This window comes from Mytilus californianus, unplaced genomic scaffold (assembly GCF_021869535.1).
Source record: "Mytilus californianus isolate M0D057914Y unplaced genomic scaffold, xbMytCali1.0.p SCAF_10, whole genome shotgun sequence".
Taxonomy (NCBI): domain Eukaryota; kingdom Metazoa; phylum Mollusca; class Bivalvia; order Mytilida; family Mytilidae; genus Mytilus; species Mytilus californianus.
The window spans coordinates 53,176,222-53,418,252 of record NW_026262582.1 but is presented as its reverse complement, the minus strand read 5'-3'; the positions used below and the strand labels follow the sequence as shown (position 1 = coordinate 53,418,252).

Sequence of the window (242,031 nt, the reverse complement as noted above, 5' to 3'; positions counted from 1 at the left end):
TACTAAGTCGAATAGCATATATTTTGTTTACAATACCATTAAGTTAAAATAAGTCTGTGATAATACCTAAAATGTTTTAAAGAAAATAGAGAAATTAAAATAAATAAGCACAAAATAAGGAACTTTATTATAAGCAGAGCAACGACATTCAGAATCGTTCTAGGGTTCAAAGTTGCGTCGTAGATATATCAAGCTATTTTTTCAGTTCCACCTAAAGAGAGAGAGGTGGTAGTAAAATAAAACGATGTCTTACTTTTTGAGGCGGTCCAAACTTGGTATTTCAATGAAACTTCTGTTCTTGAAAATAAATTTTGTATACTCACTGACACCTTTGCCAGTTTAGAGGAGTAATCCTCGTACGCAGACGTTGGAGCTATTTTTTTTTTAAATCTAGTTTCTCAGCACACAAAATTGCACACTAAAAGGAAACACAAACGATTACTCAAAAAGAAGGTATGGAAACCGTCAGTTATTTAGCCTGGTTAAAAAAAAGCGAATATAAAAATTGTAAGTCTATGAAGAACAGATGTACAATGACCAGAATAAGACAAACACCAGTTTACAAACCACTACACAACTATTTGAATGGACCTGGTTAAATAGCCTCCAGCTAGGTTTGAAAATAAGCCATGAAATGTACGTTGAGAGTTTTTTCAAATATATAAGTATAATTTAAATCTTTTTGTTTCAAATTAAATATGTGTGCTATAAATTCAAGTTGCATTTTTTCATTTATGGTAAGAATAGATATACGTCTTTAAAACGACCTGTCGTAATGCTTTCCATAATGAAACAATTGGATATCTGAAAATTCTATCGTGTCTAAAGGGTAAATAAACTCATCATAGATACCAGGATTAAAATTTTGTACGCCAGACGCGCGATTCGTCTTAAAAAAAGGCATCAGTGTCGCTCGAATAAAAAAGTTTAACAGGTCAAATAAAGTACCAAGTTGAAGAGCATTAAGGACCCAAAACTCCGAAAGGTTTTGCCAAATACAGCTAAGGTAATCTACTCCTGGGGTAGAAAATCCTTAGTATTTCGAAAAAGAGAGTTTCGTGTTGGTGATATGAGTATTGATATAAGAAAATAATAGTTTAAACGAGGTAGAACCAATTCCCTCTGAACTCATTTCACACTACTTCTGTGCTCTTCATTGCATGTAAATAATTTACATGTATTGAGTTATACAGACAAATCAAGTTTATTTCTGAACACTCTACAGAAATGTGAAACACTTGTTCCTTGAATGACGAAGTCGACTTTGTAGTTCAATAAAGATTTATTATTTCAGTCATTTGATAATCATGATAGCTTACCAGTTACCCCACTTGTAGAATTAAAATGCTTTTCACGGTTTTTCATATAAAAATATAAAATTCAAATAACGGAAGCGAACTTTTGAGTTAAGCCAATTGCAACTGATTTTTACACAGTTTGTTCTTGTGTTGTGCTGTTACACCACTGTCCCAAGTTAAGGGAGGGCTGAGCGCTCCCAAACATATTTAACCCCGCCACATTCTTTATGTACCTGTGCCAAGTCAGAAGCATGTAGTTCAGTGGTTGTCGTTGGTCAATGTCTGTCATATTTGTTTTCGTAAATTGTATTTTTATAAATTTGGCCGTTAGTTTTCTCGTTTTAATTGTTTCATATTTTTCATGTCGGGATTTTTATAGCCGACTATATGGTATGAGTTTTTCTCATTGTTGAAGGCCGTACGGTGACCTATGATAGCTAATATCCACTTATTTGAACTCTGGTGGATAGTTTTCTCATTGAAAATCATACCACAGCTCCTTATTTTTATATCAAGTGATGGTTTTATATTATAATGTATTGTCTGTGTCTCTTATCTCTTCACAAGTCAAGTACACACAGACGTCAACAGATAAAGACGTCAGGAATTTAGGAAACCATGTCAAGTAAGTTCGCGATACTTTTATTTAGTAATTAATGGCATATAAAATTTTCATTCAATGCTTCACATAATTTTGTTGAAACGAAAACGGATTTCGCATTAGGCCATGATTTTTACATTCATTTTAAAAACTCTCAGCTAATATGATGTTTTATCTTTCAATATAAACTCCCATCGACAAAGTTTTGATTTCACTATAATTCTTGTTATGACCTTTTCGGAGACTCCTTACTTTTGATTATTAGTGTTCTTGATGATAGTTCACTGGAAAGATGCATCGAAGGCGTCAGATCTAGGAGTGTCCATTCTGATGATAGTTCACTGGAAAGATGCATCGAAGGCGTCATATTTGGGAGTGTCCATTCTGATGATAGTCCACTGGAAAGATGCATCGAAGGCGTCATATCTGGGAGTGTCCATTCTGATGATAGTTCACTGGAAAGATGCATCGAAGGCGTCATATTTGGGAGTGTCCATTCTGATGATAGTCCACTGGAAAGATGCATCGAAGGCGTAATATTTGGGAGTGTCCATTCTGATGATAGTCCACTGGAAAGATGCATCGAAGGCGTCATATTTGGGAGTGTCCATTCTGATGATAGTTCACTGGAAAGATGCATCAAAGGCGTCATATCTGGGAGTGTCCATTCTGATGATAGTTTGTCCTTCATTCAATTATCTTTTGCATGTCTATTGATGGCATTGGAAACTTCCATTTAATTGATTTCAATTAAACACTTTTCAATCTGACCTGATCTACACAACAATATATGCATTGTGAATTTAACATTTACACATATATACAACTTTATTCAAACATGAAACTATTAAAGATAAAACTAAGTTTTGGCACATATTCTAAGTCATGAAATGAAAACGTGTGTATAAAAAAAACCATTCAATACAGTTAAATTCAGAATATTACTCACGACTTTTAAAGTAACATTTCTGAGGGGGCGCAGAGGGGGAACCTTTTTCCTTTCTCCTGCCCTTCTCTCCTTTCTTCCGCCGCCTTTCTCCTTTCTCCTGCCCCCTTTCTCTTGTCCCGTTCCCTCAAACACGAAAAACTAATTTATAGGAAGCTCATTTTATTAAATAATGTCTTGGTTTTTTATGGCTCGTCCCCGTCTTGTCCATTCACAAGATAAAAGTGTTGTTTCTTCTGCTTCAAGAACCTCAATAGCTTGTTCACTGACTGTTAAGCTGTCTTCTTGCATTGCATTGAAGTCTGTTGTAAATACAAAGGTGGTGCAATTACTTCCTAACGGTGTCAACTGGTATGTCTCTCACTGTGTCTTTGTGAAAATTAAGCCCGCTTTCTTCTTTATACAACATAACTTTGCAAAATGTTGAGGTGTCAAAGACACGAGCTGTGACTTTTCCTATACACAACTGATCATCCATCATGATCGCCAACAAATCATTTCTTCATAAACAACGTCTCCAACCTGGCCATCATCCGATTGTCGTTCTTGGTTTGTTGGCCTCTCCAGTTGGGACTTCATGAACATCAGAAACAAGCAACTCGATTGGAGAACATTTTGGTGGAATGTTGTTTTGATACATGTTCTTTGGGAGAGTCCCAGCATTGAATTTTGTTGTGTCTGACCGAACACTACGCTGTCGAACACTTTCCCATATTTCTCTCTTAACTCGAACAGAATGTTCATGTTTTCTGTTGTAAAAGCAGGAGGTTTTTCGCGTTTAAACTGCGGAAATTGTTCAATAAATAAAAATTGCTTTGGTACCTCATATCCAGATTTTTTCTTTGACGTAAAATAGTGGAACCAACAGAGTGAAACTTTCTTAATATATTCAATGATACCTCTTACGAAATCCTTAGCGCAGTCAAGAACTGACGGAGTCTCTGTCCGTAATCTCAACATGCTATGTAATTGCTCATTTACCAAAGTAAGCACTGAATTAATATCAACTCTTCTCAAGTAATCCGAATCGACACCAGCCAGTTGTTTCATATAGGCAATTCATACTGTAGGTCAGTCCAAAACATCGACATCTTGCCGGACCGTATAAATCCGTAATGGCCAATAATGAATTAGTGACGACGCTCGGAGTATTTATGAGGTCGTTTTCATTACTATGACATTTATTAGCACTTTCTTGTAGCTTTTTATTAACTAATTTGATAAAAGGCTCACTTTTATTATTTTTTATATACATTTTTGTCTCCCTTTTCTCCTTTCTCTTGCCCCTCTCTCCTTTCTCCCGCCCCTCTCTCCTTTCTCCCACCCCTCTCCCTGTAATTCTTTATCCTGTCCGCCCCCTCATTTCTAACTCTTTAGTTTTTAACGTTGTTAAGTAAGACAGCTTTTTATTATAATTCAATAAACGTCTAATCAAGTCTCTTTAGAAAAGAAAACGATAAATTCCAGTTCAACTTGTTCCATATAGTCAAAATTTCAAAGTTGATAAAACCTATTGAAGTTTCAATATCAAAGGGTCTAATTTGGAATGTTTTCCTTATTCATAATAAGAAAATACCTCAAGAAAAGAAAATGGACGAAGCAAATCATTATCATAGTCTTGGACATGCTTTATAAGATGTCACATGATATTGATGAGCATGTGCTATATATTGAAAGACTTGTTGAAACTGGGTCTTTTAAAACCTCAGGGGATTGACCCTACTTCTTTGTTTATATTTACTATTATTGTTTAACAAGATGGAGTTGAAAATTTAACATAAATATATTTTTGCTTTTTAGGGAATGCTTTTTACAAGATATTTGTCATTTTGTCTATTGCTGCCTTGACACATAGTGGTAACGTATACAGACTTTACGATTTATAGTAAAATTCCTTCAAGAAAACCCCCTGAGCTTGAATGTGAACAGAGCTGGTGCTCTTTTCATAACTTGTTCATTATATCATGATCGGTAAAAATCCTTTCAAAACTCAATTTTTATTCGCGATTACAAATCATTTCCATTACTCGAAATTCAAAACTCAAATCTTTATGAGCTCAGACAAAATCTTATAAACCTGGTATCTTTGATGAGGTTTTTTATACTTCGATTCTTATCATTACCAGACCCGATGACATGCCGGAAATTTCCCATTCGCCTTTTTATTTTTTTGTAATAGGTCGCGTTGAAGGACATATGAAGTAAACAGGAACCAAACATTCAATAAAAAACAGTAACTTATATATTTGATTTAGATTTTCAACTAATTTCCCTTTTGCTCAATGTGTAATGTGTTCTTTACTGGTTCCAATAGAAGTATTATGCAGACGCAAATAGTAGTGAACATTTTAACTCCTTAATTTTCTTACTTTTTAGCTACAACAACGGATTCCTGGCAACAAATTACATCGAGTAAGTCATGTTTTAAACAAAAACAAAAAACAAAAAACAAAAAACAACGAGAAGTAACATATAAAGAGGGGCGAAGTTTTCTTTTCCTGATTTAAAAATACGTATGTAGCATACGTATCATTGCCGCTTCAATTTTGTAAGTGTCAAATAATAAACTAATGGGTAGAACTGAAAATAATTAAAATGCTAATGGATTGGTAGATTCAAGGCGAGAAACTGACACGGCCATCGTTCGGGTAAGAGGGTTGGTATGTTGGTCTGATTTAAACATTCGGTATGCTGACAATTATGAGATTGACCTGCTAATGCGGCGTAAAATACACTTTTAAAAGAGACATATTTTATGCATGACTCACAAACACAATTTATAGAGCTTGTGAATTTGTTACATCTAGTTAGAATTATTTCGTAGTGTCTTTTAAAAAAAAGGTAACAGACAGATACCTATTTGAAATATTCAAATCATATTTAATAGTGTCCTTTTAACAACGTATTTTAGCAGACCGCTACTTACTAGTATTTGCAATATTCAAATTATATAAAACAGACTAATCGAATGATGGAAGTTTCAGTTTCTCAGCTGGAATTTTCTGGCTACAGTAAGTAAATAAATTATGTAAATACTAGATCATCTGTCAAAATCGTTCGGGGGTAATGAAGCTGATTATTTGCACATTTAACAAAAAACAACAACATAAACTATTCAGTTTATATTTGATTATTCCTGATTTGTTAAAGCAAGACCACATGGTATGCAGTAAAGTAAGTATGTTTGCATTCATTTTATATAGTGCAGATTCTTTCAAAGTATTGACAATTACTGGAAGAGAATGACATGTAAGAAAGTCCTTGAGAGTTATTTTACGAAAATATCCAAAGTGAAATATACGAAAAGCAATATAAAATACGCCTTTCAATTTGAAAATTACTTAAGATTATGATTCAAAATATATACAACTACCTGAACGTATAGATCTATGTTAAACGTACCCGGTATTATATCTGTATGTGAAATTACCGTTATGAATGTTTGCAGCTGAAATTCTAAATAACGACATTTTCATCAAACGAGCCTTAAAAAATAAGAAGATGGAGTATGATCGCCAATGAAATAACTCTCCACCAGAAACCAAATGACATAGAAGGTTAGTAACCGTAGCTCACCGTACGTGCTTCAACAATGAGCAAACCCCAAACCGCATAGCAAGCTATAAAAGGCATCGAAATGACAAATGTAAAACAACTTAAACGAAAAAACTAAAGGCTTGATTTATGTATAAAGCTGTAAACGAAAACCAATTGATATACAGCAGCAAACGACAATCAATGAATTACAGGTTCCTAACTTGGGACAGGCACACCCAGAATGTGACGGGCTTAAACATGTTTGCATCGGCCCAACCCTCCCCTAACCCGGAACAATGGTGTAACAGCACAACATAAGAACAAACTGTGTAAAATCAGCCGTAAAGGGCTTAACTCATCAGATTGATACCAAGCACAAAACAACTAACATAAACACAAAAGACAAAAAGTACAGATCTGAGAGTACTTACAATTACTAAAAGCTAATTCAAAGTCAAAAACAACTAATAAAAAGTCATGCATCTACGACTAAATTATCAATCGGGACACATCCAATTTCTAATTGATTAAGTTAAATACTTCGTTTACAATCAGAGAAAAACATGACCGTGTACAATGCCAAGGTATAAGTATCGACAGATTGTAGGACCGTGATTGACATATATGTGTACAACAAAAATATTTATCCTAGCTAGATAAAATATGATTCAGAAAAAAAAAAGAAAGAAAGTATATAAAAAGGTCGGTGAGCATGGTTTTGCAATGTAAACATTAAAAAACCTATGAAAAGCGAACATTCTTAAATTGCAATATAATTTATGTGAATTCGTGGAGAGTGACCAAAACTAACATTCATTGCACGTTATTGTTTGATCTTTTCCAGGACCAGATGCTTCAGCAAATCCTGAATGTCTAAGATTGGAATCATTTAAACGTAAAGTCTTTGATATATACAGCCAACCAGATAAATTTGTTAAATATTGTATATAAATGTTAATATAAGAAGTTAAATGAACAACGGGAAACCTTTCAAAACTATTTGTATTTTTTATTTTTTTTTTATTTCTCTCTCCTCGGAGCCTTTCAAGAGCTTTACTCATTTTTAAGATTAGATGATCTGAATCAAAAACTGTTCTGTAAATCTGTAGTTTTTTCTATGTAATATTTTGTAGAGTGTTTGTAGTCGTTTTTTGTTTTTTTGTCAGTTTGTTATCGACTTTTGAGGTTGATTATCCCTTTGGTATCTTCCGCCTCTCTTTAACATGTTCAACAAATACTGAACAAAACGACAAATATTGTGCAATGTTGAAAACAATATCTATATATCTTCTTTACAATTGCAGATTTATTCAGCATAAAAGGTTTAGATGCTTGTGAACCACACCATATAAGTAAGTGTTTGTAATAACATTGATATTACTGAATTAAGAGTTGGAATGGTTGTAGTGTTTCGTATGTTTAAAAGTTGGTTTTACTTTATAAAAAATTCTAAGATTGGAATGTACATTTCTTCTTCACAACCTCAGTGTTGACAGGCTAGTGATACAGTAGTTCGACTAATTAGACCACTCGGTCATCGAGGTCCATCATATTTGTCTTTCATTAGGTCCTTATAATGTAAATTGTTAAGCCATAAACTATGATTTCAAACAGCAACAAGTTAACAACAAGATGAGTACAATTAGTCCCCAACGCAATGCAAATCACTTGAATGTATACTTCGTTTGGAAAGCAAAAATAAAGATAATTATAATATTGGTTACTTTGTGAAATTTGAAGCGTTCAACGATGACCTTTTTGATCGTAGGAGTATTAGAAATGAAATTACTATAATATGTTAATCTTTAGTGGATGAGGTTCGTACGTCAAACAACGACAACATTATTGGTTGCTTTTTCTGCGGGTAGAACTATCAATATCTCTCCGAGAGTATAATTGTTTTTTTTTCTAATTGATATCGTCCGGAACAACGACGTTACATACAGTTGCTTTAGAATGCTTTACACTTTACTTCTCCAGATGCAAATATTTTTTGAAGAACGAATCTGTTGAGATATTAAGCTTTCTTCTTTATACACCATGCATTGCAGTTATAAGGAGGAGAGTTATTTTTTATTTTAGCAGATTGGGATATGTTGGTCTCATTGTAGAGAATTCATAATATCTCGATATTGAACAATGGTATGGCCCCTTTATAGTGATGTGGTCACGTAAGTTGTATTGAAACTGCTAACTTTTGTATATATAGCTGAACGCAAATCAGTATAAATCATTAGCATATGAGTTGATGTTACTAATGTCATCTTTTTCTTTAATGTGTTTTATTGATATTAAAAGATAACCATACATTATCACAGGTTGGCATCATTTGCAGGAGTTAACCAATACGAACTGGCGTTGTCGAGAGAATATAATCAACGTGATGTCAGGTACAAATATACTGTTAAGCAAAATGTTTGTAAACAACATAAATTAATCTTTTATATGAATTGTAAGGAAGCAATTGTATCAAAGAAAGTACTATTATTTTGTTTATTATGATTTCACAATCGGGGAACTCCTTAATTGGTTTGTAGTGATGATGGGTTTTAGTATAATATTCTTATTTTCAAACAGAATCGAATCAATATAATTGATTGCATTCATTTAACACAGTTTGTTTCTTGAAACTATTGAAGAAATTTCCAAATGTCTTGAAGCAGCTCATTTTGACAGAAATCGGAAAATAAGCAGCTGTAAACAACTTCTTGAAAAATTGAAACAGGTTCCAACTCCCTCAGGCATAGTTAAGGGTAAACGAATTAAGATATTTAACAGGCTTTTTTAATTGCACTTTACTCCATTGAACATTTTTGGAAATCTGAAATTATGGCTCTTATCGATTAAGAAAAACGCTCCAAAGACAATAGTGTAGTTTAAGGGATTGATTTTTGTTTTGTCAGTTTTTTTTTAATTGGTTATTATGAGAGAGAAGCCTAAATAATTTTATCTGCTGAGCTATTTTTTAGAGTAGAATGTAACCCGCGTATCTACGAAGAGTTTATTTGTTAACCAATACAAATATGTCATTTTAACATGAAGTAATAAAACTGATTACAACCACGTATATCATTGGCTATTATAGACAGGTATGACCAAGGCAGTACCATATCACAATACTGCAGTTGTAAACCTTATGTGTGGTCAGACAATGGACAACAAAAAGGTAACCAACTAACTTAAGATAAAAACTACTTGATATCATTCATTCGCTGTGGATATAGAAAAAGGGACAACGCATGCAAAATTATTCATCAAATAAAGTAAATCTAGAAAAGGTATCCAATTTGAAGTGATTTCATCTTCATTTGTCATATTTTGAAAAAAAAATCCTTCTAGCACATTAGTAAGTAATGGTAAAGCGTAATATATAGCTCGTTAAATTTTACCAAATCAAGTAAATTCATGCACTTGTTGGCATTTACCCAAACTAAATCAATCGTACAAAATTATAAGTTAAAGATAAATTGAATATGATAACTTAAATCAATCAGCTCTGACTTTTGATTTAACAAAAACAACCATACAGCCGCAATGTTTTGATTTGCCTGTGCGTAGTCAAGAATATTTGCTGCAGTGTTTGATAGTATTATTGGTAACACGTTTATCATACGGTTGCCTTACCTGTACATGTTTTTCCTTTATTTTTTTCATATTCTTATTGTATCATATATACTGGCATAAAGAAGATTTCAAGATTTCACGTGAATTGTTGATATTTGAAACAATTAGCCACAGGAACCCTGAGAAAGGAAGCTATGAATTAACTGTACTTTTTCAGTACAGTTGGAAGGTGCAATCGTCAGGAAGTAAATGATTCTTGTGGCAAAATTAATGTAAGATAAATACTGCATTACTTCCAATTCCTTTCTCCTTGAATACTTTATAGAATGAAGAAACGTGGTATGTTACAATGAAGTTCTTCCAGAGCTTCATTGAATTAATAATAAATCAAGAACCACTTTAGTGGTCTCTCCTCGTCTGCCTTAAAGATTTTAAGATTACATCCAAACCTTCTATAAAGTCACCATTATTAAGAAAAATTTGTCTTGTCAGATAACCCTCGTCTGCTCTTGCTGTAGTAATATCAATGCAACATGAACATATTTTAGACTGCTAGGTTTTCTTACATATATTTCGATGTGCCCCGTGCTGTCTATCATTTGTTGTTTAGTTTTATATGTATTGTCTATCATTTGTTGTTTCGAAATTATTGGTCTTTTGTTGGGCAATGTATGACAAATATATGTTGAAAAACCTCGCCCGTAATTATAAATTATGTAATTCATTGACCGCTCCCGACATGTGTAACTTCAAGGCATATTTTAGCGGCGATCTATGTCTTTCAAAATTACTGCACTTTTCTTGTATCCCTGGTGCTTTCGACTGGAGAACCGTCGTAAACAAGCATCGCACAAGTTGGCACTCCGAGGCGGGTGGGGAGCAAGAAGGTGAACTGTGGTTTATTTTTATCGATAGTACCGCTTAAGTCGACGCTAGGGGCCGTCTTGACCTTGTTGTAGGGAATGGATGATTCGTTCATTGTTGAAGACCCTACATCAACTGTCAAGTTGAAGAACAGGAATAAAAGCCCATTCATTGATAATTTTCTATGTTTTCTATGTATTGTGTGCGATTTTGTCCCATGTACATTTACTCCATATCCTTTCATTTTCTATCAAATCAAAAAGTCACCTCTCTTATAAGGTTAGTTACTTTGGTCCCGCTGCGGACCTTTGTATACATATTTGACTAGTATTTGCTGCTCTCTAGAAATGGAAGCAAAAAATGGGACGCCAGCAGTTGGAAATATGTGTTATTTAAGGATGACAGGTGTACTACAACTGTGTGAATGATCAAGTTAAAATTCGCGTCTATCTAGAACAAAGAAGGATATATTCAATTGTATGAGCATGTTATCGTCTTAAAGATGCATGTATAACTTTCTGAATGTTTAACAGCCATTGTTGAATCATTCAGTCATTTAATTAATTTATAAAGATAGGCACCAATAATTATATAGAATATGTCATCTTTGTTTGATATCATATTTATAAACAGTATACAATTTTAGGTGCTTCGATAACAACACAGAAAAGGTTGGACGGAGTAGCACCAGGTAATGGAATGTTATTATTTTAACTATTGAATGATATTAAAACTTTATTAATTGAGTGCGTCCGAATTGCTTTTACTAGATTTACCTTCATCTGCACTTTTGTAACGGGTGATAGGAATTATGTCAAAAATGCAAAATGAGTCTTTAATATTTAAACAATTGGCTTTACAGAAGCAATATATAAATAGTTTTCATTAAAATTAAACTCAAATTCATCAATGTCGATGAATAGATTTTCTGGAATCAAAGTTTTTATTCAAATCTTTGTACAAATAATGGAAATTGATAAAATCAGAAGCTATGGAACATAAATTGTATATGCAGAACAATAAAAAAAGACTTTGATCAATTTAACCGTCTTTCATGTGAAAACTTTAAAAAAAATCTGATCTTATTATGCTTGTATAATATTTTAGAAAAACTCTAAACGATAGGTTCTGTCGCTATTCAAAATGTACGAGCGGGCCAAATATTTATCTTCAATTCATTGTCTCTCTACAATTTTCAGAATGTTTTCACTACAAAGGATGTCAAGGTAGGATTATATTCTTGGAAAAAAACAACATTCTTGTGAATCACAAGGGGTGGCTTTTAAATAATGTGTTTGTTATTGACAAAGGAAATAAAGTCTATCTGGTTTCTAGATAATTAAAGTAAAATTGCTTACACATATGCAAAATATTAATTTATAGTAATAAAACATATTAAACAAGAAAAAATTGACGACTTAGTACAAATTACCCGCTGTGAAACTAAAAAAAAAAAAAAAAAAAAAAAAAAAAAAAAAACGCGGTTCCAATACTCAGCCTCAGCAATGACAAAAGTCAACCAGATTAAACTTATAAGGAATACATATTTAGAATGCAATATTATATAAAATAACATCTGAATTTCTACAAGGACTGCTGGAGAAGGAGCAGAAACTTGTCTTTTCGTGACCTGTCTAATTGTGTCAAAATTATGTCGATTGGATTAAAGCTTATATTTGTATATGTAAATCGAAAAATTATCACAAAGTTTAACCTTTCATATCAGCAACAAATACTAGCAAGGACAATAAGAAAAGTAAAGGATAATTTCAACACAAAATTTCCTTGCGATCTGCCATTACTAATCATTCAATTTTACGTACCAGCTCATTATCTACAAGACCAGTAGGAAATCGATCTTTCAAAGATTTTAAAATAATTTGGAAATGTGTTCAGGTCAAAATTAGCTTATATGGAACCAGTAATTTATTATTTCAATAAATTTGAATAATTAGCATATTAACCACACAGGACCACGGAACATTTATCTTTTAATATCTATTTTTTCAGAACTGAAGGTGTTATATGAAAATGACACATGTGCTGTTCACGAAATAGGTCAGTGTGAATCAAACATTTAATAAGTATATTGACTAATTTTATTTTAATTTTTATGACTATCCTAAAGGCAAAAGTTGCACTTTAAGAACATTACTTCGGGGAAAAACAAACCCCATAATACCGCTGCCTTTTTAATAATGAATTTAGGTTACACTTGTTGCTTCTTTTTTTATCGTTTTACGATGAAAACGTATGATATGAGTTTACTATAGTTTCAAGGGGTCAGTAAAACTCCTAGCGTTGTTAATTTTCAATTTATAATTGTAGTGTGGGAAAGCTTGAAAAATTGTCCGTCAGACATTGATGTGGAAGGACAACCCGTGTCGTGTCAAGCGACAATCGTAAAAAAGATGTATGGTAGGTATTATACTAATGAGATTATACCACGGGTTTCAGCAAGAACATATTAACATAACAAAGTTGGTTGTATACTTGTTATGTTATCAAGGTGTAAAGAAAGGTCATATTGTACTGTAGGACACAAGGGATTATATGAATAGCTCTTTATCATCACGATCAGAATTAAAAGCTACGAAAAGTCAAAGATGAATAAATAGATAGGAAGCAAAGAAGAAAAAACTCAGAAACAAACAAAAAAAAATCCCCGGCACATTATCTCTATCAAATTTATGATGTGTGCATTGTGTTCTTTTCAATGGTAACCTAATTAATTGACCTATAAGAAGTAAAACTTACGGTTAATAAAGAATTGAATTACAATTATATTCTACGTTTGACTGGAAATGACAATTTTATTTTGCATGTGTTCTCTATATTTTCATTGGGTATGCTTTTGTTTTAACAGTTATTTGTTCGTGGTGCGAATCCACGCCAATAAGTGCATTGTTATGTATGATAACATCTTTGCTATAACTGTTGCTGATAGGCGTCTGGTTTTTTTCTCTCGAGCAGAATGTATATATGTATACCAAGCCACGTCAAATGTAGACCTTTTATAATAAAATAAAATGAAATGACTGTCAAACAAATTGGAGGTACTTGTGCTGCAAGACCTCTTTTAACCTAGTGTATGGTCTGAAGTAAAAATGTGACCGTAAGTTGCCAATTGTCCCCTTGATGTTGGTTTGAAAAGATTTTATTCGGGAGTAGCCTATATACAGGACCATTGATTTGTTTGATTATTCCACGATGTTTAACACGTTTGTTATCTCATATCTTTACTATTAAACTTGATCAAAAAGACAATGAAGAATGTTTTCACGATTTCGTGTTTGTTTTCCAGAAAGATTTAATGGTTCTCTAGAACAATACGAGAACGACAAGTGTTTTTGTTATCCGTCTTTCGGACTGAAAACAGGTAAGACACCAACATAAAGAGTCGATTTCACAATAACTTGACCAATCGTAAAACTCAAATGTAAAAAAGGGCATGGTCGATTTATCCTCTTTTGTTTATTTTTTTTTATCAAATTTGTATATAAAAAAGCTGAAGGCATACTTTACGAAAATACTATAGCAAAAAGCATACCACCTGTCATACCGGTACGTCACTAGGATTTAAAAAACGAAACAAGAACCAACATTTTGAGAGAATAGAAAATATAGGCATTTATTTTGACGACAACAGGAATTTCTGAGCTAATGTATTCTATAAAAGAGGCTTGTACAATTCTTATTTATCAAATGCCCTTTTAGACTTTGAATTTCAATCCAATACAAAGACCGACCGACCAAACCAGTATGTCTACAAAATCTTGTCATAGCAGAAGAAATGAATGCTAGGCGTATGATATCATTAGACTCCAATAGTTTCGACCAAGTGTTAAATATTGTTGTGACGTAATTCATTCATTGTGAAACAATGAAATCAATACAAAACCGTTATTAGTCCAAGAGTCTACCTTCAGCTGTCTGTTCTATTTAGAAAGAACAGTTATAACAATATCAAAGATCCGATACATATAAAATGGTTTCTTAAATGCACTGCCTATATACAAACAGAGACATTGTATTAAATGTTACCAATTTTCTTCGAACTAATAGAAGAGTTTATAAACCTTCCAATGAAACTTGTTCCTTAATTTATATGGTTACAAATACATCTTAAGTGTCTGACTGTCAACTTCTCATACGTTTTAAGCTTTTGGCATAGATTGGGGTCCTATATCTATAAGTTATCTCCATAAACATTTGTTTTAAGTTTCCCATTGCAAAACAAAGGCAAAAATTGTCTCCACAAAGTTATACTTATCCAACAGGAAGACAGGAAAATATCTACAGACAATATGTTTTTTAAAGCAACAGTTTGTTTGCCAGTCTCCAACAATTTACATTAATGTTTCACTGTAACAATAATTCACATTATTGCCCTTTAACATGTCCATTTTTGAAAGTTTCATGAAAATAGAAATATGATTTAGTTCCTCTCCTTTGTAATTAAGACAAGGTGGAAACTTTGGAGACATATATCTCTTGAGTTGCTTATTCAATGTGTTATTATTAACAATGAAATATTCTCTTTATTTGTAGTTCCAGCCGATTGTAATAAATATGGTGGTTTTAGCAGTAAGTATATGCATACGTCACATAACACTTAACGTAATACGAGTACGATAGATATCTTACTTTTTCTCATTTTCATTTCTTGATATTTGTTATTTTCTTATTATGTCATTGTCCGTCCGTCTAACAACACGTTCTTATGTTGAAAGTAACTCTATTTCTGTTTGGAATTTCTTAGAACTTAGCTGTACCCTCTAAAAACCGCGTTACCGGAGAAATCGTAGGCGGCATATCATATTTTATGTTACAACGCGAAAATAAGTCACGCGAATAGTATAATGCACTATTAAATAAACTCATTTTAAAAGACACTGGTCATTACTATAAAACACAAATAAAAAATGCAGGTAAAACATTACGTCTCTTTCACTTTAAAATATAAATAAAACGGACAAAATAACTCAAGACGCTTTATCATTGATATTGGAATATATTAAAAAACAGTAAGAACACTGGAGTTCATACGCGATGTCGTCGGAATTAACAACTGACAGTAACAAGTTAGATTTCAATGTTTTCGCCATTTTGATACCGTTGATAATCGGACATATCACTGTATTTGGTAAAAAATCCCATTAAACCGAATTTTATTGATAAACACCTTTTACATAATACCTTAAGCTGCCTAACAGAGCAAACTTAAGGGTTCCCGTCTCAAAAATTCTGGCAAAATACAAACGAAAAAAAAGAAACCCGACTCCCAGTATTAATAATCACGAAACTATATCTTTAAATTACATTTTTTTAATATAATTATTTGTCATCTTTATATATTTTGAATTCTTACCTACATTTAATCTGAAATGATGTTATTTAGATTTTGGTAAAACGTTCTGTGTTTTTACTGTATCCAATAAAGTAAACAGTTATGTATTGAATGATATATGTATAACAATTTCACTTTTTGAATTGCTAATGAAAATAAACCTGATATATTACTATTTTAAATGAGCTACCAAAGGGTACAGTAATATTACAGTATTATATTCTTTTGCATTTTTCACAGGATTACATGTAAGTGGATTGATTACCAACAACTGTATGACACATTTTTCAGGTAATGATGCGTCAAGTTAATGTGCTTTGTAGTGACAAAAATTCTCGTTTTTAGTAAAAGTAAATGGTATGAACATGTATTTATACTAGTTTGGCCACTTACAAAGGTAACAATCTAAAGTTTATTTCATAACGCAATATATACATTTTTTCATTTGTGATGTGACACAGTGTTCTTGGCTCGTATGTAAATACGGATGCAAGTGGATGACATACAGCAACGATCAAAAATATAGATTCTGACAAAATTAGGGTCACAGTAGTTTATCAATGTTCAAATCGATTAAGAAGACACATCAAGGTAACAAATGAAAATTTCAGAAATTGCATAAACTCCTAAAGGAGCGAGATTCTGACAAAAATGGTTAAGGTTAATGCGTGTTTCGAGTATTTTTGTTAGGCAAAAAATTATCGGAAACTTGCCCTAAGTCTATCAAAATAAAGCATTAACAGCATCAAAGTGTTTAATTATGAAGTCACAGTGACATTGCTAATGAGTTTTTCTAAAATGATACAATACTAAATTAAAACATTGATATTGAATTTGTATGAACATACTCTTATATATAAATAAAAGGTATCGAATCTATACCTACTGTTTTGTCTTATTATCTGCACATGAAATTAAAATTGAGGTCCTCCATTTACTTTACAAATTGTTGTTTTATAATAATGTATAGGGAGATATTCTTTTTGTTCGCTTTTAGGTAAAGCGAGTAGTGGTCTTAAGCATAGCAAACTACTGCTCCAACAACAATGCTTCTTGGTGTTAATAACATTCATACCATTGTTAATATAAAAGAATGTGATAGGGCTGAATTTTGATATGTCTTTATACTTGTCTTTTATTTAAATGTCCCTGGATATTAATGAGACAAACAAAGGTTAATGATACAAAATGAATGGAAAATATTCTAAAGACTGCTCTTATCCCACTAGCGCTCATATTGCAAGGTATGACCTCTTTAATGAGACTTGTGTAGAAGAATCAGATTGTAAGCATCGATATATTTGATGAATGTTTACATCCACTAGGTAGATGGAACTGCATTATCAGCCCAGCAATTAGTACTTGGTGTTGACATGACATATATCATTCAATAATCATTTTCTGAAAATTTTCTGCTTTTAAAATTTCATTTCCTGGTTTTTGAAACGCTAAGGCTTTTCTTCCCCCGGTCATAGATGACCTTTGCCGTGTTTTGTACAACGTTTCGGAATAATTGGTAACAATGCACAAAAATTCAATTTTGTCTATCAATTTCTCTTATTTGAGCACTAGTGATGAGTCTAATCAAGAAGAAACGGTCGTCTGGCGTAACATATCCGAGGGTATAACCAGCCCATAAGTCAGCACCATGTGTTGAAATGAAATGATATTGTTATGGCCATTTCTTGAACAGATTTCTCTTTATAAAATTTTGATTTACACGAAAGGCTAAGGTTTTCCTACCTTCAGGCATAGATGACAATAAACGCATCAAAGATTCCTGGCTTATAATTATGTACGCCATACGCGCGTTTCGTCTGCATAAGACTCATCAGTGGCGCTAAAATTAAAAAGTTGGTAAGCCAAATCAAATACCAAGTTGTAGAGCTATATATACCGTAAATTCCGAAAAGTTGTGTTAAATATGGCTACGTCAATTTTTACCTGAGGGAAAAAAAAACTAGTGTTTCGAATAATTCAACATTTTATATACAGTAAATTTACTAAAAATAAAAATATCAATGCCTATGTTGTATTTTGCACACATTTTCGAAATTTTTGGCTTGCAATGCTCTTCAAATTCATGTCTGTTTAGACTTCCGACTTGTTTTTGTCGAGCACCACTGATGAGTCTTATGAAGACGAAACACGCGTCCGGCGTAAAAAATTGTAACCCTGTTATCTTACGGTACTCTATATGCTGCAGTACATTTACCAGCAGGTTTGACATAATGATGAATCACAAACATATAGCTTACGTTGAACTCCAATCAACTGTCTTCCAAGTACCATAACACAAAATGTGTTAGAAAAACATAATTTTACTTTAAAATTTAACAGATGGAACCCTGAGATTTAAGGTTTTAATGTTAAAAAAATGTGCCCATTTGGTACCAAGTAACATAGTTATCGTAAGTTCTTAGTTCTAGTGTTACATCCTTTAAGGACACGTTTACTGAAAGTTCATTATTTTCAAAGCGTTAGTTTTGTGACCTTCATATTAACAGACAATTGTTTAGTTCTATTCACAAACGTGAAATTGCCGACCTCGAATTTCTGACACAATTTAACCTAAATCTTTTTTACATTGTAGTATGGAAATATCTAGCAACACAACCAGCCGTCTGCCAGGATTGGATTATAAACTTCATGTTAGGTAGGTTGGTGACATACGTTCACAATTAACCATACGCTACCAAATAGATTTCCGACTCAAACGATCATTTTGATCTTAACAGACCTTTCAAGACTGACCAATACATAAGTAAATTATGTTCATCCTTTCTGTCAAATTTTCAAATTTCAATGCTTTTTTTCAGTAATGTTTCAACTCTTCTGAGTGTGATGTTTTACTATCTATTTTCATTCGTTTCCCAAACTTTAGTTGTATGTAAATCAATAAATGATGAATTGTGTGATAATGACTGATAAAAAAAATGAAAAGAAAATTATAGATCTTGTGCATCTGAAGCGCTTTTCAAGATTTACCTTCACAAAGCACACTCAAACTCAAACATCTGAAATCTAATAATGTATAAAATCTAAACACGTGAAGAGTAATATGAAAAAACCAAGAAGAAATATAATTCAATCTAAGCTCAACATTAATATTAATAATGGAACGACTCTACGCGAAACGTCTGGGCAATACTAAATTTATCGCAAGGAAAATATCGGTAAACAAAACGAAAACTCTTAAAAAGTTCGCTTTTTGCATTTCAGATAAAATTATCACCAAGCTGACAGTTTCAGGCAAAAATTCATTTATGAGTGATATAATAAATATTTTTCTTTAATATCAGCATATATTGTCGTTCCTTGATTCTTGAGAACTCGATCGTTTTTTTCATTAAAAACTTCAACACAATACATCTCTTGTCGTAAAACTTCAAGAGTTGGTAATGCATGCTTATTAAATACCCATATTATAAGTTTATTACTAAAAGTTCTAACAATGTTCGTATTTGTATTCTAATTTGTGTTTGCATCTTACTTTGTTTGTATGTGTTTGCATCATGCGTTTGTGTCTTTGTTTTGTTGTTTTGCGTTTGCATTTTCCCTTGGTGCTATCTGATATTCTTTGCACTATACGCAATGCCAAATATCTAATTTCTGCAGCACTTAGGCAATTTTGAAACACAAGCTCATGGTATCAGCAGTGAGATATTGCCACATGTGGAGCAGGATCTGCTTACCCTTCCGGAGCACCTGAGATCACCCCCAGTTTTTGGTGGGGTTCGTGTTGCTTAGTCTTTAGTTTTCTATGTTGTGTCATTTGTACTATTATTTGTCTGTTTGTCTTTTTATTTTTGGCCATGGTGTTGTCAGTTTGTTTTCGATCTATGAGTTTGACTGTCCCTCTGGTATCTTTCGACCCTCTTTTGCTTCATTACATATAAACTCACTATTCACAGCGGGAAATTTCGGAATCATCTCTTCGTTGTAAAGTTGTTTTTTAATTGGCCGTTATTTTGAACTTGTATGTGTAGAAATAGAGCAAGTTAAAAAGTGGACCTAGCTCCCTATCTTTAATATACAATATTGTATGAATTTTGTATATGGTACATAAAATAATGCAACGAAATATTATGAGGATCATAACAAATAATGAACACTATTTTCAGATCAGTTACACGACGATTTCAGCTGTGATTGTCATGAACATCAAGAACCTCCTCAAACTGGACATGGAGTTAGTTTTGTTGGTCGATCCCTTAAAAAAAGAGGTAACGCAAACCCTTTCATGTACAATTAAGAAAGATTCACTGTTTACCGCCATTTTGGATTGAAGTATAGCAGTACACAGTCGGTCTAGTTCTTTGCTTAAATCTGAAAATTTTGAGACAGATTGGCAATAAATGCGTAATAAAATTGAGAATGGAAATGGGGAATTTGTCAAAGAGACAACAATCCGACCATAGAGCAGACAACAGCCAGAGGCCACCAATGGGTCTTCAATGCAGCGAGAAACTCCCGACTGTTTATCGAAATAAATAAAATGAGTACTTTATTGCATTATTCAGACTGTTTAACAAATGCCAAACATATCTTTTTGTTCAAATCAATTTTTCAACTGAGTCATTTAAGGGGAGATAACTCCAATAATAAAATTTTATAAAGGAATGTAAATGGAATTTTCATTTTTTACTTGTAGCAACAAAAAAAAAACCAGTACGGTTGGCACCATTTTTACTTTCATTTTCATATTTCATACAAGAATAATCTATGCAGATTTGTTGCTAGAAAAATAGCACGATAACCCATACTTTATTTTATATTTTTGAAAAAAAACATGGTTAAATCTATATTTTGGCAAAGCATACGAAAATCCTATCAGAGGAATATATACCCATGATCCGCCTTAACATTGACAACTTTGATAACAAATGACAAGGAACCAATTCAACTGAAGTAAGTTTGCTGAGCATTTTTTTTTAAATGAGTAAACAGAAAAATATGAATGTTTTTAGAAACGATGAAAACAAGAAAAAAGTTAATGCTGCTACAAGTTAGTAGAATAAAACTTCGCATTTACTTAAGGTTACAAGAGCGCATTTTTTTACCCCAAGAACGTACTAAAAATAAAATCTTGTGCGACTCCTCATTGGATGATACAGGGTTGCAATTATTTTTTTTTATTGGAAGCTTATCCATTTAGGTTAAAAAAAAAAACAGAAAATTAAATTCATATTTTATAAAGTGTAAACATTGTATTCAATTTATATACGAAGGAGCTATTATCTGTTCTTAATTTCCCATTAAGTGAAAACAAGTCGTTTTTTATAACTGCATTTTAGGTCAACTATTGGCGCATGACCATATATTTGTTTTGCATGGCTGTAATAGAACGCAGATATTTCTAGTAGCAGGAACTGCTAATCATAATTGGTGTCTAGTTTGTATATTCTTCATGAAAAAGAATATGAAACACCACTGATAGGTACCCTATTGGACCACTGATAGGTACCCTATTACCACTGATAGGTACCCTATTGGACCACTGATAGGTACCCTATTGGACCACTGATAGGTACCCTATTGGACCACTGATAGGTACCCTATTGGACCACTGATAGGTACCCTATTGGACCACTGATAGGTACCCTATTGGACCACTGATAGGTACCCTATTGGACCACTGATAGGTACCCTATTGGACCACTGATAGGTACCCTATTGGACCACTGATAGGTACCCTATTGGACCACTGATAGGTACCCTATTGGACCACTGATAGGTACCCTATTGGACCACTGATAGGTACCCTATTGGACCACTGATAGGTACCCTATTGGACCACTGATAGGTACCCTATTGGACCACTGATAGGTACCCTATTACCACTGATAGGTACCCTATTACCACTGATAGGTACCCTATTACCACTGATAGGTACCCTATTGGACCACTGATAGGTACCCTATTACCACTGATAGGTACCCTATTGGACCACTGATAGGTACCCTATTACCACTGATAGGTACCCTATTGGACCACTGATAGGTACCCTATTACCACTGATAGGTACCCTATTGGACCACTGATAGGTACCCTATTGGACCACTGATAGGTACCCTATTACCACTGATAGGTACCCTATTACCACTGATAGGTACCCTATTGGCACCACTGATAGGTACCCTATTACCACTGATAGGTTCCCTATTGGTACCATTATGATGTGTCGACAATCACATCATTTATTACATATATACATTTTTATAGTTAATAATTTTGTATATTAAAAAAACTTGCATTTCCCTTATACAATTTCAACCTCAGGAGCTTTTTGCCTTTGAGAATATCCGATGTGTTTATCTTAAATATACTGTCTTTGACTTACCAAACTTCAGGAGAAGATGCCAAGTGGACATGCAATCAAACACATTTAAAAAAAGGACCGCAAACCATTTGATATCCTGATGCTTATTTTTATCATTTTCTTCTTAAAATCCAGTAATTTAAGTGTTACTACATAAGTGGTGAATTATCGTAGATTAGAATTTGTTATTTACACAGTTTACAACAATGGCTTATAATTAAAACAAAATGTAATTTTTTCATGTCCCATATACTTGACATTGTTAACGTCTTCAATATATATATTATTAGTTACATAGTGTGCTAGTGACCTAATACGGTATATGGGGTCAGTAAATTACATATGGGGTGAGAGCGAAGCTCGAATCCCCATATGGAATTTACTGACCCCATATATACCGTATTACGTCACTAGCACACTATGTAACGAATTTATCTTACCGACTATCTTAACGTGTGAATTTTAGACTAGTCTTCATCATCAATTTCTTCGTCAGTTGAAACCTTTGAGATTTTTCTCAGTACCGTTTTGTTTTTATAAAGGGACGTAACACCACCACTAACCGTGTATGAAATAAGCCCCGCCTCCCTACTAACCTAATATGGAATATACACGGTCTCCACGCGGACGCTTTTAACCAATCATATTCCAAGAAATGTATAGGAGGTAAGATAAATATATATATAAGATCAATGATACATTATATTAAACTTAGATTATCACAAAAAATACTTTTACTTGTGTAGCGCCCCGCATCATTCATATATCATCTGTTTTCTTTATATAACTTTTGTTACTACAGATACACCTTTCTTGCCGTCATGTGAACATGATTCGCAAGGATGGAAAGGTAAGTCAAGAGATTTAACAAAAAGTCAAGCTATACCAATTACTATCTGTTCAGTTTCTTTATTCGTTGCTTTTGTTTTGTTCACGTAATATAAAGATTTTTCATGTTTGACAGTATGTTAAAACAATAAATTAAAAAAAAAAAATATTAGGCTGTTTAAGGTTTATGTGAACCCTTTGGCTAAAATGGCTGCGTTTTAACCTCAAAACTTACTCGGAGTACAGACAAACCTGTGCATCTGGAAAAGTTTTAAGGAATATCGCTCAGGATAAATAAAACTCAAATGCATTTTATGTTTTAGAAAATTAAAAACTCAACTGGACTTTGCTGTGCACTTTTTTCGTCCTTGCAGAAGATGATCAAAATAACAATTGAGTTTCACTTGATATGGTCCACTCAGTGACATAGTTTAAATCTCGAATAGGGTCCACATGAACCTTCATGAATACTCAGATCGAAGCAAATAAGCTCGCTTTTTACTAAGTGGATTAACAATCAACAGTACCTTCGTTTACCTAATTGAATAGTTTCAATTATTATTACAAGCTAGTCGATCATTTCATGCGACAACTTTCAAAGATTATTGATAACAAAATTTATCTGACAAAACGTCTGAAACCCAGGCTATTAGTATTTACAGTAGAGTTTAAAAGTATGTACTTCATATTTATCTAATTATAGACCTTGTTCTGCTGTTCATTGTTGCGACAGTTTGTCTGCCAAACATGGGCATTTAAGGGCAATACTCATGAAGCAGATATCATACAATTTCGGCCTTACACACCATGAAGATCTTAAACTCGTCGTCATATTCTGGGCTGGTGTTTTTGCTGCAGTGCTAGTTGACCTGTTGACTAGTGTGCTAAATTAGTAATTATCAAACCCTGTATTGTGTTTTCTCTGTATGGAATTTGAATATAGGTCAATAACGCTTTCTTGGTTGACTAGCTTGTTGAGTTTGTTGTTACTTGTTGCAGTATCAAAATGGAAATTCGAGATATTTCGATTTTTTGTGTGAAAAGGCAAATACTTAAAATAAATATTGCTTGTGTTCTGTGATGGGTTCTTGCACATAAAAAAGAATTTACCAATATTGAAAATAATAAGTGCCGTTATTCTGTTTTCTCTCTATGGACAATTTCTTAGCTGACTAGGTTGTTAATACTGTTGAACATATATAAGACTGTGAAAAGAGATAAGGTAAATGACTAGTAATAAATGTATTTAGTTGTTCCGATTGGTCATGTGTTGTACGTTGGTAGCCAGGTCGTCATAGACAGAACAAGAAGTTTTTTTTCACTGGTTACTGGTTCCTGTTAACCAACTTATGCACCACACCTCGTCGAGACCGGGCATACCCATATGAAAAGTAAATTGTATAAAGTGCTGTTGGGCTACAATTAATTAAAATTTTGCAAATTTTATATGTATTTTTAGGGACATCGAGCTCCAAAACGAAATAAATTTGTATCTGTTAATTATAACCCATAACTATTTTTTCGTTTGAATTCCGTTTTGGTTTGGAATGTTTTTGCTGTTCATTTGTGAAATAAATACCCCGATTTTCTTCGGAAAATGCCTGTACCAAGTCAGGAGTATGGCAGTTGTTTTTCACTTGTTCCGTTGATTGATATGGTTTGATTTTGTAAGTTTTTATGGACTTCCCCTTTTAGAATTTGGCTTGGAGTTCAGTATGTTTTTATACCTTTTTTTATGTGCAATTCTAATTTGTATGATGAGTCTTGTTTTCAGAATCCAGATCGTTTGTTTGGAATTATTTTCTTCTGTAAAATGTATTTAAGTTCCAAACCGAAGGCAGGTGCCAGCCCCATACAATACACAAAAGAAAATGTCATACTATGAATCAAAGATGTTTTGAAATTTACCTATATTATGGAAATAAGACTTTTCATTGAGCGACACTGTTAGTATATTTTAGGTATTATCATGTTAATGCTAGTTGTTTTTCAACGACAGTTGAGCATTATTCAAATTTTTTATTTTTTTTTCTACAGTGATGCAAACTGACTTCCTGTCAAATGTATGCCGTTCTCATTGGTACAGTAAGTTTTGTCTTTTTTTAATTAAGAAAGTCTATTAAGCAGTATCTTCTCATTTAATTGTCACTTCCTATTGTATGTACCAAAATGATCGAGCATATCAAGGAGTTTTCAAAGTCGAAATCGATTTTAACTTCTTTTGGGGTTTGTACAATGCATTGTTCTTCTACATAGACGTCTTTGCAAGACTTTGAAGGGTCGGCTATCAAATTTTGCAATGTTTTACTTACTGTTCATATATAGTTAAGACGACTCTGTATCATTAAATTATTTTTTTGGATTAAATTTCTTCCTTTCAGAATACTTGTTAGATTTTGTATATCAACATATTGCATGAAAATCAAACATTTCTTTTTCTTCTTCTTCTTCTTCTTCTTCTTCTTCTTCTTCTTCTTCTTCTTCTTCTTCTACTTCAGAAAACGTACTTATAATTGTTATGGTCATAACTTGTTTTGTTTTAGTTTGGAGACATCTTGCAGACACCCACGGTCATTGCAGACGATATCTGATTAACGAAATGTTTGGTCAGTTAAGTACATGTACATTAGTACTTTGAAATTTCAACATAATTGCATGTTAATTAAGTATTGGTAGAAGATCATAGAAAAAATATTAGATTCTTGATAATAGTTATGTTCCGACAAAAGTCATAAATATCAGTTCTCCTAAAAAATTGTATCTATTCATGGGCAAATATCTTCTGTTTTTTGACAGAAACCTAACTTATTCTTTTTACTTGGATATTGACCATTAGAAAAGATAGCGACATACAATTTTCAATACATGTCAATTCAGTTTGTCCTACTAGTCTACAGGAATCAATGAATATCATAAGGTACGATCGTTCTTTCATTGAATAAAAAATACACTTATACTAAAATTTATCAAAATGAGACGTCGGAACTTTCATGTTAAGTCTTCTGATTTAAAGATTCGGTTAAACTGCGAGTTTATCATCGTCTGAAACTACAGGGATATCAGACAAACTAAACACCCCAGTAATCCTTATTTGTTTAACATGTAGTGTGTGCTATTTTATATTCTCCATTTTACAACGAGGTTGTTATGGTGTGTATGCCTTTTTACAAATTTTGTTTTCAATGAAAAGAATACAAATTTGCATAGTCATTGAAAGTCCAACAGGTGGTCGATTCAAGCGTTTTGAAAAGATTTGATCATCTAATTCAAATAATTTGTTGGTTTTATCTTTATTTTATTTAGCAAAATTCGCGTCAACCACGCCACACTGTAAATGCGACTCAAAAATGACGTCAACGCCTACACTTCCTACTACCACAATACTGCCACGTATGTATTGAAATAAATCAAAATGATAGTATGTGTCTCATTGCGAGAAAAACAAATTATTCCATTCGGAAAGACTGGATTTTGAAGACTTGATCTTCTCTCTCTCTATAAATATATTTTTATAATAGAAATAAGAAGATGTGGTATGAGTGCCAATGAGACAAATCTCCATCCAAGTCACAATGTCTATAAAGTAAACAATTATAGGTCAAAGTACGGCCTTCAACACGAAGCCTTGGCTCACACCGAACAGAAAGCTATAAAGGGCCCCAAAATTACTAGTGTAAAAAGAATTTAAAACAGGAAAACCAACGGTCTAATCTATATAAAAAAGCGAGAAACGAGAAACACTTATGAACCACATCAACAAACGACAACCACTGAACAACAGGCTCCTGACTTAGGACAGGTGCATACAAATGCAGCGGGTTTAAACGTTTTAACAGGCGCCAACCTTCATTCTAACCTGAAACAGAAGTATAACATTACAACATAAAAAGACACACTATAAAATATCAATTGAAATGGCTTAACTCGATCAAAAAGACATATAAACAAAAACAAGTAAACATACACTGAACGAATAAATTTGATCTATGACACAATATAAATAAGATATTAATAAAAAAGATGTAAAACAATGTCAGAAAGACAACTATAAATTTCTTTATGTACTTCGTCTGAAATGTAGCCCAACAATATATAATTCTGCAAATTTGCGTCGGCAATTGTTATTTTTCCTCAGTGGGATTCATACCCCTGTTTTTCTTTAACATCAAAATAACACCACCTGCACTGTGGTCAGTGCCCTAGCCCGCTCGGCCAGCTAAGCTAAAATTGTAGCTTTCGTTTTTCGAGTAATGCCTTTTCCTAGTTGGCTTTATCTAACTTTGTAAAAACTCATCAAGACACCACACTTATAATTATATACGCCATACTCACGTTTCGTCTACATAAGACTCATAATTGACACTCGAATCAAAACAGTTGGAAGGCCAAATCAAAAACGAAGTTTAAGAGAATTAAAAGTCGACAATTCCGAAAAGTTGTGCTAGATACGGCTTAGGCAAGCTATGCCTTGGGAGTAGTAAAGATAGTTCTATAATGTATTGGGGCAAGTAGATGATATACAAATATACAAATAAAATAAATATAATTAGACATATCATAAAAAATATAAACCCGAGAGCGAGATAATATTGGCCATTTTGCCAATCTGATTAAAAATATAATACATATTTATCTACCCATGTTATAAATGCCGCAGATATGATTACGTGATCATGGAGAAAAAATATTGGCATTTTATATATGCAACATTCAAATGTATACAAAGTATGTATGAGTTTGATTGATGGGACATGATTAAAAATTATCATTTCCTTTACGTTTTTTAGGGTTGCTGTTCTTGTTTTTACATTGAATAATATATACCTGCGTTTACAGATATGTGTAGCCAATGCAATGGAAGTAGTTGTGTCACAACTGGTGGAAGTGTCACGTGTGGAACTAACCAGAATTTCTGCATGACATCTATAATTGATTACAATGATAATAATTCTGGAAAATTGGAGAGACTTATCGAGAGAAAGTATGAATTGACGCTGTCTTAAACAATTTTCATCATAAAATATAATAAATGAAAAAATATTCGACTAAAATTAACAATTTCCAAATTTTGAAAAAATAAAACAAAACCACATTTTACATGTTTTTGTAACAAAGTATCATATTTTATATTTCATTTTCAGTGTTCCATACATGCTTACTTCATTAAATTGACATGAGTATTTGGATATTAGTCCAGATATTTACGTCTCTTGGATGGTCTATTTTATGTAGAAGTGATTCCATTTTACGGTCGTGCTATTCTCTTAGATTTACTTATTGAATTAATCAATTATACAGACGAATGAGAATGTCTATAAGTTTTATGCATACATATGAGAGGGACTGGATGGGCTTCTTTAACTCTGTATTCTTTAAATTTATAGGACTTTTTTATCTTTAAAAATAACGCTTATTCTGTAAAATTCCAATGAAAATAATTTTACTCTTAATTTTTGTTGTTGATTAATTGATTAATTAATTGATTTCATTATTCTGTTTATCTTTTATTTCTGTAATCGGTATTTTATTACCTAATTCTTTTATTTCCCGCAGTTATTCTTTATACCTTTGCACCCCATTATTCTCTATTCTTTATTTTTTTGCTCTTGTTTCTGTATTTATTATATTACTTAGCCATTATTCTCTATTCTGTAAACCCCACTTAGATTCAAATTTCATATACATTCTAATGATTCATATAAACATCGCTTCCTCTGTTTTTCACAATGACGCTTCTTTTAACAGGTGCGCATCAAAGCAGGAATGTGCGGATAAAGATCAGTCCGGTAATATGTTTTGTCTTCAGTTACCTCAGGGAAATCTTGGTTTTCCATACACATGCAGATTCTGTTGTGTAGGACAAAACTGTAACAATCCTCCAGCTCTTATACCGGCATTATCAACTCGATTTTCCTCCAATTTTCCATAGAAAAAATATTAAAAGAAATCTCAATCCACTAGCGTTGGCTATTTTATTCCAGCTGATATGATATTTTAACCAACATAACTCAATTTCAGAAAGCTACTATCAGGTTGATTGTTCAACCAGGTTTGTTTTGCCTCTTTACGAGCTCTTAATGAAACATATTAAGAATTTTTGGATCAGTTCAGGTAAATCATTTCGAAAGAAGCCATACATGACTTTTTGTGATGTAGTCTTGTAACTGTTGACGTAGAGATTACTATCGTGATAAGATAATGTAAAAATTATTTTTTGAGATTCGACTCTGGTGAAAATAACTTAAGGCTGCAGTTTTTAAAAGAGTTCTTTGGCTGCACTACATATTGTCTACACATTCCGTAATTGTGATCCCAATTCAATGCTTTGACTTTCGGCTTCTTTTACTTATCCATTTTTATAAAAAATCAATTATGATATTAAGGAACGCAAAAAATTACAAAAGAACTCTCCACTCTTCGATCACTTATCGACGTGCTTAAATACCGCATTCCTAACATAAATTTATCTGCCGCTAATCGAAAATCACCTTCAAAAATTTGCACTTTTTTGAAATTGTGTTAAAAGAGGCAATATGCCTCTGCAGCTAGATTATTCAACAAAAATGCACGTGGATATCCACAAGTATTTCCGTGCAATGCCAGAAAATGTCAAACCTGCTTTGGATTATCTTCGAATGGCATACGATACGGTTACAGTTCCGGAGCACCTAAGATCACCCCAGTTTTTGGTGGTGTTCGTGTTTCTCAGTCTTTAGTTTTCTATATGTAGTGTTTTGTGTACTGTTGTTTGTCTATTTGTCTTTGTCTTTTTTTTTTTGCCATGGCGTTATCAGTTTGTTTCCACTTATGGATGTCCCTTTGGTATCTTTCGTAGGAGAGGTAATGACGTTAAATGAACTAAAATTAAAAAACATACAAGACTAACAAAGGCCAGAGGCTCCTGACTTGGGACAGGCGCAAAAGTGCGGCAGGGTTAAACATATTTTGTGAGATCTCAACCCTCCCCCTATACCTCTAGCCAATGTAGAATAAAGAAACACATAGCAATACGCACAGTAAAACTCAGTTTAAAAGAAGTCGGAGTCCGATGTCAGAATAGGTAACAAAAGAAACTAAGCAAAATGACAATGATACATAGATTAACAAAGGCCTACTAGCAGTTACTGACATGCTAGCTCCAGATTAAACTGATTGAATGATTATGTCTTCATCATATGAAAATCAAGTACAATCCCTCCCGTTAGGGGTTTAGTATCATACCATCATAAAATATATGAGAAGAACGTAACCCTTATCATGCCAACAACTGGTTTTAGAATAAATGTGTTTATTTCCGATGCAAAGACTCTATGAGTGAATCAATATTAATACCAAAATATGCAATCCTTAATGACCTGACAACAGTATCGTAACTTTATCCTTTCCGAATAAGTCTGTTTAAAGGTTTGGTTAGCCTTTGAGGTGAACGCCGACATTTTTGTGCTTTGTAAAGAATATAACGGGTTACCATAAAATATTGGATGTGAAATACCTGAACGTATAAGATGTCTGCATGTTGATTTATATTTACGAATGATTTACTTGTACCGATGATAAAATTTAGTAAATGTTTTGACTTGTTTGTAATATCGAAAACCCTGGTGCAATAATTTTTCAGAAATACAGAGATTTCTTTCGTTGAAATCAAATACGTTGTTACATACACGAGCGAATCGAACAAGCTGAGATATGTAAACACCATAAGATGGTGACAAGGAAACGTCACCATCTAAATATGGATAATTAACATCATCTCTTTTATCATAAATTTTGGTATTAAGCTTCCCGTTTAAGATATAGATATCAAGATCCAGGAAAGGGCCGTGTTCATTGTTAGTATTATCTTTATTTAAAGTCAATTCGGCAGTACATGGATCCCTCTTACTTTAAACGACACTTGGCTTGATTATGTATGAAGATTATTTGATCCAATTTTTATGAAGAAATCACCGATGAATTTTTAAATAGGATAAATATACAGCAAAAATGCCGGTTTTTTCAGTCTAAATTCATGAGAATTTGATACAAATGAATTATATCCAAGTGTTACACAAATTTAGAGCATACTTTTGTAACGAAGATATTCAAATCTTTTTACGAAAATCCGCATGTGTTTTGAAACAAATCTGTCTGTCCAAAGGATAGAAATGTCTAAATGTCACATGAAGATATATTTTTATTATGGTGCGAACGTACCAGTTTTGTAAAACTGGTTTAACCCAAACACATTGTCTGTCATACTAAGGCAAGGCTATCTGGAAAATATGTTATTTGTTATTATTTCTCTAGTTGTACGTTTATTTTTTCAGAGGAGGTTGGTGTTGGTGGTTAGTATTGTCTGAACTATTGTTCAATATTTTTGATAATTCCTGTTTTTCTTATATATATATTGTAGTCATTTAAACAAAATCCTCTTCAAAGTTTCTTAATGTTTACTGTGCCGAAAACAATGAAAAACTCTGCCGGAAGACATCTGTATTGCAAATAAAGGCAGGACATCGTATACTGCAAATACAGGCCAGAAGACATCTTTATTGCAAATAAAGGCAGGACATCTGTATACTGCAAATACAGGCCGGAAGACATCTGTATTGCAAATAAAGGCAGGACATTAACCATTTTCTTTGTCACAGTGACATGTGGCATCAAATTAAAGATGATATACAGAACATGTTACAGAAAATAGTTGAAGTCAAACTGACCACGCTTACGGCCAGTGTGCATGGAAACGATAAGCAAGAAAAAAAATTTGCCTAATGATTTTCAACTTCAAATTATCATTTGGAACGGTTTAAAATTAAGGGGCATCATGATCAGTGGCCGAGTGGTGTGCGCGGTTTATCTGCAGAGATAACTAAGACTGAGGTTGCAGTGCCGGAGTGCGAACCCCACTCGCCGAAGGTGCTCCCGAATCTTACATCCTAATTGATCGTAGGATTGCCAGTTCCTGTGGAAAGTCGGTGATTCTCTCAGACTTCCTCAACCAATTACAACTGACTGCCATGATATATTCAAGGGTGTTAAAAGAGGTGGAATCCGGGTCCGTTCGCCCAAAATCACGTTCGCTCCCATTCACGATCGCTCACTTGATTGGTTTTGTGCTGAATACATTTTTAATCGTGTTTAAGTTAGTGTATTGCTATAAGTAAGTTTTTTTTATTGATTCCTCAAAATAAAGTGACATTCCAACAGGTTTCCTTTAGTGATTGACGAAATGAATCGTGAATAAAAGACAATATCTTTGTCATGAAGATTAAGGCACAGTTTATTCATCTAAGAATTGTATTAAAAAGACAGGCAGAAGATACCAAATCTTCATTGAGTTTACTCATACCAAGCTAACTACATGCAGTACTTACATCAATATAAAAATAAGAAGATGTGGTATGATTGCAAATGAGACAACTCTCCACAAGAGACCAAATGACACAGAAATTAACAACTATAGGTCACCGTACGGCCTTCAACAATGAGCAAAAGCCCCGAAATGACAAATGTAAAACATTCAAACGAGAAAACTAACGGCCTAATTTATGTAAAAAATAATGAACGAAAAACAAATATGATATACAGCAACATACGACAACCATTGAATTACAGGCTCCTGACCTAGGACAGGCACATACAGAATGTGGCGGGGTTAAACAAGTTTGAAGGTGCAAACCCTTCAAATGAATCCAACAAAAACACAGAGTGGGCGTGGTAGGGTACTTATAGGTATTCGTCGTAGGTATCCCCACAACAAAAAGACACTAAGCACAGATCTGAGAGTACTCTTTGTTACTGAAAGCTAGTTCAAAGCCAATAACACCTTATAAAAAAAATCATACATCCAGGACTAAAATATCAATTAGTACACATCCAACATCCAATGGATTTAGTGTAAAGACGTCATTAACAGTCAGAGAAAAACATGACCTTGTGCAATGCCAAGATACAGGTATCTACAGACTGTAGAACCATGAATGTGCAGATGTATATAAAAATAATATTAAGTTTGATTTTAATTTACTGATATAAACAAGAACTAGCCAAGGAATTTGTTTTTGTCCCGGCCGATAAAGCTGCTAATAATATTATTATTGTTTGACGTAAATTTTACATTGAGGTTCTGAAAAAAGAAATCACCAATTCACCAACATTCCAACTGACTCCATTTTCAGAAAACGACATTTGTAACAAACATAAACTTTTAGCTACCGCTTTACAAGCAGAACCAAATACAATGAAAGTCCCTACTATGTATTGGCTTCCGAAGCTACACAAAACACCTTACAAATATAGATTCATTTCGTCTTCAAGCAATTGTTCCACTACTAAATTGTCTATTCTTCTTACCAGTACACTTGGTACAATCAAAAACCTGATAATAAATTGTTCAAATAAGGCCTTCGAAAATAGTGGAATTAATTACTTTTGAAGTGTCAAGAACTCGTTGGAAGTACTTGATAAATTACATGCATATATTGGTGATTTTGAATCTGTTCAAAGTTTTGATTTTTCTACCCTATATACCACATTGCCTCACATTCTCATTAAGAAAAAATTCACACAATTATTAAATGGGCATTTAAAAAGTCAGAATGTGAATATATCTGTTCAAACTCTTTTAGGTCATTTTTTAGTAGCAATAAACAAAAAAACTATGTCAATTGGACATGCTTTGATACTATATATGCCCTTGAATTTTTACTAGATAACATTTTTGTTCGCTTTGGAGATTCCGTATATCGTCAAGTTATCGGAATTCCAATGGGGACTAACTGTGCACCACTTATTGCGGATCTTTTTTGTATTGCTATGAGTTACAATTTATGACAAAAATCAGCAAAGACCCATCGAAACAACATCTGATACACAAATTTAATAATACTTTTAGATATTTGGATGATATTTTGGCTCTCAATAATGACGACTTCAGTATGTATACTAAAGAAATTTATCCTGTTGAACTTACTTTAAATAAAGCTAATACTAACAATGACCACTGCCCTTTCCTCGATCTTGATATCTATATCATTAATGGAAAGCTTAATACTAAAATATACGATAAAAGAGATGATTTTTCATTTCCTATCGTTAATTATCCATTTTTAGATGGTGACGTTCCCTTGTCACCATCTTACGGTGTTTATATATCTCAACTTGTACGATTCGCTCGTGTATGTAACAATGTTTTAGATTTTAACGAGAGAAATTTATGTATTACTGAAAAATTATTACACCAGGGTTTTCGATATCACAAACTAGTCAAAACATTTACTAAACTTTATCATCGGTATAAGGACATCATTCGTAAATATAGCTCAACATGCAGACTTCTTATACGTTCAGGTATTTCACATCCAATTTTTTATGGAAATATTCTTTATAAAGCACAAAAATGTCAGTATTCACCTCTGAAGCTAACAAAACCTTTAAATAGACTTATTAAGAAGGGATATAGTTATAATACTGTTGTCAGGTCATTAAAGATTGCATATTTTGGCGTAAATATTGATTCACTTATAGGGTCTTTGCATCGGCACTAAACACATTTATTTAAAAACCAGTTGTTGGCATGACACGGGTTATGTTCTTCTCATATATGTTATGATGGTATGATACTAAACCCCTAACGGGAAGGATTGTGCCTGATATTCATATGATGAAGACATAATCTTTCAATCAGTTTAATTGAAGTCTGGAGCTGGCATGTCAGTTAACTGCTAGTAGTCTGTTGTTATTTATGTATTATTGTCATTTTGTTTATTTTCTTTGGTTACATTTTCTGACATCAGACTCGGACTTCTCTTGAACTGAATTTTAATGTGCGTATTGTTATGCGTTCACTTTTCTACATTGGCTAGAGGTATAGGGGGAGGGTTGAGATCTCATAAACATGTTTAACCCCGCCGCATTTTTGCGCCTGTCCCAAGTCAGGAGCCTCTAGCCTTTGTTAGTCTTGTATTATTTTTAATTTTAGTTTCTTGTGTACAATTTGGAGTTTAGTATGGCGTTCATTATCACTGAACTAGTATATATATCTGTTTAGGGGCCAGCTGAAGGACGCCTCCGGGTGCGGGAATTTCTCGCTGCATTGAAGACCTGTTGGTGACCTTCTGCTGTTGTCTGTTCTATGGTCGGGTTGTTGTCTCTTTGACACATTCCCCATTTCCATTCTCAGTTTTAAGGTCAATATCAATACCAATAAAAACAATATTCAAAGTTCTAATTACAGTGTTGAATTGGTAACCTTTTAGAATAAGTTTATTTAAAGGATCGATCAGTTTACACGGATCTTTTCTAAATTTCCGGGCTTGGTAAACAACATCTCCGTAAGAATTAGGATGTGCTATCCCGTTTGAAATAAGTTTTCTACAGGTACAACCAAACTTCAAAACCAAATTTTTATATCTATATACATGGAAGAATTTAGTAAAGGTTTTAAGTAATTTGTGGTAACGAAATCCCTGACTTAATAATTTACCAGTAATACATTTATTACGTTCATTGAAATCAAAAACGTCACAACAGACACGGGCATAGCGAACGAATTGTAATATATAAACACCGTAAGATGGTGCCAAAGAAACATTACCGTCCAAATAAGGAAAATTAACAATAGGGAACAAAAAATCGTCCTTTTTGTCGTAAATTTTAGTGTGGAGTTTCCCGTGTAAAACTGAAATATCTAAATCTAGGAAAGGACAGTTATTACTGTTTATATTTGATTTATTTAAAGTAATTATAAGTTGCTTTGGGTAAATTACGGTAGTATATTTAGAAAATTCTTGATTATTTAACGAAAAATCTTATCAAGATAACTGTAAGTGTTGTTGAATTTATCAATTAAATGCAATTTAGACGGGTCTTTACTGAGTTTGGTCATAAACTGTGATTCATAACAGTACAAAAACAAGTCTGCTATTAAAGGGGCGCAATTAATGCCCATAGCCGGAATACCTACAACCTGTCGATAATTTACCTGTATTGCCGAAACGTACATAGATATTATCAAGGAGAGAATTAACAGCTTCAATCATCAATCACACCCCCAGTTAGTATATCTAGCATATTTACCTTTCTCATTAGAGAAGGTGGCTTTAAATGAGTTGCAGCAAATACATTTGCATTTAGATTTACCAAACGACCATTTAATTAAATAGGAAAACTTTTGTTTGATAAGATTGTGTGGAAGTGTAGTGTAAAGAGTTGAAAAGTCAAAACTGTCATCAGAATCAAAAGGACCACCAAAAACACGTAATTTATCTAAAAGCTAGTTATAACAACAATCATGATTTTCAAACACAGAACAATAATACAAAATTTGGCTTTGTCAATACTAATTAACAGTATAATTTTAAATTACATTTAATAATTAATCATCAAATCACCAAAAAAAATATTTCACTAAGTTAAAAATTCCCGAATTCTTATTAATGCAAATTTAAATATTTTGATAATTACATCTTTAAAACATCTAATAATGCAACCAGTATCTGAATAAAATAGGGTGCGAACGAACCCAGGGCACGAACGTGTGGGGTGCGAACGTGTATCTTTCAAAACGAGTCATATATTTTAGACGTTACCAGGCATGGGGCGAATTACATTGCAATGTAATGCATTATATTACAATTACTTTGACCAAACCATGCATTATATTACAATTACAATTACATGCATTTATCAAAGTAATGCATTATATTACAATTACTTTTGCAAAGTAATGCCTTGAATTACACATTACATTTGAAAATTTTATTAAGTGAATAGAAAAATTAAACATCTTGAAAAAAAGTAGAAGTCACAAAAGATTCTAGCATATGCAGCAACTGTTCCATGAATTGAATATAAGTATACATTTAAAATTTCTATTTAATTCGGCTTTTACAATTTTAATTTAATGTTGACTTTACTTTTATAAATAAACTCTTTGTTGTTTTTTTTTTTATTTTAAACGAAATATTTAATTACTGTGAATTACTTCCCTAATTATCAAATAAACATAGACCTTAATTAATGAACAATTGTCTAAATGGTGAAAATATTGATTGTAAAACAAACTAATTAGTGTTTTATAACAAAGTTTAATTATATCTTATTTAAGCAAGACAAGATATTCTTTGATCTTATGACAACAATACAGTTATGCTTTTCAAATATCAATCTTTTTTTTTTATGCAGGAAAATGTATGAAATAAGATGAAATAAAGAATATATTCTCATGATTAACATATTCTTAGTTAATCAAGAAATCTTAAATTTGGTTTAGTTAAAACTCCAACAATATGTTAAAGATGTGGTATGTGAAAAAAGTAATGACATGTAATGCCATGTAATGCATGAAATTACACAACTTTTTGCCAAAGTAATGCATTATATTACAATTACATGTAATGCACAAATTGCTGCATTACACATTACATACAATTACTTGGAAAAATGTAATGCATTACCATGCATTACAATTACAAATTTGCATTACCCCATGCCTGGACGAAACCACAATATTCTACTGACTGGTGCGCAACTCAGGCTTGTTTTTTTTAGTGATAAGTTGATAATATATAAAAACATAAGAATTAAGATGTTTTTTTCCCGTAAATTACTGCGGAATAACATATTAAACTTGCAGACACTGTTCAATTGTGTGCATTGAAGTTTCGATCGAGAGGGGTCGTGTCCACTATACTGTAAATATATTTTGAGCTATTTTATGGCTTTTCTGAAGCTAATACAATTTGATAGGCGAAACTGATGTGTAGTTGTTAAGTTTGTATAGCTCACAGCCTTACGCTGTTGGTACAAGTACACCATCGGTGGTGTACCTGATATGGACGGAATGTTATAGGTAACAAAAAACTGGTTGCATTCCCCTGTCCATTAGCTTCCCTATATCGAAAAATGACTTCGACAGGTTGTCAAAAGAAAATACAAGTTTCTGTCTTTAATGATGTAACACAAAATCAGTTTGTCAGCGAAATTTATCCTAAGGTAATGGTATCTCTGAGCAATTCACTTTTTCAGGAGGATAATCATCTTCGCTAGCCAAGCGTTACGATCCTGTCTCTTAAATTTAATTTCCTCTCTTGGCTAGCAAAGATCGATGCTAGTGGGAGGCTAGCGGATCTACTGTATTTGGCGATCGCAAGCATGACTGGTATACCAAGTACAGGAGATCACGACTAGCTGGTCACTCAGCTTCTATTAATGGAGATGTAATATATCCAAAAAATGATCTTCTGATATTGAAATAAAAGAGCAACAATAAGCAGTGATTTTGCTAACGCTCGTCATTTTCTTCATTTACGAAACGGTTTTCAAAATGACGAAAGTATTTGAAATCAATTTCGTCACTTAAATTTGGACAGTGTAAAAATATTTTCGCATGAAAATACTATAATTCTACCTGTCTACTTGTTTCTGACAAGTTTATGACCCTCAGCTAATTAACGTTTACCACAGGTGTTAAAATTTGTGATTACAGGTCATCCGCTAATCGCCATCAGATGGGTCACTAATCTGTTAATTGACCATCATAATTGTTTTTCCCAGTAAAATTGATCAGTCGGCATTTCATTTTCAATATTTTTTAAACGACCACAATTTGGAGTTTGTTTATCATAATTTCTTCATTTGAACAATATTGCTTATCCCCGTTCAGTTCTCATTTAAATTTCAATATTGCTCAAACAATCACAATTTGCAGTTTATTTGTCGTAGTTTCGTCATATGAAGGTATTTTCGTCATATTTGATATAACTTTTCATCAAAAACTTTTGGCAATTTCTATTAAAAAGATAGACCTTTATTTAAAACATTCAGAAATATTTTCACGAGTCAAACGGGTGTTTTCTTTTCTATGTACTGCGCATGCGTGAAAGTATTCATATAAATTTATAGATACTAAAACGTAAAATACAAAATCAATTAGTATCAAATTAAAAGAGAGAGACAAATATATTTCTTACTACCGGTAAGCAACTTTATTTAAAAAATGATAATTTCCTGCCTTTTGTTAAACATGAGAACCAATCTGTAGACTTATCCACTTGTCACTTCCAGTTTTCATTTCGTTTAAAAATAGAAAGTAAACGTGATCTATTCTTGATTATTTTACAATTTACAGTCAGTAGAATCGTTCCAATAAGAATTGATACATATCCTTGTTTCCAACTTTAAAGAAAAGAATTTCAAATATCAATTTCAACGTTTTTACGAGGATAATGATTATGCAGTGAAATAGTCGTTACAATTCATTTATGCTGTGATTCCTGTTTTAAAAAAGAGGAACCCAACTTTTGTTGATCAGGAATGTCCCCTGAAAATAACTGAAGTGAAATTGTGAATTTGATTTCCTGATCCTTGTTCTTATCTTCATATTTAAGCATCACATCAGTCAAATTATGCAATAACTGGCTGTATTTGTAGCATGCCTAAGGCCTTCAAAGATCCTAGTCCTTGAAGGTCTTAGGCATATGTATATCTAGTAATATACGTCCCTGGTCCATTGCAGTAACCTAAAATAAACTTGATTTTCATCTTGCGCAAAAGTGACTTTACCCTCAAAATCCTAGCTGAAACCCTGAATAAGTACATCCACGAACATGACAGAGTGATGGTGAATTACAGTCAAATACATTTGAAAAAGCAAACATTCTTATTATTAATAAACAACTTCAGTCTGCTTTTACATCTGAAGCAAACACTGAACTCTTATATTTGGTAAAAAGTTCATCAGAGCTTATGTTTTTACACATGTATGTTTTATGCTATGCTGAATCAAAACAAAGTTTTCTTTGTCTACGTCTATAAACTTTCAGATAACATTTATCTTATAATCAAACCCATCACAATCATGACAATCTTCTGGGACAAATTAAATATAAACTTATGAACATGATTAACCCTGGCACATTCTGTATGTGCGTTGCTCCAAGTCAGGAGCCTGTAATGCAGTGGTTGTCATTTGTTGCTGTATATCATATTTGTTTTGAACATGAATCAGGCCATAAGTTTTCTCTTTTGAATTGATTTACATTTTGTCATGCCAGGGCTTTTAACATGTTTAATAGCTAGCTACATGTATATATATATATGTGTATTGCTTTTGATAATTGTTTAAGGCTGTTAGGTAACTTACAGTTGGAAAGCAAGTCCTTAGAAACGTCCGTTGTCGTCAAGCTCTATCAGCAACAATAGCAGGGGGAATTAATTAGGTGGCGCTACAGTCGTCGGTGACGTAAAAAAGTCCGCCAAATCAATCAGCTAAAAAATCGATGTTTAAACTATTTTTTTCAACTTGTCATGCTTTTATCATAATTGAATTTTAAAGTTTGTAGATTTTGTGAGCAATATAGTTTCAATACGACATAGAAACATTGTCCAAAATAACTTTTATTTGCTATTTCTTTATCCTGTCCGTTCTAAAAACTATCAGCCATCTTTTTTGTTCGCCAAAAACATTGAATTTAAATAACTTGACGTTTGCGTATCCAAATACGGAAAAGAACGATAAAAATCTTAAATGAAACCGGGTAACCTATTTCAAATTTCTACACAATTATGAAGCCATCATTTTTTATTGTAATACATCAATTTTAGTGACCACCAGTCATGTCAATTTGTAGCTAGTTTTTGCTGCGTTTCTTGTTTAAAACAGTGAATGTTCAACTTCTTTTCATTGTACCTGTTTCCAAAGTACTCTAAAATACTGATTTTATTAGAGATATGAATGAAATTGTGATTAAAAAGTGTTGTTTTTCACAATTCCATACGATACTTCCATTTCAAAGTAACTAAAACCCTTCTTGATCCCCTACACAAATTGACGGTGACACTGTTTTCTTTTTTCAACACACCTCATATAACGTTAACAAAATATGTGTCAGGTCATGTGCATAGTGAAAATTTACACATTGGAAAAGTGAAACAAAGATCATTTTTATTGCGTTTGAAACTGTAAGTCTTAGAAAATTTCATTCATACTGGATACAAATCTGACAAATTAATGATGGCCTATGGATGGACAAAAGCACAAAAAATAGCAATGGAAAATGCCTTGTAAAGAAAATTTCTGGAGGAAAAAACTTATGAAAAAGGAAATGAAGGTCAGTTAATTATATCTATAAGTTAAAAACCTTGCTAATATGATTATTTCTTTACTAAATAAGCTACAGTAATAAGTGCAAAAACTAGCTTATCAAGTCAAAGAAGAAAAATTCATAGAGATGTTTTCTTACAAAATTGAATTTATTCAAATGGCAAATTCTTGATAAATTTAACAATCCATTAATCATTAAGTAAAAGGCACAAGATTTGTCCCACCAAATTTCATTTGTGATATAAATATCCAATCATTAAGGTAAAATATACAATACTTTGTTTATAAATATGTATATCAGCTGATACAGCAACCTGAAGAATAGAAGCCCGATTTTGTTTTTTTAAAAAAAAAGTTTACTTTCATAATCTATACTATGAAATACCCTTAGAAATTTGGCAAGGGCTACTAGCTGTGCTAGCTAATCTAATAATTGAATTTTACAGTAATAATGATTTTAAAGTTCAAAATTATGTCACTTATAATTTTAAGTATCATTTTTTACAGAATTTCTGTCAATATTTTTGGTATACTTATCCTTTTTTTGTAGGATATTATCTAGGCAGTACTGTATTGTTCAACTAAGAAACATAGGCTTGAGTTAAAAGGCTTTTTTACTTTGAAGAAACTTATTGTGACTCTTGGTCCCACTTTTTAGAATATAAAATATATATGATCAGTACTTAGTATTTAGTATTTTTATTTCAGAAAGATTATTTAAATTGTATAAAATATGTTTTATTGCATTACACATTGTTAGAAGTATTTTAAAAAAAATTCTACTTGGAGTGATTCAATATCCCATTATAAAAATTACAAAGTAAATTTCATCAGCCAGAGCTAATTTATATCAATTCAGCTAGGTTTCTAGGTGACATTTCTTAATTTTTTCCAATTTTTTGTCTTTTAATTTTTACCTCTAATCCTTCTCTGAAAAATAGAGAAGTATCTCTTCTTAATATTATAATAGCATAGTTGTAAATCGAATTTCATTTATTTTCTTCTTGATTTTTGTAAAGTAAACTCATTTTTATTCATTTTGCTGGGTTTTTATTTTTGACTGGTGATATCAAGGGGAGATAACCACACACAAATCGGCAAAAAAACCACCGCTTTGTGTTGAAAATAACTTGACATTTGCATATCCAAAACTGTATTGCCTAGATATTCATATCGAGTGTTTGTCTTAATGAGATGCTTTATCAAATTTAAATTCAGCCCATCATTTTTAGTTTCCTCGAAAATATTTAGATTTTTTGATCAGGAGACCAGACAATTTTCACACAAACTTCAAGTTTGAAGATAAAAAAAAGAATGAAGGACTTTGAGTCGATGTGTAAGTTTTGACGCGTTAAAACTATGTATATTCAAGATTATTTTGATCAATAAGTTTTTATCATGACAGTGGTATTTTAGTGAGTAAAAATGAGGTTTGTCTCATCCGTAGTTTTACTGAATTTTCACGGTCACGTGACTCTATTGTTGCTGATAGACTTTGGGTCAAACCATGACCTGCTTTCCAACTGTATGGTTGTTAACATCTACACCATTTAGTATCTGATGGATAATTGACAATCATACCACATCTTATTTTGTAATAGTAGAAATATAAACCCTAATTCAAAGCCACTGGTCCTGATACTATGGCAGGCAGAGTAATAAAACAAAATATACATATACATATATGTGCAGACACCAAATTTTTGAAACAGACAAGGTACCATCTGACTGGAATCCCAAACCTGCACAGGTTGCAAACTACTCAAACATATCCTGACCAACAACATTTAGAAAAGAAAAAAGCATGTATGAACATTATGAATTACAGCATGGATTTAACATATTTAGGGCAAAAAGATCATGTGAGTCCCAAATAATATTTGTACTACATGAACTCACACAAAGTAATAACTAGATCAAACAAACAGACCTTCAATGACCTCATAATTATGGATTTTGCTTAAGCTTTTGACAAGGTACCACACAAAAGGCTTTAGACTCTAGAAAATGAAATACAGCATCATCTTAAATATATTGGCATATACATAGATATAAGAAGATGTGGTATGAGTGCCAATGAGACAACTCTCCATCCAAGTCAAAATTTATAAAAGTAAACCATTATAGGCATGTATGTATAAATCGTCATGTTATTAGGACAAATTTCTTGTTTTCTGGCACATTCTGATGCATCAATAATACATGCACATTTCTAGACCATGTGGATGCAGTAGAATGTGTCCCCGTGCTTGTGGTGTATGCCCTTATATTTTTCAATTATGGGTTTATAGATTAGACCGTTGGTTTTCCCGTTTGAATGGTTTTACACTAGTAATTTTTGGGGCCCTTTATAGCTTACTGTTCGGTGTGAGCCAAGGCTCTGTGTTGAAGACCGTACTGTGACCTATAATGGTTTACTTTTATAAATTTTGACTTGGATGGAGAGTTGTCTCATTGGCACTCATACCACCTCTTCTTATATCTCTTTAACTGAGAGCAAAGGAAATTCTAATTGTGATGCTTGTTTCCGAATTAATCATCACACTACATCTATTTATTTTTTTTTGTTACAAAATAATTGAAAAGTAATGGAAGTTTAATTATGATAACAATTCTTTAAGCTGTAATTGATTAAATTTATAACAGGTTAACAATATTCAACTCTGTTGTAAAGAGAAATATAAATGTGATATCTAATTATATGCATTGTATATAATTTGCAGAGACTGCCAGTAATTATAAGGGGACAAGACATTGGACCATGCATTAATTGTTGGAAGTCCACAGAATATCTAGGGAAAAAGGGAGGAATCAAAGAGGTCAAAATACATGTATCACCAACTCCACAGATGGATTTCATCAATAAAAACTTTTTGTACAGGTAGATTTAGGAGATAGTTGTATTGAATATTAAGTTGAAACAAGTTTTATGTAGTCCAAGCTTAAAATAAAATACAGTTATCTCCATGATAATGCAAAATTAACAGATATTCAACATGTTCAATTTAAGACATAATTTTAGTGTAGGAAAATCCTGCAAAACATTCTTCTTGTCTTTAGAATTTTACCAATAAGACATCATCAATATGATTCCAGCATGAAATGTAGACATAAGATAATTGTGGGCTTTATATCACTTCAAAAAAAAAAAAAAAAAAGATGATTTCCGATGAGTGTACCATGAGACATCTGCTTATTAGTCCCCTACCAAAGAAGTCAAAGGAGACTTTAGGTTTGCACTCCGTCTGTCTGTCTGTCTGTCATTTCGGCAAATCAGTTTTCCACATGTTTTTTCTTCGTCCTTGAAGATATTGATTTGATATTTGGTGTATTGTTTTATCATGACAAGTTACAGATCAAGTTCGAATTTTGTTCATTGTCTGATGATTTTGTGCAGAGTTATGGTTCTTGTACTTAGAAAATTCACTGAAATAATCAGTTTTTCGCACTTTTTTCGTCATGCTTAAAGATATTGATTTGATAATTGGTATATAGTTTTATCATGACAAGTTACATATCAAGTTCAAATTTTGTTCCGGTCTGATGATTTTGTGCAGAGTTATGGTCCTTGGACCAGGGCTTCCAAAATTATTTTTAGCCAGCCGGACATTTTATATATTATCCCGATTTTAATCCCTTAAGACTAAAAAACAAAAGGCAATTATGGTATTCAGTTGCCGAGTTGGCCATCCCAATGATTGACATTAAAAAAAAAACGATATTAATCTTTCTTTGATTCAAATTCGAAGTTCTGCCGTAAACTGTTAAATTGGCAGTGCATCATTCGAAGTGTGCAACATCAGCGTACTTATGTCTGCCTTAAACTCTTTATTTGTGCAAAATAGCGTTGTCAAAAATTTTACTTTCGTTTTAAAATCTAAACCGGATGTTATCTTGACAATGGTAAAACATGTACCAGAGACGGATACGTAAATTCCGTGTGCGTTTGCAAAGCATGAATGAGTGTACGTAGCTCGTTCTACGTTATTTCGTCAAGAAAATATTCGAAATAAACGTGAGATAAAGGTATCAATGACAATTTAAACATTTTTTGAAGAAATTAGGATGCATAATTAAATTTCACACCTGCGCAAATGCGCACACGTGTACTAGTTCAAACAGAGACATGTCTCTGGTTCAAACAACGTGGTTATGACGATTTTTCATTTTCACCTTTTTAATGTTTTCATCAAATCATATTTATAAACGTATTTCTGATAATTTAAATCTTTTTGACTAAATTAATTAGATGCAAACCGTTGAAATGTAAGAAAATAACTGTGAATAGACCGATCAATGTCCGGTTCAAAATAGTTTACCTGTCACCTGAACAGGTAAATTTCAGCTGTTCGACAACTAATTAGCCTTGATTAAAATGAGAAGGTATTAAAGTAGGGGTTGTTTTGATAGTACTTAATGATCATGTCACTTTTATGACCGGAAATGTGTGGCTGTTAAAGGCAAAAGGTTGGGTCAAAAAGATCGCGAATTATGTTAAAATGACCGTCTCTTAAGAAAGCCTTCAAAACTAAAAAGTAGATGACAGTTTCATGCTTTGCCCAGCCGGACTTTTACCGGACATTATACAAATGTCCGGAATATATGACCGTTTTGGAAGCCTTGCCTTGGACATAGAAAATTCTCTTAAATAATCAGTTTTCCTCACTTTTTTTCATCATGCTTGAAGATATTGACTTGATATTTGTTATATAGTTAACACCATGACGAGTTAGCATTTTGTGCCAGTACAATGAATTTTTAACTGGTAGGGGACTATGTATTGCTATGCAATACTCTCAGAATGCTTGTTTTGTTTATCATTGAAGAAATCACATACAAATAAATTAGGGAATTCAAAATAGTGACTTCTCTAATTAGTTACACACTGGTAAACCATGGAATTTACCCCCTCAAAATACATGTACTTAAAAGTTCATTGGAAGATACCAAGACCTTGTTGATAAATACTCCGTATCAACTTCACAAATAATACATGATGGTCTTGAAGTATAGATTCTAGGTACTAACGTTGTTTATCATCTTAATAACGTGTTAAAGTTTTCTTTTATTTGTCTTTGTAATTTATTAACCTTTACTGTTTAGTCCATTTTTGGTAATATCCGTTTGTCGTGGCTCAGTACTTCAATGTGTTGTTGTGCTGTTGTCATTTTTTGTATTTTTGTCTTTCATTTTTGCTTACCCGGTATATGCTATGTCTATATGCCATTTTGTTTTTCTTTGTTGACATATTTGTTTGTTTTTATAGTGATTAAGATTATAACACAATGTTGACTGCTATATTCCTATCTATTACATTTTTACATATTATGACTGTTTGTTTTGTTCACACATTGTTGTCAATATAATGGACTTTTATGCGACTGTCATACAAGTGAGAGGTTTAGCTAGCTATAAAACCAGGTTTAATCCACCATTTTCTACATAAGGAAATGTCTGTACCAGGTCAGGAATATGACAGTTGTTTTCCATTCATTTGATGTGTTTGAGCTTTTGATTTTGCCATTTTATTAGAGACTTTCCGATTAGAATTTTCCTTGGAGTTCGGTATTTTTGTTATTTTACTTTTTTTTTTGGAAGATTTAAAAATTTAACTTTTTTACCATTAAATCTGGAATAATGCAGTACAGTGTAATATGTTACCTAACAATTTTATTAAATGTATCAATAATTTCTTTTATATAAAAAAGATGAAAAATATCCTTTTATGGACACAGTCCCCTAAAGAAAAATCTAAGAATGTAGAGTCCTCTAAAGTAAAAGAAGGTCAAAAGTAATTCAAGGTCTTGTGAAACAGTTATTAGTCCCCTACTGACGAAGTCAAAGGGGACTTTAGGTTTGCACTCCGTCTGTCTGTCTGTCTGTCTGTGTCCATCCGTCAGTCCGGCAAATCAGTTTTCCACACTTTTTTTCTTCGTGCTTAAAGATATTTATTTGATATTTGGTATATTGTTTTATCATGACAAGTTACAGATCAAGTTCGAATTTTGTTCCAGTCTGATGATTTTGTGCAGAGTTATGGTTGTTTGACTTAGGAAATTCACTCAAATATGCAGTTTTCCACACTTTTTTTTCGTCAATCTTGAAGATATTGACTTGATAATTGGTATATAGTTTTATCATGACAAGTTACAGATCAAGTTCTCTAATTTTGTTCCGGTCTGATGATTTTGTGCAGAGTTATGGTCCTTGGACTTAGAAAAAATTCACTTTAATAATCAGTTTTCCACACTTTTTTTCAACATGCTTGAAGATATTGACTTGATATTTGTTATATAGTTTACACCATGACAAGTTATAGATCAAGTTAGCATTTTGTTCCAGTGCAATGAATTTTTAACCAGTAGGGGACTATGTATTGCCATGCAATACACTCAGAATGCTTGTTTATTATGTATTTCAGATCTTTGCCATTCAATGAATTAGTAAAGAGAGCAGGAGAAGATAAACATACAGAACATTTTATATCAGAAGTAAGGTATTTATGCATAAAAGGAGATGTGGGGGTTTACACCAATGACACATTGTAGCTAGAAATTGAAAAATGCATGGCGCCAATCGAGGACATGGCTTTTTTTTGGGGAGGGGGAGGAAAGGGCACTTTTTTTGTGCATTCTATAAGTATTTTTTCAACATATTTCAAGTAAGCTCATTAAGGAAGCTACAATTTGATTTTTATGGTTAGGGGGGCTAGGATGAAATTTAAAAAAAAGGCAGGACAGGAGTTTTGAGTAAAAAAAAAAAGGCAGGATGAGCAACTTGGCAAAAAAAAGGCAGGATGACAATTTATGTAAAAAAGTCAGGATAAACTAATAAAAAAAAAGGCAGGACCAAATAGTGATAAATAAAAAGGCAGGACAGAGATTACAACTAAAAAAAAATGCAGGACAAAATTTTTCATCCTAGCCCCCCATAAAAATCAAATGGTAGCTCCCTAATATGATAATAGTTTGAAAATTAATATTACAATTGACATCAGACCAATTTCCTTCGTTTGACATTTTTGTGTATTCTTCACAAACTCTTCTAAATGTTGGAAACTGTTTTGATAGTATGTTGATATTGCAACTCTTACAAACAATATGAGATAGGACACATGTAAATATTTTTTTCAGACAGAGAAATATTATTTAAGAGCTGTTGGAGACAATCCAAGAACAGATATAGCAGATATAAATAAACAATTTCCAGAATTAGCAGATGACATCAGTATTCCACCATTCTTCAGTCCAGATCGCTTTTTCTCAAGTGTTTTTAGAATATCATCAAATGGTATACAGTTGTGGACTCATTATGATGTAAATACTAATATAATTTGTATTTTACTTAAAATATATGTCAATATATATATATATGTAACACTCACAAATGTGTCCTTACTCTCACATGTGTTGAACTCAAAACTTATGTAACATATTTAACAGGTTCCAAAACATGTTTAGTTTTTGGAGATCCAAACACGCTTATTTTCTTTGAAAATTTTTGGGGAGCAAAAATCCACCTTCCTTGAATTGAATAATTTTACAAATTACCAAAAAATAAAGAAAATGCTGAACCAAAGCCACTAAATTTTGTGTTGGTAGAGTTACCTGATTTACAAAAATGTATATACCATAAGTGAGCAACCATTTAACTTCAAGGGGGGGGGTTGTTATGGATTTTTGTCTGAGTGAGAAATTTTTTTTCGCGCAAAATGCAAACATTTTTTTTAGTTTTTCAACGCTATCAATCAAATTATTTTTGTTTGAAAATTTAACACTATAAGGTATGGGGAAAATCTGGATTCAGAATATTTTTTTTTGTCATCTGTTTGACCACAATATTCTTTTTTCATCAAATTGGGGATCAGACGGCGTTTTGCATTTGGGTCGATTTGCATTTCATTTGCGCCGATTGTGTACAGGTAGATTACAGGTGAATGTTATTTCTTATTTCTTATTTATCATTATAAATCTCTTCTGTTGACAATTATAACATGTATATAGCTGTTGTCCCCTGCTCACCACGTGGAGGTGAAATAAGGATTTCAAGCAATAGAAGTCAATTTATGCGAATGAAACGATTCAGGACTGTTATTCGTCATCTTACAATTTTCAATTGGTGTAGCTGCCCAGAAATAAGGTGAATAACGTGAAGTTAAGCATATATAAATACTTTAATAATACGTAGTCTAAGAATGCATGACATCTGTCATCACAAGGAGCTTCAAACCTAATGTCAAACATGGAAGCAGTCCTCGATTTCATCTGGGGGAAGGAATGATAGCCCAAAAAATGAGATAGCCATTTACCAGTGTCCTTGATTTGTCTTTATACTCTGTTTAAAAATGGATACTTAAACCAACAGACTGGATTTTCCTCCACCAGTTTATGTGCCAGATGAAAACGACAACAATCTATTTGCAGGGGACAACAGTTATATACATGTTATAATTGACAATTTATAACATATGTACAACTGGCTAACGGAAGAGGTTTATATTGATAACTAAAAAATAACATTCACCTGTAATTTACCTGTGCTTAATCGGCGCCCCCCCCCCCCCTTCTTGAAGTTAAATGGTCGTTCCCTAACCAAATCAGAGATTTTTTTTAAAACATTTTATAATCCTTAAGAACTTCTTGGATATATCTAAGAAATAAGATTAAATGTTTTTTGTTGTGTGTATTTCTAGGAATATAGTAATTTTGATTTATCAGTTTAAGCATTGTATTTGGAATGATTTAAAAAGTGGATTCAGCCCATGTACACCAGTGTACACACATTTGTATTCATGTCTGCTAATGCTGATCAAAATTCCATGAAAATATTACAGAAGTATAATTACAACAAAAAGTAAATCATTTTTTTCTATATAGTAAGAAACCTTAAAAGAGTATAGAATTATGCCTTTATGCGTTGTATGGATGCCATATGGAGTGCATTTATATATTTTTGCAGACAATTGATAACGTAGAAATCTAAATGAACCAGTTCCCTTTTAGCTCACCTGTCCATTTGAAACAACTGGGCTAATTGGAAGTAAACTTGGTCACAATCATCCTTTGACAAAAAATATTTTGAATGCAGTCAAGTAAAAACAAACATGCTTTGGCCAATGACCCAAAAGTGGAAATATTTGGGTGATGACAATCATACATATTATGATAGGTACATATATTGTTGGTCATGTTTAGGTAAACTGAAGATGAGTGTATTTTGTTATATTTTACAGGTTATGGATAATATTTTAATTCAAGTCACAGGATCAAAAAGAGTTGTGCTGTTCAGTCCACAAGATGCTAATTATATGTACTTAAATGGTAAGCCGTATTATGTTGAACACAATATTTTTGGAAGAAATATTTTTTTGTCCTGTCCATCTGTGTGTCGAAATTATCGATGAAAAATATCCTGCATATTTGTTTGCTCGTTTTGTCACAGAATGTGAAACATAGAGATGCTTATCCTGCGTAAACTATTTGTATACATAAAAATAGTAAAAAGTAGTGGCCAAGGCTGAAGACATATAGTGCACCACCCGGTACGTTCTTTATATTCAGTGATTTTGCTAGCACTCGTCATTTACGAAACGGTTTTCAAAATGATGAAAGTATTACAAATCTATTTCGTCACTTAAATTTGGAAAATGTAAAAATATTTTCTTATGAAAATACTATAGTTCTACCTGTCTTCATGTTTCTGACAAGTTTATGACCCTCTGCTAATTAACATTTACAACAAGTGTTATAAGTTGTGATTACAGGTAATGCGCTTATCGCCATCAGATGGGCCACTAATCCGTTAATTATAAACCTCTTAATTGACCATCATGATAATTTTTCCCAGTAAAATTTGCAGTTTGTCGTAGTTTTGTCATTTGAACAAAATAGTTTTCCCCCGTGGCCGGCCTGTTTGCATTTTAATTTCAATATTTCTCAAACGATCACAATTTGCAGTTCTTTTGTCGTAGTTTTGTCATTTGAACGTATTTTCGTCATATCTGATATAACTTTTCATCAAAAACTTTTGACAATTTCGATTGAAAAAATAGAACTTTATTCAAAACGTTCAGAAATGTTTTCACGAGTCAAACAGGTGCTTCCTTTACTATGTACTGCACATGTGTGAAAGTATTCCTGTATATTTAAAGACACTAAATACGTAAAATATGAAATCATTTAGTATCAAATTCAACGAGAGAGACAAATAAATATCTCTTAGTAAGCAAATTTAATTTAAAAAATGATAATTTCCTGCCTTTTTTTAAACACAAACCTATCCGTAGTTGAATCTGGAATCATTCTGAATTTATTATCCATGTATCACTTCCCGTTTTCATTTCACTTGAAAATCGAAAGTAAACGAACATGATGATCTATAATTCATGATTGATTTACTACCTCTTTACAGTCATTAGAATCGTTCCAATAAGGATTTGTACAACTTTATAGAAATGAATTCCAAATATCCATTTAAACGGTTTTTAAGGATAATGATTATGCAGTGAAATAGTCGTTACAAGTTCATTTTGCTGTGTCCCTAGCCTGTGATTCCGGATTTAAAAAGAATGGAATTCATTTTTTGTTGGTCAGGAATGTCCACTGAAACAAACTGAAGTGAACATTGTGAACTAGATTTCCGGATCCTATATCATAATCTTCATATTTAAGTGCCACATCAGTCAAATCATGCAATAACTGCCTAGCATGCATAAGTCCTTCAAAGTCTGACAAAGATGTATAGCTAGTAATATACATCCTTGGTCCCTTGCTATTACCCAAAATAAGGTTGATTTTCATCTCACGCAAAAGTGACTAAAGCCCTCAAAATCCTAGCTTAAACCCTGTTAATATTGCAATGCCAATTTACCTAGATACTCTTGGTCCTTAAAACATTTATCTACTTTCCTTAGGTCTTCAAATACCCAGTACATTAATTGTGGTTCTTAGTATTCCAGATGAAGGTTAATCTAGTAAAGAGCTTTAATTGTGATACATTTTATATCCATGATTTTTATTTGTGTTTTTGTATTTGCAGGGGACAAGTCAGAAGTGTTAGATGTTGATAACCCTGACTTAGAGAAATATCCAAATTTTATCAATGCTACCAGATATGAAGGAGTTTTACAGGCTGGGGATATTTTATTTATTCCAGGTAGGAAAGTAGATTTAAATGAAATAAATCTGTCTTTACTTTTAACTGAATACTGCAGAAGAACTTATTAATCAATTTTGTAATAAAGCAAATGAGAATTAAAAACCAATTGTTCAGAGAACAATTGAAGGTCTTTCCACAGCAAATTTTAAATTTATTGGAAAGAAGCTAGTTCGTGTTTACTCAAAGTTAAAATTGGCATCTTATCATCAGTTTCTTTATACTGATGCGATAAATAATTGGTTTCTATATATTTCTGAGTGAAATAAGGGAGATAATTAGATACTTCCGGTGAAGTAAATGTCACTTCCGGTCTCATATAATAGTTTCTTTCACACTGATTCCAAAAATATATAGTTTCTATTTACTTTTGCTTGTAAACCAGGAGATAACGGGCCACTTTCAGTTTATCAAAAGTCATTTCTAGTCTTCAGTGATAAGTTAATGTATTAAAATTACAAAATATATGGATTCCGAGTACTTTTCCATGAAGAAAGTGCAAAAATGGCTACTTTCGGTTTTCTCAAGGTCACTTCCTTTGTCATTCTTCAAGGTCATATGTCATCCAACCTTTTGTATAAGGTCATATGGCTTTATTATGAACCAAGTTGAAGTAATGATCAATTAACCTTATAATTGGACGTTTCAGGGCACTTACTCCTATAAGATGCCATTAGATTGTTTCAGACCAAATGTAACATATCTTCATTACAATAAAGCAAACATTTTGCACTTGTTGTTTCATATATATCTTGAAAAGTGTTTGAGAAAATGCAAAACAAGGAAAAGTCAAAATTGAGAACTTGACCTTGACCTCATTTTCTAAGTTAGGACCTAGGGACCTCAAATAAAAATATTCCAGGGTTATACGGTTAACGGTTTATGAGTTAAAAAAACATACCGACAAATTTATTTGGTAAAGGTAGATAACTCCTTTAAAATTTCATCGAATCGCTTCGATCTAAATTAGCAAAAAATTCCTGAGGATGTAACGAACAATTTAGAAAAAGAATTTTGTCGATATCTTTTTTTGTTACGAAGGAGATGCACACACTTGATAAACACTTGATAAACAGTGAATAGGGATATAACTCTTACAAAGAAAATAGTTCGGCTTAAAATGGGTGAAAATAAAAAGCGCATAAACGGTATAATACTATGTAAGAAACATCTTAGCGACATATTGCGAAACAAAAATTTTATGCGAAAACAAAATTTGGCAGAAGAAAAAAATAATAATCAGAACAAATACAATAGGTCTTTCCACAGAAAAGTGGAAAGACCTAATAATGAAATTAATTATTTTTGGGGTGTTAAAAGCTTTTTGGATGTTTTAGATAAATTATGTGCTATTAATGGTTCTTTCAATTATGATAACACTTAAAGCTATTCAACTCTCTTCACTATACATCCTCACAATCTTATTAAACAGAAGTTTAATTATTTAATCAAATGGTCAAGGGATGCAATCTTTAACAAATAATTGTCAAATGCAACATATGTCAGGTACCTTGCCCCATGACTATTTATTGTATACACAATGGATGGACACAATTCACTATTAAGAAACTTATAAGTATAAAGAGGCTTCTAAGTCTTTGTCTATGTAAAAAAAAAAACTTGGGACTGTTGTTTCACTTGAAATAATACCTTACAAATCAAAGATGAATAAAAAGCAATAAAAATATACTGGTTACCTAGAATAGGATGTCTCTTGCATATACTTTTTGTACCAGTTTTGACAGAAGCAGACCTGTTTACCACTACAATTTTTGGCGTAGTTACTACTATTTTTGGCACTCAAATTATGCTCTACGCCCAAATAGGTCATTTCTACGCTTTCAAAGATGTTACAGTAAAAAAACAGCAGTATGTAATTTTGAGTCCAAAAGTTATCCGAATGCAAAACAGAGTCTTTGTCTTTTACGTGCTTGATAATGATTATAAAAGTATGTCTTACAAAAGCTCTTGTGATCATAACTTTCAAGTTTGACACATGGCACGATGCCTAAACAAAAGTATCATGGATAGAACGATGAAGGTGGGAATGAAAAAGATAAGCAGAAGAAGCTTTGTCAGTGTTTAAGGCAGAAATATGCTGAGATTTGGAAGTGTCTCGATTCATCCAAGAAGGGAGACCAATACGTATACTGCAAGTTATGCCAAACAGACTTTTCAAGTGCGCAAAATCTAGTCATTAATTGTTTACTTTTTACACATTGTGACTTGGATGGAGAGTTGTTCAATTGGCTTAAATGGGGTAAACAGGTCTGCAGTAGGAAGGTACTTGTTTGGTATTAAGTATAGTATGTTCCAAGTTTATTTGTTATCTTTCAGCACTATGGTTCCACAATGTGATAGCATTAGAATTTGGTATAGCAGTTAATGTTTTCTGGAAACATTTAGATGACAATTTGTATGATAACAAAGATACGTATGGTAACAAAGACTTAACGCCCGCTAGTAGAGCCATGCAGATCATGGACAGAGCTATGAAAGCACTAGAGGAATTACCAGAGGGTTATAAAGATTTTTATGCCAGGAGACTTATTACAAGAATTGAGAGGAAATGTTTACAAAGGTCATTTCCCCCTTAACTATTAAATAAAACATTTTACATTGTGCTGATTTTGTTTTGTTGGAAATTATATCATTGCTTCACACAATACAGTGTTTCCTTTCACCAAATTATCGATTAAACTAACTTATCTAGGCAAATTTGCATTGCAATATTACTAAATATACATATACTTTCTGTAAGAATGTTCATTGGGTCGTGCACTATGTCTTCAGCATTGGCTTTTATTTTTAGCTCAACTGACCCAAAAGGCCAACATAATCTTTTCAAAATTTCCCATCACTGGTTGTTTGACGTTGTCTGCTGTTGTCTTCCATAGATGTCATTGTCCATAACTGTTGTTGTCCATAAACTTTATATTTAAGCTTCTCCTCTGAAAATATCAAGCTTGTCTGTCAACCAACAAGGCTGAAAATAGAACATAGGGGTATAATGTAAGTTTTGTTTTATAAAATTATCTTGCAAACCGTTATAGGTAGAGAAACTCTGACAAGGACAAAACGTCAAAATGTTGAGTGTTTATTTCCATCAATATTGTCAGACGACTTCTGATAGGAGTAATTTCCCTTAAATTATTCTTTTGCATTTTTGCCTTTTATCTTAAAAACTATAACAGATAGACAGAATTTTTAATCGCACAAATGATCAACAAGACAATATCTACAAATTAGTCAACAAGGCCGAGATCGTCAGTCAACTTATTGAAGTTTTTGCCATTTAATTATGATTTTTACTATTTTTTTGTGTTTATACATACACACAGAATAATTTTTGATGAACCACCAATTGAAACGCAACTTAACTATTCTTTCTTGAAATTGAGTTTGGTTATATGTATAGTCTTATATGTATAGTCTTATTAAAAGTTTGTAGCGTATCTGGTCACAAAATGTGTAGTGACATATAATCTCAAAACTCTGTTGTGGTTTTTTTTTATGACAAACTACTTAAAATGACAGATATATACTGGATGAATGGTCATGGATTGGAAAAGGCAAATTAGTATGTGTGTTCTTAAGTAGAGCACTCAGCAGACTTATTGTAATTTGGATATATGTTTTAGAATGTTATAAATGTTATAAGTCAAATATGAGAATTTGAGTCAAATGGGTGAACATCAATATGATAGATAATGCCCCTTTTAAGGCTGGGTCGTTTACATAATCCTATGACACAAAAGGATGCATCTAAAATTTGTCAGTTATTATAAAGTCTGAAAACATCAACAGATATTCTTTGGAATCGGACATAATACATGTAACTAGATATATTTTTTTTTTGGGGAGGGGGGGGGGGGGCTGAGGGTTGATGAAACCCTGGTAAAGAGACAAAACTATCATATACTTTATATGAATTGTGCTATCAAATGTGTTTTGATGACAATATCAAATTTTCTTGGTTAAACAAAATGAATGTGATATACCTCTATAAACTCTCTAAATCTGGTTGAATCTAAAACCATAGAAAAATCATTTGTTTAACATCAAAATCTTAACTAAAATTTTTACCATGTACATTCTAAATTTTACTCAAACTGTCAGATTTTTAAAACAAGATATATTTGAAAATTTTGAACGTTTAAGCTTCAAGTTTAGATGGAGGCTATTTTTTTTAACGTTGAATGTCAATATTTATTAAAAATTTAAAATTTAATACTGGGAATTAAAGTCGAACTTCAACATTTTATATGTCAATTTTTTTTCCATTTAAAAAATTCAGAATATAATTTATAGGCCTATGTCATTTGAATACACTTTTTACTGATTATGCATTCTTTTAAAATCACGTAGCCTGAATAATACACTCACTTGATGAAAAATCGTAATGCAGTACACCTATAAACATATGTGCTTCAAATACATGTTCCTTGTTTAAAATACCGGATCAAACTAAGAAGAAAAGGAATGATACAACATCCTTAATGATAAATGTAAATACATTTTGTATACCTGTTAATATGGAGGCATTTAAACCTGCCATTGTTTCCCTGTTGATAGTTATGTCTACTTATGGTAAGAGTTAAACTGATAATAATAATTAAAAAAATGATAACTATAATAATTATAATAACAGGAAAATAATAATAATAATAATAAGGATAATGATAAAAGATAATGAAATAGTATTTTATCGCCAATTTAAATTCATTTGCTTGATAAAACAGGTACATACTGGAATACTATTTATATCTGAGATATTCTTATGACTTGGTGGTTTCGGAATATCGTGCTCCACACGAGTACTGGAGGTCGTGTTTTTTCTATCCCCGACTGGGTCCAAACATATGGACTCGAAAATTGATATTTGCAGCTTCTTCGCTAAATACAGGGCATTTAGAGCAGCTGTTACATCGTGAACTAGGACGTTAAAAATCCAACTCAGCGTGTTGATCTAGTACAAAGCAGGTTTTATACTCGCATCACATAAACATGGTATCGTCTTGATATGCATGCAACATTTGCCACTGGACGTTAAACACAAATCCATCATCATTATAATCCTTAATTAAAAATCGAATTATGCTGCAAACTTTAACAAGTCATATCTTTGCTACTAAGTTGTGCATTGCAACGCAATCCAAAGAAGATACCTTGTTTATTTTTTTTCAAACCTTGAAACAAAAAAATTAGTATTCTATTTGCTTGTTTCGCTCTTGGTATTTATAAATCATAGTAATGGATATATATTTCTACATACATAAGTTTCAGGATCGTGCCCACCAGGTTTCTTTCATCACCAGGATTCCTGCTATGCTCTCCTTCAACAAGAAGCGACATGGTCTGAGGCAATGGTACGGATGCATTTAAAAGATTTTCTCAGCTGTCATTAAAAATTCCATCAATTTCCAACTACTTGGTACCTAATATTCTTAATGAAAAAAAATCAGTACCTAATATTCTTAATCAACTGTTGACGCAAAGATAATACCGCCTGTGTTTTTGGAAAAGTATGCAAAAGTTTCAAATTAAAACGAGGGGTTTTACAATAATTCAAAACGGAATTTATTGTAGAACCATATCATATTGCGACTAAACTTATATCAGGCCACATTTATTACTTGATTGAGATTGACAAATCTCAAATACCAATTGAAACAGGTAGTTTGGGAAATCTTCCAAGAAAAATAAGCGAGTAAGTGGTTTATTTTGTGACGAGTTCAACTATCTTTTTTTATGTTAAAACGATAAAATAGTTGACCCTCGGAAATGATTTATTCCACAATAAATTAAGCAAGGCCAAACCATGGAAGTATTATATTGATATACTTATGAACTTGTTATTTTTTACTAAAAAAAGGTAGTCCTCTATTATAAAGCTGGACTCCTTTATCCTCTGTACCCCATGTTTTTACTATTTACTCTGTATATTATAGATAATATTGCTTTTGTTTATTATATAATATTATGTTTTTGTTATGCTTATGTTGCACACTTGTGTGCCTGTTTTTTTTTTAAAAATAAATCATGAATCTTGAAACAGTACATTACTGTTGACACAACTGAAGCTGCCCTAAGAAACAATGCGCATATGCCTGGGTTCCGTTGCAAAATCTAACGAGTCAATAGTTGTCATATATAGAGTAAATATACATTAAAAAGATACAAGTCAAATAAAGTAGTTTTATGATCTAGATTCTTAATTTGAATTGTCTTGAAACATATAATCTTATATATGAAGACAACATTTTGGTGTGATACTTACACCATTAATGAATACTTGTCATAGTTTATACTGAAGAGTCAGTCATAACACAAAAGACAAGAAATGAGAAGCCACGAGTTCTTTTCCCATTTTGTCATTATTACTGCACAAAACAACAAAATTAAACAAACGAACAAACAGAAAACAAAAATATTTCAAGCAAGGGAATTTATTCATCTGATTGGACGTTCGTTTGATATTTTGCAGCACCTTTGTGAAATTTTTGGTGCTAGTCTTGCCACAGTTGAAAATGACCAGAAGGATTTGTATATAAAAAGACTCTTAGGAAGGCTTGGAGGTAATTTAGTAAATACAGAGTAAACTGGTCTGAACAGAGAATAAAAATAAGAAAATTTCTTGTTCAAATTAAGGGGGCTTTGATTGTCATCACATGCAAAACATAACACAATGATTCCTTTAAACATTTTCATATTGGAATGAGATAATAATCATAAACCTACATACATTTCGTTATCTTATAAAAATCATGTACGTTTTATTCCAGACAGAATCAGTTACACATCAGTAGACATGATTACAAAATAGCCAAAGGTGCTCATTTAAAATAAAATGCACTCAGTTTAAGAGCTGCCTGGAAGTAAAAATGAATATCTTGTAGGACCTTAACATAAATACTTTCTTGTAAACAACATAGTCAGGTTATTAGTATCAACAAAGACGTTTAATGATATCAATCATATGTAAGCGAATCATTTATTTGTTTTCCATTCTTTTGATTTGTTTGAGCTTTTGATTTTTCTATTTGATTTGACTTTCCGTTTTGAATTTTTCTTGGAGTTCGGTATTTTTGTTATTTTACTTTTTATTTGGAAAGTCTTGTTCTATCTGTTTAAGAATATAGGGTGTCGCTTGGTTGCCACTCTTAAAACTCAAGGAGACCTTGATTTGAGATTCATTCAAGTATGCCTGATGCGGGGTTAATAATCTCCATGGGAATAAGATGTGCAAATGCTTTTACAACTGCATACCAAATATCACTGACTTAGTATTACTGTGTTTTTTTCATAAATTGACATACCCACAAATTTTTACAATTGTTTACGCTGCAGACCCTGACGCCGATAATTCACCTTGAAGAGTTACAATGACTTAGCAATTTTCTCACTAATTAAATATAATTGTCTGGAAATCGTTGTGCCCTATAAAACTTGGCGAGCCATTCTGTAAAATTAAAACATATTTTTAAAAGACGAATGACAGCTCCTGTTGCATCAGCACAGTTCGTATAGGATATATTGCTTGTATACTCTTTGGCTGATGAAACAGGGACCGGTCTTAAGACCTGATGCAGTCATATTGTAAATTACCTTCTGTATACTATTCTCAACATACTAGTTAATTCTCATTTATGACCGGTCCCTAGATAAGTCAAGCATTGTAGAGTTATGTTCGTGGTTTAAAAAAAGAATATTAGATATTCATTACAAATGTAACATGAATTAATATACTCTATGAAAAATTGTCTTCTGGACAAAATTTCATACAAAATATTGTACGCAGACAATATTCTGTATTGAAATAGTGTGAAATACTGTCCAGGACAAGATTTCTTCTCCGTGAAATTTTGTTCAATTGGTCGTAACAATATTTCACTTCGAAATACAACTGTCTATGACAATATTTTACTGTGGAAAACCGTCCCTGACAATATTTCGTAGTCAATTTATGTCCTCTCGGAGGAATCCGCGATGTAATTGTGAGAGTGTTAATGTATTCTTTTAAATATTGTCAATGGAAAGCATATAACATGCTTTTGTTGTAATTCTTTACTGTTGTGTCAATACTGTATTATATTTAGTATTATTTGCTTAACCCATATTTGCAAATAAATTATTATTATATTATAATGTAAAAGCTGCATAAAACATTTTTTGTCTGAAGTACACAAACATTTCTTTTATTTATAACTGAAAATATTTTGTAAGTCAAGAATTTTATCTATCACACAAATTTTGATTTTCACATAAAGTAATTTCAAGTAGGCATATATGGTTGATGAATTAGAAAACTTAACATTTTAATGACATAATTTTCAAAGTATTAATTTGTATAATCTCCCTTTGAATGAGACAAAATTTCATGACAATCAATTTATAAAATAAATCACCAGTAATTTTGATATTATGCTTTAAAAATCTATCGATTCAAAAACAATTTTACAGTAAGAAATGTGTTTTATTATCAATGCTCAGAGTATATATGTAATAATCAAATCTATGTTCTTTTATCAAATCCATGCCCCGTTCTATATTGCGTCTTAAACGTCTAGAATATGCATCCTTTGTTGTGTTGCCATTTGTGTGATCAGTTCTTGATGTATTACTTTGTCATAATTTGACTAACGGGGCTGTGGTAGGACAATATAGTTTCAGTAATGGTTAAAGGTTTGCTTGCTTATAAAAAAGATGATATTGGGTTGATTTTCACAGGACAGTGAGAAGTCCACCAATAAAAAATGTGCAAAACTCTAGACATTATATATATTATACATGTTGGACATTGCATGACCTTTAAAGATGATCATAGTAACGAAAACCATTAAGTTAAAATGTAAATGGCCCGAGGAAAGAAGACCGAACTAAACAATGTTCTCAAAAGAATAAATTTGTGAGATTTCAGCACTGTCCCTTTGCTAATTTTGTGGGTTTTTTTTTATGTTCGTCAAATAAGTAATGAAGCCTTGATGGCTGAATGGTCAAATACATTTGAGGTGAAACCAACAGATCTAAGTTACATGACACATATCTGTAGAAAGTACACATATTTGAGGCTAGACATAGATTTGACTCTTATATTCATATATACCTTGCATATTTTCTATGATAGATATATCTTGTTAATTTCCTATGAGTTAATTTTGTTTTTATAAAATCTTTTCTTACAAAGTTTCTGTCGTACTTTTTTCTTTTTTCCAAATGAGAAGCTAGCCTACCAACCCGAGAGGTTTGGTTAGGTGGTACAGACATGCTTAATGAAGGCGAATGGATGTGGGCAAAAACGTTCCAAAAGATTACATACTTCAGATGGGCACCAAATGAACCGAATAATGGCGCCGCAGCAAGTAACCAACATTGTCTTGGTATGGAAAAAGACCAGGATTTTAAATGGGATGATAATACGTGTACTAAACTAGCAGTACCACTATGTGAAAGACCGTAAGTTCGTTTTACATTCATTTTTAAGATACGTTCTGTATACTTCGCATTAAACGTAAAAAAAGGAAATAATTTCCGATCAACACATATAGCAGAAAAAAGTATAATGAAATACCACATAAATTCCATAAGCTCGTTTACTCTTAAAATGAGTATGTACATCTTGCAGGCTGATATCATTTCAAACATATAGCTCAAATAATGTTCGAAGTTTATTATTGTCTAAAGCTTGTAAACTATTGGTTTTGTATTGCCAGTATTATATCGGTGAATATCAGGCGCGGATCCAGGATTTTTGGTTTGATGCATTTGATGCGCCGAGCGGAACACATTTAAACGTGTTCGAATTAAAGCAAGTATGATAACAGATCAAAGGCTCAATTCTTATTTTAAAGATTACTAACGGTCAGTCCTACAATTAAAATTTGGTTTGATTAATGAAGGAATTTGTGAACAGCTCTTCAATTTTAATTAAAAATGTAATATAATAATAATAATAATAATAATAATACAGTCTGTAATAATGAAAACATTTTATTCTGTTTTCAGGGAAGATCTTCCATGGGGAAAAGAGGCAGCAAATACTGAACAGATTATAGGATGAATTCGAATAACTAAATAAATTTGTATCTGAATGTTAACTTCAAATATCCCAGAGTTCAATAAAATTATTAAGATATTTTCTAATTTGGAAAGATGCCTGTATACATCATTATGAAAGTAATCTCATAAATTTGGTGCATCGAGAAACTCTTTTCCGGATTAAGTTGTCAGGGCATATGGTGTCAGTACCATGCAGTGAATTATGAATATCAGAAGAAAGACAGCAAATTAGCAATGAATATGTATCAAAGGAAGGTTGAACCAGATACTGGACGAGAGAATTAAGACTACCACTGATAAGAAAGAATTATAGACATTGGTAGAAATTTCGCCTTCGCAAAGGGCTTTAACGTAGACAAACATGAGGCAACTGTTTTTTTTTTGGTCGCCATTACTATACCGGAAGTGAATGCGTTTTCATACATCAAGCACAGGCAAATGAATGTCCCTGAGCATGGATTTTATTACCGGACTACACGAATAAATGTTGACCTTATTTCTATACCCTCTATATTCCTCAGACCTTGATTTAAACTTTTTAAACCTGAAATTATAAAAATGTAAGTTTTACTAAAAATAAAAAGTTCACTTTTACAAACTTTAATAATTTGAACAATACATTAAAAACCAACTTTTACTAAAATCAATACTCTATGTCTATAAAAGGTGTTCCAAGTCCCAGCACAATTACACTGATCTTTTGATACATACACTGTTGTCAGGTCTCCCGGTTAGACCTCTATAATGTGAAATTGCTGATATTGGCAGATACAAAAATTCTGTTTCGTCAATTTAAATTATATATATAAAGGTTGAGTCATATCTTTGTCAATGTCGCAAACATTTTTCAGTTTCACGGAGACGGACATTAAAAACTTGTACACGATTAAAGAAAGATCCGTCTTCTGGTACTCCGCCAAAATAAAAAAAAAAAAAAAAACCCCAATCACCAACAAAAGCCGTGTTTGCGGAATGCACTGATGTTTTCAATACCGCAATTACCCGCCATCTTTTCCCATCATTTGGTATCTTTTCAATTGTCGGAACAATTTGATGAGTGTCATTCTTCCTTGCCGTTTCGATTTTAGCTCCCATGACATATTAAGATTCTCGGACCGCAACCGTCATATGGCTAAATCGATTTTTGTCAACACTGCCTTCTAAAATTGGAGTAATCTCGTTCTTTCAGAATCATGTCTCAAAATTTTCCTTGCAGTTTTGTGTCATTTCCACCTGTAACGATACATCTGTTATGTATGATACATACCCACATTCAATCCTGGGCTAGGTTGGTGCGGAACGGGTGATAATGTGAACCATCGACTCTGATGTACGCTAAAAGCCCACAAACATTTCCCATCTTGATAAGACGACCCTGAACGTTCTATATCAAATCTGTTAAAACTAAATTAATCACCGTCACGAAGGTTGCGATTGAAAACTCGTGCTGTCTGCCGGAAGCAATTGCAAATCCCTAGCCTTATACATATATCTTTTTCAGTCACGGTCTCCGAGGCTTCTCAAACGGTCTTTGCTATATACCTCTGTGATTAAATACTCCGGACTTATGTATTTGCCATCTGCATAAAATTCAGACTAAAACAAAACCATGCTGTAAAATAAAAAGAGACGATTATTTTTTATGTAAAAAGAGAAATAGAAACCCGAAGATTAGGCAATTATTTTTCAGTGATAAAAGGCAGTGTATATAATGCACAGAATCCTATTTAAAAAAAGTCCTGTTTCAACAAACACCTTAAATATCTACTTGTTACATTCTTGTTATTTTTTCAAACAAATGAATCGTCAAAGTACCATGGAAACTTGATGTAACGCTTTATCCACGTCTAAATATTTTGTCATACTTGAGTCTTTTACCTATTAACGTAAATTACAGGTTTTCGAAGGGATCATTTTTATCACAGCCAATTTGTACTTAACTTTATGAAAAATAAAAAAAATATAGTATAAAGAAATATAAAAACCTCAGCTGGACGTATAAGAAGCCACGGTGATATAACGCGAAGTCCATAGTTTTGCCTTGCAACTATGGGACATATCAGTTTTATTCTATTGGCACTTAACCGGAGAAGCAGTATCAATCGCCAATATTTCTGACAGATTTCCCTGATCGACAATCAGAGGCGGCATTGGTGGTACATTCATTTGCTACAAAAAGTTCTTCAACAATTATTTTCTTCCTTGCCTCTAAAGGGGTATAATGTTTACAGATGCTGAAGAAAAATCAATATGTTTACTTCCTTCTGATAAATGTACTGATTTAATAACAACATTTGTAAACATATCTTAATTTAAAAAAAAACAAACAAAACACACGAGGTGCATAAAATGATGAAGAAAAAGTTCACGGGCATCCTGTAAAACACTCATCAAAGATACCAGGCTTATAAAAACGCATTTTAACTCGGCTACTTGTTCATATATCTCAACCCACCTTCTGCTCATAGACAAACATGAACAGCAGGATTATCTCCATTTTCTACGGCGCCAATCTTCAAGTTCAAAACTTGAGTGCTAATCTGCCTAAGAATCAGGCAGTGGTGAAAACATGACAAACAAAAACCCACTCAAGTTTACATTAATTTATGTTCAAAATGTATAATGGTGCACGAATATAACTATCGTTTCCTTTTCCTGTTCTGGTAATTCAAGATATAATTTAGTTGAAATGCATTAAAAATTCTAACCAAAAACATCTAGAGTATTCTCGAATTACCAGACACGCAGAAACAAAAGACCTACCATTTCTAACTCAGGATGAGGGTAACTTCAAAATAGGATGTTTAGGTCGGTGGGTTTTTTCAGCCATGTTTTGAATTTTTCAAAATTGCCTGATTCTTACAAAGACTGGCACTTGAATGTGTAAATCACAAAATCAACGGTATGCAACAATGTCAATAATCAGTGAATGCGCGGACAGTTCGAAATTCTGAAGCGTAGGACAAATCAAACACTTTTGTCTTAAATGGTTTTGTTATTTCTTTTTACTGTTGAAATTAGTTGTTATGTTATAATAAATAATTATTAACTTTGAGCGATGTATTATTGTTGACCATGCGAGATTCTTTTCGGCGTACCGGTCATTCGCTGATTGTGTGATTATTTTTTAAACATATTACTACGCGGGCCTCAAAGCATTTTATCGAAAATAATTGCAATTAATTTAAGCTTTTTCTGTCTTTCAAAGCAAGAACAATGTACAAAATTAATTGCAAGATAAAGACAATAACTGTTTAGTGTCTTTAAATATCAGATGTATCTGTACTCGGCTCGAAACAGTAGTAATAGCTCGCTAAAGCTCGCATTACACCTGTTTCTTAGCCTCGTACAGCTGTATTTAAAGACACTAAACAGTTATTGTCAATATATCAAGTGACCAGGCATCCCAAATAAGCCAATTGGTAATTGATTCTCATACAACCTTAAAGGGGCATTAGCTACGAGATATATAAAAAATATAAAATATGATTTTTTTTTGTTCACTCATTAATGAAAGTGAAATAGTGAAATGATATACCGCTTTTAGCAGCCAGTATAGTTCAATTTTGTCAAAATAAGCAAAGAAACAATGATGAAGAATTATTAACTTGCAAGTGAATAATTCGACCTCATTGAATCCGTATTCATGTGAACTTCAATTTAACCCCTTAGCTAGAGATGGATACCGCATGCATTGTGCGTGTTCAATTATTTAAAGGAAAAGAATGTCAACATTGAAAGTGAAACAAAGGTAAATCATTTGATTGACTGATTCGATCCACAAAAAATCATTCTTATACAGGTAAAAACGATGATTAACATATATTTTTAATCTATAATATGAAATTAAACAGATCTAGAAATACCCAAATACACGAGTCTGATATCTATTTTTATGTTTATATCGCTTATATGGCAATCGGATGTTTTCGGAGGTCAACTCGACAGTTAATTAGATGGCGTCTAGACTAAAATACACACGAAACGAAGCTACATATTATCGAGCCCATGCCCGGTATATTGTTTATTTTAGACTTTTTATTTGGTTAAATCTTTTACATTGTTATAAATCAAATATGAGAATTTGAGTCAAATCGGTGACCATGAATTTGACAGCTAGTGCCCCTTTAAGACATCATTAAATTTCGTAAACCATCGGTCAGGTAAATTTTCTAACCCTGAAACCTGACCGAATGTGAAATTTTTAAATTAGATTGAAACACATTTTTCATGACTAAGAAAAGAAAGGACTGTTGTCGGTATAAACAACACAGGCAATGGAAAATTAAAAAGCAAAAAGAACAACAGCTAAAACTAAAGCAAGAGCAACCCGAATTCTTTTAAAACAAAACTAGGTACTATGGAAGGGTAAGCAGACCCTGATTCACATATGGCACCCGTGTCCATGTGTTGAAATGTCTATATAAGTTTCTTGCCGCAAGTACGATAAGATATTGGATCATCTTATCTTACCAACAATCCAAGGCAAATACACAAAGCCAGTTTGACATGCTTTTTTCATGCTTCGTTGATACGTAAGAAAATGCCAAAGAGAAAAGTTAAAAAACAAACAAACCTATGTTAAAACTTTGCACGTACTTGTGTTGAGTTATGGAATCTGTAATTAATGTAATGTTCTACTTTACAAATAGTTAAGTGATTTTTCATCGCCTCTTCAAAGTGAAACTCCACTATTTCTGTGAATTATTTGATGACTAGTAAGCAGTTTGCAATCCATAACTATTTGTTAAAATCATTAAAGTTATGTAACATATCATTGATTCAATAATAAATTAATAACAAACAGTTATGTCGATGACTGACATAACTATATTGTTTTTTCTACATTCCACTATTAAATTCATGATAAAGCATGATTTACATTCGAATGCCAGTAGATTTTACTAGATTTGACATGTATGTCGAATTTTTGTTTTGTATGTGGTTGGGTTGCCGATATATTTTTATATTTCATTCTTTTTATTGAGTATATTAAATCAAAAGAAGAATTACGGATTTGCACATTTCTTAAAATTCTATCTTCAGGAACTTTTAATATCATAAGTACGAACACCAAAGATTTGGACATATACAACAACAAAACGACACAAAAAAAAAAGAATATGATAACAATTTTAGAAACATATTTGCCTGCGAGGTTAGCACATGACGAAATTGCATGTAGATAGGTATAAGAGGATTTTTTAAAACTGTTGAATCGGTAATTTCTGTTTTGACATAAATTCTATATGATTTGTCCAAAAGTACTGATTTTTGTAATAATTAAAAATTACAAAAATATATTCCACAGTTTTTAGATACAGAAATGAATTAGATGCACCATATGTACATTTCGAACATGTATTTCCCGTCATTGGTGCTCGAAATCGAATATGGAAAGTTGAAGATATCAAGAGACCAACAAAAGCAGGGGAAATGGATAATTTACCAAATTGATAATAACCTTAAAATTCTATTTCAACTCCTACACATGATCGTGTTGATGTCATAAGCCAGGAACCTTTCGTCAAGATGTTTTTCCCATTTTGGTAATTTGACACATTGTATACATATATATATACAATATATGTACATTGTCGGAAAATATAAAACTTATTTGTATGAGCTTTAGAAACAGGATAAATTATATATTTTCCGACAATGTACATATATTGTTTTTATCCTGAAATTTACACCCAACACTTGAAACTTAAGTTGTTAAAATCTAAATCATTGTCTCTAATTTTTCAAAGATATCGACATAGTTTAAACGCCGACCGTGAAGAGGACCCAAAAATGAACTGGTACGCAAAAAGAAATATCCACATTACCGCTTGCTCAACATGGAAGAGGGGTAACAGGAGACTTTATTTGTACAAGTACAAATAAAGCAAAAAATTATTTGAATGTGTACCTGTTATTTCTACAATAGTTGGCTGATTGCAGGATAAAAACACTTGTCTGTTTTTTTTAAAACCATATGTATTTATGTGTCGTTCGATTGTTCTTGTTGACGGATTTCCCACGTCGCCTTTAAAACTATGTAAAATAAACTGAATGTCACAAATTTCAATATTAAAGTAAGAGCATGCCTTTTGTTAGTTAAAGAAAAGTCTATGTTTTGCTAAGTAAATACCCCAAAAATCATTTGGATAATAAGAATGATTAAATAGGAACTATTTTGAGACATTTTCAATGAAATCAAGTCAACTGTTAAATATAGGAGTGACGGATACGAGATGTCGACCCCCTTTGTAGAAATAGCAAAGTTCGTGGTTTGTTATTCGAAACTCAATTGCATTAGAAGGGGGTCTAAACTAAAATCGATAGAAGTTTTTTTATAATTTGGCAAAATGAAGTTTATAATGCCTTTTTTCATAAATATAATAAAAATTATGGGTCACGGGGCTTTTTTTTCAAGCTACATGTTGTGGAAAATTGTGAGATTTTATATAGATTATATTTGAAAAACCCAATATTGTATGGTAGAAAGAAAAGTAAAGGATAGAATTTTAAGATAAAATATGAGAAGTTAGCTTTTATAATGTGCTTTCTGAGGGTCAAAAAAAGAAAACTTGGAGTCACGGGACTCGTTTTCTTGCTACCAGATAAAATATGTAAATTCCTAACACATTCCGTTACAAAAGTTTCATTGTCTAAGTTATCTTCCTTTATATGGCAAATTTGAAAGAAACCTAAACAATTGATATTGTGTATTTGTAAAAATAGTCATAAAATAAGATTAAACACATAATTTTCAACATTAAGACGAAAAGTCTTACAAATGAATTACATTTGTACATACGTTCCTCTCTAAAAATTTACACATTGCATTTAAGATCTAGATCGATTGTTTTCTGCTATTTTACAATCCAAGATGGCGGAAGACACCCAATCTACCTTATTTAGTTGTAAAGCTAAAGAAAATAAGAGATCATAATGCCGTAAGATACTGTAAAAAGACTTTTAATTTCAGAATTGTTATGATTACGAAGTACAGACGGACAGACGAATGAAACGTTAAGCGGAGGTATAACAGGCGGGGCCTTTTATAGCCGAATATACGCTATCGGTTTTTCTCATTGTTGAAGGTTGCCTATAATTGCTTACATCCACTTTATTTGAACTTTGGTGGATAGTTATCTCATTGGCAATCATACCTCATCTCCTTATTTTCATATTGTCACTTTGGACATTTTATATAACACAAGAGTGTGTGTGTGTGTGTGTGTGTGTGTGTGTGTGTGTGTGTGTCCGTGAATGAAAAAAAGAGACAGATAATGCAAAGTAATTTCTTTGTGTTTATATTTTAGTTTATGTTCCATCGCTTGCTACTTGATTAATGGCGACATTTATAATGTAGTTATTATAAGACACCGTTATTCTTCATAAAACGCCTCATTACTTACTGATAACAATAGTCGGGCTGTTTCAGAAAGCTGGTGTATGAAGTCAGATCATCAATTGGTTGATGCATATATAATTAACGTCTATATGCAACGAAATTAATTTGACAGGTGCGAGTTATTTCCTAAAGTATTTAACACGTAGGAATTTTAAATCTTGTTAATGCTGCCAAGTGACTTTCATGTAAAGATTTTGCCAAACATGAAGATGATGCAGGCAAAGTAACAGGTAAGATGTTAAAGATCCTTTATTGTGTCGCCTTAATTAAAATTTATTAAAAATATTGCTAACTATCTGCTGAAATCAGTTTTATTTAAATCGTATGCCATTTGGTTTTAATTGGAGCGTTTAAATAAATTTCTTGACGAAAGGTTAAAACATAAATGTAACATCAGAATAACGAGATTTTTTACATGTATATTTACAACTTTTAGATATTAAGGTACCTTGTGTGGAAAAAATCATTTACTACATGATTGTACTTAGTTTAAACATATTGTATTTGCTAAATATCAACAAAATGGATTAGACACAAGTAAATCATACTCATATTACAATATAAGTATATATATGTTCCGGACCATGAGTATTTAGACCATACGCGTATGGTCATGACCATATGCTTATACTCATATGGTCCGACCATACGCGTATGGTCGGACTATATGAGTATATACTCGTTTGGTTATTAACTGGCCGAACCATATGAGTATTTAGACCATATAGGTATTTTCCTTCGCAGGAACAAACAACTCGTTCTCCGAAACAAAATTGACATAAGTTAACAAGTGAATTACTGTTGTCTGAATATTGGTGTATCTATTATCTTGCCATCGCTAGTGTCAATTTAAGCACCTTTATCTTGCCGACTTGTTTTGTCCGCAAGTGAAACCACCGGCATTTTGGGAATGAACTTTTTTCTTCTTTCTTCCGTGTTTAGATTATTTTATTTGTTTTAATTTATTCTAATTTCTACTTACTTTTATCTAATTGATCTGTTCTTGCTCCTATTCAATCCTATTCAATCTTACAATAACAGTATCTTTATACGTGCTGCCCACATATAAACTACTGTTGGTATAAAATCGTAATGATATAGGAGCATGAACCTGAGAATAATACATTATCTATTAGTTCCAACATTAACACATTAAATAACTAAAAAATATTTGAAATATTTATGACATTTTAATATACTAAAAACAAATTAAAACACCAAAATAGAGAAAAAAAAAGAGAGGGTGTAATGAGCGTTAAACAGTTGACTTATATATTGTTTGACGGTTCAGTTAGGTATTTCTTTAAGTTATATTCCCACACCGATGTCGACATGTGGTGTTTCGTAAGGACCATATAAAAGGTTTTTACTTTAATTTAAACTTGTGAAAAAATTTCACTTTATTTAATTAATCATGTAACAATGATTACCATTTGATTTGATAATTAAATAAGTCACAATTTCATTTTTGAAACTGCTAATTTATGACAACTAATGCAGCGTCCATCGTATTAATTATCCGGACCATACGCGTATGGTCGGACCATACGAGTATATACCTATATGGTCATGACCATACGCGTATGGTCCAAATACTCATATGGTCAGGAACATATACAACAATAGCATTATGAGCATGCATGTGATCGAACAAATTCATTAGATATCAAACGAACTATAAATAAAAAGAAGAAAAGAAAAAGAAGCAAATCATATTTTTCTGTGATGATGACTAAGGTTTTGATGACAATGATCGTCCGTGCAAGTATCAATAACACATTATGAAGGTACTAGAAATCTGTTTGACCTTTTAATAAAATCTTGAACATGTTTGAAAATTAGGAGATTTTGTTCATTCGAAAGTTCAAAGTCTCCGCAAGTTAACATTTTAGTATCCAAAACAAAGTTTTCAGTAAGCCAATAAAGATTTTTAAGTAAAATTTCTCTACATGTAGTGTATTTTGGGTAAACGCAAAAAAAAAAATGATGAACATCTTCAATATGAGACCCACACTAACACGAAGGATCCAGTATAATGTTAGCTTTGAAAAGGTCAGAGTTTAGAAATGAAGCGGAACATCGCAATTAAGTTAAAATAATATTCAGGATTGAACTTCGTATGATGCGTTTATTATATATGTTTTAAGTAAAAGATATGTAACAAAACATTAAATGAAATTAGCACTTTATATAATGTCGTGCGTCCGAACGCTTTTCTGGATTTACCTTCATCAGGAACGCTCAAAACCAAAACAAAACCAAAGCTATGGATGTTGAAGACCTGAAAACATGAGAAGCTGCATGTCCCAAAGGGACCTATATGTATAATAATGAGTAGCCAAATTTTTCTAAGCTTTAAAATCACCGGTATTTTTTAGATTTAATAATAAAACTATAATTATTGCTGAATTTATGTTTATACATGATTGTTTAAAGAAATACGATGTGTATCAGGATTTTCTTTATTGTTTTGTTCAAAATACATATTTATTAATAATGTCAGTAATAAAATTAAGTAAAATAAATACAAGCATAGATAATAAGCACAGAGAATATGCTGAGTGAAACCTGTTAGTTTTCTCTTTTGAATTGTAACACATTTTCTTTCATTCCGACTCCTTTTATAACTGACCATTCGGTATGGATTTTGCTCATTGTTGAAGACCGCACGGTGAGCTTTAGTTGTTTACGTTCTTTGTCTCGTTTGGATAGTTGTTTCATTGGCACGCATATCACATCTTTTTTTTGTCCCGCCCCAATGAAGTCAAGTCAAAAAAGTAAAACTTAGGCGTCAACAATATATTAGTTTGTGATTAGGTCATTTTAAGAGGTACGACAATTGGTAGGTCATTGGTATTTGGTATGCAGTTGTATAAGCATTGGCACATCTCATTTCCATAGAAATTATTTGGACCCCCCCTCCTCAGTCATTGTCTATTGTGAATATTAATATTATTGTTTTTTTCATGTCCAGTGAGACATATTTCATGTATATTCAGGACGAAACACATTAGTCATTGAAACATCTAAGAAATGTCTTCAAAGCGAGATGGGGGAAAATGAACAGTTAGTATGATAAGAATGTGTGTGTATTAGGGGTAGAAATGTTGCCTGTAGCAAGTCAACTTTAAATTCCTTATATAGTAGTATTTGGGCTTTAAATGAAATAAGAACATGACTAACACGAGAATCTGAGGATTAAACTCCCAACTCTTTATGGGATGCATGTTTTAGAATACCACACAACCTAACGGACGCCATGGGTCTTACTGCTGAAAGGAATTAGTCCAGGTGATCACAATCTTAGACCCCAGTAGCGCTTTTTGCATTTTTCTACTGCTATCATAATTAAAAAAAAAAAAAAGAACCGTCGAGATTAACATATATATTGGCGGTGTGCAGATAAGTCCTACTTACAAATCATAAGTATCAATATTACATGGACAATACCCCTACACAACTTACGTGATTTGTAGCTTAATTGCTACACTTTGCATGGCTACAAGTATTGCCCAAGTTTAAGTTTAAAGTGTGTGAACACAGAGACAGACTGATCTGTATCTGTGGTATCCTTTGTTTCATGTTCGATGGGAAAGATGCGATCAGCATAGTCACCACTCTTTGAATTATTTAGGAAGTAGAAATCATCTTTATATCGAAACGTAAAGGGAAAGGATGCCGCTAGCTTCTTTTCGTTCTTCATGAGAATCTCCTGTATACAATCCTCATCATATGAATACAACAAGGAACAAGAAGAGAATCACTGTTGGCTCCAAAAGGAATATTGATTGTCTTTTGAAAAACACGTCATCTAAAATTCGTTCCAAATAAGTTGTCAAATATCAAGAGATGCAGTTATATTTGAGTTCATATCAGACTTTTTGTGTGGTTTATATTACACAATATTGAGTTCTTGTGAAATGTTTGTAGACTTTTTTTTCTATTTTCTTCTTTTTTAAAATTTTTGGCCATGGTCTTGTCTGTCTTTCGACTTGTACAATTATTAACCCCACTCGGGGTTATGGTTTAATGTTAACTCTTGGTACAAAAACGTAGTTTAAAATGTATATACTAATTAATTTTCATAAACGTTTGCATCAACTATGTTGTTTCTATACGCAATTAATCTATGTATGCTTGTTTGACTTGGTTTTTTTTTTTTAAAGAATTGAAAATGTTACAGAATCATTTTGCAGACAGATATATTAATGTTAGAGATTAGTCTTGTTTTTATTGAATTCGTTTATACGGTTTTCTACTGACTTTCCATGGAACCATAAATGAGCCCGTAAGTTCCATCGTGAAGTTAAGCCTCTGCTGTCATCCCTTATAGAACCAACAGTCTTGCTGACGTCATTTGGTTCCACGACAGATCCTGGAAATATTTTATAAGATCTTAGACTGGCTTAATTTAATAATACATGTAGTATTGTTATTTTCCTGTTGAACATAAGCAATATAGGTAATGTGCAATTGCGCTACAATCGTTCAGTGTAATAGTTCAATAGTAATGGTAACGTTGTAAACCGAAGTGTTCTTTCTTCGAAGTTAAAGTGAACAATAAAAGGGTTATTGCGCATATTGTTGTGAAGCAATCCCTTTGAAGAATATTGATAATTGTTATTGTAATTGCAAAGAATTGTGCAATATGACATTCCACTCATAATAATATTTATCAATTATATCTTAATAATCAACCCAATAGTATAATTAGCACAACACACATATGATAAAAACATTTAACGAAGTATGCCTGCTATGTATAATATAAGAAATAACTACTTATTTCAAATCTACACATAGCAATAATTCAATTTTCTAAAATAAATTATAATAAAGAATGGTCACAAAATGCTGGTAATTCGTTTCGTATTTTTCCCGTTGGAAGTTGGCTGTTTTTCCTTGGAATGATTAAAAAGGACATTGACATGATCTTGTAAAAAGTCATAACTCTTTGAGGTTTACTTGTACGTTATATTTGTGCGAAAAAAGATTTTATGAATATTAACGATTATCAATAAGATAAGAGAGAAAGGTAATTTAACATCTGTAAGTAAACACAATGCTCAGACGTGGTATCAATCTGCCAAGAGTTGCAAGTTACTATTTAATAAAATACAGGAAATCTTTACTCCATCTTAAACTACAATGCATTCTTACGATTAGGCACCAACCTCCTCTTCGCATCAGTCTATTGTCGAGCAGTTAGTCAGGTTAATGCATTATTGCATATAGAAAACAATTTATATGTTTTCTTATCCTTTCTCAGCTGTTACATCGTTGTTTTCAAATATATGATCGCCACACGCCCCTGAAACAGTACTGGTTCGTTCCGCGCACATCAAAAATAGACCTCGCGAAAAGTGTGTCCACGTAATGACAATAAAGTATATATAGGACTTGTATGTTATTCCGTTATAGAAGTGTATGTTATTCCGTTATAGAAGTGTATGTTATTCCGTTATAGAAGTGCTTGGGTCGTCGATCGCAGCTTTGATTGTTTCCCTGACATACCAGTATTGGCTACAGTCGGCTATAAAATTGTAAGTCAAAGACTTAATAAATTTTAAGCATCAAGTATTATGTCATCTTTACAATATTTAAGATCTACGATTTAAATTTTCCTCTTACAGTAATAAAGTTGATTCTTAGTGACAGTCAAATGTTGTGTTTTGTATACTGTTGTTTGTCTTTTGGCCGTTTTTCGTTTTTGCCCATGGCATTGTCGACTTATGAGTTTGATTATCCCTTTGGTATCTTTCTCCTCTCTTTTAAAGTATTGACAGACAAAAGTAAGTATTACCATCTCCAAAAACTAATAACAACATGTAAGAATATATCTTAATGCTACATCTGCCGTCACTTCAAGTTGTCGGGATGTATTGTAACCTAAATATCTCAAAATTAAATGTAAGAAAATAATTAAAAAAAAAAAGATTTAGAACATTTTGCAGTGTCGCTAGGGATTAAAATTGTAAGAAGCAAAATTAAAATCGTGCTTCCAAGGTATCGTGCATATATTTCATGAGTGTCATATCACTGAAATTGCGCGGACGAATGTGAAGCTCTTTGTGCGGACTGTATAGCATAGAAAAACAATATCCTAATGTTCTATTTCTTCATTATGATTGCATAATAAAGTTCACTTACTGAGTTAGAAACAGTATTGCAATTGCTTTTCAAAGTAACTGACCTAAGTTGAAGACTTTACAATCATCCAAAATGACGTTCTGTATATAGTATTGCATGACTAGTATTGCAATGCAACAAAAAAAAGTATATGAATCATGCGATTAATAGTTCATACTTTATTTTCGTTTTGTTTAATTTAATATTTTCAAAACTTCTCTAACCTACCCAGTATATTTGAAGTAAAGTTGACCACAATCTTCCATAGGAGTTATCTTTTCCCACTATAATGATCGTAGTTTAACAGCATTCTGGTTACTATACATTTATTTCCCGTGCCTGAGGGAGATATGAAGATTTGTTCACCCAAGAAAATTCATATTTCACGAGGGCTTTGCCAAGGGAAATGAATATTTTATTCCACTGTCTGTACATTGTTTACTACCGGAACATAAAATATTAATTTATGATGCTCAGAGTGGAATATTATACATTTATTTCCCGTGCCGGAGGGAGATATGAAGATTTGTTCACCCAAGAATATTCATATTTCACGAGGGCTCTGCTCGAGGCAATTATGATTTTTCGAGAGTGAGCAAATCTTCATATCTCCCCAGGCAAAGGGAAATGAATGTTTTATTCCACTGCCTATGCTTTGTTTACTATCAATACATTAAATATTATTTTGCATACATTTTTTTCCTTATCCGCTTGTTTTTGTAAGTCAAACTAAACACGACATACCCATTGGTAAACAGTAAGGATCAAAATTTAATTAAAAGTCTTTTTGTTTTATCGTCTGAAATAAATTTGAACATGATAATGATTTTTGCTATCATTAACCGCGCGTAACGTCGCACGAAGTAATCCCGACATTTCAGAGGGGAATATGATCCTCAGAATGGAATATGAAGATTTGTTCAATGACACGTGGGATAGTCTCAACCAATCAAATATTGATCAAACTATCAATATGTTTAAACAGTGGAATAAAAAGTTTTGTTCAATGTCACGTGGGATATTCCCAACCAATCAAATATTGATTAAACTATCAAAATGTACATACAGTGGAATAATATAATTTATGATATATGTAAATTATATTTTCAAAGTAGTGGCTCTCTGTTTTACAGATCTACGGATTGAACCTGAAATGAAAATCATGCTCCACTATCAAATTTTGCGCCCAATGTAAGGCGCAAATTGTAACAGTAAAGCATGATTTTCTTTCCAAAATGACCACTGTACTCCTACTAATGACTCAGTTGATAGAGCAGTGGTTTATGTGCCACGGGTCATGGGTTTAAACCCCAGCTGGTACAGTGCTGGGTAATTTTGGAACGATTCATGCTCTCCGGTTATGAACTATGTGGAAAGCCGCAATTTTTCAAAAAGGTTTTAACTAAATATATGTTCGATATTACGAAAATATATTTTAAGTAGGTTTCACGTTGCGACACTAGTCTTTATTGGTTTGCTGTCTTAATTGGCATCTGTAAGGTTTTATTCACATAGATATTTTATCTGGAAATACTATGTCATCTTATATTATTTATGATCAAGGATTAATTATTTCGCACACATTACATAAATACTTATCTCAATTGTCAATGAAGGTAATTACTCTATAAACTCGTATCGGGCAGACATAACAGATACCTTATTTCTTTACAAACTTTATCTTGCATACTTTGGCAGTAGGTACCAACTAAGCAATTTTCATACGTGAAATGACGAGTCATAAGACATAATTGCATTTCGTACAGTTATGTCATAGTTTATATTCCGGCGGTTTTTAAGTGTTTCTCCCATGAAGAAATAAACAGTTTTACACTTTGCTAAAATTTACGAGAGTCATGTATTTGACAGATTTTGTCTTGCTTATACATTTTCCCCCCAGTTTGTTAGTTTGCCAAATGAAAACGCTTTAAGTACATTACAGCTTTCACGGAACATAAATTACTCAAAACAGAAGTAAGAGATTCATTTCGCTTCCATTCAATGTAAAATAATTTTGATGCAAAGGTGGCGTTATTTAATTTTTTTTTCAATTTCGCCGAATTCGACGACTTGTTGTGCTGTAACACCACTGTCCCAGGTTAGGGGGAGGGTTGTCGTTGGTTCATGTCTGTCATATTTATTTTTCGTAAACTGTTTTGTTATAAATTAGGACTTTAGTTTTCTCGTTTGAATAGTTTCACATTTTTTCTTATTGCTGACTATACGGTATGTTTTTTTCTCATTGTTGAAGGCCGTACTGTTGCCTATAATTGCTTGCATACACTTCACTTTGGTGGATAGTTGTCTCATTGGCAATCATACCACAGTTCCTTATTTTTATATTGGTTTGAAAAAGACCTATTGAGTTAAGTCATCTGAAGCTGATTTTTACAGTGTGTTCCTATGTTGTGCTGTTATATCACTTTCCATGTTCTGTAAGGGGCGTAGGTTTAGCGCTCAAAAACATGTTAACTACGCCACATTACATTCTGTACGTGCCTGTCCCAAGTCAGTAGCCTGTAAGTCAGTGGTTGTCGTTGGTTCATGTCTGTCATATTTGTTATTCGTTAATTGTATTGTTATGAATTAGGACGTTAGTTTTCTCGTTTGAATAGTTTCACATTTTTGATGTCGGAGCATCTTATAGCTGATTATACGGTATGTTATTTTCATATTGGATACCGATTTGTTGGATGCCGTTACGGAGACCTACGATTGCTTATATACACATATTTTTAACTCTGATGAATAGTTGTCTCATTGGCAATCATAACACCTCATTTTTATATTGTAAGAGCTCGGAAATACAGATAGCATGTAAGCCCAATTCAAAGCTACGTTTTAAGTCCATATTTCTCTAAATTACTTACTGCATGTAGATTTTAAACTGATTTTACGTAATGAATGTGTGAGATTCAAGATGCCAAGTTGCTGCTTTGGGTGTGCGTTATATGTGTTTGTTTCGATCGGTACGTGTGGACAGGATGGCCTTTTGATGTATAAATGTGGGAGATCCCCAAATGATCCCGCATGAAGTTAAACGATTTTTTTTATTGAACGTTTGTTTATCTGGTTTTCACTTGGAATATACGTTCAAGTTACTGACAGACAGCATTTGAGATATATGCTGGTCGACTGATATGTATACTATCTATATATCTCTATTTATACATATATGAGAATCTTTTTGAACAAAATAATTACCAAATTTTTACCAATCTTGGGTAGATAACAGAACTATGGAAAAAAATCCACTATTTTTTGCGGGTCACTAGGTCAAATGTCTAGATGACATCATCCTTATTTTTTTGTACAAACAGTTTACAGTCGAAAAGTGCCCGTTTGGCACACAGCCCTTGTACTTGACCTCATTTTCATGGTTTAGTGACTTATTTGTCATTATTTAATTATGTTTTCGTTATCAGATCAGTTTTGATCGTCGCAACATCAATCCGATTATTGCAATATGTTGCAGATGTTGTAGATGTTCAATCCCCAGCTATATATTAATTTTCCTGTTTTTGTTAAATATTGCACAAAATCCTTAAAAGATATCTGTTGTCTTGACCTTTTCTTTTCCCCTGTCCAGACAGGTAACGTATCGATATAGAAAAATACCTTCTGTTGTCGTTGGTAAATAAAATGAGTCTGTTCGAAAAATGAAAGATTGACAAATGTTTATCAATTTAACATTTTTAATAAAAATAACATCACCCGTCATTCTCTGTTCCTTTAGAATATCGGTTCAAGACATGAGTGAAGTTTTTGTTTTTACCTATCTCTTTGTTATACAATTGTTTTGGGGGTGGGGCGTCTACCTCTTCTTGTAACATTTTGGTATACAGCTGATGTCTTGTTTCTATGTTGAAGCGGTGAAACAAAGAGATAGAAATAAACAAAGAAGGTCCTGAGTTTTAAGACAACTCCAGAAATGTATTACAGAAATTCTGACATTTTTAATACACTAAAATAGACGGTCCAAGTTTCCTCAAACTAAAAATGACATATTGGGTTCAGCTTACGGTCTCATTATGTTTATGGAACTGAACGGTACCAAGTTTACTGAACCAGATATACATTTCGACATGTAATGCTCGAGGCCAAAATATTGGAAATTCAAAACTAAATACAAAAGTTGAAGAGCTGATACAACCGAAAAGGGCCAAAAGTACACCCAAATATAAATTGTATCCATAATTAAAATATATAATATGAATAATAGAAAAATCCCAAACACAAACTAATTCGTAAGTAAACTCCCCATTTCCATTCTCAATTTTATCATCATAGACACCAGATTAAAATTGTGTACGCCAGACTCGCGTTTCGTCTACAAAAGACTCATCAGTGACACTCGAATCAAAATGTATATAAAGGCCAAATACAACTATGAATTTGAAGAGATTCATGAAATATAATAGAATAACTGTTTCATCATTATAACTGCATACGCAGGGAAAATAAAAATAATACATTTTTTAACTGTATTAATCAATCAACAAGAAAAACCATAACCACTTGATTAAGTGATTGAAAGTAATAAATGTTCTTCGTTCTTTTCAATTTTTGTTGACCTTTTACTTTTATATTTTGAAATATGAATTTTAGTATTTGAAGCGCATTCCAGTGCGATAATAAAATCTATGTTATGTCATACTTAGGAATTAAAGATAAGACTTTAGATTTAGAAGGTATTAAATTTTATCATAAATAGAAAAATGATAAAAGTTGATGGTAATAGTTATTCGGCTTTTTAAGCCTGTATCACTGGTTTGTATTAATTTCTAAAACAATTTTTCTTATCACGAGTAATAACAAAATATAACCTTGTCTGTTGCTAGAGACCATATTGATTGGCCCGTCAAAACCAACTTAAAAGATATTTCACAAACATCTTGCAGTTCAAGATTAACTCAAGTTAGTTGACCTAGATTCCAAGAATTATAAGGAAATAACATTACTAAGAGTAAAACCATAATAAAAATAAAACGCAGTAAAAACCAAAGATGAAGCAACCAAGTTAAATCCGTTGATTTTGGTCGAAGTATTGCGGGAGAGTAAATAGGCAGCTCCTGCTTCAGTAAGTCATTAAAGATCAACACATCTATTATATACATTTTGTACTTTCCACTTAATCAGACTTCAACAAACAATTGAAACCATATCGGTTGGTTGAGTAGCATTTTAATAGACCAACTTCGTGTTTAGGGTCTCAGCTAGATTTCTATTAATTGAATAAACATACTTGAAAAAGCAAAAAAAAAAAAAAATTTATCACAGCGGCGACACTCCAAAATAAACTGAAATGGAAATTCTGATTATTATCCTGAAAATTAAAGTGAAATCGTTGCGGAACATAAAACTTTGATTTAAAAGATACAAAGAATTTTCATCACGAAATAGATTTTACGGCAATAGTATTACCAGTGTTCTATCCTTTTCAATGAGTCGTATCCCGTAATAATCATTACATGTTCTTACAGCTTCATTATATCTTATACCGATATTGAATGCACTGTGGTTGACCATCTGATTAAATATTATGGTTTTCTATCTTCAAAGAAATTGATGAGTATTTTCCCTCGACTATTTAACTCTAGTATTTTAGGATGCTCTGTGCACTGACGACTAGATCTTTATATTTTAAAGAGGGGGAATGAGGGTGTTAAACTAATATTTGCAGTAATGAATTATATGTACATATATATACATAAAGTGCCTAGAAAATCAGCCTAACAATGTTAGAGTAGATCTGATTCTTTACTTCTATCCCGAGCGGGGCTGGAACCTGTACTTTTCACTTTTCACTTCTACGACAACACCGCCTAGCATTGTGCAGACGCCTTATCCCCTCCTCTAACTATAGCTGATAAAATCAGCTTTCGTTTTAGGAGGAATTAAACAAGGTTATCTAACACAATACACGAAGTATTTTTAAGTGTACAAGAATAACAGGATGCTATTCTATTTTTAGAAGCATGAGAATGGAAACGGGAAATGTGTCTAAGAGAAAACAACCTGACCAAAGAGCAGAAAACAGCCCAAGGCCACCAATGGGTCTTCAACACAGCGAGAAAATCCCGCACCCGGAGGCGGGCTTCAGCTGGCCCCTAAACAATAATGTATACTAGTTCGGCGAAAATGGACGTCACACTAAACTCCGCAACATATTTATATATATATAAATGAACCAAAATTAAAAAAACATACAAGACTAACAAAGGCCAGAGGTTCCTGACTTGGGACTGGCACAAAAAAGCGGCGTAGTTGAACCTGTTTTGTGAGATCTCATCCCTCCCCTTATACCTCTAGCCAATGTGGAATAGACAAACACACAGCGATATGCACAATAACACTCAGAAAGAAGTCCGAGTCCGACGTTAGAATAGGTAATAGAAGAAACTAAGCAAAATGGCAATGATCAACATAAATTAACAAAGGACTGCTAGCAGTTACTGACATGCATCTATGACAGTTGTTTGATTAAAATCATTCGGAATAGAGACGTTTAGTGCGAGTGTGTCGCTCTCTGCAACTGCACGTTAAGGATTCATTGCAACAATTATTTTAGGGACAGAAGCTTGCGATTTTCTTCTTGCTTTAAATTCTCTTCAGACTGAAATTAACTGAATAAAATTGTGTTGTCATCACGTACGATATCTACTGTTCGCGTTGGCATACACGCCGTCAGATAGTGTTTAATCAAACTTCCTAAACAGGGGCGGATCAAGGATTTTTGAAAGGGGGTGGGGATGTTATTTCATAAAATCTACGCCCCCTGAATCCGCCACTACTAAAAACAGCAGATATATGCGCAAAAGATGTCTTTATAAAAATCATAAGGTGTAGTATGACAACAAATAAGACAACTTTGCTCCAGAGACCAAATGGCGTAGATGCTAGCAACTATAGGTTACCATACGGCCTTCACCAAATAAATAAATAAAATAAATAAATAAATAAATAATCTTTATTTCAAGAGTATAATCCCATTAGTTAAAACTAATCTTCCTGAGAGTCCTCAAAATAATAATAACATATTTATAAGTACATACAATATTATAATGATATATTATACACAATATACAATTGTATCTAGATAATAATGAAAAAGCATATTAATTTGCACAATTGATGAAAAATTTGTAACATTTTGTTTTAAAAGATACAAGTGTATTACTCATTTTTATTTCATTTGGTAAACTGTTCCATATTTGAGAACCTGAATATGTAAATGTTTTCTTTAAAAAGTTTGTTTTTGGTTTCGGAAGATTTAATAGTTTTTCATCAGCCGAACGTAAATTATAATTCTGATTACCAATAAAATGAAAGTTTTCTTGTAAATAGTTAGGAACCATATCATTTAATGATTTAAATACAAGTATTGCCTTTTGATATTGAATGCGTTTTTCCACATTTAACCAGTTTAAACTATTAAACAACAAACTGGATGATGTCATTATGTCAGCTTCTACTATAACCCTAGCAGATTTCTTTAATAACTTATAAAGTTTATTTATTCCACTTTCATAGCAACTTCCCCATATATTGCAACAATAATCAAACAATGGCAGAATATAAGCATTAAAATAAATAATACGTATATGCATAGGTAAATATTTTCTTATCTTTTTTAATAAATTGATTCTATTTGATATTTAAAGAGATAAAACCCTATTGCATAGCAAGCTATAAAGAGTTCCGGCATGACACTGTTTAACAATTCAAACGAGAAAAGTAACGGCTTGATCTGTGTAAAAAAACAATAAACGATAAACAAACGACAACCATTGAATTACAGATTACTGATTTGGGACAGGCACATGCAGAATGCGTCGGGGTCAAACATTTTTTTCCGATAAACAACCCCCTCTTAACCTGTGACATTGGTGTAACAGCACAATATAAGATCAAAATATGAATATCACTTGAAACAGGGTTGACTCATCAGATCGACACAGAGTATACAAAAAACAACTAACAAAAAGACTTATGACTTAAAGTATCAATTTGACAGTACTCGCAGTTGTCGAGAGCTTGTTCAAAGCCAATAACGATTAATAAAAAAAATGTATCCAAGACTAACACATCAAATGTATTTAGTATCAAGACGCCATGAATAATCAGAGAAAACCATGATCTTGTGCAATGCCAAATTATAAGTATCGATAGAATATCGGACCGTAAATGTTACAGCTGTTATAGCCATAATATTATTTTATGTTTTAATGTTGTATGTTCTTAGCTTTTCATTAGTTGAAATTCAAGAGGCGACCATGTATGATGATGTCATATAAAAAAAAACACATTTTTTTTCGCAGATCACCAGAAAATAGCGACATTCCTTTGTATTGCATACATATCGTCAAAAAATCTCGAGATAAACTGCCAACTTCTCTTTAGATACCATATTTCTCAACCACTGTCGCTTAAAGTCGCTGAAAATGCGACGAAAGGGAGACCTGTATAAATAGATTAATATAAAAGTGAATTTATACAGTTCTCAAATTAATGAATGAATAAAATATTTAGTTCTTAAATGAGATATTTTGACGTCAAGTATACGTACTAGTCATTTATTTAACTAAGGCAAAATCTTTCAGAATTAACATTTACTTTTTTTTAACACATTTGTCAACATTGTTATACTATAGAATTCAAATGAAACTTGATCAAGCTAAGTCAATTAACAAATACAATACGTACTTATGTTTCTCGTTTTTTATATAGATTAGACCGTTGGTTTTCCCGTTTGAATGGTTTTACACTAGTAATTTTTGGGGCACTTTATAGCTTACTGTTCGGTGTGAGCCAAGGCTCCGTGTTGAAGACCGTACTGTGACCTATAATGGTTTACTTTTATGAATTTTGACTTGGATGGAGAGTTGTCTCATTGGCACTCATACCACATCTTCTTATATCTATATTATGGACGTTAGGAAGAAAACAGAATATAAAATATAAGACATATGATAGATACTATCTGGTACCTCATTACAAAACATGATGTTTAATGACTTGTTATAAGTTTAATAGATCTGTAAGCCCTCTCTTTTGAATGGTTTCTCGTGTATCCCGGGTAATTTAAAAGCTTACCCCACGTTATAGGTTTTGTGCTCGTTGAAGGCCGAGTTGTAGTTGTTTAAATCCTGGATTTATACCCCGTCCTTTGACCTTTTGTGGATAGTTTTCAAATTTGCATTCGGACGACATCTCCTTAATTTTATAAAGATGCAAACTTATAAACGTTTAATTCAGAAGAATGATTTTTCTAGCACAGGCTCTGTTTACTTCGTTTATTATTGAGTAACAATTCCTAATAAAAGTTGTCGACAAACGAGTATGACAATGTTTGTGAGGCGTAAGATAAGGAGATCTGAAAAGAACAAAATTGTTTTGTGGTTAGAGGTATAATAAATTTGTTAAATCTGAAAATATCGTTATTAAATTGGTCTTCTCAGACCGCTAGTCAGATGCCGAAATTGTGGTCAGTTTGGTCTAGCCTTGCACAGTTAGACAGTTAGACAAAACACTAAAGTCTTAATATAATTTTTGTAACTTTTTATGTAGAATATTACAATACAAAATGACAGATAACCATATATGTTGCATTTGGCAAACCTCGGCATATTCCGCTAACCTACTTCTAGGTTGTTAGATATGCCGAGGTGTGCCGAATAATATACATCTTGGTGGCGTACGATTCCGAAAATTCCATCAATTTTATACACAAAAATGCTGATCGTTCTATAGTATCATTAACAACACCTCATAAGATCAACACCCAGAGATCGTAATGATCTAATATACTCAAATGTTGGATGCTTTTCAATAAATATTAATTTTTTTGTACAATATTTGAATAAGATGAAATGATTAGATGACGATAAGATAAATTTCCACTTTCATTACAAAGTAATTGCATGTCTAATATGATTTTTTATACTAGAGTACATTCTAGTGTTAATGCCAGACTTTTGAGAAAACACCGTGTTGTTTTAGTGCTATTGTATGTTTTTGTTCAATAATGTCTCAGCAGGTACATCTGCATAGTTCGGATTATTTTCTTCTGAGAAGGTTTTAATTAGATTACAAAAGCAGAGCTATTATTGCTTCTTAAACCGGCCGAAACAGTCTTTTTGTATACGTTCATGACTATATTTTTTTTGGTTATGTATTTTTCAGTAATGTTTGTGTGATATTTATCATGTATGCCTTAATAAGGACCAATTTGATTGTAACGATACAGTGTATGCAGTATTAAACTCCTAGGACATGTAATTAATTGATTTCTTGATTTCTTTATCATCAGTATTTTTTTCAATATTTTGTTTGGCGTTGGACGGATTAAAGAAAAATATAAATAGCTCACCTGACCCTGATCTTTTGCCATCGCTTGGCGTCCATAGTCGTCTTTCGTCTGTCGTAAATGGTTTCAAAATCTTACCGAAATTACTGAACTTATTCGAACCAAATTCGAATTATTGATCCTTAGATGTTTAGACTATAGTTTGTAAATTATATTACGATCTTACACCAAAATGGATACCACTGCTAAAAACAGAACATAAGCGGGTAAAATGGACGTAGTCGCTGATGTATTGAAAACCGTGATAGATAGACAAAATCTAATGATTTGAAAATGCCAGCATTTTGTACATCATTCCTCATACATTTATATGTGTCGTATGATATGAAAAAATAATAATAAGTAAAACAAAAACTCCAAGGTAAATTCAAAAAGGGGAAATCTATAAAACTGACATTTAAATCGATCGAACGTTATCAACCAACGGAAAGATTGAAAAAACAACTGTCATATTCCTGACTTGGTTCAGACATGAACTTATATATAGTCCTGTGGAAACAAAGTTAACAATACCCTAACAACAAAAAGAGTAACGTTGACATAAACGTATACTTTCCCTGTTATAGGTTTCTGGAGTACTACTTATATATGTCTTATAAAATTATGTAAATATATATTTTCACTGAAAGATGTTGTCAATGCACGGATGATTTTTGTTTGTTTTGAAATTGATTTCGTAGTCAAATAATTGGAAATTTTAGATCGATTTGGAAAATTTATCGAATTAGTAACACAGTAAGACTTTTCAAGTTTTATTAATACTTTAGTCATAGTCTATAGACTGTCATGTCTGTATTGCTTTTAAAAAAGATAAAACTTGATGATAGGTTTTTGATTGGTATCAATTTACAAACCAAATCAATATGCAATGTTTTAATATCAGTTATAACGTAAAAAAAGAGATAATATGATATAAAAGTGCATAGCACCGCACATTTTCAGCGCTGTAAAATATATCACACCTCTAATGGGAAAACAATGTAGTCCAACACTGTTATAGATAATTCAAGATAATGTTAAATCAGATAAAACTTAACCATAAAGCTTGTATAGTTCGCTAAAGAAACACTTTATATAATGGATTTTCGTACAAAATGAGGAGAAGATCGAAGAAGAGATGAAAAAAAAACCAAATATGTGAAATATACAGAAGATATGAATTTACAAAATGTAAGGAAATATGTTCTATAGATGAAACTATCAATTTTACAATTTATTTTCTCGAGGACTGTAAATTATCACTCACACTAAGTTTAATTTCCTTCAAACCGATACATTTATTGAAGAATGATTGTTGTTTTTCTTTAATTTGTAATGGATGCCTCGAGTTGTGCAGATATTTTTATTGTATAAGCTATCCCCAATAATAAAGTCATATAGGGGATTACCCCCGTGAAGCTTTGATTGTATTTATTTCTGTGGGTCATATCCACAGTGAAGTTATAATTGTGTAAGTTTCTGTAGGACATTTCCCCAATGAAGCTATAATTATATGAGTTTCTGTAACTCATTGAAGCTATAACTGTATTTGTTCTTATAGGAAATTACCCCAGTGAAGCTATAATTGTATATGGTCCTGTAGGACATTACCCCAGTGAAGCTGTTATTTTATTAGTTTCTGTAGAACATTATCCCAATGAAGCTATGATTGTACGTGTTTCTGTAGGACATTACCTCCAGTGAAACTTTATTTTCATTTGTTCCTGCACACATTTCCCCAGTGAAGCTATGACCTTATAAACCTATATAGGACATTTCCCTAGTGAAGCTATAATAGTTTAAGTTTCTGTAGGACATTATCTATTGAAGCTATAATTGTATTTGTTCCTGTAGAACTTTACCCCAGTGAAGGTATACTAATAATCGTATAAGTTTCTGTAGGACATTACCCCAAGTGAAGGTATAGTTGAATGTGTTCCTGTAGGACATTACCACCAGCCAGTGAAAGTATAATTGTATTTGTTTCTGTAGGACATTACCCCAGTGAAGCTATAATCGTATAAGTTTTTGGAGAACATTACCCCAGTGAAGGCAGAATAATATACTTATGTTTCTGTAGGACATTATATCCAGTGAAGCTTTAATTGTATTTATTATACTTTATGTCCAAATACTAGATTTTGACTGGTTAATACGAGGGAGACAATTTACTCTATCCCATGGCAAATACTCTATTACCCTTCACGAAGACGCTTGCTCAACTGTGCGCTTTACTAAATACGGATGATTGCTATGTACAAGACGTCATACTTTATTACTTTGAATTTGAAATTTAATAGAGAGTAATAACAGAACATTCAGTATAACAAATTAAATAACATATATCTGAGATGGTGATAGAGCAGATTGTTACCCCTCGAAAAGACAATGTCAACCTTGGCTTCGCCTCAGTTGACAATGTTTTCTCGGGGTAACAATCTGCTCTATCACCCTCTCAGCTATGTGTTATTTATATATTGTTCCTGTAGGACATTACCTCCAGTGAAGGTATAGTTGTATTTGTTCTTGTAAGATATTACCCCATTGAAGCTATAATCGTATAAGTTTTTGTATAACATTACCCAAGTGAAAGCAAACTCGTATCAGTTTCTGTAGGACATTACCTCCAGTAAAGGTATAATTGTATTTGTTTCTGTAGGAAATTACCCCAGCGAAGCTATATATAATCGTATAAGTTTCTGTCGAACATTACTCCAGTGAAGGCAGAATCGTATAAGTTTCTGTAGGACATTACCCCCAGTGAATGTTTAATTGTATTTGTTCCTGTAGGACATTACCTCCAGTGAAGGTATAGTTGTGTTTGTTCTTGTAAGACATTACCCCATTTAAGCTATAACTGTAAGTGTTCCTTTAGTGAATTAACCCATTACTCCAGTGAGGGTTTAGTTGTAATTGTTCCTGTTGGACATTACCTCCAATGAAGATATAGGCCTAATTGTATTTGTACCTTTATGACAGTACCCAAGTGAAGCAATTGTATTGACCTCTGTAAGAGAAAACCGCTGTGCAGCCGCTGTACGTCTGATTCCTTGCATTATCTAGTTACAAGAATTATTTGATTACAGGTCAGTACGTACAGTTGTATTTCGTTTTCTTTTGCTTTTTTACTTAATTCAAACTTGAGATAGTTTATGTTTTACAGATGTTTCTTTCGAGTTAGGTTTCATTTTCACGTGTAATCTCCGATCATCAATTAGATACATTAAAAGCTCGTTCAAACACAAGTTTTGGATACAATTTTTCCTAGACTTTGTGATTTTCTGTTGTGTTGGTTATAAATATAGTAACACAACACATTTCTACATGTTGGAGGGGGGGGGGGGGGGGGGATTAAAAGATATCTTAGGACAACGAATCGATCTGTTATCTGGATTATAAATTCGTTACTTGTCTCCTGTAGAAATCTCTGCCGTCATATAATTTCATTTTTTCTTATACATAGCTAATCAATAAAGGAGTCTCTAACTCTTTGTAACTTTGTATTATTAAGTTGACAATATTGACATCAGCGATTCATTACATCTAAATAGTAGCCTTTTTGATTGACAGGGTGTTAATTTTGACTTAAAATGGCTTAGCAATGCCATGCTTATATTCGTCGCATGTACATTTTGTGTCTACAGTACTCCATTACTAAATGAAATAATGCAGACAAATTCCGTGAAAGTGATCATTTTTGGTCGATGTTCCACACTACAAAGAGAGTAGTAGTATTATGATTTTTGTTTGTATGTATGAGATTTAATGAACGAGCTACTTTTAAATGGCATAGTAGGATACTTTTTATTCCCTTTTTTTAATTCAATTCAACGACTACCCTAGAGTAAAAATGAGAAACGCAAACATAACTTGCGGTCACTATGCATTATCGTTCATGGGGTCATTTATAGCTACTACAAGGTATGAGTTTTTGCTCATTGTTGAAGGCCTTTCGATGATCTGTAGTTGTTTACGACCTTGTTCTTTTGGTCTGGTTGCTATATACGTCTGTGGGTAGATAGTAAAAATAGCAATATATATACAGATTCTATAGTCTTTACTTCATTACTGATATTTTACAAAAGTATGATATTTATTTGCACAAAAATCCTCTTTGTTGTCACTAAAGTCTTTGCATGTGCAGCCATGAACCAAACAGTCAATATCGAGATTGAAAAGCGGAAGGTGTTAAGATATTAAAAACCTGAACTCACCCAAGTATCTTTGATAGTTTCTATTTAATTTATTCACAACATTTTTTTAGACAAGGAACGATTTAAAGCTTGAAATATTGCATAGTCGCCTCTCTGGTGTTAAAGACTGTATGTTGACCTCAAGATATTTTTCAGTTATTAAAATTGTTGGGTTGCTGTCTCATTGACGTTCAAACCACATCTCCTTGTATTAATAATTATGTCAAGTTCATTATGAGAAATTTCCTTTCCTACACCTTGATATGGTCTTACTTTGATTATTTAGCGAGAAAATTCATTAGAAAATTGATGTACTGATTTTTCAAAGATATTTCTTTTTGCTGCAAGTTGAGAAAAAAATAACCGGGATAAGATATACATTAACGGATTTTAGCTTCTAAAGGAAATAAAAGATAACTAGTTTGCATTATCTATGATTTATTGTATCTTAGCAACTTTTATATCAATGGCGTACATGATATACAAAGGCGTCGTCAGTCTCTCTGGACGAACAAACAGCCTTACAATTACTCGTTGTGAGGTACGTCCTATTGGTCATACAGAATGACTGGTTAAATCCACAGCCAAGTCCGGTTTGCTTGTGCGAGTACATAACCACGTTCATTTCGTTCTGCGAATACACAGTCTTTGTCGACCTGGACTGAGTAACTATTCTAAAAATTGTATACCTTTCTGCAAACTATTACATTTTTCTATATTTTTTTCTTAGATTTTTCACTTCGTACATATACGGATCCTTTGGGTGGCATATAATTATATGCAGGTAACAAAAAAATAAATTTTGTTTTGTTTCGTTCGTAAGTAATTTTTTGGTATGACAACATTTAAGACATTATTTATACAAGCCCCATAAACCTTTTAAGACGAAGAAAATATCAAAATCATATGAAGTCTTTTTTTCATTTATTCTCTTTTCTTTTCCTGTTCACTGTAAGGTTTTTTTTTTAAATGAACTTGCTTATCAATTTGAACATTTAAGATTTACTTTGAAAGGGCAATATTTTTTGTTTCCAGTTTTCTCATTGTACCACGCTTATGCTGTTACCAATAATTTGATCACGAGTTGCGCTTAAAAAGTTTTATATATCTTAAGCAAAGATGTTTTAGGAATGCAGATAGGTTAATTTGGTAACATGTATTCATATACACTGCTTCCTAAAGAATTTGTAACGTGTCTACGATATAGACGATCAGTAGGAAAGATAATAGTATTTAAAATTATACTAGTATTTCATTATGTCCTATATATTTTGTGAAATTCTATGGAAATAATGCTGATTAATAGTCAATGGTATAGTGATTTAAAATATTACTCAAAGAATCTAAGTATTAACATTTTTTCTAGTTTCTTTACATATTTTGGCAATGCGCTTGTAATGTGTATGCCATCACCGTGAATTAGTTTTGAAGATAGAACATTTGCACTTTTTTATAAAAAGGGGACACCCAACGATCAATCAAGCTAAAGTAAACCTACATAAAATGAGTTTTACAGAAGATCATCTTAATTCATGGTGGCATGCGTCCAATTATCACACAGTGATTAACTTTTGATATAAAACTAATTACTTAAGCAAGAAATGAAATATTCATCCCACTTTAATCTCTAACGAATCGAAAATCAAACTTACCAGTGAATTCGTGCACAATTGCGAAAACAGACAGCATATTACTAAAGCGGAAGTTGTCGCAGTTGGCTCTCTCGGCTCTTTCCTGTCAGATCATCTGATATAAATGTATGCTATCTGTATTGTTACATTGTAACCATTCAGACGCAGAACTATTGATAAATGTCATATTTATGCAAAATGCAAACGCAGATATACTTCAGACATTTAGGTTTTGAAAATTAATGTTTTTCTGTTAATAGAAAAGTTAGCTGTCTTACCACCAAGTCCGAAGCATTTATTTGGAGAAATCATTAATAGGATAACATGCTGCTGTTAACTATTCAATCGTTTGATAATCCATCATTATTTTCTTGTGACTGTGTCTTATCTTTTACTTGATTCGTGTAATATTTAATATTGCAGATCTAGTTAAAAAGAGTAATTTCTTAATCAGCGAAGATAGTGAAGATGTTTATTTGAAATGAAGGAAGATGTTATACAACGATGAACCAATACAGTTGCTTTTTATTTTTGTTACGTTTCTACATTTAACACTGGGAGGGTCAGTTTCGGACAATTGTGAACTTATCACAGTGAAGTTTTGTAAAAGTATGCCATATAACTACACAAAGCTACCAAACTCGCTTAACCATCGTAACCAGGACAGCATTGATAATCTATTATCACACTTTGATCCTTTGATACAGATTGAATGCAGTGAAAATCTACAAAAGTTTCTATGTTCCTTGTATGTTCCAATTTGCAACGATCTCGATAAATTTATATTGCCATGCAGGGATCTGTGTATGGATACTAAAACAAAGTGTGAAAAGCGTATGCTTTCATATGGATACAAGTGGCCAGAAAATCTGGAATGTAGCAAGTTTTCAGAAAAACCGATGGAAGAGGACATGGAAAATCTGTGTATACCATTGAAAGAATCTAATGACACCGGATTTGATTCCACTGACCTGTTATTCTCCTACAAAGATGTAGACTCTAAAGAAATTGTTGTAGGTGAGTTGTTTTACCCTAGATTCCACTGACCTGTTATTCTCCTACAAAGATGTAGACTCTAAAGAAATTGTTGTAGGTGAGTTGTTTTATCCTAGATTCCACTGACCTCTTATTCTCCTACAAAGATGTAGACTCTAAAGAAATTGTTGTAGGTGAGTTGTTTTGTCCTAGATTCCACTGACCTGTTGTTCTCCTACAAAGATGTAGACTCTAAAGAAATTGTTGTAGGTGAGTTGTTTTATCCTAGATTCCACTGACCTGTTATTCTCCTACAAAGATGTAGACTCTAAAGAAATTGTTGTAGGTGAGTTGTTTTATCCTAGATTCCACTAACCTGTTATTCTCCTACAAAGATGTAGACTCTAAAGAAATTGTTGTAGGTGAATTGTTTTATCCTAGATTCCACTGACCTGTTATTCTCCTACAAAGATGTAGACTCTAAAGAAATTGTTGTAGGTGAGTTGTTTTATCCTAGATTCTACTGACCTCTTATTCTTCTACAAAGATGTAGACTCTAAAGAAATTGTTGTAGGTGAGTTGTTTTATCCTAGGTTAGTTTTATCTCTTGAGGAGTTCGTGTAGGTAAGTGTGGATTATAGAATTTGTTGTTGCACGGTGTGGATCATAGAAGTGGTTGAAGTAGTGTGTGGATTATAGAATTTGTTCTAGCAGTATGTGGATTAAAGAAGTTGTTGTTGGCGAGTGTGTATTATAGAAGTTTGTGTAAGTATATGATGACACTAAACAGTTGTTGTAGGTAAGTATGGATCATAACAAAGATGTAGTAATTTGTGGATTAAAGAAGTTATTGTATGTAAGTGTGAATTATAAGTTATTGTAGATACGTATGGATTATAGAAGTTGTTGTAAGTAAGTGTTGACCCTAAAGAAGTTGAAAGTTAATGTAACCTTAAAGAAATTGATGGTGGGAAGTGTGGATTATAGAAGTTGTCGTGGGTAAGTGTGGATTATAGAAGTTGTCTTAAGTAAGTGAGGATTATAGAAGTTATCGTAGGTAAGTGTGGATTATAGAAGTTGTCGTAGGTACGTGTGGATTATAGAAGTTGTCGTAGGTACGTGTGGATTTTAGAAGTTGTCGTAGGTACGTGTGGATTATAGAAGTTGTCGTAGGTACGTGTGGATTTTAGAAGTTGTCGTAGTTAAGTGTGGATTATAGAAGTTGTCGTAGGTACGTGTGGATTTTAGAAGTTGTCGTAGGTAAGTGTGGATTATAGAAGTCGTAGGTAAGTGTAGATTAGAGAAGTTGTTGAAGGTAAGTGTGGATTATAGAAGTTGTTGTAGGTAAGTGTGTATTATAGAAGTTGTCGTAAGTAAGTGTAGATTATAGAAGTTATTGTAGTTAAGTGTGGATTGTAAGTGTGGATTATAGAAGTAGTCGTAGGTAAGTATGGATTATAGAAGTTGTTATAGGTAAGTGTAGATTATAGAAGTTGTTGTAGGTAAATGTGGACTATAGAAGTTGTTGCAGGTACATGTAAGTGTAAGAAAAGTTGGAATCTCAATGATTTACATTCTTTAAGAATATGAAATCTTGTTTTCCCTTGCTCCAGAACTTTAATTCTAGCTGTTATTTGAATAGTAACAATATGTTTAACAGCTATGTGTACAATAAACTAGGACCAGGGCTCCATATTCATTATATTGCAGATAGTTTAAATTTTGATCATAGTGTTAAGGTATGTAATTCCACAAAGAACAGAGAAACTTCAAGCTCCCTTGTAATTCATATTGAACTCGTTTGATTGTGTTTTGTCGTTTCTTGCCAGTATTTTATACTTTTTGTGTTTTGTTTGTGTTTTGTCGTTTTTTGTCAGTATTTTATACTTTATACGCCTTATCTATCGATACTACATTATGTTATATTCAAATTTACAGATAACACCTTTAGTGAACCCATAATTTTACTCTTATCAACATGGCATCAGATTTTACTGTATGACATACCCATACAGGATACCATTCCTTTACACACCGGATTAGGACAAGGAGCATTCATAGATTTTTATTATCAAGAAAAGCTAATATTTTGGGCAGAGGAGGGCGACGGCAGAATACACAGAGCTTCACTAACTTTAGACGGTAAGATTTATGCTGTCAACGTCCGTTAACCATTTAAAATATGTCCTTGGATCATACCAAGTCTCAGTTATCGTCATCACGGTGTCAAGTTGTATCGTGAATGCTAGACTGGTTCTCTCCCTTGTAACATACGAACACTGTGCGGGACAAATTTGCCATTCCAGAATTGGCAAATCTGACTTTGTCGGTTTACAAGATAACACAAATATTACTGGCCAAGTGATAGATAATAAAAAAAAAAAATTTCCCCATATGTCCCAACATGTCACTGTTGTCACCACAGCTGATTAAAAGTACATTTCCCATGGGAAATTTAAAAATTCCCATGGGAACATTAGAAGTTCCCATGGGAAAATTTTAAGTTCCCATCGGAAAAAGTACTTTTCCCATGGGAATTTTAAAGTTCCCATCGGTACTACAGTTTCCCATGGGAACATTAGTAGATAGCTTCTTCCCGTGGAAAATTCTAAAATTCCCCAAGGGAACTAATTTTTCTTCCCATGGGAACACATTTTTCCCTTGGGAACATTTATTCTTCCCATGGGAACATTAATTCTTCCCATGGGGAAGATATATTTTTCCAAGGGAACATCAATTTTTCCTTTATTATTTTTTTCGGGATTTGTAATAGAGCTATGAAATATCGCTATGGACTGACGGTTACTTATAACCATGTCTGGAGCAGTTTAACAAAAATATCATTTGACAAAAAATTATATGTAATTACAATAAATTAAAGGTATTTCTATCATACTTTTCCATTCAAAAGTCTTTAATTATAATTGAATGATTAATAGAAACTCTACTGTCCAGCGGCTGATTTTACAATTTGAATCTCTCATCTTTGTTTTCGATCAATAGCATCGTGCATTTCATGTAATATTGTTCGCTGAAGTGCCAAGGATCAGAGCCATGCATGTGTTTTTCAGAATTTAATGTAAGAATTAAAATTATAAATCTGTTTTAATCTATATAGCTGGGAAATCACAAATCGTGTTTAAGATTGTTTTATAGTTATTATCCTTGAATTTATGAAATTGGCATCATAATTATTATTAATATACTTATTCTTTTTCATCTATATGCGTGTTTTTCGCCACTAGAAAGATGTGCACTGAATTTTTTTTTTACAGTTTATTTCATTCATTCGGTCAAATTTCCTACTTCAATGTGTAACTCGTCTGCAAAATAATCTTTTATTTCGTTTCAATTTTTGCAAACACTTTTGAAAGTTTTGTTAGATTTGTCTTTTATGATCTCTCATGTCACTATCAAAGAGAATCCAGAGTTTTCCATTTACAAGGACGGGTCAGGATTAAGTACTTTATGGTATTATATACACTTGTATATTACCCGTACGGTAGGCTGTCTACAAGTAATTTATAGTGTAAAGGAATACGAATACATTATTTCTCATATAACTTCAATTACTAGTTATAGAGAACATACATACACATAACTATAAGATACAATCATTACATGCATGTGTGATCGATACAATTAAATTAATTTGGAGGACTGACTTTCACATAACTTTGACAAATTTACATAGTTTATCTAATATTACAATACGTGGTGAGTTAAACAGTTGACCAAATTCATAGATATTAGGATTTGTCCAACAGTAGTACGGTAAAAATGTCTTTCTTTCTAGTTTAAATGTTCCACAATTCATAATGTAATGGTACTCGTCACCAATGTCGTTTGATTCACAGAGACGGCATATTCTGCCTTCTTTCTGTTAACCCTGCCTCCTTATGAATTATTTTTGCGATTGCATACAGGTAAAAGAACTATTTGATTTTTTAATCTAAGATAATTGCTGATGATTTTTTGTGCGAATAGTGAACCATTCGAATAGTCGAAATTTTTTTTTCTTCCTCAATAGGTAGGTGAAATGGTGTGTAAAATTTATTCTTAATTTGCAAAACTTGCATTACGGGCATATTCTATACTTCTAAGTTTGGATATAGAGTTTGAATAAAGAGTCTAAAATTTTCAAATGTTGATACCCAACCAAATCTCTAGTAATCTTATCCATGTTTGATATATGCTTCTTTCAAGTGCGGTTGATTTGGTATTAGTTTAAGGTAGGCGTGGTTTTCGGTAAATTTCATCCAATCAGAGACATATATATGTTACAGTGAATTTGTATAATGAGGGATTATGTAGAATCCCTGATTTTTCAGGGATTATGTAGAATCACTTAAATCATTAGTGATTATATATAATTCCTTAAAATGACCAGTGACTTTACATAATCACTTAAGATTTTTATAATTATTCTACAAATTCCTTGAAATGATTTTAGGGATTATCAATAATTCAAAGATCCTTGGTTTGATAAAAAATAAATATAGACTTATCATTATTTGTTTTTACTTATTCCTTGAAAGTTTAAATGAACAGTAAGTCACGATTTAAATTGTTTAAATGCTCCTTCCATCTCTTATATTTCATACAGATTACACTATTACATCATTATACATTAACATAAGATGGGGGCTGGTGGGCATGGATCTAGGAAAATAATAAATCTTAAATACTTAGTATCTGACGAAAAAATATTTTTGTGAATAGCAAACTTAAAGTCATAAAAACTAGATATACAGAAATAAAAGTATAATTTTATAATAATTTATGCATATTTCTAGGATTAGCGTCTCATTAGTATACTTTTGTGCTGATCCGGTTTGGTGTTGTTGTTTAACCTTACGTTAGCACAGAACAAGTACTAAATCCACAGTGCATGTAATTTGTGTTAAAACAATGGGTAAAAAGGTTATGGAACATCTGTTTTGTGTATATTGTGTTCAAATGCACAAGAAATTCAAACTGAGAGAACTGAAGCAACTAGATGTATAGAAAAACAGGCAGAACGAACGATCGGCAGTATCTATTATGCTTTTAGTATATTTTTACATTAAGTAGAATTAGGTGCGTGACACAGGCTCTTGAGAGCCTCTAGTTTTGGTACCTCAGATGTTTGTACTGAGAACTTTATTTCTCTTAGACGTGTAGAAAAATCTGATTCGATATGTGAAGGACAAGGTTTTTTAAAATGTGGATGTTGTGGTTAAAACAGATGTGATTCAAATAGATGTGCCTGTAGAAAAGCAGTGCAAATGTGCAATAGTCGATGTCATGCAAACTGTAAAAATAGATGATTGTTTTTGACATATTAATTTTTGTTCTTAACATTTTAATAGCAATTCTCTGTAACCACCAACCAAGTTGCGGCACGCATAGTCTCAGATTTTCTTGAAATTTGGTTTGTTGGTAGCTATCGATAAACGAACAAGAAATATGTTGACAAAAAATTTGTTTATGCCCCCGTTGCCTTGGTAATGGGTCCCTTTAGATTTTACCTCAAAAATGCATATTTTGACGAACAAAAATGACCCATTTTAAGCAGTAATCATGCACACATTTCAAGTTTTATGAATATTTTGGCTTTTGTTCATTAAAATATAACACTTTATGAGTAAGATAAGAGATAAAATTTATTTCTGACAAAAGGGGAAGAAGGGGGCAGCACTGATTTAAATAGTGGAGTTTTCAATGTATTCAAGAAGGCAAATTATAGGCATTTTGCATGAGCTAATTTTACACTTTTGCATCCACAACCAATTATACTAAGATAATAAATGTAACTATATAGTGATATTGGGTTTTAGGGTGGTTGCTATGGAAACAAAAATGTGTCATTGTAAATGAATATTTTGTCTATGCATAACTTCTTTGCTCGAAAGGCCAATCCCAACCAAAGAAATAAACTCGTCGATCTCTTAGCAGTTATATTCCTTTTCTCTTCTTCTTGTAGATTCAAAGGACCTGTCTACATACAAAAATAACATTTGGTTGTCTTATGGAGAGTTGTCTCATCGGACGACATCTTTTAAATTTTTGTATTTGAATGTGTAATCAGTCTCATGAAATTGAATTTGCTATATAATTTACTATTCTGGATTAGACATGTGTTCTTAAAGAAAACTGCATGTTTATTTTTGTCCCAATGAAACCTAAAATATATTGTTGCTGCGCATTTTTTCTAGATAAAAAAAATGGTGCTATGCACTTTTTATACGACCGCAAAAAAATTTTTGTGGTCGTATATTGGTATAACGTTGGCGTCGTCGTCGTCGTCGTCGTCCGGCGTCGTCGTCCGAAGACGCACTAGTTTTCGCACTCTAACTTTAGTTTAAGTGAATGGATCTCTATGAAATTTTACCATAAGGTTCAATACCACAAAAGGAAGGTGGGGATTGATTTTGGGGGTTATGGTACCAACAGTTAAGGAATTAGGGGCCAAAAAGGGGCCAAAAATAAGCATTTTCTAGTTTCCAGACAATAACTGTGGAACGGTGTATGGATCTCTCTGAAATTATACTACAAGTTTCCATACCACAAAGGGATGGTTAGGATTTGCTTTGGGGGGTTATGGCTCAAACCGTTTAAGAATTAGGAGAAAAAAAGGGGGGAAAACAAGGTTGTCCTGGTTAATGGACAAATACTTTAGTACAAAACATAATTTAAAGCAGTGTAAGGGAGATAAATCAAATACATCATTGAAATTATCTCCCTTACACTGCTTTTAAATTGTGTATAAAGTAATGGTTAATGAACAATTAAGATAATTTAAAACAGTGTAAGGGAGGTAATCCAAATACAACGTTTTGGTTACTTCCCTTGCACTGCTTTTAAATTATGTTTAAAGAAATGCATATTTATAAAGGAAGACCAGTAAAAATATCTGCAAATGTTGCATCTTTTTTTTTTACAACAAAATCCATATGAAATATTTGACACCATATTTTAAATTCTATTATAAAATAGATTAAGTTAGCACTATGGTAAATTTAAATGGGTAATTATGGTTGCAAACTCCATTGGAAATTTGAATTGAGATTATGACCATATCTTGAGGGAAAGAATTTTTTTTGGGGAAAAAGGGGGGGGGGGGGGGGGTTTAAAGAAATTGTGGGGGGTCAATTTTTTCTCATTTCAGATTTCAGAAATTAAAAAGAATTATTCTTCAAATATTTTTTTTTTTTCAAATTTCAAATATTGAAAAATTTCAAGAAGTAATCTTTAATCTTTAATTGGACAGTATGGCGCATTAGATTTGTAAAATCTTTGACCACATTTATTTATTTGTTATGCCGAATCTAACCGTGTATTCAGATTTTTAATTTTGGGTCCAGTTTTCAAATTGGTCTACATTAAGGTCCAAAGGGTCCAAAATTAAACTTTGTTTGATTTTAACAAAAATTGAATATATGGGGTTCTTTGATATGCTGAATCTAAACATGTATTTAGATTTTTGATTTTTGGCCCAGTTTTCAAGTTGGTCCAAATTGGGGTCCAAAATTAAACTTAGTTTGATTTTAACAAAAATTGAATTATTGGGGTTCTTTGATATGCTGAATCTAAACATGTGTTTAGATTTTTGATAATGGGCCCAGTTTTCAAGTTGGTCTAAGTTGTGGTCCAAAATTAAACTTTGTTTGATTTCAACAAAAATTCAATATTATGGGGTTCTTTGATATGCTGAATCTAAACATGTATTTAGATTTTAGATTTTTGGCCCAGTTTTCAAGTTGGTCCAAATTGGGGTCCAAAATTAAACTTTGTTTGATTTCAACAAAAATTGAATATATGGGGTTCTTTGATATGCTGAATCTTACCATGTATTTAGATTTTTTATTTGTGGGCCCGCTATCAAATTGGTTCATATTGAGGTCAAAAGGGTCCAAAATTAAACTTTGTTTGATTTCATCAAAAATTGAATTCTTGGGGTTCTTTGATATGCCAAATCTAACCGTGTTTTTAGATTTTTAATTTTGGGTCCCATTTTTAAATTGGTCTACATTAAGGTCCAAAGGGTCCAAAATTAAACTTAGTTTGATTTTAACAAAAATTGAATTATTGGGGTACTTTGATATGCTGAATCTAAACATGTGTTTAGATTTTTGATTATGGGACCAGTTTTCAAGTTTGTCCAAGTTGGGGTCCAAAATTAAACTTTGTTTGATTTCAACAAAAATTGAATATATGGGGTTCTTTGATATGCTGAATCTAACCATGTATTTTGATTTTGGACATTGGACCATAGTAGGTAAATTAAAAAAAATGAAGTTCTTAGACCACATTCTTTCTGTGTCAGAAACCTATGCTGTGTCAAATATTTAATCACAATCCAAATTCAGAGCTGTATCAAGCTTGAATGTTGTGTCCATACTTGCCCCAACTGTTCAGGGTTCGACCTCTGCGGTCGTATCAAGCTGCGCCCAGCGAAGCATTTTATTCAATATAAATAGATGGTTGCAAGGCACTTCCCTAATATAAATAAATGGTTGCTAGGCATTTTTACACTTTAAATGAATGATTGTTTAAACCCCCCCCCCCCCCCCCCCCTTTCATCAATGACCTTTGACCTCTGGACAAATTTATGGTAATTTAATTGCCAATAGTTTTCACATCATAGTCATTCAATAATTATTACTTTTTGTGGATTATTTTAATAACATGGCCACATTTTAGAGGTAAAAAGGCAAAAATTACACATTTTTGTTTCCATAGCAACCATCCTAGAACCCAATATCCCAAACATTTTGTTATAATTTATTGATAAGAAACATAGATACTTTTCATTCATAACCACAGCTTAAATGGAGGTGGATGCAAAAATGTCTATTTTTTTCATGCAAAATGTGTAAAATTTGTCTACTCAACTACAATGAAAAATGACCTCTGCTTCTGCGGTTGTGACAATATTCAGCAAAAATATTTTTTATATATGACATTGCTATTTTGTTTGTTAAGTTTTATGGTTCTGAAAAATATTTGCAGATATCAATAAATAAAACCTGGTTTTGATTACGAATGACTGCAAAGAAGTTGTTTTTTCGATGCTAAATTCCTCAAAATTTGCGGGAAATCTCATTCACTTGGTTGCCATGGCAACCATGGCTTAGCAATATTTTGGTGGGCATTTTTCTTACTTTTTTACATGATCACATGATTTGGCTAAGTTTCATGAAAATCGGTGACTATGCGTGCCGACCCCCCCTATATAAAATGGTTGGTGGTTACAGAGAATTGCTCTTAATGTATTGAGGTTATCATTTTAATATATTGTGCTTAACATTTTACAATTTATGTTTATAACGATGTTTCAATATGATTTTATTGAATGAATTATTTAACTTTTATTCCTTTTCTATATAAATAAAACTAATTCATCATTTCAGTTATTATGTATAATCCCTGACATTTTTTCTAGTGATTATACATAATCCCTGAAAATTTAAGTGATTATATATAATCCCTAATCTGACCAGTGATTCTACATAATCCCTGAAAATGTTAGGGATTTTACATAATCACTGATTATACAAATTCACTGTAACATATACACATATATATGAATATAGGTCTATGATCCAATCAACTGGCCTATTCGACAAACCTGTGTGCGCTGATGCGTTAAAACTGACTATGTCACTGTAATGGCACGTGCCTTACATCGGAATATGCCGTGCGTGACTAATGTTTATTGTAGTATTTCTTGTCATGTGGTCAAATTTATCTGATATACAAGTTTTAAAGATGGAAAATTAAATATGCTTTTTGAAAGATTATTTTAGCAGTGCCCCCAAGTGTCATAAAGTGTTTAAAAGAAACTTTAAAAGAAGGATGCATAATTTATTATATTATATGTCTCTGATATCAACTATAACGTGTTTTGGAAAAAAATTAATAACGCAATTAGCGCATGTCGATCCCTTTCAATAAAATAGTAATGCATTAATGTTACATCGTTGATTTTTAATATTTAGAAGTGATGTGTGACTGTTATAAGCATAGACATCTATACGCATTCTGGTTTAAGTTTACTATGATCACACTATAAATATCAATCAATTTTGGGCAGACTTCATTTTTTTCTATTCGTAAAAATTATATTACGTTTCATTTAATTTGAATGCTTCAAAATAATATAAGCATGTATTGGTTTTTATTAGGGCCAATGAATCCCTCCCCCTCCACCCCCCCCCCCCCCAAGTAAAATAATTATATATTTTTGTAACCCAAATTCACTCACAAGGAGTGTTTCCATAGATCGTACAAGGTATTCAACTTGATAAATCAAAATAAAAAAAAAAAAGTTCTCCGCTATTTTTCAAGAAACCTTTTTTTTGGGGATTGTTAACTTTAATCAAAACTGGCCAGGAAAAAAAATCAGCATAATGTTCGTAACATTGAAAGTTTAAGGTTAATTGTGTAATGATTTTTTTTTTACATTTCATTTATTTCAGCATTCATTCACCGGATTTATTTTCTTTTAGCGGTTTTGATCGTTTTATTTTGTTCAATAAAAAATTAGAGGAGGGACGACACTCTGCACACGGCACGCAGATATTATCGATCGGTCGCGTTGGTATTGTGTCATTTATATCAAACTACTCGTGGTGTGGACAACACCGTTAATGACACCCGGACAAGCGAAATTTGTTGAATCAATTAAAAAAAGCTAGTAATATGCAAAAGGGCTGATCATGCACGGTACGTCTAAACACCGCTCAGGACCTCCTGAGTGCACTCAGGACATGAAATATATGTTTTAGTGAGTGGTGAAGGTATGCATTCGATAGATAATTTAATTCTTCATCTAATAATTTTTGTTTTGATAAAATCATTTTAACATTTAAGGAGTTATTGAAGTTTTCATCGGCACGCGCCATTAAATGGAACCCGTTCTTAACTGTAGAAGCCGTATTTGCCAAAATACGCTAAGCTTTTCAAATAATCAAATCTCATATAGTTATTGTTCTTTCTCATTTTTATCGTTCTTGTCCAGTTATTTCATTCTTGAGTAATACGAATGTTTTAAAAATCCGCATTTAGTAAGATTTATCTTTCTCATTAAAGTTGTTCTTGTCTAGCTGTAATACAAGCCTTGAACGAAGTCCAATGTGAAAATAAATTCTGACAAATTAATTTGTCTCCGTTTTCTGAAAATTGTCATATTTGAGTATTATTTCTAAATAATTTGTAAGTAAACTAAATCCGTTCAAACCACGACTAAGTCTTCGTACACAGAGTTTGAAGTGCCAAAACCCCAGAAACTTGCTCGTAAGTCAAACCAAAGGAAAAAACCAAGGACAGCACGTACGCAGCCAAGATATTAGACTTAGCAAATCATATAAATAAATACTGATCTGTCTTATTAAGGTTAAATTCTAAATATTGTCATTGAAAATATAGGACCAGTTCATAATTTCAATAAATGTGTTATCTATATCAAGGCTGTGAAAATCTTGAATAAATTTTGAACATTCATGAAAAAGGTTATATTGAATATCGTCATAAAGTGTGCATTCCATAATGAAATGTTTTCAGTCTCTACACTGCAACTTTCACAAAACTTAATAACATCGTGTTATTCGTTTTAAACGTAACACAGTACTGACAACACAATTCATAAACAACAATAAAGATAATCCAATCAATTTTGTTGATTGGATAATTCACGGCTCAGTAGCTGTGTAATCAGTGACACGTGCCCTCATTATTTCATAAGAATTAACATATCTATCTAAGTTCGATTTCAAATTCTACCAAAATTTAACTCTTAAATAAGCAGCGTGTAACAAATATATTCATCCATCCTGTGTGCAAATACGATGACTATAAAGGGTCCTGAGTGCACCCAGGAGGTCCTGAGCGGCGTTTAGACGTACCCGATCATGCAATATACATATACTTTGTACATACCTAATAAACAAATTTGTTAGTTATATCTTGGCAATAAACATATTTATACCCAAACTGACTATTTATTACCAAGGGCTAATTTCGACGTCGATAATCACTGAATTCTCAATTTATTCAGTCGGTTTTAAGTTTTTAATCGAGACAAAGTTTTGTAAAATACTAAATTTTAAATATTGCACCATTTCGTCATTTGTCAGTAAACAAAACAGAGATAACACTAGAGAGAAAGCAATTAAGCAATCCAATACACAAATAATGCACGATTCAATTATGAAAAAAACTATATTTTTTCATGATGGTTATTCATAAGACAAAATTTTCATTTTGTGTTCAAAATAATTAAAATACATAAGAGTTTATATGCCCAAAATAACATAATTACTCGCGGATTTGAAAATTTATTTTGGATATTTTACTTACCGGAAATCATATTTTAGCGACTTATTACGAAGCAACGGCTGGAGACTTAAGGAGACTTAAGAGGATTTAGAATGTCGAATAGTGATCTTTGATTGACATAAATTTGAATGATTTTCACGTGCTGACATTTGTAAAATTTACAAAAATCTGTGCCTCGTGATTTCGCAGAGATCGAATAAAATTTCCCGCCATTACAGTGCATTTCTCTATTGATAGAATTTACTCTAAAAGATAAAAAACATAAAGAAAATATTTCATATAAAGTGATCTTCTATCATTGATTAATCTTTTTATTTCAAAACTTTCTGTATTTTCGGCGAGTGCAAGAGAGTATATTTGATATAAAAACATGAACAAATCGATCTTTTCCAGATTCAAAATTGTCGAGGGACGCTAAAACCGTACCACGTGACCTACAAAAATTTGCACACAGCACCTTAGGCTGTCGTCCCTCCTCTGATAAATAATAGTAAAATTTACTTTCCATAAAATATACTTGACTTCCTAAATAACACTTGGAAATAAATTTTGAACAATGAATGTGTCACCATTTCGCTTTGTCGTCTGCCCAACTTAGTTTGGTCCTTAATATGCATGAAATACTTTCCACTGAACGTAAAACAAACGGCAACTATCCACCAAATGCGATACTTCTGTTACATACCCGTAATTTTGTCACATGCTTGGTACTATTCTTTGAACAAATTTCGTTTTGTAAGCCGATTTTGTCCCACATTTAAATCGTTTTTGTCCAGTAGTACATTCCTTGTTTAAATGTTAAACTAAATCCTATAAAATTAATTTGGTGCATTGGTTCTCTGAAACACATTTTTTTTTAATTTGAGCGTGTCACCCCCCTCATGAAGTAGTGGTCTCGGTTAGTATAAACATACAACAAAAGTCTATGTTGGAATAGTAAGTTATTATTTCATTTAACATTTTTACAGTTGTTGACAACAAATAAAATGTTATGCATGATTTACTTAGCCATACGTTACTATTCGTCTCTGGTATGAAAAGTTTGTTAACAAAATTTAAATAGTATATTTATATTCAAACTGAAGGATCTAAAATTTAAATGATTTATGTAAAAACTAATGAATACGGAGCGTGGGTATTGCACGAAGTCAGCCAGACTAAATCCTAGCCTCCGAACTTGTATGATCACCTAATCCAAAATTTAGCGTGTCAGATGAAAAACAAAACCGCTTAGGTTTAGGACTACAGTTGAAAAGTCGCATTTGCTAAAAATCAATGCAAAATAGTAAGATGTACGTTCCTGAGCGTATAATGCACAAAGAAAGGGTTGTTGTGTACTTTTGAACTTAGTAGGGTAGTATGGCTACCATGCAACTTCCTGTTATAACAGATACGAACGACGTGCACTACAGCGGAATTACGGTTTCAGTTGTTATAGTACACACACAAATTAATTGGGCTAATTTGGTCTCTGCTGCATAGTTTATTTCATTGGCAATCATAGCCCACACTTTTCATCTTTAAAATTCACTTTGCATTAAATATCTAAATGAAATTACATAAGAATAACTTGGAGTGTATACATGTATATGTAAAAAAAAACCAGAAACCAGCAGCAATATTTGACGAAGACGAAATTAATGATCAATGGAATTTTAACATATTACAATGCATGTCGAACCAGAACTTGAAATTGACAATAGGTATAAATAGAACCGTCGCTTTTCCAAAATATTGATGCTTAGTTAGAATTGCACGTGCTATTTCACAAGGTTCGCATTATAGTTATACATGTACAATATAACTAACAATAGTGAGGACGAATTTCTTTAACTGTTCTGGAACGTTCTAGTTGAAATATAAATCTGTGATTTTTCTATATTCATAACTTCGACGAAGCAAAGCAAGTTAGAAATACAACTGGACTGATATGCATAAAACGATATTCAATCGTAGTATTAATTTATCGTAAAACATGTAGAAAAATCCGTCCGTTCGGAACAAATCTTAACTTTAGTACCTTTATGCATATACGGGCCCTGAATATAAATCAGATAGGTTCTGCAGGTTTTTGTCTTATTTTCAAAATACATATCTTAAATTGTGACTATCTTTAGTTTCTTATCTTTGATTCTATCTGTATAAACTAACGATCGACAAGTGCGTACATTTTTGTGAAATTAATATTTATATGTTTTAAAATGCCAATAATTATTGACAAGTAGTACAAACTTACATTTTTTCAAATTTTACAGATGGAATTATCTCAATAAATTGTTACTTCCTCAAATCTTTGGTAGGAATTAAATATCATTCATTTAATACACCAGAAATGTATTTCATAAACAAGTGGTAGTAAAATTGACTAACTTCAAATTATGATTTACGAAGTAATAACAACTATATAGTATCATAGACTAGATATAACAAGAACATCTTTTTCCCCATCTAATACAATTGAATGGAAGTCAAAACCACGACAGATGGACTTCCCAAAGTATAAAAATAGTTACCCTTCTACTTAAGTTGTGGTGTTAGAAAACTTGATATTATTCATGGTTCAGAAATATGCGAAGCTCTTTAAATGCAGATCTGCACCGTGTTAATATTAAACTAAATCCCGTATGCAGCTGTAGCCATGCGGTTGAGGATTGTATTCATATTTTTGTCGAGTGCCCATTTCACAACGAAGCAAGATAAATATTGTTTTTGATTTAAAAATAAAGATATGCTATACCAATTGAGCTTAGTAAAGCAAATATTTTGAACCTGTTCAATCTCGTATCAGAAATACCCAAAGATTCAGAACTTCACATACCATTAAAATTCTGAATTCCTACTTATTCACACTTCACGCCAGTTCATATTACAACAATATTATATTGCATTTTGGTTTTTGTTTATAGTTTGAATTACATGCATTCCTATTTTGTTTTTTGTCATTATCTTATGTATTTTGTGTTTGTATTTGTATAAGGAGAGGTGTTATAACTTGTATTCAATCCCATTTGCTACTTTTGGAAATAAAATGTGTTTAAACAAAAAAAAAATATATAAGGTAAACGGGAATAAGTCATACACAAAAAAAAATCCAGTGAAAAGTTACAAACTTGTACATTTGGTACATTTACGTGTATATGTAAGAAAAACAGTCACAGAAATCACTAACCATGTCAATGTTAAGTTTTTAAAACAATACAACAGAGACTAGTAATAGGACTTCAATTTACCATTTTCTGTTCTTTTAATTCGTCTTCATAAACTGTCTATACAGAATATAACACGGAAGGAATCAAAATGTTGAAATAAAGACGTCCGTAGAAATACCGCCAATAACCACTTCAATATTACGCACTAGGGACTTAACGGGATGATATAGTTGGCACAAAGGACATACAATATAAAAGTAGACTATGTTAATATAAATAAATAAACAATTTCAAAAAATTCTATAATCATATCTTTAGTAATTACCATGATTACAGTGTTATTAAATGTTTTATCGACACTTGCCACGCTCTATTGATTCAGATTGTCATCTGTGTGTAATCGATTGAAATTCATGTTCATTCAACCAGAACCCGTTAACTACGCACGTGTATACAGATTGTACACGAATATAATATTTCAGTATTTTATAGTGTTTTTGTTTTATGGGTCTTGTATTTTGTAAAAAAAAAAAAAATCAAAATTTGTGGTATTTCTACGCACCGGAAATTTTAAAAAGTTTTTTTTCCAATACGTTCAATAATTAAAAAAAAGAATATTTTGTTATCACATAACACACGCACAACTTAATTTAAAAACTTACTTGACATTGCTTCATATTTTACTGGATAATCAGAGTTTTAGTGAAGTTGCATGTTGAGTGCAACTTAAGATACAAAACCAAATTGACATTTTGTATAAAACCTGCATACTGCAATAATTTTACATAAACCCTGCATTTTCAACAAATTTCATTTTTTTCTAGGAGAAAAACAATCAAAAGGAAACATTTTCCATAAATTAAATATCTGTTTCCATAGAGAGTAAATTTTCCATCTGAAAAATAAATGTTCCCATGGGAAGAAAAATCGTTCCCATGGGAAGAAAAATCGTTCCCATGGGAAGAAAAATTGTTCCCATGGGAAGATAAACTGTTCCCAGCGGAAAAGGTGAATTCCCATGGGAACTTTTTGTTTTCTTCTTTTCCCATGGGAACTGTAAATTTCCGATGGGAACTATAAAATTCCCATGGGAAAAGTACTTTTTCCGATGGGAACTTTAAATTTTCCCATGGGAACTTCTAATATTCCCATGGGAATTTTTAAATTTCCCATGGGAAATGTACTTTTAATCAGCTGTGGTGACAACAGTGACACCAGTGACATATTGGGACATACGGGGAAATTTAATTTTTTTGATTATCTATCACTTGGCCAAAAAATATTTGTGTTATCTTGTAAACCGACGAAGTCAGATTTGCCAATTCTGGAATGGCAAATTTGTCCCGCACAGTGTTTACGGGTATCTGAGAGGACAAGGAACCAGTCTACTTGTATGCTTGCATACCGTTGATGGTAACACTAGAAGATTTGTTAAACCATAGATGTATATGGGTTTATGGTTAAACAGACGAAAGTGTGATTAAAGAGGAATATATGTAACTGAAATTTAAGTCATGATAAGTTGTACCGAAAAATTCAGCAGATTTTTAACGTACCATTCATATAATTAATAGAAGCAACATATTTTCATCTGAAGGAATTACAAACCTGTTTATTTTTTGATTTACACATTCTTACATGAAAGATCCATGACAAGGTTACGGCTATGGGGAATAAAAAACGAAGAAAAAAATGTAACCAAAATTAAAAGTGATATATATAAATGATAGAAAGAAATGCTGTGATGTTTTATGAAGTGTTTGAACTTCCATTAATATAGTGAGTACCCAGCACGACAGAGATAATATTATATCTATTAACACGCACAACGCTAAAGAGACTACACACGGAACGTCTTGGTAAATCACTTTTCGCTCAATTTACGACAAACGTCATTAATACCAAAGGCATTCGCTGCATGCACGTGCAGACTACCATTGCTCCTGAGATAATTTAGTTGCAAAAAATAATACTACTTAGAAAAATAATTGGATACGAAAAAGAAATTTTATGAAATGCATTCGATCTGTTTGAAGTTTAATTACGACTTTCAAACTTGCAGGAGGTGATTACACCTCTATGGAAAGATACTATCACGGTTTTTAAAATATTTTTTTATGAAAAATATTAAATTGATTTTACCAAACAAAATATAAGTACATTCTACACCTTCTTTACCGTCTAAATATTTTTAAATTACTAACTTGCTCAGAGCTAAATTAAGACATGTCAACAACTTCGTAAATGTCGTCAATTATTCCATAAATGATAATAGCAATAGAAACATTTTTTTATAATGAATATCCTTCAACAAGTTTTATTTTCAAAAGAACTGGTATTAGATTTTTTTAAGGAGGTAAAATGTATATTACCATACAAACTTGTTTTTACTTCAATAGAAAGTTATAAAATCAATCCCCTACAACTGATTATAATAATAACATTTATGTAGCGGCAGCTAATGCCCTGGAAATTGATTAACTAAAGGAGGTGGAAATAAAGCGGTAAACACTGCGCAAGCCAAGAAGGATAATTTGAGATTCGAAATTTGAAATCCATAATAAAGTATCTTAATCTTAGTACTAATATTTTAGTTTACTATCACATAAATCAATGTAAACACAAACATCTCAATATAGAAAAATCTCTCACGAAAACGGCAAACGGAGTGATCCATAGGGCACCGAAGGGGTAAAAAAGAGACAAAAATACTAAGGGGACAATATAAAATGATAAATAAAAAAAAATAATAAAGAAAAACATGTAAAAAAAAAAGAACATCAGTCTTCACAACACTACACAGAAAACCGAAAACTGACGACACCCATAAAAAACCAAACAAAAACAAATGAAGATATAAACATCGGGGTGAGCTCAGGTGCTGCGGATGGGTAAGAATGCCGACCCTGCTCAACTAACGGCTCCTAAAGTGTTGATCATACAGGAAAAGATGACACAATTGTAGCTTTTACATTTGGGACATATCCGTCGTCATCTGTGACACTCATATTCAATAACTGTCAACCAGATCATGGTGGAGTCTATAAAACTTCTCTTGCATATCATACATTACTCATCATTCGTTGGACGTTCTCTAAGTCACAACCAGCAGAGAGTAACAGAACCGGTGCTTAAATCTGGATGACATTAGTGGACTTGTTGGATATAAAAATATCACTGGGAGCCATGAAACATACATACTGTACCGAGTAAAACATTTATTTAAGTTATGTAAACTTTTTTATCAATGAAATATATTCCAACAATTAACAAATACACTGCAAAGTTTATCCAAGTAGAGAAATTGAAACTGAGTTAAAATAATAAAGTAAAATCGATAGATATACAATAAGTTTGATATATTTCTAAACTTATAAATACAACAGTACATTGATGTTTCAATTTTTTCTTGCCTGCATCGCCCAAGCTTCAGGGTTTTTCAGTGGCAGATCCGCCTCTTCTCTTCACTGTAATAGAGAAACATTTATTTGCAAGAGACGTTGTAAAATTATTTTTGAGTCTTTATTTTATTTATATTAACCAATCCTGTTATAAAGTGCTGTACTAGGTATATACACACATATATATATTGTATACATGTCAGTCTCTACAATTAAAATACAAATTTTATGTTAAGAAGTACATTTACATTTAACAGTATTTCGAGATATCCGAGTGATAGTTGACACAAGTCCATCAAACATTGAGAGTATAGCTGTAGATTGGATAACTGGTCATCTATTATGGTTAGAGTCTTATCCAGCAAGTCTTAAGGCGTCAAAATTAGATGGAAGCGACCCAACAGTTATATATACATTTATTGATGAGAGGAAAGTTCCTAAATTCCTAGTTATAGATCCACTAGCAGGGTATGTATCCAAACTCTATGCATAATCATTATTTGGAATATATTAAATTTGCCTCTAAGACTTTATAACATAAAAGATATAAAAAAAATTTCGCAAACTAATTATGTTTAAACATAGAAATAAGAAAAAAAAATAGATCACTGCAAACAAGAGATATAATAAAACAGCTCCTAATAATTGTAAACAATTTTAGAGGAAGTATTTTGCGAGAGGTTAAGTCGCCACTCAGCAATGTGTGGTGAGTATGCTCTGTTATCTAGTATATTAGAATCCTTTCCCATGTTGTTTCTCAAAAGTATCTGCTAACATTTGTTTTTCTACTGCTAGTACCTATGTTAATTTTCTATCAAAACAATATGTCCGTTTTTAGTACATGCTCAACGTAATTAAAGCAACCCATGTCAAAAATAAACCTCAATTTATTGAAACAATTTGGTCTTATGTTTTCAATTTAAAACAGTTGCAGTTATATAATTACAGTTTTGCCTGAAACATTGAACCAAAGTTAAACTACAGCCGTTTTTGTAAGTCAATTTTACAGAGAATTCAAAAGGTTTTGATTAATGAAAACTAAGATGTATTCTTCTTGTATATGTTTTAGGTATTTGTTTTGGATAGATTCTGAAGGTGATCTCTATGCTCCAGGTGCTTGTATAGAACGATTCAACTTAAGGGATAATGAAAGATCTACAATATTTAACATTTCCAAGGATGAGTTACACAACATGGGTCGACCCAAAGGCCTCACATTAGATATGAATGCACACAAACTTTACTGGACTGATGCTCGGTAAGAACATGCCTTTCTTATTTTATACATAAGGAAATGCCTGTACTAAGTCAGGGATATGACAGTTGTTTTCCATTAGTTTGATGTTTTTGAGCTTTTGATTTTGCCATTTGATAAGGGACTTTCCGTTTTGAATTTTCATTTGAGTTCGGTATTTTGTTATTTTACTTTTTCCATAAATATAATTGCTTCAAACGATTAAAAAAAATATATATATATGTACTTTAATATTTAATAAAAAATTTCAAATACTAAGTACCTTTAATATACAAATACTTTACTTTAAAAAAGGCAAGAAATAAATTATGATAAATTGAATCCGGGTAATTGTTTTTTTAAGTTAAAATGTTATGATTCTAAATGCAGTTTCTAAACGTAACGTGGATTAAAATGATAAAAGGGACATTTACATAACGCTTATTTTTCATCAAATAGTCCAAAGTTTGTCTAAACAAATTTTTCCACAAATAAAGATAGTTATTGTGGATGTATGGGTGTACATGCACGAGTTTAATGAAAAGTGGTAGTTCACATCCAACTTTTTATGGTAATATCATTTAATACTCATTCTCTGTAACCACTTAAACTTTTTCGGCACACATAGTCACCGATCTTTCTGAAAATTGGCTGATATGTAGATCCTATTAGACTAGTCAGAAAAATAATGTCAACCGATATATATATTGGTTGGTTACCATGGTAACAGCAGAGAAAGTAGGGATTTTTGAGAAAAATACAATATTTGGTGTAGTGTTGTGAAATTATGCGGCTACATCTATTAAAAAGAAACACAAAAACAATTAATTTCATTCTTGTTTTAGTCAAAATTCAAAAAAAGTTATGAGGAATCTACCTAGAAACATGCGAAATTCATTTCTAAAAAATGATCATTGTGCAATTTTCTCCTTTGATGGGTTACACTAATGACTGGACCAAAACGAAAACGCTAATAACTTTTTTATTTCTCAAAGGATTTATGTCAAATTTGAATTGTTATAAATTTAGACCATTCAATACATAAATATAAGAAAAAAAAATATAGAAAACTTTTTTAAATCTTCATTTAAACGTGACCTGACCAACGCTGACAATGCCAGGACCAAATGAAAATGCTAATAACTTTTTTTATTTCTTAAAGGGTTTATGTTAAATTTGAAATATAATAAAGTTTAAGCATTTAATATATAAATTAATAAAAAAAATATAGAAAAAAATATATAATATTCAGATAACGTGACCTTTCTAACGTTGACAATAACCTGTCCAACAATAGCAATGACCTGACCGATGAAAATTTCTGTGTTATTTTATATTATTTAAAATTGTTTTTAAACTTGTGTATCATCATGAAATTGTTTCCATAGCAACACAGTTAAAACTATAATACCGTTATGTATCAATATGTTTCAAATTTTGATGATTACAATCATTTCTACAAATTGTAAATTTGTTTATTTCTTTCTGACTGCAAAATTAGGTTTTAAAACATTTTTTTCAAAAATTTTCAAAAATTTTTTTTTCTGAAAAAATGAAAACTAAGCATTTTGTAGCCATGGTAACAAAAAAATGAGACATACTTCCCCATTACTTTTTCGCATCATTGATAAGATAAGACTATGGTATTTATGAATTGATGGTTGACTTTAACTCAGGTGTCCGCAAAAAATTATGGTGAGCATTCAAAAATGACCTCAAAAGGGTATTTTTTACCTAATGCAAACCACATAAAAAGGGGGGTATATGTGATTATGATTGAAAATGAATATGAAAATATCAGTTATTAAATTACATTAATAAAATGCACATATTTAATAAAATCATAAAAAAATATTCTTTCTTTTTATCATTTATTATGAAATATTATGTTTAAATAGCCATTTTCAGCTTAAAATCATAGATATCCAGAAGAGATAACACTGGTCATCGGTTGCTATGGCAACCGTCATGCTTAGCAACCAAAATTTTGCCATTTTTTGTTTGTTTCATCAAGACTAGTAAGTGTGTGAAGTTTGAAGAAAATCCATGACCATGCGTGCCACACTCCCTATATAAAGTTTAAATAGTTACAGAGAACCAGTATTAAAATGCTAGCTGATTTAGTAATTGTCCATCAATATTTGTTTTCTTAAAAATAGACTTTATCTTTGTGTCTTTTGTATGAACATCAATTCGTTGATTATAAGTTTGACTCAGACTAGATATTCCGCTTAACATTCTGCATTTAAAGTGTGTACTGTTTGTTCTAGTTTAGTCATCGAGATTACTTACAAAACTTCTTTTTTGATATGAGTATTGAGACACACAGCCGTCATCTTCAGTATGGACGACTACACTGAAAATTGTGAATACATTTTTTATAAGTACAACATAAGCTGCCATTTTCAACAGCAGATATGTTTTCGCTAGAAATATTTTAAGTTTTGTTGTTCTTCGATGTAGTAGACCATGTGATTTGTCCAGTGTATTTTAAATTTTTTTTATTTTCAGATCCGAGTCTCTCCAGTGTATTGATTATAATGGCAAAAACTTCCAAATATTAGTAACTAACCCGAATTATCTTGGAGAACCATTAGCTTTATCTAGATACAAAACAAATCTGTTTTGGTCTGATCGGGACACGAAGTCCATAGGCAAGGTATATGCATATGTATGTGAAGAATTGTTGCTTACATTTTATCTGTGTTTCGGATATTGTAAGGTTGAAATTAAAGGAAAAAAAATGCATAAGAATAATAAAACTGTATAATTATTTCCGCAATAACTGTTCAAATTTTATAACCGCAATGGACATGGACAGTAAGTTATTATCAATACTCCATATGTAAGGGTAAAATAAAGAAAAGAATCAAGAAAACATGACAAAATTACAATTAAAGATATACTAAAAAAATCAAATGAAGTTGTAAAGCTACACTGAATAATTATATATGTAAATAAATACATGACATATAATTTTGTGAAACGCTTTACATCGAACGGAAATTGAAAAAGCCTTAATTTGTGACAGAGGGATTCGTGATAAACTAGCATTATCTTTATGTTTGTTTTTAAATTGTTGTCCTCTCACTTAATAACTCGAAGTGATCAAATTTATCTTATTTGAGCTAGAATATAGGATACTATAGAAACATCTAGGTCTTTTATACTTTGACTTGCACCTGAGAATTGACAGCTATGAATGGTTGCTAAAATGTACGAAATTTTTTAAAAGTTGACTTTCCATTTCTATGTAGCAGCATTCAAACATTGCCTACATATAAACTTAATCAATTATTTTCTTGATCTTGCGTTCTTATCAGTATTTCTCTGATACAGAGTTCTAGGTAGGGTTGTTAATGGTAAGGTTGAAGTCATATCTTCACAAATATGGCGGACGCAGTTAGGACTTAATTGACATTCACGTTATATTTATATCAAAGAAATTTGTGTTGTTTTTCACTATTGTTTTATTGTTTTATTTCGTCCCTTTTTCCTTGGTTGCAGTGTTGTACAACTTCATCAAATTATGTTTTTATGATGTTACCCATATCTGTCCTTATGCGTTTCCATCCTACAGTAATTCCGAAATCCAATAGTTTTCCGTACTTATTTCGTTAAGGCTACACATATTGAGTGGATTTTTGGTTGGGAAATTACTGATGGTGGTCAGACCGATGATATTTCATGATTTAGCACTTTTCTACATTGTTTTCGTTAAGTTTTTACATATTTAGTTTTTGGTCCGTTATTGTATGATATAAAATAAATTAAAACATTGTGGTTTTCATGCCATGTTTATACATATATTTGATTTGTAGCTTGATTTTTTCTCTTCTTTCTTACAAACACGTTCTAAAGTATGTCCGAATGATTTAGACGTGATGCACTATGTGACCAACTTTTGTAATGTTTGTAGTATACATTTTATGCATGTCAATATGATAGGCAATTAAGATCATCAAAATTCCCTTAAAATAACGGATTTGCGAGAATGTAAATTTATTGATAATCACATATGAGATATAGGAACAATACATATTTGCTACACGAAAAAGAACTAAAATAATGATTGTGCTGTTAAAATCATTTACATATAATATATCATCATATAACATAATTTTACTGAACGTTTTTATTACAGATTGATTTAAAGAACGGGAAGAAGCCCTCATTTATAGAATCATTGATAGCATCACCTGCTACCGACCTGAAAGTATTTCATAAGGATGTTCAACCAAAAGGTATATCAGTACATATATTTTATGTAAATTGTTTTTTAAAATAATAGTATATGTCAATGCATTATACAATAAGTATCGGAAAAACTTAATTTGTTTGTAAGACATAAAAATAAATAAACACATTATTAATTCTTCACGTCGGGAGTGCTTTACTTAATTTACCTTCATCAGGTACGCGTTGGAATACATAAATACTTGAGAAGCTATATGATCAAAAGAGACATTAAAACAATGACCAAAATCAACTTACGTTAGCTTTGCCTGGGGAGTTGGAACCTTAGTTTCTTTATAATATCTATATATTTTTTTTCAACTTACAGGAAAATTAAGGACATGTAGGTTATAAATCATTTCCGTGGCATTGTACTGACTTATGAAAGTTAGACGAACAATGCTTTATTTGATACATTCATATTTATTTAATGTTTAAGATATGTTTAGGAGACCTTGGGAGACCTTTTTTAAAAACGATATTTGTTTAATGTTGTTTGGATGGCAAACATGGTGACACTAGTGACATAAAATTTCCATTTAAAAACTCTATGGAAAGTCACATTTTCAACTTCTTCTCTGAAACTAGTTTACCAAATTTACCACACTTAAATGGAGTATATACGGAAGGTTTTCTAAAAAGAGGATTATCATATGATTCTGATGAGCTGAAAAATGTTTCCGCAAATGACATTCTACCATTCTGATATTTTATAAATCAAATCATTTCAAACTGGTCCTCTTGTTTTTCCCATTTTGATCTATTGATGTCGCAAATGTTCATTTTTATACAAATCACAATGAAATCAAGTTGAAATAACGCCACAAACACATACACATCTATATGGTAGACCTTTATTCACACCTTCGAGCTCAATCAGCCATTTTACCCGAAAATTACAAATCAATACATGTACGTGTATTTTTCACTATTCTAATCGTAAGCTTGAAATACTTTCCTTTTTTGGCAGTTGCTTGGCAGGTGTTTGATCCAGATCAATTTCAATCAAAACACCTCTTAATCAATTGAGTTCACTAGAGCACCGATAACGAGTTCTTAAGAGTACACAGGACTTCCAGTGTTTATTTCAACTAGGGGTAAAACTCATCAAAGATGTCAGGCTTATAATTTGGACGCCATACACGCGTTTCGTCTACATAAGACTCATCAGTAAAGCTCGAATCAAAACAGTTGGAAGGCCAAATCAAATACGAAGTTGAAGAGCATTGCAAACCCAAAATTCCCCCCAAAAAACCCAACTTCTCAAAGTTTTATATTAGCCTCAATATCTACTATGCACTTGTATTTTACATCTGTTTTGGGTTTTAGTTTAAGGTGTTTTCGACAAATTATACTTCCAAGCTTTTACTTTATATTCTGTGTTTGTACAAAGATGGTTTTGTTAATGCTAATTCAATTTAATTTATTTCAGGCAAATCGCATTATACCATCAAACTGGAGAAATCGAGGAAACCAAACGGAGCTTGTGTTTCCTATGGAAACTTCCTACCGATTTTGACAATTACTTTGCTGTTAATTACTTGTTTTCGTTGAAAATTTATTAAAAATCAACATAATTTATTTTCAATATTGTACAAAATACAGTTTTAGACATGATTATCTGATTTCTTTGTCATCTCTCATATCCTTTGGATCATTTTGATGAGTACATTCTTTTGCATTTGAACACTTGGATTTTGTCTTGTTTTTTTGTAATATTTTATCCTGTTTTTCAAAAGCATGGTACGTTACAGAATTATAAGGGAATAAAGAACACCCAACGAACGCATGCTCTAATACAAGTGTCTGATCCATCAGTTTTATTATTTCTAAATAACCTAAAAACGAATTTCAAGGTTTTTTTTTAAATTTAGAAATATTCTAATCAAAGTGAGCAATATGTCGCTATAAGATGCCTTTTCAATAGTAAGGGTTCTAAGGATACTGATAACTCTAAGCGAGTAATATTTTGTTGTTGTCAAATTTGCAAAATTGCGACATTTGTTAACGCATTTATGGCTTTAAAAACGACGCCGATGGATTATTTTTAAATTTGAAATGAAACGGAAACAAGTTATGTTGAAACTTACTAATTATGACCACACGTTCTTGGTCGTACCTTTTTTCGTGTTATCTTGATTTTTAATAACTTTAATAATGTATATAAGTAACGCAATAAAAAATGAAAAATATGTAATGTAATGATAGTTTGCTTACCTCCATGGAAATGCATTTTTTCTTAAATCAATTTGGCCACTTCAAACAGTAAGTATGATTAAAAGATAAAATCTTGTTACATGCGAAATAAAAAAGCTTTTAAAAAAATTTTAACATTGAGAAATGTTAAACGACTCAATATAATTTATTTGTAAAAAGAAAAAAGTCCGTTTTTCAGTTGTGACGAAATCGATCATGGATATAAAGATTAAATGCATCATTAAAATCCTAACATTTGACGTTATAAAATCATGGGATTTAAAAATCAAGTTTAAATTTGAGCAAATATAGAAGTGAGAGTATACTGGTCTTAATTACACTTCCACAAGAAAAAATGAGAAAACAATTGGTTCCGATATTCATGACTTGGGTACACTGTTGTATCTCAATAAATTTGACGAAAGATGCTGGTATAGATCGACAAGGTATGTACAGCCAGGATGTATCTCTGCATAATTACATGGTCTATGAGAATTTTTAATTTTCATAAAAAAAATTTAAGGAATGACAATTTTGTCTAAAAATTTAGACGCGTATATTTCAAATGTTAATAAAGATATGTTTGATAATTTTTTTTTAAACAAAATGGCCCTATTAAGAAATTATTGTCATATTTTTTTTTAACGAAGCAGAGAAAATAAGTCCGCAGTAAGTATACAGTGTCTGATAATAATATTTATATTTATTTATTTATTTTATTTTGTTTAGAATAAATACAAATAGGTCTTCTTGCACATAATTTAGCAAATAAAGAATTTTGTTTTCTGTATTATGGAATGAGAAATCTGTATTTTTTTAATTATTGTAACCGTTGACAAGAATTTTCCATGACTCTAATTAAAATTAAAAATCACCTAATATGTCCCCCTTCTATTGTTGATGATAAAAATTGACGACAAGCTTCATCGAAATTATTTTGTTATTCTGCTGCGACCAACGTTTCCAGAAAGAAAGTATGAATAGAAAAATGCATAAAATCAATGTTTTTCTCTAGCTACGAGATATATGCCCATAGTTGATGTACTTATGACTTCACACCATTTTAAATCTGGTTAAATCATTTATATTTCTTGAGTTTTTTCATTTCCGTATAATATGAGAAAATGAGTAGCTGTCAAAAGTTTCGTTGTGTTATTTAAAGAGTGAAATGAATCTACATACAATATTTGCATAAAACCGGTTAGTTGCAGAATCATCTGAATGAAACGAAGTCCGACGCGTTTTTACCAGTAAGTATGATTCTACCTTCATGGGTTGAATAATAAACTCATCATAAAACATGGTATGTCACACTCAGTTTTATTAATAATATTATCTTCTAAAACACACAAGTTTAGGATTTGTTCACTTATGATTTTATCTTCTTTTGAGATTACTTAACTTATTTTTATGGACTTCCTCTTTTTGAATTTACCTTGGAGTTCGGTATTTTGGTTAATACTTTTTTGATTAAGGATATATTCACACTGCTGTTATTTTTGGGGTTAACATCAACACATTAGTTTATAGTTCGAAACCATACCAAAAGGTTTACTCTGGGCCCGGAACAAGATCGTGTCTTACAGGACGATTATAAAGTTGTTTTATGAGAATAGCGGCCTATATTGTATACGTAAGGTGTATGGAAGAATAGATAAATTACAGTAAGCTTGCTTATGTAACTGAATATTTTCGATACGATATTATTGTTGTTGTGTTTGTACTCAAGGTTTTGTTATCTAGTTTAGCGGTATCGAGAGTTGAGTTGTTTTCATTTTTCTTTTTCGTTTTTTTATTAGGTTCGGAAACGTAGCTCGTATGGTCGTTGTGATATTTTATTGAAAATTAACAGAATGATCAAAAATAGAATTACATGGACGCTATGAGCTACGGTTCCACAACTAGTTCGTTTACGGATTAAGGGGAGAAGGTTGATACCTCGAAAAACTAGTTTAAAGCCGTCATATGTTCATGAACCTCGTCACTGGTAGTCAAATGTCCATATGACAAAAAATTAACAAGCTTAAACAAAGATGGTATGTTGTCAAAGAATAAAAATTCGATATGGAATAAAAGGAACCTTTGTGGGAAAGATAATGAAAATAGTCTTACGTCCCTGACTTTAATATGAATAAATACACGTAAAAAGATATGGAAAATAAAAGAGCGATCTAACACAAAATTATTCAAGATAAGAAAAAGTTAAATAAACGACTGGAATCGACACTACATACGTTTTACGGTCACCATCACAATTTTGTTGACCGATACGATGTGTCGGTTTCTCAACTTACCTGCGACATGTTTTCGTGGTCATAGATCTTCAGACACCAGCAAATTAGTCTGACCTGTAATTTTGTGTTCTTTTCTGTTCTATTCCCTTTTGTGACATTTTGACTGAGTGTGAATTCGAAGAGTGATGCATGCATAGCAGTAGATGCTTCCCTGTTGACGCAACCGGTGTCGTTTCTTTTGGAATTTATGTGATTCCTCTTATTGTGTTTGTTACCTTGATTTGTCTCTTCCTAATCAATTTATTAGATTTGAGCATCAGTAATCTACTGTTGCCTTAATTTATTCATGATTCGGATTCATTCGTTTTGTATGAATATTAATCTCGACATTAATCTTCAAATTATTTACTTTTCTGCCCTGCTTGTACTTAAACAGATTAGATGTTGTTTCCTTAATTAGTCTTTTAAATGAATCTCACGATCGGTTTGAATCCATATTATGTCATTTGGTCTGTTGGCGATTTACTTTTTTAGGTATATATTCGTTTATTTTTTTGTATTAAATGTTCATGTACGTTGATTGTATGCATCATCAACGTGTGTCTGCTGTTAGATAAGTGATCCCCATTGTTAATTAAGGACACTCTGGTTATGTCATAGAGAAACAGATAACGTTTCACCGCCGTATCTCGTATAATAGATATGTGACCCCTCTTGCCAGATCTAAAATGTTATATTACGTAATTTAAATGTCTCGAGGGTAGAAATATCGAATAACACACGATGGAATGGTGGAATCTAGATACAAAAAAACTTCTTTAAAATTTTTGTGTTGTTGTTATGCTGCTGTTGATGTTTCCTACAAGATTATGGATGGAAAACTATACAAGAAAATCAGACATTTTAAGACTTTCTTTCAGTGAAATGTGCACATATTCTCACGTAATCATGACATCACAACATTGTGTATCTTGTCTAATTCATTCATTTTTTCTTGGATTTATACATTTCGTCTTATTATAAACAACTTAATGAAGTTGTCAATTTCTTTTCCTGGAACTAAATGCCCCGCCTCCCCCCCCCCCCCCCCCCCCTCCACTTTTTTTTATTTTGAGAGAGAAATATGACATATGAATTAACTAGCTAAAACAAAGAAAAATGGTATGTCACATTCAGCTTTTAACAATTATTTAATCTTTTAAAGTAAACACTAGTAAATCAATTTTGATCTGAAACGTTTGTTTTCAATTATGATGCATCTTTATCGAAGGGAAGTCTATTTAATACATTTATAAATGTATATTGTAATAATATTTTTATCACAACATTTATCTGAAATTAAGAAGGATGTACCGTTGGACTACGTCACAAGGTGCGATAAAAAAACATGACATTTCAAATGAGTGAATTAAGAAATGTTTAGTTATTTTTGCTTACCTTAAAGCACATGCTTAAAAGGATCCTATGACATATTGATATGAACTAAGTAGCTGAAACAAAGACGGTACATGATAAAAAAATACAAATAAGACGTGGAATATAGGGAACCTTTTTGCTAAAGATTATGACCATGGCCCTTGTGTGGAATAAAATCAGACAAAGAAATGGGCTTATGTTTGTAATTTATATTTTCTTTTTAATTCTTTGAAGTGAAACGTATTAAACCTAAACCCACTTATTTAATTAAAAAATAACAGTCTTTATCATTTTTTTTTAAATATCAAGGTTTTAAAAATGGAGTTGATTTCAGAAGCCGGATATAAATTGATTATGTTTATCTAGATATATTTTACGTTATGGATTTGATATGAAGCAATACACGTGAAAGATTTAGAAACACCATGACACTACGACTTAACACGAAATCATTCATAATAAGAAACAGTAAAATTTAAATTTAAATATGTGTACTTTATGTGTACAAAACTTAAAATTTTTCGAAATACTGAGGATTGTCTAACAAATGAATAGATTACCTTAGCTGTATTTGGTAAAACGTTTTTGGAATTTGGGTTCTCAATGCTCTTCGACTTCGTTATCTTTTTTAGCTTTTAAAACATCTTTGATTCGAGTGTTATCGATGAGTCTTTTGTAGACGAAACGCGCGACTGAGGCACAAATTTTTAATCCTTGTATCTATGATGAGTTCAATTTCATTCTTGTAATCTACAAGTTGTAAAAATATAAGTTTCTACATTTATATTCAAACTATTTACGTTGTTACTCTACTTGTTCTTGGATAGATTAGATGGGTTAAAATTAATTTAGATTCCCCAGCATAAGCCTTTAAAAGGCATTTCCATCTTAGTTCTGTTTTGATCCATATTTTTCATTTGGTCTGTAGGAGAGTTGCCTTTCTTTAGGTATGTATTCGCTTTTTTTCTAGAAATGTTCATATAAATCGATTCTATGCATCGTCAATGCCTGTCTGCTGTAAGACCCCTAGTGTTTTTTTAGGGATACGCTGGTAATACCAAAACCTAGGTAAAAAGCGGAGGAAGTAACTTTCCCGTTTGGTGTTCAATTAATATCTATCAGAGAGCTTATAGGCGTTACTTTGGTTAAAATTTAGAAAACAATGAGCAATAAAATGTGCTCCCGTAAATTGACATATCTAACATTATTGGAATAAATACATGAATCCTCTGTGGAATTAAACCCCAAGCTGATGAGTCATCACTAGCGGCACTGTGTCCAGTGCCCTACACCACTTGGCTCATCATAACAAAAAATAATATCTTGATGATTTTCCTCGTTAGTCTTACCTAGGATTGGAACATACTATGCTATATAATGACATGGATATGGTTTATCTGTACAGTTTAACTTTATCATGACCCCATTACTCTGCGGCTCGGGCATTTATTATTACCCATGTCCACTGATAGGTATTCTGAGACAAATCCTTAATGAAAATATTGTATTATGCCACAACTTTCACAACAGTCTCTAAATTCTAAAAATGACCAATCTTTACTTCCATGAAAACCACTAAAAATAAGTTAATTACAAAAGCCGTACAAAGGGTTGTTGCTGATGAACTGTTAGACTTTCGGAGAATCTCCCTCTCAGTAGTTAGTGCTATCAGTTTATGCATTCCATGAAAGATAACCTCTTGTTTCATATTTTAAAGTTATCCATTTGGTTTATGTTAAGTTGCAGCACTATGGGTTATTGTCGTTTTGCATTTGGTCATTGTGCTATCCGTTTTTCTTCGACATTAATTTATTTGTTGCCTTTTTGCTATTTTTTTCCTTATGCGTGTAATTTTACCTAACCCAACGTTGCAATTTATTCCTGTAACATTTGATTTTATACGACTATTGGTTCTATTTAGATCATACCTATGTGACCTACTAGTATATACCGTCTTTGTCTCATTTTGTATGAATTTATGTCATTTACCATATGGACACCCCCCCCCCCCCCCCCGATGATTTTCATGGTTTTTTTTTTCACTTAACAGTAACTTCTGCATGATATACATGTACGTTCCAACATTGCCCACTTTCTAGATCTACTCTTATAAACACAAAAAAAAACCAAACTAATGCGAATTTTAGGAAACCCGTTTTTATCGAATCCTCTTTCCTCCATCTTGGGATGTTGTCATAATTGCAGTTATGGACATCAGTATAAATCAGTTTTGTTGTAAGGGGTCTAAGGTGAATTTGGTATCCATAGGTGAAGAAAGATACAGTTTTTCATTTTTTTAGGAAAAAAATTCCAAAATGTCATTAAACAGTCCAATGATTGAGTAGAACTTTCTATTTCTTAAATGTCGAATATATGTTGTGTTTCAAAAGGAATTGTCAGAACATTAAACAGTCCATTAAATGTTATTATCACAGAAATACTTTTTGTTTGAGGCATTTTATGTGGGACAACAATTGGTCAAACATGTGTAAATATTTATGGTTGTTAGAATTTCAAGGTTTAAATAAAGGCAACAGTAGTATACAGCTGTTCAAAAGTCATAAATCGATTGAGAGAAAACAAATCTGGGTTATAAACTAAAACCGAGGGAAACACATCAACTATAAGAGGAAAACAAAGGAACAACAGAAACACTGAAGTGCAACAAAAACAAAAGCCAACATACATAGAAACGAACTATTTGATAACAACTGCCATATTCCTGACTTAAGTTATCTAACAATGAAGCAACTGTTACAGGATGGTATGATTTAAATCTAGGTGTGACGATCAATATTCAAAAATATTAAATACCATGACCAAACCTTTATGATCTCGCCAATATTGTCATTGATATAAGAATAAGGTTTTGTTGTTGTTATTTATGTGGGTTAGCAGACTATTCTCTTGTAAGCCTAGCGGGAATGTTGTTTGCTGTGTGAATGCTAAATATACTTTGTTTGAAAATCTAATAAAACGAAATACAATGAAATAGGATCTGAGCAATATACATTTTCGAAAACTTGTCTATATTAGCTATTACACCTACGCATAGGACAACAGGTAACCTTTTTCGGAGAAGATGTACAACGATCACAGGCATTTATAAAACATTTATCTAATTAACATTTGAAATACTTTGTAAAAAATGTTTTCGCGCCCCCCTCTCCCACCTCCCGCCCTCTACCTCCAACCTCCCTCAAAAGCTGTCCACCCCCTCATTTGTTACTTTATTGGCTCTGTTTAGTAGCTGAGAATTGACCGATTTCGGTATTGTAATCTGTAAAAAAGTGGGGTCTTTGTGTAAATTATTAAAGCTTTACACATAAACAAGAACGGGTAAAGAACAATGTATAAATGTATAGATGATAATTTATGATACTTTATTTAAGAGAACTGCTGACATCGACGATAAACTAATCCTGCATAGATACATGAAATGGCAGATAATTTGTTCATTGGGTGTCTCTAAAGTATCCCGAATGCTTTATAGCACTTTAATTCGCCAATTGTATATTCTACAGTAACACGGTAATTCCCGTTAAAAGTCTTTTAAATTTCCTGCATTTCCCATTTATATTGGCAGGTTTAGAGCAATTTACTTCCGTTTATATAAAGTCTTTATATAGGATACCAATTTGGATAAATTTTATCTGCTAACAAAAACAGTCATCGGGAAAAGTCAATTCCTGACCTGTTAGTCGCATTAGCATAAAATGTTAAACTGTGTCCAAGAAAACTAGATTGTATATAGCAAATATCACCTAAAGAGTTATCAACAATAAAACAAAAAGATGAAAAACGAAATGAAGTCGTCGCTTATCTTTCCAATGAAGAGAGTGAATATTAAGAGAGTGAAGATGACAACGCTGCATCAGACGACAACTCTGTCGATCGTTGTCAGTTTATTTTCGACTTATGAGTTTGAATGTCCCTTTGGTATCTTTCGCCTATCTTTTGCAGAATTTATATGTTTTACCTCTGCGACTCCAACCAAGTTTTACGAGGTGGTTCATTCAATATATTTCGACATTTTGATATGGTCCGTTTATTTTTTTAGTCAGTGCAGGAATTGGTATTGGTATAATTGTCTGTCTAGACGACTTTTCGAAAAAAAAGTGTTCGGTATTGTTGACACTGATGAGACATGTTGAATAAAAGATAAAAGCAATAAACAGAATACATGGATATTTATCAAGCTATTGATTAACAATGATTTTGTCGGTATCAGACAAATATCGACTTAAGTATTCAGCTCGGTCAAAATATTAACATGTATATCTTAGACGCAATATGGTGTCAAATACTGTAAGAGAAGGTACATGCATATTTTTGTTCTATTTCAGAAGTAGTATCTATTGAATATATAGACGACGAAAGTGTAAATAGACGAGAGAGGAGAGATACAGATATTTTCAAGTCCAAGTTAAAATTCAGTTTACGTTTAAAAGATCAAAAGTTTCAACTAAACTTGAGAAAACAAAACGTGAAAGCTACAGTACCATTATACATGTACGAGAATGGTTTTATCGTCAAGCATGAAGCAAGACCTAAAAAAGTAAGTGCAATTTACAGCTCTTATAGTTACATCTAGCTCGAGAAAAGGTACGACCTGGACGAAATTCTTAAATGTAAAGTAAAAGTTTTACATGAATGAGAGCATTGTTTAAAATTCCTCTGGTGTTAATTATGATGTACAAACAATTATGGCTATTGAATAATGTCCTGGTATTTTTTTCTTTATCGTTTTATCAAGCTGCTCAAATATATAAATGTTGATTTTCAGAAAAAATTTACTTCGTTTTTAACCAGTTCGTTTGATTATGATTTAGAATAAATGTTTATTTAGGCGACCTACATTTGCATGATTTCGACTGTTGATTTGCTTCATTAAGTTTGCCCGAATTTACATGTAGTTTCTCCGAGTTTTTACCTGTATTTTAATCCGGAGAATCATTACTGGAAATTTTCAGAATTTTTGCTAAAAATTAATTATATTTACAAATATAACAATTATACTGAAAAAGGCTATATTCGTTAATATAAAGAAAAGAATTCCCTTTAAAGTCCTCTTATTGACGGAATGAGCATAGACATACATGAAGTGGGGTTCAAAAAGAAGTCTTTTACTGAAGGGAACTTTCAGGAGCATTCTTCTTTATTTTGTTGCGAATTTGTAATATTTCTAATTTACGTTCATAACTTCCATGATTGTCTTCAGATATTCCCGTGGACAGTACTTTACATTCGCGATCAGTTCTTTTTTAGATTTGCACATTTTCCTGGTGTTCTCTAGGAAATGTCTCACCTTATGTATGGACGAAAAAATCCTTCATATGCATAATATGGCTATTAAACAGTTCAAATTCATTTCAGATTATTTAAATTTTAATCGATTTTGCTTTATTTCAGAAATCATATTTTTTTCTATAAAAATTCTACGATTTTTTGAATATTGTTTTAATAGAAGATTCAATTAATCCGCCCAAATGAATTACCTTCTGAACAGGTAAATTTCGCGCAAACGTAATGAGTTTTCTATCGCGAACGTTGTTTTTATAGATGTTAATGACCATAGTCTCCCTCCAAACATTATGAAATGAAGAAAATAAATTCCTCAACTAAGCCTCCCCTCCGTTTTATGATGAAATTCAGTCGACTGAACAGTCGTCTTTTTACTTAAACCGAACTCACATTGAAATTCAATATAAAAAAAAACTATGATTTCCGTACAGACCAACGGTCATAGATGTAAATTACAGGTCACCTTACAACCTTCAACAATTAACAACATTTCAAATCGTATAGTATGCTATGAAAAGGCGCCGATTTTACGAAATGTTAAGATTTTATTTTAAAAAAGCCAACCAAACGGTCCGATTTATACTACAATAGGAAAAAAAGCAACTATGACGTACAGCAACCAAATGGCAGCAACTGTATTACAACTTTATTTAAACTTTTTCTGTGCCGTTAGTAAATATGATGTTTTTAATTGATTAAATCCAATTGCAAACCATTGATTAGCAGACTACAGATTTGAATTTAATATATAATAGAAATCTTTCTTAACTAGTTCAGTGAAATATTTTTGAAATGAGTCCCCTTAAATTCATAATTTTCAGTGCAGAAAAAAAAGGTAAAATATTGCAAAATGCTGAGAGAGAGAAATCAATTTTGACATCATTGTCCTGCATATGTATGCATTTCATTTATCTGTCACTGACTTTAAACACATAGCAATCATTCAATCCTAATCATATACAATCCCATTAAATATATCCGGGCAGAAGGCTTCGGAAGCGTTAAGAATGAATTCTTTCAACGATTAAACAAACAAAAAACCGATTAGGGTTACTACTTATTCATCATGCATAAACAAACTTTCAAAAAGGTATACGTAGAACGCAACACGAAACAATCGCAAAGGTCTACAAAGGAAAGATAAAAAACGATCGTGGGTACAGTAATATTATGCACACATGAACATGCTTTGGTTTTTCTTCAGGAAGTAGTATTTTATACAGATGTAAACCATTTAGCTTCTATCAGTGTACAATGTAAAGAAACTGGATTTGAAGACCGATGTCAATATCTGTTGGTAAGTTATGGCAAATTGTGTGCTACTTGAACTTGCTCAAACGTTAACATTTTGCAAAGCCAGCTTAGACAAACTAGGTGAAATTGACATTCTACAACACTGACTAAGGATCTAAGAATATGAAGTATTATAAAATCAGGTAGTATTGGCTTATATTTGGTTGTTAAGTATGTACAAAGTTTAGAATAAAAGACCGTTTAAAAATTATGGAAATTCACGGAGATTCTATTCTCAAAAGATAGCAAAATTCAAAGTTTCTACCAAAAATGACTAAATTTGCATATATTGACACACATGTTGTAATGAGAAATATTGAGCACATGTAAAAGTGAGGCGAAAGATAAGGAACATACACACAAACATATTTACATTTACATGTTTATATAGACAAATTATATGGTAAATTTTAGTTGATACTTAGAGGTGCGCTATATTTATCGGTCCCCAAATTATTTGAAAAACGACAGCAAATCTAAGTTTTCACGAAATATGTAGAAGGGCCATTTCCCAAACTTCTCAACTGCATTTGTTGTAACATAATGGATAGAAAAGTACACTAGTTTCGCATCACCTCAACATTAAAACAGACACAAATGGAAACCTTAAATAAAAGTTAAAATTTTGGTAAAATATAGCCCTCATTGCAACCTGTCCTTTTCCTTCCAAGTTCTATATGTTTTTCAATATTTTAGAAAGGACGAATATTTTTAAACGGAGAGCACCATGTGATTAGACCAAGATCTGTAAAAAATTTATCAAATGCAGAAAACCACCACCTTATACCTCAGCAGGATCAAGTTATTGATTTTGGAAATGATGGTCGTGTAATTCCAGGTATGTTTGTAACAAGAACAATACTAAATTAACAAAATGTACAACGTTTAAGTAATAGCATATTCGTCTCTTCGTATTAATTTTCAAAAAGAAAACCACAGGGTCGAACTTACACCTGGTGGTCTTTTGAGTTCACGGTGAGAATATGTATTCATTTCCTACAAATCGATTAATATTAAGCGAGATTTCTTTTTGTTTTTTTGTATTAAATCAGGCCATTAGTTTTGTATTATAGATAGAATTGTTTGTATAAGGTAATTTCTTAAATGTATAATACACAGAGAGAGAGAGAGAGAGAGAGAGAGAGAGAGAGAGAGAGAGAGAGAGAGAGAACTGTTGACATTGCTAATTAACAAGTTATGTGAAATACATTTGATTCATTGTAATGCTGTTAGAAATATTTCAATAAGGAAAAACCAGAATTGATTGTTGATTGATTATTGTTTGCTTTACATCCAGTGGCAAATATTTCATGCAAGTTCAGGACTAGAACAAATTCACAATAAATGCAATAGGTAGGTCCTGTAATGGGGTCAACTTGAATGAAAAGCTGGGAATCTGGATTGCTACTGGAAAATGATGGTATATTGGATAGGGACAGAAATTCAACCTTGCAACAGACCACCTAGGGACTTCTCAAAAATATTTGCAAGATTTTAACTTACTAAGAGCGTGAAAACCTCTCTACGCATGCATCGGATTTAACGTGCCCATTCTGACGGGACGTGCCTGCGTATTTATACATCCTACACAGATCAACGGACGCCTAACCTTGTCAATGGTTTTATTGCCAGTCGGAATATTCCCAAGTCAACCTTGGGGTTAAAACGAAATCAAAGTAACATTGGTACCACGTGCCAATTTACGAGACCCATCTAAACGGAAGCAACTACAGATACAGTTACAACTCCATGAAATGACTACAATTAGCTTTAATTGTTGCACATCATGGACTATTTGGTAAAAGTACTGAGGTCTCCATAGAGTCCTACATCTTTTGTCATTTTTTATCCAACGACCGACATGAGCTCACGTTCATACTATATTGCAAATGGCTCTCCGACCAAAATATCTATCATTCTTTCAGTCTCCATCTTTATTCTTATATGCATGTCTTGACAGATTCATGGCTGAAGTCAATAGAAAACAGACCAAATTAAACATTATGAATGGCTTCCATAACTTTTTGGGATCTATACAGAAATGCTCAGTAATGTAGCAAACACTGTATCACCAGCCCAGTAGTCAGCACATCTGCGTTGGCCTGAATTTCATTGATATGGTCATAATTACAAATTAACTGTAAACAAAACTTTGAATTTGGTCGAAATACTAAAGATTACATTTTTTATGATAATGATCAAAGTTTCATTCGTTTATTTCAGAAGAGGTTATATTGCAAAATAAAAAGACTTCAAGGACGGTTGTAAGCGGTAACCCTATTGCGACAACACATTACAAAGTAGAACTACTACCTTGTACAGATTTTGGAATTTATGAATAGTAAGTATGTTTATTATAGTATTATTGGCATATATAGCAAATTTCTTCTTCACAACAAGCCTTCATTTCATTAAGATAAATGAATATATATAAACTTATAGATACCAGGATTAAAATTGTTTGCGCCAAACCCGCGTTTCGTCTACAAAATCCTCATCAATGAAGCTCGAAACCAAAAAGTTAAAAAGGCCAAATAAAGTACGATGTTGAAGAGCATTGAGGACCCGAAATTCCGAAAGGTTTTGCCAAATAAAGCCAAGGATATATTCCTGGGTTAGAAAATCCTTATTTTTTTTGAAAAAAATCAAAGTTTTGAAAATAGTTGATTTATGCTTATGACCATATCAATGATAATTCATGTCAACTCTGAAGTGCTGACTACTGGGCTGGTGATACCCTGGTGGAGTAAACCTCCACTAGTAATGGTATCGACCTAGTGGTTGTAAATAAACCCAGCATAGTAACCAGGATTAAAATTTTGTACGCCAGACGCGCGTTTTGTCTACAAAAGACTCATCAGTGACACTCGAATAAGTCCAGATAAAGTACGAAGATGAAGAGCATTGAGGACCAAACATTCCGAAATATATATAAGTCGCACACAGAAGAAGCATTTTTCTAACTTGGCCACTCAATATGGCATTTTTCAGCTCATCTTCCTTAAAGGGCACAAATGAAATGGGTTCATTTGACGTCCATCGTTCGGTTCAAACCTTTAAGAAAAGCCTCTTCTCTGAAACCACTGAGAATATATAAACAAAACATCTCCCCAAGTAACTTTCTATAAAGTTTTCAGTTTCGAAATTATATGCAACCATGATTCTTTCTAACAAACAAACAAGATTTGACAAAAAAAAACCCAGAAGTATAATAAACAACATTTTGAATTTTCTAAATGGAAAAGTATAAACAATTTTGGCCATACTTGTCATCATTACTAAAAAAGTATAACAAATTAGCTATCCAAAGTAAATTCAAAAAGGAGAAGTCCATAAAAACTGACAAATGCAAGCGTTATCAACCAACGGAACGAGTGCAAAACAACTATCATATTCCTGACTTGGTACAGTCATTTGCCCACTTGTATGACAGTTGTTTATATTTTCGTTATATTGACAAAATTGCGTAAGCAACCCAAACCGACATAATCGGTGATTATAATTGGGATCCAGCAGCCAAAACTGTGTAAATATACATCACAGTCATACAACACAACTGACTAAAAAACGTAAACAAACATACAAATAAATCTGACATAGACGCCAGCAAAAAAGGTGTTGTAGTTGATAGTAAATTTGACATAGACGCCAACAAAAATGTTTTTGTCGTTGATAGTAAATGAACAAAGAAGCTGATAAAAATACATTTGTATTTGATAGTTCATACCGTATATTCTATATACTTTCTCGATAAAGTAAAAAATAAGTATAAAATAAATACAAATGTAAACGAAATGGAAACAACACTATAAAAACTCTCATGTACCCGAATCTATTCCAAAAATAGATTTGAAAATGTAACAATAATTATATTTTCCAAAATGATATTTGTAATGATCCTATCCTTCTTATATAGATATAGGAAGATGTGGTATGAGTGCCAATGAGACAACTCTCCATCCAAGTTACAATCTATAAAAGTGAACCATTATATAGGTCAAGGTACGGCCTTCAACACGGACCATTGGCTCACACCGAACAGCAAGCTATAAAGGGCCCCAAAAAAAATTACTAGTGTAAAACCATTCAAACGGAAAAACCAACGGTTTAATCTATATAAAAACGAGAAACGAGAAACACGTATGAACTACATAAACAGACGACAACTAATGTAATCAGATTCCTGACTTAGGACAGGTGCAAACATTTGCAGCGGGATTAAACGTTTTATTGGTACAAAACCTTATCCCTTTTCTGAAACAATAGTATAACATCACAACATAGAAAAACACACTATAAAATATCAATTGGAAGGCTTAACTCAATCAAAAAACGTAAATTAACACACAATGAACGAATAAATTTGACCTATGACACCTGAATGCAAATACACAGTTAATAAAAAATTACAAGGGATAAATAATTAAAGTCAAAAGTAAATAAACAGGTTTAAACAAAGTTAAAGTGTGATATCACTATGAAATTTCAAACAATTTATAGAAAATCATAACTTTTGAAGAAACCTGAGTCATATTATACACAGGTAAATGAAAATAATTTTGTTGTTAAGTATACTTCTTCTTCTGTGTGTATAAAATCTTCCGTTTAGGAATACCAAGAAATCTCTTTAATATCAATAAAACTGATCAAACACTTGGTACATGTGGGGTGAATATCAACAATAAAAATATACAATTAGTGCTAGATAAAACTTCCTGTACAGGTCCAATAACAGCATCTAAGGAAAAATGAAATAATTTTGATGTTTATAGTACGAAGAAGTGAAAATTTGTAGTAATTAAATACCAAAAGATCAAAGCTTTTAAACAATTATGCTTCTAATATCAAAAATTAAAAATATATTTTAAATTTGAACCATTTTACATTGGCCTCAATCTTTACTAGAAAAGTAAACAATAGCTAACTTCATATATCATGTAAATGTTTTTTTTCGTTCAAAACATTTGGGAAGGATACTTTCATGATGGATTTTAATGGTTTTCAACCTCAAAATGCCACAACTGTTACTTTAAAGTAACAAATTTAAGAATTGTTATATTAATCTAAAAGACAGGTAGTAAGGCAATATTGGATAACACAATAACCCGACGAGAAAGCGAAACTACGTTTGTCGAAGTACAAATAGGAAAGTATAATCTGAATATCCAACGCGTCCCCCTCCCCTCTAAATGGTATATGTTAACAAACCTTGCGTTTATCAGCTTCTAAATGGAAAGAAGGTATCAAAGGCCAAACCAGAATTGCAATTAGACGGACTTAAACCACAATAACCTTGAGAAAAAAACAGGAAGAAACAAAACTGTTCACAAAACACCACAAAGAAAATCAAAAGACTCAACTCGAAGATGTGTACTTTCAAAAATAACTTTTCCTGTTCATTTAACACGTTTAGACTTCTGTCCCGACGTAGTCTTATATGTGGAAAATGTTGATCCTTTATAAATCCTTTAAACAAAAATAAGGAACTATTATTTTCGATTGACATATTTTACAGAAAATCATAAGAGATGGAACACAAATTGATGAAGAAGGCTCAATAGTTGTCGATACCTGTATCTTGGCATTGGACAAGTTCATGTTTTTCTCTGACTGTTAATGACGTCTTAACACTAAATCTATTGGATGCTAGATGTGTACTGATATTTTAGTCTTAGGTGCATGATTTCTTTATAAAATGTCATTGGCTTTGAACTAGCTGTCAGTAACTGCGAGTTCTCTCAGATTTGTACTTTGTGTCTTTTTTGTTGTAGGAATATATATATATATATATATAATGACTGCATAATAGCCAACGATAAATCTTACGGGGCGATGAATCATAAAATTATGATACAGTACACTACAAAATATAATATATAACAAGTCTAAAAGGGTACATCACCAAAATATAATAAAATCATGAACAAATTTTAGATATTTCGGATAACTATTATCCTTCATCAGTAAGATGTAAAATGAATCTTATCTTGACATGTGGTAGTCAAGCTGAAATAAAAATCTTGAACGCTATACAAATTATCAATAATCAATACGCTGAAAATTAAACCCAACAGTGTTAGAATTAGATTTTTATGCTGACAAATTTTTGTTCCTCAACGGGATTTGAACTCACAGCTTTGATACACTACAGCACCAATCGCTGAGCCTCATGTCCAGCGCTCTAGACCACTCGATTTATATATCCTGCCACGTCCGATATGTGTTTTTGTTAGATGTGTTTCTGCTTTGTATCGATCTGATGAGTTAAGCCCTTTTCAACTGATTTTATAGTTTGTTCTTTTGCTGTACTGTTACATCACAATCCCAGGTTAGAGGGAGGGTTTGGCACCAACAAACTAGTTTAACCCCGACACATTCTGTATGTGCCTGTCCCAAGTCGGGAGCCTGTTATTTAGTGGTTAACGTTTGTTGCTGTATATCATATTTGTTTTTCGTTCATTGTTTTGTACATAAATCAAGTTGTTAGTTTTCTCGTTAGAATTGTTTTACATTTGTCGTTTCGGGGCCTTTTATAGCTGACTATGCGGTATGGGTTTTGCTCATTGTTGAAGGTAGTACGGTGACCTACTGTTGTAATTTTTATGTCTTTTGGTCACTGGTGGAGAGTTCTCTCAATGTCAATCATACCATATCTTCTTATCTTAGAGGTCATTTCTTATTTTGGTTAAGTAGGAAAAAACACTTGCTAGATAGTATAGAATCACTCCAGTATCATTAGTGCAAGATTTCATTTTAATTGATGAGGCAGTTTCTGTGAAGAAGCAATGTGTATTTATTTCTGACAGGGTTCTATGTTAAACTTTGGTGGCAGATCTCTTCGATTTTGATTGGCAACAAAAAGTCAAAATAAGTGAGTGCTATCTAAAATCTCAAATCTGCAAAGTACCTTCAAATAAAAATGTCTTTCAAATTTGGTTCTTATTGGCAAAAGGTGTTTGAAGAAGAAAATCTAAACGTCAGAAGTTTACATACCCCGATCGATGGAGGCAAAGTGATGACAATACCTCACACTACCCTTCTATGCAGTGAACATGCTTATCTTGTGTTATATTAATTCTATCTTTGAACATGGTTTTTACTTAAACTGCAAAGGCCTGGTTGTCTTGTGTTATATTACTTCTATCTTTGACCATGGTTTCTACTTAAACTGCAAATGCCTTGTTATCAATATGTAAAAGAAAACTTTACCAAATTAAGATTAAATTTAGTTATATGCTTAATCCATTTTATGTGTCAATGATTTTTGACATTTCTAAGTCAATGAAGATATATTGTGTTGACTAAAAAACATATGATAAAGATGATGAAAAATTTTGTTGTTGAAGTTTTTGCTTTCAATAATGACCCGTTTGCAATAAATTGTTTTTGCAAATAGGAGTACTATGCATAAGTGACTCTATCTGTTTTAGAAATTTCCATAAAGGGCCATATCTAAACTACACTGACAATAAAAACCTTAAAGTCTTTTGAACGACCTTGACGACCCACGTGACATGGGTCAACTTTATTTTCATATAGGGTTGCAAAACATTACATACAATAATATCATGTTCTATATTATAGCTGGTATAATCAAAGTGCTGGGAATAATGAAACTGAAACTGAAAGGAACACAACTACAATTGATTCCATCATGGAGTACTACGCTTATGTTATAAATGATGTAAGTAATAGGGAATATTGTAACCAAATATTGTAGGAATAAAAAATAAGTCATGAATATAATTAAAAGACATTTAAAATGAAAAGACAGAAAAGCGCTTCGGACGCATGAAATTTATAACGTGTTGTTTTCATTTTTTTTTTATATTAAACAAAAAACCAAAGTTAAAAAAAAAAAAAATGGGATCCTGGTTTGATCTTTATATATTGTTTTGATTTCATATAATTTGAATGTCAAATTCAAAAACACGAAGAATTGTAAAAGAGCTAGTAGTTACAGTAAAAAAAAGTATTATGCGAATCAAATTTTTCGGTCAAACAATTTTTTATCTGTAGTATCACAAAAGTCACCAGCGAGCCTTTCAGAATAGATTTTATTTGTATAAGTTCAGAGAATGTAACATTCCCCAAAACATCCAATTAAGAAATAATTCTATCATGCCATGCTCTGTGTTCATTATAACATGGGTAGTCTTTATACTTGTCAATATCTTTATACTGAGCGTTAGCGACGTGTAAAATGTTGACAACTATAATGCCTACTACCCAAGTTAGAATGAGCATAGAGCATGGCACGATAGAATTATTTCGATTCTAATAGAAAACTTTAGAACTTTTGTATACCGAAGTGGATCTATAATACACGTTCGAAAGGAGGCCATTTTGATTTGATGAAGCCGAAACGATATGGAAAATCAACAGTTTCACAATAAAAACTGCAATTTCAATTGTAACGTCAATCACGCGCAGCCCATGTTCTATTGGAATTAGAACATGGCTTTGTTCCAAAAGCGAAAGAAGAACGTCATGTTATAATATAAGTTTAACTTTCTAAAAACTTGACTTCCTATTGATAAATTCATAAAGTTCCGATAAAAAGTATTTTCTATACCACATCTACCATTATATACCATATATACTTACAGATGAACGTTCATTATGAGAGTATTCAGGGTGTACCATGGGACATAGAAATTGTGTATGCTGGTATTTTTATTGCTACTGTAAGTTTTCGTTTTTTAATTAGACAGGTATCCATAATGGCACATGTTAAGGGGTTTATATGACTATGGCTAAACAAAATTTCGCATAACAAACATGTTACTTTTATTATTCTCCCCTTAGTTTATTTATTTTGTATTTACATTGTATCATATATCAAATTTATTTTTTCAGCGTATGTTCACTGGTGTTAATATGTCTTTTGATTGAGTTAAGCCATTTCAATTGATATTTTAGTGTGTCTTTATATGTTGTGATGTTACACTATTGTTTCAGATAAGGGTGAAGGTTTGGTAGCATTAAAACGTTTAAACTCGCTTCAATTGTGTGCACCTGTCCTAAGACAGGAATCTGATGTTCAGTAGTTGTCGTTTGTTGATGTGGTTCATAAGTGTTTCTCGTTTATCGTTTTTTATATAGATTAGACCGTTGGTTTTCCGGTTTGAATGGTTTTACACTAGTAATTTTTGGGGCCCTTTATAGCTTGCGGTTCGGTGTGAGCCAAGGCTCCGTGTTGAAGACCGTACTTTGACCTATATTGATTTACTTTTATAAATTTTGACTTGGATGGAGAGTTGTCTCATTGGCACTCATACCACATCTTTTTATATCTATTAAGTAGTATCTGTTTAATATTCATGCTTTTAAAGTAAAATATCTTGGAAAAAAAATTTGCTTGAAGTTGGACTTCGTAGTAAACGTATTTTTTTATGCACTCAGTACTTGGTCCAAGGACACAGTTATAGTCCCTAGTGTGAACAGTGTATAACTTGCATTTTTTTTGATACACTTTCCCAATTTACTTCTTGATATTTTATGCATGAAATATTAAGTAAGGGGATGAAATTACATGTTAAAAAAAATTGGGTGCTGAATCTTTAGGTTAAGTAGTGATTTGGCCCAGTTAAAAAAGGTCAAAAATTAGAATGTCTGAAGCTGTCAAACTGAATTTTAGCTCCCCCCCCCCCTTAACACAGAATTGTCAATATTTTGAGTAAGAGCTGGTAGAAGTTTCTATAATTTTGTTATTATTTGTATCAATAGTAGTACACTACACTGTAAAAATCTTTTTTAGATAGAGCAGGTGCGATTTTTTTAATTTGAATTTATTGTCTTAAAGAAATGCACTACGAAATAACTGTTCTCGGGCCACTTAAAAAAGGAAAACAGTGTTAAGGAAAAAGTATCAAGATTCATGGTACAACAATCGGCATATAACAATCAATTCTAACAAATTTAAAGAGACAATAAACCAACAAAATATAAAAAAAAACAATGTGAATTAAACAGAGATAACAGAATTGCAGAAAAGAAAAAATGAAGTGTTATCAATATTGATTGATAATTTGGTGTTTGTTTTACACCACCTAAGCAGAAAAGGCTATATGGCGGCGATATTATCATAACGATCGTCAACAATAGTTACACACACTTGAAAGCTTCTGTTCGGACAGATTCTGAAAAGATGTTTAATGACTTCAACAGAAGAAATATAATACATGTTTATGGCATTGGTACACATCACGAGATGTGGCAGGAAATACTAGCCTAAAATCGAACGAGTTAACGACGATTTTTCTTTGTTATTTGTATATCTACAAAATCAATTATCGAATCAGAAAAAATCTTGATTCAATCATTTCGGTATTGCAATTAAAAAAAAAACACTCACCCCAAACAGCAATGAGTATATAATAATTACTTTCGGAACTTTTAAAGTAAATTAAAGTAAACTCGGATAGATTTATCTTTTGATTTAAACTTTTACTATTTTATCAAATGCTCAACTATTAATAAAAAGAAGATATGATAAGACCATTGTTTTGTCATTTAAGTTCGAAAATTAAATCATAAATTTTAAATTAAAAACATATTATACTTTTATATTATGTCGTATTTGTCATATACATCCTTTAGATTTCTACGTCAGAAATCAATATTTAAACTTTCAATATTGTTTTACAAATCTGCATATTCACATTTGGGCTTCAAACTTCTTACATTCAATGCAAAACTGTCATAATATCATTTTGAGATATTGTGATAAAATTAAGATGTTAGCCATAATCTTACGCAAAAACAAAATGAAGAAAACAGACGCTTAATACAAAAATAAATTTTGTAAGGAATGAAGAATTTTACTTTTTAAATTTATATCTAGTCTGATAATGTTCGATATCCTACCTCCATTCATAGAGCATTGTTATAAATTGTGTTACACTGACTTAGTGATGCCAATAGTCATAAAGAAGGTTCCAAAATGATTTTTCTGGAAACAAATACATGTAAACAAAACAATCGGTATGCTGAAATTGTTGGCAGTTGTTATCAAATAGTCCGTTTCTATGTATGTTGGCGTTTGTTTTTGTTGCAGTTCAGTGTTTCTACTGCTCCTTTGTTTTCCTCTTATAGTTGATGTGGTTCCCTCGGTTTTAGTTTGTAACCCGGATTTGTTTTCGCCTAATCGATTTATGACTATTGAACAGGGGTATACTGTACTACTGTTGCCTTTATTCGTACTATTTCACTGAACAGATGATTTTTCATGTAAAGCTAGTTCTAAGATAGTTTATGAGTTGTGAAAAAGTGTTTTCATGTAGATTAACTGTAAACAACCATCTTGAACTGTAAAATAGCAGTTCACAATATGACTAGTTCTTTGCTCAAATCTGCAAATTTTGAGACAGATTGGCAATCAATCGGTTATACTGTTTATTTGAATAATGAAAAATAAGTGATATATTGCATTATTTATACTGATTTATAAAATACCAAATATTTATGTTTGTTCGAATTAAATTGTCAACTTAGCCATTTAAGCGGAAATAACTCAAATAGTTAAATTTTTATAAAGGAATGATAGAGGAATTTTTCAATTTTTACTTGTAGCAAGAAAACAAGGTCGGTGACACCATTTTCTTTTTATTATCGTAAATCATATCTTAAAACCTATCTTCTCATATTTTATTTCAAAATTCTATCTCATAGATTTCTTTTTATTCACAAACAAGTGTTTTTTCGTGAACAGTCTATGCTATTTTGGCAATTTTGCACGACTTGTAGCTTGAAAAATAGCACGGCGACCCATAATTTTTATCATATTTTTGAAAAAAGCATGGAAAATTTAAATCATGGCAAAATATAAAAAAATTATATCTGATGAAATATATAACAATGATCCACCTTCGAAATAAATGAATAAAAGTAACATTTTTCCGTTTCTTGTCGACTATTTTCACAGTCTCCAACAGAATCTACTTGGACAGAAAGCATAAAATTTCTAAGTTCTGGGGAATACATAGTTGACGGTGATGTTGGTTTGAACAACTTTAAACAATGGTTAGAAACAAATGCAGCACAGTTGCCCGATTACGACCACGCAATGTTATTTACACGGTAAGTTTCAAAAACTGTCTTCACTTTTTATTCTGAACATTATTAATGTTGCTTTGTCTGCCATACACATTTGTGCTCCTTTTCTAGCCAACTTGTTCTTTTATTCATATGCAGTTGCCCTTCAAGAAGAATGTAAAAACAACTTCAAATAAGAATACTTGAAAAACCTTCCAACATATGACTGCTCCCACTCTCAATATATTTACAAGGGTCTGGCCATGTAATAACTGATGATCTAAATATAATTCAACATGTACATCTACGGAAGACAATATCACAAGGTCCTAAATTTAGAGAGCCGCAACACATCAAAATTAATAATGGATTCAGTTGAGGAGTAAGCCGGAGCATAGACAAAACGAGAAAAGACACTCTGCCAGAATGCGCAAAAGCGATTAGGTCTTTCATACAATGTCGAATCCACAAGTTGAAAAACTGTGTAACTGATCGACCTAAGTCCGTATTTAGAGACAAAGAAATGTTTGTCTTCTCTTCACAGTAAATATGTTGTTGTTCCTGCACACAAAGCTTCAAACAATAGTGTTTTGTCTGTAAATTCTATTACTAGTGTCTTATCATAGAGTTAGGAATAAATTAACATTCGGGTAGTCCCCGTAAAAAAAACCATAACTTGTGATAAAAATGAGATCCTGGCAAACAATTCTTCCTTCATGACCTCATTGAATATTTCAATCAGCAACACATTTGAGGACCAGTTTGTTTGTATTGGATACCTGAACTTAACAATGCATTGCCGGCACATCTATATGTTCTACTAAGGAATTCTCACTTATATTAACCATCATTTTGTCTACAGTGAAAGATTGATTACAGAAATACTGTGATACAAGAACTCAAAAGAACTTCTAGAAAATTCCAAATCGCGGTCATTCTCTGAAATAAATTCTTTCCCAACCCTCAATCTTTCCACCCTATACATGAAAATTGAAAACCCGTTTCAAAGATAAATCCACAATGCTTTTCTCCATCAAAATGATACCATACGCTAAAAATGTTTAAATTTTGGTTATAATTCGGCATATTTTGTTAAAAATGAGCCCGAAGATAAAATATGTTACACTGAAGAACAAATAATCAGTATGCCGGAGTTTCTCATTTGCAACATATTTGTGGAATATGGAGGAATAATTTTCCAGCAGGTTGTCGTCATTTCTATAGGAATCATCTGTACACCTATCCTGACCGACCTTTACGTATTTTCAAATGAGTTGGAGTTCCTTCAGACACTTATTAAGAAAAAGAAGACCAAAGAAGCTAGATCATTTATTTGACAGTTGTTTTCCATTCGTTTGATGTATTTGAGCTTTTGTTTTTGCCATTTGATAAAGAACTTTCCGTTTTGAATTATCCTTGGAGTTCGGTATTTTTGTTATTTTGCTTTTTAATATCAGAAACAGGTGTATTGATGATGTTCTTACCATAAACAATTTAAATTTTTCTGATTAGGTCCCATTGATATACCCTATTTAACTAGAACTTAAAGAAATCACAGATACAAATGCCTACGTCTCATTTCTAGACATATATCTCGAATTTGACTACGGCAGTGATATCAATACCAAAATATATGATTGATAAACGAGACGATTTCAATTCTAAAATTATGAATTTTCCTCACCGAAAAATGCTTTTTCACCGGCGTATTGAGTACATATTTTTCAACTGATAAGATTTCTAAGAGCTTGCAGATGCTACTCAGATTTGTTAAACATCATCGGTGTCTGAGAAAAAAAATCATTAAGCCCGGGTTTTGTTGAAAATAGTCTCGTCCTTTTTTTCAAAAAGTTCATATGTAAGTACCAAGATCTATTAGGTAATAGATTAAAGGTGCTGAAGTTGTGTATCTTTTTATTTACTTTTACAGTTTTTCCGTTATTTGTCTTTGTGCTATTATGTTCCTTTTGGTCGTATGACCGTTGACGTGACTCGGTATTTAAGCTTCTAGATATCGAGTTTTTGGCTTTTGACAGTGAATGTTTATGGTGTTCGTGGGTCCAGAGGTGTCATTCGAAAGCAAGAAGTTTTTACAGTGTTGTTTTTATTTTATTTACTATGGTATTTATAATTTAATTAATTTGTAGTTTATCGGGAAAGTGATTACTTATACGACATCTGTACCAAGTCAGGAATATAACAGTTGTTTTCTATTCGTTCCGTTAATTGGCAAAGCCTAACGTTTAATTTTGTCAGTTTTTATGGACTTCAACTTTTTGAATTTACCTTGGAGTTCGGTATTTTTGTTAATACTTTTTCATATCGCGCTTAAAAATATGATGTTATTTCACGGAAGAAGTCAATGTTTTCTGACTAATATGACCGCATCTATTCCATGTCACTTGCATATGAAGTACAAACCTGTATTAAGCAGTCACTCATGGGAAGTATCAAAAGTGACCTTTAAATGAAGTTCCGAAAAAAAAATCCGATTCCGACATCACACATGGCCGGGATCGGGGATGATTGTTTTTATAGTGTTTTCAATCAGTAAAGTTATCGTTCGTTCGAGCAAACAAATAACAAATGTCGGATTCCGGTGCTATAAATTTTGAAGAAAACAGTCGAAATCATTAATATTCGTGGAGAAATAAGTCGATGATACAATTTTCAATGAAAACTGAAAGGAGTGGAACACGAGAAATTCATAAATTCACCCCGCATGTGCAATCTCAATTGCCATCGGGTTCCGATTCTCATCTTAAACTCGATACTGAATACATATATTTTCGTCATGATTTGTTTGGCTGTTAAAACCTGAAAATGACCGTTGTTAAATGTTGAATTGACGATTTTTGTGCGAAAATAAGATGGTTGCGTTAGACAGTTGATCCATAAAAAGAGTTAAATTATATAGAGAAAATGTTTGGGAGGGTCTGAAAGTGAACGTTAGAGGCAGGTGACCGCAGAAGGAAAAAATTATCCAAAGGTCCAAATATATTTGCAAAGACACACCGGTATCAGCTTAACAAATGTTGAAGGAGACAGAGTTTTACTAATATCGTTGTCATCTCAAAAAGTATAGGCATGGGTATACTATGAGAGCTTTTCTAAAAACGTACTTTTTCCAATCATATCCAACTATCGCGGTCATCACGTGACTTTTACACTTCAGTTATATATCATTAATGGCCGATTTATTATCAATGAAAATGAACGGGGTACATAGATTAAACGGTCATAACTTTTTTTGTAACATTGTGTATTTTACCTCCCAACCCCGCGTTTTACAGTATATTCATTTTTACAATCAAAAATGTTTTAAGTTTCAGTTCAGATATATGATTTCTGGCTTCAAAATAAGTTTGAAAATTGAGGTGACATAACCACACAGCCTCTGTTGACTTCTTCGTTAAAACTCGATAAAATTGCAATTGGACCTTATTATATAATCAATTTTCTCAACTTATTTATTGTTACTAATATCCTCCCAACCCCTAAAAAGATCGACAACATATTCATATCAGTTTAGGTATCAAACTTTTTGCCTCAAAATTTTATTGAAAAGTTCACATTTTGGCATTCGTTGGCAATATTTTAAAAATGGCGGCCGCTGTTGGGAGTAAACAACGACACGACATGCCGGTATTCATTTAGTTATTAATCAAAAAGTAATATTTCAAATATTTATTGAAGTGTGTCTTATTGTATTTAAGAAATTTCTTATTTCACCTTTCTTTAATATATTTATTAGAAACAGTCTCTCGCACTCAAAATAAAGATTTATATGCATTAACCATTCAGTTTACATTGACAGCTTGGGCCGACTTGTGAAGATATATTTTGTAAGATATTTACGATGAAAATCGAATAAATGTTGGATGCATGCCTTTTTTAGTAATTGTCTTACCTTAAAGCAGCATAGAATCAAACATCGTTTCTCTTTGTTAAAGTGGATACATGCTGTTTGTTTTGATAAAATTTCGAAGTTACGTAAAAAAATGGCGACCAAATAATTTTCAAACGTAGACGATGTTCGACACTAATTTTACCCATGCAAATGATTCAATTTGATTCCACTGTTGATATTGCAATTAAGTATGACACGCTAGTGTCACTTTAATAATACCTAAGGACATAGCTAGATTAAGGAGATATTAAGTCATCAACGTGATAAAAGAAAACAAACATGGCACCTAATCACGATGTAAGTTTTGACAAGACCTGTGTACATTTAGATAAGTATTGTTCGATTCTTAATGAAATTATTTTATGCTATTATTTATATCAATAAAAGAAAACCTCGAATGGATGGTAACCGAGGTGAAATATCTATATTTTTTCAATTTTCTACTCATCACACGGGTAACAAGTAAATTTGACATAATTCTTATTTAACAAGTAACATGCAGAGTTATTGAACGTAACTATGACTGGAATAGTTGCATATGAGGCAACAGGCAGTCTCATTTCTTGAAGATTAATTCCACCTTTGCATAAAATATAATTAATACAGCATCTATTACAAAACGATATTAAGGTTGAGATGTTCTAATGTTAGCAAAAGTTTCTTTCTAATTTGATATAGCTCATTTTAAAATAATCCAGCAACACCTGATTCTGATAGCAGAAACACAACCAAGTATATCTGCCTCTGATTGATTGATATTTGTTTTTAACGTCCACTGGCTAATATATGATGCATATTCAGAGAATACATACTTCATAAATCTTATAAGTAGTTTCCGCAAAGTTCATCAGTTAGAATCCGGATGAACGGCGGGGAATGTAGACCGTCGCTGGAAAAAGTGCATTTTAATAGTAGAAACTTCGCTTTGTCACATACTAGTATTACATACGGATTCATTTGGGAAATGTTGCAAGGTGTTTTTTATATAATTTTTCATCATCTTTCGCGTGACTTGAATGCGTCTTTACGTCCGTACAACCAAATGGTTGCCATTGTTTAGCATGGTTTTAACTACCGGATGTGAGAAATAGTTGTCAATGTTTCTATACCAAAATGAATCCGTTGTCATTCTCTGCATATGAACAAAAATCAAATACAGTTGCACACAAAACGGCACAATGTCTTCAACTATGATGTAAAGATTTCAGTTTTTCCAAATCAGTGTCATTGAGTTCTTTGTATATCATGTGTTTACAATTTGACTGTTAATTTCCTATTTTAAACAAGTAATTCCCATACATATGGAAATTGCTGTTTGAAATGTCTCACTCAAGAATGCATTCAGATTAAATCGGTTTCATCATTGAAAGGTTAAATCAAGCTGTTTATTTTGTTATTTGTAACATACCCGACCTAACAAAGATTTAACAAAAACAATGCAGTACTTACTTTTATCAATGCAAAAACCCAATAAAATCTGTTGGTGAAATGCAGGGTTTGTTGCTAGTGTTGTGTGGATGCAGCAGATTGTGTCCCCATGCCTGTGGTGTATGCCCTCATATTTTACAGTGTACAGTTATGGTTTTTAATCAGGCCATTAGTGTTTTTGTTTGAATTGGTTTACACTTGTCATTACGGGGCTTTTTACAGCTTGCTTTGGGGTTCAGGTTTGGCTCATTGTTTATGGCCGTATAGTTGCTATCTTCAACTTCATTCGGTTTTTGATGGACAGTTGACTGATGGACATTCATGCCATTTCTTATTGTTTTTATAATGCACACAGAAATAATAAATAGTGGTGGTAGAGGCAAGTGTATGTTGTTTTTTTTAATAGCATTTTTTAATGTTGTAAAGTAATAACTTGCTTAAAAATTATGTTGGTGGGAAATCATGGTCTATTTTCTGCCATTTGATGTTGTATCATACTTGTCTAATGAAACATGAAATCCAACTAGAATCTAAGATTAAAGTAGGTGGAACTTAGCATTAGTACAACATGTGCATTTTCATGTTATTCCATGGTAAAAGCTCCAGCCCATTTTCTGAAAGATATCCTCCTCTCATCTATTAAGGAAATTGAAAATATGTTTACTGAGAGCAAACAGAAATCCATTTATAACATTTTTGTTATCTTTAGTGTTTGGTAATAATCCTTAAAATTGTGTTTTGTTGCTCCTCGTGAATTTGCATTTTTGGTATAAATATTATTTTAGATATGATCCATTAACCAACCCTTCAAAAATCAGTGAAACACAAATCGTACAGCGTTTTTTTACAATTAATAAATAAAGACGTTAAAAAAAATATTTTTTTAATTTCTGTTTATGCTAACTTTTTTTAAAGAACTACGGGAGAAAAATTAACAAATCAAATTAAACAACAAGCTGTTTGTACGAAAATTTACGCACTTTTTAAAATAAATGAACAACCTGTATGATAAAAATATTTGAACAATTTCTTAAAAATAAAACTAAACTTACCGTCATTTAAATAATGTTTAATATTCTTGTTACAAGTCTGCACGTGTGCCAGACCACCATTGTAAAGTCAATTACAAATATCGATGCAGTTTGTTTTTTATATGTGTGATAGTCTTCATTTCCCCCATGAAATTGCAACATAAAATGTCTTTCTTTCTTTCCAAATATTTATGGTGACGACAGGCAATATCTCCTTGTTTAAGGGAAGAAGTGGTTTCCCTACGGTGGGATTGGGAACATGAAACCCGATATCCAGTATAGGGTAAAAGCCGCGCTCTTAACACGATTAAGAATCCTTGTAACAACTCTATGTAGAATCTCGTACCTGTTGGTGGCGTGTTGAAAAGTAAAATGTCTGCCCCTATACGACATACCCTCACCTTTCAAGTGGCAATCAAAATTTTCAGTCTTTCAACCAGGTAGACCTATTTTTGGGAACGTGCCTATTGCATTAGTTGTTCATTTGTTCTCGTTCTAAAAACGCACAGGTAGACCTGCTTTTGGGAATGTGCCTATTGCATTAGTTGTTCATTTGTTCTCGTTCTGAATACGCACAGGTAGACCTACTTTTGGGAACGTGCCTATTGCATTAGTTGTTCATTTGTTCTCGTTCTGAATACCTACAGGGTAGACCTACTTATGGGAATGTGCCTATTGCATTAGTTGTTCATTTGTTCTCGTTCTGAATACGCACAGGTAGACCTATTTTTGGGAACGCGTCTATTGCGTTAGTTGTTCATTTGTTCTCGTTCTGAATACGCACAGGTAGACCTACTTTTGGGAACGTGCCTATTGCGTTAGTTGTTCATTTGTTCTCGTTCTGAATACGCACAGGTAGACCTACCTTTGGGAACGTGCTTATTGCGTTAGTTGTTCATTTGTTCTCGTTCTGAAAACGCACTGGACGTTAAGCAAGCAACAATCAATCAATCATACTGAAATTGTAATGCCAAAATCTCAAAATAAGGCTATTTTTACTGTTTTTTTTTTTTATAGTTTTCCTTAAATTAAAGAAGTTATAATCAAAAACGCAAATATTAAGACAAATTCAAGAATATAATGATAAAATTGCCTCTGTGAAAATCGGAAGGATGTTTTTGATTTTATTTATAATACTGATGGATTTTAGATTTGAACCAGCCCAAAAATAACCTTACTAACATTCAATTTTCTTTATTTCATTTAAAATGCACCATGTTCTGAATTTTTTTAAAGCAATAAGATTTTATACTAGACAACAAGTGTGGACAGAGATCAGTGTGGATAGTAATTGTTAAATTTGTGTTAGTATGTTTGATAGTGTATCATCACCGAGTTTATGTATTGGCTGTGCCCCTCCCGATGGTTTTTGTGCTATTTCTTTGTTAATTTGTGACTGTTGAACAGCGGTATACTACTGTTGCCTTTTTTCATTCACATAGGATTCTATATTAAACTGTGATCAACGGTGAAGTTCATCTTGCCTTTTCAGATAAAAAGCAAAAGCTCAAAATTGGCGTTGTGCAGGGTTCGAAGTTTGTTTTTAAACAACTTGCTCTTTTTGTAAGTGACCATCCTATAATATTTGTCTGAAAGATATGACAACTTGCTGAAATTTTGGATTTGCTTATGAAATTTCTATACTGCCATTTACAGACATAAAATGGTGTAAGATTAGCTTTCTTTTTTTCTGCCGAAAAACTTCTCTAGAGTAAGCTACCGTGTCATCATATAACAGATCAGCTCAGGATTAAATGCTCTCTATCCGAAGAAATAGCTGGGAATAAAACTATTTTTCAAGGCCCATGTGCTGTATCTGGGATATATTATGTATGCTGATGCGTCTCTTGTATATTTTCACCCACATAAACCCTTTCCTTAAATAAAGTAATGCTGAACTTTGAGAAAGCTAATACATTAAATTGTGTGTTCAGTGGTGGTGATCACCTTGTATTTTGATTGGCAACAACAACTCATAATTACTTTATGGCTATCTATTGATCATTTTTACAATAATTTAGATAAATATGCAAAGAAATTCCAAGATATTTGCAATTTCATGTAAGCAGAATACATTTTGACACTTTGCAACTATTACTAATTTCAGATCCACGCCAAAAAAGTATTTTGTGAAGTACCTACAAATATGAAAATTCCTGCTAATTTTGGTTTTAGTTTGCAGGAAAGGTTTTGCAGAAGATAACAATGTGAAAAGTTTTCAGACGATTTATCAAAAGTATTATGGCAATACCTCACATGACCCTTTGGGGCTCACCCTAGGTGAGCTAATAGGTGTCGAAACTATATTTTTAATGTATGTCTGGAAATGTTTTCTGCCTAGACCTCCCTAGTCCTGGTTGAAAATTAAACAAAATATTTTTTTTTCAAATAATATAACATTAATTCTAATAAAATGGTAAATTCAACTTATTTTTTCATGATCATTGACTTCACGAGAAAAAAAGAAGTATGAAACATAAGAATTTGATATCATGACTAAAGTATTTGACTGAATTTGAAATGGGAAAAAGAAATGCAGAATCAATTTTGTTTAAATATTTTCGTTTTGTTGGGAAAGATATAAATAATGAACATTGAAGGAAAGTGTTGTTGTTGAAAATAGGAGCATGCAGTTTTTAAATTATAAAATAAAAATAGAGCAGTGCTGTAAGTACCACAAATTTAGATATAACAAAAAAGTTAAACAATGTTATCCAATTTTAGAAGTCAGTTAGGCCTTGTGAGTTTTGTACCTTTACATAATAATGATTTATAAATGAATAACCATTTGTACTTGGGACTCTTCAGTAGGCAATACAGATGGTTAAAAATGTTTGTCAAAAATACCTGAGATCATACATGTATTGCAATAAGCATTTTTTGTGTATTTAATTATGCTTTACTTTATTTGGCTGTCCGGCAGACAGAGAATGTTAGGTTTTAATGCAAATACGATCTATAATCTCCCTTAATAGTTAATTTTATGCTTCATTATTACCATTTGCTGACAATTGTTAAAGAAGTTCATAAATTATACAAAATATTTCAATCATCTTATCTTACAGTTCATATCATGTACATGTAGATATGGGTTTTCAAATCTGAATTTCATACATAATGTATATGCATAGCAATAAACTGAGTTTAATGCAAAGGACTTTAGAACTACACTAACACAGAAAGCTCAATTCAGTGATGTACTTTGTAACACTAGCCATAATCATGATAATTTGAATAATTTACAAATGACACATCAACTGACTTTAACCTTTTAACATTAAACACTGGGTAACAAACATTGGATACTATGAAATGTTTCAATGTCTATAATTTTTTTCTTTTTTCGATTTTGTTTGTTTTTACTTTAGTTCACAAATGCACTAATATGTATACATTGCATTTATATAAACACAGTTGTAGTTAATGTCTTTAAAACGACCATCTGACTAGTCTGTTAATTATGCTGTGAGGTAGAGAAATATTGGCAATTCAACGGTCTAAATACCCAGTGTGGGGAACAAATGTTAAACTCTGAGAAGGTGTTAGGGTTTTTCTCTAATGTCTTTTGGACTTTTTTTCTTTTTTTTGTTTTTGTTTGTTTTTGACTGATGAGTTTGAATGTCTCTTTGGTATCTTTCGCCTTTCTTTTTAAGAAATAAATATTTTGACCAAGCAGAAGGGAAAAAAAGATTTTCTGATTGGGAGTTTTGGTCATTAAATTCAATGTTAAGTTTTAAATAAACTTTTGGCTTATCGTGCATCTTGAAATTGTTGTAAACATTAAATGGGATATCTAGACATTACTAGATGGAAATTAATCAGAGGCAAATTAAATATAGCTCTGTAGAAAGACATGCATGAAGATGCCCTTCTAGTATTATGCCAATTATGGCTGTTAATAGGCCCATAACTCTGGAATGACAACCAGAAACTTTCCAAAATCTAAAGTTCATTTTTGCGTACATTCACCAATCGTCACAACAGTGATAAGTTTGGAGTAATTTTATCCGAGCATATTATAGCTAGTACATGACATTGAACAAATACCTTAATTTATCTGACAGTCAAAGGCCTAAAACTCTTGAATGACATACCAGATACTTTATTTTAAATCGAACGGTGTGTTATATTCATCAATTCCAACAAATATGTTCATAATACCATTCCATAAAAAATAGTAAATCCGAATGAAAATGATTTTGACCAAAATATTGTTTCAGTCCGCATTCTTATTTCTCTTTACAATAGTTATATTTCTGCAAAAAGGGATTATAATTAATTGGGTTCAATTGGCGGAAGACTTACTCTGCACCATCACTTAACAAAAACTATTGTGGAAGAACTTCATTAAAGCATCATTCAATGAGTTCCGAAAAGTAATTTTTTCAACATAATTACTATACATGTACTATATATGAAAATAAAGTGTGTGGTGAACCATTTGGATCAACCAATCAGCGGAATTTTAATGTTGACCATAATTATTTTTGATGCAGATATTCGCATACTAAAATGGAAATTATGGTGAAATAGAATGCTTTTAGTAGATATAAAACAGGGAATAATGAACTCGTTTAGCAAAAGAAGGATTAGATCGGGGTTCTGTGTATTCACATGATTTGTATTTCTCTCCCTACTCTTGAAACATATGGTGGTATTTTCCGATCCAAATGGTTCACCACACACTTTATTTTCATATATAGTACATGTATAGTAATTATGTTGAAAAAAACCGCTTTTTTCATGTTCTAAGACTATGGAGAATATTTTATTTACAGAATAGCAGATGATTGTTTCTGGTCATATAACATCCACTCTTATTCAACATGATATAATTTAAAAGAAATACCATTGCATAATTGACTTAAATATTATTTAAATTTTTATCAAAGGTATGATTTGTTTAGAAATACATCATCTGGACCATCTTTAAGCCTTCTAGGTATGTAAGTTGTACAGCTCAGTAGAAAAGGATGAACAATAGAATTGAGAATGGAAACGGGGAACGTGTCAAAGAGACAACAACCCGACCAAGGCTACCAATTTATCAAAGATACGAGACTTATAATGGTGTACGCCAGACGCACGTGTCGTCTTCAAAGACTCATCTGTGACGCTCGAATAAAAAATGTTAAAATGCCTAATTAAGAACAAAGTTGAAGAGCATTGATGTCAAAAATTCCAAAAGTTAGACGATGATCTAATTTGATAAAAAAAAAGGGGTAATGAGAAATCATCTGTTGCGAAAGAACACAACAAAAAACAAAAAAAGACGAAAACATACAAACCAAATTAACACTTCAGAAAGATTACATGTGTAAACATAAAGTATCTGATTTCAAGATTTACTGATAACAATAAGACCCATAAATGTATGAGGTGAAAGTATAATATATTTCATCAATAAGAAAAACTAAGCAGTAATAGTTTTAAACATGTAAGGATAAATTTAATGATACCGTTCGTTAAAACACACTGAAGATTTTAGTCATAGATATTGAGAGTCAGTTAAAGACATAAACCCGTCCATTTTACTGTAGTTTGGTTTATCATTATACTTAGCAGGTGTCTATTTCCGCTATGTTTTTATATAGAATCATGTTGTATACAAAATTATATCGTAAATTTGAAGAATCTTTATTATTAATTATTAATTACAGGTTTAGCATGGGTCAAAGCAATTTGCTTTAAAGTACGATACAATGCTTACTATGAGAATTCCATTGTTGAAGATAAAGGCAAAGCAATTGTAGGTCTTGTAGCAGCACATGAACTTGGTCATAAGTAAGTCATAATTTTATTTGGCACTCAGAATGATATATAACAAATATGCAAAACAAGTAAGTTGTAATGCTCTTTTCATTTCCCATCTACAAAATGAAGTTTTGTGTCAGTTGAATACGGCAATTAAGAAAAGTAACTGGTTTGTAATTTCTACCAATCTGACTTTTATGACATGTCTTTTTATGGTTCAAAGCTGTCATCCCTTGGGGTTTACTAGAATTTTTCATCATTGCAGATGATGGTAAAATAAATACACCTGAATAATAAGTGATACTGTCCCCTCAGTTACACTGTTTAAATCACCTTTTGTTGTGTTTTCTATTGTTCATATCAAACAATACAATACAATACAGTTGTTACCCGAGTTTGGACATTTCAAAAAAAAATTACCTTTAGTTTGCTAACACCTACTGCAGGAACGGGGAATATAAATGCCTATCAAATTCCCCAAAAGGATTTTATCTTTCTGAAATATAAAGTACATTTAACTTTATATATCTAGTGCATCCTAGAGTTTATAACTTTTCCAACTACACAGGGGGCCTCGGTAGCCTAGTTGTGTTCATTTACAGTGATAATTTGCATGTCAACAGTTCCAAACCCGCTTTTTTACTGAACTAGCCTAACATTTTATCGACGCATGAAAAGGGTATATTTTAGACCAAACCTGTTATATATAACTTAAATTCAACTTTCATTTGATTTTACAAAGTAAGGATTCTTTGAAATACACTTGATTTAAGGGTCAATTTTATTCCAAACTATACTTTCTCCTTTCAAAATATCTTTATCTTGAGGTATTCATGAATGAAAAGAGATGTTGGGTATACGTTTGCGATACTGCTATCGGACAAAGCATTTATATAGAGATATATAGGCATGTTGTTAAAACACTGATACAATTTATAAGGAGATACATAGACATTATATAGAGATACATAGACATTATACAGAGATAAATAGACATTATATAGAAGTACATATACATACTGTCAAACCACCGATACCTCTAATATAGCGATAACTAGACATACTGTCAAACCACTGATACCTATTACGTAGAGATACATAGATGTGATGTCAAACCACTTATAGAAATAAATAGACATTCTGTCAAACTATTGATACCATTTATATACAGATAAATAGACATGTTGTGAAATCATTGATACCACTCATATAGAGATAAATAATGGACATGCTGTCAAACCTCTCATACCATTTATATAGAGATATATAAATATGACGGTCAAACCACTCATACCATTTATATAGAGATAAAAAGACATGTTGTCAAAACACTGATACCATTTATATAGAGATAAATAGATGTGCTGCCAAACCACTGATACCATTTATATAGGAATAAATATACATTCTGTTATACAATTTACATAGAGATTATTAATAGAAATGATGTCAAACCATTGATACCACTTATATAAAGATATATATGCATGTTGTAAAACCACAAATGCCATTTATATAGAAATAAATAATATTGATTAATTGATTGATAGATGGATTGATGTTGAACGCCAAATGCAGCACTATTAGATTTTGCGTGCGGTCAGTTTTATGGTGAAGGAAGCCGAAGTGCCAGGAGAGAACCACCGACCTTCGGCAGGAAAACTGACAATCCTTGTCAATTAAGATTGGAGTTGAGCGCACCTGCCACGTGCGTGGGTCGAGCTCACAAGCTCATTGTTGACAGGCTAGTGACAGAATAGTTGAACTACTAAGTCCACTAGGGCACTGAAGCCCTGAAATCAATAAAAGATATGCTGTCAAACAAATGAGATACATTTATACAGAGATAAACTGACATGATGTCAAACCACTAATACCTTTTATATAGAGATAAATAGACAAGTTGTCAAACCACTAATACCATTTATACAGAGATACATATACATACTGTCAAACCAGTTATACCATCTAGAGATATACAAGCATGTTGTTAAACATTAGGAATATTTTGTTTGTGTAAATTTGATAATTTTGATAACAAATATGATAAGTAATGAATTTAATGTTTATAAAAATAAATATTCGGTCGCAATACAATAAAATACAAGTTTCTTTATTTAAACGCAAACAATTAACAGTTTGGTGTTTATGTTCTGTACTAGTACTTAATTCAAATAAAACATACAAATATACAACATAGGTAATATCAGGATCGGCGAAATTAAAAAAGAAAAATATACACACACCGGAGTAATATTAGCTTTTAGTTTTGGGAATTTTAAGAGATTATTTTCTTGTAAATATATTAAAAAAAGGAAATAGAAGCTTAACATATGTATTAAGATTCTAATAATTTCGTTTCAGTTTAGGAGCTTCCCATGATATTTCGAGTAAGAATAACTGCTCTGCCGATGACAGATACGTTATGGCACCGAGTGCTTTTGCAAGAAGAGACGAGAAAGCAACAAATCACTATATTTTTTCAAACTGCTCCATTGACTACTTTAAAGAGTATATAGATGAACTCAACCAGTAAGTTTTTTCGACTTATATTTGTGTATTTTAATTTCATATTTTCTTTTTCGTCTGTGTTAAAATTGAATACAAGTAGTTAATGCATCATAGTGTCTTAATAGGTGTAGTTATACTGTCATAGTAGAGCTGCTTTTGGTTACGTTTTTGTTGTAAAAACTTTCCTATTACAAAACACAAAACGCACCATACAGGGAGTCGATATGAACACCGACAAAACGTACCATACAGGGAGTCGATATGAACATCGACAAAACGTAGTTCGGTTTATAGTTGACTTTTCTCAGATGTATATAAAACTTGATCAATATTGGAATACCAGAATTATACCAAACGCTACGAAATTGGGGGATATTTACTTTTTCCTATCCGTAAGTCTTGTCAGTCGGACAGTCTGTTAATCCGTCAGTCAATCAGATAGTAATATTATTTCTAGACGCTCACTCAAAATTTTTTAATTGAATTTCAACCTGACTCAATCTTTCCTTCCCATGATCAAACATTATATTTTTATTTTCCTTGTGTTATAAAGATATGATTATTTGTTCACCAAAGAAAATTCGGATTTCCCGAAAGCATCGCCGGAGTGAAGTATGACTTTTCGAGGGAGGACAAATATTCTTATCCCCTTTAGCTAAAGAAAATGTTATATTCCACTGCCATTTTTTACTTCCTGAACATAAAATAGTAATTTACATATAATATTTGTTACACAGATTGCTAGTGACCTAATACGATATATATGGGGTCAATGAATTCCATATGAGGTGAGAGCGAAGCTCGAACCCCATATGTAATTTACTGAACTCATATATATCGTATTAGGTCACTAGCACACTGTGTAACGAATTTATTTTACCGGCTATCTTAACATGTGGTTTTTAGATTAGTGGCCTATCATAGTGATCTATTCTTCAATATTAAGAACCTTCTTCCATTGCCAACAGTAACAACTTGTTAGCTTTTAATGTGTTTTCTGCATTTATTTCACATCATCATCAATTTCTTCATCTTTTGTCCGGGTGACACGTTTCAGATTTTTCCTCAACGCCGTGTTGTTCTGATAAAGGAACATAACACCACTGCTAACTGTGTATTTAAATAAACCACGCCTTCTAACCCCATGTGAAATATAAACGGTCTCCACGCGTTCCATTGTAACCAATGATATTCATAGAAGATAATTGTTCATATCCGTGTGCTTTTATAACTATATAAGGCATACTCAGAACCGATCATAAGTTATTTATCAATTCTGTGACATGTTTTTTTTCTGTTTCGCTTTTACGTCTGAAATTATTTAGAACACGATATTTAATATACCATCGCTATTTGAAAACGTGCAAAATATTAAGCACTTTCAACGCGTATAGCGTCACACGAGGTTGTCCCGATGTTCAGAGGGGAATATGATACTCAGAGGTGAATATGAAATTTTGTGATGTTCTCAACCAATCAAATTATGATTTTGCTATCAGTGGAATAAATGGAGATCTGTATAGATTTTGAGATCAGTACGTCAAGAGTCAACGTCATATTATTGCTAAAAACTAAACTGAAATTATTTCAGACATTTGGTTGCCGGATGCTAAATCAAATACTAAATATAAGATTCCAAAGGAGTAAAGAAACTTTAAAGGAAATGATTATGAATTTTATTTTGATTTTCAGGAATAATTTCAACTGCATGGCATCATTGTCAGCAAACCATGATCCTTCAGCACTTGACAAGTACAATAATACGTTACAAGGACAGATATATAATCACGACGAACAATGTATGCAAAATAGAAATCATAAAGATTCATATCTTTGTAGGGTACGTAAGACTTTTTTTTAAGCCTTTAATTTCTCTGCTTAAGATAATAAAGCATAACCCTTTCACAAATCATAAATATACTAAAGGATGGAAGGTTTTATTGAGAAAAAAATCACCAATTCAATCAATTTGATATCTTCTTATCAATATAGCCTTCAATAAGGAGTTTATGTAAAACTTTTTCTCACTTAAGTCTAGACTACTTGAATGAAATAAAAAGAGAACTTAAAAAATCTACACTAAAAACCAAAATGCCTTAAAAAGAACATATAAATGCCTCAAATCTATGCAATACATTTGAGCTAACAATTTTAGTAAAATTGAGAATGGAAATGGGGAATGTGTCAAAGAGACAACGACCCGACCATAGAGCAGACAACAGCCGAAGGCCACCAATGGGTCTTCAATGCAGCGAGAAACTCCCGCACCCGGAGGCGTCCTTCAGCTTATTAATAGTACTTTATTAAGGCCCCTTACAAATGTAAATTTTGCAATTTTTTTTAAACTTACTACTTAACTGTAGAAAAACATAAGGACTAATGGTAAACTATCCTGTTGTTACAATCCAAATACCTTACACTAGATTGTTAGATTACCATCAGATCTACTGCCTGTGTGAAATTTGGTATTTAAGAAATCTTAATAAAAAAAATCTTAATAAAAATACCAAACACCTTGAAAATGTATTTAAAAAGGTGGAAGTCCATTAACCTGACAAAATCACACCAAAAACAACTATCATATTCCCTGACTTGGTAAACGTGCTTCGTAAATCTTTTGCTTTTTATTTGATTGAAATTACCGGTTACAATTTGTATCTTCTGCCAAATTTTCATATTATGTTTGCAGTTTAATGTGCATTGGTGATATTATACGATGGACACACTAACATTATTGTAGTATAATTCTTAACAAAACTATCCCCATGTACATGTATCATGTGTCAAATATGTAAATGAGCCTTTCTTTTTCTACAAAAAAAGCCAGCGGATTTTCATCTTAATCACGTGTTATAGTGTTCTTTTTATTTGTCTTTGTATATATTTAACCTTTACTATTAAGTCCATTTTTGGTAATATACTTTTGGCGTGGCTCGGTATTTATACATCCAGTCATTGTGTTATTGTAAAATGGTAATCTTATAATCTTGTCTTTTATTTTCGCTTATGTACTTTGTTTATAGAGTGTCTATATGTCAATTTCTTTTTCTTTGTTGAAATAGTTATTTGTTTTTATAGTGATTAAGACTATAACACAATGTTGACTGCTGTACCCCATTATTTTGACATGTTTACTTATAATAATGTCTGTTTGTTTTGCTCGCTCATCGTTGTCAATGTAATGGAATTATGTGATACAAGTGAGAGGTATATTTAGCTAAAAAACCACGTTTAATCCACCATTTTCTACATGAAGAAAATGTCAATACTAAGTCAGGAATACGACAGTTGTTTTCCATTCGTTTGATGTGTTTGAGCTTTTGATTTTGCCATTTTATAAAGAACTTTCTGTTTTGAATTTTCCTTGGAGTTATTTTACTTTTTTCTACACAAATTTGAATCGTAGATACGAATTTTTTGTTTTAGGTCACGAAAAATCTTACTTTTTAAAGAATTGCACGGAATCCAAAAATAAAAAAAAACCCGGAGACGATATTATCAAAATGCTTGATATTTATTGAGTTTGACAAATCGATATTTGAACAGACAGTCGGTATTCGAATTGGTACTAATTGTGCACTCTTACTTGCCGACTGGTTTATACTATTAAGATGTAGAATTTGTACAAAATCTTTTTAGAAAAAAATATCTTGCAAAGTTCTTTAATTCATATACTTATTGAGAATGCATAGCAGGACGCTTACCATATAGACGCACCTAGTATCGCTCATCCTGGAGTTAATGCGATTTACTCAGTTTTTGTTTGATTTGTCTTCCTAATCGATTTTTAAGATTTGAACATCGGTAAACTACTGTTGTCTTAATTCATTGGATGTTAATAAACTGTGTACTTAAACTATATCGAACATAATAACAGGAACAAATGTATGTATAAATATGATAATAACTTATTTTAGCTTTCAACTTATTGCATAGACAGGTTTATAGTCAATGAGTATTCAGTATAAGGATAAATGAAAGAAAGGCGACAGATACCAAAGGGACATTAAAACTCATAAGTCGAAAATAAACACACAACGCCATGGCTAAAAAGAAAAATTCAAACAGACACAAAACACAACATAGAAAACTACAGACTGAGCAACATGAACCCCACAAAAAACTGGGGGTAATCTCAAGTGCTCCGGAAGGGTTAGAAGATCCTGTTCCACATCTTTTGTTTAATATCTTAATACTAATCATTTATTTACATGAAGTTTTACAGGAAGTTCATATCATCATTTTTTATGGTACACATGTAATTGCAAATAATTATACTTTTTTTTTCAGAACCAGCACTATCAAGATCCTACAACAGTTTGTAAATACATGTATTGTAAAGTACCAGACACAAACTTTTGTAGCATACATATACCTTGGGAGGGAACTTTATGTGGTGACGGAAAGGTAACATTTATTTACCAATTAATAAGTTCCGTCCCTACTTTTTTTCTCATTCGAAATGGTCAATGTTTAAAATGAGGCACACCAATTAACATTACTGATATAAGTTAGATATTCAATCAGGTTGAATCTTGGTTCAACTTAACCAAATTAGAAAAAAAACCACTTATATTATATTTCAGTGGTGTATTGCTGGCAAATGTTGTGAAGATGTCCGAGCACAATCAGCGAACTGTAAGTTAGTTATTCAAGTACAACTTTTTTTAAAGTTTATTTTGCTTTTCTCTTGATTTTTAACGTTTACCTTTAAAAAGGGGCGAAAGGTTATAGAATCTGTTCCAATCATATTATGCAGCTATATAAGAAATAGTTCTTTCATGTCATTATCCATGATAATTTTAACATGGGTAAGAATTCTATTTGTAAATATATCTGTACTAAGCGTGAGCGAGGTGTAAGTGTTGACAACTTTAATGATAAAATTATTTCCATTCAAATAGGAAAATTAAAAAATTAAGAACTACAAGACACTATCAAAAGGCAACCATATCGATTTGATGAGGTCAAAACGTTATAAAAAACAACCGTTTTTCGATTGAAAAATGAACAGATACATGTAAATTTCATTTCATTTAAAGTCCTAGCAAGGAACACCAATACAAATGTTCATTTTGATATCATCTCCAGCGTTGTTCAAAATGTAACTGACGGTGGCAATTTTTATTTAGATGTCAATCACGTCACCCGATGTTTTATTGGTATTATTTATTTATTCGATAAGGGCAAGGATTTGTAGAGGTAAAATAATACAAATATGGCTTTGATATTCCTATTGGAATTTTCACCTGCAGCTGATCTAGGCCTATGGTCTTTCTCCAGCGAAAAGTTCAGGCAGCAAATATAGTAGCTATTTAATACTAAAAAACATGAACAGAAACATTTGTTGGTCCTTCTCCAGCCGTCTGGAGAGAAAACCTATAGACACCAATACGAACAAATTACGCGAAACATATAATCATATTTATGTAGATTTAAATGTTATTTTTTATCAATTGACAGCTTCCTGTGTACTAGGAGATGCTCCATTTTGTGCTGGCGAAATCATTCCTAATCCACATTTCTGTTATGATCAGTATTATAATCCAATATACTGCTGTGGAATATGTCAGAAGTATTATACAGGAATTACAGGTCAGATTTATAAAATTTACGTTTCATTTATCCTTAACCAAGATTGGAACCTTTATTGTTTATCCATGTTGTCTCTTAATTTGTTGCATTTACTTTATTATAATCTGGCTCATCGCTCAGAGACCACAAGCATGGACAATTGATGACATTCTTTCAGTTTAATCTTCTGGGTTTTTTGTTTAAAAGTACCATTATTTCGTGGTATGTGTATCTAATTTCTGAACGAGTTTTGCAAGTAAAGAACAAGGGACGTTTTAGGTCTTATTTTGCCCCATAAATGCAGCAAGGAGTTGATATGATCAGGGCACTATTTTATCCTTTCAAAAAAAATAAAAAAGAGTATTATACATATGTCAAAAACATTAAAAAAAAGACATTTTAACGTTAGATATCAACATTAATAATTTTGAGTTTCTTCTTATAGATTTGCTTTAGAGTTTTGATACTTCTTCAAGTTTATGCAAAACTACAAAAAAAAAACCTGTCAAATAGGCCTCATTTTGAGATCTTTTTAGTAATTTAAGATATTATAAAAGACGTTACTCAAAAAGATACTTTGCTATCATAGTCTTAGAAAAAGATGTTAAGGTGGGTAATTTCTATTTTTGGATAAGGCATAGGCTGATATTAAATTCGACTTAAAACGAATTTGTATAATCAGAATAAAAGGGCAAAAATAGCATTTTAATAATGTTTCGGGTGTCATAGTTATATCACGGCTCACATTGCTATTCTTAAATGTCAGATTTATTCATCCAGTGTATTTAGCAATAAATTGAACTCTCTCTGGTTTGATAACTTGTTTTCATGCCTGTCGGAGTTAGTGATTTATACTGGTATATGAAGTTGGATTTTTATAGACCTTAATTTCAATGTAAGTATTTTAAGCGTATAATAACCTTAAATCATAAATAATCATATCACATCTCCTTATTTTTATATCTAAACATTAACTACAAATATAAATTAAATCATCGCTAGACATAATCAAAATATGTTTGCGAGGACTGTAAAGTATATATTTTACTGAGTAGAAGACTGCTTAGTTTTTCCAAGTTATCACCTTGCGTAAAGATATTTAATGAATGTATATTATTATATAAATAACACATAGATGAGAAAGTGACAGAGCAGATTGATATCCCCAGAATACATTGTCAACCGAGGCGAAGCCTTATGAAGTTTGTATTTATTAAAAATTTACAGCCAAGTCTTAAAAGCTGTTAATACTTATTTCACCCTATGCTAACATTGTTCTTCACAGGATGTGAATATGGCGATCGTATTAGTGATTGTGTAAAAACTGATTGCCCTAATTATGATACAAATACAAGAGAAATCTCCTGCTGTAAAACGTGTGCTCAAGACGAGTCTACAACAGAAGATGTGAAAACAACTGGGATGACGACCAAAGAAAGCACAACGATGGAGACTACACCTCAAGTTATGACAACAGTAGACACTACAACACCGGAAGTCACTACGACAGTTATAACAACAGTAGAAACTACAATACCGGAAGTTACTACGACAGAGGCAACAACTTCAGATATGACAACGACTGAAATGACAACACTGGAAAGCACTTCAACTGAGGCTTCTACGTCAGTTATGACAACAATGGAGACTTCAACACCGGAACGTACTACGACAATTGTAACAACAACAGAGGCTACAACACCGGAAGACACTACGACAGAGGCTACAACAACAATTATGACCACGACTGAAATGACAACACTGGATAGCACAACAACCGAGGCTTCTATGTCAGTAAAGACAACAATGGAGACTACAACACCAGAAGGTACTACGACAGAGGCTACAACAACAGTTATGACCACGACTGAAATGACAACACTGGATAGCACAACAACCGAGGCTACTACTCCAGTTATAACAACAACAGTTATGACAACAACTGAAATGACAACACTGGAAGACACTACAACCGAGGCTTCAACACCAGTTATTACAACGACAGAAGCTACTACTCCCGTTATAAAAACAACAGTTATGACAACAACTGAAATGACAACACTGGAAGACACTACAACCGAGGCTTCAACACCAGTTATTACAACGACAGAAGCTACTACTCCAGTTATAATAACAACAGTTATGACAACGACTGAGATGACAAAACTTGAATCCACTTCAACCGAGGCTACAACTGCAGTTATTACAACAACTGAAGCTACAACTCCAATTATAACAATAATAGAAGAGACAACTCCAATTATAACACCAACAGATGGTACAACAGCAGAAAGCACTACTACAGAGAGCACTATTACTACTGATGATCCTATCATTACAAGTAATTAAATGATAATAATTTTTTGAAAAAGTTTAGAAATATGTCTACGTTTCTGAAATAGAGAAAATGATACTTATATTCTATAAAAATATACAAGAACTAAAAGGACACTCCCAAAATAATATAGATATAAGACTGCGTCATCAAAAAATTTAAATGTCTGATCAGTTTCAAAGGACTTATATATATATTGTTCTTTGATTTAAATTTTTATGACTACGTTTCGAATATTCGAAAAGTTTGTGAGATGGAATCGACTTCAAGCAAAAACGTCTTTTTAACATTTTTTACACTAAATATACATAAGAAGATGTGGTATGAGTCTCAATGAGACAACTCTCAATTCAAGTCACAATGTATATAAAGTTAACAATTATATAGGTCAAAGTACGGCCTTCAACACGGAGCCTTGGTTCACACCGAACAGCAAGCTATTACTATACCTGCATAACCTACAAAATATAGGTAGTGATTTACAACTTTGTACATCTAATACTTTTTTGCAAAATTGAATTACGCTGCATAGTTATATTCGTTTGTATATGAATATTTAATGTTTTTTTATTTGAAGACGGGTAGGCTATTCAAAGTGGCGACTTAGATCCCTTTAGGTTTTTTTCAGGACATGTGATTCACAACTATGTGCATCTTATATTATTTTGCAAAATTCAATCACGCTGCATGGTTATATTCGTTTGTATACGAATATTTTATTTTTCTATTTGAAGACGGCTAGGCTATTCAAAATGGCGACTTAGATCCCTTTAGATTTTTTTTTCAATATGAGGACATGGATAGTAAATTGCATATTGATATTAAACATACAAATCTTTGTGCAGATATTGATAATTAGATACAAATAGACAGGAAATACGAAAAACAAACAAAAAAGTCATAAAATATACAACGATTTAAGATAAAATATATCTCCGCTTACCGAGTCCCTGTTGTCCACCAATGCCCAGAAAATGAAATGGTCGTCCCCCAATTATGCTAATTCGTTAAATAACATAACTTTACATTAAATGTTATTTATTCTATACATTTCGATCGTTTTTATTTTACAGTCATCATTGTAGTCTCTGTTGTCGGAGGAGCCGGTTTGGTAGCAGTAGCAATGTTTATTTACTGTTACGCCACAAAATGCATAACGAGGGTAATTAACATGAATATATCTTCAGTATCTCTCATCAAAATAAGATAACTTGTAAATTTTCTCAGAGAATCAAAACACATCATATAATTTTTGTAACTCAAATCTTTAATTGATACTTTAGAGATATTCATTTCACGTTGATATATAGTTGTTCTTTTTTTAAGGACCACTATTTGATATTTAATCATATCTAAACTTGAGCTACATTCACGTCATACGTATACAATTCAACCCTTAATTTCTAGTGTTTTTTTTTCTCAATATTTTAAAATTGTTTTATGGTTTTGAGTAGTCGGGTAGCTGTATACGTCAAAACTACGTCATAGAACACGATTTGTTAAGTTATAATTGCATAAGAAGACCGTAACAATGTTTAAAAATTGTCTTTTCTGATTAATTTCAGGTTGGTCCAATGCCTGCATGATAACCATCTTTATCTGGTATCACAAGATTTTCAAATGCATAGAAGTCATGAAAATGGAACTTGAACTAAACTTACAGAAATTCGTTACAAATATATCCTGTTTTTATATTACTGTCTCAGTTACGTATGGTTTTCATCTGTTTTTATATATTCATTTATTTATTGTTTAATTTGTTTTACTCATTTATATGTCAACTCTACTGTCAAAATGGCCGCAGTGATATATTGCTCTACCTTGGCTTCCGTCGTAAGTAATTTTACACATTTTCGTCAGCTTCTTTGAAACTACTAGACCAATTTGAATCAAAGTTCTAGAGCAAAAGGGTGATAACTATGTTTGGATCGAAAAAAAAACAACATAATGTTCAGATATAATCCAATGATAGATAACACTTTACCTCATACAAAATTACAAACATGTCCTTACACACAATGTTACATTTATTGGCCTATTTAATGCTTCACAGTAAACAGAATCGGTTAAAAGCTCCATACAGCTAATGCTTACTCTGTTAATTTGTACATATCATGTCCGACTCTAAATAAAATTTACTTACCTTTTATCTAATTAGGCTTCATAACAGTTGTGAAACTACCTACAACAAATATTGTCTGAAAATCCCTACACATTGCTGAGTAATATATAACTAAGGCAGATTGACTAAGTGTGTGACCATTGTTAACATTGGACAGAGATGTATGTGAGCGATAAAGGCAATTTAAGGAGCACCTGAGATCACCCCCAGTTTTTGGTGGGGTTCGTGTTGCTTAGTCTTTAGTTTTCTATGTTGTGTCATCTGTACTATTATTTGTCTGTTTGTCTTTTTATTTTTGGCCATGACGTTGTCAGTTGGTTTTCGATCTATGAGTTTGACTGTCCCTCTGGTATCTTTCGTCCCTCTTTTAGAGCACCAGACCTTATTTATTCATGAATCATTTAGTCCTTCTCTATTCATGTATCATTTGATGCAGGCTGTTTAGAGCACAAGTCCTTCTCTATTCATGTATCATTTGATGCAGGCTGTTTAGAGCACCAGTCTTGAGCTATTCATGTATCATTTGATACAGGCTGTTTAGAGCACCAGTCCTTATCTATTCATGTATCATTTGATACAGGCTGTTTAGAGCACCAGTCCTTATTTATTCGTGTATCATTTGATACAGACTGTTTAGAGCACCAGTCCTTATTTATTCATGTATCAATTGATACAGGCTGTTTAGAGCACCAGTCCTTATCTATTCATGTATCATTTGATACAGGCTGTTTAGAGCACCAGTCCTTATTCATGTATCATTTGATACAGGCTGTTTAGAGCACCAGTCCTTATTCATTCATGCATCATTTGATACAGGCTGTTTAGAGCACCAGTCCTTATTTATTCGTGTATCATTTGATACAGGCTGTTTAGAGCACCAGTCCTTATCTATTCATGTATCATTTGATACAGACTGTTTAGAGCACCAGTCCTTATTTATTCATGTATCAACTGATACAGGCTGTTTAGCTGTTTAGAGCACCAGTTCTTATCTATTCATGCATCATTTGATACAGACTGTTTAGAGCACCAGTCCTTATTTATTCATGTATCAATTGATACAGGCTGTTTAGCTGTTTAGAGCACCAGTCCTTATCTATTCATGCATCATTTGATACAGACTGTTTAGAGCACCAGTCCTTATTTATTCATGTATCAATTGATACAGGCTGTTTAGCTGTTTAGAGCACCAGTCCTTATCTATTCATGTATCATTTGATACAGACTGTTTAGAGCACCAGTCCTTATTTATTCATGTATCAATTGATACAGGCTGTTTAGCTGTTTAGAGCACCAGTTCTTATCTATTCATGCATCATTTGATACAGACTGTTTAGAGCACCAGTCCTTATTTATTCATTTATCAATTGATACAGGCTGTTTAGCTGTTTAGAGCACCAGTCCTTATCTATTCATGTATCATTTGATACAGACTGTTTAGAGCACCAGTCCTTATTTATTCATTTATCAATTGATACAGGCTGTTTAGCTGTTTAGAGCACCAGTCCTCATCTATTCATGTATCATTTGATACAGACTGTTTCGAGCACCAGTCCTTATTTATTCATGTATCAATTGATACAGGCTGTTTAGCTGTTTAGAGCACCAGTTCTTATCTATCCATGCATCATTTGATACAGACTGATTAGAGCACCAGTCCTTATTTATTCGTGTATCAATTGATACAGGCTGTTTAGCTGTTTAGAGCACCAGTTCTTATCTATTCATGCATCATTTGATACAGACTGATTAGAGCACCAGTCCTTATTTATTCATGTATCAATTGATACAGGCTGTTTAGCTGTTTAGAGCACCAGTCCTTATCTATTCATGTATCATTTGATAGAGGCTGCTTCGAGCACCAGTTCTTATTTATTCATGTATCATTTGATACAGGCTGTTTAGAGCACCAGTCCTTAATTATTCATTTACTGACGTTGTTGTTATCAACAGAACATAAAAATATGTTTATTTACTTGTTCAATTGTTTTCCTTTTTTTTGCAAAAGTCTTTACTATACACTTTAGGGAAAATATACTATATCTATATAGTTACGCAGTACAGTATTGTACCAAGATGTGTTTTTTTATGTTGTATTTTATACTCACATATTTTTATTTTATACTTTTTATGCTTTACATAATATGTACATGTATATGTACGTTATAAATCATCTCAATTTTATTTTATTGTTATAGTGCTTGAAAAGTTCTAACTTTCATTATAGTTAGCAATAATATGACTTGTAAATTATATTTTAACTGATATAAGATGTAAGAACATCAAATAAGAGAATAAAGTTTCACAAACCTGGCTATCTTATCAATGATGCAAACTTATTAAAATGCGAATTAGACATTAAATTTTAATTTATTTTAATAGCATTCCAACTATTTATATAGATGACCAAGTCCTCTTTACAATAGATAAATATGATTTTAACTATAAGTTTGTTTATTCCAGGCAGATTTTTACTTTGTTAGAATTTTCACCTCACATAATGTATTGGGATGTTTTTATCAAGAGAAAGGTAGCATCACCAGTCCCTGTACCAAGATTAGCATCACCACTCCCTGTACCAAGATTAGCATCACCAATCCCTGTACCAAGATTAGCATCACCACTCCCTGTACCAAGATTAGCATCACCACTCCCTGTACCAAGATTAGCATCACCAATCCCTGTACCAAGATTAGCATCACCACTCCCTGTACCAAGATTAGCATCACCACTCCCTGTACCAAGATTAGCATCACCACTCCCTGTACCAAGTCTAGCATCACCACTCCCTGTACCAAGTCGGGAATATGACAGATGTTTTCTATTCGTTTGATGTGTTTGAGCTTATGATTTTGTCGTTTGAAAAGGGACTTTCCGTTTTGAATTTTCCTTGGAGTTCGGAATTTTCGTTATTTTACTTTTCATAATAGCTCTTTTTCGTTTTATTGACTTTGTATCATTAAGGTCCTTTATTTAAAGTTCGTTTTGAAAGGCAAATATAACTTTTACTTAAGTATCACCATTTAATATTATTTTATGCTTTCATACTACTTTAAATTTTTATCTTGTTTGTTGTCATTGTAAATTTTCGAGAGCTCGATTACACACGAAAATATTCTATGAAATATTTCATGAAAATACAAACTAGGATTTTTCAGAAACGAAGACAAATAACCCAAAAAGACATACAAATAATTTGTTTTTAATGGATGCATTTATTAAGCCTTACATTTACCTTGGGACATAATATATATGTTAGTATAATAGTCCCAGATTTACCAGTCTGTCGCCAAGGGTGGCTGAAATTTAAAGGGACTGTCAGTAAACTGATGTATCCGACAATGAGTAGCACGGGACAGTTCATCTGTATTGATAACTTGTTATACGGGCGTTTCACTTAATCAACATATTTTTTTTTCAATTTAAGGAATTTGGTGAAACAGTAAGCCTTAATTTATAAAAATGATAGAATCTGAAGAACAATACACTCAAACACGCCTGAATGTAAAGTAATATTAAACGGTACCAATACACTGTACAAAATGCGTACTTCGACAATCAATATCTCTTCAGCGATGATCAAAGTCAAAATGATTGAAAATTCAAAACCTGATACAAATGCTGAAGAGCAGATATAACCGAAAAAGACGAAATGTGTAGTCAAACCCAGACGAAGAATTATAGTTAATTAATGCAGAGATTACATTCCTTATAGTTAGTGTAGCGATAAGTGAACGCAACAGGGGTCCAGTTTAACAAAGCCCGCTTCTTAGATAATATTAGTTATATTGTACTGATAAATATAAAGGCATGCAACAACCTCATTAGACTATTGTTATGGTTTTTTTCAAATAGGTCACAGTTCAAATCAACGCTAGTCACAACGTTTTCATAAATTTCAAATGCTAATGAGCTAGAATTATTCAGAAGATTCCAATATTCAATTCTTGTCCATTTGAGTCTGTAAGAATTCTGTATATCCTGGAGGAATATTATTTATATCTTGTTCAAGATGTTTACGTAAAGATTTATTAATTTCACATGTTAAGAAAATAAAGTTTCAACTTCAACCTCATTAATATTACAATGTTTACAAATTCTATTTTCTCTTTGAATTCTTTTATATCTATCCTTTTCTATCTTTCTCTGTTTCCGAAGAAATGGTCACTTACACGCATTTTACAGAAAATATTTTTCAATTTTAAAATTATTTTAAAGAATACATTTTTGTCATATTCATGTTTTGTCTTTATTTTACTGTACACGATCATTTCACTTTCTTCATAACTTGATTTAAATTTTTCTAAGAATATATTTTTTAGGCTTATGGTTCTCTTTTACAGTAATATTATTTTTAGAATGAATTCTTCTCTTGTTTATAGTTTATTTCTTGTATTTTTGTTTATGTCTATTTCATTCGTGTTAGATGTATTTTATACATAAGCTCACCATATATATATATATATATATACCAGGCTTAAAATTGCCAGACGCGAGTTTCGTCTACAAAAGACTCATCAGTGACGCAAGAATAAAAAAAGTTTAAAAGGCCAAATAAAGTACGAAGTTGAAGAGCACCGAGGACCCAAAATTCCGAAAGGTGTGCAAAATACAGCTAAAGTAATCTATTCCTGTGTAGAATATCCTTAGTTTTTTGAGAAAAAAAGTTTTGTTTTATTTATATGAGAACCATGAAAATGTACCAACTGTTCTGAGCCATTTAGATATTGGTTATTCATGCTTAGTATTTCGGCGATTGTACTTTAATAAAGCAAAATTGGACCGACCCTTCCTTAACGGCGAAGAAAAGGATGTCCCCTAATACTGTTACTTACTATTGAGTCATTTAAATTCGATTCGTTAATTTCAACAGAGACATGTATTATATGTCTCTGATATCAACAAGATTAATTTCTTCTGAAAAGTTTTCTTGAAATTCTGACTAGCAGTGCACGTATATTAATGTTTGCGATCGAAATACACTGTACATGCACACTAACATTATGATTGGAATTAAACGTGTACTTGACTCGTTTTCTCTGACAGAACAGTTTGGGAAGATCCTAATAAATTGGAATACTATCCCAATCTATGGGCACTATACCCAAAATCGGGTATCAATTTACAGTGATAAAACAATTGAATTTCGTATTTCATCATAATGGATGTCATGGCGCAAACATTCATATACTAAGTAAATGGCAAATTGATCTTGAAATTTGTTCGTTCTAGTTCAACATTCATTTTTCACTATATCATCAGAAATTCAAATATAAAAGGAAGTTAAATTCTTCTGACTAACATATTGCAGTGAATAGCTCATTTCAATGCATTTTATGGCCACTCGACTGCGGTACACTAATTATGATATGAGTTATCCTTCTTTGTCTGTTCAATTTGGATTACGTGTAACTTGCTATACAAACGTATAAGTAGCAACAATGAGTACACTTCTGGTTCTTTTAAAAAAGGATAGATCTAAACCTAGACATTAGACTGCACAAAATGAGATTAAAGTCTGTAGCAGTATAAAACATAGGAGCTTGGGGCATGGACCCCCTTTTTATTTTCCACTATGAGTAGAGAGACAGCATATGTAAACTACTATTAGTATGGATATAAACAACAACGAATTAAATAGGTGAAAATAGGTTAATATATCTAAGAAATAGAAATATTAAATATCGCAAGGGACAAAAACACCCAATACTTTGCCGGAAAAAGAAGAAAAAAAAGAGAAAAAAATCAAATACATAATAACAGTCCTTTTGCGCCCATTGTAATTTTTGAGATGTATCATTTGTGCCAAATAATATTTTTTAAAGTTATTAATTGCGTTGATATAAGTAGTTTATTTGCGGAGAGTGAAATCAAAATTGAAGCATTAAAACTGAAAAAAAAAAAAATGAACGAAAAGTGACATTTCATATTAGATAAAATATATGTACAGTTGACAAGTCAACTGAATAAGGCATAACTTATCCGCACGAGGACTTACCCAAACATTAACCATTACAAACGTTCAAAAAAGAAATTAAAGTTTGGCTGAAATTTTAGATACAGCTAAAACTCATCAATCTAAACGAAAAAAGTAAAGAAATCAATGAAATACAAGAGAAGTGACTTACAGATTTTTTTGTTATTCATATAAATAATTTTGACTTTGTCAAAGCTAATTATCTATTATACCAATACTATAAGGCGACAGTTCTGTGTACATAAAAAGGAGATGTAAAAACCAACACCGAATAGTAACCTTATAAAAGGTCCCGCATACACCAATTGTACGTCAATTCAAAAGAAAAACCAACGGCATGATTTATACTAAAACAATAAACGAAAAACAATGGTGAAACAAGATAATTTAAGAACAAACTGTATAAGGTAGTTGGAAAGGGTTGACTCATCAGATTGGTACTAAGCAAATCAAAACATCAACAAACAAAATAACGAAAACCAAAAAGAACAAACAAACATTCAAACACACACAGTACCGATCTATGAGTCTTTGCAGTTACCTGAAAGACAGTTCAAATTGAGTTACACATATACTATGTTTTCCTAGAATAAAAATATCAATCAGTACACCTTCAATAAAGTGATTTCACATAAGAATGTTTATTACGTAGGGTTGCTTTCGGTAACGGCGAACATTCACTGATACGATATACTACTGTTAATATTGCGTTGCTTGTACTTTTGTGTATGTGTGTGTGTTTTTATTATATTAATGATACGGTTAAAATTCATTTGTCCTTTCGGGTCCTATTATCGCTGACTATGCGGTGTGGGTTTTGCTCATTGTCGAAGGCCGTACGGTGACCTTGTCTCATTGTCAATCATACTACATCTTATTTTTATATAGATAAAATTTTCAATTTATTGAATATACAAACCCACTTGTAATCTATTTAACATGAAAAGAGATATATGTAGTGAAAACGTGATCTATTCATTTAATAAGGTTTTTATGATATATCTCAGGATATATCTAAAGGTTTGAGAGTGTTTGATGAAGTTAAATCTAGAAAAGCGCTTCGGACGCACGAAACTTATCAAGTGCTTATTCTCTTTTATTGTCACTGTGAACAAAAAAAAAATGTTTACCAATATATATATAGTGTATATACAAAAACAGTAAAACACAATGTCACTAAGAGGAAACAGTTTTCATTAAATATTCCCAGAAAATAAAAATAAAAGTGGCGACCAATGAGCGTGTTTTCTTACTATAAAACAAAAGATGTTTATTTACAGTACTGTGTACAATTATAAATATTAATTCAAAGAGTCGCGAGTTACCTCCCCTCACATATCCATTTCTCTCTCTTTGTCCATTATATTTTTTTTTACCATACATGACAATATGTATACACGTTTTCTTGTTCATGTAAATCCTTGAAATAATTTGCATTTCTATATAAAAGTTGGCTAACTTAAGTAAAATTTTTACCAATTATTTGAGATCTAAAATGGCCGCTGTGATTTTAAGTTCCCGAGATACCTTATGCCGTTATATTCCGGCACCAGTAAGTGTATGGTTAACATCTTTCTGTTCGTCACATGACATTTTGTTGCACTTTCAGGAACTACAAATCATAGATTCCAGAAATTTTGTATCAAACTTTATTTTATTATGCTAAACTTCCTGTTTACCGAATACTTACATATTCTAACATTTATGAATTTTCCGTCGTGTTTTTTATCAGGAACTAATCATGGCTTCTTGACATTTGGAATCAAGCTTCTCGTGAGCATGCTATACCGTGTGATAAGTCTTCACGTCCATTGCGCATCAACTTCATGCATGTTTACCGAATACCTTAAAGTGGTGATATTATATCAGAGCAATAGCTCACGGTTCAACTTGTTGGAGACAACAATATTTATTTACAATTCTGTTAAGAGTCCTGACGATTGGGATCTTAGTGTATAGACATCTATCTATTATCGACAACCTTATATTGACCCCTATATATCTTTCGTTTTTTATATGTTGTTTGTTTGCTGTCTCTTTGGCCTGTGGCCCACACCTCCTTTACTAAATATTGAATAACGTACTAGCTTTTCTCTGTCTGTCAGTGGTCCATCACTGTACTGGATATTAGATGCTATAGAGTCCTAACATATTTTGTTGTGGTAGTCGGTAGTCTAGACACAGTGATCAAATGTATTTATAGAAAGTATATGGCACAATCTGAAATTCCACCTGCAATCATTTATTAATTGTAAATTAATTACAAAAACCCGAAGAAACTAATTTACGTTTTTAATGAATGTGTTAACATATGCAGAAGCTTTCGGTTTTGTTAACACCCTTTTGGCCTTGAGACTCTTAAAGTTTTATGAGTTTGGCTTCAAAACATTTGTTCTCGAATGATGACGATTGTTTCAAAAGAACGTGTGGAAGGAACTGGTGTAAGGTAAAATACATTTATATTGCTTTAGCTTTTTAAATAGCTTAGGGCAAAAATTAATCGCTAAATGATAAACATCAATAAATGTATAAATCTAACTAAATGAAGAGTAGTTTTTTTTCTAGAGCTGATTTTACCTTTCTTACGAGTTAAGCTTAAAAAAATGTGTGAAATTTTGACATGAACATATCATAAAGAGCTTGTCATATTGAATAAACACCTGTCTATTGTTGAAATATTCTCTAAATGTCTATTGAATGTTTGTGTAGTTGGGTTACTGTTTCATTTGTGTATACCTGATGCAGACTTTTTTCCCTACCCCAAAGGATTGCCTGAAGTAAAAAAAAAGTTCACCTTGAATTCCCCAACCGTCAATGAAACCCATGTTAGAGAAGGGCGTCTGCTTGACTGTGAGAGATGCATAAATACGCAATCAGAGCCGGTGGGAATGAAAAAATTATAGGCACTGGCTACGGTTACATTGAAATGTAACAATAATAAAAAAAGTTATTGTTACATTGGAGACTAATTACTGGAATGCAGGATTGGGTAAGGAACTGATTAATTACGAATGTAACAATATTTGTGTCTACGGTTACATCATGTTATTGTTACGTTAATGCACTCAAATGTATTAAAATAAAACTTTAAAACTTTAATTTGAATTTTACAATATTGCATTATACAATTTTTAAATTTTTTTTATTTACAATCGCAGTTTCCACACATCAAGTTTGTTGTTTTATGAGCATGTTTCAGTCCGACGCATTTTTGGTGAAACACTCAAACGAGTGATGCATCAATGTGTAGTCGGTTTTGCAGACTTTACCAGCCACTCTGTAAATGTAATATCCATTTTTGAAGTTATAAAAAACTTTCAATGTCTGCAATGCTTCAGGTGAAAAATATTTTCTTAACCACAGAACCGTTTAACTATATATTTCAATAATAATAATAATAATAATAATAATAATAATAATAATAATAATAATAATAATATTATTACTATTATTATCAAGTACATATCGAAGAATTAAGCAACAATACTATAGACGGTTAAAGTTAAAAAAAATCTAACGTAATAAGAAGACAATGTAACCGTAGACACGAATATTATTGTTACATTCGTAATTAATCAGTTCCTTACCCAACCCTGCATTCCGGCAATTAGTCTCCAATGTAACAATAACTTTTTTATTACTGTTACATTTCAATGTAACCGTAGCCAGTGCCAAAATTATATCCGAAGCCTCGGTAAGGCTGCACGTTAAAGAACCTATATCAAATCTTTGAGGTGTCTGTAGACGGCCTTCTCCAAAGCTAATTTTCTCCTGTCCCCATTAAACACCCCTTCATAACTTACAATCTATTTACCAGAATCTATTGTATTAATTGTTAATTTGTTCTCGTCCTGGATATGCCTAACATATGTTACAAGTCGTTAAGCCAGTAACAATCAATGAACCAATTCATTTGATTTAAATTTATACAACCTGACAGTCTAATGCCAGTAGACCGTCTGATAAAAGTAGGCCTATATTGTTTTACATTTGTTATTAAATATGGGGGATTGATAGTATTCATGCCATGAAAAGGGTTCTGGTCTGGTCATCTAATTTGTATATTGCCCTTTCATACTATTTTAAACTGCTAGGTTTTCTTACATATATTTCGATGTGCCCCGTGCTGTCTATCATTTGTTTTTTAGTTTTATATATACTGTCTATCATTTGTTGTTTCGAAATTATAGGCCTTTTGTTGGGCAATGTATGACAAATATATGTTGAAAAACCTCGCCCGTAATTATAAATTATGTAATTCATTGACCGCTCCCGACATGTGTAACTTCAAGGCATATTTTAGCGGCGATCGATGTCTTTCAAAATTACTGCACTTTTCTTGTATCCCTGGTGCTTTTACTGGAGAACCGTCGCACACAAGCATTGCACAAGTTGGCACTCCGAGGCGGATGTGGAGCAAGAAGGTGAACTGTGGTTTGTTTTTATCAATAGTACCGCTTAAGTCGACGCTAGGGGCCGTCTTGACCTTGTTGTAGGGTATGAATGATTCGTTCATTGTCGAAGACCCTACATCAACTGTCAAGATGAAGAACAGGAATAAAAGCCCTGTTCATTGATAATTTTCTATGTTTTATATGTATTGTGTGCGATTTTTTCCCATGTACATTTACTCCATATCGTTTTATTTTCTATTCATTTGAAATTCTGCAAACTCTTGGATTGATTAAAATGAAAAATCTGCTTCTAGCTTTTATGATAATATTTTGATATATCGAGTGCTTAGTGCATATCCAACGTTGGTTGATGTGAAATATAAGCGTATTACATTTGCGCGCATTTGGGGATTACATTTTTTTATACATTTGCGCGCAACTTTTGATTACATTTGTACGCATTCATTTTACAGGTAACACGGGTAAAATAAAGATAATTCACAATTTATGGAATCATTCCATCTCAAAATTTTTTACGGTCAATAAATTTATTATATGCTATGAGTAATTTTATTCAGCACATCCACTTTTTTGTTGTTTCTACACCAAGCAGTAGTACGTAGAAGTGAGAAAGGGCACACAGGTTATCTGATGGAGCAATTCCTAAAACAATAAAGAAGTTGATGTAATTTCATTTCTTAAAGCAGTGGGCTTCAAATATTCTGCACGTACCGACATTTAAAATCAGTACTTTTACTCTTTAGATTTGCTATTTTTTTACATTTGTATCTGTATATGTTTCCGGGACTTAGTTCTTGTGCATAATAAAACGGACGAAATAAATGTGAGCAAATGTAATATGTACTGTGAAATAGCATATGCTAAATTTATGGACCGTAAAACGGAAAAAATAGTCTTGAATTTGAATAATATTTAAATTTATTGTCTTTTGAACAGAATCATTTTTTCTTCAAAACTTTTGGTAAATAATTTAGTATGAGAAACAAAAAATTATTTTCAGAACTTTAAATGCAGAACTCAATTCTCATGTTGAGCATTTATCTATTCATCTGATGGGTTGTACATAACTTGTATGTATATATATATACCGTGGACCTTAAAACGTGTTGGAACAATTATTAATCTTTGGGGCTGAATTTGAGCAATGTAAGAATTTGTAAGCTCTGTTTTACATTTTAAAGTTGTTATTAATATTAATATTATCATTGGAATATTATAATATAGAGGACAAAAGTTTGTTACATATATATAATAAGAAGATGTGGTATGATTGCCAATGAGACAACTCTCCACAAGAGACCAAATGACACAAAAATTAACAACTATAGGTCACGCTATGGCCTTCAACAATGAGCAAAGCTCATACCGCATAGTCAGCTATAAAAGGCCCCGAAATGACAAATGTTAAACAATTCAAACGAGAAAACTAACGGCCTAATTTATGTACAAAATAATGAACGAAAAACAAATATGTTACACAGTAAGTTACAAACGACAACCACTGAATTACAGGCTAGGCACATACAGAATGTGGCGGGGATAAACTCGTTTGAAGGCGCCAACCCTCCTGCATTTTTAAATAATTGTTGTTTTTAACAAATAATTTTAAACGTATATTGCAACAACTGTAATAACATGAGATTTTGTAATTATTTTTCTCAGTAGTCTTTTAAAACCAAAGTCACTGTGCGATTATAAAAAATATTGACCTTATTGATTCGAATTATAATAAGCGAAATCCTATTGAGTTTTGCATCAAGATTTACAAAATAAACCGGCAATGTCACCACGTGTTCTGTTACTATAAATACTGTCTTAATCTTCTTTTAATTGACCAATCATTTTTCTCTAGAGGTAAATGACATATGATTGCCTTAGGTAATACATTACAAATATGAATTTGCCACGTTGAATATACTACAAAAAAGTTATAATAAGAAAGTGCCTTCTCATATAGAACACTTATATTTCAATATGGTTAAAATCTCTGTATTCTTATGTCTTCTTGTCTCTACTATCGTTTGTTTTTCCGTGGAGGCAAGCGAATCAAAGAATGAAGAGGTAACCAAAAAGGACCAAGAAGTCAAGGAATCAAAAGATCCAGAAGAGAAACCAGACTTGAAAATTGAAGTTGTGAGCATACCGGAGAAAGGATGCGACAAAGACTCCAGAAAATCACAGCGGCTAGATGTCCTTAGCATGAAATATACAGGATTTCTGGAAAACGGTACAAAGTTTGAATCGACGTAAGTTAAATCTTTCTTTCCTTAACTTAGATATATTGCCTGTGAGGTTCTCGAATATGCAATCAAACATCATACCCTCCCCCTAAAAACAAACCAAAAAAAAAAAAAATGTTTTGCCTAATAGTAATAAAAATGAGTATCGGGATTAAGTTATTGGTGGACTATATCAATGAGCGAATGGTATACTGAGTACGCAATACATAAGATGGGACTAGAATGAGTACATCTCTCTCTCTCTCTCTCTCTCTCTCTCTCTCTCTCTCTCTCTCTCTCTCTCTCTCTCTCTCCAACACACCATTATAAGAATTCTGATAACACACATCATCATTGTAGAAATTGACGTATGCTTTATTACGTTTATTTTAATGATTTAGTACTTTATTATTCAGAACTTTTTATTGGAATAGGCGATCGTAACTTGGTGATGTAGAGGATTTACATTGCTATAATATTCGACACCTGTTGTTTCATATATAAACATTATTTATATTATTCAGTGGGATTGAGTACTTTGATCGATTTAGATCAACTAAAATGTAATTTCTGTACAAAGGAAATATTAAATCATATGTATTTGCAACCTTAAACATTTCTACGAATTTGAATTACGTATTTGTCATTGAAAATCGGCTTCTTAAAAGTAATTCATCTTCACTTGTCATTGAAAACAGTTTTAGTTTTATTTGCATTTTGATTAATCATGAAATCTGATAAATTAGAAAATGCAAGTTTGAAAAACTATGCTCTGTAGAAAGATACAAATTACAACCAGTAAATAAACTCCATTTTACAAATGGAAATAAAAAAGAATACTGAAGTAAAACTTAAAACTGAGAAGTTTAAGAAAAGATAAATTCACTAATAATGAAAGACATTCTAGTAAATGTTGCAATTTTATAATAAACATCCTGGACCAAAAAAGGAAAAATAAATACAGCACGTGTTTACACAAATTATATGTGCACTGAATAAAAACGGCATCACTTTATTGCGACTTCAAATCGTATAAAGTATAAATTTAATTGTCTGTATCTTGGATGTTCATAAAACCAATCATTAAACTTGTAATTACATTCCGTTTGCAGGGATGACCACAATCAAGAGTTTTCTTTTCAACTGGGTGTTGGTCAGGTCATCCAAGGATGGGAAAGAGGAATGCTAGATATGTGTGTTGGCGAAAAGAGAAAGTTAACAGTTCCTCCACACCTAGCGTATGGTGATATAGGTGCAGGTAATGCCAATAAAACAAACATTAACAATTCCTTCACACCTAGAGTACGGTGATATAGGTGCAGGTAATGCCAATAAAACAAACATTAACAGTTCCTTCACACCTATAGAGTACGGTGATATAGGTGCAGGTAATGCCAATAAAACAAACATTAACAATTCCTTCACACCTAGAGTACGGTGATATAGGTGCAGGTAATGCCAATAAAACAAACATTAACAATTCCTTCACACCTAGAGTACGGTGATATAGGTGCAGGTAATGCCAATAAAACAAACATTAACAGTTCCTTCACAACTAGCGTACGGTGATATAGGTGCAGCTAGGTACTTCAAGCAGTTGTAGAGAGTATAAAAAGAGAGGCGAAAGATACCAAAGGGACATTCGAACTCATAAGTCGAAAAAAAACTGACAACGCCATGGCTAAAAAAGAAAAAGACCAACAGACAAACAATAGTACACAAAACACAACATAGAAAACTAAAGACTGAGCAATACGAACCCCACAAAAAAACTGGGGGTGATCTCAGATTCTCCGGAAGGGTAAGCAGATCCTGCTCCACTTGTCCAGACGTGTTGCTCATGGAAGTACAAACCCGGTGATAAGTCTAATTCGGTAGGTCACATTGGGGGAAAAGGGGACGGGATTGTAGTTACTACAATTGGAACGTATCCGTCGTCATCTGAGAAACAGATATTCCATAACGGTCAACCAATGATGGCGTCCGTAAAATTTCGATGGGATGATGTCAATTGATCTAATTGCTCACGCTGTCATCAAATCTCATTGTCGCTATTTCCATTCACTCTTAAATGTAGAAAGAATACAGAAAGCATCATCTTTTTTTATTTAGTACTAACGAAATTTTGAGAGAAAACACTTCAAATTCTCTTTAATAGCAAGTGAACTTTTACAGAAACTGAGACACAATCTCCTTTAGGAAAAGTTAACATTAACAAGTTAAACAATTCATATCACGTTTCCGTGATCTTTAATATTATAAACTTTGAAAAAAGATTTCTGATACCTAAGCTGTTGATCTGTACAATGTAAATTAAACCCAGAGAAACTCACTCACTGCCGAGTATTTGTTTATTTTGAGTTAGTAATCGCATATCTGCTTCACATTATTAAACATTCATATTTGATGCAAGATTATTTTCTATCTTCAAATTTTCAGGTGAGCGAATTCCTCCATCTTCTACCTTAATATTTGAATGTGAGCTTGTCAAGATAGATGACGGACCTAAACCCACCAACGTATTCACGGAAATAGATGCAGACAAGGACGGATTCATTTCTAGAAAAGAGGTCAGTTCAGTAAAAAGTATAAAATAGCAAAACTCCAAGGAAAATTCAAAACGGAAAGTCCTTTATCAAATGGCAAAATCAAAAGCTCAAACACATCAAACGAATGGAAAACAACTGTCATATTCCTGACTTGGTACAGGCATTTCCTCACGTACAAAATGGTGGATTAAACCTGGTTTTGTAGTTAGCTAAATCTCTCACTTGTATGACAGTCGCATAGAATTCCATTATATTGACAACAATCTGTCACATACAAAACGTACAAAATTTGCTTTTTTATTATCTATAAATTTATGAATTGGATTGTTTTGTTCCTTTATAGCGTTATCAAACTTTTGTAAGGTCAATTTTGCTTCACGGCGTTTCAGCCTTAGTTTAAGTTTTTTTTTTCTTCGCATCACGGTGCGAGCTATTAGTTTAATTCGATACTCACGTCATCTTGGAATAATTACTTCACAAATATAAGTACTGACGGGTTGCCTTATGTTGTGGCTATAGTTTAATTGGCTAGAATGACATACATGTATAGAACATATGCCGGACATGAGAAGATGTAGGATAACTGTATGGGTATTTAAGATCCGATCAACAATTATTGCTTCCTTTTGACATAATTTATGATACTGCGGAACACTTTTTACCTTTTTAGAGAGATTCATAAACTGTAAATTTTCGATTGAAGCATCCATTACTAATTAGACATAATGTTTTAGGTATCAGAATTCTTAATAAAACACTCTGAAGAAAAAATAGAAGCAGAATCAGAAGAACATCAAAAGGTTCTTGACAATATATTTCTTCATGAAGATAAAGATAAAGACGGTCAGATATCTAAAGAAGAATTTAGTGGACCTAAACATGACGAGCTTTAGCATGATGTAAATCGTTAAACTGGATTCATTTTTACTTATTTCCCATTTCGCTTATATGTGCTAGTTTCACCAAAACATCTGTAATAAAACCAAAAGGTTGCTGTGTTGTAAAAAAAAGTTTCGAGTAAGAGAGAGAGAGAGAGAGAGAGAGAGAGAGAGAGAGAGAGAGAGAGAGTTTTGCCTGTGTATAATTGTGGTTGTGTCTTGTAAGATTTGTCATTAACAGCATGTTGTATGCATGACATAGTAAATAGTTTGTAGCATTGAAATGATTGATAATAATATCCCATTATCCATTTTGAGAATAAAATTATTATGATCGTGTAAGAATCAAAGATTTACAATACATATGTACAGTACTAGGATAATGTCACTTATCAACCCTCATTTCAGCTCACATGGTTCGTAGGGCCAGTTTGAGCTTTAATCCTCACTTGTGATCCATTTTCCATCGTAACTATTTTCATAATCAATTTCTTCAGATATTACAAAGCTAATTGAAATAAGATTTGGTCACAATCATCCCGAGTTGGGTGTCTAATAAAAAAATCATATCCGATGTAAAAAAATTGAAAAAATTGCACCCTTGTAAATTATATTTTTTTCTTCCAAAATTTGAGTAAATTACACATAAGGTTGGTCTGTAAACATAACTGTAATTTAACATGACTGGCACCGAAAGAAAAGAAGTAAAATGTTTTTTTATAAGAAAGAAAATTGGACAAAAAGTTAATAAAAAATTTAGAAGAATCGTGTCAAAGGCCAAATTGTGCCAAACTCACACAATTGTGATACTCTTTCAAAGTTTTGTTTGATCCCAACTGCTATCAAGCTTTCTTACAAAACAAAAAACTTCACAGCCACGTCCGGTCAGAATGTGGACGTTAAATCCAATGCCTCGTACATAGAGAGATTGTCACGCTCTCTGCACGTTTAAGAACACTTGCAACAACTCTTTCAAGAGTCCGTAGGTGGTCTGTTGCAAGGCAAAATGTATGTCCCTATTCAACGTGTCCTCAATTCCATGTAGCCGTCCAAATTTCCAAACTTTCATCCCGGACAAAACCTACCATTAAACCTTTTCAACAATTGTCTACACCTACAGTTGACAACGACTACGACAGGTAAAATGTAAGTGGTTGTCTCAAAAGTAGTAATGGTTGGATAAAATGGTTACGATTAACTGAATTGAAAGGATGTTTTTTTGCCTATATGTATTTACCACAACGATATTTTTCTTGTTTTGGTTGTAAACCATTTACTGATTTATATTCTTTAATTTTATTTTTTGAATTGAGTATGAATCAGGGATTGGATGGGGTTTACAGAATCGACATAAATGTACCAATACTACTGAATCGTTGGCAAAAAAAATAAAGAATAGAGAAAAATAAGCAAAAATGATAAAGAAAAGGGAACAATGGGGTGCTAAATTATAAAAAAAAAATAATAATGGGCAAAATAAATAAAGGATAGAGAAAAATGGCTTAAAAAGAGAGAATACAGAATTGAGGGACCCCCATTCATACCCTCATGAATGAATAAAAGGGAGATCTTTAATATTTTATTCAAAATTTTTAGAAGATGTGATTCACGCTACTTAAAAAAAAAGCAGTAAATATTTAAACAGACAATTGTTTTATGTCTATTGACAAGGGCGGTACATGTCTATACAAAGTCCGTTATTTTTGGCTTCAGATTCCTTCGTAATGTACTTTATTCTTAGTAGGTTTTTTATTCAGTGACAAATTGTGCAGAACATTTAGATAAAGCGAATGTTCTATGTCATGTTTTGGTTATATTTTGTTTTTAATTCCAATAGCACAAAACAGACTTGTTTTATTTTTAATTTTAGTTTCTTGTGTACAATTTGGAGTTTAGTATGGCGTTCATTATCACTGAACTAGTATATATATTTGTTTAGGGGCCAGCTGAAGGACGCCTTCGGGTGCGGGAATTTCTCGCTGCATTGAAGACCTGTTGGTGGCCTTCTGCTGTTGTCTGTTCTGTGGTCGGGTTGTTGTCTCTTTGACACATTCCCCATTTCCATTCTCAATTTTATTTGACCATTATGGGTCAAGGCTGACACGGGCAATGGACACGACATGAATAAAGCATAAAATCACACAATGCGACACATAAAACAGACATTTATACTTACCGCATGATCTTCAATACTGTCGGGTAATAAGTCGGCTCCGACAAAAAACAGAGATCAAATCCAATGCTGCAGCATTATATTGTGAAATAAAAAAAAAGAAAGGAATATACCATTGACCAACATATTCTGGGGTTGGAACAGGCGCAAAACATATGCGGCGGGGGGTTTACTTATAATATAATAGACCCTATGTTTGGTCAAAAAAGACCTTTGGGGCAAAAACTAAATAAGAGTAGAAAACCGAAACGTAGATCAATCAACAGAAGGGGACAGTAAGAAACAAAAACAAATCCGGGGACAAGAGAAAAGGGGCAATTTTTTTCATAGAAAACCAAAGTTATATGAGAAAAAACTGACTCTGTTAAACTGGGATCAACACAATTGCTCCGACAGGGTAAGCAATTCCATCTTATCGTAAAGGTTATGCCCGCGAACGGAGAAAATGTATCAATAACCAAGGGACAACTAACTTATAACAGTCAATGTTATTCAATATATGTACAACAAGTATAGTGAAGATCTGTTGAGAAACGCAACCTCTACAATGTTCACAAGTGTGTTTTGGGCGTGTTACGGACAGACAGATCATAGTCCCGTTACAATGTCCTCTCCGTAACTTTGTTACTATGGGAATGCTAAAATGTAGAGTGATAAAATAACATTCCGAAATAACATTCCAAAAACGAATAAACGGCTATAGGTAAGCGGTGGGGTCTTCCATGGGAAACTCGTACAACTAAATATTAATAATCATATTAACGAAGATGCAATGGATTCGGATGTAAATAGATTGCCGATTTTTTTTTTTTGATTTATAGAATCGAAAGAGAAATGGTTGATAAATAAATGTTTATAAATAATAAGTATCATATGAAAGAAAGAAAAAAAAACAAAGAAAATCCACAATAGCTCTTTGTTCACTTTCCGTTCTTTTTCAAAATTTTACCGTTCAAATCGAATATGCACGTAAATGTTACACGCATGTTATACCTGAACGATTTTTATCTTTGATACGACCCCTCTATTTCTCCTGTAAACTGTAGGTGTCAGTAGTCGGTATCGAGAGTTGTTGAAAAAGTCTATTTGTCTTTATTGTAACTTTGTTCATGTCATGAACACAGATTTATAATATTCTCCACTGGACGATAAGCAAACAACAATCAAACAATCATTATAAAAATCCGGCCAAGAACAGAATGTTACAAGCCTTTTACTTAATTCTATATTAATTTTCTTATTGCCTTTCAAAATTATCTTTGTAAATGATCGAAACCGCCATCAAACTATTTGACCCCCAAAAAATTCTTGTATTTATAAAAAAAAATCATCCTAGATACCAGGATTAAAATTTTGTACGTCAGACGCGCGCTTCGTCTACAAAAGACGCATTAGTGACGCTCGAATCAAAATAGTTAAAAAGACCAAATAAAGTACGAAGTTGGAGAGCAATTTGTCGACCCGAAATTCCGAAAGGAATTGTCAAATACAGCTAAGCTAAGAGTGCAATAATTTGGTAAAGGTTCAATTTCTACCTACTTTGGATGATTGATACCTTTAAAAAAAACGTTAAGAATTATCTTTGATTACAACAGCTGACGTCAATCGTGGCCAAATTTGTCATTAAAATAGAAAACGATATAACATTTTTTTTTCTATAAGTTAATCCTTGCCTTCTCAAAGAGCGTGTTAACTTTTCACGACACTTGGCAACACCTGTTCATCTTTGACTTTTTAATAATACGGAACTCTGATAATGAACAGGTAGTTCCGTTAATAAAGAGAGAATAGATAATGTGGAAGTACCTAAAAAAAAAAGAGAAAAAAAAACACTTTCTAAATTTCATGCGTCCGAAGTGCTTTTCTGGATTAAAGGTCATGTTGATATTGTATAACTAACATGTTGATTAGCATTTAACATTTAAAAATGTAACATTTAACATTTAACATGGCCACCATCTAGTTTCTAATATAAAGATAAAATTAAAAATGGAATGAAAAAACCACAAAGAAAATCATAGACAAACAAATTCCGCGAATGATCAATTCCCTAAGGGAAAAGGGATATATATGATGCACTTTAAGTAATTATGGTGGACATATCAAACCAACCGCTACAAAAATAGAACTTTTGATGGAAAGCTGACTTCATAAGTTAAGAGGAAAAGCTGACTTCATTATACAAGATGAAAAGCTGACTTCTTTGAATCTTTAGTAATCAAGACGTTATATTTCAGGCTTTATGAATTTGACATCTTTTACGTTTCCAGTATAAATGTTATTCGAGCGATACATGCTCCTTGTAGCTTGTAGTTTATAATATTGATTCGAAAGCATATCCAATGATTTAAAAGGGGAAAAAACCGTTTGTCTGTAGATTAAAGATGACATTTATACAATGCACAAATTGTGAAGATGATTATATGTAAAGTTTTGTACCAATCCATCAGGTTTTTTATTTGTTCATGTTCATGTCTTTCTTGTGATTAATGCACCAAAGAGGAACTATCAAATTTAATGTTGTTTTTCAGATAAAAAAAGTTGATGAATCAGCACAACGTGGCAAATTATTTTCGAGACAAAAAAACTAATGTCTCGTCACCACTTAACAGTACAAAATTTTAAAATGAAAACATGAAATTAGCTTTTTATTCTTATAACTGTCAATTGGATTGACGTTGTAAAATATGTCGCTAGAGTCAACATATATTTTCATAGATGGCATGGACCACAAATGTCTCAGTTTTTATTGGACACATCGATAAAGATTTGATAACCGATGTGTCGTACTGTTACTGTTTTGTTTTGAAAGCATTACAAACGTGAACATTTCGATTACAGATCACAAGTATCAATGTACGTTTTGTGAAAAAAAGGGTTGTATTGATTTAGTTATGTCAAATATGATACTTTCGGAAAGCAAAAATCAGGGAAAACTTTGTTATAGTACTTTCTAGTACACTGAGCAAAATTATGTTTATATGATAAATTAACTTTATTTGTTAGTTTCATGTGTTGGTTTCATAATTCGGAGATGCAGATGTGTTACAAATGTAAGTTGCCAATGGATGTATGTGTTAGGATGTACTTCATACATTCTAAATGTTACTGTGAGCATAAATTAAATGAAATTTCAAAATTTCATAGTTTCACAAATAGTGTTACAGTCCTAAAAAAATCATGATGTATTCTACAATACTTGATTATTATTTTTTTTAATTTATTGTTCAAGCCAATACATATACATACAAGTCTAAATATGGGTACAACAATTTTGATAAAATAAATTTACTCATAAGATTACTAGTACATCATATCGTAGAGAAACCCAAATCTTGCAGAACTACAAATGACCTTCGTTAGTGTCGATACTTTTTTATAATTGTGTTTGTCTTTTTGTTGGTATTTAACTCCACTTTCAGCGACTTTTCTTATATTATGGCGGCCATTTGTTTTGGTACAGAAAACCGGAGTACCCGGAGAGAACAATAGATCTTTGACGGGAAAACTTTATTTTCAAAATATATGCTCATAGTATCCAGTATTTTATCATTTTAGTTGAAAAACATGTTCATTTATTTAAATGACAAAACAGTTTGTATTTGTTAAAGATGACATTCAAACAATTCACAAACTGTTAAGATGATAATAGAATAATAATTGTATTTTGAAAAAAACACACAAAACAATCACCCTATTAAACGAGGGCCATTTGTAATGTCAAAATATTTCTCTTTCCAAACAATATTATTTCAAATAAAAGAATTAGAAACAGTACGTAAATAAATCACTATTTAAACACTAATGGAAAAAAAATCATTACTGAAATGCTTCTGAAAAAATCAGTACTGAAATACCACTGAAAAAAATCATTAATGAATCTATGAAATAAGTAAAACCCAGATGAAAAATACCAAAGGGGTATTCAAACTCGTAAGTCGAAATAAACTGATAATGTCAAGGCAAACAAAAATGAAATACGACCAAAAGACAAACAACAGTACACTAAAGAATGAGCAACACGAATCCCACCAAACCCGGGGGTGATAGCAGGTGCTCTAGAAGAGTAAGCAGATTCTGTCGTATTGCTCATGTAAGTACAAAACCGATGATAAGTCTAATTCGGTAGGTCACATTCGAGGAAAAATGGACGGGATTGTGGTTGCGAAAATTGGAACATATCTGTCGTCATCTGTGAAACAGATATTCCATAACGCTTAACCAACTCGTGATGGCATTCGTAAAATTTTCGAAAGGATGAAGTCAACTTCAACATTAATAACTGCAACACTCTATCAAAGAAATTATGGTATGAAATGCAAGATGTACTGAAATCAGTATGAGAATCCAAAGTTCTTAAATCACAGAAAATATAACATTACAATTTAATCATAACACTGTTCAGTACTAATTCATTTGATGGGAGACAAACACAAATAATTACCATAAACAGTTTCAATTTTACTGCATCATTAGTGCTGGTTAATAGAAAAATGTTACCACCATCTTATAGTCGTAACAGTGCCACCAAAGGGGTAGTCCTAATAATTATGACGTCTCCGACGGCTATTTTATTTTTTTGCTTTGACGCCTTCCTGCGTCAATGAGGGATAAAAAAAAATAAAAATAGAAAAATACCCACAGCAGACGGCATTATTATCTTGACTACCAAAGGTGTTGCCCAACACTATCGTCTGAATTGCATCATTTTCATAAACAGTATCCAAACAGTCTTTTTGGTTCTTCCTTCACGGGCTTTACAGTGACAAAAGCAACCAATACATCCGCTATATTTATAATTCATTAAGATAGAAAAGAAAGGATATGGGGTATCCATCCATGACACAAAATCAGTATATGCATAGCATAAGTATCATATATCGTGTTACTGCATCGGTTGTTTGTTGCATGAGTTCTTTGATGGTTGGAAAATTTTCGCTAAAATGTGTATGTTATTTTAAAAGATGAATAGCTAATATTCGCAGATGACCTAAAAGTGAGAAATGTCACCATAAATGTTGTTTGTGTTTTTATTAAAAATAAAAATGCTAGTATACATGTCATCACAATTGAAAGTATCTTTTTATTCTTAGCTATATATTTTTGCTTATTAGAGCTTTTCTTAATGTTTTCTCTGCTTATTCCCATGCTTTGAGTGTACAGTTGATAATTTCCGTATGTGATTAATATAGGTTCTGTTTTTTTACTAATATAACATATATCAATTAAAACTTGAGAACCAGTGACAAACAGTACACTTTTGTTATGTTTTTAAATGGTATATTTAAATGCGTGGTATTCCGTAGTTTTAATGTTTGTACATGTACATGGATTTTACACTTCTGAACGTCCACCTCTTTCCTTGAAGTCATTCCACATAATCATCCACTCTTTTTAATCTGTGGTTAATATATACATATATTTGACTTATCTGTCTTTTTTATTATTTATTATCGTAAAATGTATTTTATATTATATGTGATAAAAAGTTATTCTCAACCGAATATTATTAGAAATTATTAATTCTCTAGCCCCTTCGTTGTCTTATTTTCTTAACGATTAACAAGAATTAAGTTTGCTTACCATTTTTATGCTTTATCGTTTTAATGATTTCATTAAAGCTCATAAGTCATTTGTTGTATTGTGTATTCCATATTTTTCCTTTAATTTTTTTTGCAGTCAAACTTTAAGTGTGCGACAAAAAATACATAAGAAACATGAATGATTAAAAGCAAAAAACGAAGCAAGCATACATAAAAACTATGAGTCTCCTTTCGTAAGTTTGTATATTATAATGGTTCCTATGGTTCCATAATACTGTGAGGCTCTTGTAAAATGTACCCAGAGAAAGTTGGCATTACATTGAAAATTTTGAGGTTTGAGTGATCATTAATATGTTAAATCCCGCCACATTCTATATGATACTTTCGGAAAGATAACTTTTCGATAAATACAACTCGTTCGTTATGCCCGTGTCTGTAGTGACGTTTTGGATTTCAATGAGCGTAATCTATGTATTACTGGTAAATTATTAAGTCAGGGATTTCGTTGCAACAAATTACTTAAAACCTTTACTAAATTCTTCCATAGATACAAAGATTTGGTGCGAAGTTTGGCTATACCTGTAAAAAAACTTATTTCAGACGGAATATCACATCCTAAATTTTACGTTGATGTTGCTTACCGAGCCTGGAAACTTATATACGACCCGGGTAAACTTATCAATCCTTTAAATAAACTTATTCTAAAAGGTTACCAATTCAACACTGTAATTAGATCTTTGAATATTGTTTTAGTTGGTATAGATATTGATTTTGTTATCAGTAAATTAAAATCATACTAATAGTTTTGTTATACACATATGAACTTTAACGGTATTATGTACCTATTTTTCCCCTGTGCCAGTTTTCCCCCGGGGGAAAAACTGTCATGATCTCATTTTCCCCCCAGGGAAATTTTGGATCATTGCCATTCTTCCCCCACGGAGAGTTGACAATACGTATTCATAAAGCCACTTTTCCCCCACGCCAACATTTCTCCCGCAATATATAACCAAATCGAATTAAATCAAATCATTGTATTGGTGTAAATCCAAATATTGGGTTGTTTCCAAGACAAACATGACAATATTAACAAACATACAATATTCAAAGTTAACCAACATTCATATTATATAGGTATATCATATATTTAGATATTTTGGAGGAGATGATACTTTATAACCATCAAAATTGCACTGCCATTCAGTGCATATATTTTCCAGGTATTTTCCTTAGATCTCAGAAATGCTAAAATAATCTGTTTTTCGGCTTGGGCTGCATAGAAGAAATTTTTGGTACAAATTGTGTTCGATTATTGTCGATACGCGTATCACTTAAATGCTCTAGGGTCAGGCAGTATATGTCGTATATGTTTGGCACCTATATTTTGTTACAAGGGTGTTGTTTGCATTCGAATAAATACCCCCATTCATCTATTGACTCTGCCTAAAAATCCGACCTATTCGTATGGCAGACATAAAAATTTGTTCCTATTCATATTTACTGTGAATGATAAAATGCTACTGTAAAAATTTGGGAGTAACACTTTCACCGCTGGAATAAATGTATTTAATATTCATAACGATATTTTAACCCATTGATATATTGTTAAATGAAATTGCATCCATTCATATATTTACATCCTGAAAAACGGACATCGGTGACCATGGCCGTCTATAACTTATTTATAGGAAGTGACCGCCGTGAGTGCAAAAAACTCATTACGCGGGGTACGCATTATGGTTGCTGAATATGTAGTGACAAGTTTATATAGGGCTTGCCAAACGATATCTTCGTTAATGCGGTTACATTTTATTTTGATTTTTTTTCAACTAAAAGGTATTTTCGCCATTATATGAATGGCGTCATTCCTTTAAATAACGCTGATTTGTAATTCCATTATCCTGCGGGTGAAATGTGAAATGGGACGGATATGATGCCATGGTACGAACACAGCACAAAATTACCCAATGCAACACGCAAACAAGACATCAATTGATTTCAGTATATCCAATGCGATAAAACCCCTCTGATAATAAGCAGTCATATTCTGACGGTCTCGAAAAATATAAAAAAGAAATCATATCCAAGGGCACATCATATGTTTCAACAACTGTTACCATCCGATAAAATTCCTTCCAGCTTTCATGTGGGCTTTAACTAGAACATGGGTTTGACCATATGGCCTTGCGACCTACTATATAGATATAGGAAGATGTGGTATGAGTGCCAATGAGACAACTCTCCATCCAAGTTACAATTTATAAAAGTAAACCATTATAGGTCAAGGTACGGCCTTCAACACGGACCATTGGCTCACACCGAACAGCAAGCTATAAAGGGTCCCAAAAAATTACTAGTGTAAAACCTTTCAAACGGAAAAACCATCTATATCTAATCTAATATAAAAACGAGAAACGAGAAACACGTATGAACTACATAAACAGACGACAACTACTGTAATCAGATTCCTGACTTAGGACAGGTGCAAACATTTGCAGCGGGATTTAACGTCGTAATGGTACCAAACCTTCTCCCTTTTCTGAAACAATAGTATAACATCACAACATAGAAAAAAATCACTATAAAATATCAATATATTTGATTTCTTACTGACGTCGCCCACGTCACTACAAGAGGGGGAAAAATAGCTTCTCGTGCTACTAGAGGGGAAAAATTGGCCTGGTCCTGGTTTTCCACCATTATGTTGAGGGTGAAAACTGGGACCATGCTTATTTTTCCGGGGGGAAAACTAGATCGATCCAGTTCCCCTCCCCCTCCCCCGTAAAGATTGACATGGGGAAGAATGGCTATTGGACAACGGTACTACAATCTGTCGATCGTTTGGTATTGTGGCATTGCACAAGGTCATGTTTTTCTCTGACTGTTAATGAAGTCTTTACACTAAATCCATTTGATGTTGGATGTGTACTGATTGATATTTTAGTCTTAGATACATGATTTGTTTTATTAGTTGTTATGGCTTTGAACTACCTGTCAGTAACTGCGAGTACTCTCAAATCTGTACTTAGTGTCCTTTTTGTTGTTAGGGATGGGGGATGGATAAATATCCTGCCACGTCCGGTCTGAGTTTATGTTTGATGTTTTTTCTGCTTTGTATCGATCTAATGAGTTAAGCCTTTTCCAACTGATTTTTATAGTTTGTTCTTATGTTGTGCTGTTACACAACTGTCCCAGGTTAGGGGGAGGGTTGAGCGTTCACAAAAATGTTTGACCCCGTCACATTCTCTATATGCCTGCCCGAAGTCAGCAGCCTGTAGTTCAGTGGTTGTCGTTGGTTCATGTCTGTCATATTTGTTTTTTGTTAATTGTTTTGTTATAAATTAGGGCGTTATTTTTCTCAATTGAATTGTTTCATATTTTTCATGTCGGTACCTTTTATAGCCGACTATACGGTACGGCTTTTTCTCATTGTTGAAGGCCATACGGTTGCCTTTAATTGCTTACATCCACTTTATTTGAACTTTGGTGGATAATGGTCTCATATTTGTTACGGTACTTTCTAGTACACTGAGCAACATTATGTTAATATGATATATAAACTTTAGTTGTTAGTTTCATATATCGGAGATTCATATGTGTTACAAATGTAACAAGAAAAACTTGGAAAGTTACCAATGGCTGTGTTACGATGTACCTCATATTATCTCCTATGGCGCATTCTAAATGTGACTGTGAGCATATATGAAATAAAGTTTTAAAATTTTCTTATTTTCACATAGTGTTACAGTCCTACGAAATCATGATGTATTCTACAATAATTGATTATGATTTTTTAAATTTATTGTTCAAGCCAATATGCATACAAGTCTAAATATGCGTACAACGATTTTGATACATTTACTAATAAGATTACTAGTACATAATATCGTAGAATAACCCAAATATTGCAGAACTACAAATGGCCTTCGTCAGTATCGGTGTTTTTTTTATAATTCTGTTTGCTTGTTTGTTCATGTTTAACTCCACTTTCAGTGAATTTTCCTATATAATGGTGGTCATTTTTTTATGGAGGAAACCGGAGTACCTGGAGAGAACAATAGATCTTTGACGGGAAAACTTTATTTTCAAAATATATGCTCATAGTATCCAGTATTTTATCATTTTAGTTGAAAAACATATTTATTTATTTAAATGACAAAACAGTTTGTATTTGTTAAAGACGACATTCAAACAATTCACAAACTGTTAAGATGATAATAAAACAATAATTGTTTTAAAAAAAAAAATCAAAAAACGGCACTAACGAAGGTCATTTGTAATGTCAAAATATTTCTCTTTCCATACAATATTATTTCAAGTAAAAGGATAAGAAACAGTACGTAAATAAATCAGTAGTAAAACACTATTGAAAAATTATTACTGAAATAGCAGTGAAATAAATCAGTACTGAAATACCATTTAAAAAAATCATTACTGAATCTATGAAATAAATAAAACGGAGGCGAATGATACCAAAGGAGTATTCACACTCGTAAGTCGAAAACAAGCTGATAATGTCATGACAAAAAAAACGAAAAATGACCTGAGGACAAACATCAGTACACAAAACACAACAAAGAAAATTAAAGACTGAAAAAGACAAATCCCACCAAAAACCGGGGGTGATCTCAGGTGCTCCAGAAGAGTAGGCAGATTCTGTCGTGTTGCTCATGCAAGTACAAAACCGGTGATAAATCTAATTCGGTAGGTCACATTCGAGGAAAAGTGGACGGGATTGTGGTTACGACAATTGGAACATATCCGTCGTCATCTGTGAAACAGATATTCCATAACGCTTAACCAACTCGTGATGGCGTCCGTAAAATTTACCAAGTGATGATTTCAACTTCACCTCTTAGAACTGCAACACCCTATCAAAGAAATCATGATATGTAATGCAAGATGTACTGAAATAAGTATGAGAATCCAAGGTTCTTAAATCACAGAAAATATAGCATGACAATTTTATAATATGAATATTCAGTACTGACTCATTAGAGGGTAGACAAACACAAATACAGTAACGAATATAAATTTTACTGCACCATAGTTAATAGAAAAATGTTACCCCCATCTAATAGTCGTTATAGTGCCATCGAAGGGGTAGTCCAAATAATTATGACGTTTAGGAAGGTTATTTTAATGTTTTGCTTTGACGCCTTCCTGTGTCATTAAGGGATTAAAAAAAAGATAAATCGAAAAATACCCTGACGGCATTATTATCTTGACTACCAAAGGGGTTGCCCATCACCACTATTGTCTGAATTACATCATTTTCATAAACAGCATCCACACAGTATTTTTAATTTTTCCTTCACGGGCTTTACAGTGACAAAAGCAAACAATACATCCGCGATATAAGTATAAGATAGAAAAGAAAGGATATGGGGTATCCATCCATGACACAGAATCAGTAAATGAATAGCATAAGGACCACATCGTGTTTCTGCATGGATTGTTTGTCGCATGAGTTTTGCGGTGTTTGGAAAAAAGTTTGCCAAAGTGTGTATGTTATTTTTAGAGATGAATAGTTAATATTCGCAAATGACCTAAAACTGAGAAATGTCACTATGAATGTTGTTTGTGTTTTTATTTAAAAATAGTAATACTAGTATACACTTAACACAATTGAAAGTATCTTTTTATGCTTAGCTGTAAGTTTATGCTCATTAGAGCTTTTCGTACATGTTGTCCTTGCTTATTCCCATGCTTTGAGTATACAGCTAATAATTTCCGTATGTGATTGATATAGGTTCTGTTTTTATCAATATAATATATTTCAATCAAAACATGAGAACCAGTGAAAACAGGACACACTAGTTATGTTTTTTTAAATGATATATTTAAATGCGATGTATTCCGTAGTTCTAATTCCTGTTCATGTACATGTATTTTACAGTTCTCGACTTCCACGTCTTTCCTTGAAGTCATTCCACATAATCATCCACTCCTTTCAATCTGTGGTTAATATATATATGACTTATCTATCTGTTTCTTGCCGTTTCCATTTTTACATCGGATGACCGTGAGGGCATTCCGGTGTATTGCTGTCGTCTAGATTTCCATTACGTAACTCCCGTGTTGGGATTGTAACCGATCTATAAACTTGATAAATACGCGGACATTATCGAGTTCAAAATAACATTCCTTATCGCTTGTTATAAATTTATTTTTTCAATGGATACTTGTAAAAATATTTTTTTAGAACATAAATTTATAATATGAAAATGTTTTGTCGTTAGAAATATATATATAAGTAAACGATCTTTAATATCTATTCACACGTACAGAAAATGTGTGTTAACGCATGTGGAAGACTATCTGAAGAACGTTTGCAATCTCTCATGCAGAGTTATCGGTACTCGATCTCTCTCAAGGACCGATAACTCTGTATGGGAGATTGAAAGTTTGGCGGGAAAATATGCCTACTCAAATCCAATCTATTAGAAAAATCGAATTATTACATAAAAATGTCCACCATGCACTTGTACTGCACTATCATTAATATAGTAGAATAGAATGATATACAGATGGTTGAAAATTATATATATATATGTAACTATAATATACAAATATTAATATAAAATATAACAACAAACCAGAGTATACTGATTTGTATCACTTCAATATCATATTTATTACGGTGAGGTTGAATTCCCTGTCATTTATTTATCATCCACGAACGAACTTGTCTAAGAAAAAACAATATCTGTATATTAACCTCACTTTCAGGTATAGCGATGTGATTTTTTTTCTGAGACAAGTGCTTGTGACCATCCACAAGAACTTGTAGTCATCCGATGTTCAGTACTTCAGTACTTTGATTAATTTTGTTTTGTTGACGAATACCCCATATTTCTCCTTTATTGATTATTTAAAAGTTAAGATAACCGTACATTTGTGACAGTAGGTAATGTATCCGGTTGGGATCGTGTTTTTCAAAGGTGATAAAGTTGTAACGTGTTAATATGATGCAAATTGTAATTAAACATTTTTTTCTGGTAAGGCGTGAAACCGAAGTTTAAAATAGATAGAAGAGGTATTTTATAGAATATGTGATAACAAGATATTATCAATTGCATATAATTAGAAACTATTATTTTTATCGTCCCCTTGCTGTTTTATTTTCTCTACAATTGACAAGAATTTAATTTCATTAAAGCTCATAAGTCATTAGGTGTATTATGTATTTTTCATTTAACGTTTTTTGCAATCAATTATGTATTTTTCATTTAACGTTTTTTGCAATCAAACTTTAAATGTGAGACAAATTATACATAAAAAACGTAAATGATTAAAAGCTAAAAACTAAGAAAGCATACAAAAACATTATGAGTCTCCTGTCGTTAGTTGGTATATGATGGTTCCACTACTATTTTAGGTTAGGGTGAAGGTTGGCGCCCTTTAAAACGTTTAAACCAGCTGCATTTGTTTGCACCTGTCCTGTCCTAAGTCAGGAACCTGATTAATGGTTGTCGTTTGCTGATGTGGTTCTTAAGGGTTTCTCGTTTCTCGTTTTTTATATAGATTAGACCGTTGGTTTTCCTGTTTGAATTGTTTTACACTAGTCATTTTGGGGCCCTTTATAGCTTGCTGTTCGGTGTGAGCCAAGGCTCCGTGTTGAAGACCGTACTTTGACCTATAATTGTTTACTTTTTACACATTGTGACTTGGATTGAGAGTTGTCTCATTGGCACTCATACCACATCTTCTTATTTCTACCTAAATGTTCCATAATACTGCGAGGCTATGGTAAAATGTACTCAGAAAAAGTTGGCATTACATTGAAAACGGTAAGGGTTAAGTGATCATGAATATGCTCAATCCTGCCACATTCTATATGTACCTTAACCTAGTCAGGAGTCTTTAATTATGTGGTTGTCAATAGTAGCTGTCTGTTTTATCTGTTTTTCGTTAATTGTTTTGTCATACAACAGGTCGTTGCTTTTTTCGTTTGAATTGTTTCACATTTTACCATTTTACAATAAACACGATCTTTCCCGAACACTATACCGACTATAAAAATGTATGGTTATCTCAACTTTTTAATGATCAATAAAGTGGAAATGTGGGGTATCCATTCAATTAGTTGTTGTCATTTGGACCATATGCACGTTTATGATGGATCTAGAACTAAAAGGAAAAAGTCGTGTAAGGCAAAATTCAGAACAGATGAGTTTTCTACCACCGTTAAGTCTGGGACCTCTGCTATATAAAGCCATCTGGCGAGTACCATTGGCAGGGACAAAACACCTTGTAAAAGTCGTGTACTTTTATACCTACCTACCGTGTTTTAATAATTATTTTGTCAATAACATTTAAAATTGTGTGATTTGTGAAAATATTGGATGTGCAGTCAGTTCTGACCAGATAGTTTTAACTTATTTAATTGTCAGAGACAATTGAAGTGCACATGCCATTGTGTATTTTATCCAAGAATTCATTTGACCTCTGCAATCATATACTTTTATCAGTAACTTGCATGCTCATCTAATGTTCATTGTGATAAATCAAATATAAAGCACAAAAATAAAACATTAGAACACAACATACAAGAATAAAAAATATTTTTTTTTACATTGTTACTCATTACCCATTTGACAGTGACAGGAAAGAAAATAAAACATAGCCATTTTGTCATCGCCAGTATCCACACCATATTTTCAGATAAAACTTAAAATTCGTTCCACATTCCATTTCATCGTGAAGTAAACGCCATGTAGTTTTTATTATACATGTATGTATAATGGTAGTTTGATAGTACCTATCGATGTTGAATGTTTTGCATGTTTGTTGGTGTTTACCGCCGTTTTTAAGTGATATATCCTGGCGGTCAGTTTGTATTTGTTTAGGAAGCCGTAGTACCAGGATAGAACCACCAACCTTCGGCAGGAAAACTGGCCATCCTTAAAGTTCGGAGTCGAGAACTGTTTGAACCTACGACCTAAGAGTTGACAGGCTATTGTGACGAAGAAGATAAACCATTTGGCCATCGAGGTCCGGCAATTTTTAAATTCAATTCAAAATATATAAAATCACCTAACATTTATAAAAATAACAACTTTGTATAGCCATATGAATATGTGTACGTCATATATGGCATGTTTTAGTCCACCCCCCGTACGAAAAACTTGTATTAACAACATCTCTTATATAAAAAAAAGTTAACACGTGTCTGTGAATTGATAAAATTTAATCCAGTAAAATACCCTAAAAAGAAATGGTTTTTAAAGATTGAAGGACTGTTTTTAAAAACAAAATCACACTATCAAGATAACGACATCAAAAGAAATAAAAAATATTCTAATGTTATTTTTTACCATTATTTCATGAGGGTCTGGAAGGGATTTACAGAATAAAGAATAATGGTGAAAAGGTGCAAAATGAAAGGGACAAATAAAAAAGAATAGAGATATATAGGCCAAAAATAAAGAATAGAGAATAATGGGGTGTTAAAAGATAAAGAATAGAGAAAAATGGTCTAAAAAGTTAAAATAAGTAACACAAGAGCCGTCAGTTTCTAACACTTCTACAAAATCTGTTATAATTCTTTAATTTTACTAACAAGTCAAATAGCTTTAGTATATACCTTCATTCACGAAATTTAAATCGACTTTTTCTATACTTTTTTATCCTTTTTGGATTATAGATCTTCATCTTTTTAATAAGCTTTGGATTTTCAAATATTTAGACATCGAGCATCACTGAAGAGACATTTATTGTCGAAATACGCATCTGGTGCAGAAAAATTGGTACCGTTAATGTTGTTACTAATTATCTAAAAAAAATATGGAAAATTGTTGATCATGTTCACCGTAACAGGTATGTTCTAGCTGCTTTAGTTTTTGAGATATAAGTCAAATTTGCATTTTACACCTGTGTTCTATTTTAGCAACATTGGCCATGTTTGTAGATTAGTGATTACAGTTGCTCATATTGCCTTTTAAATGTAATGTAATTATATGTGAGTCATCAGGGCTGCTATTTTGTGAGATTAGAAAGATACTGTTCCGTGGGATGGACATTAGTGAACAGACAACGGATGATGTTATATATGGACCTTTAATATAAATTATCATACATTTACTGTTAAGTTTAATCTTTGAATGACCGTAAGTTTCACTTATTTTTAAAATTTTTAATTATGATCAATTACCAAGATAAATTCTTGACTTTGAAATGTAAAAGGCTTAGTATATATATTATATCTCATAATCATACCTAAGTTCTCATTAATTCACTAGAGTTTTGTTAATTTGACAGATTATTAGTAATGAATAGCATATTAAGCTACAGTACTACAAACTGTCAATTACCAAAGAAAATATGCGTTCCTAAGAGATAAAATACTTTAATGTCAAATTTGATAACTTTACTTCTATTCTCAATTTTTCCCTTTCATAATTACATTTTAGAAGAACAATTTGGTTATTCAACAATGTACTTAACTAGATTAAAATTTAAACCGTAAAGGCTAATTCTTTATTCACTAGATTGCTCTAAGTTCTACTATGCAAAGGAGTCGGTATGATAAGAGCCATTATTTGGCGTCTGTTAATATTATTTTCCTTCATTATGTTTCTGTCACTTAAGTGCAGAAATGCCATCATTGACATTAATGTTAAACTTCATAAACATTACAAAATTGACATATAAAACTAGACATTACTTATTTTATTAGGTTTTGGTAAAATGTGTGAGCAATAAGAAATGTGTTTACTTATCCAAATAGATATTTTACTCCAATAAGCTTCTTAGTAAAAGATATTTTCCACAGATTTTGAAGTTGAAATTGTATCCAACTGTCTTTACGATCAAATATGACAGTAAATAAATTTATTGGAAATACTCGAATTTTTGTCTGCAAATTAGTTAACATAATCATCTCAATAAAAATATTTTTTACAGATTTTGAATTTGAATTGTACCTAACTGTTCTCGCGATCTGAAACCATATCCCTCACGATCCAATCGCAATACTTGACCATCGTCAGGTTGTCGGCTCTCAAAACTTCCCAAAGATCTGATTGCCGAGTTTATGAGCTTCGGTCCTTGATTGAAAGTTAAATCTTACCTAGTGTCGTTTGTTTTACCGCGCTACTGTGATAGATTTTTGTTTAAATTTCAGCCAACCAGATTGCAATGTTGACTCTAACGTCCAAGTTGAATATTCAATCTCAACAAAACACATCTTATAAAAAGGAGTTTTAACATTATATACAATTTTGGGCATTCAAATAAGTTTATTGGGATTGAATGTATGAGGGAGGGTCAAACGAAACATTTTAGTCAATTGGCCATCATACCACATCTCCTTTTTTTTTTATATTAAAGCCTGCTATTCTCGTCACTTTCTTTATTTAAAGGAAAATTATAACGCTATATTTTAATTCTGCTTTCATTTTAATTTGATTCCATTATTTCTATTTATCTGAAGCTTTCATGTGAACTTACAAACAATAGAGTCTTTTAAATTTGTAGAACGTGCCAAATATTAAAGAATTCTATTCGTACATGTAACTGTTTGTCACCAGATTTCCAAAAAAAAGCTTCTAAAATCCGCCTCTTAAAAATTATCAAAAATAAATTATCCCCCTTATCTTTACTAGAAATTCGTCAGTAAACCAGATAATATCACGACTCGATTAAAAGAGAGGTGAAAATACCAAAGGGAAATTCAAACTCATAAGTTGAAAACAAACTGACAATGCCATGGCAAAAAACCCAAAACCGCGGGTGATCTCAGGTGCCCCGGAAGGTTAAGCAGATCTTGCTCCATCGTATTGTTCATGTACGTACAAAACAAGTGATATTAAATTAGTCTAATTCGGTAGAGGAAAAGAGGACGAGATTGTGATTTCGACCATTGGAACATACCCGTTGTCACCTGTTAAACAGAATTTCAATAACTGTCAACCAACTCGTGATGGCGTCCGTAAAATTTTCAATGAAACCTATCTTGAACCCCAAAGATACCACATGAATCACGATGTGAGGCGTTATTGGTTGAATGGGTTTTCCCTTTTTTTTGTTTAGGTACATGTTAAACAGAAAATTCGTTGATTTTACACCCCAAAAAATCCTTATTAATGGTTTCTTAACTCCATAAACCAACGTAAATGACAACAAAATACACAGTGCATGTTATATGAAGGACATTATCAGGTCTCTTCATTTAGTAATATATGCATTTGCAATAAATTTTTACACGCTGTATATTGGTTTTGGCCTTTCAACTGTTTTTATTCGTGTGCCACTAAGTAATCTCTAGTTGAGGAAACCTGCGTCTGGCGCACTAAATTATAAGCATGATAGTAAAGTCAGAATCGGTCAAAATGACGTCCGTCTGTTGATTCAAGTTGAATTTTTCTTTTGCCTTTTTTGTTTGTAAAATCAGGTGAGCAGTTAGTTAGTTGCTTATGTAGAAATATTAATAATATCACCTCCCTGGTAGAAAGAACTAAAAGTATGCGAGTGGATGTGTTAGAAATATAAATAATTTCACCTCCTTGGAAGAAAGAACTTAAAATATGCGAGTAAACGTGTTAATTATTGACGTATTTGTAAACATGATAAACATATGTGTTGAGGTACCATTTCTTTTTAATGAAAATAATAATGTTGGTGAAAATCTCTCACGAAATATTATAAGATTGTTCACTCTATTCTTACGTATGTTATTTTTCCAAAAACATATAGAACATGCAGATTTTGTATTAAACGTTCCTTTGTTGTGTTATTCATATGCATTACAGTTCATCCTTCTTGGGAGCAAATTCGTCTACTGTTATAGCTTTGTCCTTATTTTTGTCATACGAATCAAAGAAAGATTGCACAATCCGTTTGAAATCGTCAGAATCTGGCTCTAGACCAAGTCCTTTTGTCTGCAAGTATTTTGATACCTGCAACGTAAAAAAGTCAGGTTAACAAGAAATGTCATGACATAGCAACACTTCCAGCATACGACATATGAACACTTCAAGCATAATCACGACATATCAACACTTTCAGAGTTAAAACATATCAACACTTCCAACATACGAGCTATCAACACTTCAAGCATATTAGTCAAGACATATCAACACTTTCAGCATTGTAATGACATATCAAATCTTTCGAACATACAACATATCGACACTTCCAGCATAGTCACGACATATCAACACTTCAATCATAGTCATGACTTTCAGCTACGACATATCAAAACTACAAGCATATGAAATATCATCACTTTCCAGCATACGACATATCAACATAACCAGCAAACGAAATATCAACACTACCAGCATACGACATATCAACACAACCAACATACGATTTACCAACACTTCCAACATACGACTTATCAACACTTCCGACTTAATCACGACATATCAACATTTTCAGCATAGTCCCGACATAACAAACCTTTCCAGCATAGTAACGACTTTCAGCTACGACATATCAACACTACTAGCATATGAAATATCAACACTTCCAGCATACGACATATCAACATAACCAGCAAACGAAATATCAACACTACCAGCATACGACATATCAACACTTCCAGCATACGACTTATCAACATAACCAGCAAATGAAATATCAACACTACCAGTATACGAAATATAAACACTACCAGCATACGACATATTAAAACTACCAGCTCACGACTTTTCAACACCACCCACATACGACTTTTCAACACTTCCAACACAGTCACGACATATCAACACTTCCAGCATAATCACGACATATCAACACTACCAGCATAGTCATGACATATCAAACACTACCAGCTTTTGACATATCAACACTTCCAGCATACGACTTATCAACACTTCCAACACATGACTTATCACCACTTCCAACATACGACTTTTCAACACTTCCAACACAGTCACGACATTTCAACACTTCCAGCATAGTCACTACATATCAACACTACCAACATACGACATATCAACACTACCATCATACGACATATCAACACTACCAGCCTACGACATATCAACACTTCCAGCATACGACATATCAACAATACTAGCATACGACTTATCAACACTTCCAACAAATGACTTATCACCACTTCCAACATAATCACGACATATCATCACTTCCAACATAGTCACGACATATCAACACTACTACCAATATACGATAGATCCACATTTTAAGCATAGTCACGACATATTAACACTACAAACATACGATATATCATCGTTTTAAATATAGTCACGACATATAAACACTACCAACATACGACATATCCACACTTCGAGCATAGTCACGACATATCAACAATACCAGCTTACGACATATCAACACTTCAAGCATAGTCAAGACATATCAAGACCTCCATCATAGTCACGAAATATCAAGTGAAGGCTTCCAGCATAGTCACGACATATCAACACTACCAGAATACGACATATCCACATTTCCAACATATTCACGACATATCAACAATTCCAACATACCTTATGTTGACATGTCATGACATATCAACACTTTCAGCATATCTCTATTGACATTTTTAATTTATAACACTCTAAATTAATGAGGAAAATATCTAAATGTAAATTAAAGAAATATCCTAATAATGCTTTATTAGCATGCATAAAAAAAACTGTTGTAGTATTTCGGGCGGATGCCTTACTGTGTAATGTGCGGTAGGGATGAACCACTGAAATAAGTCACTTTAAGTTTTTCCAGCTTCATGACATGTGTTAAGGTCGAGAATTTACGATGACATATATGACAAGATTGCTGATAAGTAATTGAATCTAATCAGATGTCGATTTTTTCACAGAAGCGATTATAACTAGTCATAAATGCGTCATATAGTTGTCAAATCTTTTTATCTCTCCATGAAATAGCGTAAGCCTGATAGTCATAGGTATATTTTTTGTAAACGAATGTGTGATAGGGTGTGTATTTTTGCTGTTCAAAATAAATGAATAGAGTTGGGTACTGACCTGCTCACCCCTACCACAAAATGTTCGAAGTGCCACCTTCTCCCTCCCAAGCTAGTATTATTAGTCCGAATGTATTTTGGTACAATTGTTCAGTGTTTCAAAAATGGTCATACGTTTGTACATCTCATATCAAATATTCTAATTTACAGTCGTTTAGACTACCAAAAATCTACTTGCAAAGTTCGTGTTTTTCACTATTATGGTGTGAACCACTGATATTTGTCAGAAACTAGGGAAGTGAAATCTATTGGAAAATACAATATTGGCAATTTGGAATACTTTTTGTTTGCTGAACCCGATTCGTCTAGGCGTTGAAAAAAAGCCTAGTGAAACACAGCACATGTGCTATTGTTTATTTTTATATCTTACTGAAATGTGCCAAAGCTTATTGATGCTTCAACTGTATTTCATGAAATATGAGTATTCCCTTTTGAAAGTTAATTCTTATTTTAAAGTATGTGTTATATTTTTTGTTTAGCATATTCTGTAAGAGATCTCTTAGTCCTGGTAAAATGTGTCCGGGTAATATTCCTAGGTAAAAACGTCCATGTTTTATTTTACTAGGAAAATTTGTAAGGAAAGAAACGATTTACATGTGAACAATGGAATTTTTAATTGTTATGTTTTAATAATTTGTTTAACAGTTGTGCCATAATCTTTTAATAAAATTTATGTCCCCAGACTAATTTTCCTAGGAAATCATGTCCATTTCATTAACATTCCAATGTAATAAAAACGTCCATGTCTTTTATTATTAGAAAAATAAGTGCCAGACATATTTCACTAGCTATGGGCTTATTTTCCGAGGAAAATTTATCTTGGGACTTACATTCCTAGGAAAATTATGGTCATGGACTTGATTACCTAGGGAAAAAAGTCCAGGAGACAAATTTTACTACCGGACTGAATTTACTGTTACAATTCTTCCGGTAGAAAAAGACAGCTTTAATATAACGTCTACATTGAGATACCAAAGACCTGATATATGAGGGTCTGGATGGGTTTTACAGAATAGAGAATAATGGACAAAAAGAGCAGAATAAAGGGACAAAAACATGAAGAAAAATAGGTAAAAAAAAAGAAAAAAATAGAGAATAATGCGGTACTTTTAAAATATTAAGAATAGAGAATAATGGGCAAATTAAAGAAAGAATAGAGAAAAATGGTAAAATAAAATAAAGAAATGAAGGAGCCCAATCCAGACCCTTATATATATTGAAGAACAGTCTCACCTCTTTCTTTGTTACTTTATTGTTCCCGTTTGTATCCATGTCTTTAAAAACTTGTTCTAAATTTGCAGGGTCAGCATCTGCATCAGCATAGTATAAATGACACAATGCAAAAACAACAACGACTACCTTTATATGCATTTTGTGTATAGACTCATGCGGTGATTGTACACATACAGTATGTGAAAAGGGACACGTGTTTTTCGATAGTACATGTAAAATTAATCAGGACAATCATATCTAAATATTTTCTTATCCTGAAGTATGCCAGTCATTATCTTTATCAATTTATACGAATAGGATGATAATTTAATCTTTAAATTATAATTGTTTATTCTAAATAGGAAAAGTCATATAACATATCATTCATATACATAGACTGGTACCCGACCGTTATTTGAAAAGTTTAACGATACTTTGTATATTAAGAAGGCATATTGAATGTTTAACGGAGGAAACCAACCTATCATATACAATATACAAAATTAAAGCAAAAAAAAATGTTAATCGGGACTGAGATTACTATAACCATGGAAGCATTATATTGACAGGAACTCCAACGAAAAATTAGCACATTCGCATCCCACTGATTTCTTTAGGAAAATAAAAGGTTCCGACTCAGTTTTTCAAGTACGTGATAACTTCTTTGTGGGGTATCTGCGATGCCGCCTTCGCCTGTATAGTTTACAGAAACTGATCTTATCACGTGATCTGTTATCGAAGGTCTTATCTACCTACCAATGTAAATTAACACGGAAACTCCCGTGGCTAATTGCGAATCGCTACATGAATAACGACACCTGTTTCTGTTCAATAATTAAAGACTACAGCTGAAACAATCTAAAAAATCGGTCCATATTTAACAGAATGACAAAAGAAAGTTAACTGTATTCGGAAAGAAGGTAATATTATTTTTAGTTTTGTTTGATATGTTTTTATCACTGGAACTAGGAAATCGGGAAATATCCGGTTATGAAAATTACATTTATACTCTGAAGTAGAGTGTTTGCAGAAAATAATGTGATGCGCGTGTAGTGTGCCGGATGGTGCCGGATAACTCAAATTTTAAGTTAAAGATTGAAAACTTTAATCGAGTGTAACACAAATATTTATGGTTTTCTCTATCGTAAAATATCGTAAAATGTAATTTAACATATTTATAGAAAAATGTTTTAAACACTAAGAGAGGTGGATAATTATACGCACGTGATGGCCTAGCTCTTCATATAGCATGTATCAGGTTATAACACCGATTACATGTACACCTTTTGAATAAATTCAAAAGTTTAAAACAACCTTCAACCTAGTCCGAGATTGCTCTGACGTCTGACGGACTTGTTTTGGGAAATAATGGCTTAATTTTAAATATTTCGATGCATTTAAAGAACTATCATAATGCTGGGTCCTAAGCAGTATATTCTTATAAAATTTTATCATTAGAATTAACCAGTTTAGAATTAAATGTATTTGTAAAGGCTTAACATATCTGAAACATCTTGCAGCGTTTGTTTAGAAATTTATAATATTTTGTTTTTGTTGAAATGCATGAAATATTTGACATCGGACTTTCAGTATCTAATGCGACAAGATATTTGTCAAAGTTAGCAGTAAACATCAATTATACATGCAGATTACAACTCATGATGTGTTTCCTTACACAAGAAATTTATTAGAATTCAATATAAAAATTAGAAGATGTGATATGATTGTCAATGAGACTACTCTCCACCAGAGACCAAATGACATAGAAGTTTACAACTATAGGTCACCGTACAGCCTTTATCTTTTCTATTGAACAAGTTTCAGATTTACAAAAGCAATAAAACTCTTCAATGTCTTCACCGATAATTTTTTCAAATTCTTCATCATCAAAATCGTGCACTTCCATACTGATTAGTGAAATATTTGTAAGTGACGATAGTTTATTAACATAGAAAACCTAGTAAAAAACTGTCAACTGCCAAATATTGGCATGGTCGTTAAATGTCATATCCTTGACATTTATGTATACATCCGGTTACTTCGGTAAATTCCGTAATTACGAGTATCCCGAAAACGTTGTTGAACCCATGCATCGATACGACTAATTGAAAGATGTCAAGTTAATTAACAGATACTTAACGATTTTGCGGCATCGCACTATAAACGTTTGAAATCGGTTTGTTATAGTTCCTGTCAATATAATACTTCCATGCTATAACACACGTTGTAGTAATCTCAGGTCGAGATATGTAAAGGTTACTCAATGGAAAGGTATATATACTATAAAAAAATGGCTGGCATTTACGCACGCGCATACGGATAGCATTATACATTATACATGTTATATCGTAAGTGACCAAAAAGATGTAAAGTTATTGATGCAACAGTGCCCATCCCTCAATTGTTTTGGGGGTTTATTTTTCTTATTTTCTTACACTTTCGAAATATTTAGATTTGAATGGTTTGGATTTTGGTTCCATTGACAATTAACAAATAATATACTTCTAAATGCATGTGTGGTGCATCAGAGTTGAACTTCTAAATGCATGTGCGATGCATCAGAGTTGAACTTCTAAATGCATGTGCGGTGCATCAGAGTTGAACTTCTAAATGCATGTGCGGTGCATCAAAGTTGAACTTCTAAATGCATGTGCGGTGCATCAGAGTTGAACTTCTAAATGCATGTGCGGTGCATCAGAGTTGAACTTCTAAATGCATGTGCGGTGCATCAAAGTTGTGTCATTATCTCGATATTTTTTAGTACCTTTTTTCAAACTCGCAAGTTTTCAACAAAATAGTAGCTATAGCTTGTGTGATGGCTTGTATTCCGATCGTTTTACCAAAATGACAAGTTTATAAATGCAAATTATAGACCATAATACTAAGTTCTTAGTTCTGGTGGGAATTATTTATCAATATGTTTTAGATATATTTCACGTTTATTACAACATTCCTTTTTGTAGGACCAAAGTGAAAAGCTAAGTGAACTGTTGCAGGTCACCGTACGGCCTTCAACACTGAACAAAACCCGTACCGTTTAGTAATTTATAAAAGGCCTCGGTATGTCACAGAAAATCAAACGGCCTGATTTATACTACAACAATGAACAAAAACAAATATGGCAGACAGCCACCAACGACAACCACTAGGTCTTAATTACAGTTTCCAATCTTGGGACAGGCACATAAAGAATGTGGCGTATTCAACATTTTTGTGAGCACTCAACTCCCCTCCCCCTAATCTGAGTAAGTGGTGTAGCAACACAATGAAGAACTGTAAAGATCAATCAGAAAGGGCTCGCCTTATCAGTTCTGCACAAAAACAAATAACAAAAAGACATAGAACACAAGATTTGAAACGGGAATGTATAGATTAAAATCTAAAACAGGACTATATTGATACCATATGACAAATTCCTAGACACTTTTACCGAATCATGTGAACCGTTTATTTAAACGGTGCTACTATTCGATATTATCCTTTACTTACCTTAATTTCCTAGAACGACAATTTCAATGAAGAGCGTTTTATGTGTACTATTGATTTTAACATCTTATTTACATTTTGTTTGTTCATTTATAAAGAACTGCGATAATCGTCGGGGAGAGTAACTTAACCCATTGAACCAAACTGTACTAAACGCTCCTAGATATGACAACGTTACTAACTGTGAGCTTTTTTCAGGCTAATTTACAGTTGAAAAGTAAACAAAACAAATGTAACTCTTTATTAGAGAATATAAAAAAAGGCCAAGTTGCTATATTTGGATTGTTTACAACATCTGTTTCTATTGGTTTTAAAAGTTTAATGTAGGTGCATGATTTAGGATTTTACGCGTCTTATTTACATGTTCATACTTAAATTATAGTATTGAACTTCGAGATATTTGTAAAATTTAAATAAAAAACATATTTTCACAAAACAATCGATTATGGTAGATGCAAATACATGTGGATCTTTTTTATGCATAAGCATAAATTCCGACGATTTATCTTTTTAAGTCATAAATATGCATCTCTGCCCCAGCCGACAGTGTTTTGGGAAAAAATCCTAAAAATGGTCAATAATTTAATTGAAAAGAGAAAGTCGAGTTCACATTTTTATTATGTTTAGGTGTGTTTGAGTTGACTGTCGCATAAAGCAAAAATATTTGATACACCATTTCGCTTCAGATTCTATTATTTTTATATATTTAGGTTGATATAATAACAGAAAATTCTAAGCACCAAAACATGAAATGTATGTGTCAATTGAAATACCTTTTTAATGATTCATAAAAACAGAGTAGGTTTGTTCAAATAACAAATTTTTATTAAAAGCACTTGACGAATGACTTTACTTGTGGATCTTTATTGTGCATAACTTAAAAAAAACCAACTGTTTTGTCTGTGTTATTTAGGGTTATTAATCTTCAACTTCTGATGTTTTCTGCCCTTCCACGAAAGATTTAATTAGATTTTTTTAGTGTTTTTTTTATATTTCGAAAATGTCCCCCGACAACCGATCAGACAATTGTTTTACGGTAACAAAAGGCTTAAAAGTACATTAAATGATTGATAATAGATAGCAGGTACATTTGTCTTTTAACATACAACTGTCACATTAGGTCCGTTATGATGCTATGTGGATACATTTATCGGTTTTCAAGGGATAAATTGACAGCGCGTCATCACTACAATGACTTTCATTTTTACGATTGAAAAAAATTGATGGCGTAATGAGCAGATAATTTTGACGAAGTAGAATCCTGACTGTTTTGGGTTTAAAATGTTGCCTTTATAACACCAATATATATGTAGATTTATTACAAAACTTATTTGGAACAGCGTCTAATATATAATGCTTAGTCATTAAAATCATACTATCCGCAAAGCAGGATTTCACAAAAAAAAAAAAAAAAAAAAAAAATAATATAACACTAAACAAAATCTAACACGACAAACCCTCAGTCTATCGAAAATGCTATTAGTTTTAATGTAAATTACCCCTTTATTTGTATCAAGCGCACTAAGTAATGATGTTAAGTGGAACTTTAACCACATTACCTTAATTTTTACCAGTCAAACGTATTACATACTTTCGAGAATAAAGCTTATTGCCTTCCTACTGGAAATAGCACTGTTTTTTCCTACTCAATATACTGAATTGTTACTGTATTTAGCTTAAACTGAATAGATCGTGAGGTTTTAAGAAAGGTTTAATTACTTATTCTAGAATAAACGTTGAATTGATCAATACTAATTATTCCCTGTTAAGTATGCCATGTCCATAACTTCTATCTAATTATCTTCTATATCATAACTTGTCTTTACCTTGGACTTAATTGGATAATACATTAGTTACTGAGTGTACTAGTGACCTTATACGATATATACAGGGTCAGTTTTTCCATATGGGGCGAGAGCTGACGACTTTCTTAATATGGGGAATTTATGTGACAACGATGTTGTTACTGGAATGTTTGATACAGTGCAACAGGTTCTGTTGCTGAAACTGGCGAAGATGCCGAAACGAAAGACAGTGACCGACGACTGGTCCCCTGCCTATTAAACATAAACACACTGGCGGAACTAACTCACAGACTGGTAGAGCGAATACAAACGATGACTTTCAGTATGGATTTTTATTTTCACTTTAATGAACGGATGGTGTCAGTTCAAAAGGCTGACTCCGACTGAAGACTTAACTTCAGTCGACACATTATAAAGATAGACAATGTTTACAGTTTGCCAAAGAATTAAGATTACATAATAATAAAGTTGACAAATTTTACGAACATACAATTAACACTTAAACGTAACAATAGACCGTAATTGAAAAACGGATTAATTTCATTGTTATCATACATGTCCTGAACAAGAACTGATAAAATAGATATTGATAAAATTATCTATGTACGCTTTAAACATTAACGGATTAAAAAAATGATGGAAATGAAATAATTGTGAAGCATAAATTAACATAGTCTTTTGTAAAGTTTTTCATACAATTTTAGATTAAAAAGTGACACACATGAATGATATTTAAGAATGCAAATCAAAACACATTGTCTGTTATATTTAGAATGAAGTTGTCTGAAAAGATTAAACATAAACTGTAAATAATATAATAAACAAGTCCATTTTGTCAGAAATAAGAAAAACATAATTTGGTTCGACTTTTTCCACGATCACAGATTTCTCCCTCCTCGAATGAAACGCGTCCTCGCGTTTCGCAAGTATTAAAAAGTTGAGAATTATCTATAAAATGTTCTTTGGTTTTTGAAACGTCCATTTCCTGAACACTGACATGTATTTTGATGATTCATATGGTTAGTCCGACAAATCCTTATTTGATTTGCCATATCGGCAGATTGATCTGTTAGAATTTTAGAGTTGTTCCGAAGTTCATGGTTTTGAGTAGTTATATTTCCGATTTCAAAAGTTTGATATTCACATTTGAGAATTAAGAAATTGTTCTGGTCTGATAATGTTTTCATGCATGCAGAATTGTCTTGCTTTTCTTTTTCTAGTTTGCTGATTTTGTCTAAACATTCTTTTAATTGCTCTGACGAATTTGGTTGGTTCTGACTGTCTACAAGTTTGCAGGTAAGAGTCCTGATATCCTCTTGTGCACGTTTTAAAATGTTTGCTGTTGCGGAAATCAGTGATTTATTTTTCTGTATTTCAATGTTTGCTTGTTTCAGTTCGACTTTCAATGGTGCTGCCTGGTCGAAAAAGTTCACAACAGCTGAATTTCCTAAATTGCTGAACGGCAATTCTCTAAGACTATTCTTGGTTGTATAGTATTGTATTAGACGCTGATTGTCTCTCCGTTGTTTTTTTGTTGATTTCTTTTGTACGCTAGACACTTTCGAATTTGTTGATTTAGTTGACCGATTTTTACCGAATAGACTTGATCTAACTGCAAAACACTGTCTTGCGAAATGTCCGAATTTGTCGCACAAGAAACATCTTTTGTTGTAAGCTAGGCACATTTCAAAACGATGATGTGCGAGTCCACATTTACCACAAGCTGGATATTGATGTGTGAAATGATTATGTCTCCACATACTCCACTGCGGTCTTAGATTAAAATCCATCAATGAAAATTTGGAATTTGATATCACGGTTGAACTTGATGGGGAATAACTCTGGTCGCTTGACTGCTGAGGTACACGGTACCGTGTGTTGTACTAAAAAGACAACACGCCTCTGGATTACCTCCGCCAAATGTGACAACGATGTTGTTACTGGAATGTTTGATACAGTGCAACAGGTTCTGTTGCTGAAACTGGCGAAGATGCCGAAACGAAAGACAGTGACCGACGACTGGTCCCCTGCCTATTAAACATAAACACACTGGCGGAACTAACTCACAGACTGGTAGAGCGAATACAAACGATGACTTTCAGTATGGATTTTTATTTTCACTTTAATGAACGGATGGTGTCAGTTCAAAAGGCTGACTCCGACTGAAGACTTAACTTCAGTCGACACATTATAAAGATAGACAATGTTTACAGTTTGCCAAAGAATTAAGATTACATAATAATAAAGTTGACAAATTTTACGAACATACAATTAACACTTAAACGTAACAATAGACCGTAATTGAAAAACGGATTAATTTCATTGTTATCATACATGTCCTGAACAAGAACTGATAAAATAGATATTGATAAAATTATCTATGTACGCTTTAAACATTAACGGATTAAAAAAATGATGGAAATGAAATAATTGTGAAGCATAAATTAACATAGTCTTTTGTAAAGTTTTTCATACAATTTTAGATTAAAAAGTGACACACATGAATGATATTTGAGAATGCAAATCAAAACACATTGTCTGTTATATTTAGAATGAAGTTGTCTGAAAAGATTAAACATAAACTGTAAATAATATAATAAACAAGTCCATTTTGTCAGAAATAAGAAAAACATAATTTGGTTCGACTTTTTCCACGATCACAGATTTCTCCCTCCTCGAATGAAACGCGTCCTCGCGTTTCGCAAGTATTAAAAAGTTGAGAATTATCTATAAAATGTTCTTTGGTTTTTGAAACGTCCATTTCCTGAACACTGACATGTATTTTGATGATTCATATGGTTAGTCCGACAAATCCTTATTTGATTTGCCATATCGGCAGATTGATCTGTTAGAATTTTAGAGTTGTTCCGAAGTTCATGGTTTTGAGTAGTTATATTTCCGATTTCAAAAGTTTGATATTCACATTTGAGAATTAAGAAATTGTTCTGGTCTGATAATGTTTTCATGCATGCAGAATTGTCTTGCTTTTCTTTTTCTAGTTTGCTGATTTTGTCTAAACATTCTTTTAATTGCTCTGACGAATTTGGTTGGTTCTGACTGTCTACAAGTTTGCAGGTAAGAGTCCTGATATCCTCTTGTGCACGTTTTAAAATGTTTGCTGTTGCGGAAATCAGTGATTTATTTTTCTGTATTTCAATGTTTGCTTGTTTCAGTTCGACTTTCAATGGTGCTGCCTGGTCGAAAAAGTTCACAACAGCTGAATTTCCTAAATTGCTGAACGGCAATTCTCTAAGACTATTCTTGGTTGTATAGTATTGTATTAGACGCTGATTGTCTCTCCGTTGTTTTTTTGTTGATTTCTTTTGTACGCTAGACACTTTCGAATTTGTTGATTTAGTTGACCGATTTTTACCGAATAGACTTGATCTAACTGCAAAACACTGTCTTGCGAAATGTCCGAATTTGTCGCACAAGAAACATCTTTTGTTGTAAGCTAGGCACATTTCAAAACGATGATGTGCGAGTCCACATTTACCACAAGCTGGATATTGATGTGTGAAATGATTATGTCTCCACATACTCCACTGCGGTCTTAGATTAAAATCCATCAATGAAAATTTGGAATTTGATATCACGGTTGAACTTGATGGGGAATAACTCTGGTCGCTTGACTGCTGAGGTACACGGTACCGTGTGTTGTACTAAAAAGACAACACGCCTCTGGATTACCTCCGCCAAATGTGACAACGATGTTGTTACTGGAATGTTTGATACAGTGCAACAGGTTCTGTTGCTGAAACTGGCGAAGATGCCGAAACGAAAGACAGTGACCGACGACTGGTCCCCTGCCTATTAAACATAAACACACTGGCGGAACTAACTCACAGACTGGTAGAGCGAATACAAACGATGACTTTCAGTATGGATTTTTATTTTCACTTTAATGAACGGATGGTGTCAGTTCAAAAGGCTGACTCCGACTGAAGACTTAACTTCAGTCGACACATTATAAAGATAGACAATGTTTACAGTTTGCCAAAGAATTAAGATTACATAATAATAAAGTTGACAAATTTTACGAACATACAATTAACACTTAAACGTAACAATAGACCGTAATTGAAAAACGGATTAATTTCATTGTTATCATACATGTCCTGAACAAGAACTGATAAAATAGATATTGATAAAATTATCTATGTACGCTTTAAACATTAACGGATTAAAAAAATGATGGAAATGAAATAATTGTGAAGCATAAATTAACATAGTCTTTTGTAAAGTTTTTCATACAATTTTAGATTAAAAAGTGACACACATGAATGATATTTAAGAATGCAAATCAAAACACATTGTCTGTTATATTTAGAATGAAGTTGTCTGAAAAGATTAAACATAAACTGTAAATAATATAAGAAACAAGTCCATATTGTCCGAAATAAGAAAAACATAATTTGGTTCGACTTTTTCCACGATCACATTTAGACGAAGTTGTAAAAAAAACAAAAATTCAGTTGTTGTAATAGTTATCAATATGAGCCATTAAAGCTCATTTTTCTAATATGAGATATAAAATCTGCCACCCCGTGCTACATATCGCGTTTCGAGGCAAAAGTAAGTTTAAAACCAATTAGTTTTTATATGGAAGTTTACAATAGGTCTCATGCTATATCATGAATTCAATTGGGTCCCTAAAAAGGACGTCTGCTTTTGATTGAGGGAGATTTTCTTTGCTTCGAATACGCCACCCAATGGCATACATAGCAAACACATCGCATGTGGCGTTCTACACGGCGTTAACTCTTCGAGCATTATAAGAAAGTGAAAACTGTAGATTTTGATCTTTTTCATACAAATTAATTTTATGTTTAAACTCATTGGTTGGAAAATTGACCAAAAACGTTAGAAATTTTGATACTGTCATATACATGATTATAGATCCAGAAAATTAGCAAATTTAATATCAAATAGTCGATTTGACCATAATGTATTGCACGAAAGAGGATTACGATAATTATTCAGAAACTTAACCCATTTATTACGTTTTGAATATGAGAATTTGTCGGGAAATAATTCCATCAATTATTGATTGGATATGATAATTATCAATTTACTACTAATACTGGCAATTACATGTTTAAAAAGCATGATTCTTTTCAGACCTCATATGCAGTAGGCGTGTATTGTGCATTATTTGTTATAATGTGCGTTTAATTCAGCAATACTTATTTTGGGTTGGTCTCTTTTCTAATGTTGATAACTAAGTATCAATAATGCATATAGAAAAAATATACTTTGAGATTTTGATAACTGGTGATACCCTCGCTATAAGTATTCGATAAACAATAATATACGGTAGTACATGCTCACACGAGGTTTAATACTCAATTAGATTTGTTGATAACCAATTTGATGAGTAGTTCCTGAGAAAAATGCTAAAAAGGTTTCATAAATAAAGACATTGTGTGTAAGAATAAATTTAGATAAGTAATCCGGAAACAGGAAGTGGATAATCGACGGACATTAAACGCATCACACGGTATTATAACATGCTCGATTTGATAGCAAATTTCATGAAGATCTGATTTGTAGTTTATGAGAAAACAGCGACAAAAAATAATGGCTCTAACAGACAGACATACGGACGAACCTAGGTAAAGCAGTATACCCCCTCCCTTGAATTGGAGGGTTACTGAGATAAATGTATTTTATTCTATATCAACCTCTACTATACTATACCAGTTTCGTTTATGTTGTCTGAATGATTTATTTTTTAAACACAAAAAACTACAATATTTCAGGCTGATGTCGTCCCGAAAAACACGAGGCAAAAAATCGAAGGGGGACATTCAAAACTCATGTCGAAGAAAAACTGACAATGCCATTGCAAAAAACGAAAAGACAAAGAAGTTCACAAGACACTGGATAGAACAAAAGACTGAGCAACACGAACCCCATAACAAAACCGGGGGTGCTCCTGACGGGTAAGCAGTGCTCTACATCTGGTACCCGTCGTGTTGCTCATGCAAGTACAAATCCGGTGATAAGTCGCCATTCTAAACCCAATACACATCGCTATATTTATGATTACAATTTACAAACCCGATTCCAATTAACATTAAATAAGGAAAATATCTTGTTGAAAAAGGTTTAACATGATGTTTTAATAAGGCCAGAAATTATGCCAGGCAATTAATGTACATAAATAACTTTTTACATTGTAACCGTTTTATGCAGTTCTTTTGTTTCATTAAACTGGAAATCATTTTCGAATAAATTTATTTTTAGCTTTTTAATTTTACTTTGGTCTTTTTCTAAACCCTTTTTTATGCATGCAAATTAATGTGTGCCTTTGGATGCTAGAATAAACGGATAACATTTTATCAGTGTCTTTGGTATGTAATGGGTAAGTGTTTTTGCCTCCAGAAAATTTGTTCACGGCAGTATCACTCGAGATTAGTGATCGTGTTTTAACCCGACCTCTTTTATAATTATGAATTATCGAAGCTGCATGCATTTTTGAAAAGGGGCGTCGGTAAGACATCCTTTTGAATCCCACTTCGTATATATATTGGTTAATTACGTTCTGTTGAATTAGTTTTTGCATTTCTTTGGTTGCGGCAATGTTCTTTATGGTTTTCGTCAATTTAATCTCATCTAGGTTTTCATCGCAATTACAACGTACTTACTTTAATATTATCGGATTTGTCATACGATATGAAATTTCACACGTTCGAAAGGTTAATATATTGACGGACAGATTTGTATGACATAAACTAATCTGCAACAGGGAGATAATTATAACTAGAAATCATATTCATATGTCTAGAGGAAAAACAGGGGAAAATTATGTTTAGCACAATACAATATTATTGTACCCGATCTTGACAAAATTTCACGAACTTCCTTAATGTCAAAAGTAATTAATTTCTTTCTTGACATTAGAAGGAGAGCGCTAACACTAATTATTCCTGCTATAAATGAACAAATATCTTTATTGTCATATACACATATTAAGTTTGTGAAAAAAAACCCAAAGCATAATATAGAAAAGAAATATCAATTCTATCATAAATAAATACATGGAAAAAAATTATAAGACTTCAGCCCTCAGTTCTAATGACTGTTTTATAAAGGAGCCAATATTTTTAACATGTTCCATGATATAGGGGTTTAGCATTTCTATAACTTTTTGTTCTTGGATAAGAGACATAAAATTATTAGAAGGTAAACAATTTTCAAATAGATTATCCCTTAGATTTGCTTTAATTTTACATTCAAAGAGGAAGTTTTTTTCATCCTCCAGCAAGTGGCATTTCTCGGAATTTTATGATAGCGACCTTTATCTTTTTCTTAATTATGATCTCTAATTCTCAACTTAGTAAATCATGTTCTTATAGAAAAGTCATTAGAAGCTAAATAAGATTCCCCATCCAAACTAAGTTTTAAATTTTTTTATGAAGTAACAGTTCACTATTTTCATCATAGCTATTTATTCTATTTTCAAAAATATGTTCTTATCTTTCTTTAAATTTATTTTAATCAAGGGCTTTAAAGGGTTTACTTCATTCAAGTCCAGTACAATTATTAACTTTACCTAAATGGTCTCGGATGGGTGAAATATTCTTGACATATGTATACCAAGGATAAGTACCATGCGAGTCAAGCAGTTTTGACAATATAAATGCATCTTTAAGAAAAGGATTTATATTTTTAGAATTCAGTTTTGCTAGGTAAGATAGAGACTGTGAAAAAATAAAATGTTCAAGGGGGATTCTTCCTAGTTCTGTTCGGACTGCTATATTTGAAGCGGTTTTTCTCGTGCCCAGCAAATACTTACAAAAATTAATGTGAACCTTTTCAAATGGAGTTTTACCAATTAACGAAATTTGATCAAGGTTTTTTTTTTAAATTTCGATCAGCTCTTATCTTAGCTCTATATCGTGTTTAAATAGCTATCCATAGAGGATATCTCTGAGTTATAAGTTAAAACTGATTGTACTAATTAATCAAAATGATTATTAGAAATTTCCAATGGGAAAACACGACTTTTCTTGCTTTTTTGCTTCTAAACTTGAAATAATGTTACCATTGCTCTTTATAAGAGTTTCTAGGAATTTACATTCCAATACATTTTTTATCATATTACCATTGTAGTTAAAAAATGAAACTACACCTTTGGCACTATGTGGCTGTAAATTAATAGCTTTAAACAATAAATAATAAATAGCTAAGTGCGATGTACTTGAAAAAAAATGTGTTGATTGCATTTGTTTTAGTTGTCTCGGTTGTATAGCTTGCTGTGTAAAAACATACTTTTTAGTTTGTTTGGTTTTGTGGTCACAGAAGTCGACAGACAAAAATGCCTTTGTGAATATTTAAAGTTTTTAGGACATTAAGACAAGAAAAAAGTTGTTCGATGATTTAAGTATTCACTTCTCTACATGATTTTCGGTGATAATATAAAATGTTTTAAGATTTGATAACCAGAGCTTTTACTGAAAATCAAGACGTGTAAAACCAAAGTGATCCCATCGAGAGTGGCTGAATTGTACCCCGCTCCTATTGTTTCTCTTTTCTTTTGTTTCCGATAGTACGTTTTCTTCATTTCATTGCGGTTTGATTGCTGTTTCGTTGATAAAGATAGACAAGGATTACTTCTATTTGTATTGTAAAAAGCTACATGTACAGATGAATTTAGGCATATGTAGTTTTCCGATGTTCAAATCTCATAAATCCAGTTAGAAGGTACAAATGAAGGTAAAAAAACAATCGACAGGGTCAGCATCTCAAACCTTACCAAATGTACGACATCGACGTTGTTCGATATACCATCAGCCAAGTAAAGAGTGGAGATCTTGTGATGTCAATAATGCGTTTTGAATTTAGTTTCCAAAAAATGATGCGACAAGCTATAGTCAGCAGACGAATGAAAAAAAACCCTTGTGATATTCGAAGGACAATTCCTATATCATATACTTTAAAAACAATCTTTTATCAAATTCCACTGAGTGAAATCGAACTTCTACAATTAACCTTTTTATTGTTTAAAACGTTTAGACTAATTTATGATAATTTTATTCCTGCTGTAAAAAATACTTAGAAATACAAGCATTACGTTCATTGCAACCCTTGCAAACACACAATTATCTAACAAGTTTGGAGATGTACACTCATTTACAGCCAAAGGAACAGCATAAAAAAGGAAAATCAACGAAAGAAAAGGAAAAATTGACCAATTTATTATAAATTTTAATTTGAAACTACCATAACAAATTATTGTATCAAGCGTTACAAAGGCCATTGTCATTGTTATTCTGCAGGTATTGCTGATCAAGTCTAGCAAGTGTTGTTTACATCGTAGTTGGTTATCCGTGAAGATGGGTCATATATTGTAATTTATAATATTTAATAAAACATCTGCTAAAAGTGGGGGACAATTCTTATTGGAATACCAATCGCTTGATGATATAATATCTCAAAAAACGAATATGAATATTTTCCAGCAGAAATCTAATGACTTTAATCATTTCTTTGCATATCCGGTTAGTGTACTTTTGTAAGTTGTATTTCTGAAAAGTGAAATATAACGACTGCAACCGATACATTTACATCCAAATGTAAATTAAATTGGTAAACTTCCCTTTGATTAAGTTATGTGGTACATGTAGTTTAATCTATTGTTTTTGATTTTTGTTCCAATCGGACAATGCTATGAGCAACCGCAGTACAATCAGAAATATTGATAAAACCGACAAATCGATACTTTTTATAGTTATCACTGCTAGCTATATAGCTATCTTTGAGTTTGATAATACTGAAAAATATACATTTTACCCTAGTTTTCACAAGGTCCTTACAAAACATCACGCAATGATACCCTTTTCAACCGCTGTTTTCCTTCCCAACAACACCCCATAACCAAGCCCCAATAATTTTATCTCTCGCTTTTTTAATTATTAAGCGGTTATTCAGTATGTCTTTCGGTATAGCATTTACGACAAAAGAGATTTTTCGTTCTTTATTGTTAATTTTTCTTTTTAGGACGGTGATATTTCTTTGGCCTCTTCCTACGGAGTTTTATATTTCAACACTTCGTTATGTCCGTATCTGTAGTCGCGTTTTAGATTTCAATAATCGTAATTTATGTATTACTGGTAAATAATTAAGCCAAGAAGTTTGTTACCACAAATTAATTAAACCTTTCTTAATAAATTCTTTCATAGATACAAATATTTAGTGAGGGAATTTGGCTGTACCAGAATTATATATTATGCATGTGACTGTCCAAAGTCAGGAGCCTGTAATTCCATGGTTGTTGTTGGTTCACGTCTATCATATTTGATTTTTCGTAAATTGCACTGTCGTACATCAGGCCGTTAGTTTTTTCGTTTGAATTGTTTCACATTTTTCATTTCAGGCCTTTTTCATCTGACTATACAATATGGTGTTTTCTCATTGTCGAAGGTCATATGGTGACCATGATTGATTATCTACGTCATTAAAACTCTGGTGGATAGTTGTTTCATTGGTATTTATACCACATCTCCTTATTTGTTTATACTTATGAAGTAGTAATTTCTTCGAACTGCGTATTGATAGCTCTTGTGATATTAAAAACTAATAAAACATATATTTTGTTACCTATGTGTTTTTTTGGAAGTCAAACTTTTTTTCACATCGGAAAAAGATGCTCCCTGACATAATTATGTTCATACGATGATTTGAAAAGAGGACTCCTCAATACATTCATTTTTAATACTGATAGATCGCGCTCATCGTTGAAAACATTCGTTAAAGTGCATTAAAATATAATTGTTATAGAATGTTATGATTTCAGAGTTGTTGATTTTATTAATTCCTGTAGTTATTTGTTATCGTTTGAAAATCAAAAACACCTGCCTACATTTCACACTCATAGTTTTGTAAATGCCTTCGTCATAACTGTCAACAGTTATTTAACACTTTGGTATTATTTTTTTTTTTGTGAAATGAATTTAATTTATTTCTTAAATGTCATACTTATGAGGGTTACGAGTCTGGTGGAGTCCTTGATAAGTAAACAAAATTTATAATGTTTGGTATTTCAATTTTGTAACATAAGATCTCATGTTTGTTTTACTATTCTCAAAAAGTTAAAATCATTCAAAACACTCGGGATTTTCCACTCCCAGAAATAAACTGCTGTGACAAAGCAATTATGATAACAACACTTTATCAATGACCAAAAAAGACCTACAAAACTAACCGAATTCTTCAAAAGTCATCTTTGCCTGAAGGAGTTGAAACCTTAGTTTCTTATTGATTTCTAAATTTATAACCGGACAATATAAGAAAGATTTGTTTCAAATCATGTCAGTAACAAAGTACTGACTACTGAGCTGATAATACCCTCGCGTTCACGATAGTTCACAATCAGTGGGATCGACCCATTGCTGTGAAAAATAAAAACAACACCTTATAAACTCATGCATCCAAAGCGCTTTTCTAGATTTAGTTTCATCAGAATCGCTGTAGAAAGCCGAATATTTGAAAGCCAAGGATGTATAAGAACCGAAACAGTTGATGAGCTATATGACTAATAAGGACTTAAATAAAATAGCCAAATCCATCTAAGGTCAACTATGCCTGAGGGAATTGAAACCTAAAATATACATAAATAATATTGCATTTTTTAGTGCTTCATTTTACTTGGTTTTTACATAATTTTAATTGTTACCTGTTTGCAATGGATGTATAAATGGCACACCGTTTTTGGAATTTTTGTTTTTTTAATGCTTTTCAACTTTGCAATTGATTTGGCCTTCTAACCGTTTTGATTTGGGCGCCACTGATGTAGACGAACTGCTCGGCATCTTATCAAATAATAACCCTGGTATCTTTGATGAGTTTATGTTCTTAATTATACATTGTAATTCTATAGAAATATTTTTGTCACCGTTTGATAATACAAACTTAGTGATTCAATTGATCATTACATTACGTAATTTCCATTGATTAACAGATGCATCATAAAGTTCCGCTAATAGGATATATAAATGGAAAATTACACCAAACAGCAACCAAGATTATGTTGTGCAAATTTATTATAAGTGAAAATTATCATAAATTGGTACCACTTTCTTCATATCATTGACATGTGGTCCATACGCCTATAGATTTGGGTAAAATGAACAGAATCAAAAGCCCAAATGTTAACGTGGATGAGCCTAACACCAACAACTTAAAACAAGATACTTCTGAATAAAACAGGCTGTCTAATCAGGAGACAACTTTAGCTACGAGGACACTTACTTCACAGTGAAACAAGACAAAAACATACATGTGTTACTAAAAGGAACAACGATAAGAATAAGATTGAAATGTTTACAATATATGACAAAGATGGAGAATATGAAAATACATATATGAAAATGCTGAAATAATAAGATTAAAAAATCCTATTTGTCGATTATCAGATCGTCGCTTTGAAAAAAAAACTTATATCCAAGCTTCTGTACATTAATCAAACAGCAAGAATGATAACACTATAAAACAAAATTGTCAGCGGTGCCATTTCCCACATAAAATCAGGAGAAGTCAGTACACAAATCATTAGTTCTCAAAACTGGATCGAATGACTTATATAGAAATCAATTTTATAAGAATTGGAAGAGTCATCTTTAACTGGGAATACTGTGTACCTAAATTTAAGTTTTCCTAATCGACAAAAGCTATACTTTTGCCCTCAATCAAAAAAATCATAAAACTCAAAAAATGTATGTCCTTTCAAACATTAATAATTAAGGCGACAGTAGTTTACTGATATTCAAATCTCGTAAATCGTTTAAGAGGAGAGAAATCAAAGTAATAATATTGATAATTGAATATGATATACTTTTAACAGTTTAGTGCAGAAATGTCAGTTGGAGTGTGTTGTCAACATAATGTGGAAATTGTCGTTATCATTTCACACGTTTTGACTCAATTAGTCTAAACACCTCCATACTGAAAAGATATCTTAACCACATAAAATATTTGCGTGAATGAAATATCATGGAACACAATTTCAGTTTTGGTAAAGCGGTTGCTCATTATAATTTGTTTTTTACTCTTTTACATATATTTTAAATTAAAAAAAAAGAATAAAAAATCGCTACAAAATTTGGCCATGATTCCCTTGTAATTTGTTTAATCTTCTTAAGATGTATTAAGTTAAATTCATTTATATACACTACTAATCTTTTTATTGATCATGATGAATGAAACCGTATTTACAACATATCAAACAAACATTTTCATGTAAGTGAAGTATGTTATCTGCTCTTTGGTCGGGTTGTTGTCTCTTTGAAATATTCCCCATTTCCATTCTCAATTTTATGACATCTTAAATAGCAGAAGACATTTTGCCTTTTTGTTTGTTGCATCCTCATTTGCATTTTCACGAAAGATACCAATGGCCAATAGTCTAGGCAACACGTTTTGAACGCTTTTCATCTTGGTTGCTGCAGACAAGCAAGTGTCATCAAAACACATACTGTCTATAGAATGCCCCGACATGACAAAATATAAAACAATTCAAACGAGAAAACCAACAGCATTTATGTACAAAACAATAAACAAAAAACAAATATAATAGACAGCAACTGTATGAAATGTAAAAAGTTTTAAGAAACCTGACTTCAGAATTTTTTCTTCTATTTCAACTCTGTTTTATACGTACAAAGTCACTGATTTCATTTTTGTCGAGGCTGCGACATTTTGTCGCGAAAGCTAGACATTGGGATCTTACATTCTATAGTCGGACTTCAGACATCAATAACATTGTCACATTTTCATGGAATTGTATGAAACTTTGACAAAAGCTTTTTTTTATTGGCAATATACAATATTCGGAGCCACATGTTTTAGTATTCGAATCTTTTTCTGATGCCGTCTTTTTGATTAAGAGATTATGATTGCAGCAACATTTTGACAATATGATCTTTTCATTTTTTAAGTATTCTTCCGAAAAATTTAAACATTTAACATTTACATCCATCCTTGGACCAATTGTTTATATACAAAAACTTTGTTAAATCTCATTTGGACAGAAACTAAGAAGAGCATCTGAAGAAAAAAGATCGATTATTTTTTTAATTTTCGTATTTTACTGATAAACTGACTTACGTTTTGGCACTTAACATAACACTTTTACAATGACAACAGCAATCGAAGGCGAGACACATGGTTCCGCGAAACTCTGCCAATTCTTGCTATCAAGTTGGCCAACTTGTCGTTCACAAGTATAATTGATTTGAAGAGGTGTGCTAATGATAGTGACAAATATTCTACAAAGTGACCATGTCAGTTATCATACAGCAATGATCAATAGTTTCAGATTGATAACTATGTAGATATGTAAGTGACAGAAATCAATGAAAAGTTGAAGAGTTAAGACGTGACTGAAGGTCGTAATTCAAAACGCCAAATTAAGATATTCTGGATAAAATATCAACACTTCTTTTGGTGATAACTTTTGAAGATGAAATTTACTGCAATTGACACTGGATGTTGTTAATCTGATTTTTCTGTGAATGCGAAAATAACTGATCGCTTTCTAATTTTCAAGAAATTTAAACTGCAATTACTTAAGTAATAATTCGCAGCAAACATGGGGATTGAGAATATTACATATGTCGAAGAACCTTACTTTAATGTATCTACCGTAATGCCGGAACCACCACTGTATATCGTAATTGTCGCAAGTATTATGTATGGACTTACATTTTTTCTTGGACTATTCGGTAACTTAAATGTGATAATTATCGTCTACAAATACAAAACAATGCGATCACGGATGAATTATTTTCTTGTGAACTTGAGCATAACTGATTTTTTTGTTTTGTTGGTGTGCATTCCATCTGCAGCTGTAGATCTTTTTGCAAAGGAAGTCTGGTATTTTGGAGAAACAATGTGTAAGTATTTTTTGAGAAAAACGTGTTGTGTTCATATCTGTTTAGTATTAAATAAATTCATTTCTATATGCATACAGATTTGTTTCTGACGATGATCTAGATTACAGAATGTTGAATAATACGTTGAAATATCAGGCAAGAAAATCAATTATCAATACAGCTATGTCACAACTGTTTTAAACCTACTCTTTCAAAATAATTCATGTTCGTTTTGGTTAATCTTAAATAGCTTGCAGAAGTGTAAACTTTTTAAATCGCATTTCTTCCCTAAACTTGTTATATTGCAAAAAAATTTGCATTTGCTTCCATCTTATTTTTAAATAGAACTTTTGGAGACCGCAATCATAGAGGAAATAGGGGTGGGGACATTTCGGAAAAATAAGTTCGCTTATATCTAATTTTAAAGCTAATCATGTTAGTCCCCTGATCTTCCAGTCCATCCCTTTAATTAAAAAGTGTGCATTTCTTTTGAATTAACGTTAAAAAGTTTTTTTAAGGCGGAATACTCAATGTCGTCCTCTTGTTTTTGTTCACACATAAGGTCAAAATTAGAAATTATATTCGCACTTTACTACAGAAGGTTATCAAAATATACTGTCTGAAATTTAAAGATCAATGTCTATTCATTAAAGTTGTTAGCTTTCAGTTACTGCGAGTACTCTTAGATCGGTACATTGTGTCTTTTGATTTTTAAATTAAGTTAGTTGTGTTTGTGCTTCGTACCAATTGCAATCTGATGAGTTAAGGTGTTTCCACCTAATTTTTACAATGTGTTCTTATGTTGTGTTGTTACTTCAACTGGTCCAGGTCAGGGTGGTTGAGCGCTCACAATCATATTTAATCCGCCACCTTTATATGTGCCTTTCCCTAGTCAGGAGCCTGTTATTCTGGGATTGTCGTCTGTCATATTTGTTTCTTTTTAATTGTTTAGTCATAAATTTGACCGCTGATTTTTTCATTTGAATTGTTAAATATTTTGTCATGTCGAAGCCTTTATATCTTACTATAAGGTTTAATTTGTACCTCTGTTGAAGGCCATATAGGGGAGCTATAGTTGCTTAAATCAACGTCATTTGAACTTTGCTGGATAGTGGTCTCCTTGAAAATCATACCACATCTCTTTATTTTACATTATATAAATATTACATATTTATTAAATCAAAATGTTATTCTACTCGGTTTAAAACAAGTTCGATACAATATTACAAATTTTACATGTTAATGTTAATTTTGCATCGATGGGCATCTACAAGCTGAACGAACTATATCTTAAAGAAAATATTAGTGTTACCTACATAATAATAACTGTTTTAGCTTTGGTTTAGAATTTCGTTCTGGAATATTTTTGGGAAGATCCTCAAATTGCTTAAATTACAAATTTGAGCTATTTTTTGCATTAATAATTTGATCATATATTTTTGAATAAGTTGAAATTAAAAACAGCTTAGATCTGCGTACCGTACTCAATATGCTTTTGATTTTACTGAACGGCTTATCTTTATCATTTTTGCTAATGGCTATCACTGGTTATCAATAATAAGGATTTTATAGAATTACACAATGTCAAGAGATGTACATGATTACTATTTATCCTGCAATCGACCTTTCTACTATACAAATGCAGGTTGACAGAAAAAACATGAAGCAACAAATGTATAAAGTAAAATAACAAAAATACCGCACTCCAAGGTAAATTCATAACGGAAAGTCCATTATCAAATGGCAAAATCAAAAGCTCAAACACATCAAACGAATTGAAAATAACTGTCATAATCATGACTTGATACAGGCATTTCCTTATGTAGAAAATGGTGGATTAAACCTGGTTTTATAGGTAGCTAAACATGTCATTTGTATAGTATAGTAGACACTCGTTTATATATCAATGTAATGTGTTACAACCCTAGATGAAAAGCATTACTCGACTAACAAAAGCTATATTTTAAAATATCCTAGTTGGTCGAGTGGTCTAGGGCGCCGGACACAGCGCAGGCGGTGTCGCCAAGTGTCACAGAAGCAGGGGTTCGAATCCTGCTGAGGAAAGAACAAAATGTCAACGCAAGTTTTTAGATCTAACATTGATGGGCTAAGTTTGAGACGTAATATATATTAATTATGATATTAGCCCTGTATAACCACGGATTATCAAATAGAGAACATATGTCGTAAAGTTGTCACATGTTTAAACGTATAAATGTAATTGGACTGATGCAAAACATAAGGACAAAGGGTTGGCTATCCCATATCGATTTAACGAAAAACTAGTTGTGACTGTGACACTTGCTGTGATTAGTTTGCTGTAAGATAAAATGAATCTGGTACCCTCCGGAATACCAAATATACAATTGAAAATGACATGTACGAAGTATATTTTAAAAGTATGCTTCAATTGGATCCATTAAATGAGTTGTTACCTGATTTTTTGAGACTGTGTCTGTGATTTTTTTTTTAATTTGTTTAGCATCTCTTAAACATTGCCTTCTTGATACTTATTTTGCAATACACACCAGATAATGGTCCTGTCAATTGAGAAAATAACTAGAACTGTTTTTTCCTATAAACTGTTTTGTAGCTGATATTATATAAATACTGTTCATAATAGTTTCCTCTTCACATAATTTGCTTTTCTTCATTATCTATTATGTCAACTATTAACATTGATCAATAATACATAAGATATGGTCATCCGGCATATCCTTTGTTTCAAGTTCAATTAGTCTCTTATGTTAAAAATAACCATCAATCAATCAATGAATAGGAATAGCCTTATGTAACATGTAGCTGCTCAATAATGGGAACCTATCCCATGTATGCATGCATAATTCTTGTCATATCAATTCGCCGTTTCAGAATCTAAAACATTCTCGTAATATTTAAAACAGCGAACACCAAAACGTTGTGATTGATTTGAAACGTACTAAACAATTGAAATGCAACCAATGACGTAACGTTATTTTCATTTTGGTGTACGAACCCATAGTCCTTTAGATTCTGAAAAGGCGAGTTATGGACTTTCTTTTCTAGGGTAGGGTGGATGATATAGACATTTGTTTGGTACTAAAGGATAACGTTGAATGAAATCATCAGAATCTTACAATAACTATTAAAAAATAATCTAAGGAGGTGTGGGGTATACATCAATGGGACAGTGTACTAACAAAATGTATATGAGACAAATTGAAAAAAATGATTAAATCAGTACAGGGAAACACTTAACGTATAATAACGACATAAAAGATAGCAAAAACACAAACAAAACACAATACATAATTATACGGTATACAAGAATGCCCGTTATTACTGATATGAAATCATGTCTTCCTATGATGGAAATCGCAGTTGTGCTTCGTACAATACTCCTTAACTTATTTTCTTTTTACGTAAATGACTGAAAGTCCCGAAGAAGCTAATAAGCATTAAACAACACAGTGAATGCAAGCGTCACTAAGTGGATAATTGTTCTTTTTAGTGATCACCATAGACATACAATGTAAATCTGCTGGATCAAATTATAATTACTTATCCAATGCGTTAATTCAAGTTCAAACAATTCGCTTGCAGTCAAGTAATAAGTTTTCAGTCTATGATCAGACAGTTTAGTAGTTGTTATTTACCTGTACACATTAACAACATATTGAAATACATGAAAAGCTACTGAACAGTACTGAATTGACAACAAGCGAATTGTCTGAGCAGTACTGAATTAAGCGCAATCGATAACTCTGAAAATTAACTGAAATACTAAACACTAATAATAATTTATTGTTCAGATTGTCAAGATATTATTCGGATCAAAATGACCGTTTAAGACTAATATTAATTTACTAGTGTAAAGATAAGAAGTTTTAATATGATTGCCAATTAGACAACTATATCTACCAGAGACTATAAATGAGGTAGATGTAAATTATACTTTATAGTACGAACATTGTTTGCATGTGAATTCGACAATGTACATAAGTAACTATGCTCACTTGAAAGCAATCAACAATCAATCAATCACAATAGGTTTCATCTGACCTTGATCTTAGTTTTGGAGGTCATCGCCTTGTAAACTAATTAAAAAATGGCAGCAGACATTACCTTTTGGCTAAGTAAAGACATTTTTATGATTAGTTGTACTGAATTGATATCGATTCGCGAGGAAAAGCCTGCATTTTATTTGACTTGTATAAATCCTAGTCTGAACTGAACTGGACTGTACTAAAGTGTATACGAGGCGGCATTTACGAATAACAAAGTGTCCAATCTTTTATTCATTTTAAACCCTATTAACGCCATTTGAAGAAATATAAAAAAAAATGTGCGTAATCCAGTAACGGTGTGAAATCATATGTAAAAGTGGGATACGATTTTTTTTAATAGTTTTCATGATAATTAATCGTTGATACGTTTATTTCTATCAGATGAGTCCATCCAAATTTTATCTGCAAAAAAAATATTAACAACATTGAAAACCTTTATTTCGTTATGTATATATTTGATTGTTTAGTTATTTTATCTAATTTCGATACTTTATAAAAGTAAGAATATAAATACTTTAAAGAAATATGCTCGACGTGTTGTGTTTGAAGGGAGAGATGTATATGTATACAATAATTCATCATGAACAGCAAAGTGAATTTGAAGTTTCCGTATTTCGAAGTGATATTTCTTGTCTGCTAATTAGGATTCACCATAGAAACAAAGCTTTGTCCTTGCCTGTTATCATCGCCATAAACTTCATTAAGAGGAAATATATCTGTTCTAAAGACCTCACATTCTAGTCAATATCAAATTCTTTTTATATTTTCTTCGTGGTTTGTTCATTTTGTTTCAGTCATAAACGTAAATGCATCTTTTCAAAATAAGCAATAAAAGGTCTACAAATAGATGTGAGGTATACGTTAATGAGAGAGAAACCTTACAGGCATTTAGAGGACAACATTAGTCTTCAATGAAAAATCTTTTTTGCTATTTTACAGGTTGTTTTTTAATGATGTTTTTACAATACCAGAAATTCATTGGAATGGAATTATATTTTTCATAATCCTTCCAATGATTTCAAGGAACAATAAGGTGAAAAGTAGTAAAAGTATTTAGAATATACGATTACATATTTCTGTATTATATCTTTCAGGCAAGATCGTTCCATACCTGGAGCAGGTGACCACTCTATCCTGTGTACTGACCATTCTAGCAATCACTTTGGATCGCTACAAAGGAATTTGCTATCCACTGAAATACGAAGAAGGCCGACTGCACAATATTGCTACACAGTTACTGATAATTTGGGCAGTTTCAATATTTGCGTGCATACCAGTGATATTCATCCCAGTATTCAGAGATTCAAATTTCCATGATGGTACACCAATCCAAGTTTGTCGAATGCCAATCAATCATATGTGGCAGTGGCTTTATTTTATCTTGATTTTTGCGGTGTTTTTCTGTTTCATGTTTATCATGCTTCTGTTTTTTTACGGCAAGATCTGCAAGGCATTAGGAGAACGCAAGAAGTTCATCAATATATCTGCAGACAGATATGCCAAAAAAATTCTAAAAGAAAGGCGGCAAATGGTTAAACTGATGCTTGCGGTAGTAGTCATGTTCTTTATTTGTCTTCTTCCACAGAGGGCTGTCAGTCTGTGGCTGATATTTGCAGACAAATCAAATATTATGTCGCTACAGCTAGAAGGCTATCTACTTTTGAAGACCTTTCCGAGAGTGTTGGTATATATGAATAGTGCGATAAATCCGATCATATATAACTTCATTTCTACAAAATTCAGAAATGCATTTTTAAGTATACTGTGTATCAAACATAAAATGTATGCTCTGACCGATGTATCGATGAGGAAACAAAGTTGTTTTACTGATGTTACAGAACTGACAGGCAATGCAAAAATGAAGAGAAACTTTTAATGTTAGCATTGTTTATTCTGTATTCTGTTGACTCCTCTTTCTCTTGTTAATTTCATTCTCAAATGTCTAGACAAAGTGATAAAGCGAGATTTATCACATCGAACTCATACGTGCAACAACAACTTCCACAACACATACTGTATTGCTGGCGTAAACAATACATAGAGGAACAGTATAATTTTTATGGGGTCTGATAAATGTTTTAATATGCAAATTTAAAAGATTACTGTAACAGCAAAACTTAAATTTTCAACAGATAAAATCAGACTAAGTATTTTGTTTTTCTAATTGTAGAATGTTGTACCAGCAAATCTTCCACATTTGTTTGTTTTCGTTTGTAATTAAATATCTAAAAATTATATTGTCTCCTTCATTATCTTCTTTTCTTTTTATCATGTTTCAAGAACCAGAACATCTACATCTTTTCATCCTACCTTAGAATATTGGACAGGTGAGAGAAGGCACTGAGTGCATCATGGGCAATATCGACTTCTTTTATTACCATGACTTTTAACGTGATTTTTAACGTCAAGATCAGTATACAATCATTTGTTTATCTGTAATTATAATTAAAGAAACAACAGACACGGCTTCCTCCGCTTCATTTTTAGACTTATGCCTCGAATTTGACATATTCGGTCATCTCAGTACCAGAATATATGACAACCGAGGCGATTTTAATTGCCCCCACCTTAGTAGCAATATATCAACTTCACCTTCATATGGAATATACATTTACCCACTCATTCGGTATTCAAGAGCTTGCAGCTGCTACTCAGACTTTATAAAACGTCATCAGTGTCTGAGTAGAAAGTTGATGAACCAGGATTATGTCTAAGAACGTCCCATCCTTTTTTTAAAAAAAAGTTCATCGGAAGATACCAAGACCTTGTTGATAACATTCCGTATCAAATTCACAAATAATACATGTTGGTCCTGAAGTATAGATTCTAGGTACTGACGTTGTATATTATCTTAATTACGTGTTAAAGTGTTCTTTTATTTGTCTTTGTAAATTATAATCCTTTACTGTTTAGTTCATTTTTGGTAATATCATTTTGGAGTGGCTCGGTACGTATACATCCCGATATTGTGTTATTGTGCTATGGTCGTTTTTTGTATTCTTGTCTTTCATTTTTGCTTATGTGCTTTGTCTTTATGCCATTTTGTTTTTCTTTGATAATATATTTGTTTGTTTTTATAGTGATTAAGATTATAACACCATGTTGACTGCTGTACCCCTATTTTTAACATGTTTACCTATTATGTCTGTTTGTTTTGTTAACACATTGTTGTCAATATAATGAAATTTTATGGTTTAATCCACCATTTACGACATAAGGAAATTCCTGTACCAAGTCAGGAACATGACAGTTGTTTTCCATTTGTTTGATGTGTTTGAGCTTTTGATTTTGCCATTTAATAAGGGACTTTCCGTTTTGAATTTTCCTTGGAGTTCGGTATTTTTGTTATTTTACTTTTTAAAGAACAAGTATAATATTATCTAATCCCTTTGCATCTTTTGTCATTTTATCGCCGAATGATATCAACAAGAGTGCACATGATGAAATATCTTGCCTGCTTTACTGTTCATGATTGCTTATAATATCTCAGAAACATACTTAACTAAGAAAACTAAACATTGAACAAAGAATTATGAAAATGAGGTCAAGTTCAGATTAACTCTGACAAACAGACATGTACACATTGAAATCATTCAATACACCAAATAAAGAAAACATATTGCTTATGATAACTTAGAAACGCAACTGTCACATAACTTTTGGAACATGAAAATGAGGTCAAACTCAGACGAACCTGCCAGACAAACATGTACACCATACAATCATTTTACACCAAATACAGCTGGCATAATGCTTTTAGGACCTGAGATACAGAAAAATAAACATTGCATGACATGTAATCTTAATGAGCTGTAATTATTACGCTAATTAAAAACCAGTCATTGGGACCCTCAAAGGAACACAAACAGTGTACAGTCATGTGAAGTAGTAAAATTGATGTTCATAAATTATTCGGGCAAACGTTTTTTTCAAGAATAAAAGATTCTTTTGATGATGATATATGGTGGCTTAAGCTCCACAAAAATCTTTAGATGTTTTAAAATTTGCAAATTTTTTGACAGAAATTTCATAACTCTCTACTCTTGATTTGCACCAATATTACGGGCTGAGCAGCCTTTACAAATAAACGAACAACACACATGACCATTATGGAGTGAATCTGTTGGTATTGTTCCTATAGGGCACTCAAGTGATAATTGATTACTTAGACAGTAAATGGGCTATGTCACAGATTTCATTAAAAAATTTTCAAGCAACTTTGGCGCGTTAAACTTTAACTAAAAAATCTGCAGAAAATGTTCTTAAATTTGTTTTAAAATCTCATAATATCCAAAAAAAAAAAAAATCCATAGATTTTTCTCAAAAGTTTAACAGATGTCGATACATTAATTTCCGTTTTAATGAAGTAAAATGGTAATTTACGACAAAAGCAATCTATTACTGGGGGTAGAAAAATACTTAATATTTTGAGTAATTCAACCTTTAAATTTATAAACAGTAATGTCCAAAAATTGAACATATCAATGATATTTTGTGTCAACACAAAAGTGCTGACTACTGGGCTTGGTGATACACTTGTGGGCGTTTATCGTCCGCCAGTAATGGCAAAGACACAGTGGTTGTAACACCCATCAAAAATACTAAGCTTATAGTTTGGTACGCCAGACGCACAATTCGTCTATATGAAACTCATCAGTGACTCTCAAATCAAAACAGTTGGAAGGCCAAATCAAAAACAAAGTTGGAGAGCAATAAAAACCGAATATTTCCCCAAAATTGTGCAAAATTCGTCCAAGGGAATCCTGAGGGTAGCAAAACCGTGGTATTTCGATTCATTCAACATTTTATGAACAGTAAAAGTGCTGACTTCTGGGCTGGTGATACCATCGGTAACGAAAAATATACATTTATCCAAATAGCATATGGAATTTCCGAAGACATTTTCGATAACATCATCATATCTCCGTTTATAACCCTGTTCTTATGACCGTCAAGAAAATACCAAGCGGTATCTAACTTAATTACGTGGAGAATTATAAATCCACCCACATTATATATTCATACTTTTAAATAAATAAATAAATAAATTATCTTTGATATAAAGAGGATCACCTCATTAGTCACGCATAATCTTCATTATGGTTCTCAAATAAAATGTACAATTCAATATAGTACATTATATAAATATTTATATTAACAAAAATACCTATTTAAGGTACATCGGGTCTTTTTCTGATTATCCCCTCTTAGTCCTGCAGATCTGTGACAAATTTGTGGGTTTGATGATAAAAGCATCAAATTTGGCATGATAGTAGTTCTGGGTGTTTCAAACAATATTATCTGTGGACCCACCTTGAAATTTCAATATGGCGGATTTTTTACACGATGGCCGCCATAACTATCAAAATCAAAAATAAATATTTTGGTGTTGCAATTAAATACGCAACCACAACAATCTGTTTGTATGACAACGATACGTGAAAGAGCTGCTGCAGGTAGTTCAAAAAGACAATTTTCCACAATCATTAGTTGATAATCGTTTGGCCAAATATTCAGATGCATTCGAGTTATTCCATTAATGCAAATACGATGCAATCAATTTCAAAGTTAATTCTGTTTAATTTCTTTTAGAGGCTCTCATGCATCATTAACAAGACATTTCCGTGAGGTTACAGTAGGTGCACTTCTCATTTTTATGCAAACATCCTGATATAATTTTTACTGAGGAAAGAGACCTTGGTGACAACTATGTGACAATCAAAGAACGAAGTAATACGAAGGAAATTAATTGAGAGTCCACTTAACCACAACTGGTCTGTAAACATTATAGATTTAACTGGACATTTTGATGTGAGGTCATTAAGAGAATGTTCCATATGGGTGTATACAGATTTCATTATACTGCTTATTCATTGGTTCTTTGCATTTTTCTATCAAAACTATGGCTTCTAGTACCCGTGCGCGATATTATGTCATCTAACTACACAGTTTAAGTTTTGTTAACTTAAATTGAAAATGGTAAATGTAGATCAAACCCATGAGTAGAATTACACAATTGTAAAAGGAGAAGGTGGGGCAATCAGATTGACCATCAATATCGCACAACTACAGCATTTAATGGTGTATTGTCTAGAAATGGCCATAGTAATTATCAATTTTCAATCTACCTTTGAAATAATATAACGTAATCAGATAAACCATATGTTGTTCTACAACAGGAACGGTTTAAAAGCAAACACACAACATTCTCATATCATGTGAAAGCTTTATGCGTGTATTGTGTAGGCCTTTTACCGGCATAAACCCTTTTGGACATTTATCACAAAGGTATCAACATTTTGTAATGAGCTAATTAACTGTCGTTGACATATATAAAACGGATGTGACGGTGGATGAAAATGCGCGAAGACAAAGATGTTATGTACGGTGCTGTTTAAAATGTGGTGGCAAAGACTTAATGGGCTGTCCTAAAGAAATATGTTGAAAACTGCTGTGAAATATTTTGGTTTAGACGATAAAAAAGATAAAGAAGATACTTATGCATTCAAAAATCATTAGTAAAAACAAAACATAGATAAAAAAAATGCGAAAAAAGAGTAACAACAGTCAAGAAATCACTACACAAAAATCTACAAATCTACAAACTGAACAACACCCACCCTACTAAAAACCGGGGATGATCTCAGATGCTCAAGAAGGGTAAGCAGGTCCTGTTCAACAAGTGACAGCTGCCTATGTGCTCTTGTTTAAATAGATTGATGAGTCATATCCAGTAATTAGGCATATGTCATATAAAGATGGATTAATAAATGTCTTTTTACTAACCTTTAGAATCACAAAATTTAAAACATGTAATAACCATTGGTACATGTAAATTATCTACAACTTGACTGAATGTGAACGTTTGAAATGAAATAAGATTGTCCATGCCTGTACGATGGATGAACGAGACTTTCACAAGTTGACAACACAGACATTGAAAAATAAAGAGCAAAAAACACAAAGTTGAAAGCATAGACAACACGAGTCCCTTTTCATTAAAACTAGGGGTCAACGCAGGTGATCCAAAAGGGTGTGTAGTTTCTGGCCAACTGGTAGCACTCTTGATGTTACTCATTTCAAGTAGAAATTCGGTGATTAGTCGTATTTATTGATCATCTTTATGTTACCAATTCGAGGTAAAAGAAAGGATTCTGGCAAGGAGAAGTGGAGCATATCCATTATATTTTGTGACTCAGGTGGAACTCATCACACAAATCCTGATGGCGTCCTGAAAACGTTCAGATGTTTTCATTTATGGAATCTTTGATTAAATTGTCTTGCAAGCAGCATCCATGTATCATGGAAACACAATCCCTAGAATGTTGTATGAACTGTGAAGTGTAATTCTATAGAAAAAATAAATATCAACAAAGCCTTGTCTTAGTTTTGTTCGTTTTCACTTTTTGGCGGCCATTTTTAAATATTCCGCCATTTTGAAAAGTCTAATATAACGTCATCATGGCTAACTAGAAACGTTGGATTACATTTTATATTTTTTTTAAAGATTTGGTTTGAATATTATTTGCTTTAATTCATACATGGTTGTGAAGTTTGGACTGATTGGCAGACATCTTAGAAATCATCAAACCCACAATTCTTCTTAAAATATGTACGACTTGATCAGCTGGACTATCTGGCATGTTGCAAAAATACTTTTTGGTTTAAAAATGTTTTACCAAGTATCGTTCAACATCTGATTAAACAATTGAAATTTAAAGATTAACTTATAAAAAGATTAATGCCGTTAAATGTAAATCATTTTAAATTCAAGGGCAGATAATTATATTGAATTTGATAGAACAATTAGTGTAAATTGGATTTTTCAAGAAAATAAGTCCCGTGACCCCCTGTTTTTATTTAATATTTCGGAAGTATTTATGAAAAGCAATTCTCTCATTGGATTTTAATCAATTCTATCGTTAAAGGTTTCCTCAATAAGGAAAAATTAAGTTTCCCCTATATAACCCATATAACAAAACTGATTTCGTTAACGTCAATGTTTTCCCTTACTGAAAAATCAGCCTTCTGGCGAACTGTTGCGGCAGATCTGCCGCAAACACTGTGGTAAGGTTGCTGCAAATAGTTTGCGGCAACTTCACCGCGACTATTTACCATGCAAATGAAGGTTGCGGCAGACTTGCCGCAAAGTTTGATAGCCTTATATAGTTTGTGGTGAACTTCTGGCGACTATTTGTGGTGAACCTCTGGTGAACTTTGATAGCCTTATATAGTTTGTTGCGAACTTCTGGCAATTTTTGTGGTGAACTTCCGGCAAACTTTCAAAGCCTTATATAGTTTGCGGTAAATTTCTGGCAAATCAAATGATAATGATGCCCTGTAACTACCTTTCTGTTAATTCTTTTTCAAAACTGTACGTCTCATTCAAAACATGCACATATGGATCAAAATTTAAATTGTATTAATTATTATAACCAATAATTGTTATTTACCTGCTCACCTGCTGTCACAGATCAAAATTTCATTTTTAAAGAAATGTGAAAGAGAGAAATATAAATTGTTACCACAAAAAAAAATAATATAGGTACATATATATCTATTAATTTACTCAGTGCAGAATTCAGAATGAGCTGATTAATTTCTGAACAGATTCATATGTATGAAAAAATCAAGAACATATCTGTTTTTATAAGGCCAATTATAAAGAAACTGGGATTAAGGCATTACAACATTTATACTGTATTAAGCATAAAATTATATTTAAAATATCTATCAAATGTGATTTAACAATGAAGAATTACAAATCATTTGAACATAAGAAAACCATTCCTGCAAAACATCATTATCCACAAAGTTTAAGTTTACATCTGTCATTGACTGTAATGATATTTCTCTAAGGGCAGTAAGGGTGTAATACAATTGTTATTTTCAAAATGGGGGTTCTTTGACATAAATTTTGTACCAATAATAACAAATTAACATGCAAAAAATGTCTAAAATGACTTACAAAGAGATGATCAATGATGCATGGCCTGTTCCAGGAACTAATTGAATCATATATAACTCAGACATCATCATATATATAACATCCATTTACTTTTTACACGAAAACACCAACATTAAAACTTCCCTCCTATTTCAAATTTAAAGAAGCAGTAAAGTCTGATTTTAGTGCAGGGAGCATGCTCAGTATGCTATAAAGTTTGCGGCGAAATTCCAGCAAACTTTATGACTGCTTAAAGTTTGTTTACAAAGTTCCTTCAGTTTTAAGAAAGTTAAGAGTTTGCGGCAAACTTTGCCGAAAGGTCGCTGCTAGCAGCGAACACAGGTGAACAACTTTCAGGTCTTCTGGTGAACTAAAAAGATTGCCGCAAGTTTGCTGCAACCTTACCGCAAGGTTGCAGCAAAGTCTCTCTTTTCATAAGGGTTTTAACGAAAAAATTAGGTCCATGACCCCCAGTTTTTATATTGAAATTTAAAAGTACATTGAACCAGAAGTCTAATATACAGAAGTTTAAGAATTATCTATCGTCGGACACTTACACAACATCACCGTAATAACTATAATATTGCAGTATTATTATATCAATATTTGAATATAACAGTTACATGTATATATAATTTTCATCCATTTGTATATCATTCTATTCTACTATTCTAATAATAGTGCAGTGCAAGTGCATGGTGGACACTCTTCTGTAATAATTCGATTTTTCTAATAGATTGGATTTGAGCAGGCATTCATATTTTCCCGCAAAACGTTCTTGAGATATTCTTCCGCATGCGTTAACACAATTTTTCTGTACGTGTGCATAGATATTAGTGATTTTTTACTTATATATATATTTCTAACGACAAAAAAAATTCATATTATTAATTTATGTTCTAATATTTTTATGAGTATTTATAGATCGGTTACCAGTCAAACACGAAAGTTACGTAAGTAGAAATATCTGTGGCAACAATATATCGGAATGCCCTCACGGTCATCGCGATGTAAAAATAAGAAGATGGTATGATTGCAATGAGACAACTCTCCACCAGAAACCAAATGATATTGAAGTCAATAACTTTAAACTGTTAAACAGAAAAGTAGATGATGCAATGTCATACACTTCTACTATTGATCTTGCAGATTTCTTTAATTCTTTAGTAATTCATGAAGATTATCCACTTTCAAATACCCCATATATTACAACAATAATCAAACAATTCTAAAAACATATGGATTGAAATAAGTGCAAAAGCTAAAAACTGTCTTGTCTTTAGTAATATGATATTTGATATGACATAAGACATCTTATTTATTTGTTCAACCAATTTTAATAATTGTCCATATACATAAACCAAGAATTTTTTTCACAATTTACAGTGTCTAATCTTTCATCTGAAATATAGACATACAAATTAACCCTTAAGTAGCACTCCGTCTATATACAATGCTAGTAATATTATATATATTTACATTTTATGGTATTGAACTTCACACAAGTATACCAATTATCGTTGATATTAATATCCTTTTGTAAGTTTGCATCTAAATCATTACACTTACTACTCAAAGTTGAATCATTTGCACACAAATCTATTGTTGATTTTTCTATTTAAGAGGTAAATCGTGAAATCAAATATAAAAATAAAAGAGGCCCAATAATGGAACCTTGTGGTCTAAGCGGTGGTACTGTGTCTCATGCCTTACGTGGGGTTAAATGAGTATGCTGCAAGATCGTCATCAGTTAATATAGTTACCTTGCAAAAGAATGCATGTGATCAGGCGTTTTGATGAAATGGACCAAAGTGATATGAACATGCTGACAAAGAAATATACACCTTGGTCTTACAACAATATCTTTGCTATAAATTACAAACACGTACAGGCCACCTCTTTACATCTATGTTGTGTTCTCATGCGGAGGTAAAGTTTTTTTTTTTTTAACTTCATTGCAAATAAGAAAAAAATGTTGTAACAACGTCATCAGATGATAAAGATAAAGATGATTTAGAAAAAGTGCTCTCGACCAATGAAATTGTTGGATATGATGTTTCTTAATTTTGTACTATAACAAGCAGCAAGCTAGTCGACATACTTACGTTTGTGCGTAGAAGACTTTTTCTGTAAAAAGTGGTGATATCTGTATGAACATAATAAGAAATT

General features: G+C 32.2%; 5 protein-coding genes and 1 long non-coding RNA gene across 6 annotated transcripts; 5 read left to right on the top strand and 1 right to left on the bottom strand.

Annotated features, from left to right (window-relative positions):
- Positions 1-7,135: 7,135 nt before the first annotated feature.
- On the top strand, positions 7,136-29,267 carry LOC127718809 (uncharacterized). Its single transcript, XM_052224878.1, has 19 exons — positions 7,136-7,277; positions 7,687-7,734; positions 8,701-8,772; positions 9,468-9,548; positions 11,457-11,501; positions 12,010-12,036; positions 12,821-12,868; positions 13,139-13,228; positions 14,115-14,189; positions 15,362-15,397; positions 16,401-16,451; positions 18,754-18,816; positions 20,285-20,386; positions 23,285-23,332; positions 25,348-25,395; positions 25,854-25,916; positions 26,614-26,700; positions 28,147-28,291; positions 29,056-29,267. Exons 3-19 carry the CDS (start codon positions 8,766-8,768, stop codon positions 29,237-29,239), a joined length of 1,200 nt encoding a protein of 399 aa, XP_052080838.1. The 5' UTR covers positions 7,136-7,277; positions 7,687-7,734; positions 8,701-8,765; the 3' UTR covers positions 29,240-29,267.
- Positions 29,268-38,175: 8,908 nt separating this feature from the next.
- Positions 38,176-55,174, top strand: LOC127718815 (tRNA wybutosine-synthesizing protein 5-like). Its single transcript, XM_052224888.1, has 7 exons — positions 38,176-38,289; positions 44,122-44,279; positions 47,820-47,889; positions 48,532-48,714; positions 50,631-50,718; positions 52,436-52,552; positions 54,890-55,174. Exons 1-7 carry the CDS (start codon positions 38,200-38,202, stop codon positions 55,147-55,149), a joined length of 966 nt encoding a protein of 321 aa, XP_052080848.1. The 5' UTR covers positions 38,176-38,199; the 3' UTR covers positions 55,150-55,174.
- A 14,834-nt stretch (positions 55,175-70,008) lies between these two features.
- Positions 70,009-119,251, top strand: LOC127718805 (low-density lipoprotein receptor-related protein 8-like). The gene is made up of 8 exons (XM_052224873.1): positions 70,009-70,246; positions 92,741-93,334; positions 95,231-95,434; positions 112,421-112,631; positions 113,233-113,421; positions 115,909-116,056; positions 117,542-117,641; positions 119,066-119,251. The coding sequence occupies exons 2-8, from the start codon at positions 92,809-92,811 to the stop codon at positions 119,185-119,187; spliced, it is 1,500 nt and encodes a 499-aa protein (XP_052080833.1). The 5' UTR covers positions 70,009-70,246; positions 92,741-92,808; the 3' UTR covers positions 119,188-119,251.
- Positions 119,252-119,961: 710 nt separating this feature from the next.
- On the top strand, positions 119,962-168,879 carry LOC127718794 (zinc metalloproteinase-disintegrin-like NaMP). Its single transcript, XM_052224855.1, has 18 exons — positions 119,962-120,275; positions 127,826-128,037; positions 129,988-130,080; positions 130,773-130,914; positions 132,300-132,417; positions 137,661-137,760; positions 138,686-138,763; positions 142,003-142,157; positions 153,374-153,423; positions 154,142-154,265; positions 156,600-156,767; positions 158,439-158,586; positions 161,037-161,153; positions 161,333-161,384; positions 162,210-162,341; positions 163,606-164,661; positions 165,729-165,817; positions 166,221-168,879. Exons 1-18 carry the CDS (start codon positions 120,185-120,187, stop codon positions 166,239-166,241), a joined length of 2,946 nt encoding a protein of 981 aa, XP_052080815.1. The 5' UTR covers positions 119,962-120,184; the 3' UTR covers positions 166,242-168,879.
- A 10,172-nt stretch (positions 168,880-179,051) lies between these two features.
- LOC127718825 (peptidyl-prolyl cis-trans isomerase FKBP14-like) lies at positions 179,052-183,099 on the top strand. Its single transcript, XM_052224900.1, has 4 exons — positions 179,052-179,415; positions 180,501-180,646; positions 181,828-181,958; positions 182,672-183,099. Exons 1-4 carry the CDS (start codon positions 179,144-179,146, stop codon positions 182,828-182,830), a joined length of 708 nt encoding a protein of 235 aa, XP_052080860.1. The 5' UTR covers positions 179,052-179,143; the 3' UTR covers positions 182,831-183,099.
- Positions 183,100-203,116: 20,017 nt separating this feature from the next.
- LOC127718846 (uncharacterized) lies at positions 203,117-206,908 on the bottom strand. Its single transcript, XR_007989974.1, has 2 exons — positions 206,724-206,908; positions 203,117-203,433 (listed from the first exon to the last, which is right to left on the bottom strand). It is a non-coding gene; the product is annotated as an uncharacterized LOC127718846 (long non-coding RNA).
- Positions 206,909-242,031: the final 35,123 nt, after the last annotated feature.

Bases quoted from the DNA above. Each gene is read 5' to 3' on its own strand.
- LOC127718794 (XM_052224855.1), top strand. From the start codon at position 120,185: ATGAGAAAACAATTGGTTCCGATATTCATGACTTGGGTACACTGTTGT. The intron at 161,385-162,209 runs GTAAGTTAGTTA...ATCAATTGACAG, and splicing joins CCGAGCACAATCAGCGAACT to CTTCCTGTGTACTAGGAGAT. The intron at 164,662-165,728 runs GTAATTAAATGA...TTTATTTTACAG, and splicing joins TGATGATCCTATCATTACAA to TCATCATTGTAGTCTCTGTT.
- LOC127718805 (XM_052224873.1), top strand. From the start codon at position 92,809: ATGTTATACAACGATGAACCAATACAGTTGCTTTTTATTTTTGTTACG. The intron at 113,422-115,908 runs GTAAGAACATGC...TTTTATTTTCAG, and splicing joins CTTTACTGGACTGATGCTCG to ATCCGAGTCTCTCCAGTGTA. The intron at 116,057-117,541 runs GTATATGCATAT...TTTTTATTACAG, and splicing joins ACACGAAGTCCATAGGCAAG to ATTGATTTAAAGAACGGGAA.
- LOC127718809 (XM_052224878.1), top strand. The intron at 18,817-20,284 runs GTAGGTTGGTGA...CACTATTTTCAG, and splicing joins GATTATAAACTTCATGTTAG to ATCAGTTACACGACGATTTC. The intron at 25,917-26,613 runs GTCAGTTAAGTA...TATTTTATTTAG, and splicing joins TCTGATTAACGAAATGTTTG to CAAAATTCGCGTCAACCACG.
- LOC127718815 (XM_052224888.1), top strand. From the start codon at position 38,200: ATGACTTCGACAGGTTGTCAAAAGAAAATACAAGTTTCTGTCTTTAAT. The intron at 48,715-50,630 runs GTAAATACTAAT...TATATTTTACAG, and splicing joins AGTTGTGGACTCATTATGAT to GTTATGGATAATATTTTAAT. The intron at 52,553-54,889 runs GTAGGAAAGTAG...GTTATCTTTCAG, and splicing joins GGATATTTTATTTATTCCAG to CACTATGGTTCCACAATGTG.
- LOC127718825 (XM_052224900.1), top strand. From the start codon at position 179,144: ATGGTTAAAATCTCTGTATTCTTATGTCTTCTTGTCTCTACTATCGTT. The intron at 179,416-180,500 runs GTAAGTTAAATC...TTCCGTTTGCAG, and splicing joins GGTACAAAGTTTGAATCGAC to GGATGACCACAATCAAGAGT. The intron at 180,647-181,827 runs GTAATGCCAATA...TCAAATTTTCAG, and splicing joins GTATGGTGATATAGGTGCAG to GTGAGCGAATTCCTCCATCT.